At 41.6% G+C, this 288,358-nt stretch overlaps 2 protein-coding genes and 1 pseudogene across 2 annotated transcripts in view; 2 read left to right on the forward strand and 1 right to left on the reverse strand.

Annotated features, from left to right (window-relative positions):
• Positions 1-45,895: 45,895 nt before the first annotated feature.
• oprl1 (opiate receptor-like 1) lies at positions 45,896-213,715 on the forward strand. Its single transcript, XM_033629727.2, has 6 exons — positions 45,896-46,257; positions 54,505-54,747; positions 161,522-161,609; positions 163,930-164,112; positions 166,733-166,823; positions 211,363-213,715. The coding sequence occupies exons 2-6, from the start codon at positions 54,539-54,541 to the stop codon at positions 211,905-211,907; spliced, it is 1,116 nt and encodes a 371-aa protein (XP_033485618.1). The 5' UTR covers positions 45,896-46,257; positions 54,505-54,538; the 3' UTR covers positions 211,908-213,715.
• On the reverse strand, positions 131,251-133,247 carry LOC144464219 (E3 SUMO-protein ligase ZBED1-like; annotated as a pseudogene).
• A 74,163-nt stretch (positions 213,716-287,878) lies between the features above and the next one.
• The window catches only part of LOC117257678 (Ig-like V-type domain-containing protein FAM187A), a 6,919-nt gene continuing 6,439 nt past the window's right edge, over positions 287,879-288,358 (forward strand). The window contains exon 1 of the mRNA XM_033627943.2: positions 287,879-288,078. Coding sequence (XP_033483834.1) covers positions 287,881-288,078 — 198 coding nt within the window. The 5' untranslated portion in view covers positions 287,879-287,880. The remainder of the gene's footprint in view (positions 288,079-288,358) is intronic.

A 288,358-nucleotide genomic window follows, 5' to 3' on the forward strand; every position in this document is an offset into this window, starting at 1 on the left:
TGTGTACAGCGTGGAGTTCCTCTTTAAATTTTAACGATAATAAAGTGTTGTGATATCAGCAGGTTTGTTTGCGTTAGTATCCAGAGGAGTGTTTGTTCGCTTCTCTTCCCTCTACCTCTTCAATAGCCTCCAGCAGAGCCACAACATCAAACATAATCACACTGTGTGGTTATGATGTAAGAAATTCTGACAAAAATGGAGCTGGCAGAGGCAGTTATTTTTATTGCAGGCAGTTTTCCTGAATCTGACGTTTGTCTTGAGCTTTGTAGTTGTGCATCAGACAGATGGCAACATGCAGTGAGCGTACTCACATGGTATCCTGGTGTGGTAGCAATTTTCATTATCACAGCTTTGAAAGTTGTTTTGAACTCATATCAGAAGCAAATTTAGTTTCTGATTCCACAAAATTATACGAGTGGCACCTTCTGAACATCCTGGATGTCATCTCATCTTTGATTACTGCCTTATATTTGGTCTTCATGTTGCTTTCAACACTGGTGCAAGCTGTCGCAGCAACATCAAAATGTTTGCTCTGACTTAATCTCAAAAGTTTGCTTTTAGTGTTGTGCCAGTAAATGAAAACATGCCTTGCTCTAACAGTACCTCACTTTTATCATCACACCAGGGCACATTAAGGGACATTTCCAGATACAAATTTGATGCTGAGCACATTTCATCAGTTCTTCAAAAACAGATTTGGAGGTTGTCAGACTGCTGTTGTGATTAAATACAGTGTGATGTGAACAGCTGGGAAACTCACTCTTGCACTGAAAAGTCTAAAGGGAAAACAGGAAAAAAGCATTGTATTGTTTTTTTTTATTTTTATAAAATTTAATTTTAACAGTTTTCCTGCCAGAGTATTATTTCTAAGCTACTGCCAGCATTTTTGTATATATACAATATATATAATATTCTCTTTAAGGTATAGTGGGACACGTTGCCACGTTCAGTGCTCTGTTGTCTCCGTCTCCTCTGTGCTCATCTTGTCCGTGTGTCACTGTCACCGTCATGGAGATCCTGCTTCGTCCCACCGAACTCGTTTGCTTCTTCGTACAGATCTGAGTCTGAGACCATCAACATCTCCACGGCTTGCCCAGACATAAACTTTTCCATCAGCACCGGCATTTTTGTGCAGTTTAGAAGCTGCAACATCTTCTTCGGGTTTCCAAAGGATCTTCTTCGTTTGTATTTGGACACGGCGGTGCTGTTCTATTTCACAAAATGTGTAACAGTGCCCCCTATCATATAACAGTGAAAACAGGGATTGTCGAAATATCTTGTCAATGGCGGGGAAAGAGTTAAGAGTTTGTGAAATTACGCTGGAATCACAGCTGTAATTGTACCATTAGCCAGAGACAAAAGGAGGAGAATCTTTAATTCTTTGATTTTACTTTTGATTTGATGAATAAAAACAAAAAACAACCATTATATAGGTATTAAACACAGAAACATGAGTGTGGATGGGGGTGTTTCTAAATCTAAACTTAACTCTTAACATGACTTTGTCTCTTGGTTTGACACCACTGCTGAAAGGAAATATGTTTAATTGAAAAAAGAAGCATATAACTGTATTCAAACATCCACAAGCTATTTGTTGACACAACCTCTTTGTTACAAAACGTGTGTTAACCAGCGGAGCTATCAGCACAGCCTGAGCTACATCAGCTCCCACACAGAGAATAATTAGATCTGGGGCAGGACTGACAAAGTATCTTATCTTACCACTTGGAGTTCTCCTTAATGACACTAAAAGTTCTCAGCTAAACGTGTCCTCATAAGACCTCTGCTGAAAACTTCTCTGAGCAACTTTACTGAGGAGTGGTTGACATCATGTTTCATTGATGAACTCATTATGGATGGAGAGATAGATAGACTTCTTTAATAAAAAGCCTCAAGCCTCAGTCAGTCAGTACTAGTCAGTAATCAGTATAAATCCACTCACGTGCAAACTGCAAACATGGCTGAAGGAGGCGAAGCTGAACTTTTCCCACAGGCGAAAAGGATGAAGTCACTGGTGTGGGACCATTTTGGCTGGCAGAAGAACCCACTTTGTCCCGACTTTAGAGAGCATCAGAAAAATGAGTGGCTGCGAAAAAGACCGGAGGCAAAGCCAGAGCCAAGGTAAAGACCCACTCCTCCCATGCTGGGCTCCAGTTCCCAGTTGGCCGTGTTCACAGGCTCCTGCGCAAAGGAAACTATGCGGAGCTTGTCGGTGCTGGTGCCCCCATCTACGTGGCGGCTGTGCTGGAGTATCTGACCACTGAGATCCTGGATTTGACTGGAAACGCTGCCCACGACAACAAGAAGACCCGTATCATCCCCCGTCACCTGCAGCTGACTGTCCGCAACAACGAGGAGCTCAACTGGTGGTCAACCAGCTCAACTGGTGTGATGATGTGTTGCACTGACAGGAGATGCCTGGTACGTGCTGTTGATCATGAATAGTCAAATGAATTTGCCAACTGTTTTAAAGTCTAGAAAGTCGCGAAAATACCGAAAATACACCTGTTTTATTATAAAGACTATTATTATTATTATTATTATTATTGTTACCGTGGTAATACCGGTTACCATGGTATTTTTGCCCACGGTTATCATACTGTCAAAATGTCATACCGGCACATGCCTTGTTTTGGCCGAAAGTACCCGGTTTTGGTGGCACAATCACGGCTGGAAATGCTGCTGCTGATTCGCTAAAAAAAACAGCTTGTTTTGATGTCTATGAAATGGCCCGTGGCTTGTGTTCCAAAATACATGTAGTCTGCCACACAATACTGGTTGATCAAGCAAGTTCATTTCGCATTTTTTCAATATCTCATGATGGCAGAGCTACAGTATCATTCACTTTGTAGACATGCACCAAGTAGGAACTGCGTAGTATGAACTAATGTGTTTTCACAAACCAACGTTAAACGGTTGCCTAGACAACAGACATTTCCTGCAAGGCAGCAGATGTGGCCACAGTCAAAAAGCGTACGGTCGACAGCAGGAGCTGTCACTTTCAGGAGCAGTGGAAAGTTGAATACTGTTTTACTCAAAGATAAAACAGTTGGTTGATGTGTGTGTTATTTTCCCTTTTTTTAATTACTCCAATGATGTGAGAAGCATTTTCCCATCATCTAATCTGGCCCCCATTCAAAAAAGTTTGGACACCCCTGGTCCAGAACAGTGGTCCGTAGTGGTCTGAAGCATGGCAAGTGTCTTGAGCTGATGTCACGCCATCCACCACCCCCTCCACCTCCAGATGACAAAGTCAGCTCATATACTATGTCACTTAAGAAACGTTGATATGATACGAAACAAATGTAACATATTCATGATTTGCAGAAACATACAATGCAAACATTTTCCTCTGGAGACTGGGCTGGTATCTGTGTATCTTTGTCCCCGGGGTCCTGTAATCCCAAATTCAGTATTCTGTTAACACACATTAACCGTCCTGTTGTATTCAAGATTTGGAATTTGATCCGCTCCCTATCAAGTTAAAATATTTCACACATAAACTAACCTGACCCCACACCTCCTTCCTATTCTTAACTTGTTTGTAAATGACAATGTCCAACTACTGTTGATTTTCTAACCTTGAATTGTTTAATAACACATTTTCTGTGTTTTGTATCTTTTGTTTTTCCTTCTCTCTTTTAATTGAGCATTTAATTAGTTGACTAGTTCTTATTATTTTAAATTTAGGGCTGAAATATGTTGGAGCTCATCAAAAAGAGTAACTATTGGGGCATCGTGATAGCTCCCCAGGTAAAGCAAATACCATTGGGGCTAAGGCCAGAGCAAGTAATGATTCTCAGAGTCAAGATTATAGTCCCCTAACTGAACTGTAGGCCATGGCATATTACTGTAAGCAAATGCAGAGCTGGGCAACATTGTTTTCATGTTCCCATTATGTCCCATTTAAATCTGCGGAATATAGGAATGACCCAAGTTAATCAGTGCATGTCAAAGTGGCAGAGAGTTGTACAAACCACCCTCTCCAAAAAATATGCTTGTTTTTCTTGTAACTTGCCCCTTGGACTTCGCTCAGACTTAGAAGATGAAAGTTTGCCTCACTCCATTAGACCTCTTCATTTTGGCAGTGTAAAAATATCACAGGAAAGTGTGTACCAAGTAGAAATCAGGACAGATTTTTGCCATCTGTGCTGGCTGAGTATCTTTAATTGAATTGAATGGGCAACCTTGTGTCGACACCTCATGTATTGTTTAAAACATATGGTGAAACACAACATGATCCAAACTATAAAATAAACATTGCTTCTTACGGCCCCAAAATGTCTCAGGCTAGCCCTGAAAACAAACATAAAATTGTTGTGATGTGTCAGCTGGGAAATACTCACCTCCCCACTGGAAACAGTTTATTCAGCTCTACGAAGACACTGAAATTGCACCTTTAGGATCAGCTGTTTGCAACAACTGGTGACGAAGCACTGATGGCGTACAACATGGCTGCCAGAGGCTGTATTATGTCAACTGGAGGCAGAGGAAACGGTTTAGAGTTGAGAATAAAATTGAGAAGCTTCCCTGCTGAGGCTTTAAGTGGCTTTTTGTAATTACGCATCTGTAGTTCCCTCAAGCTTCAAAATATATTAAACTTCAACAGGGTCTTGTCCTCCGAGACCTGGCGCTCATTCGGTTTCAGGAAATGGGTGTATGAAATAGCCTGGAGCAACACAGGGCCATGAGTACCTTTTGACTAACTTTGAAAGTGAGCCGAACAATATCAGCACCTTTCATTCCTTAACTTATCCAATCGTGTTCCTCGGTTTAGCCCCAAAAATCTTCAGATACCTAAAATTCTTTTCAATCTGCTGATTCAGCTAATCAGAGTAGATTCAAAGGTTGTGGTGGTCATAAAATTCTCATCATGGAAACTTCCCTTCCGGACATTTTGTTTGATTTGTCAAACTGTACAGTGCACTGCCCTCAGAGGTCGACAATGCAATAACGCAGGGAAAAGGAAGCCCCATTGAGACTTTGCAATCTTCACACTGTCCTCAAAGTGTTTGAAATGAAGGAGAAATCTAATAGAGAAAGAGAGAAGGATGCAGACACATGGGTGTACTAGAGGGATTATTGCAATATTTTTCAAAGGCGGGTTCCAGAACTCAAGGCCCCTTATTGGAAGATTAAAAAAGGTTATTCAATTGATGAAGTGTAGCTCCCTCACCACCCACTGGGCCAAAATATGCTCAGGCTGGCAGAGGGTCAATACCCGCTTGAATTTCTGTCCTATTTCTCCCCCATCCACTCAGATTCTGCTGCTGTCACTCTCAATAAATAGCGGTGAAATAAAGAACAATAAAGGAGATTTAGTGATGCTGTTTGACCTTTCTAAAGACTGTCTGTTTGGCAGAGTGTTTATAGCCCTTTCTGGGTCTTTTTTACATCAAACAAACAAGATTAAAGTGGGGTGGTTGCAGTCAGGAGGTTGGAGTGACAAGCTCTTTGCCTGGGAGGCTGTCAGTTCAGATGACTGGCTGCAGCAGACGGACACTCTCATGAATGCTGATTCAGGGCTACGAAAAAGTTACACACCACAAGGTTCTGCACAATTCAGTTTGAGGAACTTTTTTTTATTTCAGTGACTTTGTCTCTAAGTCTGTGTGCTGCTGTCCTTTTACTTTGAATTCTTTACTTATCTCTGTGACAAAGTCTGACTAGTTTTAATTATTTTCACCTGTCAGCTGTATACATTGGATGCTGACCGACTTGATTTGCTTTTCTTCCCTTAAAGCCCCAGTGTGTAGGATTCAGAGAGCAATATTGACAGAACTGAAATACAATATATAAACTCTATTTTATTTAGTCTTTAATCACCTAAAAATAAGATGAATTGCGATTTTGTTACCTTAGAACGAGCTGTTTATATCTACATTAGGAGCGGGTCTTCATTTATGGAGATTGCCATGTTCACTGCCAAGTTTCTACAGTAGCCCAGAACAGACAAACCAAACACTGGCTGTAGATAAGAACATTTGTGTTTGTGTGTTTTGCATTAGCCAGCATACTTAGAAGTCCATCTGCAATGAGCAGCATCAAAACACTGTTTTGTAATTTAAAACTGATTTATTCAGTGTCTTTACCGGTTTAAATCACCTGGTCGGTTTGTTTTGGAGAGGAAAAGACCTCTGAGGGTAATTTGGCTCCTGTTAAAAAAGTCACCCGCTAGATCCAACTTCATCGCCCTGGCAGGGATGCATGGTGTCACAACCCGACTCAAAGGCTTCAAAAAAAAGGGAGACAACACAAGCTGCCTGTTACAAAAAGTAATTTATCGACCAAGGAACATAAGCCAACGTGTAGAAATCAGTAAATCAGTAATGTAATGCATGTATGCATGTGTACGTGGGTAACAAAACACAAAAAGAAAGGAACCCATCATATCATTGGGGTACAACACGTGCACACTGAAATCTGGTCTCCACTTGTCCAAAGGCTCAGTAGCTGCTGCACTATCATACAACATAGGAATGACTGATTTTGTTCACTGAGGCGTTCGTAGTGGGCCCTGGGTCAGAAAATATTTTATACAAAAAATAAAGATATGGGTGTAATTCTGCAGTTATTGAGAAGGTCCTTGGTAAAAGACCATTAACAAAGGCTTTCTCTATGAACCCTCCTATTGTATATTTGTCGCCATCCATTTGAGTGTACCCAAAAGTCACCTGATCGGACATCGCCCCCCCTTTTCTTTTAGCTGTAACCATCAAACATCACAGCTCCAGTTACAATGCACATGTGTTATACCCCGTAGCCTCCATCTCCCAGCCTTCTTCGAATAGCCTTGGTCGTAACCAGAGAGAGCCAGACTGCAAAATGAGGGAGATACTGGTAGAGCAGAGCACACTGGGGAGCAGGTGTAGCCCATACAGCTAACGACCCTCCATTCAGCACCCGCAAAACAACCAGGCAGAAGAGACAGGGATGCCCACTGCCCTTGTGGAGAGATTTGAATCTGAAAATGAGTTAAAAAAATTAAAATGTTAGCACCTGCTAAAGGCGACTAGTCTGAACCCTTCTTTATGTGAGTATTTCAACCTCAGTTTCAACCAAATGCACAAATGGACTTTGGGTACTTGTGTATGCAGGAATAGGAGCTTCATCAAGGTTGATAGCAAGCATGGTTAAAGTTTGAGTTGTTTGTATAACAAACAGTGTCTGGTTTAGACTTATGTCGATTATGTTAGATTAGATGCCAAGACACTCATAGGACACTACAAGTCTTACAAGTTTTCACATTCATCATATCCTCTGTTTACGAGATTAAGGTATTTTATCAGGAATGTGTGCTGCAACGTGTGAACAATCTCCCTCTCCACCTCTTCCTCTCTACCGCTCTCTTCCTTATCATGACATTGAATATAAACTATGCATATGAAAAACTGACATAGCTACCGTTAGCTAGCTAACTACACTTTCACCTAAAATATGTGCAACTTACTTGAATGTGCTTGAAGAGGTTAGAAGAGGAGCTCTTAAAACCAGACATCTCAGTGTTAATCAGGAGGCACAGCAGCATCATGTAACTGTTTTCTTCTTTTTTAGATTTTAGTATAAAATTGTTTCCAGAAGTGGTCAGGTGATTGTTGCCGAAGGCTGCCTCTTGTTCTATGTTTTGCTCATCGTGGTCATGAGACAGGTGGTGCTGCTTTTTCTTCCAGGTAGCTTCAGTTAGTGTATCTCTTGCATGCTCTCTTTCTTTACACTTAAACCCTACATTTAGAGTGAACTAACTGTAACAAAGGTATAATTAGCAAATGTAGTGAAGTAAAGAACAGATTATTTGCTGAAAAATATACAGAGTAGAAGTATAGTTTAAAAAAGGAACATGTAGGAGTGCTTGTTTCGTTTTCAGTCACAAACACTTCCACGTGCAAACAAGAAAAGCCTGAGGCAGAGTGAGCAAACCTTCCTGCCCTTCCATGCGCCTACAGGGACAGCCTAAGGCAGGGAGAGCACACCTCCCTGCCCTTCCATGTGCAAATGAGGAAAGCCTTAAGGCAGAGAGAACACACCTCTCTGCCCTTCCATGTGCCTACATGTAAAGCCTAAGGCAGGGAGAGCAGCAGCAAAGACCCCCCGGGAACAGAACAGAGCAGCATCAATGACAGAAATGACATTGATAAGTCAGACACAGCATGAAAAGGAGGAGCTGGGGTGGAGGCAGGTTGCAAAGCAGCTTGCAGAGGAAGCAGCAACAGTAGTCGAGATTCACCAATTGGTTGCATAGAAGGGAATCGTGATCTTTCAGCTGACTCCCTTCCATCAATCAGCTGCTCCAGCAGTTGATTGTGGTGCTTGACATCAGCTGATGTAGCTGAGATGTGAGCTGAGCTTGACATCATGTCCTGCCTGAACTAACGCTATGCTCAATTTTTACTCTTTTGCGTTACTTGTAGTACGTTACTACCAGCTCCTGAGCACCACTGTCTTTCTGACGATTCAATTTAAATGTTTCAAGTTAGAGATCAATCAAAGCAAACATTTAACCAGGTTAGACTAGAACATGAACATTTTGTATGCATGTGAGGCAGGACGATGATAAAGAGGAGCGCTTTGCTCATAAAGATTCCTTTGAACTTTGTGGCTATCTACACAAATTTACTGCGAGCTTTTCTGCCAACAATGTCTCTAGTGACCTTGAGTTGAGTAAAAGTGCTGTTTGTTGCACCATATCACCCTGTAAGTCAAATATCTACCTCTAGTTTTTATGTGTAGAGAACATTAAAAGGTCAGCCACCTCAGAGTGGATTATAATTAGGTCTCCTGTACAAACAGAGATACTGTAGTGAGACCTCACTAACACTACATAACAGTTGTAAGAGTGTACGAGAAAAGAGCAAAACACAGATTAATCAGACAGACTCCCGAATTTACAAGTAAAATGTAATTAGTAACCTTGCTGTTCTTGTGAAAAGACTTTATGAAGGCAGCATGTGACTGTTCATGGAGGTGCTGAGAGCGCATGAAGCGTGGAAAAATTAAAGAGGAGAGCAATTTACACAGTTAAGTCACCCACCATTTAATCCTTTGCTAATTGAAACCAATGTGTGTAGAGTTGAAGAACATTTCAGAGAGCTTTAATATGACAGTATAGTGCCACATAGTAAGTTACATTAACTATGCTTTTAATTTCCTAATTGATATAAACAGCACTCCACTATATGGAGAGGCTGAATTATGCTTTGGGAAGCTGATTGGTTTTAAACATCCTCTCTTGACTTCAGTTACACGGCAGGTGATTGACTCATTAATCTGTTTCTCTGCTGGTATTACAGTTGAGATTGAGTGTACTGTATCCGGCCACTGCGACACACTAATTGCTCTCAACAAGTGGCTCCAAGTAAATGAAGGCTTCCCAATGTCCACAGTGTTCTCTCAATGAGTCATTTAAATGCTGTTAATGACCTTTAAGTGTCACAAGCTGTGCTGTGTGTATAGATGTCCTCACTTAACCCCAGAGTGATCCAATATAATTTCAACAGACTGAGATAGCCTTTACAGGAGTCGCATTGTTAGAGGGTGTAAATGTAAATTCAGAGGATCGTATTTAAAGAGTTGAAGTCCTGTAGTTGGAGGTCAGGATATAAATATTTATTGGCAGCCTAAAAATGTTGCTTCATAAATTTGGTATTCAGTGACAAAGTCAACACGGTTGCCATTTACAGACTAAGAATCTGGGTCCCATCACAGACTGTGTAAAAATAATGAACGAGACCACTGTGACATCATTTATTGGTTTGTGGACTCACCCTTTAAAGCCTCAAGTTTGGCGTTTGCGGCAGATAAGCATGCCTTCCTTTTTTTCTTAAACTGGTGTGTCATGTTGGTGTCACAGACAGGCCAGAAAAACAGGTTAGTAAACAGGAGAAAGCAGCATGGAGGCCATTGAAGACGTTACAGTGGTTACTTTACAAGCTTAGAACTCCTACGTATTCAGTCTCTTTTTCAAACGTGATGCAGACTAACTTGTGCGAAGATGGGCAGTATATTGTAGTGGCACATAATTGCATCTCACCGATAAAGGTGCTAAAATTAGCACATTGTATTTCCATCACTGACGATGGGAACCGGAGCCAAGAAATATCCATGAATCATTTTACCTGGGTGTGAATGCTGATTGAAACCTTTCCTATTACATACAAAAGCCAGATGTTAGTTAGCTGCCTATAGACAGATTAAAACAGATTTACCAGAGAGCATAGGTTTTTCTTTAGACGGAGTCCAATAGATCCAGTATCATATCAGAAATAAAGAAAATCTTGTATCTAGTCGTATCTAGTATCTCCTTTTTATTTTCACAATCTCTGACAATTTCTTGATAAGACATGATGATACAAATGCATATTTAACACTGGCTGTAATCTGTCAGGTCTACCAAGTCGGCCAAGTGCCCTGGCACACCTGACTGTACCGATGTGACACGTCTACCAAGAAACAGCTCTAAAGATTTTTTCCCTGGTGGGCTTTTGTCTTGTCATAGCAGGGATAGCTCGACTGTAGCTCGACAACAAACAGACATGCACCAATACTGGAACCCAGGCACTGGCAAGCCTTAATGGAATGCAGCCTTTATCAGTGTCATTAATTACACCTGACTGTTGAGTATAAATGTCTGCCATTGTTTTGAGAAAATGACCTGAACCCCTTTCGTTAACCAGGTGAGATATCAGTGCTTTCTGAGCTACATCAGCTCTCACACAGAGAATAATGTGGTGTGAAGATTAGCTGTATCAGAATGTTTATTGTATTACTATAATTAACACAACGTTTGAATCCTACACGACATTATCACATTATAGTCGCTGTTCTGTCTGCATACAAATATGTTCACTTGATTATGTTTTGCCACGTGCACTGATGGGTGAGCGGCTTTTTTATGACCCAGTATCAGTGCTGGGCCTGTTGCTCAAACAGTAACATTATTACTTCACTTATTACTCCCTGCCAACAGTAATTTGTGACACTACTCATTATATTACTTGTATGTTATACTTTCCCCTCACAATTCAGGCTTTGCATGTCTGTCTCTAAAAAAACGCAACTAAGGCTAGAAAACCTTTGAATGAGTCTCCTGTTGCCTGTGACCGGGGTTGTGTTTTTTGCAGTGGAGTCTCAGTAGCACAACCTGAAACAACAATGTTCTCGTCATCCCTTATCTCAGCTAAATCAAAGTAATGCAAATGGTTAAGTGTTGAATGTAAGCGTTTGTCTTCCAAACTAGCTTGTTGCTTGGTGACGTGCATGTGCAACAATTACGAGAATGAAACTAGGGATGTCCCCTCCAAGACTCGCCACCTTAACATGGTGGAGGGGCTTGCATGTCCCTGTGATCCTGGGAGTTGTGTTGTCCGGAGCTAATAGCCCCTGGTAGGGTCTTCCAAGGTAAAGTGGTCCCAGGGGACTTGGAGAGGGCTTACCACCGCATCCCAGGGGGAGTCTTGTGGGGCAGTACTGGGGGAATACAGGGTCGCTGCTACGAGCCATCTGGTCCTTGTATTACCAAAGTGAGAGCTGTGTCCTCACACATAGTCAAACACGTTCTCAGTGGGTGTTGGCATCAGGATGAGAGTCGGCAACTCCAAGTCTGAGGCCATGGTTCTATGCCCAAAAATGGTGGATAGGCCCCTTTGGGTTGAGAGTGTGTTACTGCCTCAAGCGAGGTGGTTCAAGTATCTCAGGATCTTGTTCACGAGTGAGGGTAGAATGGAGTGTGATTTCACATGCTATAGAAGAAAGGTGTTCTGCAGGATGCCAAGCATTCCTGTCGTTCTCCTACTGTGTGTATCATATCTTCTCCCATTAGTCTTTTATCCCTATTATGAGCTCACACATTGGCCTCAAGATTCCATTCACTGAGAGACACCTCATTTATTCTGAGTGCTTTTATTTGTTTTCTCTCTTCACGTCTGCCCTTGTACTCCTTCTCATTCAGCGAGCTCACTCACAGTTCAATTTGAAATGGTTACTTTAGAGGTAAAACTTACAACATTGACTATTACTCTCTACTTTGTGCATCCTAATCTTCATTGTCTCACTTCCGCTCTCATAATGTTGCCTCCATCCTGGTAATTCAGCAGTCACAGTCGCTGTTCTCTGGTTGAGTTGTTGTGAAATTGGAATGCAACAGTGATAACGAAAAAGGAGATACAGTTTAAATGGAGCATGTACTTTCTTTTTCCTCTTTTATCCTCTCCTCATCTGTATCCTCTGCAACATAACACTGCCCCCAGCCCTCACAGATGAACAGTCGGTGGTGTCTATTTTCAGGAGCGTTATGGACTTGGGGGATATGTCGGTGTTGTGTTTTAATAACCCTGCTTGTCAGAATCAATCCAAATCTCATCAGACTGAATGAAAAGTGGCGGGGAGACGGAGGCAACCAAAGAGCTTGTTTACAGCTGTCTAGGAGCTGTCCAAAACAATCCGCTAAACTGTCCCGGGTCAGCTTTCACCTCATTACGTCTTCCTCTCCCTCTCAGATGTTTCTCTCTCTGTCTCTCTGTATGAATGCTCATGATGCTCATTGTCATTTTTGCCAAGTTGTTTTCTGGCCTGGTTTCACCTTTTCTTCTTGGATGTGCTGGAGGCATCAGCAAATTGAGCAGATTAGAATGTTTTTGTTGTTGTGTTTAAAAGAAGGCAAAAAAAAACAAAAAAAAAACAAAACACAGCAACAAAAAACATCCAAGAAATGGAACAAATGATTTGGACTGCCTTATACTGCAAAGAGACCCAATTCAATAGCTACTCAAAACACACTGTATCCATCATTTCAATTCATAGTACTCCTTAGCTTGGCTGGCTTCTAGCATCTGACCTCATAGAGTTGTTTGGTTTGTGGACTCCCATTTTGAAGCCTTGACGATGGCATTTTGGCTGTCACCACCTTGGAGCCCGAAATGAACTTGCTTGGAATAGAGGCAGTGTGATGTTGTTATTGTGGAGGAACACTTAACTTAATATGAGCAAGGAGTGAGAAAGAGGCAGCACGTTTCATTGATAAGCAGAGCAGATTTATTTTCAGAGCAGCGTAGTTAAAAGTTGAGTGTGTGCTTTTAGCTCTGCAACAGCAAAACAAAACTCATTAGAAATAAACTAAAGCATCAACAAATGTGCAATGATAAGTTAAATTGAAGTGTTAAAGAAAATGAACTTTCATGACGCACACATCGTGGCTGCTGCACCAAAGAATAAACAAATGGAGGAAGGCAGCATACAGTCTCTTACACCTGAGGGAAGCGGTTCCAGTCCAAGTAGGAGTGTTTGATTTATCCTGCCTGCCCAGGTGGGTCGGTGATTTGGTGATCTCTATCTGGGGATTTTTAACAGCTGCTCCCAAGGTGGTTTTGATTCAAAGTCCAAGTGTCCTCTTCTATTTGAGGTTTTCCTCTCGTCGCCCTATGAACAGCATACTTGGGGTGACTGAGGTCTGTTTTTTAGCCAGACATTGTCAGCATTTCTGATGGCAATTGTGCCACCTAAAGCAGGTGTTTTTTAGTGAGACATCAGCACCATTTGTAACGACAATTGTGCCATGAAAAGCTGTTGTTTGTTGCTATCCAGCCATGATCGTACCACTGAAAGCAGGTGTTTTTTAGACATTTCTGCCATTTTTAATGGCTGTTGTTCAACGACAAGCAGGTGCTTTTTAGCAAAATATCTGCTGAATTGCTAACGGTAATTGTGCCAATAAAAGCTAGTGCTTTTTTAGCAAGGCATTAGTAGCATATTCAGCTGTGATTGTGCCGCCAAAGGTGGATGTTTTTTCTGGCAAGACATCTGCAGCATTTCTAACTGCAGTTATGCCACCAAAAGTGGGTATTTGTAGTGAGACATTGCTAAAACATGATCTTTTCCTCACCATAACCAAGTAGTCTTTGTGCCACGTATTAACCGCAGCATTGTTAAAATGTTACGAAACATTAAGTTTCAACATATCCTCTACATTTTTTAAGGAAAAAAAAAAGAAGATGGCAAATACAAGAGGCCTTTCCCTTTAGTGCAGCGTTTAATTGCCACAGTGAACGTTAGCACCACATTTCAAAGAGCTATTCATTAAGAGGGGGTGAAATTTTTAAGCGTTGTGTAATGTAAATGTGTTGCCTTTTATTTTATTTTATTTTGTGTTGGCTTTGCTGACAGACAGACAGATAGCCACATTAACTTTCAGAAACATAGTGTCCACTGCCCAACCTCCAGTCCCCACTGGGTCCTTGGTTGCTATGCACTGTGCACAACTGAGGTCGGGTGGGAGCTAACATTGACTAGCTACATTTGACAATACAAGAGGAGTTTTATAGCTCAAAACTGAGCCACTTACTCACTTAGTCACGACCTGGGTGCAGACTGGACTATGTTTCCACAACAATGCTGTTGGGACAAGACGGCGTTACTGGTGGTAATCGCCACTGAGAAGCCAGTAGCTAGCTCCTATCAGACCCGGGTGGTGCACAGTGCAGTAAACTAAAGAGTGGCAACATTAAGATCTATACCGGCCAGAATATTCTTATTGGTTAACTGATTAATGGTTAATCACAGACACCCCTCGTCATTTAGTAGCCGGTGATCCTTGTGTACACTAGGGATGGGTCACGATTTTTGAATTTTCTAATAGTCGTTTTATTTTGAAAAATCGATTTTTTAATGCGACTATTACTATTCACCGTCTTATCTCCCCCCTTTATTTGACATGCAATTCAGCTCCTAACCGCACGAGGGCAGTATAGGATTGCTACAGCGGTGTGAGATGGGCTACCAGCTAGTTTGATGCTCTTTTACAAACAGGAAAAACATGCAGAGACTACTACCGTCATCAAAAAGTTCCGTGTGGAACAACTTCGACAAAATAAACGAAAATGAGGTGCAGTGCAAACTCTGTGAGGCAAAGCTTGCGTATCACAAGTTTACAACAAGTATGCACAGTCATTTGAGAGCGAAGCACGCAGGAGGCGGCGAGGGACCGTACCGGCTGGGCTCCACCACGACACGTCTACGGCGCGACTTCCATAGCAGCTCGCCTCCCTGTTAATCAATTACAGCGGCTCCACCGGTAACGGGAGAGGCGCGTCAACCCCCGTCTGTCGCGCGACAACTCTCTATTTTATGCGGCTCTTCTATTTTTGTCGCGCTACGCTCCCCTACGCGACCCTCCAGCAGATAAAAACTACATGAAATAGAGTGCTAAATAGGCACAATGTGTTTTTAAATGAATAAACCATTATCAGAGGTGATATGTGAAGATTTTTTTTTCATGCATTTACCCATGTTTATCCGTGACATTGTGTAAATGTAAAGATTATTCGAAAAATCGTCGAATAGTTAACATGATTTTCGAATAGTGTTTTTGCTTGTGCTGCCCATCCCTAGTGTACACATTACAACTCTAGCTGAGATTATCTCCGGGGACAGACTCTGTAAGTGCTTATTTCAACACATCAGTTACTGACATAGTGAAAGCAGGAAGGAGGAAAAGATTATGTATGCATTTACACCTTTTCAACATCCAGGTTGAATACTTCTCAGGGGATTGGATAGCTATCCACACTGCCCAAGACGTGTGAAGAGACAAAGTGAAAAAGGGGTCTTACTGTGATAACAGCTGCCATTATCAGTAACAACCACTTTTTCATCTTCTTTCTCTTTCCTTGCTATTTTTCTCTCTGCAGCAGAATCCCATCTGGGTTTAGCAGCATGAAACCGTTCCTGCATATATATTTTTCTGCCCTTTACATTGCATTTCATTTCTTTAATGTGCTGACTCTTGGGAGCAACAGTACACACCAGCATTTCTCCCTCTTCAAAATAATCCCATTTGAGTTGCAATAAAAAATAAAATGCTCTCCTATTGTCCTCTCTTTCTATCGTCCTCTTTCAGTGAAACACTCCTACTCTCTGATTCCCTCTTCATCATCCATTCTGCCTGAATTGTGGCAGCAATAAAACGGTCTCCTAGTTTACTCTCTCTCTCTGTCTCTGACAAATGCTCTCTCGACCCATCTTTCACTGCAGCACTGTGTTTTCTTCCTGAACTGCAGAAGCAACACAAAGTCTTATATCTTGTGTCCTTGACTACAGTAAAAAGTCCTTTATCTTTAATATCTATTTTCCTGTCAACAACACTTCTGAAAGTAGCTCTTCTTTTTCGGTTAACAGAATTCACTGTACTACATAAGCACAAAATAAGAAAACAGCTCTCTTGTTCTTTGTTGAAGTCATAAGAGCTATTACATGAGTCTTTTTTTTTCCTGCATGTTGTCTGAAATCTGATTGTAGTAGCCAGAACATACTTCTGGGGGGGGGGGGGGATTCCTGGCCTTCACTTGCAAAATGCCACTTAAATCACTGCAGTTACCACAAAAAGAAGGAGATGTAGAGTATCTGCAAAGAGACACAAAAAAATTTAAAAAATGGGCAAAACAACACAAGGAGACACAAAATGACTACAAAGCGATAAAAAAGACACAAAAGAATTACCTCAGAGACCCAAACCATTACAAAAAGACACAAAACAGCCACGAGGAGACACGAAATGAACAAAAATGACACAAACCACAAAGAGATGCGTAACGACTACAAAGGGACGCAAAACCACCACAAAGTCTGGCGGGGCCCTTTGCATTTCTGTGCCCAGGGGCTCATTGTCCCATGTTCCCCCTGTGTAGCATATTGTGCTACACATATGGCACATGACATACGTGTGGTAGAGCATTATAGTTTGACGTGTAGAGCAACAGACCAAGCGTCAGTATTGGGGGTGAGAATGTACTGTTCATTATTAAATTTTGGAAAACAATGCTACATTTGGACAAGCTTTTCCAATGGTACAGGCTTTGTTGTGACAGGCAGTCCAGAAATTTGCTAAAGTCTTACAAGACTTTCAAAAAAATAACCAAACTTTAAAGTTTAATCACTTCACCAAGGTATCCACACAGCCAGATGATGCCGTATGTGTTTGTGTGCTCTAATATGGTAATTAGTTTGAATATCGAGGCATCACAGACAAATTTAGCACCAACGCAGTAGAAACAAGCTGCGTCTCCAAGCTGCAGGCCTTCTGACAATTACTGTCTTCACTCCTCTCTGATCTCCCTGCCTTCTCTCTGTTCCTTTCTCCACCTCCCTCTTCTTTTGCTCCCATTTTATCTATTTCAGTGCCTTTTCCTGGGGCATGTTTGCAACCCACAGACATTATAATCTTTTGTCTCTTTCTCTATTTGTCTGTCTTAATGCCTGACTTTATGACAGTCACCGTAAGCAAACAAGACTATTGTTTGAAAAGACCACAGATCTGTCTATCAGCCTCTCTGCATTTCACACCATGAGCCACTGGGTGGGAAATGTGTTGGACTGCTTTATCATATATATGTGTAAATGAAACCAACAGAGATTCCCTCTATGACAGATGGAGGAAGGAGTGAAAGACTGAGGGTGAAAAATCCACCCTGACATGTTGAATCTCTTCAGAGGAAGACCAGAGGAAGCTACGTGGTGACAGATATAAGATGGTGATGTGTGATGCGCAGCAGTTAAATATCAATGTAATTAAATCAGATACACATCTTTATGTGATGTGATGGGGTCCTCACATCATTTACTGTCATTCATTTAAAAACCGTCTGGATACACCCTTGTAAGATGTCTCTGATCCAATGTATTTAGAGCTGATTTTATATCATTACATTTGCTGAAGGCGGTGGTGCTTACCAGATTAATGGTTTTAAGAATTTCAATTTACTTTGCCTCCATCATCGGAGCTGCTCTCCTAGCTCAGCGTCAGCAAGATTTCAGAGCATTCTGTGACTGATTATTTTTCCCCACTGCACTTTTATTTCCATTAGCTCTAAATTATCCTCTCGTTTTAACTTACAACAAATATGTCCCAGCTGTGGCAGTGGGGCAGTTATTGTTTTCACCTTTTGAATGTCTGTGTGCCATCATATCAAAATGTGGTCCTGGTGACTCCAGTTATTGCAGGAACTACCACAGAAGCTGTTTTGAGAACTTCCAGGTGTTTTTATGACTGTTTGTGGATAGATTTTGTCACCTCGATAGCGTCACAACAGTGCAAGATGCAGTCAAGAAACGTTAGTGGTGTAGTTGAGATCAAAATGAAGGGTGAGTTTGAAAATGGGTGTAGTCCATGCAAGGGCACCAGAAGTAGTAGGGTAGGAAGTGGGGAAGAGGCCATTGGTCCCAGGCCCCTGGGAAGTGTGCTAGGCTGTGAGGCCAATTTGTGTTGTGGCCAAATAGTGGAATTACAACTCCTGAGCCTGGTCACGTGAAATCACTGGGCCCAAAAATACTTTTTCCCATAGACTTACATTGGGAAAGAGAAGTCTGTAATCAGTGCATACATTTTTTATGAGCGCCACAACCACCGCCAAAGGATTAAATCTTTAAATCTCCATTCACGTTAGCGGAGTGGTCCAGTGGTTAGCATTGTCGCCTCACAGCAAGAGGGTGTCTGGTTTGAACCTAGGGTGGAAGTTTCTATGTGGAGTTTGCATGTTCTTCCACAGTCCAAAGACATGCAGGTTAACTGGTGACCTCAAATCGCTTGTAGGTGTGAAGGGTTGTCTGTCTCTATGTGTCAGCCCGGTGCACGCCCCCCACCCCCTTTACCTCCAACAAGATAATGGAAAATGAATGAATGGATAAACTTTCTTGTCCATGTTAAGCAGTGGAATGCTTTTGTGTGTGAAATATGTTTCTGCAGAACTAAATGAGAGTTTAACATAACCCAAAGGAGACAAGCTGAGGTCTACAAAAGGGATGGCTTATGTAATAGATATTTCATTATATAATGGAATTTTGAGACCAGAATTTTGTCTTTGTTTGATGTTTGTTTGTTTCTGCAAGTTTCATTCAGCATGAATCTCACTGATGCAAACTGCTGCCACAACAGTCCTTAAGTCAATTTTTATTAAAACCACTAAAAAAAACTTAAATCTATGTAATGCTCTGCCTTTTTCTGTCTGAATCTTGACAGAAAAAGAAACAGTAAAGCTTCTTGTCTATCTCTATCTACCATGCAGGTTTAAAACTCATATTTTTCCACTAACCAGTTATCAGACTACTCAGCACTTCTTCGCATCTCTCTCCTTGGCTAATGTTTTCTCTTTCATCGATAATTTACACATTGAAGCAAACATAAATCACTGCAGTTCAATTAAAAATGGAGTCCAGGCTACAGTGGGCTCTTACCAGCAGTGAACCGGCAACTGAGGGGACTATAAATTGTTACCCTGCTATCGAAGTCAATTTACTTTAAGCTGATTAGTGGATACCAGTAAAAGCAATCCACTGCATCATGCTGCCTGCAGCCTGCATGGTACCATTGTTTTGTATGTGTGCTGCCAATTTAAGCATTGACATCCTGACCTGGTGACAAACAGATAAACATATCGCGCTCATGGTATAACAGTTATGAAATCTGGCATTGGCGAAGTGAATTCTCTTGACATTTTGCATCTTGTCAACCTGTGGCAGAAAATGTATTCTCTCCTGCCTCCGTCCCCTCCGCCTGGTTTCCATCCCAACACTTGTCACTCATGTTGATGAGCTGTCAGCCAGCCTCACACTGAGGTAACTGTAAAGCCTCTACGGACGTTCAGGGATGAGCCGATCTCCAGTGAAAAAAGATGGTTTTAAGATATTTATCATGGTTTTGAATGTTTTACTGTTCTGTCTTTCCTTTGCAATTTCTGTACTTGTTGACTTTAAACTTTAAATGCTAACACCCACTCGATAGCTGCTGCCTAAACATCCTTCTACAAAATGAAAAGATAATTTCAGAAATCCTCCACACTTTAACATGTGTCTCTAATGCAAATGCAAATATACCTAACCACTGTGACCACTGACGTGTTGTAAAGTGACTAGTAAAAGCACAATCTGTCTTAAAAGCATGCTAATTGCCTCTAGGAGTTGTAGTGTTTATTACTCATCACAGTATGATGTTGGACATAATAAACAACATATTGGTTATTTCAGTTTTTAAGAGCCTTGTGTGAAACGTAATATTTGTGCTGTGGGGGTGGGGCTAGAGGAAAGTTTGAAATGAGCTCTCTCTGAGGGATATTACTGTGTGCAAGTTTGAGATTTTGAGTGTGGCATTGGAGGACAGCAACCTAATCACTAGAAGCAGTATGTTGAAACTTAATGTTTCTGTAGTGCCCATTCATAGGGTGACCAGGTCCCAGTAAACCAAATGTGGGACAGGGAGTAGGTTTGGGAGGGACAATGTGGGACACCCGCCCCCAGCGCAAAGTTTAGTTGTCAGAGACTAAGAACATTCATCATAAACTATACAGAGTCTACTGTATATTAACACTGGACTGTTTAGATTATTGAAGTATTTAGCAACACAGAGACTTGTGGTCAGTGGGGTGTGAGGATTCTTAAAATAACAGCTGTACAGATGTGAAGCCCTGACTGTTAATGAAAGCTGTTGTTGTGATATGATGCTGATTTACAGGAGAATTCATGTAAAATGGAGAATAAACCATGAACATAAACTACAGATCATTGTATTCATTGACATCATTCCAGACTGGATGTGAGTGTGTCTGTGACTTCCTGTACGGACTGAAGGCTGCTGGAAACTGTCGGGAAACTGTACGACTTCACCACAGCTTTTTGTCACCACCCCCGCTGCGGCCGCCGGCTCTCATCTACTTTGCAGGCAAGGCTGGCTCATCTCCAACGAGCCGTCACCTGTTGCTATATGGAGCGGAAGGGGCAGGCCCTAGCGCTTAAATGCACAGAGCCGACGTGGGCCGGCCGGGCTTCCTCTCATTGGCCGGGGGGGAATGCAAGCGCGGATGACAACCAATCATGCGGGACATGGTCTCAATTTACGTGATGCGTGAAAAGACACAGAAATGCTGTGCAGTCCCACGCAAAGCGGGACGTCTGGTTACCCAACCCATTCACGTTACAAAGCCGTCCACCAGAAATGCGATTGTCTTTACCAGATGACATCACGTTGCTGCAAAAGTTGAGCCTCGTTTAACTTTTTGCCACTGTTTTGCCAGAGCTCTTTGCGTTGGCAACGCCAATGTGCAGATGGACTGACTTTCTTCAAATGATTTAGGAGCCTGCTGTTGTTGCTCAGAGCTCAGTTGAATCTAAGATTATTTTTATTGTCTTTTTTGCCTTTATTGACAGGACAGAAGGTGAAATGGGGAGACAGAGAGAGAGTGGGGACTGACATGCAGCAAAGGGCCACGAGCCAGATTCAAACCTGTGGCCGCTGCAGCGAGGCAATGCCTCTGTACATGGGGCGTCCACTACTCTACCGACGCCCCCTCAGTTGAATCTACACGTGACCTTAGCATAACCAGAATTATATCTGTTCGTTCTGTCATGAATGTGCTCAGTGAATTTCATATCAATTTGCCCATTAGATATTTATCATGTATACATAGATATGTTTGCCTGATTGTGGAACTAGTAGAAAGGTCAGGAGTTCACCTCAAATATCAGGAATAATCTTCTGAAGACTATAAATGTCTGCAGCAAATCCAAACTCTTTTGAGCTACATTGTTGTGGACGTAAGTGGTGGAAACTCTTTACCTGACTGTAACCGTACAGGAAGCTGATTTGTTCATCCAAGGATAGTGAAGGCATGACACATCCTACTCTTCCTATCATTTGGCTATTACTCGTTGCCCTTGTTGGTTAGATTGGTTAGGTTCAGCCAAGAGGAGTAAGAATTGTTAGGGTAGGTATGTCAGGGTAAGCCAATCAGAGGCAAAGTGAGGCAGAGCAGGGCACGTCATGCCTTTGCTATCCTAGGAAATGCAAATGTGCATACAGGAAAGGTCAGATTGAAAGCTAAATGATCCTCTGGGCATCATGAATATTTGAAGCAAGTTTCATTGCACTCTCGCCAGTAGTTGTGTTTAACGAACATTTCCATCCTGCTGCGCCACAGCTAGAAAGTAAAAACATAGTCCGACACTTTGCAGTGGGTTATATTCCAAATAGATGATGAAACAAGTGACATTTTGTTGCAGTCATCCTCAGTAGTGAGGATCCATGACCTCTATCAGTGACCAGTAGGAGTCAGAAAAGCCTTTCCCTGGTCTTGCTGCCGTGTAAGTAGACCTTATTGAGTCCAGAGACTGACACACTGACTGATGAGGCCTCCCTCCTCCGAGTGGCCCTGTGGCTGAAGCTGCTAACACTTTCTCAGCCAGAGTAATGGGGTGGAAACAGATCAGACAGGCTGTGTTGTTCTGCCAACCGTGATCCATTTAACGCATGACATTTAGCCTTATGATGTGATTTCTTTTCTTAAAATATCCTCTTAGTGGTTGAAACCATTCTTGTTTAGAGGATCTTCTTTTAGAAAAAATAGAAAGGAATACTATGGTTGGGTTCTCACAGCAAATGCATATCAGAGAATACATTCGCTTCATGTTTTACATCTTGGCACTCTTCTTATATTTCATAAATTCAAGATCCTTTTGATGATTTCTTCATGGACTGTGAGGCTGCAATAAGGCACTCTGCCAGATGTTCTCTACAGCTATTTGTACCCAACAAAGTCTGTAGTCCGGCCTCAAGAGGTTTATGGCTGAACTGATGAGGTATGTCATGAAGATCACCAATTTATCCCAGTACATTTCACATCTTAAGTCTCCTCAGTGTTGATGTACTTGAGCACCACTTAAATTTACAGTCAACATTTAAAGTCAACATTTAAACCAACCATCATCAGACCGAATGATGGGAATTCAGACATTAGTCTTCTTCACTCAGTATCAAACAGTTTCAGAAAGTGAAATGGATCCTATGCTTTGAACATTGAACTTTCTCAAACCCAGACATCAACTTTGTTCTCGCTTGAAGAAGTTTTTTGTTCCGGCTGCTGCTCAAGTTTTGTTGTATGAAGTTTGTTTCCTGGCAGACTAATAAAATCCAAAGCACTTACATCATTTAGAAGTGCATTGACACTTTTGTGATCGCAAATAGTCAATGGAAGTGGAGTCTTGAGAATCTGGGGGTGTTGAAATCTGAACAAGCAGCATGGACAAAATCTCAAGCCTCATATTTGGCCTGCTGAGATTAGTGTATAAGTAGAAGGCTAATTACATCAAACGTATATAGCTAATAATGCTGAATGTAAACAGGAGGAGGGATGTTGACGCAGCAGCAGCTGAAATATAAATGGTTTCTACAGCAACCACCAACATAGAGCACGACTTTCATGTCTCGTTGTGGCACTGTGACACAATTACAAAGCAAATCGCCAATACTATAATTTCTTTGTTGATCAATTGTTCTCTAATTTGGATTGGCCCAAAAAAAAGAGCAATATTAGTAGGAGATAAAGGGTATGAACATCTCCTAAAGCTTTTACATTTACCAAATCTCTCTGCTAATCTGTCTTTCCTCTACATGTCATGTAACCCTACTCTAAACTGCAGCTAATCAGTGCCTGGATACTGAAAATGAGTTAACATGTCCTTGACTTTTTGAGCTCTTGAGGCACGTAAGCCAGGTGCAGACTGGCCATCCGGAAATTCAGGTTTCCTTGTCGATTCCTTGTCGGCCTTTTTTCCCCAACCATACCTTTTATTTTTTTTTTTATTTTTTTTTTTTTTTAATACTTATATAACACCTTATTTTGAAACACCAAGTCCGTTGCCATCTTTCCCTGGGAGCTCGATCTTGGCCGTAAATGTAATAATGTCAGTATATGGGTGCACTACAGTTGTAGCATCAGCGGATTTGATCACAGAGATGCGAGTGACGGCTGGCTTGATCACAGTAATTTTTAAAAATGTGCCCTGCAGGTGACTCATGTACTCCCTGTGGGCGATCAGGTGCTCGTGGGCACTTTTTTTGACCACCCCTGCAGGCATATTATATGATAGTCATAAAAAAAGATGTGTTAAATACTTACTCAATGTTAGTGTGATTTGCGTGAATATTAAAACACTGTTGACTGTTTTGTAGTATTTTAATTAATTCTGAAAAGCAGGCCAGTAAGTCATGGATTTTAAAAAATCATAAGCATGATCAGCAAATCTACTTACAATGAGTATGTAGCAGTATTGATAAGGCATAATAGTCCCTTTTTCTGTGCTGTGTATATTGTCTTTTGATCATTACCAGTGCCAAAGGAGGAATAAATTGAAATCTTGTGTTCTTCACATGTTGGCATGTGTACAAAAGTAATCCCTGTCAATCATTATCTGTTCTCCGAGTGTTAAGGTTATCATGTGTGATATTTGGAGCAGAGGAGAAATTCTCCACACCCAGAATTGGTTCTCATAAAAGTAAAAACAATACTGAAAAAAAAAAAAAATCAAAGCTCACATCGCCTCTGCTCGTCTCTTGTACCTGTTGCTAGAGTGTTAGAGCCTGTTGAGTCCAGCGGAGTGACAGCTGAAGTGATGAGTTGTTTCCCCTCCGAGCAGCCCTGTGGCTGACCCAGACAAACAGCTCTTCAACCAGCATAATGAGGCAGAAGCAGGAGAGACAGACAGCCTTTAATGTTCGACCTGCTCGGGCCAGCTTTGTTATACTGCTGTGTTGTTCATGTTGGGAAGGCAACGACTCAGATTTATCTGGCCACAAACAGCAGGTTGCTGATGTGTCGTGACATGGGATAAAAGTACAGCCCAAAAATAGATGCCATGGCGTGCTCACTGTATCATAGAGGAGTAGCTGAGATGTAACAGAGGTCTCATATCCTATCTTACTCTGTCCCACAGATTACTGTAGAGCAGGGTGCGGTACGGTTGTGCCTGGCGGAGACGAGATAATCAGAGTAAAGTAGAATGCAGTCTGGTGCAGTGACTCGATTAAGTCACTGTTGAGAGTCCTTGTCTCTCTTAACTCCTGCTGTCGCGTGGAGGTTGCAGACAGAAATGGCCCACCTTTGTGACACGTGCTGTCTCCAGCTGCTTGGTCCCACCTGTGATTAGCATCACCTGAAAGGTGTAATGCAGCAGGGAGGTTCATGACACCCCAAACCCTGTGCAACCAGTCATTACTGCTGCAGCAAGAGGTAAGAACACTATACTAATCTCACATATTGCCTAGTGATACCTACATATAATTTAAGTCTCAGCCGACGGTGACATTTTGGATAGAGTTTTTAGTTTAGAGTTCAGTTGCAGATACTTTCAGTACTGTTTTATCTCACAATTCATGAAGTAGCCTCTTTAATTCATGGTTCTGATGATGTCACTCGTTAGTAAAAAGACTGCACTTTCTCCGCAGGCTTAGACTGTTCGGAGTCAGACCCAAAATTATGTTGACTTTTTATAATGCTGTTTTTGACAGTCTCATCAGATACGGTCTTGTTGCCTGGTTCGGCGCTCTTTCCATTCAGAACAAATCGAAGCTAGAGAAACTGATCGAATCTGCAATGAAGGTGATTGGACAAAAAAACTACTCAACCCTTCAGACTGTATTCGAGAGAATCACTGTAAATCAGGCTCAAAAAATCCTTAAAGACTCTTCTCACATCCTTCACTCTGAATATGAGTTGTTACCTTCGGGGAGACGTTACAGAGCAAGCAAACATAAAACTAATCGCTATAAGCTCTCCTTCCTCCCAACGTCCATCACCCTTCTAAACAAAACAGTCGCCTAAATTTTATTCTGGTCTTATATGTGCCGTGGTTTGATCTGGTTAATGTCTAATTTTTAGCTTGACTTTATTCAGTTTTTTTTATCTTGTTGTTCTGTTTCTTATTCATTGATTTTATATTATTGTAAACTTGTTTAATCAGACTGTTTATTTGCTGGTGGGATCTTCGATAGCACTTTAGCACTTTTCTTGTTGACTACTTATGGTGCTAATGATTCTTGATGTAATAGCATCATTTTGGTGCAATTCCCCGGGAAATGTGCAATACTGTGTAACACTGTGGCATTGCGACTGCTGACCTTCCTTTTTTTGTTATTGTCTGACATTTTTGTGAGTCTGTTTAATTGTTATGTTGTTTGCAGCTTATGTAGCACGATTGTCTACAACAAATTTCCCGCAAGGGACGATAAAGTTTATCCTGATCCTGATCCTGAACACCCCCGCCTCCTTCACATGAACGCACTTATGACTGGATAGGAAAACCCAGAGTTGACTGAACTAGTTGATAACCAGCTCTGTAGTACTGGTTACTGAGACGGCCAATGTGACGGGTTAGACAAGCCAGATAATGAGAAGATATCCTGGGTAGGTTATGCTGGCTTCATAGAACAGGCCTCTGATCACTTTCTGTTTTACTCACAGATTAGCAGCTACAAAAGTTCTTAAGGTTACTTCGATTAGGTTACTTTAAGGTTACTTCAATTGTTCAGCTACCCAGTAGCTGAAATGGCTGATGGTTTGGTGATAGCTACCGATAGCCACTGGGGGAAAACATAAGCTCTATCCTTTTCTGTTTTTGTTGGACAGTGGTTGATGCACTTCCTTTGTTTTCTATGCAACAGGTCTATTTTTGTTGCATTTAGTTAAGCATAATCTGCATAGACACCTGTTTAAAGCACACAAATTTTATGTGTTTATGTGTTTTTAACTTAACTCTTTTTACATTGATTGACCCCAGTCTGTCTGGGGAACTGCCCATTGGTTTGACAGCCCATTGGTTCGACATCCCATTGTTCCGACCATATTAAACTCATTGTTCCGAAGTCCGTTCCGAAATCATCATGATGCCCTGTGGTTAAGGTCTGGTTAGGTTTAGGCACAAAAACCACTTGGTTAGGGTCAGGAAAAGATCATGGTGTGGGTTAAAATGAAAAAGAAAGTGACAAACACATAAGCCGTGAGCCTGCTCCACCTCAAGCTGGTCGCAGCGCACCATACGCCCACCGCAAGCCGTTCAGCACCGCGGACAGTCGGACTAATGGGATGTCGAACCAATGGGCTGTCGAACCAATGACATGGACCCGTCTGTCTGTGAGCTGACCTGTTTGACTACAGGCAGATGAATAAAATCAAGGAATCAGTCCATACAAACACTGTAATTTTTTTCCCCATGGAGCTGACATGAAAACTATTTTAGTTCAGTTAATTTCTGCTGTCAGGCTGGTGAAGCCAGCAGCTCCCCAGAAACTGCTGGCTTCACCAGGCTGAGATGTTCCGGAAGATACTGGTGTGTGTGAGTCTGATGTAACAGAGAAAATTAAAGGCTGCAGCATTCCTGGTTTTACGCTATGGATTAAAACCTGCCTTCTCATTAACATCCAAGTGTTTTACAGACCCAGAGGCTGTATGAAAGAGAGCCTGAGCATTTCACTGCAGATCTAATATCAAGCATGCAAAAATTCAAAGCAGCAGGTCCGGGTCCTTTAAGGCTCTGTCTCTCTTTCTTTCACTTTGTTATTCACCTCAATTTAAATTCCACATCTCCACTCCGTCCCTGCGGGCGTCACTTCATGCTGCCTTAACTCAAGAGTATTAAGAAGCAGGAATTCTTTCTTCTCCACTGCAATTAGTTTACTTAATTTGCCCATGAAATGATTCAGCGTCTGCCGCCTACTGAGGCACTTTGTGTTTAGCACTGAAGAGTGACCTATAATTGCACTAGGAGGGTGAATCAGAGCCTAATTGCTCTTTGTATAGAGTATGTATGTATTTCTTAAACATTAAGATGTATATTAGTCATGTGTACTCTACTGAGAAGCAAAGCAGGGCTATTATTGATGACACCTCATCATTTCCAGGCACCCAACTGTGCTCTCGAGGTCAGAACTTAAAACTAGTTTTCAGGAAATCACAACTGTTTCTGCTGTTGTACGTCAGAATGACGGGATACTACAGTTTTATTATCCAGCACTTTGTGAGCTGCTCATGTATTATAGAATAATGATTCCTAACTGTATGGTTACAGTCTGTGAATACAGACAGTCTGCAGGAATTGTCGGTTACTGTCTGTAAACAGTATTGTAGGTAAAAGTGAAAGAGACAGCCAACTCCAGATTCACTCTCATTTTGCAACGAGCTTTGTCCACTTGCCGTTTCATCTTGCTCATTGTCTTTTTTCGACACTGCATCCTCAAACTTTGCAGTTGCCTCTTGGATGCCTGATGCTTACAGTCTGCTACCTGGTTGTTACCTGTCTTGACCTCACCTGCACACTGTGCCCATGAACCTCCCGAACACATCAAAGCAAGAAAATAAGAAAATTTAGGGCAGAGTCTTTGCACATAAATCATAGACAGTGTTAATTTCGTTGACGAAGACTGTGGTGAAAATTTTTCGTCAATGACTTTTTTTCTATGATGAAAATGAGAGGATGACTAGCTAAAAATAGATTTTGATAGCAAAAATGAAGACAAAATCATTTTCGCTGATGAAAATGTTAGTGGTGGACTATTGCACACTGAAAGCTGAGAATAGCTGTGTTTGTAGCAGGGTTCCTACGCAAGTATGGAATGTATGGAAATAAATTTGATCAATTTCCAGGTATTAAAAAGTATGGAAAATGAAAAATAAAGTATGGAAAAATATTTATGTTTCCAGACTATTACCACTGTTCTAAAATACTGTTTTCTAAAATAGAAAATTAGGTATTTCCAAAAATAATTTAATCAGTCTGGATCGTGTTTTATGCCGGGCCAAGCACAGTTTGTGTGAGAGCAAACGTCAGAAAACATACCGCCCCTTTTACCTGATTGACAAGTGGTATGTCCAGTCCGCTGCCCCATGACCCTCCTCCAGCCCCCCAGGTATCAAGTTTCACTCCAACACTGCACCTTCGACAAGAAGACGAGTTTCACGTGGTTCACAATGGGTAGATGCAAGTTTTTGGATGGATGGCTTGACAGTATCATACATAAATACTGGTTGGCCAAGGATTCACAATTCACACACAGAGCTAGATACAAGCTTTGTGTGAAATCGTTTGACATCGCCAACGTGGGGGAGAAGGCGATTCTGAGCCACATGAAGGAATAAACACAGACGTCTCGTTACTGCATCGCTTGCACCCAGAGTCCCAACCTTTTTGCCTCAGCCCAGACATTGAACTTACCTGAGTTTTTATTTGCATGCCATTATGGTACTTGGCTACAATCGCCTATTAAGAATAATTAAATATGATGTGAAATATGATACACTGATATATTTACTCAGATATCGCATATTCTCTGAAAAACACTGAGAAGTCTGGAAATTAGGGTATGGAAAAGTATGGAATTTTGAAATTCCAAATGTGTAGGAACCCTGTTGTCGTTATCTTCACATGCTGCATGAGCGACAGGCCGGTAAACTCCAGTAAATAGTTGCTACCAGGATGTTTTGCTAGCCAGCAAAGACATTTGCAGCAGAGCAGCATCAGCCATTGGTGCGAGCTGTAATTCAGCAGTAAATAAAAAGCTGTGTGTCTGACTGTGGATGGTGGAGCTGCTTATTAAATTTGTGGAGTTTCTTAGTTCCCGCTCGGCTTGTAGACTTTACATTGTGATGATTTTTAAAATGCTTTTCACAGCTTTAGGAAAATTTTACAAATACAAAATCTCCATGGATCAAAAACTCAGAATACAAAAATTCAGAATTGACACTGCTTTGCAGTTTGAGGATCCCTGTCTCTTTTATAATCGTGTCCTTTGGGGAAAATGCTCTTTTGGCCGTAGGGGATTTTTTCGCTGAGACACTGTGAGTGGCCGCTGGGAAAAATTGGCTGAAAGGTGGAGGTGCTTTCCTGGGGGCATGAGGAAACTCCACGGCCACACACTTCTAGTGTGCCCTAAGTGAGGATTAAGAGGGAGTCCTTTTGTATGAGCCTTTACATTTTTTGTTAGGAAAATCCTGCAAAGTATGACTTTGAGAAAAAAAAAAAGAGGAAGCTGTAGGAAGACTGTACTTACGCTAATTTAACTTGAATACATATACAAATCAGAATAAAATATGACAGGCCAGTCTTGCTTATTTGTATTTAAGTACATAATGGACATACTGTAGAGGTATAAGTTCATAGTTTCAGGACAGGTAGACCATAAACATAATTTATTACTGGGTCCCAGGTTTTGTAAAAACTCTTAACTGAGTAGCTGCGTCTGATTTTTTCCAGCTTGATATTCTTGATATTCAATCACTTTCCGTAAGTGAGCAGGGATATTGGAATAATTTGGAACTGAGAATGTACCAGAAATTCCAGTTGTAGGAGAAGGCACAACATTACAGCCATAACCCTTGAACATAGTGTCCAAAAGGTATAATCAGAATGGGGCAAGTTTTACGCAAGACCGCAAGATATGGTATATAGTCGCCAGCATCTGTTTGCCCCTGTTACATATATATCTCACGTTTGGGAATATTCTTGCTAGTTTTGTTTTAGAGAAGTGTAGCAAATATAGCACTTTAAACTGTAATAAGGCACGTCTTGAGCATAGAGCAGACGAATGAGCCTTACAAAGAGCCATGTCTCATTCCACATGTGACAGTTGGACCCCTAGATCTTTTTCCCATTGCTGTCGAATATGAGATATTGAGAGATTATATCTATTCATGATCTGGGTATAAATGATTGAGAGTCTACCCGTATTAAGCATATTGACCTTTAACAAAGAACCCAGGCAAGGTAATGGAGGAGTAGTTGGAAAAATAGTGAAAACTTTTTGCGCACAAAGTCCCTGATTTGTAGATAATGGGAAAAAAAAAAGAAAATTAGTCTGAATTTTCATGGATAATTTTTCAAAGCTGGCAAAAGTGTTCCCCAATGCTACATATACCCTCATCATACCAAATTTAGAAGCCTTTATCAAATAGAGATGGTTGGAAAAGATGATTGTTTAGATGATTGTGAGTGAATAGAAATGTCCTGAATACCCAGGCACTTTTTGAACTGTTTCACATTGTGTTATGATTGGGTTACAGTTATGTTTCCATTAATATTATTAACTAACGATGGGAAAGACGCGTGAAGCAAAGCAGGAAGTGAGTGTGGCCTGTAGTAATTTCAATTTGTAGCCATGTGGAGGCTTTACCATAGCCACAGGGAGATAACATAACATAATGCCTGGTAATATGAGCTCAGGTTTGGAAAGGAGAGCCCACCTCGGTTTTTTGATCTTTCCATAATTCTTCCCTCATATGAGCTGATTTATTATTTCAAATAAAAGAAGAGATCATCTGGTTGAATGTGTAAAAAAATTACTCAAAAATGAGTTGTTACACCTTAAAGCCAGCAGTTATGTGCCTGACCCTCCACCTGGAGATTAAAAAAACAGCCCGTAGCAGTTAGCAGCTAACTCAAAGAAGAAGAGCAGCAAACATAAATGTCCGCAAATTGGGAAGACAATGGGGTCCGGGAGCTCGTTACTCTCTGAGTAGAGGAAACATCAGCCGCCATATAACAGGGATGGTAAATGATTGTCACTGCCATGTTATTGAATAGAAAGTGTTGCTGCTTCTGACCTGGTGAAGGGCACTTTAAACAGAGCCAGTGCACAGTTAGATAGACCACTGCATTTTATCTATCAGTTTAAAACATCTTAACACCATACTGTGTTGTGAAAACTTTCATTTTGGCATTACAATTTTAAATTTGGGCATAAAAGAAAAAACAAGTGAGTGCACATAACGCTACTGACTGTTGTCTTATGAACTTATATCAGTCTATATGGAATATGCTGCCCTTACTGAGAGTCTATGTGTTTATTTCCTGACAGATTCTGTAATTATCCGACATGACTGACAAACACATAAACATAAGCAGCAGGTTCCAGCTCTTTCTTACTGCATCTCTGCCTTTGTAATCTGATTCTCATGTCTTGCTGTTGAACCATCTGTCTGCACGGTGGTCGACTTAAAACACAATCTCATCCCCCTTCTCTACACTGATGTCCCTATACTACACCTGTTTTTCTTCCTCTCCCTCCTCCACCTCTGTCTCTGTAGTCCAGTTAACACTAAATAATTCACCAAAGACACCAACAACACATATAAACACATCAACAACCCTGTCTGCCCCACTGTCCTCTGCCTCACACCAAGGCTGAACATTAGTGCCCCCTATGGCCAGTACAGGAAAACACCAGCAGGCTCTGTGCACATCCTCTGCCTCCTCTTCCTCCCTGCCTCCTCTAGACAAAATGACTGTGCCACAATGTTGTTGCATGAATCCCACATCAGCCTTTTCAGGCTTTTAAAGTGTGCCCTGAATCCCCTCCTGTCATTGTAAAAGTGATGTCACTTGAGTCCTGTCAAGCACTTGGTATGCTGCTTTTTGAAAAGTGCTCTACGAATAAAGATTATCTTTATATTCTTACAGCTCAAGAGATTTTAAGGAGTTAACATGAGTGCACTGAATCTATTTTGTCATTTACATGAAAAAGTGAATGTCATCAATGTTAAGCGTGTCTCTCGCTTAGAAAGCTGGCCAGAAAGCACACCCTTGAAATGAAAATGTAGAAGAAACTGTGCTGTAATTCAAAGCCAGACAACTGAATCCAGCAAAAACCAACAGATATGCACCAACCAGCCAGTGCGTTAAAACTACTGACAGGTGCAGTGAACAACACTGATCATCTTGTTACAGTGCAGTGTTGTGCTGGGAAACTTCAGGTCCTGGCACTCATGTGGATACCACTTGACATGCACCACCCACTCAAACTTTGTTGTAGACTAAGGCCCTGATTACACAGGAAGTGTTTTGGCATCTGGAGGCACCTTTTTGTATTTGTTTTTAATGAGAATTAAGCTTTTTGCTTGTGTTTTTTGCGTTGCTATGCGCTCTAGGCGCCTGGCATTTTTGCCGGAGCGCTCTCAACTCCTGGAGTTGAAAAAACTTCAACGCACTGCGGAACGCACTCTTTTTTCTCATCTTTTTTCCCATTGTCCAATCGGATGATTTGAGAGGCGGGCCTTCTGTGGTGGTCACGGCACAATTTTACAGTTGGTAAAGAATGGAGGAGAAATTGGTGGTAGCGGTTGCTGGATACCCAGAGCCCAACAATAGACAGCAGGTTGTCAAACTGCCCCTGAGTCATCCTAAAATATGCCTGGCAACATCCATCATGGAGGAGAAGCTCCTGGACCAACTGGTGGTACTCCCCATGATCCAGCCTCTTCTTTAGGGTCTCATGTACCCACACAGATCTCTGTTTATCTGCTGACAGCCTCTCAGCCTCAACCAGAGCTACAGCAAGTACCCTCTGCCTCAACATTTTAGGAACTAGATACTAATTACTGTCACATAACTAAAATAAATAAATGCTAGATTGATTACATGGGAAGGTTAGAATAAGGAGGTGAGTCTGTGGTTGCCTGGCAACAATAAAAATGTGCTGCAAGCATTTTTTTCCACTAGTGGCACTCAATTTTATTCGGGGCCTAAGTACATCCCCTTATGTTAAAAACAAACAAAATGAAGCTTACACGGTAGTGCCATTAACAGCAGTTAATTGAGTGGCCACTTGAGGCTGGATCCAGAGGCCATTCAATCCCCATCGACCTCATGTTAAAATGTCCAGCGTTACAGCCTGGTACAAAAAACAGTTTTGGTCTCTGTAGCTTATTTCCCCCTTCGTGACAGATGTATTTTTTTATATAGCTCATCCTTTCACATTTTATTTAGGCTTAAGCTTACACATACTCAAGAGCAGGCCACTTTGAGTGGAGGGCTTTCTGTTGATAGTGTCCTTGGCTTTTCAGTTAGAGCCACCCCTTCACAGCACCAGTCTTTCGCCCAAATATGGTCACTTCTGGCTCCAAAAAAACAGTTGAAATACTGAACTTGAGGCTTCAAAACCAATCGATGACATCACAGTAGCTATGTCAGTTATTCTTACAGTTTATGGTCCATGCCCTGACAGGTCAGTGCAATGTCTGATCCAAGGAAGCCTGACTCTGGGGGTACCTCTGGTGTCTCATGGATGCTCGATGGGATTGGGATCTGAGAACTTTGGAGGCCAAGTTGATGCCCTTGAACTCTTTGTTACATTCCTTGGGCTGTTTCTGAGCAGTTTTTTGCAGTGTAGCATGGTGCATTGTTTGCAAAGTACCGTTGCCATGAGGAGGTGTACTTGGTCTGCAATGGTGCTTGTGTGGGTGCTGCGTGTCAGGTGGCAACCACATGAATGCCAGGACCCAAGGTTTCCCAGCAGAACACTGCAATGTGATGAGATAATCAATGTTATTCACTTCATTTGTCAGTGGTTTAAATGTTTGGATTGATTGCTGTTTGCTGAGCAAGACTGGAGCTGAACATAATAATGCCTATTCATGGTGTCAGTCACTGAAACTAAAAAGGAAAGTGTTTTATTCTGGATTTATAAAATGATATGTGATACACGAGACTCCTCAAGGGCACAAAAACAAATATCAGTGGCATAGACGGGGATATTGGAGCCATTCCTTACAGTTTTTTTTTCAAACATTTGTGTAACCTGGGAGGCTGCATGAATCTTTAATGCAATCTAAATTAATCAAAATAAACCAAGCAAGATAATATGACCATTATATTGAACCCCCTGCTACCTGTGCTCCAGTTCTAAACAGGACTCTCAGGTAAAATGTGATTTATTTTGTTCAGAGGACAAAGCAAAAGTCCTCAGGGGTACACAGTAATCTGAGGGCAAACACAGGAGCACCGAGGTGAGAGTGTTTAGATATCATTCAGGTACTCGCAACAGAAGTAAAGACCCTGACAAACAACCTGCATTCTTCATTTGTCTTGATAAGCTTCTCCAAAAACAATTAAAATAAAAAGACTTTAAAAACACACTGATCAATAAAACAAGCCAAATATTAGAATCTGAATGAAGGTGAAATAACTATGAACAGATAAATGGGAAAAGCTTCAAATAGTAAAGAGAGGAAATTGAAATCATCAATAACTAAAAGTATTATTATATAAGGTCCACATAGTGTCTTTTTTCCTCAGTGCTGGCGTCCTCTTTCAATTGTTTTCAGTGAGGAGAGATCTTCTGTGGCCACATGTAGCCGCCCAGAGAGAAAGCTCTGCGACCACTCCGAGTGCTTCTAGTTGAAAATCTCTGAACTTTTCAGAAAGGCGCCAGTGATGTTACTGAGACTTCTGTAGCTTGGCTCCTGTCAAACCGTCACAACAAAGACAGACAAGCTTGTTTTTTGGGAGCAGATCGGCCGGCGGACACTGGATGTTGCTGGTGGGTGTTGTGCTTTTATCACTGTTTGCTTTGTGAGCCTGTTGTTGAATCTGTAGTCAACCCTCTGTTAATATAACGTTACATTAGCTATCGAGCTAATGTTAGTGTCAGGATATTATTGTCATAGAAACACGTCACTGGAATGAAGCGCTCCCCAACGTCCTGCCACCAATTTTCTGTCAAAAAAACGCTTAGGTTACATTTTTGTCAAGTGACTTCTCGAAAGAAAGTCTACTTTTTATCCGTCTCATGTTGGTGGGGAGCATTTTTCAGGCAGAAGTAGCTCAAAATATGATTAATATCTCTTCAAATATGGCAGTGCTGAGTCAAAATTGACCACGTAATTAAACAACTGAGTAGTTGTTGCTGGTCCATGCCATCTGACGTGTCACATAGAAGCATCTTCTGAACTCATGCTCCTATCAGCAGGATGACATCACCTGTCCTTGCCTTCCAAAGCCCATTATACAATTTCCTGGAGGGATTCTCTACCAAAACATGACATAAATGTCTGTTGAAAAAAAAAAAGCTAAAGCATAGGATCACTGCATGTGCACACTGTGAATGACTTTTGTGATTGCTGACTGTATTCCGCTATTAATTTGAATCTTTCCTTTGTCTATGATTTTTAATTATATATACTTTTCATAGGCTGCACTCACACTAATTAAAGGTTACATTCAGGGCTGAGGGATTTATTGTTTTTATTAAAATCACAATTTAAAAGTAATTACAAAGCCACAATTTTAATGATAGCTCTAGCTATTGTAATCACAGCTTCCGTAATTAACAATGTCCTAACAAGCGGCAGCAAGTCAAAGTTTAAGCCAGTGATTGTTGCTGTCACTGGCTACTGGCTAAGTTGTACACAGCTGGTTTGTGTTTGGGTTTGAATCCACCATCTGCTGTTTCACAGGCATGAAAGAGCATGAAAAGATTTGGAAGTACCAGGGGCTGAAGGAACAATTGGCACAGATGTGGAAGATGAGGTCCAAAGTTGTCACAGTGATGATAAGAGCACTCTGGGCAGAGATCCCCAAACTGGGAGAGTGGCTCCAGCAGATTCCAAGTACAACATTTGAGGTCTCTGTCTAGAAGAGTGCAGTCCTGCCCAGAACTCCCAGGCCTCTGGTAGAGGACCCAAGCTTGAAGAAGATTATATATATGTATAGGCTATATATTTATATTTATTAAGACCAAGAAAGTAGATCACATCACTCCAGTTCTGAGGTCTTTACACTGGTTTATTGTCTGTCAGAGAGAAGACTTCAAAAGTCTACTGCTGGTTTTCAATCCACCTCATTGTTCTGCAAGCACGCCTGACCACCATGGGGTCTGGAGCCATCAGCTGCTCTGCCCCTTGCCTCAAGAACACCCTCCGACCAGACATCCATAGCATCAACTCTCTACTTTCAAATCCCGCCTCAAAGCTCATCTCTTTAAAATAGCCAGTTTGACACCCGTCCGTTTTTATTTTTTTGTCCGTATTTTTTTTACATTACTTTATTCCTTAACTCATTGAGCTTTTTTAATCTGCTGTTATTTTCTCTATCTTTGCCTGCAAGGCGACATTGAGTGTCGTGAAGGGCGCCTATAAATGAAATGTATTGTTAGTGTTATAAACTAAATGGTTTTAGGCCCAAATACCTTTCTGACCTTCTGCTACAGTATGAACCATCCAGACCTCTCAGGTCTTCTGGGACAAGTTTGCTTTGTGTCCCCAGAATCAAGACTAAACATGGAGAAGCAGCGTTTAGGTATTATTCACCACATATCTTGAACAAACTCCCAGAAAGCTGCAGGTCTGCACCAACTCTCACTTCTTTTAAAATCAAGGTTGAGGACTTATCTGTTTGCAGCTGCCTTTTATTAAATCAAATATTTATTCATTTCTTTCATTTCATTCATTTTTTTTTATTGAACTTTTATTCTTGTAATTATTCTTAGTGTATTTTGACTTTTTATTTTCTATTCACTTCTTAAATGAATTGCTTTTACATTTTCTATTCATGATGTGTTTGTTTTGCTCCTGTCTAGATGCTTTTGATGTTTTATGTAGAGCACTTTGAATTGAAATGTGTTATAATAATAAGCTTGCCTTATGTTTTTTTCTGGGGGCACAGGGCAAGCCTAGGGCACTCAGTGTAAAAGGTCTGGCACTGTGTGAGCCGGCTGCTGCATGTGGCTCATGTGTTTTCTCTTCATGTCTGTAGTTAAATTAGTAGATTGTAATTGAAATTACAATTGCAACATTGGTTAGATTCAGTGTTCTGACTTTGCCACTATACTTCCACAAATGTTGACGAAACATGGTTACCCTCAACACCCAGCAGAGATTTATAAGTACATGATTCATACTCTGGACGACCATATATGAGATTCTCAGGGGAGAAGTTGGGGTAAGGTTTGAGCTTGGGTCAGCAGAGGTCCATCTCCTACAGAGGAAGTGTATTTAATGAGTCCTCTGTGGTTCCTCCAGCCTTTGGAGCTTTTAGACAGCGCCAATAAATAAACGACACCATAGCGCACAAAACCAATTCCCTCCGGCTTTCCTGTTGCTTCTTTATCATCTTTATCCGGGGATGGTTCGCTGAGTATACGTGCTCTTTTCTAGCCACTTATTTCATAATTGTACAGAAACACATTTTGGACCTGCTCTGCGTGGCTGCTGTATTTTCCTCTATTATTTCCATTTGTTTGAATCTGTGTTTGTCAAATAAGCAGAGTATTGCTCGTTTAACTCCCCGCAGCTCATGCCAGCCACTGTTCAGAAGAGGTAAGGTTCATGGTGCAGTACACTGTCATTATGTACAGTGATAAGTTGTCTAACCAAACTGTAACATGGTTTTATCGTGTTTATTGAAGGGGGCTTTCACACCTGCCCTGTTTGGTTCAGCTCACTCAAGATCAAGCGTGTTTGCCCCCTAAGTGCGGTTTGTTTGAGCAGGTGTGAACACAGCAATAGCACAAGGGTGCGCACCAAAACAACTGGACGAAGACATTTTTGAAGAGGTGGTCTCGGTCCACTGTTTAGAAAGTCTCACATTTTGCAAGTGTACTCTTCTTCAATATTTTGTTTACTTCCTGGATTTTTCCCACATGGACTTTCTGACCGATAAAGAGCAGTTTTCTTGTGCAAAGCATTTAATCTGGTCCGCTTGTAAATGCTACCGTGAGAACATGAACCAACTCTAGGCAATTATACAACTTCATAACAAAATTATTCCCTGATTCAGACCAAAGCAAGACAACTCTAGGTCTGAAAGCACCCTAACAAAACATAATTGAGACTTGTTTTATACAGCATTTGCAAATTGTTTCTTCTAAGGAAATCGAGACATGTTAGACCAAGTATTATTTTTAACAAACTATATTTATCAATTCATTTGAAGTCTAGATTGATAGCTCTACCCTTTTCTTTTCTTTTTAAAAAATGTGTTCAACCTTCTCCTTGCTGCCAGCATCCCATCCAAATATTACCTCCTATTTTCCAGTGTCTTTTTATGAGAAAATTGCAGTATAGATATAACACCTAGAGACACCAGCTGTGTTTGTGTCCACTCTGAACCACGTTGCCTGTGATTACACATTACACCACAAATGTTGACATGAAGAGCTGCACCTGCAGGGCGTTAATGCTCGTTAGACGGAGCAGCTGTCTAAGTGGCAGATTCCAAACAGTTTACTGTTGAGACAATGGTGCAATAAAAAAAAATTAAAAGCTACATTAAGTGAAGTAATGTTGAATTTTACGCCTCTTTAACCTCTGCTTCTCTGCCAGAGTGGGAAAAGTGGGTTTGATAAAGACTATTACATGCTAAAAGTTTAATTTTCATGCTTTTTTTTCAGGTCACTTAATAGTAAACACATTGTATTTTATTTATGAGTATATCAATAAGTTCAACAACACAACATGGAGGTAAAATACACTTTTAAAACCAAAATTACTCAGTGGATCAATCTTCAACATACTCTGAGTTGTACAAATCCCTCACACTGGTTGAGCCCCGTTTTTACTTTATCAGATGAAATGATCGCCCTCTTGCTGACACACTAAGTGTTACCATGGTTTCCAAATAATCTCGACATAATTGTAGCAGAGAGCGCTTCCTTGACATTGGCCATTATCTACAGATGGAATATGTAAATGTATTAATAGCTTTTGAATCCATGTTTGAATTGCATACAGATTGTTGTTCTTGGTCTGCACTTTACCTGGAAGCAGAGCAGTGTAGTTATCTAAAGAGACACCGGAGGTTCGGCACTATCAGCCCAGTAAATGACAATCATTTCTCAATTCACACGTGTGAAATAAATTGTGTGTCTCCTACCTTTCAGGGACCAATTGGTTCAGTTAATTTTGGTACACTGTCAACATCAACTCGTGTACTGTGTGACTTATAAAAATTATTTTGTGGATTTCAGAACACAACAGCAAATAAACACACCATTCCTCTACCACAAGCTCTTCAGCTCCCACTGGATGATTGGGACTGAAAGACCTGCAGGCGGACAAAGTACTGAATTTTTCAGGTGGGTGTTTTGCCTTCGCACATCATTTTGAAAATTTTAACAATGTGGCAAAATATTACAAAAGCTGAAATATGGCTGCATGCTTTGGGGAATGAGTGGAACTAAAGGAAGGTGTATGCTGATTTAATTATTTGGCTCAAAGAGGAGATGAATCATTGAACAATATGACTGTGGTTTGTTTGAATATTACCTACAGCAAGATATGACACTGCAACACATTCTCACTCCGACCTTGTCACATATCGATGTTTGGTCATGGACTTTCCACGTCCACATATGACAAAGTACCCCAGGTGCATTGGTTGTTGACGTTCTGACTCACCATGTCAACTTCTGGCTGTTACATGCATTGTCTGTTTTCAAAATACATTTCCGTTTTCAGTGGAAATGTACAGTGTGCACACAGTCTCTCTCAAAATACACGTCGATACAACGCCGCAAACTGATGCTTTTTTTCCTTCAATAAGAAACGCATGTGGTTACGTTTTGCCAACACGCGCTTGTGGTTGGGAAAAAGGAACAGGGTTTGGCTTTATAATCTTACAGGAAGCAAACACCAGCCTTCCAGGTGAAAGGCGGTGGCTGTTGGACCCATCCCACCACCCCTCCTGCCCACCCTACTTGTACTTCCATTGCCTTAACTTGTATTGGTGTCCAATAATGGCGACTGGCCGCCTATCATGCTGACATGAAAGGACACATCATTTCGTCAATGTCTGATGTCAGAGGTCTCTGACCAAGAGGAGGTTTTAGACCACTTGATGGGGTTGGACAAAGCAATCAAATTCGGTATCCGCCTAGATTTCCTAGAAAACTAGATTGTATTTCATGTTTTCACCAACAGGGCAAAGCCACCTTACAACAAGCTAGTTGGTGATGCTGCCGTGATGGTTCGTCTCTGTCGTCTGCTTGTTCGCCTGTAGGACTTGTTGTGGTAGGCTTGGTAACCTTGGTGCTGTAAAGCATGTTTTGTCTTTTGATGGCTGTTTTGTTCTCTGACAATGTTTTTCACGGTCAGTGTATGAGATGTTTTGAGTAGAGTGGTGCTGTAATGAACATGAAGTCACGTAGAGCCCAAATGTTTGGACACATGTTGCTTCACCAGTGCCGGTGCAGGCATAAGGTGTAGGTCCATCTCATTTGCTGTCTTGACAATAGAATTGGAGTTTGGGATTACTTATATAGATATGCAATACTGGGAGGGGGGCCATTACCAAAGTTGGAAGGAATAAACAGCATAAAACTTTTGATTTATGATCAAAGGCGAAGCTAACATCATCAACCAGCCATCAAGTTATAAGCCAATTCCATCGCTGACGAGGGAGCTCTTTGTTTCCAAAATTTTATTGAATCCAGATCTTGGTAGTGTCCTCACGTAAAGGGTCACAATTATGTACACCGAGTAGACGATGAGCGCACAAAGGCAAAATCTGACTAGCACCACCAGCTGTCTAACCCCAACACACACACACATGTCGAAATGGGACAAACTCAAGTTGTGCTCAACCCCGACAGTTCTTTTAATGGCGAGTCATGCAAATTTTATTTTATTTTTTTTTTGCTGATACTTCATGATGCAGAAAATGCCACATCTGACTCAGTCTCTAGGTGGGAATGATGTTGATCATGATATAAAGTGGCTTGTGGATGTGACTGCTGGATTCGGCTAACATTAGCTACGTTAGCTGCTACATAATGTTAACGCAACATTCTACGCATCTTGTGTTATTGTGGTCCGACAACTTGATGGAGAGAGAGTGGTAAAGCACATGTTGGTGTGGAGCAGTGTTTTGTGTAGTTTGTCAACCTGACATTGAATTTAACTTTAGTTAGTCCATGAGTACAAACTCCACTGTATCTACAAATATTAAGTTAGTAACTAATTAAAGTGGTCTGAAGTGCAGAGTTGTAACCAGTGCTGATAGTGAACAACCATCCTAGTGACATCCCCAGCTAGCTTGTTGTAAGATGCCTGTGCCCTGTTGATGAAACCATAAGATACAGATCTAGTTTTCTGGCAAATCTTGGTGGATATCAATTGCAGTGTCATATCTCCCCTAAGATTAATATCAAACAAACCCCGGTCATATTGTTTAATGTTTCATCTCCACTTTAAATCTGTAAAACCACTGGTATGGTCCTTTAAATCCAGATCAGAGTTCAATCAGCATCTTTTTCAACAGCTTAAATGAACTGAACCAAACAGGCAAACAGTTGGTGCAGCAGAACACAGTAAGTCCACAGCCTGTGACATAACTGCTGTTTTGTTGCACATCATTTATCTCAGCCAGAACCTGGCTGCTTTGTGAGCTAAAGGACTCAAAGGAATTAATCTGCTGCCGGAAAGTGAACCCTGCACAGAGCCCTGAGGGGTGCTGAGATTACTGCTTGACCAGGCATCACACTGACACAGTCACAGCCAGAACATCACTCATTTAAGACTTACTCACTCACACACAATAGTTCATTAGCAGCAATTTGGCTGATCGGGTCAACTCAGGTCACAAAAACAACATATGACTTAGTGAAGGAGACATCTGCTTTAAATCCCTGTGACAGTGTTTCAAAGGCCGCTGACCTCATACCAGGTTTGTTTTCCTGTTATTTTTCTTTATCATGTGAGTGAGTGGTTGTTTACAGAAGAATGAAATGTGATGTTGATTTATTTTCAGCACCTACAGCAGAGTTTTACAGAGAAATGTTTCAGCTGTCTGTTTCAGTGTTTGATTTGAGTATTTGAAAAAAATTCAATTTAAATTAATTTTGGCAGATGTGTTGTAGTAAAGCTGCTGGATTTTGTACACAGTGCTCCCCCTGTCCTCTGCGATCTGGTCTGCAGTCCATTGCAATCCATTTGCAAGGGAGTTAGTCGTTCACAGGTAGACTGACTCAGTTTGTGTCTAAACACCTGGCTGGCTGCTAGCACTAGCATCAGGCTGTGCTAGCTTGGACCTCTGGGTTCGCTTTTTCTGTGATCAATTAATCAAATTAAGACATTATTTTGTCAGTCCTGGCAATTTTTTCACCATTCAAACTTGCCTGGATGATTAATAACAATTTTTTCTGTGGTGAAATTGACTCAGAACACATTTTTTAGCTTTACCTCGACTTCAATGCTCCAGTGAGCAATATTTGGAACATCACATGGCATTATGTGATGCAGAAAGGCTGCTAATTTGTCGACACTATGAGAACTAACACAAAGGTTTTTACACATTTCCATGGACAAAATTTCTGCTGTCCTTTTCCATGACTTTTTTTCCCAAAAAAGTTTTCTTCCATTTCAAACCCACAGTGGAATGCAACAAGTTAAAGCACATTTTCTGCTGCTTGCATTATGGGAAATGTCGGACATAACTAATTGGAATATAAACAAGTGACATTTAAAGGTACATCTGCTGATTTTTCACACTGAACACTTTGATATATAGATGGAAAAATCAGAGGTTTAACCACATCCGAAATTATGAATCACTTTTGGTGTTAAATTTAGATGTTGTATCCGACCTTGTCGGAGTGACAACAGGTTTCAATCCTGTGAGTTTTGGTGGCAGTTGGAGCATCCTCTGGTGCACAGATTGCTGCTGCCTCATTATCGTTTCAGTTTCGGGGAGATAAGTCGCGAAAGGTAATCAACTCTTTGTGATTGCTCTTGTTGAAATGACATTTCCTCGTTCAGGTTTTGACAGAAAACATAATAATTGTATTGTTTCAGCCTTAAACCATCTCTTCTTTTTTCTCCCTGTGTTACTGTTGCAAACAAACCCTCTGTGCTTCTGTTTTTTAGGAGTTTAGTAATGTTTCTCACATAACCTATGACAGGTTGGCATTGTCCTTATTTGCTTTTTTATTGCAGCACTTCAACATTTCCGTGTGGAGTTTGCTGTCATGGACAAGTATTTCTGAAGCAGTGATATGTATCAAAAGCTTTTTATGAGTATTGCTTACATGATGCCATCTTAGAAAAAAGGTGAGCAGACTTTAGCAGGTGCTGGGGTGGCAGCCCACCTCCTACATGCCACACAGTGTCTGAGAAACACTGATTTGTAATGTGAAACTGCTTCATTCAGTGTTTTTACCAGTTTTAATCACCTTGTTGGTTTGTTTGGAGAGAAACAGACCTCTGGGCATAATTTGGCTCATGGTACAAACCTCCTGAACAATGAACACTGAAAAAATTCTAATCAGAGGTTTCAGCTGGTTGCAGTCTGCAGTCCTCACAGCTGCATGCCACTAAATCCCCCTAAATATTACAAACTACACCTTTAAGGTAGAGTCACATTAGATTAATGTTGTGATTATATTTATTCTGTCAAATCCAAGCATGTGCTTCCTGTTCCTGTCCAAACTCCTGCAGGCCAGAGTCATAATCAGATCGTTATTCTGTTGAAACACCATCGCATTACTCAGCTCCAAACTGCAGCACACTGTACACTGTTTACAGGATGCACACTGTGCTTTCTTTATCACCCACATCGGAACCATGACATCACTGTTTTTGGTCTGAGGGTGCACACAAAGCTAATGTGATTACAGTAACAGGTTGTATCACTCTAATCCTGTGTGTGTGCCATGTGTTCCTCTATGTTTAGCTGCAGGTTCTGTTTTATCACCACTCAGGATCAAACACGGTATTAACACACACACACACACACACACACACACACACACACACTAGGAGTGGACCATATCTCGTTCATGATAATACCGGTGGAATTTTTAATATCATATGAAAAATCCATGCCGTGATACTCACGATATTTCGACTTGTTGACATATTGACGTCATACTGTTACCCACGGCAACAACAAGCATGGCTGGAAACAAAATTATTACTGACTCCACAGGGTTCCAAAAAGAGGAGCAGCTTCAGCAGTGTGGAATAAACTGTGGCGTCCTGAATGTTTCATGAACAGCCCCGGACTTCTCAGACTCTTTTAGCGACTTACCGCTCAGAGGGAACTCATTCAGCGGCTCCTCTGGCAGCAGCACAGCGTCTCTCCCTCTCCTCTCTTGGCCTGCGCACACAGGAGTCAGTGTCATCATGTGATTTTGTCATAAACTTTTGCTAATGTAAACCTACGTGACGCTCGCGACTTGATAAAAGACTCCATATATGTGAATGTGTGATAGTTGTGGTATCATAACAGCCTGTCACAGGTTACAGCGTGATGATCAGAGGAGAAATGGCAGAGCATAAAGGTCCAGGTGGAAAAAAAGAACAACTCAATCTTTTAGGATTTTACTAAAAGAAGGAAATCACCTGTTGAATTATATATATATATAGATCCCAGGGGACATTTTTTGTATTTGGGAGCTGTTTAAATGTGTAATTAGTGTTAGATTTTATTTAGCTGAACTATTAATATTGTAACAGACTCTGAATCTCACTCTGAGTTACTGTTATTGTTCACAAACTAAAGAAATATTTTACTGAATATTTGAAGGCAAGCTGTAAAACTATATCACTTATTTTGTAGCCATTTTATGTTCTTAAATTAATAATAACCTCCTCAGACCCTGTGTCCTCATATGAGGACATCACAGTTTGGGTTTACTTGACCTTATGCTTCATCCTGCTTACCTCAGACCTGTTGCAGTCTGCAGCTGATCCCAACACAAAAGTAGACAAGGTCCAAAACCTGATCAGATTTTATGGTTGAAACTTGTTTATTTACTACTAATAATGTTTGTAGTTTGATATTCCATACAAACTTTACCAATTTTAGCAACAGTAACAAGATAAGACGCTTAGTAACACTTAATTATCATTGACAGTGTTTATTTATTTTTTTTTTATACATATCAGGTCCAACTGATCTCAGATAGCTAGGAGAAATTAAAAAATGCACACCAAACAAAAGTTCGGATCTCAGGAGGATAAAATACATATATATTTTTGTCATATCCTCAAGAATATCGTTATTGCAAAAATACCCTGAAATATCGTGATATTATTTTAGGGCCATGTCGCCCTCCTCTAAGACGTTGTAACACACACACACACACACATACACACTGTATACACAAATGGTTGCACGTGCTTTATGTATAACACTGTCAGGATACACACACACACACACACACGAGGAGCAGCTTCTCGATCCAAATACACATACATGATGGGTTGGAGGTGCGGAGGATGGAGATGGAGGAGAGGGTGGAGGGGAGTGCAGACCTCATCGATCTGTCCGAGAGAGAGAGAGAGAGAAAGAGAGAGAGAGAGAGAGAGAGAGGAAACGAAGAAGAAAGCGCAGGGGCTGGCTGCATCTTTATTCCAGCAGACCCCTCCTCTCCTCTCCTCCTCTCCTCTCCTGTCCTCTCTCCCCCACCTCCCCCCCTCTCTCTGCCTGCCAGTTTATGCTGAGTGGAGGTGAGACGGTGTTTCTCTCTCCTGGACGGACGGACACACTGACGGCAGGTTTGGGATTTTGACAGCGGCTGCTTCTTGGTGCTGACAGCGGGAGGAAACTGCGAATCTAAAGACACCAAACCAAGAGCGACAGAGAGCGCGCAGAGACAGCGAGGCAGTGCGGAGTAACGCAGAGGGGGGAAACACAACAACTTCCTCGGGGCGGTCTGCGGGGAGCTGTGGAGCTGCTGCCACCACAAAGGTACAGATATCACACAGCCTGCTGCAACAGTGCAACCACACATATATATGTATTTATATGCATGTATGTAGATGAATGCGTCGGAGTCCTGGAGCACCTCAGTGCGCACTGCGTGAGAAAACGCGCCTGTGTCCGTCTGCAGTGTGTCGCTGTGTTTATGTTGAGCTGCCTCAGCTGTAGGGTTGCCATAACACACTGTATAGATACTGATGGCGCGTGGCGCGGCGCGTGCGTGACGTACTTGTAATTTAAACTGTTGTATCTGCGCATTTATGGTGCAGAATGTTTGTTGGCTGTGCGAGCGGTGCATTTTTCTACTTGGTTCATCTTGTGGTGTGTTTAAGTGACACTGCAGGGTAGAGACGTGAAAGTTTGGTGCATTTAAGTTCACTTCAAACACCTGCTCTGATTAAGGAGCATCAGGGGCTGCTGATTGTGTGTGTGGTGCATTTGGGGGTCTTAATTTGAATCAGGTTTGGAGTGGAGGTAATGGTTATGTGTTTTCTTGCATCACTTTCTCATTGTGTGTTTAACTGTGTGTGTTAATGTGTTGTTTGTGTGTGTGACTCTGGTGTTACTACTCAGATACTTTGCAGCAGATCTGTATGGAAGTTTGTTAGTGACAAAACTGCAGACAACAAATCCAAGCCTAGTTTTAGGAGCCCTCACACAGATCAGTAAAGTCTCACTGTGTTTGACAGATTTTGAAGAATTTAACAACATCAGTGGATCCTTGAAGACAATTTATAGTCTACAGATTTCAGTGAGACATATCTATATTATCATCAAGCTTTAATTTACCTGAAAGTTTGTGACGTAAAGGGTGGAATCTGACAGAATGACGGCTCACATGTTGGTCCAACCCAATGGCGTTTTGCTGTCAGGTGAAGTTTACATGCGAGAGACATAAATGAAGAGCGAGCAACTTTGAGGGGTGTGAGGAAGGAGCTTCTCGTGCATATTGTGTGAAAAATGTGTTCCTTGTCCTCGAAACATCTGCTGTACACAATTTTGTCCCAACATTCTCAAAATTACAAACCTCAGTTAGTGCTAAGATCTGTTTTTAGGTTAGAGAGACTTCCATACATCTGCAGTGTGTTGTAGTTTTATTAGAAGAAACTTTTAATGGAAGAAAAGCAGTCCTTATTTAATAATAAAACAGAGGCAACTGACTCAAAGTCACAGTTTTAGTCACTGAGTTTTTGAACTAATATTAAATACAGACAAATAAATGTGAATATTTGAAGTTCAGTTACTTGCTTGTAAGGTTTTGACTGTGCCTCACTCATCATCATCATCATCATCATCATCATCATCCGCCAGTGGATGAAGTTTGCTCACTCTTCATGAACCTGCACATCTTCAACTTTCTATCAGTCTGAGCACCTTTACCTTTTAATTTCCCTGTTGGCTTCAAGGTTCAGCTTTTGATTTGATTTATTTATTTGAAATGTTTAAAAAACAAAATAAAATAGAATATATCGTAGAAAAAAACCTACAAAACAGAGACAAACAATAAATCATGAGCAGACGTACAATGAGAAACATAAATCAACATTTCGTGTCTGAAAAGAAGTAGGAAGAAGCAACATGCTTATCTCGCCTCAATCCCAAACTATACTAATCCATCACTAATCAAACTATTACCGAAGTTAACTCTCCACAACATGCACTCCTAAATACCTGATAACCAATTACCCCATGTATAAAACAAATAGGAACTGAGAACAGCAATAGTCATCTTAACAAATAATGGATGTCGTTCAACTCTTCTGAGTCTCCAGTGCTGTTGTCTCTCTGCAGATGAATGTAGTCATGCAGAAAGACCTCTCACTGCTTATTAAAGATGAAAGCATATTTGTGAGGAGCACTGTGGTGCCAGAGATGTGACATTTTCCAGTAATGACCAATGACTTGTAACTAATCCCACATAAAAGGATCATTTACACAATAACTAGTCAGGTACAAAGTGTGTTTGTTGACAGAGATCCTAGCAGAGCGGTTCATCATCAGCTAAGGGAGCAAAGATCTAAGTTGTGGTCATATTTGATAAACTGTTTGCAGCAGCTGCACAAACAGAATAGAAAGAAGAGCCTGTGACATTAGAGAATCCAGTGGACCCTTCATATCCTCATTAAACTTGAACAAAAGTCCATAAAAAGCACGGTGCAAAACTGTGTATCTGTCATCTAGGTGTGTCAGCAGTAGAGGTGTATGTCAGCCTGCGGTCACAGCAAAGTAACCTGCTGCTTAATTTAAGAGCAGAAAGTTTGCTCATACAGCTGAATAATCATCCTGGCATCCTCCACTGCAGTGGTGCTTTTTTCTCCAGGGGGAGCTGTACCAAAAATCAAGCAAACACGTACTACGATATCACACCAGTGTATTTAGATAAACGAAAACGCCTTTGTTTGAATTAGCTGAGCTGAATTAACATTTGTTTTAATGAAACAAAATATATAAAAGTAGATGAATAGATTTTTATGTTTTATTTTATTGAAATGAATTTTGGATTTTTGGCTAAAGGCTACACAGCAGTTACATCAAACAGTTTAATGAGGTGAGAAACAATGAATTCAATTTGGGCGCAGCACAGAATGAGACACAGTGCCTGCTAGTGCCCAAAAGCTACAATCTCCCGGGGTATAAAACTATAGTAATATATATTATTATACTCTTATAATTCAGGGTGTAGAGTTGATATTCAGTTAACAAGAGGGAGGTCCTTGAAAAAGAGAAGTACTCACACTGGTGATGAAAGTGTCTTGTAGTTTTATTGCCAACCCAACCCATCGTTTATTTACTTAACATTATAGACAAACACACACGTCCCTTTTCTACCTTTGTAGTCTGTTGGCTTACATTTTTGTCCTGTCGTAATTTCATTCTCCAATAAATTGCCAAACTTACAGGTAATGCAATGAGTACTACAGACTCTGTAATTTGCAGATGATGTCTAGTCATCTTGTTTTACTGCTACAACTCACACTGGTTTGTTTTGTAAGGAAAGCGGTAGACTGTTCTTTCAACACATTCTCACTCCGACCTCGTCACATATCGACATTTGGTCATGGACTCTCCATGTCGAGATATGATGTTGTTGTCATTCTGGGACGTCGTGTCAACTTGAGCCTCTTACATGCGTGGTCTGTTTTCAAAGTACACTTATGTTTTTACAGGAAATGTACAGTTTGCATACAGTCTCTTTCAAAATAAAGGCACTACAACAGTACAGCACCAACTCTTTTTTCCTTCAGCAAGAAAAATGTGGCTACATTTAGCCAACACACACAAATGGTTGGGTTTTGGACAAAAACACAGGTTTTGGCTTTATAACGATCGGGGAAACAAACACCTGCCTCCCAGGTGAAAGTCGTTGGTCGTTGGACCCACCCACAACTACTTGGACCCGCCCTACTCAGACTTCCGCCGCCTTAACTTTCGTCGTTGTCCTTCCACGTTTGCCCCTGATGCTGCTGGGTGCTGTTTATCAATAATGGCGACTGGCTGCGTATCATGCTGACGTGAAAGGATGGCTTTTTTTTCGTCGGTGTCTAACACCGGAAGTCACAGCTACTTGACAGAGACAGCAAAATAGCTCAACAACATTACACCTATTAGTAATGTTGATAGACTTATTTAGACTTAATAGATGATGTTACCTTCATTATAAGGCTCAAATATTTTTTGCAGCTCCACACATTTTCTTTTTTGTTGGCCGAGAATGGCTCTTTTGATAGTAAAGTTTTCCGACCCCAGGCCTAGGATGTGGGGAATGGAGGGGCAGCACCTTAGCACCCTCTATTGCCGCCTCACTGTCTGCTGTATGTCTTCTGTGAGAAAGGAAGATGTTTCTGTGTATTTTACTTGTATAAGCAACAGAGGTGATTATCCACCACAGCAAACTTGACAGTCCAGAGGCATTTTGTGCCTCACAGCTGTTTTCATTTTCTTTCACTCCTTTCTTTCTAGACCTAGAGTAAAGTCGTTCCATGTCTCAGCCAAGCACACCTTCTGGTACAGTGTGTTGTTATTTCCATCTCTAGAACAAGTACTCTTGAGTACTTTTTCCCCATTCTTGGGATTCAGTCAGCTACACAGTATGGCAAGATGCCGATCTGTGCAGCATGCAGTGTTAGCATCAGTCCACAACAGGCTGCTTATTGCGACAGTAGACACAGAAGCAGTGCAGTCCGTCCATTAGCTGCAACAGAGACAAAACAGAGACCAGCATCATGTCTTTTTATGTAACTGTGACCATTTTGTCAACCGTGAACAAGCTGAAAGGCTGAAAATAAGCAGAGACTAGATCTTCCTCCACAGTTTACCTGAACTGTATGAGCTTATTAACAGCTGTTTGTGTTACATGTTTCCTCTGAGGGGGCGGGGGAGCCTGCAGGTATCCAGCACAAAGGTTCTTCTGAAACATGCTGATCTTTTCTGTATATTTATCCCACAGTACTTAATGCTTTTTTGTCCACTTGTAACATCACTCCACCCTGACGCTCCCTCTCTGTGGATTTTCTCGGAAATTTACTGTGTATGTTCCTAATGACCTCGCTGTGGGAATTCTTTGTTACTGAGTCTCATTAGCTGCGGTTACACCGACAATATTTCTTCAACCCGATCGAAGTCAACTTGACTATTCACCAGGACCCAAACAAAGTGATCCAATAAGACGTGTTTACATGCCCCAGTTCTGCCCGCTGTGAGGCGTGTAATCTGCCAAAGATCTAAGAGAAGAAGTCTTTCTCTCCCAACCTTACTGAGAAAATTTAATTCATTCAATACATAAAATATAGAATAAGAAGTGGTTTTACAATTTATTAATAAGTTAAGTGTAACCCTAGTAGTTATCTTCAGCTACAAATTACAGACGTCCCCGAAACATATGACGTCTACATCAGTAGATGCTACAATTTACCGATGTTCCCGAAACATCTCATATGCAGGCTATTTCTATTTGTTGCATTAGACGACTATGTCCAGAAACTCCACAATTCAGCCTCTAACAACATGTAAAAGGGCTACTGATTTAAAATCAAATAATGCATTCATTAATCAGAACAGTCACATAAAAAGGTAGCACTAGCAAAGCACCAAATATTATGTGCAGAGGGAGGCGCGTAAAAACAGCTGTTGTGCCATGTGCACCACACTGAGTCATCTAATGTTGCCCCCAGGTGGGCAAACAGAAAGAATATATAAATTCCAGCCACAGAGAAATAATTAGGTCAAGTGTTTACATGGTTATTAGGTGCAAATATTTTTCTATTGAATAAATAATCAAAAGGTTTACATCACCCCCCTCAGTCTGATTCCCTCCAGTCGGGCCAGTCTCTTCCGACTGGGGTGGTTATATGAGGCATTTTTATTCTGTTTGGACTCTGATTTTTCCAACATGAGATATGGCGCAGCAGCGTGGCAGCATGGCATGTGACACACGTTAAAGTTAATACTTCTTTCACTGAAAGATCTGTACTTCCTCCACCTTTGCATAAGCTTAAAATAATGCGTGGACAGTCCCTAATTAAATTTCATCTCTAACCTGAGGAGCCGATCTCCAGAGCTATGACTCACCAGGCAATATCTTTTTGGCTATTGTCTTTGTAATGACGGGATTGTGGGTCGTTTCACTTGAAATATGTCTTGACCTCAACAACGAGTCTGTCTTCATCTTTGTCACACACAAGCTGGTATAAAGGCTACAAACAGAGAGCCAGTGGGGGAAAAATGCATTTAATTCTGCGGGTGGGGAGGCTGGAATTAGGATAGCGGCGTAAAGTGCCTCGGGGCAGCATGTCCAGGCCAACATGAGTTTTGCTGCCGATGTTGGGTTGTACATTGAAAATAATAGGGCCATATGTTTTGACGCGCGCCGTTTGTCACCATTGTGTTTTGGCCTTAACTCTGTTGTTGAAATGGCATTTGCTTTGGTGAAGAGCATAATATGACTTGTTAAGGGGTCAAAACTACGAGGTTAAGGACTTGGGACTTGTCAGTCTTAACTTAGGACTTAACGTGACTTGGTCCCATCTCTGCTGAGTGCCAAAGTTTTACAACTGAGCTGAGCTGAATTTCAAAGTTAGATAACTTTTGTTTCAGCAGCATTCAGATTAAATTATTTGAGTGTAACACAGTTCCGAACACAATCCTGCAACAAAGTCACTCTGTTATGTACTTTCAGTATAACCTGTCTGAATACCTTTACATTTACATCGCTACTTCCACTGCAGACAGAGCTGTCCTGCTGTGTCATATGACTCAGCAGAGAGACCCCAAACTGACAGAATAAAAAGAACAGGGACGGCTGACCTGAACGTCCCCAATTTGAACCCAGCCAGTGAACCTTGTCGTGAGTCGCCCACGCTGTCTATCGCCTGAGCAGCTGATAAAAACACCACACGACAACATGCATGAATCAGAGAAGACAAATTAATTTATTAAAATAACACAAATGCCATCCGAGGTTGGAAACAGTAATGAAATGCCCGAGAGAATCAGCGTTACTGCTGCTGGATTAATTCTGGCATCTTGTTGCATCCTCATTACTGTACTCGTCCACATTTTATTTTCAGGAACTTTGCTTAAAATTTGACAACATTTGGGTGGACACACAGTGACTGTAATGACTTAGAACACTCAGTTAGCACAGCATTTCAAGTGTTAAAACCAGTCACTGTAGCTTCACTTTCCTATATGCACTGCACTCTGCTGCATGCAGGATCAGTAACAATAACATCAGTCTCATTAGTGCTGCTTTATCCTCTCACACGTACTAGAATTGGTACAGTGGCCCACCCAGAGTGCCACTACAGCCTTACATGGACACACACTTCAGGCTCTAAGTTTAACTGCTTGTTCATCAACGTTCAGGCAGCCAAAACACACACAGCAACACATGCACGCACACACACACACACACACACACACTGCAGCAGAGATCGAACCCGTCAAACGAAACACAATGTGCCTTAGATATGGACACTGGATGTGAGAAGGAGAGGAGGAACAGAAAAAGATATGTCAACAGAGAGGGAGGTAGAGATGAGGAAAGGATGGAGGGATGAGAGAAGAAAGAGATATTAGAGCATATATAACCCGTGTGTATTGAGCCTGGCAGTAACCCCGGGGAAATTCAGCAGCACAGCAGAGTTACTTTGCTGTTTTGATTTGATGAATATTCATGATCAGGCAGAGAGAGAAAAGGAGGGGGGCTGGTTCGTGGCAGCATTTTGATGTGTTGCTGCTGCAGCTCACATGGCGGTGTGTAGCAGAGACAGAGAGTATAGAGTGTGCAGCTAAAGCCGGACATAACCTGTCTCTGTTTCAGTACATCAACCTTCACTGTTGTCCAAAAAAACTACTCAAAACACGTTAATAATGTTAATTATGTTCAACATGGTTGGACACCGTTCTCTCAGACATCACATCCATTTCCTGACTCTTATCCAAGTCCTGGTCCCAGTGGAAACATGCTAAGAAAGGTAGCCCAGGAGTTCTTCCAGCTCTCTCTGGGGGAACCGAAGGTGTAGCCACTAGATGGGGTTTAATCCATCCAGCATGGTTGTGCCCTGGGGTCTCCTCTCAGGTGGATGTGCGTACCTCTGCAGGAATGTATCCAAAGAGGCATCTAATAATGATGATAATCATCCTCAACTGGCTCCTTGTGGTGTTAACAAGCAGTAATTCCACTCTTCTCACCTTCTGAGGGTCTCACTGTGACCCTGAGGGCGACACCCCTGTAAAGGACACTTGTTTCAGCTGCTTGTGTGTGCGTGATCTTATTTAGCATTCAAAGCTCATAACCATAGATGAGGGTTGAGCTTCACCCCCATCCAGTCCAGTCCAGCATCTGTGTGCTGCACTAATCGACTTGTTGATCTCCGTCTTGCCCCTACTTGTGAACAAGATCCCACAGTGCTTCAGCTCCTTCATGTGGGGCAAGAACTCACTACTAATAATGACTGGAATACAAAATGGATGATGATATGCCCATTAACCAGCGTTTCCTTATTCAGAAAAACAAATGGTCAAACAGAGATTGATAGGTGGTAACCTTTTAAAACCATGCAATATAGAAAGATGATAGAAAGAAACTGAATTGTAAACAACCAAAATCGGAATCTGCAGGTCAGACTTTAGAAAAAATCTGGATCGTCAAAGAAAATTGAAACGAGTGCATCTCTAGTTTCAAATTACGACACGTTGACTCTCTTGTCTGACCTCACTTCCTTCTTCCATCAGGTGGGTGTGAACTCCCCCTCGCTCTTGGTCAGAGATGGATTTCCCGGAGGACTTCCTGCTGGACGAGCTGGGTCACCTGCAGCTCTACAACGACTCGCTCTTCCAGAACAACTTCAGCTGCTTAGACAACGTAACCGACGCCTTACTGCCAACGGGGGTCAGGGTCACCATCGTGGTCGTCTACATGATTGTCTGCGTCATCGGCCTGGTGGGAAACTTCCTGGTCATGTACGTCATCATAAGGTAAGAGAAACAGGAACTGAACTCTTGTGGAAGTGAGTTAACACGTTTCAGGAATCTTCCAGAACCAAGGCAGGCTGCCAAACTGTCACTAGCTTCTGGAAAATTCTTGAAACAAGATCATCTGCATTGGAAAGAAGTTGAAATGATCCCACGCACATGTTTTTACTTGGTGTAAGTCTTTCACGACTTAACAGCTTTTGATGTGATATCTTTGTAGTAAGCCTTGCTTTCACTCTTAGCCTGCTCTTGTTGAAAAGGACTTACGTGAGATTGTATTGTCTGAAAGAGCTGAGAACCCTCAACAGCTCAGACTTCCAGTTCAGTGACAGCACATTTTCAGCCATTCCTGTAAACCCAGTCAGGAATAATAGACCACTGTTTCTATAGCTCTGAAAAGGAGACAGGAGACAGGCAGCATGGCACACGCAGCAATGCGAGTGCTGGCAGGTAATAAAGTTTGCTCTCGTTTAAAGCCACAGATTTTCAAAACTATCGATGGAAAACTGATAGTGGAAGACAAATTTCTGAACTTTCTTGTGATCAAAATGAGGACATTGAGTCAGGATGAGATTGTTATGCTGGCCTCAAACAATTTCCCGTCTGAGTGGATAGAGGAGTCCAAACGACTTCTCTTTGAAGTGTGTCCAAGAACAACACAACGCTGTGTGACACACAAAGGTCCTCAGAAGGATATAAACAATATAAAGACATGCCTGAAAGTTCTCAACGAGAGCGGGGAAGACATCCCAAGATTTGTGTCTCATTACTTGGATGATCTCCCGCCTGTTACAAGTGGCAGCATCGACGTATCGGCTCTGCTTGGCAGGATTGAGCAGCTCAACAGAGATATCTCCAGTGCGAAGGGGGCTCTTGATGCTCAAGTGAATGTGTGCGAGGATCTGCAAGCGGTTACTGTGGACGCTGTGCAGCGCGTTACAGCGCTGGAGAAGACCCACGAACCTGCGGGCCCTGAACACACCACTGGAGCAGGTGTGGTGGAAGAGACGAGTGTGGCTGAAGCACCACAAACAACTCGAGACACAGCGGCAGTGAGTGCTCCGCCACAAAATCAATCTCAGTGGAGCACTGTTGTAAGAGGAGGCCGGCGTTTAAAGACAGCTCCTGGGTTTCCCAAGCCACAACCAAAACGCGAGAGGAAGAATATGGCAGTAGTTGGCACTGGGAATGTAAGTAATGTCCAAGTGGTTAAAACCAAGTTGGTTAGTGTGTTTGCAACATGATTCTGCCCTAACCTTGACTCTGACACTCTACATGACTATTTGATTGTGAAATTGGGCAGGTCAGTTACTTGTCGTAAAATCGACTCGACGCGTAACAGATTCAGCTCGTTTCATATCACCGCTGAATGTAATGAAGTGGCTGAGATGTATGACCCGCAACTCTGGCCAGCAGGAACGTATGTCCGACGCTACTACGAGGCCCGTCGGCCTCGTCTTACACCTGCCAAAGGAGAATCTGGAGCTGAGGGAGCAGTTACGCAGCAGCATCGGGAGAGCCGCAGCCTGGAGCCCCATACATGACAATGGTCAGTGAACGCAACACAGACAATAACACAGCTGACTTGAAAATCCGGGTTGTATCATACAACGCGCGGGGCCTTCGTGTTGGTCATAGCGCTGAGGATAAATCATCTGACTCATCGTTGACAGGCTCCTAGAGAACTGTGATGTACTGTGTGTGCAAGAGACATTTTTAGCAGTGCAGGACTTGGAAGGCCTAAATTCATTACATTGTGATTTCTATGGAGCTGGGGTATCCACCTCAGCTTAAAATGAAATCATGGAAGGATACCTGGGGGAGTGGCTATCCTCTGGAAAAAGAAACATGATTCTGTGATCAAAGTAGTCAGAGTGGATGTAGATTGGGCTATTGGAATAGAGATAAATTGCAACGACACTAAGTTTATTATCTTAAATATCTATACGCCTCATGAGTGTTATCAAAATGAGGGTGAATTCCTCAATAGATTAGCCTTTGTTAACTCCTTCATCCAAGATAATTCCTCCAGCAGCATCTTTGTTTTGGGAGACATGAATGCAGATATTTCTGATGAAAACTCTTTGTTTGCAAGACATTTAATACAATTCTGTACTGATGGAGGCTTAACCCTCTCTAGCAAAGTGCTTTTGCCTGAAAACAGCTTTAGTTACATCAGTGAAGCTTGGCATACCACCTTATGGTTGGACCATTGTGTTTGTACATCGGATGCACATGCTTCCTTGGAAGCCATGGAAATCTGTTATGGTTATGCCATAGCCGATCATATACCCTTTTCTATATCTTTGAATGTGGAAAAATTACCAATGGTGTCTACTGTGGGAAATTACCCAATATCAGGAAAACTGGAGTGGTGTAAATTAACTAAGAATGCCATGAATAAATATACCATCATGACAGACAATGTACTGGGCAATATTGAGCTACCCAAAGATGCAATAAGATGCTGTAATGTGAACTGTGAGAACCCACAACACAGGAAAGATCTTTGTGTCTTTTATGATTCTATTGTGGAGTCACTTCTTACTTCCAGAAAACCATTGTATAAAATTCAGTCTAAGGTATATAATGTCAAACCAGGCTGGAATGATTATGTGGCAGAGCTTCATGGGACAGCCAGAAAAACATTCAAAGCTTGGGTAGAATCAGGTAGAGGCAAACAGGGGGCCTCTATTTGAAGAGAAGAAACGTTCTCATGCAAATTTCAAATATGCTCTTCGATTTATTAAAAAATATGAGAAGTCTATGAGATCTGACTCACTGGCTAAGAAGTTGCAAAACAACAATGTTAATAATTTCTGGAAGGAAGTCAGATGTATGAATAATTGTAATATGACTCTGCCATCGAATATTGAAGAGATTAGTGATCCTGATAAAATATCCCAGATGTGGCGACAACATTACTTTGAATTATTTAACTGTGTTGGTAGTAATCAATTTGAAGTGGGTACTGCTGATACAGATGTGAACATAGTTATCAATTCAGAAGAGGTTCACTCTGCTATTTTAGGATTAGATGACAATAAATCGTGGAGCTGATAAGATAACTGCTGAACATTTAAAATATGCAAGCAAAAAACTTTGTATCTTACTTGCTATCTGCCTGACAGGTTTACTAAGCCATGAAATCCTGCCTGACTCTATCATGTCTGTCTTGTTAGTGCCTGTAATCAAAAACAAAGCAGGCAAAATAAACAGTATAGAGAACTACAGGCCTATTGCATTAGCCAGTATCTTATCTAAAGTTGTGGAGAAAATCCTTCTCAATAGGCTGGAAGATTACATAATCACAAGTGACAACCAGTTTGGTTTTAAACGGAAACATGGCACTGACATGTGCATTTTTGCCTTAAAAGAAATTTTAGACAAATACAACAGACAGAACTCAACTATTTTTATGTGTTTTATCGATGCCTCCAAGGCCTTCGACCGCATCAATCATGAACAATTGTTTAATAAATCGCATGTTAGACGGGTCCCCACGTGGATTTTAAGAATTCTTGTCTACTGGTATGCTCATCAGACCTTCCACATAAAATGGGGAAACTGTGTCAGAACCTTTCTGAGTCAGTAATGGGGTGAGACAGGGTGGAATTTTGTCCCCTTTTCTTTTTAATGTATATATGGATGACTTGTCGCAGCAGCTGAATGTATGTAATACAGGGTGCATGGTTGGCTCTATGTTAATCAATCACCTTATGTATGCTGATGATTTAGTAATTTTTTGCCCATATAGTGCTGGCTTACAACAGCTATTGAAAGTCTGTACACAATATGGTTTTGACTTTGACATCAAATATAATGCAACTAAGAGTAACATTATGATAGTCAGAAGCAAAGGTGAAAGGAAATTAGTTCTCCCTGATTTCTTTTTATCTGGTTCTGTTCTTGAAGAATGTAATGAGGTGAAATATCTTGGCCATCATATTGTAAACGATCTGACAGATGATAAAGATATTAACAGGCAGTGTCGCAAGCTTTACTTGCAGGCCAATCAGCTTGCACGGAAGTTTAGCATGTGCACTACTCATGTTAAGGTAGCATTATTTAGAGCATACTGTACTCCTCTGTACACTGCCCATTTGTGGCGTGTTTATAGCAAAAAAAAACATGCAGAGACTAAATGTGGCCTATAATGATGCCATGAGGATGCTTTTAAAGCTTCCCCGTTGGTGCAGTGCCAGCGAGATGTTTGTGAATGTCGGGGTGCCGAACTGCTCTGCTGTAATACGCAATCTCATGTACAAATTTATGTGCAGGCTGTCGGCCTCAGGAAATGACATCATATTGTACCTGTGTGACGGTAAGAAAAGCTCGTTTCGGTTCTCTTCAAGACTGTGGAGCCACTGGCGCTCCAGTCTGTATGTGAGGGCTGATAGCCTACCTGACGCCTGTCCCTCCGTGACTACATCTGGTTGATAATGGCTGCTATGACTGTGATTGATGTACGTTTTTATTGTATTGTTGTATTGTTGTTTTTATTGTCTGTCTTTATGTATTTTTTAGTCACTATGGACCTCTTGCTTGTGTCCTTAATAAAGTCTTTATATATAGCAGTCCACACCAAGAGGATGAAACACTTCAAACAATACGTCTATAATTGATCCAGTCTAAACAAATACAAAGGCTATTGGTTTTTACAGATGTTTTAGATGTTGTGAGGATTTTTCTCAAGCCACTGTGTCACTCTCTCACTCCGTGTCTGCGGCCCAACAATGCTGGTGCTGAATTTTTAGTCCATAAATCAGTACGTTGATCTAGAGAAACTTATTCAGGATCAGTCTTGTTCGTAACTTTACTTCTTTATCAAACAAAATCGCCAATACTTGCTGCTATTACATGTACATTTTCACTGTAAACTCAATACTTTTGGAGGATTTATCTTTGCTTTTTCTGATATCGGTGGTCAAAGGACAAAGGTCAAGGTTACTTTGACCTCACGTAATGTTTTTATCTATAACTCAAGAATTCATACGTCAAAACTTCACACAAATGCCGAATAGGGAAATATAATGTAGTAATATTTTATATCCAAAAAGACAAAGGTCAACTTCGCTTTGACATCATATTATTCTGCATTAAACACTTTTCTGGCCATTACTCTTCATCATATCTCAGGAACAGAAGGAGAGACATTTGGTCAGATACTGAAATTGTGACACTGATCTTGGGCGTCCACCTTGAAACTGTGCTGATTGTAAAGATCTTCTGTACTGCTGGGGGGACGATGGGTGGACGTGGTTGTAAACTGTAAGAGAAACTTGTGCAGAGGCAGGGCGGTAATTTTATTGAATGATTTAACCTCACCATAGTTTTATTTTCATGGAACAGTGTGTAGGATTTAGGGGGATTCACTGGCATCTAGCGGTGAGGATTGCAAATGGCAACCAGTTGAAACTTCTCCCGATTAAAATTCCTTCAGGAGATTTTTACCAGACGTGTGCTCACCTTTTTTTCCGATCGAGATATCAGGAGGTTTTTTAGCGGAGGCTGAATTATCTGCAGAGGTCTTTTCCTCTCCAAAACAAACAGAACAGATGATTTAAACATTCAACAAAGCAGTTTCTTGTTAAGGAAATGTGTGTTTTCTTGGCACTCTCATCTTCAAATAGGCTGCTAACCACAGTGGCCTATGTAAAAACGTGCCCCATCTAGAGCCAGTGTTTTCTGTCCTTTCTGGGTTACTGTAGAAACATGGCAGAGCAACATGGCAATCTCCATAGACAAGGACCTGCTCTATATGTAGATATATTCAGCTCATATTAAGGTGATGAAAACACTATGATTCTTATTTTCAGGTGATTCTAGACTAAACAAAACATTTTTATTATATTATATTCACCTTCTGGCAGCATATCCCCCTAAATCCCACACACTGGACTTGAAAATAATTGAAACCCCAAACCAGTGATTCATGTTAAACATTAGTCAGGTAATACCTGCAGCATGAGAGGTTATCAGAGCTCTTTCCATCATCCAACACTCAAGGTGATATTTCAAAGCACACAGCCACTGAGTCTACGCGTATGGGTTTGTACACATGTCCGACTGTGTAGATGTTTTTGTGGAAAAAGCTGGCAGGCAGCTGTGTGGGTCATATGTGCCACTGTCTCTTTTCTGTGTGTGTGTGTGTGTGTGTGTGTTTGTCCCTGTGGGTTTGATTGAAACAAGCGCAGGTGAACACCTGGGTGTTGTGTGAGGTAGAGTATATGTGCAGTCATGGTTGGCCCGGTGGGCAGCTGCTGTCTGCTCATGTATATCATGTTGAAGCAGGAGACTGTGTGTGTGTGTTTCTGAGTGTGTGTGTGTGTGTGAGTGATTTTGTTGTTGTTTGGATACTTTTTCTCTACATTTAATGCTGAACTTCAAGCAGTTTCTGGACTTTTTCTACCCACCGTGGGCTCATTTTGGCTGCAATATAAAGACCTGCACCTTTATGGACACAGCACAATCATGGCTAGAAGTAGGAAGAGCTCAAACATATCGTTTTTGCAGTATAACACAGTAATAATGCCGTGAATCAGAACTTCCCACCGTGATGTCATCTATTCCAGGAGGGTGGTAAAGACGTAGTAGATTAGGGATCCCCCTACATGGAGTCTAGATGCTGGTGGTGGTGATGAGATGAGATGGAGAGGGAGCTGAGGATCTGGATGTGATGAGGAGTGGGCTCTGGATAAGGTGACTGGAAGTGGATGGGGTGGAGGAGGGTGTGTTGATTCGGCCTAAAATGACAGCTGACAGGAGCAGAGAGCACATGCTTGGCTTTGAGCGGATGTGGAAGGAGTTGGTGTTGCACGACTACGACCACTTCTGCGGCTGAGACCACATCAATTTGTCCGCTCAGGCCCTGACACTGAAGTGTTTGCTGAGACAGAATTCATCTGTGGTGAGGAGGATGGTGGTGAAGCAGAGCAGGGCTGTCCACCTGAAGTGAAAGGGTCCTGTGTTGTCACATGTAAAAGAAATAATATAACAATGTAATATTTATGATATAGAAAGAAGTCTGCTTCTTCAGGTGACGCTATTTGGGGCAGCCACAGAAACAAAATGATGATATGATAATATAAACTCACTTGTCGTTGCATTGATCTTTGTCCTCTTCAAAATCCTCCTCTGACCAGCTTGAGAAACTGTCAGGAGCTGAGTGTGTCATTGTCACTACTGAATGTATCCTCCAACAAGACACTGACACCTTGCTGCGCTGTATATCATTTCTGAGTCACGCTGCATTTACTTTTTTGCTCAAGTATGTTTAGTCTTTGTCCCGATTCCTTTTGTCGTCTCCTCCCGGCTCTGTGTAAACACAGCCTGGAGTTCAGTTTAATTTTTATCACATTACTATTTGTCTCAGCTGAGTCACTCATGGCCTCCCAGATGCCCTGAGGAGTGTAGAAATTAATGATTTTTCCAGGAAGTAGTTGGTTTATTTTTAACGAAACTTTAGGTGAGACGTGTAGGGGGAAGGCATTTTCATGAATTATCAAAATTTTAATCTTAAATTTGGTTATTTTTGCCTTGACATGACTGTTTGTCACAAACAGTTTGAAAATCAGACGATATTTTCAGTTTCACAGTTTCTGGCTGTGATAAATGGTGTATTTAAAAGAAAACATGCTTTCAGAGCTGCTGGCAGGTTTTTGGCTTTAGAGGTATTTGGATAGTTTTCCATGTATTCATCCATCTGTGTTTGTGCTAGAAAAGTACAGCAAAGGAGATAAAATGGTTCGTGCCTCCAAGTTTCTGAACTGCAAGAATAAATGACAAAAAACACACTGTAGTTTTCAATCGACTAACACCAGTCAGAGAGTACAGCTGTGTTTGAAAGAAACTGGAATTTTACTTTAATGCTGCGCTCGGACCTTTAGTACAAAGAAAATGATTGTATGTTGTATGTTTTGAGTGTGTGTGTGTGTGTGCCTGTGTGTGTATGTTAGATTGCTCTCTCCATGTTACCTCCATTGATGCAGACACTTACTATCTTTGTGTCAGTCGACAGAACTACATATAGATGTCAGAGTGAGAACAGGTCTCACACACACACACACACTGGAAATCATTCCATCTGTCCCCATGTCTTTGGAATCTGCACTCACACATACTCACACGCAACATGCACACACTTCTGAAAACACACAAACATACACAGTTGCTTAACGACATCAGATCTCAGTCGTTGCCCTCAGCAAAGATGGCTGCCCTTGACAACTTGCCCTCATCGCGGGTGTCAGAAGGTAGCAGCCTCCATAATTTAACTGTCGGGTTGGATGAAAAGGTCTGATTACACAAAATGGCCGACCACAAACCTTGCCATCATCAAATGAGGCAGAGCAAAGTGCAGGTCTCTGGCCTCATTAGCCTCTGATCCCCTGCAAAGATTCAGTGGTGAATTTCTGTTATTGCGTTGGATGCTTTGACTCACACAGCTCCAGAGGGCAGCACAACATCTGTGCATTACAGAGAGACGATACATTCTGTGACAGGTTGAGAAGGGGGTCTGAAAGGATGTTTATCCCACAATAACATTTGCAAAGATGGAGGAAACTTCTCCATATTTACCAAGATTAATTTGTTATGATCTGGGTTATATACAGGTGGCTGTGACTTCGAAGGTTGGTCCTTGTGCAAGACACTGAACCCTAAGTTTCTACCACTGGGCAGCTAGCACCTTGCATGGTCAGTCGCTATGGAGGAAAGTAGTGACATCTCCATCTTCACTAACGTTTTAAGGCACGCAGGCGGTTCTCATGTACTTTTCATACTTAAAACTTAAAGTAAAAAGTAAAATGAATCCACCACAATTTGAAAATCCCACATAATCATGAGCCTGTAATTTATGTATGACCCATGTGTGTGAGAAGGCTGCGATCACAAGACCAATACACTAATGTGAGTAAAGAGGGAAGTAGTATAAAGACCAGAAGTCTACTTAAAGAAGCAGGTTGTGATGAGAGGTGGATCAAACACGGATCTCTCCCCAGGAGATCGGTGTCAACCATTTTAAACTAATGTGAACCTCGAGTTATTTAAAGTATGTCGTCACAAAGTTTCTTTTTCTAAACCTAACCAAAGTAACTTTGCGTTATGTACGTAGCTTTATGTTAAGTATTTAACGTTATTCTTGGGGTGCTAATTTGTTTAATAATATCATAGGAACTGTTGTACATGCATTTTTGTAAGACTCATACAGTCTGTTGTGTGAAGATCTGTTGAGGAATGATCTGACGAATTTACAAAATAAATTACTTGATGTTAGGGCAGAGCCTGTGCATCACAGAGAGGGAATACTTTTTGTACTTGAACCCTGCTATTACTTGTGTAACTTCTCTTTACATACTAAGGCTATTAACTGTGACCTGAAGTGTATACAATTATAAAACATTTAATAGTTGGATAAAGACTTGACATTTAACTGCCTTAGCACGAAACCTGTTTGTTTTTGTAAACATCACATGCGCCAGTGTGAATACAACACATTTTCATCCCAAGTCGTCACATATCGCCGCTTTGTCAGTGGCCTTTCACACCTACATATTACGCACTAGGTGTCCTCCTGTTTCTGCTGTTGACATTCCGACATGTCGCTACCAACGCAGGGATGTCTCATTTATTTCATTTCATTTATTGTTTATTTGGAGAGGACAGTGCATATTAATGAACAATCGGTACAAATACATGACATCATGTAAATATGCTGGATTTAGCTAGAAGCTAATTTCCATCCGTAGTCCTCAAAGTAGTTCCTCAAGAAAAGCACACAGTTAGGTTTTCAACAAGAGAAGATTTAGAAAAAAAAAATCATGGTTTGGATCTATAGATATACGCGAAGCAAACAGCGGGTTCCCAGGTGAAAGTCCAGGGTTTGTTGGACCCATCCACTGCCCCTTCATCCTTTGGGGACTTTCTTGCTCCTATCCTATATTAGGTCGTTACCAGCAGTGTTTCAACCTGACGTTGTCCGATGGCGTATCATACCACTGATGCTGCCCATCCCCGCATCATATGACAGGTGCTGTCCAGCTGACTGGCGGCATACCATAACACTGAGAGATGTTTGGCCTGGTTGCATACCAAACTGACCCTACCCGGCGGTGGATCATACTGCCACTAAAGGTGGCTTTGGGCGCCAGTGTCAGATGCCGACATTACTGACAAAGCGGTGGTATTCAATAACTCCAGAATGAGAGCAGGCTAGAAGACAGTATGCAGTAATCAGTAGCCGGATTGCAAGTATTCATCGTGTGTACGGGGATGTGAATGAGCAGATTTCTTTGTATTCCATGTAAACATCATACCCTGAATATGATCAAAACTAGGATGATTCTCACAGCCGGGATACTCATTTACATACAAACACACTCACTGTGACTCTGCCAGACTCGGTGTAAAGGTGATGGATTGTGGGTAATTGGGATGGGATGGACTCTATCCAGGAGAGATGCACCAAGTTCAGGAGCTCCACTCTCATAACAATGGGCCGCCCGATCAACTCACGTATTCATGTAGACTGCACAGAGAGGAGGAAAATGAGAAAAATGTAAATGAAGTCTGTTTTCTCTGTGCACCAGATGTGAAATTTGGATGTAGTTTTTTAGAAATAATCACAGCTAAGAAATGTCTGAGTCATTCTTTGGAAGCAGATGGGAAGAGATGACATTTAACCTACACAAAACACAAGCCCACACACGGACACACTCACGTTTTACTACTACTGTGTTCACGTAACGAGGCAAAATTCTAAAACTTCTAAAAACTTACTGTGTTCTGTTCAGAAACCATTTACAAAATAGCTGTAGCATCTTATTAGTGTTCACTGTCACTGTTTTTGTCAGATATTAAAGCTGTAAAATCATTTGGCCGGCAGGGTAAAGCTAATGTGCCACCAAGTCTCTTCCCTCTTAAGCATGAATTTCTTCTTAAAGAAACAACAATAACCTAATCATCCACTTTATAGGGGTAGTTTACCTAGATGTGCCCAGATACATCAGCTCAGGTTATATCTGTGAAAAGGAAACTGTTTTGTTTTCACACATCAAAGCCTGTTTACAGGCATTGTTTGGTTTTGCTCATAGCTCTTTAGTTTAATGCGACGTGTGATTGGCCCTCTATTGCATCAGCTACAACCTGTCCCATACAGTCTGTGTTGTGATGAAGTCGAGCGTGGTGTATTGTGACACTACAGTAAATTGCCACCATACGCTGCACACCAGTGATGTTTGGGGTCATTTTAGGTAACTGAATCCATCCACATTGTAGGTATTGGATGAAGTGGAAAAAGGAAGGTATCAAATGCAGCACTCTGTTGGTATTGGTATCACTTTGGGGGTACTGGTATTGATTATGGTATCATCATTTTTCTTTATTGTGGGTTCACTAGCAAGGACCACCACAACAATATGTCGTTTAAATGTTTAATTGTAATTCAAGAGGTGTTAGTTGTTGAGGACTGGTGAATGGATGTAAGTAGGGGCGAAGGTGGAAGAGGGAAGTCTTCTGATGGTTGATCTTGGAGGAATGGGCAGAGTAAAGCCTGATTTATGGTCCTGTGTTAAATCGACGTCGCTACGTCGTAGGGTACATGACTACGCAGAAGGCTCGCCGTAGCCCCCGGCGTAGCCTGATGTGCACCTCCTCAAAAATGTAACTACACGTCGAGGCGATGCAGACCCAGCGTGGACCGAGAGGGCTGTGATTGGTTTGGTTGGTAGCAACGCATTTCCGGTTCCGTATTACCAGATTGCGCCATCCCCGCCATCTTTAAACATCTTCTGTTGCGATGTAGATGTTGCAGTATCAAGGCCCATTTATGCTCAATGTTCAATATGGATACGGATACAGACGGAGCCGTCTGTCCGTGCTCTGCGTTCATTTCTCTGTGACCGGAAAAGCTGGAAGCTAAACAAAGAATCAACTAGAGACGACGATAACCATTCAGGAAAGGAACGCAGCCTCCTACTGCTCTGGCGGTGAATTGCACCGCGACGAAATGGAGTGACGGAGAAGTTCGAAGGGTTCACGACGGCGTCACGGCAACGACGTAGGTACGTCGTAGGTACGCCACAGGACCATAAATCAGGCATAAGAGTCAGTGTGGGGGTTCTGTCTCAGGCGTTTTCCACCCGAGCTGATTGCAGGACCCCCAGATGGTACCTAGAAAGAGACATGGGAGAGGTATGTACCAGATTGAATAAGAAAAGATGAGCGGAGAAGGAAAGAGAGGATGAAGGAATGGTGGTAGGTAAGAGGGAGGGATGATGAAGGTTGAGGTTGAGGCACGGCACTGCTCCCGAAGTTAACAAATTAACTTCATTTGTAGACAAGTAACAGGAATGAGGCTGTGGCCCAGAGGTAATGCCGGTTGTCCACCAATCGGAAGATCGGCGGTTCGATCCGTGGCTCCTCCAGTCCGCATGTCGAAGTATCCTTGGGCAAGATACTGAACCCCAAATTGCTCTGGGTAACTGTGTTATTGGTGTGTGAGTGTGTGTGAATGGTTACTGAGTAGCATATGGCACCATCTGTGGTAGCTTCGGCCACTACTGTGTGACACGTAGTGCAAAAAGCGCTTTGAGTGGTAAGAAGACTAGACAGGCGCTATACAAGTACAGTCCATGGCCCATTTAAAAAGGTGATATCTCTGCTGCAGCGATTTTTAAACTGTGAGAGCTGATATAGCTCAGAAATCTCTGTTAACTCAGTAAGAGACAGATTAGTGTATCTGGCAGATGTAATACCACATGCTTTTCTACTTTTTCTGAGTGAGTACTGGAAAGTTTCATTCTTAGTTTTTATCTCCCAAACTTTGCTTTGTCCTTTACACTGTGCTGCCTCTGCAGTTCTTCACAGTCACTGCGAAGACAATTTAGTCATTCTCTTAGCCAGATGGAAAGATGTGACATTCAACCCACAAAAAACAGACACACGCTGTAATTATTAATTACTGTAAAGTGCCTCCCTTGTGGTATGGCTATATTAGATTGAGGAGAGAACAAAAGAGAAATGCGGGCTCGTGCTGTTCACGTGCCAGGTGTGTTGGAAGGAGGCAGGGACAGTGGGAGGCAGGCATTGTGGGAGCGCGGCAGAAAGAGACAAAGAAAGATTGACAAAGACACAGAGGAACTCTGAAGGATATTTCCAGTGGGTGGTTTCAGCAACAACAAAGATAGATGAATACAACATATACAAGGTAGTGGTAGCAACAGATACAGACAGAACAGTGTGTTTAGAACAAAGAGCTGCTCTCTGACCCATCATTTATCATTTTCAGTCTGCACATTTCCACCTAGTCACCAGGAGAAAATGTTGGCAGTGTTCTATTCTGTGAATCACAAAAACATTTCTAAAGTGACATAGTCTGTGAGCTGACCTTGTCATCAGGACATGGAAGAGAGGTGGATGGCGTGTCACCTAGGTGAGACGCCTGCCAAACTGCAGACCACTGCAGACTAGGCATGTGCCGGTATGAGATTTTGACGGTAACCGGTATTACCGCGGTAATAATAATAATGATAATAATCATATTAAAACAGGCGTCGTCCTATTTTCGCGCTCTACACTTAAGGTAGGCTAATATTCGTTTGACCGTTCATGAGCGACAGCACGTACCAGGCATCTCCTGTCAATGCAACGCATCATCACACCCGTTGTTTAAATGTGTAGGCTAATATAGACCTATTAAAAGTTTGATAGAGCCGTTTCTTAACTTCACGATGGTGACTCCGCCCAGCAGCTTGTTGAGCTCCTCGTCGTTGCAGACAGCCAGCTCTCCAGTGACGGGGGATGATACAGGTCTTCTTGTTGTCGCGGGCAGCGTTTCCAGCCAACTACAGGATTTCACCAGTCAGATACTCCAGCACAGCCGCCAGGTAGACGGGGGCACCGGCACTGACACGCTTCCTTTGCGCAGCAGCCTGTGAACACGGCCGAATGGTAACTGGAGCCCAGCATGGGAGGAGCGGGTCTCGGGGTTCTTCTGATAGTCTTTGCCCTTTTCGCCGTGGGAAAAGTTCAGCTTCGCCTCCTCCAGCCATGTTGCAGTTTGCACGTGAGTGGATTTACACTGATTACTGACGTACTTATCTGACTGACTGCATGTTTTCAGAGTGTTTACCAGTTAAAATGTACGACTGGCACAGAGTTATTTCTGAGTTTTGAGTTCCTGAAGTTCCCATTTATGAAAAACGTAGCGTAGGTTACACCGTCGGCCTTTACCGTCAGAACGGAAAATGGGCGGTTAGTGACACCATGACATTCTTTTACCGTGGTAAACCGTGACGCCAGTAACCGGCACATGCCTACTGCAGACTACTGTTTAAGACCAACAATCAACAAAAACGGTCGTGATTTAGCGAGTCATTGCTGTGTTTCCATCAACTTTTTAGGCACCAAACGGGGGTGTCTTGTAGTGAGTTGTCGCTGTTTTGCCAGTAGCGATAGTGCCTCGAAAAGCAGGTGTTTCTTACCGAAACATTGCTGTATTTCCTGCCAGGATGGTGGCATGAAAGGCAGTTGTTCTTTACAGAGACATTGCTGCTTGCTCAGCGGGCATTGTGCCCCCAAAACTGTATTTTAAGCCAAAAGTTGATCTCTTCCTTACCATAACCAATTGGTTGTAAACTTACTGACATGTTAATAACAGCGTTGTTGGAACATAAAGTTCCAAGCTGAACTTTTGAATGTGTTCTGTGGATTTTCTCCCTCATCTCTTTCACTGCAGCTGTGTGAAGGAATGACTTCAGGGCTCGTATGGACTGGAGGAATGATAGCAGCAGCCCATAACTCTTTAGGTACATCTATCTCGTGGGTATTTTGTTATGATAGAAAAAATTTGAACCTATCCATTAAACATTAATAGCTGTTTTGTCAGGGGATTCCAGCTTATCTATGCAGCATTGTCAGCAGCTAGTTTGCATTTTCTCTTCATTTTTCTCTTCACTCTCTAACAGTGTAAATGATACAAGTACTTTGAGCTGCCTTCCCTCAGCATCAGGGGATCCTGTTTACTGTAAAATGAGCTGAATGTCGTTCTCTTGCAGCAGCAGTTTTTTTATGCTTGGTATCAGAATCTGCACATGAAACAGGTCCTTTATCAAAAAAAAAAAAAAAAAAAAAAAATTAAAGCATTTTTGCAACAAAAATATTAAAGGTAAACAGTTATATGGTTTCAATTAATATGACAAGTTTTCATATGCTTACATTAAAGCTTTCTGATATGCAGATATAGTGAACATCATTCGGGCTGTTCTCATGCACTGTTTGTTCATATATCTACAAAAAGTAATGCACCAGAATTCGTACATAACCCACATAATCATTTGCCAGTGATTCTTATTATGATTAAAATAATCGTGAAGGCCGTAATCACGTCACTAATATGGTAAAGGGAGTAAGGAAGGATGTAAAAAGGGTGAAAGTCTGCATAAAGGGGTTGGTTGGGGTGGTGGATGGGTCAAACAAACACAGAACTTTCCCCTAGGAGACCAGTGTTCGTGTAAAACCAAGTAAACTGAGTTAATTTAAAGTATGTTGTCACCATTTTCTTATCCTAAAACTAACCTATGTAAGCTAACATTAAGTATATAACTTAATTTTAATTACATAATTTGAAGACACCCAACCAGGTTTGTTTTCCTACACCCAACCTATGTAACTTTACGTTCCTAAACCTAACTCATGTAACTGTACGCAAAATATGTAACAGGACAATGTCCAACAATGTTTTTTTGTTCAGACCTAACCTATGTATCTTTACTAGCTTAAACCTAACTTACATAACTTTACAAAGCTAATCCTACCCGGGGCATGGATAGCGTAGTGGATAGTGCCGATGTCCCATGTATAGAGGTGATGCCTCGCTGCAGCAGTCGTGAGTTTGACTCCAGCTTGCGACCCTTTGCTGCATGCCCCCCCCCCCCCCCCCCCCCCCCCGCCCCCCCACATACACACACACACACACACTCCCTCCCTCTCCCCATTTCACACTGTCCTGTCCATTAAAGGCAAAAAAAAGCCCCGAACAATAGTCTTTAAAAAAAACCCAAAGCTAATCCTACCCTATGGAATTTCACTTTCCCAAACCTAATGTACACAAGCTTACTTTCCTAAACTTAACCTACGTAACTTTATGTTGATTACAACGCCCAACAATGTTTCTGTTCCTACACCTAACTTGAATAACTTTACTTTCCCAAACTTAACCTACGTAACTTTACTTGCGTAAACCTAACCTATGTAAATGTACGTCAAGCATAAAATAGGATGATGCCCAACTATGTTTCTTTTCCTAAACCTAACCTACGTAACTTTATTTTCCTAAACCTACCCTGCAGAACTTTACTGGATTAAACCTAACCTAGATGACTTTAAGTTAAGTACATAACTTTACGTTACGTGTGTAATGTGGCAATGCCATTCATGGGGTGCCAATTCTTAACCGCATCTTTGTAAGATATACAAACAGTTGTATGAGGAAACATTTCATCATTACACCCAGATACTGTGTATATACCAAGTTTTTCTCCAACACAGAACTCTTTAAAGTTAAGTTGACATTTTGAGGGAAGGAGAAAAAAGAAAAAGTACAATTTTGTTCTCGATGGAGCAGCCAGAAATCAATGTTTAAATGGCAGAGTTAACGACGGATAGAAAGTAAAAGCAGCAGACAGCAGCTGTCCAATACACCTCTTACTTGTAAACAAAAGCAAGTGATAAGAGCTACGAAGGGAAAGCCATCAAGCAGCATTAATTGAGGTTGTGTGTCTGCTGGGAAACTACTCTCTCAGCGTCTTTTTGTTTTCCCAGGCATGCTTTTAACACTTTTCCTGACAGCGCTGCGAGCTTAGCGTGTTTTCGGCTCTCGGTGCTGTCAGAGAACAGTAGAGAAAAAGAGTTTTAACTTTCGGCAGCAGAGCACCACTGTGCAGACGTGTTTTTGGCTCATAGCAACAACAAGAGCCAAGAGCAGGGATTTCTACGAGCATCTGTTTAGTGCTACAGGCCCCCAGAAAAGAGAGAAGGTGGACCACAGGGAGAAAGAAACATCATGCTGAATTCAGCACACAACAGCCAGGAGACAGTGAGAAGAGAGGATGGCAGGCTGAAGCTGTGTTCACACGGAGCAAAGCGGGTTTTTTTTTTTTTTTTTTTTTTTTTTTTGTGAGGGAAAAAGTGCGTCCTGGAGGGATTTTTGTCAGGGAAAAAGGGTTCTGTTTCCATAACAACAGACCGATCCACGCTGTACATTTTAGGAGATCATGAAGCCTTTGCATCAGAACTGAGATCTCAGAATGCCATCATTTATTCAAGCAAGAAACATCAGGCAAAGAAAAAAAAAGAAAAATACACACAATGTGAAATCTAAGGTGTCGTACAACTGTACCGACAGGACTCAACAAACAGGCTCAGGTGAATCTCTTTCTGCACAGACAATGTTAAGAGAATGACACGATTGGATGAAGGTGAACAGGCTGTTCTTAGGCACTGTTCATACATATACGTTCAAAAAGTAATGCACCAGAACAAACAAGGAAGCAGTATGAAGGGCAAAAGTCTGCTTAAAGATGCAGGTTGGGATGGTAGAACAGGACTTTGCCCCAGGAGACTGGTGTTTGTGTCCCACGTGAAACCAAGTGAACTTTGAGTTATTGTAAAGTACATCTTCACCATCTTTCCTTACGTAACTCCATGTTAAGTACGTAACTTAACTTTAATTACATGATGTGACGATGCCATTTTTAGGGTGTAATTCATTAGATATCATACAAACCTTTGAGTGTGGATTCTGCAAAGATATTCAAACCATTATATAAGGATACATTGAGATGAATCGCGTCCTGTTGAATCATCAGTACAAACCATGAGCAACTGTATTAGCAAATATATCAACGGTTCTTTGATAAAAAGAGTAAGTCTGTGCAGACATAACCTAAAGTAACATAATGAAAATCATTTGACGATTTCACACCTAATGATCTTAGTCCTGTGGCAGGATCAGTGGTGATGCAGGAGGTAGTGAAATTATTTCACTTTCCATCTGTGTTCTGGTAAAAGCAGAATCATCAAATATCAGCATTCAGGGTTGCTCTCTGTTGAGGATTATTGAGGACAACTTTCATAGAAACCTTGGGAAGTTAGCATGCAATAAAGTAATAGTTTGCAAAAACTGAATGATGCCTGAAAATGTTATAAAAGATTATCTTAACTTGATCAAAAATGCAATGAAACCCATTTATTCATTCATTTTTCATAACCGCTTATCCTGGTACAAGGTTACAGGGATGCTGGAGCCTATCCCAGATGTCTTTGGGCAATAGGCAGGGTTCACCCTGGACAGGTTGCCAGACTATCACAGAGCTGACACAGAGACAGACAACCATTCACACTCACACTCACACCTACAGGCAATTTAGAGTCACCAATTAAGCCAACGTGCATGTCATTTTGGGAGGAAGCTGGAGTACCTGGAAAAAACCCTTGCTGACAAGGAGAGAACATGCAAACTCCATACAGAAGGGCTGGTGGAAGAAAACCCGGAACCCTCTAGCTGTGAGGCAACAGTGCTAACCAGTGCACCACCGTGCAATAAAACCCAACAAAGTATTTTGAGCAATAATGTCATGATGGATCCTCCATCACAATCCATGAGGGTGCAGCTGACTAAAAGTCCAAACGTTTTAACTCTTAAATGTACTTTGGTATTAAGGTCATGGCAGTAATGCTCCTAATACCTTAGATGCCAGCCACCCATAAAACCCAAGGAGAAGAAAAAGAAGTTATTAAGGTCAACTTCTTTCTTAATTGTAAACTTGATTTGCAATCCTTAGTGAGTGCATACATTTCAGTCGATCAGATGAGGCAATGCAGACACACTTCATTCAATAAGAATCACTGTTGACTCAGATGAAAAAGACCATTTCATGGAGACTGAATCGTCTGTTTCGCCTCCATTGCTCGCTTGTGTAATTTTAGTTGGGTAGGTTAGGTGTAGGAAATGAAACCTGGTTGGGTGTCTTCCCATTATATAATTAAAGTTAAATTATGTAGCAGTTGATGTCATCTTCTGATGGTGTCTAATCTAAGAACCAAACTGGCCTAATGGACGATCCACACATGGACCTATCAGCGTGGGCATGGGTGGGTTTATTCACCATTAATACAGATTTTAGTTTAATTCATCTTCGTCTGATAACGACACACAGCTTATCATCCATTATGAATTTCAGATTTTACACAGAGCCCAGAGTTTACATTTCCAAACATGAAATCAGTGTCAAATGTCAGTCCTTTCATTGGGCTGACATGACATGAACAGTATTATAGTATTATAAAAGATCTTGTTTATACATTTTACATTATCTGTCAAGTTATAACATCATCTGTCTTGAAGAAAAAATGACCTACCTGATGGTATACCATTATCGGCCAAAAAGTTATACAGTATCAGTCAGGATTAATGGTCACATTATTAAATAATTGGGAGTTTTTTACATTTTGTATATACCTATCATGGTCATAACATTGTTAAAAACTTGTGGTGTCTGTGATGGTCAACTTTTTAAGCATGTCCGTATTGATTTTTTTAGTGTTTGAATATAATTATTTAAATATTATTTGCCCATAAAGCTCTGGAGGAGTGTTTTGACACACATCTTGTGCTTTTACAATTAAAAAGTGACATGTAAAGTGTCTAACTATGACAGCTCTGTTGTGTGAGCAGCACAGCTTTGGTTTAGTGGGCGTTGTGATGGAAATTTTGAGAGCTGGTTAACTCGTTATAACTGAACGACTTACAGAAGTCCTGGATGTCTTACGCAGAAGCTGTTAATGAGGTTTGATCGAGGAGGATGGAGATAAAAATGTAATCACTGCGTATGCAATTCCATTTCTGAAGGTTCTTCCTGGCTCTTTAACTCTTTGCTCGACACGAGGTTCACTTCACTTCATGTCAAAATAAGGTCATTCTTCATGCAGCTCAAAATGTGAAGTTTCTGTGGTGTGTTGGATCCTAAACAAGAAACTATGCTTACCTACGTTAGCCTCTGTCATATTGTGTGTCACTTAGGTCCCATGCAGTGCACTCAAAAGGAGCCAGTCTGTTGAAACTAAAACAGCGTTTAGCAAATCTCCTGCAGCCTTGGTCTCCTTGGAGATGAAACCAGCCGGCCTCTCTTATCAGGAAAGCTGCCCAGACCAGTAATCCCTCGGAGACAGAGAACTGAAGTGTTGCTCAGAGAGGGACAGGCCTTGAGCTCCTGCTTCAAGGTTTGTAAATGACCCAAATGTGATCACTAGGGTTGCAGTGGTATACTGGTTTCAGGGTATACTGTGATAATAACAATGATGGTTATTGTACCATGCACATTTGCTTATCGACGTTACTGAAAAAAAATATATATCTGGACAGAAAATCTCAATTTATTTTTTTTTTTATTATTTTGTACGGCAAAATTTTATCAATACTCGGACACCAAGTATTGATTTTTTTTATTATAGAACATATTAAAATTGGAAAAAAGAGATTTTATGTTTGAAACTTTATCTTACTAAGATTTTCCCTTTGGGGACAAAATTTACAGTTGAAAAAGGTAATATATTGCAAAATATGTTACGGTATTACATGGCAAATTGCAAAACGTTTAATATATTTCACAGCTTTTTAAAGTCTGTCATTATTGTTTCATATAAATTAAGACAAAATACATTAAGTGTAAAGAAAGACAATTATGTCAACAGCATGTGACACAGCTCAGCTGTGCAACACAGCATAAAAATTTCATGTTACTTCTTGACTGATCCAACATTGGGTTATGAGTGTGTTGAAGGAAAAGCTGAGTGGAGGAGGGGGAGCAGGAGGAGGAGGAGGAGGAAGAATGGAGCTGGCAGTGGAAAGAATCCACAAGGAGAGAAGGGCAACAGAAACAAAAGAGGGATGTTAAGTAAACCTCTTACTGTCCCTGGAGAGCAGTGTAGAGCACACCTCAGCAATTAAGGGCTGTTGCTGATTGGCTAAGTTGTCAAAACAAATCTAAGTGTTGCTGTTGTTGTTTTTTTTCATTGAGTTGCCTAATAGGAAAAAAATGTGCAACAAAGTGAAATTTGCTACACAGGAAGTAGACATACTGCAGACTGCATTTAGGGCCTGTCTACATGTATACAAGTGTATTTGAAAACGTTTGTGTTGTAGTCTTTTGTCCTCATGCAAACTGTGTTTTAGGTCACTGAAAACAAACCTTTTGTAAATCTCTGTCCAGGGTGAAGAATCCTTGTTTTCAGTGTTGACATGTAGACGGGGAAGCTGAATACTTGGGTTAAGACGTCAGAGTGTGCGCCAGTCATGTCTGCGGTGTCACAAATGAGGCGACATTTCTTGCAGTGGCGGACGTGATCAAAACAGTGCTGGCTCTAACATTGCTAACAGGACTTTTTACATGTTGACATGTTATTGAAGAGTCACTCTTTTATAGGGATGCACGATAATATTGGCACGTCATCGTTATCAGCCAATATTGGCTTTATAATGAACTCTTTGAGTCAGCCAACATGCTTTTTCTTCCGCACAATGAATTAATATTGAAACTGTTGGTGGGCCGTTGGGATAAGAGTATACATGTATATGATGTTGTCCACTACAGAAGAGACTTGATGATCACTAAAATTAGGTTGGGGAAAAAGTGGATGTATTGTTATCGGTATCAGTTATCTGTCAATGAGTTGTTATATATCAGCTTATCGGATATCGCCAAAAAATCCAATATCATGCACCCCTACTCTTTTACTGTTTTGAGGAGCAGAGGCGTGTGAATTCGCCACGGAGGTCTCTGCTCCAGGTAGACTTCCTCAAATCGCTTTTTTCCAGGTCTCTGACTGACCGTTGTCTTCTTGTTTTTTACATAGCGTTAGGATTACAGTTACTTCACATACTTTACGTTCTAAAACCAGCTGCCGGAGATCTGACCAGCTGAGTTGCAGGTGACGCCATCAGCTGGCAACTTTACTCTGCAACGTTCTAAAACGGTTTCATCTCTTAACTTGATGACACATCCATCTTCTTTTGGTCTCCACCTGATGTTGCCTCTTTTCTTCATACAACTTCAGTTTTTCTCATTTTCTCCCTTGTTTGCTCATTATCAGAAAATGTTCCCATAGATATTCATTTATGTTGATACATTCTTTATATGTGTGTGAGTAAGGCGTCTGGTGTGTGTGTTCTTGTCTATGTATTTGCTGTTCTATGGTGTGAAAACGAAGATGAGAAGCATTTCTAAACTCGGCCATTAAACATTTTATCTCATTCTGAGATCTCACACACATGACGAGACTTTCAATTACAAAGCAGCAGGTCAGTTTGTGGCAGTTTTGACCATCTGCTTTGGAGCAAATCTGGCATTTGAAGTGAGTTTTTGGTACCAGAGAGTCTAATTAGTGTGTGTGTGTGTGTGTGTGTGTGTGTATGCATTTGCTCTGAGCGGCCCAGTTATCTGAATCCCTGATGGCAAACAGGCTGCTGGTCTGAGGCCTGGTGGACACTTCGTCTGGTTTGGGAAGAAGGCAGAGTAGCCGTCATGAGCTGCTGCTCGTTGAACGATGAATGGTTCAGTCGGACAGTTTAAACAGTATTTTGAATTTTACAACTCTGTTTTCATTCATATTTTTGTGTTGATTGATTTTGAATTAAGAGCTTGACCATTTTTTACACTTTTTATTTATTACTGCCGTTGTGAAGCCTGAAGTTTGGCATTTTAGACGTGTCCATCTGTTGTTGTTTTTTCGGAGCCAGAAGTGACCATATTTGGGGGAGAGGCTGGCGTTGTGGATGAGCGAGGGGTGGATCTGGCTTAGAAGCCGAGGACACTGTCAGCAGGCCCATCACTCAATCTGCCCCACCCATCAGGCCCACATCAATAATGTTACTTGGTCTGCATACTTTCATCTGTGCAATATTATTAATCGTCTTCGCCCGTCACTCACACCTCAGAGCGCTGCTATCCTCAATCGTTGTAACCAAAGAATGATTCTGTCCTCTTTGGTCTCCCTCTCAAGTGTCTTCATAAACTCCAGTCTGTCCAGAATTCAGCCGTCCATATCATCACTGGACCCCCTCCATAGATCATATCACTCCTGCTTTCCATCAGCTTCACTGGCTTCCTGTTAAATATTAAGATTCTGCTTCTCACCCTTAAAGAGACAGTGCACCCAAAAATAAAAATTCAGCCATTATCTACTCACCCATATGCCGAGGGAGGCTCAGGTGAAGTTTTAGAGTCCTCACATCACTTCCGGAGATCCAAGGGGAGAGGGGGTAGCAACACAACTCCACTTAATGGAGGCTTATGGTGCCCCAGATTCAAACGTCCAAAAACACATAATTGAAAGCACAAAATATCTCCATACTGCTTGTCCGTAGTGATCCAAGTGTCCTGAAGCCCCGACATAAAAAGTTGTTTGGAAAAACGTCATTTGAACTCTGTTTTTAGCCTCATTGTAGCCTGCAGCTTTAATTGCTTTTCTATGCACCGGGCTCACGTGTGCATGCTTGCGTGAGACGGTGAGACATGGGCACGGCGTGAACGCGGACGTTTGAATTTTCATTTTTGGGTGCACTATCCCTTTAAGGCCCTTCATAATCAAGCCCCTTCCAATTTGTCTGAACTCCTTCATATCTTCACACCCTCCTGTACTCTTAGATTCTCTTCTGTAATCCACCTCAAATCACCATCTGACAGCTGGTCTACCATGGGTTCTGGAGTCTTCAGCTGTTCTGCCTGCCGCCTCTGGAACTTCCTCCCTCAGGACATTCGCAATATTGACTCCCTTTCCTTTTCAAATCCCGTCTGAAAAAACACCTTTTCAAACTGGAATCGTCAGTCTGAATTAGTGGAGACACACTGATGATGACCTTCACCGATGATGACATTATGGTAATGATGTTATACCTAATATTTATACTCCTATATGTGGGACTCAAGCCTACGATGCCGTGGCTAACATGATAACAACCTCTCAGTCCACTCTGTTGTTTTCCTGGTGACGTTAGCCACTCGTAGCGAGTCAAACGTGTTTCTGTGAATAGGCAGACACATCAAACATTCATATTCTGGCTCAGAGACATGAAGCTGACTGAATAGGTAATTACGCACAGATGGTGTGAGTGTGAGCGTGTGTGTCTGGAGTCACAGAAAACAAAAACACACGCGCGCACACTGTTGATTTGGACCTCTCATTAGTCAGCTCTTCAGAGGCTTTCAAACCAATTACATTTATTGTGCTTGTCTGTGTGTGTGTGTTTGTGTGTTTGTGTGTGTGTGTGTGTCATTCAGCATCAGTTCAATGGTCAAAATCACCTTTTTTTTGTGTGTGTTTTCATTTACAGCCCTGTCCTCGGGGAAAATGTCATTCAGACCAAAACGAGAGTTGTGTGTGTGGATGTTTGTGTGTGTGGAGGTGTATGTAGAGCTTGGGGGTGTTATTCTGAGTTTTTTGCTGAAAAAAGACTGAAACAGATGGGAACAGGGAGAGGTCAATAAACAGAGAGAAGGAGAGACAAATAAAGGGCAAAGAGAAAGAGATGTGAAATACAAGAGAATGAAAGTGAGAGGGGGCATCCAATGTCACATTATCTGTTATCCTCTCATATTTATCTCCTCTTTAGTTTCCTTTACTAATCACACAGTCTGTGTGTGTGTGTGTGTGTGTGTGTGTGCATTCACTGAGAGCCATTATGATCCTCCTGATGAAATCCTGTTTATTCATTAGTTTGTTCTCTCATCCATCACGCAGGTTTATCTTCAACATCACTGCTTTATTCTGACAAAATCTGGAGAACGAGGCTTCTGAACACAAATGTCTCTCTGATACACATTCTGTTGAAAGATAAATTTATAAAGGTCGATTGTTCATACATTGATTTACATTCAACACTGGAGGGTATGCGCTTACTAAAGAGATGCAGTCATGTCATCTGTATGTGGATCCTTGACAGAGGGGGAACCAGCAGACAGAGAGAGATGGCTGTCGTGTCATATGTGCTAGTCCTTGACCCTGTGACCTGAATACCCTGCAGATGGATTGATGGTGTGTGTGTGTGTGTGTGTGTGTGTGTGTGTCTAGTGGTTCCTTCAACAGAAATAGAGTAAGAGTAGAGGAGACATTGAATTATTTGCTGTGATTGTTTGACTTATTTAAATGAAAATGGTGACTGTTATTTGTTATGGCAACAAGTGTAGACTGTAAAAATAACTCCTGTTTAGCATTTTGGCTGTCAGCATCTTGGTATTTATGCCTCTGTGCCAGTGATAGTCATGGCTGGAGGCATTATGTTTTTGGGTTGTCTGTCTGAATATCTAGAGGGAATTTCTTCAAAAATGGCACAAACATCCCCTTGGACTGAGAAAGCTGGAGATTCGAATCATCAGTCGTGGCGGTCCTTGCACATTTGGTGCCCTAGGAAAGCCTCCCCCTACCCAGTGTTGTTTGCTGCAGCTCAATAGTCAAAGTACTGCACAGCTATTACCACAATGCAAATAAGATTACAAGATTACATTGAACACATCATGAGAACGTTATAATACCTTTGCCCAGTGCTAGTTTTTACTGAATAGAGCTTAAACGCTTCACAATGTAAATCAAACTTCAGTGCTTAAATGAAAGGATAAGTAGCTCTTCTCCTGCCGATGTCAACAGGATTTTTTTTTCTTGTTCTCTCTCTCCACTTCCTCTCCTCTCAGCAGTGTAGTGGTAGTTGAGTGGGCACCACAGGGCTTTTGTTGTTTTGACACGATAACGATACAGCATATTTCAGGTCTCACATGACGTTAAATAACTCGCACATCTTCCCTAGCCCTCAGTCGACTAGATTGCTCCAAGTCGAGCAGTATATTTTTTTGCGAGTCAGTGTGCTGTGCAGTGTACTTCTGGTGATCAGATTTTGCTACAGAGTGAGCACTCCTGACTTTAATGCTACTCTCTGGTACAGACAGCTGAGGACGTGATGCAGCTGCACAGAGGAGGAGAAACTTTCCAACGTGGCGACACGATAACATTATCTGTTTTCTCCTGCTTCAAAGTGGTGAATTTACAGCTCACAGCATATTTACTACAACACAGTCTCTGGCTTTTGTTTGATATGTAGTGTCGGCAGAAAATCCGATCCCTTGTTAGCGCCGTTAGCTTGTTTACTGTATTACATGAATGCCCTGTCACACTTAATGTCCCGCTGAGCCCTGTTCACTTTAAAACTTCATCTGGAGAAAAAACAAATCGATGAATATTCGTATTAAATGGCCATATGTGTTTCAACTGATATAATTTTAAGTCGGGAACAGCCCTGATTTTGACGGTATAAAATTTCCTGGATGATTGGCGCAGCTTTCCCATCATCAGGCCCACAGAGCAGGTGCACTAGAGACTTCTTCTGACCGACTTCTGCTTCTGGTTTAGCCCTGAGCTAACTAGAATGCAGATAAAATGATTTAATCATGCATCCTTTCTAGACTTCCCAAATGTTATCAAAACAAATGGATCAGATCCTGATAGTGAAACAGGTCATTTCATGGGGGTTGTGACGCTCAAAAAAATGCATCCACTGATTTACACTTTCACAATATAAGTCTATGGGAAAAAGTATTTTCGGGCCGAATAGCATCGTGTGATGCAGTTGCGAGTTGTATTTCCACTGTGTGGCCACTATGAATACTTGCTTCAGAGCAAAAACAGCAATATGAGCCAATTAAATCCAGCAATCCTCAATTCCCCTCAAGCAGCAAGGCCATGGAGATAGTCACAAAAGTTGCCTCCCCCTGCTCCATACTGCTCATTAGGTAGCTACTGCAAAACATGACCTCAGTGAATTCATGCAAGTCCTTTATACGGAAATTAGCCTGCTACAGTTTACAGTTATTTACTGTGGCAGCTGTACGCAATAAAATGGCCGCCACTCTGACCATCCTGCTATGTTGATTTGCATGGGAATGTCCTTTGTAATCTTATATTATGTCTGTGGCTCCTTCTCTATGTTCTGGAATTAAACTGAAAGTGATTTATTGGCATGAAAATATTCACCACATCACCAATAGTCAGTATAATGATCTCAACTGACCCAAACTGAAAAGGTAAAATGATGGTTACCTCTGTCTGCTGTGTTTCTGTCTGTACCTGTTGTTATGTGCCTGTCAGCCTTGGCTGTGTGTGTGTGTGTGTGTGTGTTTGTGTGCGCCACAGGCTAATGACTGTGCCTTCCTCCTTCCTAATGACCACGGTGAATTATGAGGCCATTTACTCTGCACTGCAAATGAATCCCTCGTACCGAGAACAGAGGGTGTCTGCGTGTGTGTGTATGTGTGTGTGTGTGTGTGTGTGTGTGTGTGTGTGTGTAACAGACACCAAATATAACTGGCTGTCACATGACTTCTCCTTCTCTGTGACACAGACTCACACTCTCATTTGCATATTTTCAGGACATGCACACTCTTTATGTCCTCACTATAGCTCCTCTTTCTCTCTTGCCTGCCTGCCTCCTTCCATTCTCCCGTTGTCTCTCTTTATTCATGTCTGATTTCAGTTCATTTTATTGTTCAGTCAACAGACTCATCAAAATGTCAGCACACAAAATATGGATATATTAAACTGAGCATCTTTGACACTTATGACATTGCATCGGGGAAACTGTTAAACACATTCCACAGCTCATGTTATAAGTAGATCAGCTGTAGGGACGATATCAGATATTCATGACAGGACTATTGTGGCCAATAATATCACAATAATATTGTTATTGTGATCCTTATTATTAATAAGGTCATTATTCAGTGGTATGATAGAGCTGGGTGATATGGACAAAAATTCATATCTCGGTATTTACAGGCAGAATGTCGATACACGATATATGTATCAGTATTTTCTGTGAAATGGGCTATGTGTTCAGTGTCGTAAAAATCTTTGTGGGTGGGGTTAAAAAGTCGTTTTCCATGGCCTTTCAAATGAAACTAGAGCTGGAGAATGATTTAAATCTTCTTATTTATTTAGGCTGTTAATCTTATTTATGCACATACCATCAGCAGAGAGGCCGAGGGAGGGAAGGAGTGAAACTTTGTCCGCGTTATATACGTCTAGCAAACAAACACTCACCTGACACAATCAAGCAGCTCTGTCTCCCACACATGCAGCGCAGCGCTGTATTGCATGTGTGCTGCTGTGGTCATTTCATTCTCACAGACTGATTTAGCGTAGCACGTGCAACATATAGACTGATGTCACTAGGGTTGGGTCGGTATGAGAAAAAAAAACGGTCCGGTTTTTGTAAAAAAAAAAAACGCATCAAGTCGGTAATACTGGATTTTCGCCACTTGGGGGCGCAATTGACTCATTTAAAATAAAAAAAAAATTACCTTAGGACAACAGAGTGACAGTACTAAGTTGTTTCTTTTATTCCTTACAAATAAATTTTGCAGCTTACTCAATCAGTGCAAACAAGGGTTGCCTCCTTCGTCTGGCTCAAAGCCAAAGTGTTGCAATAGTGGCGCATTCCTTGATTTCGTCGAGACTAAATTGTCCGCCATTATCGACTCCCCATCACTATTAAACAAACTCCAGGCTACAGTAGAGACGCCTGCGCACTCGCACCTCCTAGCTCAGTCCCCACCCCACCCCCACCCCTCTCTCTCTCCTGCTTGCTGTGCGCTTGGTGAAGAGGCAGACACAGGTGCTCACAGACTCAGGTGTACTATAAGCGGAGTGGACTACGTGTAAAAATGTCCATGAAAAATCCCTGCGATGTGAAAAATACATGCCGAACAGTCTTTTGTGTGACACTGGTGCGCGGAGCAGAGTCGGCGCGGTCGTGCTTTGCGCGCACAGGGCTTGCGGATGTCCACTTTTACCGGGCAGACCTCCGCGGCGTCCGCTCCGCGTACTTTCTGCCCGAGTATGCGGTCCGGTCGGTCTCAAAAAATAAAACCCGGTCCAACACGGAGTACCGGACCGAATTGGTATTACCGAAAACCGACCCAACCCTAGATGTCACACTGTAGACTAATGAACAGACAGATTAAACAGAGGAGCAGCTCTGCATCTCTCTGAGTGTTGATGGAGAAACTGTGAGTGAGTGTGTAGGGCAGAGCTGTGCAGAGAGTGTAAGAGAGAAGAAATGCACACTGGTGCGTGTTATGTAACGCAACTTGACCCTACATTAATATAAACGATGTTGTCTAAATCTATATCTTGCTTGAAAATATATGAATATATCATACATAGTTTTTATATCGCCCAGCCCTGTGTTATGATCATTACAAAGCAAAAGTAGCATGTGTATACCTTCAGTAGCTACCTAGCTAGCTAGCTAACCCTACACTTTTCAGGGTTTGATTTTGGTTTTGGAACAGCGAAGAAACATATCTGTCCTTCCAACCTCTCCAGGTAACGAGTATCATTATTACATGTGCCTTTGGTACAATGTTAAGCTTGAAATCCACAAAACCAGCCTGAAAATAAAGGAAATCTGAATATGAGACTCCATGGGGCACAGCCACGTTGTTGTCGGACCCTTGTCAGAGCTGGCAGATGCTACACTATGATTGGCAGTCTGCATTCAAGGGGTGGGACTTAGCATCCACTGATTTACACTTTCACAATATAAGTCTATTGGAAAAAGCCTTTTTGGGCCTAATATCATCACACAGCGGATTTGGGAGCTGTAATTCCACTGTATGGCCACTATGAGAACTTGCTTTGGAGTCTTTCTGGAAGCCTGGTTGATGCCTGGCAGACAGCCTGTCACTCAAAGTAGCCATTACTGTAATTATGTGTAATTTTAAGCCTTAATAAGAAATTTAACGGCTGAGCTATATAAAAATTCATCCCCTCGTACAGTTGTCATGAGCTGTAGACTTTTTTGGAGACCAAACCATTTTTGTTTCAGACTGCAATCATGTTTATTTTTGCCGTAAAGTTGGGCACAGCTGTGTGGTTGACGGACCCCTGTCAGAGCTGGCCGATGCTACGCTATGATTGGCCAGTCTGCATTCAAGGGGTGGGACTTAGCAAAGGTTGAATTAGCTCCTTTTTTTAACATGGTAGTTCACTAAATTAAAGTTATGTGACATCTTAAAAGTAATTGAAGAGCTGATTTGTCGTGTTTCATAGCTTAAATTGTTTGTATTTAATAAATCGAGCTGTGGTATATTTAATTATTAATGTTTTATACTGAGAAAATCATTCACCCAGAAGGTATCAGAGGTGCAGGGGTTTATTTACAGTATACAATGTGTTTGTGATGTGTCCAATGAAAGACGAGGCTCATTGTGTTCTTATTTGTTACATCCCTCTCAGTCTAGTTTCAGAGAGCACTCCAGCTCACAAGCTCAGCTCTGAAAACTGTGACACCTGACAGGTGAACATGTACTCAGCACTCACTGACTGTGGCACAGAACTCTTTTTCAGCCACAGAGTGATATTAAAGCCTTGTGGCTTAAAAAAAATCCTTGAAATGGTCCAAGGACTCCTGAAAAGAACATCGTCCTTTCAAAGCACCCAATGTTCAGGACAGCTCTCACATCTGCAAGGTTGTGTCGTGACAAACTGTGTCCTGCAGTCCAAGGTCACGGCCGCCATGTGGAGAAATCTCCCCTCAGAACAGGTGTGACACCCTCGCCCTGCTGCCAAGAGACTCCATGAGCTGATTATAGTTTGTTCGGGAGGGACAGACGACATCTCTTTGAGAGGGACAGTCTCTGTCTGTTTCTTGTTGTCTCTTCCCTGTTTCACAGGTGCTTTGGATACTGCTGCAGTATGACTAAGCACCCTGGAGAGTTGTGTTACTGCACTCACATACACATTTATGTAGATGGAACTGCACACATTTATATGGATGATGTTTTTTTTATCATTCATTGTTTTTTTTCTGGATGATCTGGCTTGGTTGGTCAGGTTTTACTGAATTTCCTGTTTATTTAAATTCTTCATTTTGTCTGTTTTATGTTAAATTTTATCTTATTTTATTTTATATTTCACTTGGCTGCTGCTCTGATTTCTCTTTGAGAACAATGAAGGTGATTGGTCGTAGCAAATCTGCCTGCCAACACTGCCTTGAGCTGTCTGGAACAGTTTAAGGCAGTGTGTTCTGAACACCATTTAATAATATCTGAAGCTATCAGTTTCATCAGCTTTGATTTACAGCTCAGCTCACACACTCGCACTCACAATATTAATCAATAGGTTATACACGCTGGCATCTGTGCTGGCACTTGATATTTTGCAAATATTGAGTTGCTTTTGGAACCAGCCTCAAGTGGCCATTAGAGGAACTGCAGTTTTTGGCACTTCTGTGTTGGCTTAATTTTTTCAGCCTTGGAGGATGCTTTGTGGTTCATGCTCTCAGTTTTGTCTTCTGAGTAGCATGAAATCTGCGCCCTCCAGGGACAGTCCAGAGATATTTCTTTTCTATAGGGGGGTGATGAGATTACATTAGGCCACAGGAAACATGAGTATACTCAAAGATTGCTTTAAACTCAGCACTTATTCTCATCAGTCATTCATGTTTCAGTTGCTACTCCTGATGAATTCATATTTACAGTAAAGCATTTGCTCATTTTGCCCAAAACAAGATCATTTTAAATCAGAGTCGAGAGTCTGACGTCAGGTTCAGTGTCCTGTGGCTCAGTTCTGTCAAACTGTATCTGTGCTCTGCTGAAAGCTCCTCTCTCTTAATGGTTGTCCCGTTTATCCTTAACTGCCACTTGATGATTAAAGATTCCAAAATGAGATTCACTTTGACACCAATTACAGAAAAAAGTGCCTCCTAATGAGCAATGAAGATGACAGGCAATCTGTCAGCGTCCTCGTCGGCCTCATGTGAAGACCAGCAGATTCCATGACACTTGTGTCATTGAGAAAGTACCAGCCACTAAGACTGTTTGAAGTGATACTCCAGCACAGCCCAAGGCTACAAAGACAGAGCTGAAGCTTGACCTCTTCCCTGTTTCACTTTGTCACTTTGTCACTCAGACACATGGGTATGTGACACCACAACTTCACTTACTGAGATGAGATGCTGCCATGTGGCGTCAGCAATGAAGCAAACTCCTTAAACTTCTGTTTTAAATAGTGCAGCTCTGCCTCTGAGTCCTGTTACGATCTGAAGTGACCAAAACCCACAAGATCATTAGAGAGGGGCTTGGTAGAGTTCAATACATCTAATCTGATGCATTTTCTTTGCTTTCATTTTTATATAAGAGACAGATGTTAGGATTATCTTATGCTCTCTGTAGTTGATTTCTGAATATTTAATGCTAAACACTTAAATTATGTAGTGGAAGCTGTCCTGAGCTGAGTAAAATATTGTTTGTTAATCAAGTAGAAAGATGAGTGTCTGAGTTATCTTCTTTCTTTTCTGATCTGTGTGTTGGGCGATCCACCGCTTTGATCTTGACTGGAAATATCTCAGTATGGTCGATTATATAGAAAAATTGGACTTGACTGTCTTTCCAAACTTCACAAACCTGTCCTTTGCTTGTTTCAGCCTGATGAATGCCACCTGTTCATCAGGAGGTGTGTGTGTTTGTGAGATTGGATCAACAGGATAAAACGGCCATGTAAAGCTACCTGTTCTGTACCATGTGTGGGCAAGTTTCACTCACAAAATTTTGAATTTCGAGCCCTGCTGTCAGAAATCAGCAAACAAAAAGACAACAAATTCAGCAGAGTCTGTAGTTTTAGTAGCTGACTTGAAACTGTTAGAAATATGAATACAGCTGTTACGTTAAGTCATCAGAGCGGCTGTACTGTGACAGAAATTAAGAGTGAACGTTCCGACATGTAGTTGATAAAAAAACACTTCTTTCTGACTAATATGAGAGGTGGTCAAGAGAACTTATGCAGGATGACAACATAACGGAAAGGAGAAATGAACGTCTGTGTTTACCTTTAGCTGGATTCGCACATGTTCCTCTGACTGTTGCAATTTTAGTATATGTGCTACTGAAGTAACACTGCTCCCTCTCTCCTCGTCCGCTCTCCAGTTTCAATGAACTCTGCATCCGGGTACGTCCGTGTACTCCGTGTTCAAATAAATACAGTCCATCCAGATCCAGTTGGTCGAGGACCCCCTCAAAAAAGAGATGATACATCTCAAGGGGTTTTCCTAAGAAATAAATTTCAATATATAAAATCGGGTAAAAATTCGGACGTGTTTTTTGTGGCAAGTCAAAGCACTCACTCAGAGAGTGAAAGCCTGGCTCTGAAATCTCACGTCTTGCAAGATTTGAGTTGTTGCATGAAGTTACCGCTGGAGTGACTTTACAAACGCGAGGAGTTACTCTGTTTGGAGTAGTCATGGCTGAATTTTTACCCGATTTTGACCAACTGGATCTGGATGAGCCATTTGAATTTGATGACCGCCTGTATTTATTTGAACATGGAGTACACAGACGTACACGGACGCAGAGCTCATTGAAATTGAAGAGCAGACAAGGAGAGAGAGGGAGCAGCAACAGGCAGAGGAACATGTCTGAATCCAGCTAAAGGTAAACACAGACGTTCATTTCTCCTTTCCGTTATGACGTTGGATAATTACACTAACAATCATAGAGCGCGCGCTCACGGGCTGCAGGCAGGTCAGCCTTAGCTTCATACTGGAGAAATGTCAAATAATGAACATCCTACCACACATTTAGACAAAAGTAGATCGGAAAATTGGGCCCAGGTTAAAAAAAATGGCCTTTAACAGTGAACACTGAAGAAATTATTAGTGAGAACTTTCAGCCTGTTGCAATCTGCAGTCCTCACCGGTAGACGCTACAAAATCACCAGAATCCTCCACACTGGACCTTTAAGTGCCATTTTAAGAGTTGAAAGCATATTTTAAAAATTATGGGGATAATATTGTGAACATGAGATGAAGTATTTGTATTGTCCCATGCCTAGTTAACATTCTGTGTTAATCTGCATACCGTCTATTCTGTTTGTGCCTGTGTGCACCAAACCGTGACCCCATACCGTGATGGTTCGGTACAGTTACCCAATCTGTTACAGCCCTCATACAGAGGAATATGAAACTGAGTGTGTGGGTGTTTTTTACTCTGTGATGTGTGAATGAGTCTGTGGGAGCTGCAGAGTTTTAAAGGTCATCTCACTGACTTGTTCCTGTACTGCAGTGTCATAAAAGCCGACATTAAATAAGACATCTGCTCGTCCTCAGTGTGGGAGCACTTAATGAGAATTAAAGTAGGACTCTGATACTAATGAGGAGCCAGATGTGACGAGAAGTACAGTAATGGTTTAAATTCATCTCACTCTGCCTCTTTGCTCTCAGTTTCCTTTTTCTTCTTGTGCATGATTTTAAAAGCTGTAATGGACATATGGTCTGAGAATCAGTCTGAGTGAATTCAAAGTGAAGATATTAGCTGAAACGTGTTCTCTCTTACATGTCTTCAGTAAAACGAAAAAGGAGTAATTTACCATAATTGGCTAAATCTCTTTTGCCTTTTCCGTCCTTCATTATTTGGTTTTAGTCCTGAACCTCTCTTTGCCTCTGCTCTCATGTTTATCTCTGGCTGGTTTAACAGTGTAATATAATGAGATTGGGTCCATTATCTAAATCTGTATTGAAGTGGATTTCAACTGTAGATTATACTTAAGTGGTTCCCCACAGTAAGGCAGTGTAAGAGGTCAAATTTATGATCAGGATTTTCTCCAGGGCAAATTTTTATTTGCTTCCAAAAATCCTTTTTTCATTTATTGTTAATTTGCGCTGAATCCAGCACTGATCAAGCTGCAATTTGTCATTTTTACCACATTAACATAACCGAAAAAATGTCAAACAGAAATTTCTGCAGATTTTGAATGTTAAAAGTGACAGATTTGTATAGTCGCACTGTGCATTATGGGATCTCTTTGTTGATACTTTGTGTTGTTTTCTAATTCACTTCATCAATCTGTACATTTTCCATGATGAAACAGCGACAAACTAATCATGTTGCGACTTTTATGTGCTTCGACTGTGCTAGTTGTATGAAAATGAGTGTATGTGAGAGAAAAAGTAAAAGACTAGGAGTGTATGTCCACACAAGGGAGGGAAAGGCAGGCACAGTTTGTAGCCTTGTTTCCTAAAGATTAACCTCCAGGTTGAACAACAGAGAGGAGACCACACATGAGCTGTAACTGAAAATACATTTATTTTATATAAAAACTTAGAACACCGGGGAGGGAGAGAGGGAGGGGGAGAATGAGAGAGACTGCCTGATTGCCACCAGCTGATAAAGTCTTGCAGTCAGACCAGGTGCGTTGAATCTCCCTGACGACCTGAACTCAGCCCAGCAGCCTCCTGGAGGAAGAGACCTTCTCAGAGAGAGAGGCCATTTACACGTACACGGTGATTTTGATAAACGGAGACATCTTCCTTCGTTTGTGCCCTTCGTTTACACGCAAACGGAGATTTCTCCTCTGAAAACGAATCTTTCTAAAAACTCCGGCCAGAGTGGAGATTTTGGAAAACTCCGGTTGCGCGTTTGCATGTAAACTGAGATAAACGCAGATAAACGGAGTTATAGGCAGCCCACGTCACAGTATGCGCCGGAACTTGCGCCTGTGTAAAAAGTGCGACCTATGTTGCTATGGTGACAATGGATACATGGAAGGCTTGAGCTTCTCGTTACACTGCCACCTACAGGTTTGGCATGCTCTTGTGTATATATACACGGGTAAGTGTAAACGAAGATCTTTTTGAAAACGGAGACGGTGAAATGTCCGTTTATGAAAATAGCCAGCAACGTGTAAACGGCATCAGAGTTTGTCACAGTGTACTGCTTTTGGGGTAAAAGTCTTGGTGGAAACATGTAATGAGCAGTGTTGTTTCAAGTACTAGTCCATACTGGCTTTTTAATACCGCTGCCACTGACAAAATCCGTGGCAGGAGGATGATGTCTCAACATGATATCTCAAGAACGCCTCAGAGAATTTCTTCAAATTTGGCACAGATGTGCTCTTGGACTCAACGATGAACTGATTCATTTTTGGTTGGTTGTCAAGGTCACTGTGACCTTGTCTGTCTCATTCTTGTGAACACGATATCTCAAGAACACCATTTCCTCAAAAAAAAAAAAAAAAAAAAAAACATTTCTCATACCCTGAGCAAAAAAAAGCAAAAAGAAAAAGGTCAACTTCAGCGGCACTTTCCAAACTTTGTTTGTTTGTTTTTCCCGTATATATTCTGACTGATGGATTTGTTCATATATCATTCGATAGTCTGATTTATAGAACAAATTAACCCTAGAAACATGGCAAAAGTGGATTTTTTTATGACTGTTAACAGTATGTCTGATATATGTAGTGACAAAAAGAGATATCCAACATTTCCTCTGTTAAACCCTTTGACTACAATATGGCAGCAAAATGAAACAAGAATTTTGAACCTGACTCTATCCAAGGTTCGGATATTTCTTCTGTAAATGTACGCAAATAAGCACATATTTTAATATAAAAAATAAAAGTTGTGATATTAAAAATGATTATTGAAATGTAAGTAATCAGCTGGGAATGTTTTGTGACGATAACTGTTAGTTAAAAATTCTTCCCCATGAGCCTGGAGTGTCTCTCCTTGAAAACATAATTGTCTCACTCTTAAGGAATTTTCTCGACTTGACCTTCAGTAGGTACCTCCAGGACGTCAGCATAGGAAACAAAATGGCAGATGATGGGATGTGGATTTTTTTGTTGGAGTTCCAGTCATTTATATCAGAAATGACGGTTAGAGTGTTCGAGGTTTAGGAGAGAAAAAGAAAAATACCACTAGAAAAATTCCCCTGATGAATTCAGCTCTGCAGAATTGTCCCATTAAATCAGCTGTGTGCAGTTTAAATAATATAAAATGGAAGAATGTTTGTACTGGTCTGGTTGAATCTAAAAGCAAAGACTGGCTGGGCTGAATTATTCTGCCTTTGTAAAGCTATATTCAGGGTAAACGCTTCAATAGTCACAAGACTTAATAATGTGAATTTCAATGTTAAAGTGTTTATTTTAAGCAAATATTCCAACTCTAGCACAAACCTTTTGCAGTTTTAAACATTTAGACACACATTAAACCTTTTATTCAGTTTAAATAATTTTCTCTGCACAGTTTAAAGACAGAGTGGGGATGCAGACAAAATATTAAACAGTATTTGAAGACAATACCTGAAACTAGTGCTCATTTTGGGGGCGTGGTGGTGCAGTGGATGCCATTGTCACCTCACGGCAGGAGGGTTACAAGTTCCATGTTCTCCCCATGTCAGTGTGGGTTTTCTCCAGGTGCTCCAGCTTCCTCCCACAGTCCAAAGACATGCAGGTAAATTGGTGATTCTAAATTGTCTGTAGGTGTGAATGTGACTGTGAATGGTTGTCTGTCTCTATGTGTCAGCCCTGTGACCTGTCCAGGGTGAACCCCAACTCTCGCCCAATGTCAGCTGGGATAGACTCCAGCCTCCCCACAACCCCCAACAGGATAATACTTATTTATCAGGATAAAAGTTGAGGTTATCCCAAATATTGTAAATATACAATGAATATGTATGTCCTATTGCTTTAAATCAGCCAACACTTCATGTCTCGTGTACGTGCTCTGCATCCATCTGTATCCTTTTCGTGTTTTCTCGCTCTCTGTCAAAGAAATGTGCAGCTGATTGCTTGTTAAGACCCACTCAGAGCAGCTGTGACATATTGGAGTGGAGAGAAGATAAAGAAAAGAGGGAACGAGAGATCACATGATGGAGAGTAAAATGAGGAGAGGCAGGAGGAGCCTTTCTTCCTTTTTTGTTCTTCGAGCCCTCATTACCCATTTTTATGCTTTGATCCTCATTGTCATCTTCATTTTCCATCTCTGCACTTCTCTGCTGGCTCTCTTCTTTTTTTCCACTGCTGGTGTAAGCTACTGAGGACTGTGAGCTGCAGACATCTGTAGGACAAAACAAGGACTTTCACCAGAAAATGTGTTCAGATTTGCCCATCATTACACAGTTTATGCAGTTATGCTTGGTACATATTCTGTGTCCGGTGTCCAGTAAACTCACTATCGACGTGTACAGGGGATACACCCTATTATTTTCACCGATGGTGCTACATTTTGACCAACAAATCCATATTGAAATCATAGATGTGTTGCGTGACTTTAGCAGTATTTCTCATATCACAGAAACCAGTCAGAGTGAAACTTAGATTCTGGATGTTATTATCATGCTGTTGGTTACGTGTTGGTGTTTATGTTCCGGTGCTCTGCACAAATCTGACTCCTACCCATCGTCAGCATCATCCCGACTCATCCCAACTCTCCGCAAGCAATGCCGGTGCCCCATCTGCCTGCATGAGCAGCACTTGACGACGACCTCACTGAACTGAACTGCTGTGGTACCCTGACTGCTGTTGGGTACCAGGATGAAATCATCAAAGCAGAACTTACGCTAGTGTAGCAGGCCCTGGGTTCCTCCTGGTGCTGGACGATGCCCGGCCTCATGTGGCCACAGTGTGTAGGCAGTTCCTGTTTGATGAAGGCATTGATGCGGTTGACTGGCCCTCTCGTTCCCCTGACGCACCTATGGGACGTTATGTATCGTGCATCTGACGCTGCCAAGTACTGCTACAGTCTGTCCAGGAGCTCACTGATGCCCTGATCCAGGTCTGGGAGGAGATCCCCCAGGACACCAACCGCCAACTCATCTGAAGCATGCCTGGACATTGTCAAGATTGCATACAGGCACACAGGGGCCACACGCAAGATTTTAAACTTGAATAATTTGCTCATAAAGTTCTGACGTGTGATTTAGGTGTTCCTTTAATTATTTGAGCAGTGTTTATACACGACACAAAAAGGTAGTTGTTATTTTGGCCGGTAAAAAATATGCTTGGCCAATGGATTTTTCACCTACCAGTCCCCCTGGACAGTGAGTAAAAATGTTAATTTTGGGCTCTGCCCCCATGTTAAAATGTCCAACTTTACAACAGAAATAAACATGTTTACAGCCTGGTATATAAAATGTTTTGGTGATTATATTTTTGGGCAAAATGCCAAACTCTAGGCTTCAAAGGAAAGTCCACAAAGATGGCTACATCCGTCATTTTTACGGTCTATGATCTCACCTGTCCACCACCCTACATGGAGGTTCTTGCTTTTTATACCATGTCAGTAGCTCTGAGGATCTAAAAATGATGGGCCTGGTGCATCTCATAAAGATGCTAAAGGGTGCCTCAGTGCGTCGGTATTAGACGCCGTGGCCACTGAGGTGTCAGTAATTGATGAGTTGGGAGGGAGAACGGGTTGATATGACAGAGCAACATGTGGTTTGGCAGAGACGTGTCATTGCCTCAGACTGGCAATAGATCAGACTTGGCTGCAAGGCTTATTTGTCACACACACACACACACACACACACACACACACACACCAACTGGTCAGTTGGGGTTAACGGCGTGTGCAATCATCCCTGCTCTGGGGCTCTGTGAGCCATTTCCCTTAATGAGGGCCGCACATGGTGAAACAGAGCCAGACCATTTACCGTCATCACGGCTAATTTCTGCTCTGCCCGGCCCGGACATGGCACCGCTTCTACCCCTGATCACGCCTTTTACCAGCAGGCCTCTGGACTTTCTCTTGATTTTTTAACAATGACCAGACAGGCTGATTTGTAACCAGGGAGCGCTTCATTTGCATTACAGTAAGGGGCTGCATGGGGGTTTGATGGTGAATGAATGGAAGCAATTGAATGTAGAAGTATGATGGTGATTTATGCAGTTTTCATGAGCAGGGCTCAATCTGCAGATGAGGTTGAGATGTGATAAAGTCAGAGGAACCAGAACACCAGTAGGTTAGTATACTTTGAGTTAAGATTGTTTTCTCCAAGGTGGACAATAAACTGTCAAGCTCAATAGTAAAGATTTGGTTTACATAATTTGCAAACAAATACTAATGTCATAATGTCTCAGGCGCACTTTATAACTAGCAGTGTATTTATTGATTTATTCACATCACAGCTAACAGGCTGCTGTGACTTAAGCTTTGTGTACACTTTCCAGGTCGGGATGAGAGTCAACACCTCCAAGTCTGAGGTCATGGTTCTCTGCCGGAAAACGGTGGACTGCCTACTCAAGGTTGAAGAGAGTTACTGCCCCAAGTGAGGAAGTTCCAGTATCACCGGGTCTGGTTTACGAGTTAGGTTTGGCGTGGCATCTGTAGTGATGCAGGTGCTGTGCCAGACTCTCGTGGTGAAGAGAGGTTTACTGGTCCACCCAACACTCACCTTTGGTCATGAGCTTTTGGTAATAACCAAAAGAACGAGGTTGCGTATACAAGTGGCCGAAGTGAGTTTCCTCAGAGGGGTGTCTGGGCTCAGCCTTAGAGATAGGGGGAGGAGCTCGGACGTCTGGAGGGAGCTCGGAGTAGAGCCGCTGCTCCTTCACGTTGAAAGGGGTCAGTTGAGGTGGTTCGGGCATCTGATCAGGATCCTCCCGAGTGCCTCCTGTTAGAGGTGTTCTGGGCACGTCCCACATGTAGGAGGCCCCGGGGCAGACCCAGAACATGCTACAGCGATTACATATCTCATCTGGCCTGGGAATGCCTTGAGGTCCGCCAGGAGGAGCTGGAAAGTGTTGCTGGGGAGAGAGACTTCTGGGGTGCTTTGCTTGGCCTGCTGCCCCCAGGACCCCGGCATCAGAAATGCGGTTGAAGATGGATGGATGGATAAGCCATTATCTGTATCTCTTCAGACCACCTCTTCAAGATGGTCTCGGTCCGGTTAGTTTGATGCGCACCCTAGTGTGATTGCTGTGTTCACACCTGCCCAAATGAACCACACTTAGGGGGCAAACGAACTTGAGTTCAGCTGAACCGAACCAAACAGGGCAGGTGTGAAAGCACCCTTAATTTTGGTTTGGTTCGACCACAATATTTGCCCAACCTCAAGTAGATTTAGTTTCCTCGACTTAACTTACATGTATCTGTTTTGTAATGGTAATATGCATTTTGGAAGACACCGATAAACAGTATTTGTAGAAACAATATATCTTTGCTGATGATCTTTCTCCCTTTTAAAAATATTGTGTTAACTTGCAGTATACACAGAGGACGTTGCTATGTGACACTATGTGACGCTTATGGTGAGGCCACCTAACACTGTCAGCGAGTTCAATCTAACAAATATTGGAATTCATTAAAATCCCATCAGTGGTGTTTGTGTTGCTGCATGTCATTAACAGGCAGGCAAACAAACAGATAGATCAAACTGCAGTCCACCTGAAGGACACAAAGAGGACTGAAGAGAGAAGCATGAGGTTAAAAAGATGAAAGCATCAAGGGAAGAGAACGACAACAAGGTTAATAAAGGAAATAGGTCCTAGAGCCAAGAGCTGAAATGAGACGAGGGAGGAGAGAGAGAAAGATGAGTGGATTTACAGCCATCGGCTTAATTGGGTACTTGTTGGTGTAAGCGGGCGAGCTTAGGACGGAAACAGGTCTGCACAGTGGCCTGACACGCAACAGCATGTTCTGTGCTGGTACACAAAGACGTCTCCAGTTGAGGCAAATGACAGAATTAGACACAAGATAATTAAAAAGAGAGAGAGGGTGTGAATGTGAATTTAGCAAGGTTTATGAGACAGGATGTGCTTTGACAAGAGAGGAATGTGTGGAAAAAGAAAAGATCTAATGAGAGAAGGGAGGAGAAAAGAGACAAAGATACAGATGATGTAAATAGTAAATAATGGTGGAAGTGGATTTATATCCCTTGGGAGGAGCTAGTAGGGACCAGCTCAGTCACCAGAAGAAAATGTTTCTGCAAACCATGAATACGTTACATTTGCATGTATCATGTCACCATTTTGTATATTACCTGACACTGTCATTGGGAAGTAGAGGGGATGGTGGAAGGTGTGTTACCTACACTTGCTAAGCTGCAGAACACTGTTTGAGACCAACAGACAACAAAAGCGGTTATGATTCAGCAAGTCATTGCTGTGTTTCCAGGGGCCTTTTGGGCACCACATGTGAGTGTTTTGTAGCAGCCTGTCGCTGTATATCCAGCGGGGGTAGTGTCACAAAAAAACGTTTTTTGTAACTGAGACATTGCTGCATTTTCAGCTGGGACTGTACCATGTAAAGCGTGTATTTTAGGCCAAAGCATGATCTTTTCCTGACAGTGTTGGGCTCTTTGACTCTCTAAAAATTTTATATATTACTCATTACCATTACTCTTTTCTTAAAGTAATAATATTACTTTACTTATTATTCCTTGCCAACAATAATTTGTTACACTACTCATCATATTACTTTTCCAATTCACCCCATAACTGGTAACTGCATATCTCCCCAAAATTCAGATGTGTGTCTCCGTGTGAATGTCAGGGTCATCGCCGTTACACGTAGCTAAGGCTAGATAGCTTATTTTCATCTGAGGGCTTTCTATTGTCTGTGACCAGTATTTTCCAAGGCTCTGCCAGATAGACAGAGTCACTTGTGGAGCAACATTTCATCCCCCACATATCCACCCACAAGCTTTGTTACTTCTTTGTTTCCTGCAGCTATTAAAATCCAGTTTTAGTTGTTTAGCTAGTGGAGAGCTGCAGCCGACCTCCACGGCTTAGGAGGGTTCATCTTTGGTGGGGTGTATTTCCTGGAGGTTCATGTCGTTGTGTTGTCAGTCATAGTAGCCGAGGTGTTTCAGAACAGAGGTTTGAGGACTTGTTTTTTGCAGTGGAAAGAGTTTTAGTCCGACTACCTGCAGCAACAGTGTTCTTGTCATCTTTTCTCCCGACAAAGTCAAAGTAATGGGAATATTTTCAGCCATTAAGGTAAACGTTTCCATCTTCCAAACTAGCTTGAAGCTTTGTGACGTGCCAGCGCAGTGCGATGATTATGAAAATGAGTCCGCTGATGTGATGTTGTATTTCAAGTCAATAGTGATGTCTTAGACCATTTCATGGGCTCGATCCAACCTGATGCACTATCAGTGTCACTCAGGTCCGCCGAAGCTCAGAGGAGATGGTGCCTTTGCAGTTGTAGCCCCCAACTCTGGAATGAGTTGCCTCTGCATCAGGCTGGCCTTTACACTGCCTGTTTTTATCCCACCTCGGCTTTATATTCAGCATGAGAGTTGACCTCTTGCTTTAATTATTTTATTGCCCTTTTGTCTTTTAAACTGCTCTGTTGTGTCCTGGTTTGTTAGTTTGGTTGTACAAGCACTTTGGTCAACTATTGATTTTAAATGTGCTCTGTAAATAAGATTCAGACTCTGAAACACAGCCCACATTACCTTTCCTGCTGAACTCTCCTTCTTATATAATTTACAACATGAACATATGTTCATGTTGCACCTTACAAACAGCAAAACAAACATTCACTGGGAAAAAATGCACCGCTCACATCAGTCTGCAGGCTACATCGCTAATGAGCCGTTCATTTATTAGCTTTATTTATTAAAAAGATTCATCTGAAGGACAGGGTGTGTATCAGCAGTAGGGAGCGTCACTTTGTGTGCTGCACATGTATTTTTTCTTTAATAAAAAACATTAGATTTCAGAGGACCATGTTGACCTTGAGGATAATGGTGGAGAGGGCGGTCTAATTAACCATCATTGTGCAGAAATTTCAATGACAACAATCAATGAGTGTGTGCACCAAATATTTAGTGAGCTGCATTTAATTTAATTCAACATTATTTAATATTGTCTTGCAAAGAAAAAAAGGCAGCAATGATTATAAATGAGCCCAATATCAGACTGTTATTAACACTTCATCCTCAGCTCTCCACTCTGCTCCGTCACTGGCTGTGGGGCATGGATTTGTTTATAAGCTGTATTTAATTTTTCCCATTTTATGTCATTCTGCATTTTTGAAATTTATTATAAAGACTCCTATTTCAATAACAATAAAAATACTCCCACATTTCAGACTATATTATCATGTCATGAGGAACACACAGCCTGGGTTGAGTTAAACTTTTTAAATTAGTGTTTTCATTGAGCATCATTTCTTCCCCAAACGTCTTTTCACTCCCAGAAGGCACCTTCAAGGCATTCCCAGGCACTGATTGGATAACAAGCTGCTGTCTTAGTAAATCAGGTGGAAACACACACCCATATTCTTGCACTTCTATCTTCGTGAGGACCCTCCTTGACATAATACATTCCCTAGCCCTGAACCCCTACCCTGACCTTAACCATCCCAACTAAATGCCTAAACCTTACCCTTTCCTACACCTAACTGTACCTAGGGATGGGCATGAGTACACATGTGCTCATTTGGATGACAGTATTTGTTCAACGTACAGAGTAATCGCCGCCTAACTTCCCACATTCTCTTGTGTTTATCATGAGACTACTGCTGTGGGAATGTGAGCTCCACACCGGGGACAGTTGGTAAGAATACTACCCGTACAAACATGTACGCACAGTGACAGGGCTAACTGTTAGCTTCACACAGCTAATGTAACCTAATACTTATAATGGGACAGAGTCAGGCAATGTCGCTGTCTGTGTGAGTTTGTTGGGACTGTTAAATGGCTTGATGTCAGATGTTAGTCACTGCTGCTGTGTTAGTTTGGGCTTAACCGCGTAGATGTTGAACTGATTGGGAGGACAACAGCTCGCAACACATTTTCACTCCGACCTCGTCGCATATTGACATTTTGGTCATAGACTTTCCACATCCAAATATGACGTGCAAGGTACCCTGGGTATGTTGGTTGTTGACGTTCTGGGACACCGTGTCAAGTTCTGCCTGTCGCATGCATTGTCTTCTTTCAAGATACACATTTACTGACAGTCTCTTTCAAAATAAAAAGCACTACATCGGTACAACACCACAAATTGACTTTTTTTTCCTTCAACAACAAACACACATTGTTAGATTTCAGAAAAAGAACAGGGTTTGGCTTTAAAATCTTTCAGGATGCACAGCGCTCTCTCGATTGACAGTTGGTGTTTGTTGGATCCATCCACTACCCCTTCCGGCGCCTTACCTTGCGTCCTCATCCTGCTGCGTTTCTCCCTGACACCGCCGGTGTCGTTAAACTATAACGGCAACCACCTGCCTATCATGCCCATGTTAAAGGACGCCTTTTTGCGTTGGTTTCTGATGCTGCAAGTCACTGCCCAAGTGCCAGACTTCGACGACTTTGGAGTAAAACCGGGCACCAGCTCAAGGACAGTCCCTCAGCACTTTCCAACCTGTGCAACTGCAGCAACATAGAATTTGCTGATTTTTATTATATTAACTTTGAATATATGGTTTAATAGGGTAATTGAAGCCTGTCTGTTAATAAATAAATTCCAAATTGCATTTGTTTTTCGTTGTTGGCCAATGTACATTCCTATTCTTACATTAGATCTTTTTAGAAAGTACTCGAGTACTCTTTACTAATCTATTGCAAGTACTGGAACATGAACATTACTTAAAAGCCCATCCTTTATTGTAAGCTCAACCTTTGAGTCTTAACCCTCAAGCAGACCTTTGAAGAAGTGGGGACTGCCAAAAAATGTCCTCACTCTTTGTTAAAAATGTGTTACTGTCCTCATGTCGCAAATACAAGTACACACACACACATGCACACACACACACAGATTGGCCCCTCATGTTAAGAAAAACTAACTCAGAAGCTTGAACTGACTGAATCACCTCTGTGTTACATGCACAACAGCAGAGAGCAGCAAAACAAAAACTTCATATGTAAATGAATTCAATTAGATGAGCAGAAAACGCCCCAGACTGGAAGAAGAAAGAGCAGGAGGAGGGAGATGGATGTAATTGTTGATGCATGAGGAGGGTGGGTGGGTGGAGACAAGTGGGAGAAAGAGCTTGAGGAAGAAGAACTGAAGAGCTGAGGAAGGAGAGATCAGGGAGGAGGGAACAAAAAGACAAGATGAAGAGAGTACAAGGGGGCTGATGAGTGGAGGTCAAGCTTGTTAATTGGGTCCTTGTTGGGGAGTGTGGGTGGATGGGTGTGGTGGTGGGCAGTGAAAGAAGAAGGGAAGAAGGGGAATAGAGGAGGATGGACAGCTTGATAATGCAAGACCTTTTTTCGATGCCATTTAGAGGACTGTAATTTGCTCTGGAATTGAAAGAAGAAAAACATCATGTTCTGTTCACATAGCTGGGCCGCTTCCTCTAAATATTATCAAAAGAAAACACAAAGTTTCTCAAAATTGAAGACTCACATTTTTCAGTGGAGAAGCTATCTCAACAGTCTTAGCATCAGGAGCTTCTTGGCTTGCTGCAGACATTTGGATGTTTGCTTGTTTGCTCTCTGTTAGTAAATGGATTGAAAGTAAAGGAGCAATTAAGGTGGGAGAAATGGCAAAGATAGAGTAGGAACAAAAGAGGAAGTTGAAGGGGAGAAAAGCATGGTGGCAAATAGGGATTGAGACATAAGGATGGAGGATAGAGGACTGGACAAAGGGAATGAGAAGATGATAAAAAAAAGAGGTGGACAAAATGGCATTAGGGGGAAAATAAGTGTTGAGAAACAGGAAAAGGTAGGAGGGTGAAAGGGGGGATGGGAGCATTGGGAGAAGAGACAAATGAGAAGGGAGGAGAGAGTGTTAGCAGCAAATAAAAAACCCAGAGGTGAAGCAGGAAAATAAAACATCAAAGGTTAATTTAATGTTTGCCAGTTCTGCAGTCTGAGGATAGTCGGAGAGATGAAGAAAGGAAAAACATAAGTGAAGAAAAGGTTAAAAGGAGGAGAAGAACTGAATGAAGAGGTGGAGGTGGAGAGACAGAGCTAGAGGCACGGGAAGATTACATTTGAGGAGACAGGAGGCAGAGGAGGGGAAACATCAAGGGAGAGAGGGAGGAGGGGAGGACAAAACAAGGAAGATAAAGATGTGAGAGGATGGAGAGGTGATAAATGGAGAAGAGTGGGGCTTCTCAACCTGTGTGGATCCCCTCAGGATGGTGAAGAGATGATTCACAGTCCTGCAGGGAAACTCTGCAACAGGATTTTTTTTTTTTTTTTTTTTTTTGAAGAGGTGGTCGAGAAATTGAGAGGCTGTACAATTTTTTTTTAGGTCTGATCACACGGAAAGCGTTTAGCAGCTGGAGGCGGCTTTTTGTAATTGTTTTTAATGAGAACGGAGCTTTGTGCTGGCGTGTTTTGCATTGCAACACGCCTCACATCTCTGCACTCTCAGCACCTAACGTTTTTTCCTGAGCGCTCTGAACTCTTCAGAGCAAAAAATCAACTGCACGTCATCTCTTTTTTTGTCACCTTTTTTCCCATTGTCCAGTCAGATGATGTGAGAGGCGGGCCTTCTGTGGTCGTCACAACAACAAGTTTACAGTTGGTAAACAATGGAGGAGAAACTGGTGGTAGTGGTTGCTGGATACCCAGAGCTATTGACCCGATGATAAGACAGCAGGTTGTCACACTGCCCCTGAGTCATCCTAAAATATGCCTGGAAATGTCCATCATGGAGGAGAAGCTCCTGGACCAACTGGTGGTACTCCCCATGATCCAGCCTCTTTTTAAGGGTCTCATGTACCACACAGAACTGCAAGCAGTTATGAATGGGGGCCAAGCCTCCCCGCGCAACTCTGCCCCCGTGCCCCACGGAGCCCACGGAAGTCTTTTATTGTAATATTGTAATAAATCACGCCCACATTGACCAGTCATGACCACCTTCAATATATGGCTTCAGGAATGGCCCTACATCATACTGACCGAATTTCGTAGAAATGGGTGTAGCCGTTTAAGAGATATAAACTTCCCATATTTGTAGCGCCTCCTAGTGGCCAACATTCGCCAAATTCGGCTCATACCTTCACAGTGTCATGCCAACTAAGGATCTGAGAGTTGGTGTTGATAGCATTTAGTTTTACTGAGATATGCAACAGTTTACATTTTTATAGCTAGCTACACAAATTTGTTCATTAATAATTTGCGGAATTTTTGACGGAACAAAATTCTTTTGATAACTTTAGATCAGGTCCAGGTGAAGAGTGTACATGCCAAGTTTCACGCAGATCGGACAAAATCCCAAGGAGGAGTTCAAAAAAGTAGGTTTTCCAGTTGGGCGTGGCCTATGGCAAAGTGATTCAGCTCTATCTGGGGATATAACGTTTTTGAATGTACGACATACGGTGTGGGAGTTATAGGCCAAAACGCGTTGGCCTTGGTTATAGCGCCTCCTGCAGGCGGACATATGTAGTTTTTTGCGTCTGAGGTATGTGCAGGGGTCTGGACCAACCCTCCAAATTGCACCACCCTCCCTTGCACGGTTTAGCCTGCAGCACCACTTTTACCCACGGAAGAATAAAAATAGAGAAAAACTATAAAAATCTTTACAAAAACAATAGGGTTCCTAGCACCGCTGGTCCTAGGAAACGGGTGTACTTGCATACGCGTTCCCCTCGGCCCCTCGGGCTTGGCCCCCTAATTACACAACTACTCTATAACACACCATAAACCACTGACACAGAGATACGGTAGTAAAAAGAAGAAAAAAGGGAAAAAAAAACACAGGGGAGTGACAGTCGCACTTTTGCTTTCGATTTAAAGATAAATCTTCTTCCTGATAATATAATAGTTTATAAAATGCTAGGCCAACAATCTCTTAAACTACTCTTACCTTTCTTGCATTTCACATAGCACTTAGAAAAAATTTGAACATCCACAACTCCCGCCTCCCTCCAAAGTCCCATCCCCCTCCTCCTGCAACTCCACCTCCCTCCAAAGGCCTACTCCCCCCTCCTCCATTACGTTCTCATTACGTCTATGATAGACGTAGGTGTTGGCAAGGTAACGTTAGATACACGGAAGAGGAGAGCGAGTGTAACGTTACAACCAAGACAGTCAAACGGTTACGTCAGTCGGAGGCCGCCATGTGGCGGTCCGAATGCAATGATTGGTCGGAGTTTTCTTAGAACCATATGAGAATGGTATAATTATGAGTTTGTATCTCTGGTGGAATTCACTTACATTTGAGTGTGTCATCAGCCTATTAATAGCATTTTAACCGAAACAAAGAAGAGCGTAAAATTTCCAGAAAGGGAAGTGTCGCTTTAATTCACCGAGCATCATTGTTTGAGGACACAGTGTTAAAAAAATCAAACTTGATGCAAGCCGTCTTTTGATAGTCGTCCAAAAAGTTGCCATATGAGGACAGAGCCAAAATAAATGCAACATATCTTCAATTTCAGATTTACAGAAATCACAGTTTCCATTTTATTCCATACCCCAACCAAAAAGCATTTTCCTTGTGGGCAGTATTTTGTATAGAAATTTTAACTGAAAAAATTGTGACTTGGACTCTATAACAGCTTTATGAATTAGATCATACACCTTTCTCCAAACTGTCAGCCAAAGCTACAGCAGGTGCTCTCTAATATACTAATATACGAAGCAATAGAAAACGGCACAGGAAGGTTAGTGTAAGGAGGTGATAGGGTGGTTGGGTGGCAACAATAAAAAGGCACAGTAAGCACTTTTTTTTTTTTTTTACTAGTGGCATTCAATTAAAAAGAAAGGTAATGTGGTGCGCCTCAGGTTTTCTGTGTGATCGGGGCGTGATACAGTACATGCCGAACTGAGACTGTCAGCAGTGTTGGATATTTCTTTAAATGCATGAATGGAAATAAATCTCTTAGCAAAGGCAAACCTTATAGCTGCATAATAAACCTTTATCTCTGGTAACATGATGGCGGTAAAACGCATAACTCTTCCATTATCATTTATGTGTTGTGTTTTTACATGTATGCCTCCGCGCCAGCAATAGCTGTGGCCAGATGCATTTTGTTTGCTTGTTTTCAATCGTTCAGTCACATCCTTGTGAACGCGATATCTCAAGAATGCCTTGAGGGAATCGTGATTAAAAAAAAAAAATTAAAACACTCCCCATTTAAGCAAAAGGTCACCAGTTTAAGTCCCAGTATGGACCAAATATACCATATATATAACATATTTATCGTCTTCTTTTTCTTCTTAAATTTAAGTCATCCACTCTGTTAATGCTGAAAATAACACCTGTAGTAGTGTAAGCTTGAATTGTTGCATAATTTCCCATCAGAATGACTCGGTACTAAAACCTAGGCAGTTTGGAGAATGAGCTTCTCTCAGATGATCCTGATTAGCATCAGATAAACAGGTCATTGGGCTCCCCCTCTCCTGTTCCAGTATGTAATTAGACAGGCTTTGAATTTATCCATGGAGACATGGAGCACCATCAAATCCTATCCAAACTAATTTCACACATGATTACACCCATGCCCTCAGAACAATGGTGTGATGATAGGTATGATGACGGCGTGGAGGGAATGTGGATTCAGACAGGAGATAGGCGTACAGTTTGGACTGAATGCAAGACTGACTCTGCACAGAGACAGTAAGCTCAGCTTGTTGCACAAAAACTCACAAAAAGACACCAGGAGTATTAACTGCTTTTTGTGTTTCTTTTGTGTATTAAAATCCATTTGTTTACATCCAGCTGATTCAAGCACACATACAACAAATCAGGAGATGGATAAATGTTTTATTGTGACAAAACCCTTTAAGAAAGTTGCAGAGAAAAGTTGCAGCGGTGTGAACTGGCCGGTCTGAGCTTGACTCAAGCTGATGGTGTCACTTGCAACTCAGCTCGTCGTCCTCACGGTGTGCCGGTGTTGGACGGTGGCTGCTTGCTGTATGTGCTTAAGGAATATTAGCATGCAAGTAAACAATGTCACTATCATACTTCTTACAATTAAAATCAGCCCCCATGCTGACAACAGTGCTCCAGATGTTTGCACCTGTGTCTTCCAGATTGTCACTCACTGATGCAAAACCTTATGCCGCAATCAGTCAGGGATAAAAAATCACTTTCAGCTCCCAATAGTATAAATTTCCACCACTTCTTTCATATTTTGCAGTCTTACACATTTAACATTATTTTAACCCAAATGTCATTTTGCCAGCCTCAAACTTTAGCGAGGTCCTTTAGTAAATGATCTCAGATGCTTCCTGACTTTCTCGACTCATCTGATTTGGTAAATCAACCCCCACAGAGTGAAATTAGGGGCATCAAGCCAAGCATGACGAGTTCACATCCACTTAGCTCACCCTCACCTGGTGCCATCATGAATACATGTATAAATAAATAAAATGGTTCCCATCAAACTCTGGTCAAAGTTTCTGAGGAAAACTTTAAAACCTTTGCTGGCTTTTCCCCAAACTTTTACATTACCAACCTTACTTCACCCTCACACACACACACACACACACACACACACACACAGAGGCAGAAATCCACTGCCTGCAGTAAGTGCTTTTGAGCATCAGCTGTGTTGTGCACTGACGTCACTTCAAGATGTATTTTAAATGAAGAAAAGTTGTTCCCAGTTTAAGACAATTAGCTCACGTTCACTGAAACATTTTTGTAATTAAACAAGTTACGAAAATAAGTCTAGACTAATTTACAATAGTGTATTGGGGCTTTTGTAGGTAAGAAAAAAAATACGGAGCTAAAAGAGGAGGTAATATTCCAAAAGGAAGATTGTAAATTTACAAGAAAACAACTTGGATGTCATCCCTGTAGGCAAACTGGTGCTGGAAGAAGTCCATGAGAAGGCTGGTTTGGAGTTGCTTTAGTACCAGTCTGTCAAAACACTTCATGACTATAGATTGTCAGTGGTGGGTTTCTTGGGAACAGGGATGATAATCATTGATCTTAGGCAGGGTGGGATGGTGGCTTGTGCTAGGGATAAATTGAAGATGTGGTGAAGCTGGTCAGCACAAGCTTTGAGTACTTTCCCTGGTACTCCATCGAGGCCTGCAGCTTTCCTTGGGTTCACTGACCTAAGTACACATCTCACGTCATACGGGAGCTGGGGGGTAAAGCTGTTGGTCTGTCCATGTTAAAGGGATAGTGCACCCAAAAATGAAAATTCAGCCATTATCTACTCACCCATATGCCGAGGGAGGCTCAGGTGAAGTTTTAGAGTCCTCACATCACTTGCAGAGATCCAAGGGGAGAGGAGGTAGCAACACAACTCCACCTAATGCAGGCTGACGGCGCCCCACATTCAAACGTCCAAAAACTTATAATTGAAACCACAAAATATCTCCATACTGCTCGTCAGTAGTGATCCAAGTGTCCTGAAGCCCCGACATAAAAGGTTGTTTGGAAAGACGTCATTTGAACTCTGTTTATAGCCTCATTGTAGCCCGCAGCTCTGACTGCCATCTCCAGTGAAAGCACATGAACACACATGAACGCGGTGCCCATGTCTCACGGTCTCGCGCAGTGTACAGAGAGTTAGAGCTACAGGCTACAATGAGGCTAAAAACAGAGTTCAAATGACGTTTTTCCAAACAATTTTTTATGTCGGGGCTTCAGGACACTCTAAAACTTCACCTGAGCCTCCCTCGGCATATGGGTGAATAGATAATGGCTGAATTTTCAATTCTGGGTGCACTATCTCTTCAACGTCATCTTGCAACTTTGCTACGATGCCAAGGATGAAAGTCTAGCTGATGGCCAGGTTACAGACGTTGGCACACCTTTTATTGTGGAACTTATTTTAAGTCCCAGCATGACGTCTTGATTGGATGTTCCAACAACAGTGATTCAACATCTCAGTGTTTGTGTGGATTCTCTGTTAACCATTGGCGTCTGTGGTGTGATGAGGATCATCCAACCTTTTAAAGTTACAAAGTGAAGCAATGTGGTTCCTTCACAAGAAAAGTCAACTATTTTTCCAAGTTTTTCTTGTAAATTGTTGACTGTTTTCTCGTAATTTTGCAACTTTAATCTTGGACAGTCTTTTCTTGGGATATTTTCCTCCCCTTCCTCTGTACGTTTTTATTTTAACCTGTAATGGCCCTATTACACCATCACACTTATTGACTAAAATTCTTAGATTAACAGTGTAACTGCTTTGGACTTTGGTATTTCTGTTCACATTTCAACAGCAGAAAAGAAACCAGCAGGCTTTCTCAGCTCAACAGTATCTGTAGAGAGCAGCTAGAGCTTAGAGAGAGAGGTGGAGAGAAAAATGTGGTTCAGAGTAAAGAGGTGAGGTGAGAGGGTGTCTTAATGGCTCCAGATACTATCCTCTAACACAAAGGTCACAGGTTTGTTCACCTGTAGCAGCCGCCAGGTCTTCATCAACAACCTTGATGAGTCCCCCTACCTGCCTGTGGCTGACAAAGGCCTCAGCTGTAATGTCCTCAGGAGTTGAAAGGTTTTGCAATAATGCACAATATTTGCCAGGAGACAGCAGTCAGCAATCATGAGGCCGGCCTTCTAATGCTTTTGGCAGAGCTTTGAGCAAGGCTGGCCTGCTGGCAGCAGCGATGAAGAGGCTGTCAAATGGGGAGATGCCAGCTGACCAAGCACACTCACACCCCGCGCCAGGATTTATAGAAAAATCATTCATTATTTACAGACTGCCGAGGGCCGCCACTGTACGCATACTGCACCGCTGTGTGGCAGGGAGGTGTTGCCTGACTCTTGAGTGTCTATATGTGTGTGTGTATGTGCACATTCACACATATGCAGCTGCTGACAGTGGCAGAAACTGTGAAGAATGGCAGGCGAGGCTCTAATGAACCTCTCATCCCAGAGTACAGTGTCCTCAGATCTCAGTTTGTGACTCTTTTCAAGATAATGAGGCCAACGTTGCACTCTCTCTGTGCATGATGGGGTGTGAAAGAAGAGAGGAACATAAAGAGAGAGTCTTGTATCCATGTAAAGGTCGTCACAGGCCTTCTTTGTTTCTAGTAAATGAGGGTCTAATTTGTGATCAGGTCTTCTTGTGTCAGTGTGTCTCATAGTGGAGTAGATCCAAGTGAACTAGCTATCAGCTCCGTTGCATCATGAACATCAAGAGAAAAATGTGTTTTTCGAAGCGGGGTGGTGAGTGTGACTGTGAAATGCAGGGATGACATGTATTGGTGCTGTTTTGGACAGCAGCTGCTTGTTAATTGGTCAGACTGCTGCCAGAATCTGTGTTCTCTCTCTATTAGGGTCTGTTTGGATGAAATTATCCCCGGGTCTATTTCAGACTGATTTTTAACTGTCCGTCACGCCATCTCAGATTTTTTAACTGTGAATGTTAATTTGGGGCTGGGCAGTAATTCAATATTATTACTATTCAGTGACTGTCAGTGGAATCTTTCCATGAATATTTGATCTTGTAGTGTTATTGTTTTAAAAAATGTGTTGTTTGAATTAATAATAATAATAATCATAATAATAACAATAATCATAATAAATTGTATTTGAAGGTGCCTTTCTTGGCACTCAAGGACACCGTACAGATACACAAAATGACATTAAAAAGACATTAAAAGGAAACACACACACAAAAAAACACAATAGAAAGTGACAGAGCAATTGGCATCAGATGGAATAGGCAGTTTTAAACAAATGTGTTTTGAGTTGTGATTTGAAATGGGGGAATGAATCGATGTTTCTGAGTTGGGGTGGTAATGAATTCCAGAGACGGGGAGCAGAGCGGCTGAATGCTCTGCTCCCCATGGTGGTGAGATGGGCAGAGGGTACAGACAGGTGTGTGGAGGAAGAGGATCTGTGGGAGCGGGAGGGAGTGAGAACATGGAGGAGGTCGGATATGTATTGGGGGGGGCGAGGTTGTGGATGGCCTTGAATGTTAAAGGGAAATTTCCGTTTATTTCAACCTGTCTCCTATCGTCCTAAATTTGTTTCAAGTGACTAGTGACATAAAAATAATAGTTAGCATGTTAGCCGTTAGCCTAGATACAGCTGGGGCGCATAGTAGCGTCAGACCTGTTAAAACGTAAGTGAACGGGCAACCTTCAAGTGCAAAGTTAGTCCACTAAACAAGCTTTTTTTCACAAAGACCGCCTCATATCGTTAGGATAAATGTCAGAGAACATATAGAAAATGACATGTAAGCGTGTTGTCTTACCTTACCGGTGTGCTGCCATGTTTGTTTACCATTTAACTCTGCTTTCCAAAGCGCGGCCAAAACATCGCGAGAACAAGCAGCGATCTCATACCATGCCTGAAATCTCGCAAGCTCTAGATAAAGCCCAGCTGGATGCTACTCCAGGTGGAGGTGTCTCGTCCTCGGTCACATCCAGACCTTGAAAATAAGGCTGCAACCGGTCCCATTCCTTGCAACAGAGGCATTCCTCTTCTGTGGGCACTGGGGCACAGCATTCACAGGTACACCACCAATCTCCAGAGCTACGCAGCCTTGCAGCAGCCATTCCTCCTCTCTCGTCCTCTACCTGTTGCGCCTCTCTCTCTCTCCTCCTCCGTTCTTCAATTTCACGAAGCTCTTCATCAGTGTATTCTGGCTCAAATAAATAAGGGCGGCCATCAAACTCTGCAAAATCAAATTCCTCCTCCACAAAGTCGAAGTCTGTTAAAAAGTCAGCCATTATTCTATAAATCTTTCATAAAATAAATGAATGGACTTTTCAGGCTACTGTCCGGTTCTGCCTTCCAGCTGTTGCTGCTTGTTCTCGCGATATTTTGGCTGCGGTTTGGAAAGCAGAGCTAAATGGTACTACACCACTGGCGTTAGGTTTATCTCCATCCTCTAGTTCAAAATGGCCACTTTTTACTTCAAAAATCTAAGATGGCAGTGGCCAAAATGCCAAACATGAGGCCTCAAAATGGGAGTCCACAAAGCAATGGATGACGTCACATTGGCAATGTCCATTATTTCTGTACAGTCAGTGGGTGTGAGACCTAACAGTGGATCACACATTTCTGTTATATTGAAAACATATTCACATGAATATTGTAATTTAAACTGTAGTCACACTGCGCAGCCATGTTGAGCAGCAGATGTAAAATTTAGCCCGGTTGCATGTTGTATTAATCATGGTGTAGCGACAGACATCTTCAAACGGTTACGTCTCATCTGGGGACTCAAGTCCGATCCTCATGGTAAACCCTAAATTTTAGTGTTAAAGAGATAGTGAAGTAAAACAGAGTTCGAATGATGTATTTCCAAACAACTTTTTATGTCAGGGCTTCAGGACACTTGGATCACTACGGATGAGCAGTATGGAGATATTTTATGGTTTCAATTATGTGTTTTTGGACGTTTGAATCTGGGGTGTCGTAAGCCTCCATTAGGTGGAGTTGTGTTGAAGAAATAGTCTCTATGAATTTGTCTACAGCCAACTGTTTGTGTGCAACATTAACACTTACAAAATGGAAAGCGTATGATATTTTTTCATGCCTCTAATGCATTCACTTGAGTATATAGGCTACTACTTTTTACTATTTTTCCTAGCTGGTTAAACAGATGTATAGTATCATGTTGTGAAAATCTGGTTATTGAGCTCAAGGTGATGTTCTGTGGAGCCGTAGGACTCCATTGAGTCCATATGGCAGGGGCCGAGAAGGAAGAAAGTATATAAAGGATATAAAGAAAGACGAGAAACTTCAGGGATGTGGAGGTATAAAATATTGAAATGGTCTATGGGGTTGATAGTGAATGACAAGCACAGCCTTATTACCTGACCTGCTTTGAAAATAACTTCACTTAATAAAACCGAAGCCTGTGTGACCTGTGGCAGAGCTAAGTAAATAACAGTGCATACACAGCGGTGCTCAAGCCTCCTCAACACTGCCAAGGTTTGGAGTTTCATTTACTGTTTGGAGGCCAGCATTAAGTCCTTTTAGTAAATGATTTGAAAACCTCTGCGGCTAATGTGCTGCTGAATTACTTGGCTGATTGCCGATCGACAACCTTTTAGAAAAGCAGGTTCATCCAATTTACTGTGCATGGATTCTTAAACTGAGAAAAGCATCTGTTCTCCATGGTTGGCTTTGAAATGTTAAACACTAAGTTAGTGAGGTCATTCAGGCAAAGTGATCCGATTTAAAGTAATAATATCCATTCAGTAATATGATCCAAACCAGGCGTTAGCCTAGGCATTTTGTGATTTAATTTAAAGGTTGAACATGTTTGATTTCACTGTTGCCACTATTTAAGTGCCCTTGACCAGGACGCAACTGTCTGACCACAGAAAACGACTCATTTTATTCCACGGATGGTAGGAATGGTGGTGCTTTTAACGATTTTCATTGGTGTCTTTTTTAATCAGTGTGGTCATACAGTATACCGCCTCAATCTGTGAACAATGCTCCGATCTTTTATCCGACCTGGGAGCAGTGTACCATTGGTGCAGCTTGTCTGAAGTCTTGTCTTGCTCAGTTGGTCTGTGGTTGTTGTTACATCGCCCCAGATCTTAGCTGACTCACAGAGAAAATGTTGTCATAGTTGATGGGAATGAAGGTGAAACTGACCCTGTCTTTTATGTCATGAAGATTTTGTAGTCATGAAGATACGTGCCTGATAATCAGAGAAATTCATTTCAGTTAGTTCATTTGGCTAGACATCGTATTCATGTATTCATATCAGCCGATTCCTCAGAAGAGGAAGAGGATCTAGTGAATGACGAATCCGTCCTGTCCACATCAGGCTCAGTTGACACAGAAGGTACAGTGGTGGCTGTTTGCTTAAGTAACGTAGAGTTTTTAACACTGTTCAGAGAGTTATTTCTGCACATGGACATCTCATTTACACCTGAGGCCATTTTGCTGTCGCTATGTTTTATAAAAATGTATCTAGGTAGCTATGAAGGAGGAGACATTATTAATCCTGCCTATGAAACTCTGATTGGATTCTTTAAGTCGTAGAAACAGCCATCAATGGACACAACAGCAGAGCTTTTAGGGATGTGGATGGCAGTGTTGTGCATGAACGCACTAAAAGGGCAAGTCCATTGAGATGCTGATGTTTTGAACAGTGAATTGAGCGCATCTATTTGCAACTAATAAGCATTAGCGTTGTTAACTCTCGCAACAAGACACTCAGACGCTGTGTTTTACGGCATCCAAGGTTTTATGCCACCTGGCATGCCTGTGTAGAAGTTTGTTTTCCCTGTCATTATTTGTTTCCCAAGGCTTTAGACTTAAACAGAAAGTCTGCAAGTAAATATTTCAAGTGGTCGCATTCATGGGAGTTTGTCTTGACTGTGACAAAAAGGGTGACAGCTAACTAGGGTTGGGTACAGAAAGTCGGTGCTTATATGGAACCGGTACCTATATAATAATAATAATAATAATAATAATAACCTTTATTTATATAGTACTTTTCAAAACATATGTTACAAAGTGCTTTACAGAAAAACTAAAACATAAAGTACACAATTCCAGTGCATGAAAACAATAATTGACACAACTCAGATAAAATCAAAAAAGGCTTTTCGGTAAAAATGTGTTTTTAGAAGAGATTTAAAAGAGATCACTGAATCAGCCGACCTTATTTCCTCAGGCAATTTGTTCCATAGTTTTGGTGCCCAGGCTGAAAATGCTCTGTCCCCCTTAGTTTTCAGTCTGGACTCTGGGACGCATTAAAGGCCTTTGCCTGAGGAACGTAAAGTGCGAGTAGGAGCATATGATGTTAAAAGGTCGGTGATATAACTAGGACTGAGACCGTTGAGACATTTGAAAGTGATCAATAAAATCTTAAAATCAATTCTAAAATGTACTGGCAGCCAATGTAGAGATGCTAAAATAGGTGTGATGTGATCGTGTTTTTTAGTTCTGGTTAAAAGCCTAGCTGCAGAGTTCTGCACCATTTGTAGTCTGTCCAGGGATTTCTGACTTAGACAGGTAAAAAGGCTGTTACAAAAATTGAGCCGTGAAGAAATAAAAGCATGCAAAATGGTCTCAGTGTCTTTAACAGTTAAAAAGGAACAGATCTTTGAAATATTTCTGAGCTGATAAAAACATGATTGCACTAATTTTGTGGTGTGATATTCGAAGGTAAGATTACTGTCAAACCAGATGCCGAGGTTCCTTGCAGTGGGCTTGACGTATTCCGCTAGGAACCCAATAGACGGCATCAGTTGATCCTGACTGTGCTGCGATCCAATCACCAAAACCTCAGTTTTTGCCCCATTCAACTGGAAGAAATTCTCCAACATCCAGTTTTTTATATCCACAATACAATTTTTCATAGCTACCTCTACAACCGATACCTACCGGACCGAAACAAAACGCACATTACGTGCCTCCTTTCGTTGCTTTTTTTAATGCTGTGTCTCCCTCTATTGGACGTTACACGTAACAGAATCATTAATTCGTTCCTTTGTTGAGTGTACATTATTATTTAAAGGCACGCTAAGCATCGTTGGGCATCACTTCTGTTTACGTACAACAATGTTATCAAACACAACGGAGCTAGCCCGCCCCCCTCGTCCTCTGTGACTCTGTCGTGAACGAGCGATAGCTGCTAGTTACCCTGGATTTACACACCTGTTCAAACGATAGTGCATCCAACATGAAAATTTACCCATTATCTACTCACCCTCAAGCCGACGGAGGATCAGGTGAAGTTTTAGAGTCCTCACATCACTTGCGGAGATCCAAGGGGAGAGTGGGTAGCAACACAACTCCACCTAATGCAGGCTTACGGCACCCCAGATTCAAACGTCCAAAAACACATAATTGAAACCACAAAATATCTCCATACTGCTCGTCCGTAGTGATCCAAGTGTCCTGAAGCCCCGACATAAAAAGTTGTTTAGAAAGCCTCATTTGAACTCTGTTTTTAGCCTCATTGTAGCCTGTAGCTCTGACTATCTCTCTGGGCACTGGTCTCACGCTGGCTGGTTGGTGCAGCCTGGACCCAAATGTTTTTGTTGCCATTTGCGGAGCCTGGGCTGCCTACAGAGACCAGACTTTCATAAGTTAATATTATTGTAATGTTAATTTGTTAAGTGTTTTTTTATGATATTTTAAAACTGTTAATAGAGTTCATATACCTTTTTATTTCTAGGTATTTCTAATTTTCCTCAGCAATAAATAAATAAAAACATTGTTTTTTTAATAATTTAAAACTGTTATACAAAATACTCACACACTTCTGAAAGGTGGCCCATTTGTGCCACTTTTCAACCTCCATAAAAAACTCATATTTTGAGGTATCGGTTCAGGCACCGTTTAAGCACCGGTCGGTTCGGCACCAGTATCAGAAAAAACCCAAATGATACCCAACCCTAACTTACATAAATGGGTCTAAGATGGGTTTAATGGGTTTTCACAGCACTGCATTTTTATAAACTGGTGTTTTCCCCATTGGGGTTGTGTTCTCGAGTGAGGGTAGAATGGAGCGTGAGATGGATCAGGACCCTTGTGGTGAAGAGGGAGCTGTGCCAGAAGGCAAAGCTTTCAATTTACTGGTCCATCTACATCCCAACCCTCACCTATGGTCATGAGTGGCTGGGCTCAGCTTTAGTGATAGAGTGAGGAGCTCGGACATGTGGAGGGAGCTCTGAGTAGAGCTGCTGCTCCTTCGCGTCGAAAGGGGTCAGTTGAGGTGGTTGAGGCCTCCTGGGCTGAGGTGTCCGCACATATCCAGCTGGTAGGAGGTCCCAGGAAATGCATATTGGTCTCCAACATCACAACATGTTTTACCACACTCCACCGCACAGATAATGTAATAACCATATATGCTGTACATCAGAAAGACTCGATGTGGCAGTAAATGTCTTCTAATAATCTGGACACAATCACAGCTAATGCTGACGGTGCATTCACATGGTCTCCTCAACACTCAGGCAGCCAGTGGTTTCCTGATACCTGATGATTAAAACTAACCTACAAAAAGGTGGTTTCACATATGGAGACGTCAAACTCTGTCGACCCCGGCTGCAGAGGACACATTTATTGATGGCCTTTTTCTAACTTCAGCTTGTAAGCATCTAAATGCATCCTTAATCAAAATCTCGTCATTAGGAGCAGTAATAAATTAGCAGTGGCCTCATTAGAAAACAATGAGATATGGTCTGTGCTCAGAATAAATCAAAGCTGCTGACCTCCTGCTGATATCATCACCGTAAATTACTTCTTAGATTTTCCAATTTTCTGCAACCATTTGTTCCTTTACACTTGAAGTTATATTTAACACAGTGTGAAGTAGAGACCAGTGAACTGAAGTGGGGGATTTGATTTATATTGCTACCAGTGGACTTTTCTAGATGGACTATTAAACCACTAATCATATTTTCTGCTTCATAGCCTGTTCCACCGCCTGTTTCAAATGTTTTCAGATTAACTATTGGCCATGCAGACTTAGTTGTGCTCACATTCTGTCTCTATGAAAAGCTGTGATTCGTGAGCTAACCTGCTCATTGTTTGCAGACATTCCACCTTGAAATAGTTTCTGTTTTTTTGTAAAAGTTCAAAAACCAAGTTTGAAGGCGTAACAATGAGGATGTTTTGACAGTAGAGGCTTTCATTGTGTAGCCGTCATCTGAAAGCAGGCACTGCCTTTGACAAAGGCATATCTGACGCCTCCAGTGCATTCATTTGTCTTTACTTCCCATGCAGACCAAGAATTAATGGAACAGCGTTGTTTCTCCAAAGACATCCTCGTCTGTATTGATACTGCTTCTGTCTGTGGGAGCCAATTTTTTAACATCTTAGGTTTGATTATATCCACTGACTTACACTGCATTATCCACTGCATTTTTCTGCCATTCATAATTTCCAAAATAGCTCTGTGCCGTCCTCTTGTCCTACAGTTTGACCGCATAGACGATGATTTTCTCGCAGACAAAGATAGGAACAGACGAGGCAGAGTGTTTGTGTCACTGTTTGGGGACAGAAGGAGGACAGAAAAAGAAAGGGTTTAGCCAAAGAGACAAACGCCTCAGACGAGACAGTGAGATTGAGAGGGAAAGACGAGGCAAAGTCACAGCTGTGATCATTTTGGAGGTTTAACAAGCGTGAGACTGAATCTAATTGTCACCTTCATGTTTGTAGTTTGGAGAGTAACAGATGGTCCATTGATTTAATACTGATGAAAATATTTCCTTCAAGGGCTCATTGGAAACTAGGGCTGAATAATCATTTTTATATCAAAATTCAAATTAAAAAGCAACTTAAATTTTTCACAATGTCTAAATGTAAAGGTTCCCAACCTTTTGCATATGTGATCCATTAAAATGGAGTAATGCCTGCTTGTGACCTATTAATATGATACTGGTGTGAACATGAGTTGGCTTTGACTTTGGCTTCTTCAGTTGTATTATTTGAAGAGTTTTTTGTTTTTTTGTTTTTTTTATGGCCTGAAGAGGTAAAAGTAATGCAAGTTTATTAGTCAAGCGCATTTCATACATGACCTGTATGTTGTCATGATAAACATTATTCCAGGTTTAGTCTGCAAACATAAATGTCAAGTATACCAGTTATGTAATATCTTACTAAATTTGAATTCAGTTGGTGTATTTTTGTATTTATTTTGTTTTTGGGTTGTCCATCGGTTCCATTCTTGTAAACACGATATCTCAAGATCGCCTTGAGAAAGCCAGCAGGATATCCCAGATGACACCGGGTGAGAGGCAGGGTTCACCCTGGACAGGTCACCAGACTATCACAGGGCTGACACATAGAGACAGACAACCATTCACACTCACATTCACACCTATGGACAATTTAGAGTCACCAATTAACCTGCATGTCTTTGGACTGTGTGAGGAAGCTGGAGCACCTGGAGAAAACCCACGCTGATACGGGGAGAACAAGCAAACTTCACACAGAAGGGCTCCTCCACTCTGGGGTTTGACCCAGAAACCCTCTTGCTGTGTGGCGACAATACTAACCACTGTAATTTGGCGGATACGTGGAAACTTTATGTTTCAGTAATGCTTTGGTTAATGTGTGTTTGGGTTTTGGCACCAAAAAACTAGAGATCATGTTGGGGCTTAAAAACCCGGTTTTGCTGGAACAATCAAGGCTGGAGGAGCCGACGATGTCTCTGTATGAAACAACTGCTTTTCATGGCACTGTCCCAGCAGGAAACGCCGGCAAGTCTTGGTAAAAAGCAACCACTTTTTGTGACACTATCCTGGCTGGTAACGCATCGACAGGTCGCTAAAAAACAAACAAACAAAAAAACACATTTGGTGGCTAAAGAGCTGCTGGAAAACGCAGTGGTGGCTCGCCAATAAACAAGTGCTGTTGTTGTTTCCTGGTTTGAGACAGCGGTCCACAGCTCGGCAGGCATTCAGCCTAAGTGTCACTTTATCCACCATCACCTGCACCTCCCAAATAATACAGCTCATACACTATGTCACTTTAGAAACGCTGATATGATATGTATGACATGCATAGGGATGTAACGATATGGAAAATTTGAAATCTCGATTATAGTGACCAAACTATCACGGTAAACGATAATATCGTGATATTTTTTTGAGTGCTGTAAAGTGTCCAAAAAAAAGATACACTGAAATAACTCATACTAAAATGTTAACAGCCAGAATCTTATATTAAAATAAACAAAATTGTCACACCGCAGTGAGGTTTGTCTTGTCTTGGGATTTTGGTCTTGTCATTTCCTGTTTTATTTTGAAGGCCTTACTCTCCTCTCGTTTCAGAGCACTTGCCCTTCCTCATGTGTCATCTGTGTGTTTACCCTGATTACCAATTGTCTCCACCTGTTCCCCATTACCTCCGTGTGTTTAAATAGTCTGTGTCTCCCTTGTCTTGTGCCAGAGTGTCTTCGTCTGATCACCCGAGCTCATCTCCGAGCCTTGTTCCACAGCCACAGTGTTGCCTCACGTAAGCCGTTGTTCCTCTAAACGAGTGATTCTTGTTTGTAACTTTTATAGCTTAGCTTCTTGCCTTAGCTCAGGATTATTTTTCATAGTTGTTTGTTTTCCTCCTTTGGAGCGACTTTGATTTTGTTGTTCATAGCTTAACTTAGGTCTTCCTTTTTAGGAGAAAGTTTATTTTGAGTTTAATCTGATTTTCCTCCTTTGGAGCGATATTGATTTTGTTGTTAATGTCCATAGTTTACCTTAAATCCTCTGTTTTTTAGGAGTGAGCTTATATTGAGTCTCGTCTGGTTTTCCTCCTGTCGGAGTGTTATTTTGTTAAAATCTTCACATAGCCTTTTGTTTGCCTCCTCTGGGAGTGACTTTTAATTTGTTATTTTTCTTAGCTGCTGGTATTTCCTCCATTTGGAGCGTTTTTTTTTTTTTGTTTGTTTGGTTTTTTTTTTGTTACCTTCCTTTTTAAAAAAACCTCTAGGTAAATTTCATAGTCACTGTTCATTTTGTCACTCGGTTTAGAGAACGTTGGTTTTGAAAATAAAGTCAATTTAAACCAAGTCATCTCTGCGTCTGAGTCCTGCCTGGAGTCCTGGCCTGACAAAAATATGTAAACACATTACAGGAACAAAACTTATTTGTCTGGTGCATTTTAACAGTCAGCAAAATATGTAAACAATTTATATATTAATTTATTTATTAGCACAAGAGGAAAAATATATATAAAATCAAAACAATGCAAGAGTAGAACAAAAAACATGCAATATATAGAACAGATATCACGAATGTGCAGCAGAAACCAAAAAACCCTAAGGGCAATGGTCATCATTACACTGAATAGTTCACATATTAGAAGTGTGCATGTGAGTCAGAGGATTACCTTTATAAGAAAAGGAGTGCATGCTCTCGTGTGTGTGTGTGTGTTAGGTCAAGACTGTGAGCAGTGAATTTAATTAACCTTGTAAAACCGAGAGCCCCCATTAAGGCTCTCTTAGCGTTACGTTATGTTACGCCGGTTTATATTCTGTTGGCTCCGCTCAGTGTCTACAGCTCCGTTTCGTTTTTTCACTTAGCAACATAGCTGCTAATACGGCTATTAGCTACTCAGCTAGTACTAGCTCCTAAGTGTCTTAAACAAAAACGGAAAACCTAGTCGCCGTTTAGGAGGACAGATATGGCTCAAATGTCCCGTATACGTCGAGAGTTATACATTATGACAATCTTAGTAAAAACACAATAACTAACGTTTGCATGGCATAACTTGCATTGGCTGTAAAGCTGTGGATGATGGTCACAGAGATGAGCCAGCAGATTTGTAGTGTTGCAGCAACTTTCTTTCTGCATGTTCTGCACACAGGATAGTTGTCCTCCACCAGCTGTCCCTCGGCATTCTTCAGAAACCCAAAGTACGCCCAGTGTCCTGAGTGTCCCAAATGTCCTGAGTGCCGCTATCACCACCTTCCGCCATGTTTTCATTCTTTGTGTTTACACATGCTACACATTCACGCAGCGCCTGCATCGCGAGACTTGAATGAGGCTGTTATTACATATCCTGATAATCCACCGTGATAATGCAATTAATTTAAACATAAACGGTTTAAAAATTAACCGAGATTTACCGTATTATTGGTAATCGTTACATCCCTAGACATGCACAGATGTAAGGTATTGTAACTTTTCTCCTGGCGACAGGGCTGATTGGTGACACTAATCTTGGTTTCATATCTTATAACTGTGCTGATTGTATAGATCTTCTGTGCTGTCAGATTGAAGATGTGTGTGAAGCATCCATGTATTAGTATTTGTAGCTTCTTTGCAGCATCATCCATTATTTGTCCACCTGTTGTCTACTGTCAAGGCTGCATAGCATTCCTATGCCTGTTACGGTTTGCTATATTTAAGTGTGTGTATGAACTATTTGTGAAAGTGCACTTTGCCGGCACTGACAGTTCAACATCCAGTGACCTGTTCTCAGTCATAAAGAGCGATTAACTTTTGAATGAAAAGGAAGTGTTTACTAAATGTTTCAGTCTGTGTTAAAGTATCTGGGTTATTGACATGGAGTAGAAATAACATCTTCAGAGACACAGTGAGTCTCCTCTCTCCCTCTGCTCCCATTTTCTTTCACTGCCGCAGCTAACAGCGTCAGGGGAAATTACTTTCAGCCTCTGTTTTTTGAGAATGTACTCGAAGAAAACGATGTCTCTCTCGCTGACACTTTATTATTTTTACCAGTAGGGATTGTGATATTGATGTGTGTGTGTGATAAAGACAGAAACAGAGGAAGTCAGTTTTATACAATCCGAAATTGCACCATGGACAATTACAAGGAGATTGAGTTTGGATTTTTTTTGTGTGTACACATAATGTTTTTTGTCGGATACAATCAAATCGGTCACTTGTGTCGGGCTGAAGGAGCACAAACAAAACTAAAGCAGCCAATGAATCCATGTTGGAGGAGAAACGGTGCTGGTTGTTCGGATTCATCTCCATTACCGATCAATACACAAATACAGAACAAAAAATGGAGCACAGGTCTAAAGACATGGAAAAAAGGTATGCAGAACAAACCTGTACATTCTGTTTTGTATTGGATGTGACATTTTCCGCATTAATGTGTCAGGGACAAACACTTGTAGATGGCTTTTAGCTCTGAGGTGGAGGCCACTCAGTCAGTGGGTCAATCAGTCTGTCAGTGAAATGCAGAAAGAGTGGCCTGAGGTCCAGAGACATGATGAGGTTACACTGACCTTCCTGTGTGGTTGAAGCTCTTTTAGTAGTACTGAGAGTTCAGCTCTGTGCCCACATGATTCATAGAAGAACCAAGACTGTCCTCGTTTACCTGTGAAGCAAAGATGGAAGTAGGAAGTAGGATGTTAGGGAGGACGTTGGGGTAACTGGGTGGATGGGTCAACAAAACGCGTGACTTTTTCGCAGAACATCTGTTTTCCAACCAACACAATCTCATCCTTAGTCTAAAAAATAACATTCATACCTTAATCTAACCAATTCTTAACCACTGATCTAGAAAAACAAAACTGTCATATGAATCACTGCGGGTTAAAGAGAGTGTTGCTGCCATTTTTAAGCTTTTTGAAGACAGTGACAAACTATGTTGTTCTGTCGAGAAGGGCATCAGATCAGAAAACACTCTCATGCATCACTTTGGAAGGAAGTGATGAATTATATATTATGTCACTGAGTTTAGAGGACTGAATAGCAAATAAATACCATTATGCTGACCTTCTGGAAACTGAGATTGGAGGCCTAACTTTCAGGTGTTTGTTTTCTTCCTGTGTGTCCTTGTGTATCAGTCTGTGCCCCGTCTCTAAATTTGGGCTTTTTTGTGGGTCACTGAATGCAGCACAGACAGAACTCTTCCTGTTTTGTCAGCAGCAGTTTGAGGAGTTTTGAGTCACGGGGTGGATGATTTATCAGTCAAAGCTGATCTGATCAGGTCAGATTGATGGAGGACATGAGCGAAAGCTTTGTGAGTTAAAGCAAACTTTCAGACGCAGCATAATAAACGGTCAAGTTTCATCTGCTGCTCTGTCTGTTCTCAGAGTACGAGTGTAGAGCAATGAATAACCAAACGATATATATTGTAAAGCAGTACCCCCTCTCCTACCTTACAACTGTGTTCCTTGTCACTAGATATTGCATGTTGATTTGTTAGTTGGCATGACAAGATTACATATGAAGACAGCACAGGAGTCACTTAGTAAAGATTGAACGGCTCATTGCATGGACAGAGCTGTTCTGTGCCCAAGCTCAAGACCACAACCCAGCGTAGTTGCCTTCGCTGATGTAAATGGCTGTATGTTCAGTACTCACCTGCCGAAGATTCCTTGTCCATGTCATAGTAGCCTAGCTTACTTCAGAAACAGAAAGCACGACAATATATTCCAACAACTCTCCTAATAAACAGTTCTGCTCCAAAAATAGAAAATCAAACCATGGTGGTGATATTTTAATCGTGGCAGGCTGCCTCACATAAATGAATGTGTGGGAAACCGTGATTTTGTCCTTCTGTCAACAGATTGAATGTGGTCGACGGCAAACTGGGTTAAAGTTGAAATAATTTGAACCTGGAGCACAACAGTTAAATGTTGAAGATCTTTGTTATGCTAAAAATAAGCTAGCTTTAGTTGCTAGCTTGCTTGCTAAATGTCCACTATGACTTTAGGTACGCTGCTGTTTGGTGTCATCCTAGCACTGTTTTCCATGTCATAATTAATTGCTATATGTAGTATATTCTGCTGTTGTGTATAATTACATGAAAAATTCTGAGTGATGTCACAGTCGAGTCGAATTAGCTTTTCCAGGGCCCTATAACTTCAAATTTGTTATTGAATAAATAAATATACAGTACTGTAAAACCCAGTTTACATGGTTTGAAATAATAAAAAGGCAAACTAGTTTGAGGATGAGAAATGAATCACTGTGACAATGAAAACTAACAACATGACTGGTTTGGCAAATAAGCAGCGCACAACAACTGGAGCTGCCTTCAAGGAAGTTCCTGTAACAGCTCAAACAGTCAGTTTAGATAAAAGAGAAGAACGTGAGGAACAGTGCAGAGAGACAAGAAGTGATTACAATTGTGTGTATGTGTGCGTATGAGGAAGATAAATTCAGAATTTAGCTATAGTGGTACCTTCAGATGCTGCCATGTTTGCCATGTTCGTGAGGAGCATCCTCCACATCACACTCTTGTGATCTTTTAAACCTTGTAAGTGGGAACTGTTTGACAGCTGCAAATTCACAGGTAGTGATCAAAGCTGACATTTTTGAAAATGGCAGGCCTTTTGTAAATATGTCACTTTTGTCATGCGTTCTTTTCTTCTTCCTCTGCATGGTGCTGACGCACAAACAAAAATAACTGAATCACTGTTTTTGAAAAGAGAACAAGGCAGAGACCTTGGTGGTCACCCAGCATTGGCATTCTGTCAGATTTAACAGTTTGAGTGTGTTTATGCAAGTTGGTCTTTGGAATCAGCCCCTCTTAGGCTCTGTGCGTCAGTAACAGTTGAGCAAGCTTTGACCCCAGCAGAACCTCAGATAACTTTCCCCTCTCCTGTTACACTTAGATGATACTTGACTCCTCTCCTCACCATTGCTGCATAAACAGAACTCTTGTTGCTATGTGTGATGAAGAATGGATGAGGTGAGACTCATTGTTGAGGTCGAGAAATACTCAGAGCTAAACTCCCCACAGTCCTGACATTATAAAGACAATGGCCAAAAAGAAATTGCCTGGTGAGTCATAGCTCTGGAGATCTGCACTTCAAGTGAGAAATTAACTTTAATTAGTGGGTGTCCACACATGATTTTAAGCTAATGCAGATGTAGAAGAGGCACAGATCTATTAGATTTCAGTTTTGCCTTAAAATACCTGCTTTTGGTGGCTAAAAAGCCGCTGGACGAAAGACAGTTTCTTGGTTAAAAAACCCCAAACCAATCACATTTCATTGCACTATCCCTGGTGAAAAACACAGCAGCAGGTTGCTAAAAAAAAAACAAAAGTACTATTCGGACAGGATCAGTTTCACATAGGGATGTGGACTAATGTCAGTTTACCACAGGATGTCTGTAATATAAATATCCGATTCGCACAGGACAAGGAATCTCCATAATTCTACCAGAGATGGGAGCGATAACTTGGTTTGCGCCCTGGCGTCACCTCCCTGTCGGCATGTGCGTGCTACGTTGCTTCCTGTATGTGTAACGTTTATATGAAATATTGCCCATGATCAGGATTGTGTGTACACAACAATTAGCATCATGGATTTACATTAGGCCTACCTAACACAACCAGAAGTCTCGTGGCTCTGAAAAGTGTTTTCTTCTCGACTTTTTTGATTGGTAGGGCTATGCCATCATTAGATGAATGTCCACTGTCACAACTGCCGACAACACCGAATGCTTCTTCAAGTGCCTCCATCATCGAAAAAACCCGGAAACCTAGTTGTAAACAGGATGTGACGAAATATTTACATACATTTTTACAGAGAATTGCGTTCGCACGGGATTAATATTACCCGAGGTATTTTCTCCAGACTGTTTTACAGAAGCTAAAAGTTGCCGTAATTTTTACTGACATTATCCGTAATGATTACAGACATGCCGCGTTCAGACGGGACTAAAATCCCTGGTAATAATTACTTTACCCCACGTCTCCATGTTAAACTAATCCCTTCTGAATAGGGCTAAAGTTTGGTGGGCAAAAAGTCACTTAAACACAGCGATGACTCACCAAAAAGCACCCAGTTTTGTGTTCTTCACCAGGTGCCACACCATCCACTGTCCCCTCCATCCCCCTGTGACCAAGTCAGCTCATTTACTACGTCACTGTAGAAACGTCGATATGATACGTATGAAACCAGCAAACGTGACGTATGTGTGATTTGCAAAAATGTACAATGCCAACATTTTCTTTTGCTTGAGGAGAAAGACAAGCTCAGTGCCATCGTCTGTAGTCAGTAGAACATGCACAGAGTATTTTACTGGTCCCAGAGGGGGAAAGGGACACATACAGTACAGGCCAAAAGTTTGGACACACCTTCTCATTCAATGCGTTTTCTTTATTTTCATGACTATTTACATTGTAGATTCTCACTGAAGGCATCAAAACTATGAATGAACACATGTGGAGTTATGTACTTAACAAAAAAAGGTGAAATAACTGAAAACATGTTTTATATTCTAGTTTCTTCAAAATAGCCACCCTTTGCTCTGATTACTGCTTTGCACACTCTTGGCATTCTCTCCATGAGCTTCAAGAGGTAGTCACCTGAAATGGTTTCCACTTCACAGATGTGCCTTATCAGGGTTAATTAGTGGAATTTCTTGCTTTATCAATGGGGTTGGGACCATCAGTTGTGTTGTGCAGAAGTCAGGTTAATACACAGCCGACAGCCCTATTGGACAACTGTTAAAATTCATATTATGGCAAGAACCAATCAGCTAACTAAAGAAAAACGAGTGGCCATCATTACTTTAAGAAATGAAGGTCAGTCAGTCCGGAAAATTGCAAAAACTTTAAATGTGTCCCCAAGTGGAGTCGCAAAAACCATCAAGCGCTACAACCAAACTGGCACACATGAGGACCGACCCAGGAAAGGAAGACCAAGAGTCACCTCTGCTTCTGAGGATAAGTTCATCCGAGTCACCAGCCTCAGAAATCGCAAGTTAATAGCAGCTCAGATCACAGACCAGATGAATGCCACACAGAGTTCTAGCAGCAGACCCATCTCTAGAACAGCTGTTAAGAGGAGACTGTGCCAATCAGGCCTTCATGGTCAAATAACTGCTAGGAAACCACTGCTAAGGAGAGGCAACAAGCAGAAGAGATTTGTTTGGGCCAAGAAACACAAGGAATGGACATTAGACCAGTGGAAATCTGTGCTTTGGTCTGATGAGTCCAAATTTGAGATCTTTGGTTCCAACCGCCGTGTCTTTGTGAGACGCAGAAAAGGTGAAGGGATGGATTCCACATGCCTGGTTCCCACTGTGAAGCATGGAGGAGGAGGTGTGATGGTGTGGGGGTGTTTTGCTGGTGACACTGTTGGGGATTTATTCAAAATTGAAGGCACACTGAACCAGCATGGCTACCACAGCATCCTGCAGCGACATGCCATCCCATCCGGTTTGCGTTTAGTTGGACGATCATTTATTTTTCAACAGGACAATGACCCCAAACACACCTCCAGGCTGTGTAAGGGCTATTTGACCAAGAAGGAGAGTGATGGAGTGCTGCGGCAGATGACCTGGCCTCCACAGTCACCGGACCTGAACCCAATCGAGATGGTTTGGGGTGAGCTGGACCGCAGAGTGAAGGCAAAGGGGCCAACGAGTGCTAAACACCTCTGGGAACTCCTTCAAGACTGTTGGAAAACCATTTCAGGTGACTACCTCTTGAAGCTCATGGAGAGAATGCCAAGAGTGTGCAAAGCAGTAATCAGAGCAAAGGGTGGCTATTTTGAAGAAACTAGAATATAAAACATGTTTTCAGTTATTTCACCTTTTTTTGTTAAGTACATAACTCCACGTGTTCATTCATAGTTTTGATGCCTTCAGTGAGAATCTACAATGTAAATAGTCATGAAAATAAAGAAAACGCATTGAATGAGAAGGTGTGTCCAAACTTTTGGCCTGTACTGTAGACCTGGCAGTGCAGGAGAAATGTTGACTGGTGGTCTCGTCTTCTTCAGTCTCTACTTTTTCCTTTTTTAGGGACCAGAAGCCTCAATTTGGAACGTTTTGCCTTGTTCATAAAAGTTAATATTGTGAACATATCCGTCTGTACCGAAGTCCTTGCTGTTGGCTTCTTGAAGCTATGTTGTGTGACACCCAGGAACTATCTTACAAACACTTATGTCCTTGTCTGACCTAGCAACAGCAACTAAGGGTAGCGGGACTTAGGATTGGTCACTTGACCTTGACCTATGATTTGTTAAACTAATCCATCAGTGCCACGAAATCTGGTGCTTTATCTAACTCTCTAAATGGCTCATTGGACCCTCTTCCTCTTCAGTGGTTTAATGGCACTGGTAGTGAAGGGACACTCACATTTTCTTTTGCAGATGTTAGAGCAATTCTGTCAAACAATTAACTGATCAATCTTACAGTTTTTCTCAATTGTTCACACACAAATACTTGAGACACAATGACCAAAACATGTAACTCATGCACCAACCCCCTGAACCAATTCTGCTAAACCACAAGCACAATTCCTGCTTTACACTCAAATTGCAGTTCTAAAACACATTTTTTCAAAACACTACACACAATTCTTTGCATTTGACACAATTTTCATGAAGAAAATCTCTTGTTTTCACAAGGAACACACTGTCATTCAAAATTCTAAAGTTAATTGCCCTACTATGCACACTGACTCATCACATGGGCAAACACCTGTCACACAGTTTTACAAATAGCAATCAGAGCTTTAGCATAAAAGGGCAACAGGTGAGCTTTTCTGTTTTGGAGCAATGGATGCCAACATTGGAAACAGAGGCAGAGCCAGAGCCAGAGCCAGAGGAGTGAAGTGCAACACACACCGCCGCTGTACGCCGTGCGTCAAAACGCCAGCCTCCATTATATTCTATGAACCAACCCACACTGGCACCGGCCGACGCGCCGTGCCGTTCTGCTTCAGCCCACTGCTCTATTTCCAGCGTGGCCGGCGCTCATGGCGGCGCTGCGAGAAAAGCCTTTTATGTACGTCTCGTCTCGTAGGATCAACTCCGGTTGTTTCAAATTTTTAATAAGACGACTTTGATAAGAAACTCACCCGTGAAATTCAAGTTGTTGTTGCCTCAAAGTTTTTCCTCTTCTTCTTCTGTTACTAGCAGTTGGCAACTAGTGTAGGTACAGCCACCTAGCGGGCTGGGGTGGGAAATACATGTCGACGGTGCCGCTGCGCGCCGCTGCCAGTGTGTGTTGGGGGGTGGCCCTTGACGGCCACAGCGCTGCGCTGGCGGTGGTGTGTGTTGCACTTGAGAGTAAGAGGAGGAGGACGGGGAGGACGAGGACGAGGAAGGCCAAGGACCGTAATCTCTGATGAGATCTGAGACACTTTTTCTGCCTGGAGATGGAAAGTGTATGACCGAAATCCACAAACGCGTATACCCCTTCTCCAAGCTATGGAAGACGCATGTGGAGATATAGCAGTTGATGCTTTTCATGGCTGGATTCGCCATGCTAGGCGATATTTCCCTCGCTGCTATGATGCAGCATAGTGTTTTCTTTTTTTTACTGTAACTGTATAAAGTAAATTTTTCTGTTGTTTTGTATGTAGACCGGCCAGCCGATATATCGGGCCGATATTTGAGTTTTTTACTTGTATCGACATCGGCCGATACGCGCGTGGGTTCGCGGATTTATTTTTCCCTGGCATGATTTACAGACAGGCATCCACGGGCAGCTCTGTGTTGCCGGAAGACCCTGCAGCGCACATGCAGCAAATCCTACTGTGTACAGTAGTTGTTGTTTTATTTATGCTTCAGCTTAAATATTTGTTTATTTTATAAAGACATTACTGGAAGATTTAAGAGCACTGAACTCTTTTTTTTATTTGAATGTATAATAATAATAATAATATTCTACCTGTTCTACCTCAACTTTCCATCTTGTTTTAGTATTTTTTACTGTTCAATAAATGTTTCTTATTTTAAACTTGAGACCTGTAATATTTGTTATCATTGTGTCATTTTTTTGATGTAAACTGAGGGAGCAAAAGCAGTATCGGCCCCAAATATCGGCTCAAGAAAATCGGCAGTCCATAATCGGTCATCAGCTAAGGGTGATGGAAAAAAATTGGTATCGGCATCGGCCTTAAAAAAATCCATATCGGTCTACCCCTAATGTAGACCACTGTATGTGCAACTTTGTGTTGGTTGGGATGTACACTGTGTACATTGTTTTTGTGGGAAAAATAAAATCTATTTGTTACCGTCTATTTGTGTGTTCTGAGTATAAAAACAATATTCTAAAATGTTTTACAACACACTTACTTATGTACTGTCTGTAGTAAGTGTAACACTGAACAAAAAAAAGGCCTAAGTCATTATGATGAATGGAGAAGAAGTGTTTTCCATTCATCATAGTGTTTTACATTGAGCACATCAGTGTTCAACTGGTTCTTATAAATGTCTATTCATATGATGGTTTGTGTGTGTCATTTGAAAACAAAATACCATTTTGAGAAGAAATAACATTGTTTTGAATGTAAAGTTTCATTTTGCAGGAGAATTGAGGGGTTTTGCCCATTGTGTGTGTGTTTTTTGATTTGTGTGTAGAGTTCTGAGAGTATGAGGCATGCTTTCAGAAAATGTGTGTAAACAATCGAAAAAAAAACTGTAAAACCAGGATAAGATATGCTGACAGTTTGGGGTTAGGCGTTAAGTATAGATAATTCAAAATACAACATGGATGCACACACAAACTCTGATTAAGGCAACATTTCCCATGAGGCTTTGCAGTCGCCTCGTAGTGCCTGCAGTATTTCAGGACCTGTCGATGACTGTGATACTAAACTGAAAAAAGAAAAAAAAAAAAAAAATCCTGTTGGATTTAGAGGCGTCAGAATAATTAATTCTCACTGCGATTATCCCTGAAGGTGAGTTCATGATGTGAGTGTGTGTCTGTGTGTGTGCATGTGCGCATAAGGGGGTTGTGTTGTTTGTTGTGTCCACTCGTGCTCATCAGAGCTACTCGAGTTCTCTGAATTGGATCCTGATTGTCTTAATAAAGTGGGCTTTTGATACTGAGTCTGAATAAAAAGCATGTGTTTGAAGTGTGTGTGTGTGTGTGTGTGTGTGTGTGTGTGTGTGTGTGACCTGTGGGACTGCTGTGAGTGGGATGGATGACAGAACAGTGGGAACTCCAAACTCACTGAACAACTTCACCTTATTAGCCATTAAAAGGACGTCTCAGTGGTTTATGATCAGTTAGACCGTTCAGAAATGAGGCTCTTTGGGATTAGAAGAGGAAGTTAAATGGACGTCTGCATTTTCAAGGGTAATTGGGGAAATGAAGTGTTATCATCATGGGGTTTGATTAAATTTTACTATGCTGATTGTTGTTGCTGAAATTTTAGCCAAGCAGGGCGGACCTATGAAATTAGATAATTACAGATGAATTTCAGTTCTCCTGTGTTTTGGTGTTTTTTTTCACAGATGGCTGGGATTTGCATTCACAGGTGTCTTGATACATTATTTGATAGCACCTAAGTAATGATACAACTAAAATTTATTTTGATATTTGAATCGTCCCCCTGTAAATCAGTTTGTTGTATAAAAAGTCACAAATGGACTCAGCTGTCATATTTACTAAAACTGATATCACCAAAGGCAACCATGATCTAAACCACGGAAGTATTTTCAGATACACCTACACAGGTCTCAGGCTAGGGCTGGGCGGTATGACCCAAAATTCATATCACAGTATAAACTGAATCCCTTCATGGTAACGGTATATATCGCGGTATAAATGTCGCGGTGTAAAACTTATAATGGAAGTGTTTCTGAATGGGTTTTGTAGTCCCTTAGCAATTAAATTGATTTAAAAAACAACAACAACAAAAAAAGCAAAGATATAATGTAAGTTTTTGAGCATTTATTGTGCAGAAGAACAACAGAAGTAAGGATAGTGCCTCAGAAGTACAAAAATTCTTACAAAAATAAAGTGGATATTGTAAACAGTACTTCAAGTAAGAGAGGTTTTCTATAAGGCAAATGGCAAAAACAGTGAAAAGGTTCTGTAATCCAAAATAGTGCAAAAGTTACCAAACATTAAATTTTCCACATCTTAAACAACACAAAAATAAATAGATATTCTAATAACACTACTTCAAGTACACAGAACAGGCTTTTGTTCTCTTGTGCAAAAAGTGTCACTGAACACTTGGTTTCATATTTCAAATTAAAACCAAGCTGCAAACACAAACACTGAACTTCGGCTGCCAACAATAAGGTTTTTTTCTCTAATCCAAAGTAGTGCAAAAGTTACCAAACGAATTTTCCACATCTTAAAGAACACAAAAATACAATTCTAAATAACACTACTTCAGGTACACAGAACAGACTTTTGTTTTGTTTTGTCTGTTGCGCAAAAGTGTCACTGACTGATTGAACAATATATTTTTAAGAGAGAAACACTTACAGTACACTTGGCATCTTTTCAGTAAAAAACAACAATAACAACACTGAACTTTAGTGTTAACTCCAGTTCACTTGCTTCCCAAGTTCCCATCCTCTTTTATAGGTTGTTAGCCAGAAACACAAGCTTGTCCACAGTCTCTGGCTTTAATGCAGACCGGTGACATGTGACAACGTTGCCACCGCCATCTCTGAAGGGGCACTGGTGGCAGGAATGCAAAGATATTTCTTTGCAAGGTTTGCCACCCTTGGGAAATTAGCCTGGTGCAGCCTCCACCACTCTAGTGGGTTAGCTTCTCCGTCAGAGCAGGTGGGCCAGGCTGAGTGGATGCTTTTTTGAAAAAACTGCCCAGACTTCGTTTCACCTTCTTAGCCTCTCTCTCCACAGCTCCACTAGCAGCTGCAGTGCTTGCTTGTGGGGCTGACTCTGTGTTAGGTACAGCTTCAGCCTGCTTCTCAAGCAGTGCGTGAATTTCCACTGCTGCTCTGGTCTTGATGTAGTCCTTTCTGTCATCAGCTATGTATGAGTCTTTAAAGCGTGGATCAGCAAAGGACACCATGTCCAGCAGGTCATTGGTAGCAGGGTCAGAGTACTTATCATTAAGATACTGGAGGATGGCCGTCTTCATGTGTTTTGTCAGGTCTGTGTCATCATCAGAGTGAGGAAGAACTGTATTTTTCAGTAGATGGAGCACAGGTATTTGAGGTATGACACACTGACGTACTCCTCCCCAGACAGTGCACCAGTGAACTCCATTAGAGGGCTGAGGATCTTGTTCACAGATTCCCAAACATCAATGTCCTGCCAAGTAGGTACCAGATGTCTGTTTTTTTTATCTGCTTTCATGACCTGTGATATGGCCTTCTCCTGTTCAAGAACCTGCTCTATCATTTGTTGTCGTGACCCCCACCTTGTTGGTGTTTCGGTGATGAGCCTGTGAGGAGGCAGGTGTAGGTCAGCCTGGGCAGCAGCCAATTCTCTCTTCCTTTTCCATGTATATGAAAAAGCACTCACAATCTTTTTTCAATCTTTTTACACACGCCAACTGCTCGCTCCACACGAGGATCTTTCACACTTTTCTCTGTTAACAAAGATAAAAGTTATTAGTTTAGTTTCACCTACAGAGCATCAGTCATCTCTTCAACAAAACATAAAAATACTATACAGTTATCTAATAACAGATTAAATTAATGAATCTGAATAATTTTACACCATGGAGGTGTGAAACTTAAAATTATCTTTATCAGTGTCCACATTGTGAATCACCCTAGGAGGCTGACACACACACACACACACACACATACACATACACTACTGAAAATTGGAAATGCAAATTACAGTGTATTATTACAGTTACACTTTAACCTACCAATGGTGACATGCAGCCTGTGGCCGAAGCACTGCAGTCTTCTCCAGTCATTTAGCGTCACTGCCTTCACCACATTTGTGCCGTTGTCTGTGGTAATACAGACTTGGGATTCTTCCCTGAGGCCCCATGACTCCAGCGCATCCTTTAATCCTTCTGCTATTGCCTCACCCGTATGGTCATCAGGGAAATACGAAGTCTGCAAGCACCTGCTGGTCAGTTTCCACTCACCAGTTATGTAATGAATCGTGAGGCTGATATAAGGCTCCATGGTGCGACTCGACCACAAGTCCGTAGTAGTCGCGTAGTATGTTAATTCACAGAGGTATTTCTCAACTTTTTCTCAGAGCTGGCCATACAGTTTGGGCATTTCTGTCTCAGTAAAATACTTGCAGCTTGGAGGCTCATATCTTGGATCAAGGGTTTTAATCATATGTTTAAACCCGCTGCGCTCCACCGTTTGGAAAGGGACCATGTCTTTGCACAAGTGTGTTGTGATGGCTCTTGTTATGTCATTCCACCGCATGCTCTTTCTGTCATAAGGAGTACTCTTGGAAAAGGCTTGCGCAATGGAGGTCTGTTGTTGGGTAGCGGGGGAAACTTTTTTCTTTCCTCCCGTGTTCGTAGACTGAGCCGTTGTTTGAGCCGAGCGCAGCCTCTGGCTCTCTGCATACTTGAGCACATGTTTTGATTTCAAATGGTAAAATAAATTGCTCGTGTTACCATTGTTGGCAGTCACAGTTACTCCACACATCTTGCAGATGACATTTTTCTGCTCAACATCCGACTTTTTAAACCCGAACCACGTCCAAATCACGGATGTAGCACCGTTTTTTCTGACCAGCTCCTCCTCCTCCGCCGTTACTGTGCTTGCGGCCGTTTTCACACATAGGCAGGTGCGATAACGTCATCAGCAGTATGACGGTAGAGCACAAATCTCTACCGTGGCCAAATTTATATCGTTTCTACCGTCATACCGTGTATAACGCGCAGCCCTATCTCAGGCCTGTTAATTCAAATGTTACAGTCACAGTCATTGTGTGCACATGGATATGAAACACCCATTTGATGCTCATCCTGGTGTTATGTTCCCCAAACAGGCTCGGGGGATGAGGGGAGTAACAGTTGAATTAAACCAGGGAAAAAATCTAAAGAAGTGAGTAAAAACCAAATAAAGACATTTCTTAACAATAAAAGAAAGAAGAATGAATGCTGCTGTCTTGCATTTCTTTCCTCTTGCGTGAGGTCTGCTCTGCAGCAGCAAACTGATATGATGCTGATTTACATGAGAATTCATTTAAAATGGAGGTTGATCCATGAACATAAATTACAAATCGCCTGTAAAGGATTTTAAAAGCCTACTCTGTCAGAATTAAAACAACTGTAGACTGCGAACAAACTGATGTATGTGTCTGATAATATTTAATAAATGGGCATCAGATCTGGCAGGATGTGAGTGTTTCTGTGACTTCCTGCACGGACTGAAAGCTGCTGGAAACTGTCCGACTTCACCTCAGCTTTTTGTCACCACTTCCTGCTGCAGCCGCCTGATCTCATCCCCTTTCCAGGCGAGGCGCAGTTTATCTCAAACGAGCCTACTATCTCCACCTGTCTCCAGTCCTCTTACATAGCATGCTTCTAATGAGCGAATCAAGCACAGGTGCAGATAACCATTCTCTGCATTGTTAGGAGGGGGGACACCTGGAGAGGCACACCAGAGAAAACAGACAAAGACACAGCACACCACCTTACGGCACGTAGCACTGCTTATCATCATGTGCAGGATGTGGTGTTTACATGAGCACAGAGAAATCAAGTTATTCATAATCCCTGTGTACATGAAAAATACTGGTAACCCGGTTACTGATTTCTGCATTCTATTTGTGCAGGCGCCTGTGATGTTAACAATCCCTCACAACCACACACACACATGCACTTCGTAACCACGTTATTCCTCAGAGAAGCCACTCTACTTTTACAACATTGTCCTCCACTTTGACTGGTGTCAGCCAGCCACCGTCACTACCACCACACAGGACAGTGCAGTAGTGAAAGAATATACACAGCCTCTTTTATTACCGAGGACGAAACTCTGTTGCTTCATTCCTCCAGTCAACACATTCTCACTCCAACCTCGTCACATATCAACGTTTGGTGGCAGACTTTTCACGTCCAGATACGACGTGCAAGGCACCCTGGGTGGTTGTTGATGTTCTGGAGCGCTGTGTCAAGTTCTGCCTGTTACATTGTCTTCTTTTAAAATGCACTTACGTTTTCACAGGAAATTTAACGTTGACATACTGTCTCTTTCAAAATAAATGCACTGAATCGGTACAACACCGCAAATTGACGTTTTTTTTTTTCCGTCAACAACAAACGCACAAGGTTGGGTTTAGGCAAAGAAAACACGTAGTTGGGGTGTCGGTGGCTTAGCGGATAGAGCAGGCACCCCATGTACAAGGCTGTTGCCGCAGCGGCCCGGGTTTGACTCCAGCCTCTGGCCCTTTGCTGCATGTCATTCCCTCTCTCTCTCCCCCCTTCACACTTATCTGTCCTATCAATTAAAGGCAAAAACGGCCAAAAAATATCTTTAAAAAAAAAAAAAAAAAGAAAACATGTAGTTAGGTTTAGGAAAAAATAACAAAGTTTGGCTTCATAATCTTACGGGATGCGAACACCACTCTCCTGAAAGTTGGTGATTGTTGGACCCATCCACCACCCCTCCTCCCCGACCCACTTGGACTTTCGCTGCCTTGACTTTGGTTCTAGTCCAGCTGTGTTTCTCCCTGATGCCGCTGGACCTGCCGTGTATCATGCTGACGTTACAAGATGGCTTTTACGTGGTGTCTGATGCCGCAAGTCACTGCCCAAACGCTGGGTTTCGACAACTTCAGAGAGAGACCGTGTTGCTCCAGAAGTGAGACCGTGCCGCTGCTGCCGTTGTTTGTATATCTCTTACGTCACTTGGCTGAAGCCACGCCTGCACAGGTATAAGGCGGTTCTCCATAAAGGTTCATTTATGCTCAACATTAAATACGGATCCGGATACAGACGGAGCCTTCTGTCCGTGCTCCACGTTCATTTCGTCCGTATTTCTGCACGTTTCCATAAAGCTTACGGATACGGGCCAAACGGAGCAGTACCACCGGGAACCGTGGGGGCAGTGTTGCTGTCACTACCCGATACGTAGCTCTAGTGAGACACGAAGAAGAAATAACAATTCAATTTCTCTCATCGGCAGTACTAGAGAAAAGAATTCTCCGTCCTCCAGTCGCAATGTATTTAATGGCCACACCGACCACCGCCTCCTACAACGCTGCCCCTGTTTTTGTCTTCTATGCAAGAGGTACATTATCAATATCTCCTCCACAGTTGCCATGTTTGTTTTTGAGTTTGTTGTTGTCATAAACTTTTGACGCTGGGCTGCCTCCTGGTGGATATATTGGTTAACATCCATGCCAACGTAAAGGCCGCATGGAAGTATGTGGGCAGTGACGGTAACATCGTTTGAAACATACATTTTCGTATGTAAAGAGAGCATAAATGAGCCCTAACCGGGATAAGGTGTAAACATGCGACAGTATCCTGGTTTCTTTTGGAGTACTCCAGTTAACAAATCAAACACTCAGAAATAGGATCTGAAACAAGATAAGGTTTTTACATGCTCAAACATGTAATACTTCAAAACCCTATCATAAGCTGGTTATATATGTTTGTCGTTTATGTTTTTGGTCCCAAGGTAACGATAAAATTGATGATAAACAACTGTCTCAATTGTTTAAGATTTGAGATACTTAAGACATGTAGGGTCTTGATTGTTCTCTTTTAATGGGGACCTAATAAAGGATTAAAGTCTTTCATAGATTGGAAAATGATTAAATGTGACTCAACACACGTGGACTGTCATTAAAGTCAGAATGTATGTTGGACTGGTTTTTCAGGATAGTTTCTTTGATATATGAAATTTGGTCTCTGAAGTATTTGGCAAAATCCTTTCAGTGTTGGAAAATAACTTTGTATAAAAAGCTTGAGGATTAATCATTGTGTTGAGATGAGGAATTTTGGATCGTTTTAAAGGCTGTTAATAACATTTGAGAGGTCGGATTTTCTGGCTGGTTTCATGGTTCTCTTCCAATTCAGGGGCACAGATTTGTAGCTGCGTCAGTCAGTCTGGAGTTGAGTTCTTCTCCCTCTCCACTCAGCTTTACAGCAGTCCTTTTTTAATTGACTTACAGTGCCAACATTTCTCAACGGAGCTTTAATTCAGCCGGAGAGTATTTCGGTTCTCAGTGGTGCAGCAGTGTTTGCACTTTTCAACAGATTATAGTTAAAAGCAGCCACAAGATCGCTTAATGCAAGGTATTGAAAGCTTTGTGCATCACTGTGCAACCATGTTTCAGTAATGAGAAGAGCATCCTATTTATGATCATCTATGAGCTGGCTGACCATGAATGTCTCATCGGTCAGAGAACATGTGTTAAGGGGGGCCATTCATAAGCCTGTGAAATGGGCAGACTGGGGGGAAACACTAATGGGTTTAACTGAAATGAGATTATGGAAATTGGTGCAGTGTGCAGCCCTCATTTTCAGTGGTAAAAAGTTGGAGATAATGACTGGTTTAGTTGGAGGTAATTATACACATCTGAAAGCATAAATGTATGGACCGTGGAGGCATCTGCAGTAGAGCTGTCGCACAGACGGCTAGATGTATGAGTTCCAGTTGGTCCCTTGGGATATCATTAGTCCCAGCATGAGTGACTTGTCCCACTATAGGGTGCCTTTGAAGTATTGATGGTATCTGTTCGATCCTCGACCTTTGCTCCTTGAAAACAGTGCGATTTCTTCCAGTTTTGAGTTAACTTTCCCGATGATCAAGTCACCAGTCAACAAGATACTGTAGATAGTTCCTGGGAGGAGGATGCTCCAGCTCTTAAACTGGTTCCTTGCAGACGGGTTGAGTGGTCCCATGATCCATAGTTAGGACAATTGCGGCTCTGCTGGAGTCCTAGTGAACTGCTGGGCCAGCATGGCTCGCTGAGCTGTGGTCGCCACAGCAGCAGGGAAACTCGTAACTGCCTCCTGCAGAGCCTTGGCTGTTTTTACCTGGAGCAGCTGGCTGGTGGCAAGTAGGACTCCTGCTGTGAAAGGAGTCGGCAGCAGCCGTGGGGGCATCACCTCATCCAGGTATCACCAGCAACCACTGGCACCAATATTTAGAGGAAGTCTTGCTGGAAACAACCGTTGTGAAGATAAATGATCACTTACATAAAGCTAAAATCCCAAACCTTTTAGATTCAACTTTAACATGTTTAATCAAATCTTACCTGCCACTTAAAGTGGTTGAAATACATGAATAACATTTTTAAGTCTTTGCTTTATGTAACTTTGTATCAGAGTTCAGTGAGGATATGAAAAGACCTGCACTGTGTGACAATATGCAGAGCTGCGGTAAACATGAAAGAGTAACCGTTTTCAAGCTCTTTGACACACCACATCTTCTGAGTCCTTGTTTAGACTCCCAAAGTGCTTTATAGGTACCACATGACCCACCTGGATCAGCACTTGTAAGTAATATGTCAGGAGTGAAGAGCTTGGAAAGCCTGATACCTCATCTCTTTGACACCCTCCTGTTCAATATCAACCTCCTTCCCTCGCTCTTTTGTGCTCTTGTCTGAAGATGGAAAAAAAAACATTTTCTCGGGTCTTTCTTCGCCTTTGATTTCAGCTCTTTGTTGCTACTCCTGGCATGTATAAACTGCAGAGTCACTGGGATATTTTTTGGCATTTATTTTCCAGGTTTTTGTAGTTTGTCTCTATATTTGCAATTCAATACTTGTGATACTGATATGAAGGGGATCTAAGACAAGATGCTGTTGTGCATCTTTTGATTGTTGCTTATGATAACTTGTGTAGAGTCATGTATGTGCCGTAGGTGGAAATTCTGGCCTAAGAGTGGTGCAGACTTTGGACATGCCTGGTGTATATGCACAAAAGTTCTCACACACATTAAGACGTTTGTGATTGGCCCAAGTGTTAGTTTGACTTTGACAGGATGATGGTAGTGGACAAAATGTCTTTACCATCAGAAATGATCTTCCAGGGATCTAAAGTATCCAAACTGATTTCTTGTTTTGGGCAGAACAAATAACCTCACCTGCCACCACCACCTTACAGGGACATTCCAGCAATGTCAAACACCAAGATCAGCTCAGGTCATGAACAGTAACCTACTGTATAGCCTTAAAACAGTTGCATAATGTCTTCTGTGGCTCTGAGAGACTTGTCAATCTTGAGAAAATCATCTCTACTCTGTGTCCTCAGATATTTAGCAAAGAAAACTGGGTGACAATCTTGGTGGCATGTCTAATAAAAAAGTTGCTATCATGCAAGATATTTTGGCTTCTTTTCTTTTGTATATGATCAGTCATTTTTATATAATTTTCTTGAAAGTCATCCAACTTTATGTAAGTGCAGTACTAAATCACTGCACATTAATGGTTTCAGACTTGAGCCCCAGAGAGTTCTTTTTAGTTAGTTTTTGGGTTTCCGTTCAAATGAAGCACAAACTCAATTTTCAGAAAATCTACAAAAGGAAATGCAAATTTATGTGCTTCTCCATTTATCACTGTTACACAAGTATTCAACGAGTTCTCATCATAAGTCGGCACATCTCACCGCTTTGTGGTTGGGATTTTGCGTCTACATACAGTACAGGCCAAAAGTTTGGACACACCTTCTCATTCAATGCGTTTTCTTTATTTTCATGACTATTTTCATTGTAGATTCTCACTGAAGGCATCAAAACTATGAATGAACACATGTGGAGTTATGTACTTAAAAAAAGGTGAAATAACTGAAAATATGTTTTATATTCTAGTTTCTTCAAAATAGCCACCCTTTGCTCTGATTACTGCTTTGCACACTCTTGGCATTCTCTCCATGAGCTTCAAGAGGTAGTCACCTGAAATGGTTTCCACTTCACAGGTGTGCCTTATCAGGGTTAATTAGTGGAATTTCTTGCTTTATCAATGGGGTTGGGACCATCAGTTGTGTTGTGCAGAAGTCAGGTTAATACACAGCCGACAGCCCTATTGGACAACTGTTAAAATTCATATTATGGCAAGAACCAATCAGCTAACTAAAGAAAAACGAGTGGCCATCATTACTTTAAGAAATGAAGGTCAGTCAGTCCGGAAAATTGCAAAAACTTTAAATGTGTCCCCAAGTGGAGTCGCAAAAACCATCAAGTGCTACAACGAAACTGGCACACATGAGGACCGACCCAGGAAAGGAAGACCAAGAGTCACCTCTGCTTCTGAGGATAAGTTCATCCGAGTCACCAGCCTCAGAAATCGCAAGTTAACAGCAGCTCAGATCAGAGACCAGATGAATGCCACACAGAGTTCTAGCAGCAGACCCATCTCTAGAACAACTGTTAAGAGGAGACTGCGCCAATCAGGCCTTCATGGTCAAATAGCTGCTAGGAAACCACTGCTAAGGAGAGGCAACAAGCAGAAGAGATCTGTTTGGGCCAAGAAACACAAGGAATGGACATTAGACCAGTGGAAATCTGTGCTTTGGTCTGATGAGTCCAAATTTGAGATCTTTGGTTCCAACCGCCGTGTCTTTGTGAGACGCAGAAAAGGTGAACTGATGGATTCCACATGCCTGGTTCCCACTGTGAAGCATGGAGGAGGAGGTGTGATGGTGTGGGGGTGTTTTTCTGGTGACACTGTTGGGGATTTATTCAAAATTGAAGGCACACTGAACCAGCATGGCTACCACAGCATCCTGCAGCGACATGCCATCCCATCCGGTTTGCGTTTAGTTGGACGATCATTTATTTTTCAACAGGACAATGACCCCAAACACACCTCCAGGCTGTGTAAGGGCTATTTGACCAAGAAGGAGAGTGATGGAGTGCTGCGGCAGATGACCTGGCCTCCACAGTCACCCGACCTGAACCCAATCGAGATGGTTTGGGGTGAGCTGGACCGCAGAGTGAAGGCAAAGGGGCCAACGAGTGCTAAACACCTCTGGGAACTCCTTCAAGACTGTTGGAAAACCATTTCAGGTGACTACCTCATCGAGGTACCTAAGCTCATGGAGAGAATGCCAAGAGTGTGCAAAGCAGTAATCAGAGCAAAGGGTGGCTATTTTGAAGAAACTAGAATATAAAACATGTTTTCAGTTATTTCACCTTTTTTTGTTAAGTACATAACTCCACATGTGTTCATTCATAGTTTTGATGCCTTCAGTGAGAATCTACAATGTAAATAGTCATGAAAATAAAGAAAACGCATTGAATGAGAAGGTGTGTCCAAACTTTTGGCCTGTACTGTATATTAGCAGCAGATATTCTCCTGCGTCTGCTGTTGACGTTCCTGGGCGCTGTGACCAATGGCGAGACATCAAAAAAAGCACAAAGCTAGGTTTGGGCAACAAAGCACATGGTTGGGTTTAGAAAAAAACATCAGGGTTTGGCTTTACATTCATACGGGAAGCAATTACCTGGCTCCTGGGTGAAAGTCCAGGGTTTGTTGGACCCTACACTATCAACCTGGTCTCCCTCCAAAGTCACTGAAATCTGGTGCTTGGGCAATGACTTGCAGCATCAGACACTGAAGATAAAGCCGTCCTTTAATGTCAGCATGATACACAGCTGGTTGTTGTTATAGTTTAGTTGTTCTCTGCAGTGTTTGAAAGAAGACAATGCACGTAACAGGCAGAACATGACGTCCCAGAACATCAACATCAAATGCACCCAGGGTATCTTTCACGTCGTATACGGATGTGGAAAGTCCATGACCAAACTTCGATATGCGACGAGGTCAGAGTGAGAATGTGTTGATGCTCTCCCTCTCGCCTGCCCTGTAGGGACTTTTCAGACGTCAATACTGGCAGGATTTCAAACTGATGCCATCCTGTAGCATATCATACTGCTAGGTCAGGTGCCGTCTGGACATGTTATGAACTGATGCTGTCTGTCTGTGCATCATACTCCCATGACTGGTGCCGTCCAGCATCGTTACAAACTGACGCTGCCCGGCGACTAATCATACCACCGTGGAAGGCAACTATTGCCGTCGTATAATGTAATTAAAAGAGCGCCAGACAAACCATAGATTTAGGAAAGTAATGGATGTATTACGAGGAAGTGCAAACGGGACATTGAAAATAGTGGTCTTAGATGAGTTCTGATAACAGCTCTGAGTTGTATCAGCATGTTAACAGCCATTCAGAGATGATGAAAAGAGCTTGCTCTGGCCTATGACAGTGCTTTATGACTGCATGTCAGCATGTATTCGCTGAATTTGTTCGCATTGCACTTTTCAGTATTCAACTTTTATCAATACACCAAATTTTCACCTTGACCAAGTGTAAAAAAAAAAAAAAAAAAAAAAAACCTTTCGAATGTTTGGCGCTTCTATTCAGGTATCTTTATGCCCAAATTGAAAATGTGCATAAAAAAGAGGTGTATGGAAACACACCCCGTGGTTATCACCAGGAAGAGCCAACCTAAAGTAGCTATAGCTTGCTAGGAACATTATGCACACAACTGTGTCTGTGGAGTGTTTCTATATTCAGGCCAGACTCAGGGTTAGGTTTAGTTTGTTATATTTTACACAGTGTGTGCAATACTTCTTTTGGCTGCCAAAAAGCAAAAGCAGCTCTGTAGGCATTCTTGATTGAATTCCTAAAGTGTTTATGTCAAAACTGTAATCGTTGTAATCCTCATAATGCATGCCAACACTCTGAATCTACTGTTCAACATCAGCATACATGTTCTCATAATCCCTCTTGCAGCGCACTCGAATCCCCTTTGGGCTAGGCAGAGATAATCGTACATTCGCTGGATTGCTTTCAGAGACTCTTAAAAACCTTGAAGAATAGGGCTGATGATGTCACCAGAGGAGAGCTGTGATAATAGCACTGTGGCAGCACCTCTGCAGCAGCTGGTGGCCGTGAATTGGATTGTGATTGCCATTGAGAAGGCCATTCCTTCAAGAGCTCTTCCCTCCAAAGACACACAGGGCTTACACTGTGGAGGGATACAGATAAATAGGTTCTTATCTATGCCATTGGAGCATGGAGGGAGGGAGTGGATGAGACACAAAGAGACAAAAGATTTATTGTTAAAGTGACTTTTATCCTGCAGATTTGGCAGAATTGAAGGGTTCTGCTCTCTAATGATGCTTTTCAGAGACAGTGGTACCCAGTACTTCGAGTAGTTCAACACTGGGCTTTATTTCAATGCACATCAACATTAATTCATCAGTGTTTTAAGTGCTGGCACTCCACTTTACACCTTTTCTTTTCTAGTGGAGTACAGATCATCCACAATTCTTCTCCAGCGTTCTCAGTTTGAGGCTGCTTTCTCTATTTCCATCTCGGTGTACTTTATTTCCTTTGCCTCTATATCTATCGATCGCCTGCAACTCCTTTGTTTTCTCTTCCCCTGGGGGTGTCATATGAGAGCCTATCTGGTTACATTGGTTTTAGGCTTTCAAAGGGTGTGTCTGATTTCATTCCACTTCCTTATCTGTATGTCTATTCTCTCTTGGTTTCTTTCCCCTCATCTTTTTATTTCAGTGCCATCATATTCAAACAAGAAATTAGCAAAAGCAGTGACAAAGTTGTAAGTGACATCATCATAATGTGTCTTTAATTCATGGTGTACCCATACCTGCTCCAGAAATTGGCCAAGTCCATTATTAATAACCTCTTGAAGTTTTCTGAGTCAGAAAATAATAGAAACATGTTGGATGCATGTTGTTGATGCATATTACTTTGGTCTTGTTCGTTCTGATGGCAAGGCCTGTCTCAGCAGATGCTGTCGCTACCAGCTTTCCCTTTTGTTAGCTATTAAATGCTGTACTCACAAGAGAAACAACAGTATTAGTTGTTTATTCAAAAGCCTAAAGGAAAGTGTTGGCATTTTTCAAATTGGGTCTTATCCTCATAATCGTGGCCTTTGCATTCCCTACCGCCATTGTAGAGATGCAGGAAAGTGATCCTCTCACAAAAAGCAGATATCGTAGCAAGCAATGATCTTGCCAATCTTCTTGGTGTGGTAGTTTCAACTTAATAGCTAACTAATCTAGCTATTAGTATTCATGTGCAGTAATAAAAAAACACATATTACCATACTTATTGTTTCAGGATTATCATGACTCTGTTTTAACAGAGGGAGACACAGATATTACAGATTGTTCTGAAAGGCTTTGATTGCTGTGTAGGAGTATAGATCTGTTCCTTACGACTGTTCCTTATTTCCCGTTTCTTGCTGTCAGTAAATGTTGGCTTCTTTTAACATGACTGTAATCGCTCTCTAGCTTTAATCAAGTAGGCTGGAGATATACTTGCTTTAAATTACGCAATCATGTGCACTTGATGGCTGCCTTGTTTGGAGTGTTGGTTGGGCATGTTCTTGGATGTTAACACTATGCATTAGCAAGATTCAATATGCACTTGAACTGTAGGGGCAGTTTGGGAAGCATACTTGACATTGTCCCTTTGTGCCAGAGTTCAGGGCCCTATTAGCTACAATGGTGCCACTGTTGCTTTTTCTACAGTGATCTCAGAATTAATGGCGCATTCCAGGCAACCTGTAACTCAACTTACAACCTTCTACCCGTGAAAGTGCACTGGAACGGCAGTCAAACCCGTAACTTACCACCCATGAACTCGTACCAGATTGATGTACTCCCAGTTACGCTTTCTAAAAGGTTATTAGTTGGCAAGATTTCATTGTTCCCTTAGTCGCAAAAACAAAATAAATCAAAACCTATATGACTGGACCATGTGGGAATTTAATTTGAAAGGACAGACACAGGAAGTGTCCACGCTCAGCAGTCAGACAGGAGTCAGGTTAATTTCCAGGGCTGGTACCTGCGGTTATTCCACAGGCTAGTTAATAACATGTCGGGCAGGAAATCCAAAGTGTGGGATCATTTTGAGAAGGTGAAGGACGAACCCAAGGTGATATGTAAACTCATCTTCATTGGTCGACTACAAACATGACATATCATCTGAAACATGGAAGTAGCTACATGCCCATTAGCCCACAGCGTCATTAACAGGCGGCTCGCTCAGTGTGTGACATGCACTTGTAGATAAAATATAGGCCTATATTAATGAAGGTTCATTAGTACGGTTTTGTATTTCTCTGTAATGTAGCACAGTGTTAACAATGTTACTGATACTATTCTTTCTCACACCTTCAACTCAAACCACCAAAATATATCATTTAATAATTAAGTTAATACCGTAAACATGCAAGCGACTAGTCGACTGATGGCCCTAAATGATGACTATTGGTTGACTAGGAAAATTCTTAGTTGGGGGCAGCTCTAGTCTCCAGTTTTGTTGTTGTTTACATCATGCAAATCTGAGAGCTGTCTGGTGTGATCCCTCACGGAATCCTCCAATAACTCGCATAGTACTTGTGTAAGTAGTTACAGTCGTGATAGTATATCTTTGGCCTTACTCGCCAGTTTTGGAGTTTTTGACTGTGAGAAAAGGTCATTTATGAGCAAATTGAGTGTCTTCAGTTGCATGAACCTTGTAGATGTCCAAACTTCAAACTATTCTGAACATTTTTCACTTCTCCATGTTGGTTGTTCATTCATTATGTTGCAAACAGCAGTTGACAGATCAAGGACCACTAACTCATTTTGCAAATATGTCCAACCAAACTAAACTGAGTTAAGAGTTCAAATAAAACATTCACAGCTGGTTGCTCTACGTGTTGCCGTCATACCAGAGGCTTCTCCATTTATGAAGCTGAAAGCAGTGTGGGCAAACACTCCTTTCACTCTGATCACATTGAACTCCTGCTTGTATCGCTCTGTTTGTAGGGTTAGGTCTGCGTCACATGGTCTGCTTTAATGCTGCAGGTTACAGGTGTATTTTTAAAAGAGGTTTTCATTATTCACAGTAGGAGTTATGCTGAGAAGAAGCATTCATCTGCAGTGAAGGACATATTCCGTTATTTTTCTCTGTGTGTTTTGATTTAGAGTGACTCACAGTGAATCTTTGTCTTTAGATCAACAGGCTCATGGGCAGCAAATGGTCACAGAGATACTGGCCTTTGAAAGTAGACGGCTGAAGTCATTTTTGTGAGAAGCCTGATGAAAGATTTTGTCTTCGTCAAAGTCACGCAGCCCAGTGGATGAAATAATATTTTCATCCCTGTGAGGCCAAAGGTGTCATTCAGAAAACATGTAAAAATCACTATTGGTGATGAGCAGTGGGTTTAAGTGGGGTTTTCCCTGTCCAATGAGCCTTGATGGAATACAAGAGCACTAACTCTCGCCCACATTCATTTTGAAGAAATTTCAAATTAGCAGACTTCATTTCCTCTAGTTTAGCTTTTTGTCCCGGGAGGCTTTCAGGTTCAAGATAATATCCTTGTGCAAACAGGATCCTGTCTCTGTGATGCAAATAGAGCCAAGCTCTTGTTCAGCTGCTGATGATATAAATGAATGAACAGCCCTTGAATTTAGCAGAATTTTTCAGTATTCACGACGTGACTGTTATTGCACATTTTTGTCAAATATGACCTGTCAGCTGCTCTCGTGTACTGAATATAAAATCCATCCAGTATAACCCTTGTCTGACAAGCTCAAATGATATGACATCTCTAAAAGTTATTAGTGTTGCTTGCAGTATAGTTTTCTCACCATTCTGTTCTTGTTCTTGAGATTTTCCAGACAAAACTGTTGTTAGGTTTTTATCCATTCTGCCTGTTTCGAGTCTGACCTTTAATATTTCTCTCTTGTACTTTTATGAAACACACTGATTTAATTCAGAAAGTTAGATGATTTGTACCACTTGAATGTCTGTGTGGTAATCAGAAGGCTTGTACCAGTTAGCTAAGCTTAGCAAAAAGAGTGGAAACAGCTGACCTGACAATATACCTTATAATTAGCTAATTAACCTGTTGTATCTTAGTGGTTTAATTTACACATAAACATATGTAGGAAGTTACTACCACAAGCCACAGGTTGCCAAGAAATATTTTAGGAGTTTAGCGCCCCATGAAAATACATTTTCTTGTTTTTACTTTTCTCCGTACAGATGAGCCATTTGAGATGCATTTTAATTAGCAAGATTTGCAGTTTTTCTCAATTGCTAAGATGTGCTTAATGAAACTGAAATCCACTTGAACTTCATCATCACCTCCTTTGCACAACAGAAGTCTTCTCTTACAAATGTGTTTACACATTTTCATTGGTTTCACACATTTTTCACACCCTGTTTCAGTTACAGTTAACACAGATCTCATAGAAATACCCATCACACTATTGGATTAACTGTGTTGTACCAAAGGGAAACATCATTTTACAGCTGATAGAAATTACTTGCATAATTATGACTCATTCCCTGATGCACCTGTGTGAAACTCTTTTGCACTTTTCAATGAGCCCACTGATAATACCCACCGATAAAAGATGCCACCTCTGTGTTGCTAGTATTCAGCATTTCCAAATGTCCTGGAATCAAGGATGTAATCACGACTAGGTCAAAACCTAATATATGGCTGCTGTGGTCTGACATAATAGAATGACAAGGAAAACTATGATCCAGTACAATTAAAAAAAAACTGTTTCCAAGTATTTGTGGTATTTGTAGTTTGGATGCCTTTCTTTATAGGTTCTTTGGTGAAGAAAGACTGTAGTACAAAAGCTGTACCACACTGAATGTCCCAATTTGTCTCGTCTAGGTGCTTACTGTAGGTCTTATATGTCAACGCCAATTGATGGGCACAGAAAGACCCGTACACTAGAATAAAATGATGACATTTCAACAGAACATCTCAAAAAATGTAAAATACAGAGTCTAGCGGGGTTTGTTTTCCTTAGTAAAATTGTCTTCAGAGAAGAGAATAAAGTGCATGCTGTGATCTGCTTGCCTTGTTTGGAACATACTGTTACTATTTAAGTTTAATCAATGGCAAAGGCACTTAGTACAAATTAATGTTGAAACAGATTATATCAATAACTGTATTTTGTATTTTGTTGTCCATTGTGCAATGATTGATTGGAAGAATACATTATTTTGACAGTTGTGTTATTTCATGGAAATATTTGCTTTAGTTACATGTATTTAATGTTTTGTGAGTGTTAGAGCATTTTGCAAATGTGACGTCTTGTGAGTGTCATCTAGTGTCTCTAGTTTAGGTCTGTGTGCGAACTATTTTGAAATTATAACTTCTGAATGGACAAATGTGTTCAAGACAAGAAAAATTGTGAAAGGTATTGAAATACTTTCTTTTCCTACTTTGGAGAGAGCAAAGCTAGTTGTTTCCATTAATGCTAAATTAAACTAAACTAATCACCTTCTGGCTTAAGTGCCGTACTTAACACACAGACATTAAAGCAGTGTTGATCGTCACATCTCACCCTCAGCAAGAACGCAAATATCATATTTCCAGAAAATGAAACTATTCATTGAAGTCCACTTTCAGATCCTCAAGAAAAACAGTGTAATAAGGGATGTCAGAGAATGTGACAAAGATAAACTCTAAGTGGTAATCTATAATGTAGGCTTGTTCTTGGAGTGAAAGTACTGCCAGTGTCTTTCTTTTATTATTCCTTTTGTTGTTGCCTTGTGGGTATGAAACAGGTCAGGATATCTACTTCATTTTCAAGTCAAACAGAAAATGTAAAATGCATCTTGGTCAGTGCAATAGAAAACAGTTGGTTCAGTTGGTGTTTAAAATGGCAATCAAACAATATATCATAAACTGGATTTTGGTTGTTGTGAAAAAAGTATACAGTTATTAAGCTGTATATTATTTCCTTCAAATTGTCATTGATGATTTCTTCAATTTGTTCTTCATGGCAGTTTGTTAGTTTGACACTGTGATCCATGTGTTGTGTCCCATTTAATGATTAATATTAAGCTCAATATGGTCAGGTACACACACAAGTACCTATTCCGTCATGAGCTCAGTTGTAGATCTTTTTCAAGAATATGTACCTGAACGCACACACACACTTGTGCCAGCGTGTGACAGCTCATTCAAGCTGACGCTGTGCAGACCGGCAGTTTGTTAATAATTCAAAGTGATTATAAATATTTGAAACAGAACAGCACGGAGGATGAAAGAGTCATCTGATAGACTCCTTTCATCCTCCTTCCTCCTCCTTCCATTAATGGTGAGAAGAAGCGTAGTGGGAAACAGAGAGAAAAAAATCTGTCAGAGATACACACGAGAGGAGATGAAGAAGGGAAAGAGGAGAGTGTGATAGAGGAGAGTGAAGACATAAAATGAACCTGTGATGGTACTGGTTCCATTAAGTCAAAAGGACAGTGTCATCTGCAAAGAATGAATCACACCAGTTCTACGTAGCCTTTATAAATAGATTATTATGGTTCACCCATTCAGAGAAACAGGGAAATGAGGTCAATTGGTGGATAAAACACCTTGAGGAGGATGAAAGATGAGGTGGTTGAGAAATGGAGAGGCTTGATGACTTTCCTTCAGACTGATACAGCACAGTCCAGACTGAGACAGTTAACAGTGCTGGACATTTCTGCAAATGCACAAATGGAAAGAAATCTCTTAGCAAAGGCAGAAGTTGTATCTGCATAAAAAGTCTGAATTTGTCTTAGAGGAACAATGTGTGAGATTTAGAGAGATTTAGTGGCATCTAGCAATGAGGATTTGAGATTCATTCAGTGTTCATTGTGGTGATTAAAGCCATCAAAAACCCTGAATAAAGCAGTTGTAGATTACAAATCAGTGTTTCTCCTATGGTGTTTTGCACATTGCACTTTCTTTCTCTGTTTATTTAAAGTGTGCTCACCTTAATTATGATCCAGACATTCAGATACTTTTTAACATGCGCCGAATTATCAGCAGAGGTCTTAAACTACTAAAAACAAGCAATAAATCAGTTTTAAATTACAAATCAGTGTTTGGCATGTTGGAGGCATGCCGTAAGCTAGCACCTTCTGTGTTGAATTTGTAAGTTCTCCCTGTGTCAGCATGGGTTTCCTCTGGGTACTCCAGCTTCCTACCACAGTCCAAAGACATGCAGGTTAATTGGTGCGACCCCTAACAGCATAAGGGGTCATGGAAAATGAATGAATGCTGGAACATTACATTTACATGGAATAGAAATGCAGTTTATTTTTCTGAAAGTTAACAAAAAATAAGGTTTTTGTATCAGTACTAAAACTTTGATGCTGTACTGACATTAGCATTAAAAATTTAACAATACCAAACCTTTTAGACGTGTGCATAATATTTGAGGTCTACAAAAGTATGCAAGTCTGATTAATCAGGACTAAGAGGTATACCAAAGTCACACTTAACCACTGACAGTTGGGGATAACTGATGTGCTGCAATGTGCCAGAAAAGGTAAAAAAGACTGCAAGCTAGTAAACATTGATTTAAACAATGTTGGATTTAAAATACTTAAAAACAGGCTTTTTGAATGTTTAATGAGGAATGAAATGCACTCAACAGGTTTGTTAGACCTCAGTGAGACACACCATGGTAACACTGAGCGGAAACATGACATTTGTTTGTTTACAAGGAAACTCACAGGGCCCTTTAAAATCCAGTGTTGCTGCTGCTTCACAGATAATCACAAGTCACTGACTGATCTCGAATTCAACTCAGGTCTACTTGTGTGCAACTGAAGTGCAAGTAATGACAGAATTGTAACTGATTATTTTCAACCATAATTTGTTTTTGTCGCTCAGCTTGTGTTCCTTCTTCCTGTAGATGCGCCACATTAATCTCCCCCTGAGATAAAAAGTGGAATCACTGTCAGATGAATTGCAAAATCTTGACCTAATAGCTCTCAATTACACACCACGCACCACCAAATTCAGCACAACTCATCATGTGCAATAAATGTGTTTCCTGAAGGGTTCGGAGGTCTAATCTATTGATTGCATTTAATAATTGCAAAGTCATAGTTGCATGCAAATAAAGGTGAAAGGTGAGAAAGAGTTAATGAAGATGAACAGCAAGAGAGAAAGATGCAATCAAAGAGAGAAAATAAAGAACTGAGGCTGCAAGGGCTGCAAAAATACAGAGAAAGAATTTAATTATTTGGTATCACTCATTTGACATGACATGAAATATTAATACTGTGATCTGAGCAGAGAGCTGGCTGCTCAGTGCTACTGTTTGAGAAACAGAGAGATAGAACAAAAGAAAAAGAAACAAAGAAAAGGCATACAGTAGAGGTGAGAACGACATATAGAGGATTTGTCAGGTTTTTATATTCATATTTTTGTTGCTGTTTGAAAGTAGAGAGACAGAGGTGATTTTTGCTGTACAGAGGAGCTGCACAATAACATACTTTACATCAGTCATGTTGGAAACTGAATTAGTGAATCAAGTGTTTCCCTCCCTGGTTCAGTTTGTTTGGCTGAGTGATGTTATCTGTCTCAGGTGGCACCACAGAGAAACACAATTTGCCTTGAAATAGGATTCCTGGTCTCCTTTGTTACAGGCTAAAACAAAATAAAATTTCATTAAAATGCAGGAAATGAACCAGAACAACATTAATGTGAGTGTGAGGAGCCATAGCAGCTTTAGCTTTGAAAGATGGCAACATGAAATCCGCACTAATGCCCGAAAGCAGCTTTGTCTTCATGCTCTTGACAAGAATAAACACCTGAAAGGGATAATTTTAGGAAAGAGAAGCATAATTGATGTTAGGCATACATTGCGCTTTGTTGGTAAAGCATAGTAACTTTCAATAAAAGTTAAATTGGAATCAAAGATAACTCCTAGATTTTTAGCCTTGGACTTCTCAGCAGGTGCTAAGTTAAGAAATTTGTCACTGGAGACTGAAGTGTTAAGTGGTCCAATGATTTTCAGATTTTTCTTCATTGAGTTAGGGGAAATTATTAGATGTCCAGCATTTGATATGTCTTGTACATTTTTTAAAGAAGTCAGTCTGTTGCAGATCCCGCCCCTACAGATGCATAGAGTTGCATGTCATCCGTATAAAAATGGAAAGAGTTTTTATGATTGAATGTTAATCTGCCCAGAGGAAGCTTGTAAATAAAGAATAGAAAAGGACCTAGGAAAGAGCCTTGTGGTACTCCGTAGTGCATAATGGCAGTAGATGATGAGAAGTTACCAAGAGTGACTGAAACTGTCTGTCTGAGATTGAGAGATAGAAAATGAAACATTTAAGAGCAGTGTCTGTAAGTCCTATGATGTCTTTAAGACTGCAGCTTAAGGTTCTGTTATCAACTGTATCAAAAGCAGAACTTAGGTCAAGTAGGAACAGGGCAGACCTTTTACCAGCATCAGCAGCAAGGAGAGGATTATTGGTAACCCTAGGAGGTGCTGACTCAGGGTCATGTTTTTCCTCAAAAGCCAGATTGGAACTTTTCAAAAATATCGTGTTGACTCATGTGGGCATTTAATAGTTTGCAGACAGTCTTTTCTCAGCTCTTTCATAGAAGTGGGAGTTTGGAGATTGGTCTTTAATTGTTTAGTGAATTGGGATCTACATTGTTTAAAAAATAATGGTACAAGGCCAGTTGCTAGTGAGCTATTGAAAATGGACAGAACAGGTAAGACCTCTTTGAAGAGTCTGGCGGGAATTGCATCTAGGCGACAGAAGGAGCAGTTAAGCTGTGAGACAGTCTCCAGCAGCGTCTGGACAGAAATGGTTTCGAAAGAGGGACATGACACAGTAGGTGGGTGTGTAATAATAAAGCTATGAATCTGTGGCATAATCTGACCTCTTTTTTTTTTTTTTTTTTTTTTTTTTTTTTCAAATTTAGTTGTAAAGATTGTACAGATGTTTTCACATGCTTCAGCTGAGTGATTAGGAAATGAGTTATTTTTTAGTCTGTTAACAAAATAGTTTTAAACACTATTCTGGGATCATGGTGGCATTCAGCAATAATATTGGAGTAAAAGGTTTGTCTTGCAGATTTGATGACGAGTTGAGTTGATCTGAACATTAGATATTTTTATTGAGTGAGATGAACCTCAAGTCTGCTGTGTAAGCATGATATCTGTTGCTGAATCTTTAGCATAGGTTTTTTTTTGAGGATTTTACGGTATGAACTTGGTGTCTGATGGTTGTGGTGGGAGCTGCAGTCTGTATGCGGGTATTAGCTTGCTGATTGGATTTTGTTCAGAGGATACTAGTGGTCTCAGTGTTTACATGATGACATTGAAGGAGACAGAAAGAGAGAGCTGAGGAATTAGCAGGACAAAACAGAATGAGAGAGGCATAAAGCAGTAAACCCTCTTCAATGGATGGATAAATATTTCATGCTTATTTTGGAGACTGTGGGATTCCTTAAGTGCAGACAGACAGCGAGTGCTAACAGGACTGGGTGTAGGAGATCAGTGTGTTTCAGCTGCATTTCAAGAATCTAAGTGATATGCACCAAAGGGGAGACATCAGGGCTCACTGCTCAGCTCACACAGTTGGAGCTGTTTGAATCCAGAGAAAAGCTTTGATCCCTTGTGAGATTCCTGGTGGGGATGAACTGGATTGTGCTGAAGTGATTCGTCACTTGATGAATTGATCAACAAAAGTTTTGTCCAACAACTGAGTTTTGCATTAAGTGTGGAAAATTTGTGACATATTTAATTTGCAACACAAAAAATGAATTATTCACTTGTTGGTTTATGATAGGGATGTCAACAGTTAACCATTCATCAGTTAACCACCAAGAATATTTTTGACCTGTTACACATGTCGGTCTATAGGTAAATTTGCTTCTCTTCAGTTTACTGCGCTGTGCACCACCAGGGTCTGGTAGGAGCTAGCTAGCAGTGCCGCTCAATCAGCAATTACCTGCAAGAAATGCCATACTGACCCAAAAGCATTGCTGTGGAAACATTGTGCCCACCCTTAGAGGTAATGGTTAAAGGGTGTTGGCCAATCAGTGCAAAATTAAGCAAAACTGACATCCCTAGTTTGTACATATCTTCATCGTCTTGGGCTTTCACTATGTTGTGACATCTTATAAAGGGACAAAGTAATCAACCAATTTGAAAACTGATGCATTGATAAAGAAAAAAAATCATAATCAAATTACGGTGGACAATGCCATAAAACCCCATGCTGAAACGCCCAACTTTACAGTAGAAATAAACATGTTTTCAGCCTGGCACAAAAAATGGTTGGTCTCTGTAGCTAATTTCCACCTTTATGACAACTGTAAGAGGGCTGAATTTTTATATAACGTGTCTAACTTCTATTGGGTCCGAAGTTACACGTCATTAAGGGCAGGGCCACTTTGATTGACAGGCTGTCTGTGGGTCAGATTCACCCATCGCTCTGCCACGGCTCCAGCCTGTAATCTAGATGTGGTCCCTTCTGGCTCCAAAAACCCATGATGGTGAAGGCCAGTTCCCTCCACAGTCTACGGAAAATATTTAGGCATATATTTTAATATATAACCTCTTCTGTTTCCTGGCAGAAAGATATTGACAGTGCATATTGATTTGTTTCTTTCTTCTTCTTTCTTATTTCCTTTCTTTGTAAGGTGACTTGTCTTCAAAGACACCCTCATTGTCTTGCACATGTACAAGTCATTTATTTTCCTTTATATTTCAACACTTCTTTTTATTACTTCCTGTGCTTTTTCTGTGCTCATGTAAAGATAAGACATTCCTATACCATCAAAGGAACAGCAGTGATGCAGCTCCTCACATCCTGTTTCCACTGTAGAGCTGCCCGAAAGGTGCCCTCTTTGAAACTGAATTAAAAAGACATTTAAAATATACTTCTTCTACGTCACCAGGACAGCATGAGAATATCTCTCTGCTCGAATTAATCTACATACTGCATGTTACCCACTGTAGCCTGCCTTTGCTCAGGACTTGCCTCTATTCTCTAGTCTCATCCTCTTTCTTCTTCTCTTTCTCCTCTCTGCTGCTGCCAGGAGCCTTGAACTCATAATTGTAATACAATTATACTTTCACTGAATGACAAAGAGGGAGAGAGATAGGACAGGAGAAAGAGAAAATGAGATAGTGTGGGGAATGGGGCTGACTATCAGGAGAAAGTTAATGTCAATAGAGATAGAGAGCAAGAGAGATATGGTTTCTGAGCCAGAGAGACAGAAGGCCAGAAGACAAGAGACAGTAGAGAGGAGACAAGATGTTCTGGAGCAGGGAAAAAGACAGATATAGAGGCTTTGGCTGGGTAGACTTGGTCCCTGATGTAAAGAGGAGAGGAAAGCTGAACAGCCATGAAATATTCTCTCTGAAGACTTTCCTGCCAGCAAGTCTTCAGTATGCAGAGAGACGGAGGGGGGATGTCAGAGAGAAGGAGCTGGAGGAGGAGGAGGAAGAGGAGGAGGAGGACAACAAGGCAGAGAGTAAAGAGGGTTAGAAGAGATGAGGCAGAGATGGGTTAAAGGAGAGAATAAAGGAGACTTAGATGGAGAGAGGGAGGCAGGTGGAAAGGGAGGAAAAAGGGAGGGAGGAATGGAATACAAGATGAACAGAGATATTTAAAGAAGCTTAAATGTATTCAAAGTGAGGGAGGAAGAATTTAAGGTACTAGAAAGGTAGATGGAGAGTACAGAAGAGGAAAGCAGCTAAAGAAAAAGTAAGGAATGATTATAGACCCTTTTACTGTTAGTAAACAGTATTACATTTTTTGGTGGAGGCAAAACAATTCTCCAAAGACATTAGGTAGGCCTAGCTGGCCTCTTCACCCTTCCATGTGCCTACGTGGAAAGCCTAAGGTGGAAAGAATACACCTCTCTGCCCTTCCATGCGCCTAGATGGAAGCCTAAAGCAGGGAGAGCAGCAGCAAAGACCCCACAGGAGCAGAACAGATCAGCATCAATGACAAACAGAAATGACATCGATAAGTCAGACACAGCATGAAAAGGAGGAGCTGGGCTGGAGGCAGGTTGCAAAGCAGCTTGCAGAGGAAGCAGCAACAGTAGTTAGGCCAGAGCAGTTTAAATAGGGCGTCCTGAATGAGATTTACCTATTGGTTGCATAGAAAGGAATCATGTGATCAATCAACTAACTCCATCAGTTGATTGTCCTGCCTGAACTAACGCTAAGCTCAATTTTTATTTCTCTCATTCACTTGCTTTCTCACAGCACCGCAGCACTGTATCTCTCACTCGGTAGCCTGATTCATGATCTCAGCTTGCTGACACGATCTCTTTGCTTTTCTCTGTCTTTTTTAAAGGGATAGAAATGTTCTCCAGTCATACTAAAATGGTCCCTAATCGATACTGGAGTACTTCTATGTTTTATGAATGAAGTGGTACCTGAATCGAAGCAGCAGTGTTGTGTGTGTTTGACAAATTATCAAGTCATCCCTGCACACCTCACTTCTAGAGTTCCTTTATTTTAAGAAAGTACTACCCTCTGATCAGGGACTTTGGGGGTGTCCCTGGAACTTAATTCAGACCCTGGTCTAGTTGTCAGTCAAACACTGACACTCCTCTCCAGACGCTGAGACAGAAAGAAACATTGTTGATAAATCTGCAAAGACCTTAATCTTCCAACACATTCTCATTCCAACCTCGTCACATGTTAATATTTGGTCATGGACTTTCCACATTGATTGTTGACGTTCTGGGATGCTGTGTCAAGTTCTGCCTGTTATATGCATTGTCTTCTTTCTCAATATACTTCTGTTTTCACAGGACACACAGACTCTTTCAAAATAAACACCAACCTTGGTACAACACCGAAAATTGATGTTTTTTTTTTCTTCAACAACTAACAGACGTGGTCAGGTTTAGCAAAAAAAGAACAAGGTTTGGTTTTATGATCTTACGGTACATAAACACTGCTCTCCCAGGTGAATATCTCCATTTGTTGGACCCATCCACCACTCCTTCCACCCAGCCTACTAGGACTTTTGTCGCCTTAACTTTTGTTCTTGTCCCGCCGCGTTTCCCCAGGATGCCACCAGCCGCCTTTAAACTATAACAGTGACCGGCTGCATTAAAAGATGGCTTTTTTTTTCGGAGACTGACAACAGACGTCACTGACCAAGTGTTGGATTTCGACAACTTTGGAGTGAGACCGGGTTGTATCCTCCTATTGATTATAAATATACATATATATTTACAGATTTTTAAAAATCATATTGACATTATTGACATGACAAATCAGATTTCAGTCAGACAAACCAAATGGGTATCCTCCAAAGTCTTTTTATTTCAGATACTCATCTCTATGTTTCTGCAGACAGTGTCTCCTCCTGATCTGTGGTAGAGAGATACTGTTGGTCCTACCACACAAAAAAAAAGAAAAAAAAAATATAAAGCTGCATGCAGCTTCCAGGATGAAGCAGTCAGAGTTAGCCACTTTAATTGACTTGAGTGCTGAAACCTCACATTAGCTTTTAGCTGAACTTCAGAATTAAAAAACGATAACTGTCTCAAGATAAAGATAGGGTACAATTATCTTCCCTAATGTGTCCTGTCAAAACTCTGCTGTGCACTCAAACAATCAAATATCTAAAACATTAACTGTCTGTTGCACTGGTGAGCTATTTTTGTTCATTTGAATCAAGGAAGTGAATATGCAAATGAGGACACTTTGAAGTTTCATTGGAACTTCATTGTTGTTTCTTAAATTAAAGAGCTTCTCTTTCAAGCCTCGGCAAGGGAAGGTTCCTTGAAAGCATTATCTGGGGCAATTTTCCAAACAGTCGCTGCTCACACTGGTGTAACATAAGTTGGGAAAAAAAAGGGGAAAAAAAAAACGCTGTCAAGGAGACGATTCACTTGAATAAAAATCAAAAATAAAGAATAAAAAAGCTACCTAATTAAGGCTTTTTTCTCTGCAAGTTGATTTTCAGTGAAATAACCCAAAAGCAGTAAGTGCCTATAACAACTTCCACGTACAGACCATGGCATTACTTAGTAGATCACAGTAAAATTAAGGCCACCTTCAATTAAGGTTGAAGGAGGTGTCGTGGGACCAACTAGACCAAACACTGGTGAAAGGAGGTTCTCACCCGATGACCCCAAAGACATGTTAGTTATCACTGCTCACTGGTCTGTATAGTTAAGCCTTGCCATAATAGCTTATCATAGGGATTAGGAGGTTATTCACTGAGTGCTGATCCTTTCTTAGAGCACAAACTTCTTGTGTTTATTTGAATCCCACTGCATTTTTACTTGCAAATAAATAAGGATTAATGTTTATCTGAATTTATAATATGAAAAAATATGTTGTTGTAAACAGTTTGGTGACTCAGAATTGCATCTCTGCTTTATGCAGATGATGTAGTTTTGTTAGCTTGCATGCACTGGGGCGGTTTGCAGCCAAGTGTGAAGCGGTCATGATGAGAATCAGCACCTCCAAGTCTGAGGCCATGGTTGCCTGCTGGAAAACGATGGATTGCCCCCTTTGGGTTGGGAGTGAGTTACTGCCCCAAGTGAGGGAGTTCAAGTATCTCAGGGTCTTGTTTACTAGTGAGGGTAGAATGGAGCGTGAGATGGATCAGTGGTTTGGCGCAGCCTCTGCAGTGATGAGGGTGTTGTGCCGGACCATCGTGGTGAAAAGAGAGGTAAGCCTGAAGACAAAGCTTTGGATTTACTGGTCCATCTGCATCCCAACCCTCATCTATGGTCATGAGCTCTGGGTAGCGACTGAAAGAATGAGGACATGGGTACAAACAGCCAAAATGAGTTTCCTCCATGGGGTTGCTGGGCTCAGCCTTAGAGACAGGGTAAGGAGCTTGGACATCTGGAGGGAGCTCGGAAGTAGAGCCATTGCTCCTTTACGTCGCAAGGGGTCAGTTGAGGTGGTTTGGGCATCTGATCAGAATGCCTCCTGGGTGCCTCGCGTTACAGGTGCTCAGGGCATGTCCAACTGGTAGGAGGCCCCGGGGCAGGGCACACTGGAGGGATTATATATCTTCTCCTGCCTCAGAATGCGACCTGGCTTTGGATAAGCAGTTGAAAATGGATGGATGGGTGGATGGATGTATCTGAATTAGTATTGTGAAAAAATATGTTTTTAGTTTGACAATGGAACATGACATCCTTTAGCAACTCATTTGTTTGTCTCCCCTCTAGTACTGCACATTTCACAACTTCAATTTGCAGCTGTTCTTGAGTATTCTTTGTCTCTTTATTTAGATCATTAAATCTTAGGTTTAACATCAGGCATAAAGTATAAAAGTATTGAAAACATCTTAAATTTAGCATCCTGCAGATGCTCTGCAGACAAAGGCAGGAAGGATGAGAGAAATCCAAAAGAGCTGAGGGCGTTGAGACAGATCACAAGTGAAGAGGAGGAAAGATACAGAGAACTAAAAGTTAGAGGAAGGTAATGAGAGGGATGAAAGGATAAAAGACTGAAAGACACAGATGTTGAGATGCAAGGGAATAGATGAGTGAAAGACCTACAAAAAAAAGAGAGGGGCGAGGAGTACGTCATCTAAAATTGGAAATGGGTGGAAAAAAGAGGACGTGAGGAGGAAAAAAGAGGCAGAGGAGGAGACGGAGAGAAAGGATGAAAGAAAGAAGGGGATGTTTTAAGGAAAAAAGAGAAAGTGCAAAAGAGCCTGAGGCCAAACTGAATGAAGAGGGGAGGGAGAGGGGAAGAGGGTGGGAGGCGGAAACATTTGACTGCAATGCGTTTTTGTTAAGTTTTATCCAGGGCAGATGAAACAGAAAGAAGCAAAAATCTGCAGTTATAGCAGCAGACACACCCGACACACACTCATAAAATTAATGACTCACTCAATTTCTTTTATTTTATAGTGGATGGTGTTGTTGGATTTTTGTTTTGATTTTTATCATTATACATTCACATACAATTTTCTGCAGATATTCCTTGGCTGTAGAGGCTGAATCCTGATATTATACTGTTATGACCTCAATACAGTCTTGTTTTTACCAAGAGGTTGATCATATATTTCAAGCGGAGTCTGAAGGCAGAAAGTAAACACTTTTATTTATCTGTGTTGGGTGTGTGTGACCCCAAAACATCAAAGTTGAAGGTATCAACCATAAAAAAGGGAATCAGAGTGAGACAAGCCAGGAAGATGAAATAAAAATAAGAAGAACCCTGAGGGCAAAGCAGACACTGGCCCATCCAGTCTACCAACAGATAACTGAGAACTAAAGCTGACAGGAGCAGAACCACAGAAACAAGACAACCAAACAAAGTTGCAGCACAAACCACAGGGTCACATTGGGCTGCTGCTGAGGCCATACCTGACTGAGACCACCTCACCTCAGGGGAGAGCATGGATCAAAGCAAAAGCCGCAAAGGCCAGTAGAGGGGGAGCATAACTTTCCTGCAGTGTCAGAATTAGTCCAGAATATCAACCAAGCATAGGTGATATACTCTTTTTGGCTGTTTAAGTTGCTAGCACTATCCCTACTCCTCAGAGGATAAGCGCTTTTGCCTCGGTGTAGACCTCTGAAGCTCCCACTCAACGGAGCTGACGGACTCATCTGACATAATGACATCAAGCAGTGGTTTCTTGGTTGAAAAAGCAATCCATCCAATGAGTGCCACGCAGGGACTAATAATTAGACATCAGGCCCACATGCGAAAGTATGGCTGTTGTCAAGCTGCTGTTTAGCTGTCCCAACATTGTAGTTTGTTTTTGCTTTAATTTTATTCAGGTCCTAAAACCCCAGCACAACCAATACATTAGCATGGCTACGCATCAGTAATATGACTGTATGAAATAATATACTTAACCACAGCAATGTGCCTCATCAGTTTGTGGACTCCCATTTGAAGCCTGCAGTTTGGCAACCATTTTTTTTTTGTTGCCAGAAGTGCCCATATTTGGACAGGAGGGTGGAGATAACCCTAAAGGTGGCTGCTAGCTTAGTTAGGATGCTGCTTTTACAGCTATGCTTAACTGTGATAATACCAATGTTAATTTTTGTTAGCACTAAAACAGGCTTTAAAACATAACCACAACTGAACATCTGGCTCCTTAGAGGATCTTTCAGTACAACCAAACCCTGAACAAGACTTTTTATATGGACGGCACCGATCTGCTATTTAAAGTGGCCACACCTTAATGACAACATCAGCAAATGGGTCAGTTAAAGAAAAATTCACCCCAGTACAGTCGTCATGAACGGGGAAATAAGCTATAGAGACCGAAACCTTTTTTCATAGTTGAGAATTTTAGTATGGGGGTCGATGGAGACTGACATGTTCAAGTGGTTATTCAAGGAGCGCAGGTTTTGGCACTTGCGCCTTGGGTTCATTGCTTAGCCTTGGAAGCTGCTGCTTCATTCAGGCGGATACATTGGTCTCTAGTGTGGTTACGGAAAATCAAATCCCTCTCCTGCATGGGCATTGATTAGAGTGGAGGCAATGTCAGACTGAAGATGGAAACAGAGTGTATCAATTTCACATTTCTGTCTGATATCAGGCAATCAGTGCTTTTTAATGATGATGATTTTGATGACTTCATGACCTTTTATCTAGTGCCACCTTTAAGACAAACTTCTCAAGCAATTACAGCTAGTGAGGCTCTAAGAACAGCTCTATCATGTTTTTTCATCCTTCCAATGGTTTAGCAATCTGAGATGCAATACATTTTGCTTTAACAGGGCTTTCAAGTTTGAGTCTGGTTAAAGTTGCCTTTTTTAAAAGGTGCCCTTTGGAAGTCACTTCAGTCGGTTCGTAATATATTAAATTCATTTCATCCTATTTAAAGTTTTGTATTTTTTTCAACTCAGACATCATCTTGTAACAGAAGAATTGGCATTAATTCTAACTTCTGGAGACAGCTGCAGTCTTGGCCCACGTCATGTTACTTCAGACTGCTTCATGTAACTAAAGACTTCAAATAGGAATAGTATAGAACATACGCTTTAAACCTGGAAATAAAAGCCTGAAGTCACCACCTCCAACCACAGCAGCACCACAGGCTGCACTCATTATTAAGACCAGAAAATTTAGATGAGCACCACTGGTTATACTGCATATTAAGAGTGTCCTCACAAAATCTATTTCTAACCAACAACCAGCAATTTTAGCAGCAGCAGCAGCACCTCACAAAGACACTATGAATTCTAATGGTACGAAGCACTTCCAGCCCCGAGAGTGGCTCCATTTGTTATGCAGACTGGGTTCGGCTGCAGACACTTGATTAAGCTGTTAATGTGTATGTGTGTGACCTACAGTAAGATGAATTACCTGTCTTAAGTGTCTAATTTGACTGAACTTTTGTGTTTCTGTGCTTCGTCTCTTCTCAGATACACTAAGATGAAAACAGCTACCAACATCTACATCTTTAACCTGGCTCTGGCTGACTCTCTGTTCCTGGCTACTTTACCTTTCCAGGTATGACTTATTTGCAAGGGATTATAAAAGAATTTAAACCTTGACCTTTTACACTGTTTCCTGAACTAGTCTTTTTGCCCAGTCTTAAGATTACAATAACTAAAAAAATATCTCTAAAATCTTTGATTATTTTTGTGACACCTGCATTTTTTTCCATTCATATCTGGTCCAACTGCATTTTTACCCACTGAGGCTGTAAATGTGTCCATAAAACAAGTTCAGATAAATGTTGACCAACACATTCTTTGTCAAGATTCACTAAAATGCAAATGTCAGAGTCTGACCCAGCCCATTCTCATTCTTCAGTCGTCAAATACAATTTGTCACGCCCCTCTGCATATCACATGCAGACACCAAAGGCATCCTTTAGCTTCTTTATGATAATATAATGATGATAACCTTTATTTGTATAGCACTTATTTAAACATAAGCCTGGTCACCTTTGGTTACCACCCTTGACCTGTGGACAACTAGTGAGGGGTAGGCTTGAGGATCTCAGGTCATGACTTGGAGCATAGGTGGTAAGAAGCTCAGCTCTAAGTTGGGGCGAAACCATGATGAACCTTAAAAGTTAATAAAATACTCTGAAGATCAATTCTGAAGTTAAGTGGCGAGGTTTGGGGTGATATGTGACCTGCGATTTGTCCCAGGTAAAATACAAGCTGCATCTTTAGGAGACACTCATGGCTTTTAACTAAAAGCTGATGTAAAGAGGGAGAAGGTCAACATAGGGCAGGAGGGAGGGGAGGTTAATGGGTCAAACAAAACCAGACAGAATAAAAAGAAATAACCTGGAAATCCAGATGCCCCGCCCCTAGCAAATTCTAATTTGCTCTGCACGGGGATCTGGCCCCAATGAGCAATCGGACCAGTCAGATCAGTCTATCTGACAGAGGCAGGCTCTGGGTGAGCGTAACATGATGAAGACAGCGCTGTGCCGTAGGAGTCGAAAAGTAAACAGCCAAGATGGCAGCTGCTGAAGGACCGCGTCCACTCAATGTAGCTTTGGAAGAAACGCTAAGCCAACTACACTTATCTTTATCCTTAAGAGAGCAACAGAAGACTGCCCTAGAAGCTTTCGTTTACAGGAAGGACGTTTTTGCTGGTTTGCTGACGGGATACGGCAAAAGCATCATACCTCCACTGGTCGGCAAACCAACGGGGCTTAGTGCAATGAATATGTCACCTTGTATTTTGCTCTGATTGGCCATCGTGCGATCCAGTTGTTTGCGGCGGCCCATAACGTGGTCTCTGCCTAAACCTAACCACAGTCATTTCACAACATTAAACACATTAGAATATGTTTCAGCTGTGCTAAAGGGCACCCTAAGCATCACTATCAGACGCCAAAGGGTGTTACAAAGCATTGGTGTTTGATGACCTGGGAATGAGAACAGGTTGTCTAACCATAAAGGTTGTAAAACTTCTTCTCATTTCTGATGCTGTCACTGGCTCAGTTAGTTTGATAAACTCGTGGGTGACATCAAGAATTTATTGTTGTGGTACACAGATGGATAAAAGCTCAATTTATGTTTTTTCAGGGGCATTTTGCTTTCAGCATGGCTCTCTCGTTGACAGTATTAAAGAAAACAGCAATGCCCTTGTTCTGGAGGGGCAGCAGGGCTTGCAATAAATCAGAGTGCAGTACAATAAAACTCAAATGTTCTGCTGTGATTGTAGAAGATGAATTTTGAAGGTAGACAACACTGCAGGTTAAATGTTTATTTTCTGCCACTATTGATTTTCAGAAGTGACCCTGAAAACTTTTAGAACAGGTCAAAGTAAAGAGGAGGGTGCTCATCATATTAAATATCAGAAAACCTGAGTATATTAATGAAACACTTGTGTCTAACATGTGCAGGCTTTACTGTAAATGTGACAATACTCAGCTGTTATGGGCAGAGATACACAGGGACCCAAACAAAGCCAGCGCCTCTGTGCAACACTCTGGGTAATTTATTCTGTTAATGGTAACAGATGTGTGAGGTCTTAATGGATGGCTGATTAATTAAGGACAATTAATGGAAGACTGCTGGAAGATTGCGTATATGTTGCACAATTCTCTGTTATTTAAATTATTTAACATTGTTTAAAATGAAAGTTAAAAGATGTTGTAATTCAGATTTGCTCTTTGCCATCATCTGGATATTATAGACTTTATCAGTCACTGGTTGTTTGTCAGGTGTTGAGTTTCTTTGCCTCACTGCACTGATTTGTTTCCGCTGAACTGTCCAAAGTCATATTTCAGAGAAGATGGAGTCCTCTGTTTTGCCTCCAGCTCTTTTTCTATGTTCATTCTCTGGTTTCCGGATGTTTGCAGGGCACCGACGTGTTCCTGGGCTTCTGGCCGTTTGGGAATGCTCTGTGCAAAGCGGTGGTGTCTATCGACTACTACAACATGTTCACCAGCACCTTCACCCTGACAGTGATGAGCATGGACAGATATGTTGCCGTCTGCCACCCTGTCAAAGCGCTGGACATGAGGACTCCTCACAAGGCCAAGGTAAAACTGTTTCATTTCAAAGTGCGACATTCACCTTTTAGAAACCTTCACACCTACTTCATCGTCCCTGAAATGACCGCTGACATCAGATCAGATGTTAACAGTCACCTTGGCTCACTTGTCTGCCCATGAATCCTTTAAACTCACTGTGTGTGCTGTTGTCATGTGGGAAACTGACATCTTAAGAAACGTTCTTCCAGGCGCCGATGGAGGCATGACAAAAGGAAGGAACACTAAAACACATTCCACTATCAAAATTTAAACCATACAGTCTACTAACATTTTGAAAGTCTAGATGAGCCAAACAATAAAATCATTTCATCCCCATTTAAGTTAATTGAGGGCTAACCTGGATGTCAGCTGCTTGGCTGGCCAAAGTCTCAAGTGCACCAACAGTGCAGAAGCTCCAATAACTTTACACACAGACGTCAAACTATTTTTGGCTTCATGAGGCAATGAGCAGCTTCTTACAGTAAGGGGTCCTGTCTCTGACGATGTATCCTGTCCTCTTTATACATTCATCATATAAAACCTTCTGTGGCTCCAAAAGAAGCTGCGCAAAATCTTACATCTTACATTCATTGCCTCATGCATTCGGTATTAGAGTTAGCAGCAGGCGACAGAGGTCTGGTAGAATCACTTCTTTTTGTCAGTGGCCTGGGGTGCCAAAAAGGAGAAGGATTCTAGGGGCCCATGATTGAGAGGGGCCCAGAGAGGCCCCTAATAAAATTATAATACTGACTAAAAATAATATGACAGTTATTAACTAACTTATAATCATAAATATATTTTATTTATAAAATTTATTTATATTTATATAAATAATAATAAATAATAAATTTATATCTATTTATATAATAGCCACACGCAGTTTGAGTGAAGTAAATAACGTCTTTAGAAAGCTGGTGCAAACTGGGCGCTCCTCTGTGGAAGCCTCTCGCCCAGACTTTCCAGTGATCGTGGCAGCAGTAATCGTCTGTTAAATCAGTCTGTAAATAATATTTTGACATTATTATTATAATCATTATTACATTAATGGCATCCGAAGATACTGATGTGTTGAACAGGTGACAGTCTGCGGCCGTTCTCAAAATGCACTTCTGTCACGCACTTCAAAAGCAACTTTCAATAATTTATTTTACGAAACGGGGGAAACAAACGTGAACAAAAACAGTTCCATAATTCATATTAAATTCAAAAGATAATGAAAAAACAGCTACAAGTGAGAGGGAATAATGATAAAGTGGTCAAACTGGGTCAAATCCACAGCCTCAACCCATCTGACACTGTTAGACTGACTCACCAGCAGACATCACTACATGAGAGTATACAGTATTCACTACTTTGCCAAACACTTACCATGCCATGCCAGGCTAACTGCAATCAGGGGCAAATCAGGGGCAAACTGCACTCAGCTGCCAAACTTTGTGGACGTGTTTGCGCTTGTATGTCATTAGCGCAATATCCTTTGTGAATAGGACGTTAAGACGGAGGAAACTGCGGGTGCAAGTGAAATGCAATTCAAGGTGCTGTCAGCGGCCACAGTTCATTCTTTGTGAATTCGGCCCTCAGAGCGCAGTGGACCAGTGGAAAATGTCACCATCAGCATATTATTTTACATCAATAAAATCTATTTTATCATTATTTTGAGTCACATTGTTGAAAGAATTTAGTTGTCTGTGTGCAAACAGGATAATAGGTCTTCATTCACTGCACGTCGGGCTTTCTGTTTCCTTTTCGGAGATGGTGTTGTGTTCAAGGTCCCCCCCCAAAAAACGGGAGAAAAAAAAAGGCTGAATATTCGATTTTTTTTTTTTTTTTTTTTTTTCACAATCGAATCCCGTGCCATTGAGCTTCAAATTTTTTGGGTCAGCCCTATAACGTACACTCTACAGAGCCAGGTCCAGGATCCTCTTCAAGTTTGTCAGGGAGGAATGTGGAAGTGGAGGAAGAGGTTGTTCTTTTTTCACAAATGTGGGAATGATAGTCAAAAATACCATCAAAATGCTTAGTTTTATGTAAAATAGCATCAAACATTTTCGGCGGCCTCCCGGCCAGCTGTATGTAGGGCCCAGTAAAAATTCTTTTCATGGCCCAAAATCCCTGGTGGCGCCCCTGTCAGTGGCCATGGTGCACTGTGGGTAATGTAGGCTCATCTACCTGGAGTCTGACGATGTTATAGGTGAGCAATTCTAAATTGGTGGGGTACTCTTAACTTTCCTCCTGGTTGCCATTTTAATAATAGCTGTGTTAAATTGAAAGTTTATCAGTCAGAGGGCCCTGATGATGTGGCTCACTGTCATGGTTTATTAGAACATGTAGCATAACACAGATATTGTTAGTTATAACTGAGCTTTTCCTGCAATGATTAGTGATGTGATCGCTCACTGATGTGCATTTGAACAGTGATTTAATCAGTTAGCACAGTCAGAAGAAAACAAACTACACAGTGACTATAAGTGATTCACTGCACTGTTTTTCTCACATATGCCTGGAGCTATTTTAGACCTGTCGACATAAGGGTTAATAAATAACACATCTTGCTATATAACCAATCTATCTGTATAAGTAATGCAAAAAAAAGAACATGTAAATCACCGTCATGTTATCATGTCCTCAGGTGGTGAACATCTGTGTGTGGGTGTTGGCATCGGCCTTTGGCGTCCCAGCTATGGTCCTGGGAAATGTTGAGGAGGAACAGGAGCATAACAGTAAGAAACTCACACACACACGTATACAGTAAATACATACAGTTACATATACTCATACTGCAGGTATGCAGTGTACACGTGCACCTCCACCACATATGCATTTGAAACAAAGAGCCTTCAGCACGTCATCTCACATACTGTACCTTAAGTGCATTTTACTTGTGACCGTGATAGTGTGAATTTTAATGTCTAATTAATATGCAAAACAATGCACGGCTGTGTAACAGTGCAACACAGCTTTCACAAATATATCCACAGATATATTGGAGCTGTACATCAGGAGATTGCTTAGGGAGACGTGATGCGAGTGAACCCACTTTACAAATGTTGTTGCTGTCCCAGTTTTTATAGCTTCTGTTGCACAGCGTCTGACTAATAGGCCCAGCGCACGTTGTTGTACGATGCCTCTTTTCCTCTTCATTTACTATCAAACAAGTGCAGAGATTTCAGAGAGACGTGACACATGATACTCCACATGATGCCCCATGTTATGAACTTCCACACAGCAGGTGCACGGTTATTGCTACCAAAATAGAAGGAAATCTCCAGCTCTTGATGTCTTCCATGGAACCGATCAGCAGAGGTGATAATGTCAGAACAATGAGATAACAGCATGAGTCATGAGCTGTTGTGTTTTGATTATTGATAATTAATGACTCTGAGTGGGTCCAAGTGAAGACTTAATATAACCTGTTGCACAAAGTCCATGTAGCTTTCAAACAGTTCAGATGACTGAATGTTTTAATGTGAAATAACTATAAAAACAAACACGTAAAATGGCCAACATCATCATTTACGTCTTATAAATATGCAACACTGGGATTAACTGAAAGAGGAAAATACAACTGGACTCAATCAGCATATAGCATATAATTATACTCAGTTCCACATTTATTATAATTATAAATACAGCAGAGCTATAATCCATTAACACATTAAAAATAAGGAACAAAAATGAACACGTCTGTGGACACATCAAACTCACCATTCCACTGCTGTCGCTCTGAAAGTAAGCACATCTTCTTTTTCTGTAATTAATTTATTTATCTCAATTCCTATTAGTCACCACCAAGGTAGCAACTACTCCTGGGGTCCACACAAGCAAACATTACATCATAGTGTAAAACAAATATTTAATTAAAAATCCGAGGCAAAAAGAAACAAAATACAACAAGAAAACAGGAAAACTTTAAAACATGAGATTAACCACATAATAAATAAGTAGATTATAATATAAACTTGATTTACAAAGCACTTTCATGCAAGAAATGCAACAGAATGTGTTTTACAATAAGTTCAGTATAAGCACTGAGTGCTTCACATGAAAATAGAATGAACATAAGACAGAACTTATTCAAAATCATAGAGTTGTGAAATTATAAATTATAAAATCAGGTAAGATTTTAAGAGTTGCAGCAGCGTGAAGCCTAAATAGAAAGTAAAAGCGTAAGAAGAGTTTCAGAGCTGTATCAGGAAGGTCAGAGCTAGTTAAAGGCTGAAGTGAACAGATACGTTTTTAGCTTTCCTTTGAAAATATTTAGCGAGCTAGCTTCTCTGATATCTGTAGGTGGTGTGTTCCATAGCTTTGGGGTGTAACTGACAAAGGCTGCATCCCCGCTCTTCTTCTGGCTGTTTCTGGAAACCTCCAATAAACCAGCAGCAGATGTTCTTGGAGGCAAATAGTTCAGCTAAGGGAGTTAGCAATGTAGCTCAGCCCCAGCCCATTCAGGGCTTTGTATAAATAATGATAATAATAATGATAATGTTACAGCTCATGGGTAACTGAAGTACTACTAAACGGCATATACAGTGAATGATAGTAGAGTAGTTTCATGCAGTCAGGTATTATGTAACAAACCTGATTTGCAGTGGGCTGCTGTTCTGTGCCATCGGGTATCTCTTTGACCCCTTCTTAAAAACAGCTGCACTTGTTACATGTGTAATGTCTGATGGTAAACTATTCCATGATTTCACCCCCCTGAACATTACAGTATGTTGCATTGCATTGTTTTTCAAACAGGAAGTGAAAAACAACCTTTTGCCTCATGCCTACTATTAATTTTATGGACCTTGCTACTATAAAAAAGGGATGGCAAAGGATATGTGGGGTTTTAGACAATAAAATATTTCTTGTAAAACAGAGCAGAGAAATAACCATCGTGTCCTTCACGATGGCTGACCTAAGGTTGTATCATTCTGGTGATATTACAGTTCAGGGCAAGTTGTGCCCTGTGCGGTGCACACCAGCAATGCTGCCACAGATGCATGACAGTATTGCTGCAGTTCAGGAATCCCAAACCTGTCTTGTGATATTCAATTTCAATTCTATTTTATTCGTAAAGCCCAATATCACAAATCACAGTTTGCCTCAGAGGGCTTTACAGCACTGCTCGTGTCCAGTAAGTCAGGTCCATCCTTTTTTTCTCCCATACCTCCTCATATGTTGCCACATGTCTGGAAACAAAATCCAATTTTTCAATCAAGTATTTCCAAACCTCAAACCAATCCACTTTCAGGTCCAGCCTCGAGTGACATTCAGGCATGCATGCCTCTTCCAATATCAAGCATGTGGTATGCAGTTTTCCTGGCAGACTCTCCTGCGCTCATATATTACATGAAAGTTCAAAGTTTTTGAACGCTGAGCCCGAGCTGCAGCTGCAGGATCCAAGATGAGAAATTAATCAAAGGTAGTTCTGAATGTATTTTTCTCCACCATCGTATGGAGACCAAAACATTTGGATAATGATGTTTCAGACCTCAGGTGCAACTGTCTAGGTTTGTTAGTAAAACACTGCTGCTCACAGTGTACCTAACAGATCTCAGGGAAAGTTATATCATAAGATAATTAAAGAGTATGGGATCTTATACTCACAAATAATAACATTTTACAGGTATGTAATTATCCTATAAATAATTTGCTTTAACTAGCCTTCGGGTTTTAATGTTTTAATTCTGCCTGTCTTTGTTTCCACCTCTTGTAAGTAGAAGGAAGAATGTGACGGGTTTATTAGTAACTCTGTGGACCTGCAGCTCCCACAGAATACACAAATACAAAAAATGCTAAATCTAAATACTTGTCACTGCAAAGTTTAAATTGGATTTATGTCACTGATGCTTTAGTAGCTGTAAAATTGTCTTTCTCCCTCTTTCTGCCACTCCCAGGGTTTCAGTGGCATTTTAGGCACCAAACACAGATGTTTTTTGGGGACCTGTTGCTGGGTTTCCTGCTTGTTTTTAGTCTCCAAACGTGGGTGTCTATTAGCAACATCTGGCTGTTTTTCCATCAGGGACAGTGCCACAAAGCGTGAAGCTTTTTTAATGAGAAAGTTTAAATATAATCGCTACATAATAACACACAAATGTAACATATCCGTGGTTTGCAGAAATGTACAATGGCAACATTTCTCTGGTGATTGGGTTGTGTTGACAAGTCCATGACTTTGACCATGATGGTGATGATGATGATGATGTCCAGAATCATGCAGATTAGTCATGTGTTGATAGTGATATGGAGAGGTGACAAATTAAAGAAAAAAACAACATTAAGTGTCTTAGTGAAGAGTTGAGCCACCACATGCCTCAAGAACTGTTTCAGTACTCATTGGCATTGACTCTCTAAGTCTTCTCTACTGGAGGGATGAGCACCATTCTTCCAAACGATATTCCCTCACTTGATGGAGAGCGTTGTCATACACATCGGTCCAATCAGCCGAGCCTGCTCAGCATTCCTATACATGCCGAGGAGCATGATTGGATGTTAATTGCTTAATTGTATCATGCAGTGCAGCTGTGTGGAAGCATCAGGGTTTGTTTTGTTTCTCCACTCATTGATTCAGGTTTTCCTCTAATTTGTCACCGTCTGTACATTAAATTATAATGCTGCCAATATTCAGTGTTCATCCCCCAATATTAGTGTGTGAATGGGCGAATTAGAGGCACATTGTTAAGCACTAAGGTGCTATATAAATGCTGTCCATTTACCATTATATTATTTATGGCCCATGTGAGGGTAGGGGTGCACTGATATGGATTTTTTCAACCAATATGATCACCGATAACTTCACATTTTTGTATTTTAAAAAATAAGTGTATAACCTGTAAATAATGTACACCTAAGGGTAAGAAAGGCTGAGATGTAGTGAGGAAATATGGATTAATAACAAACACAAACAACAGTTCTGACTCCTCACACCTGCCAACATTAGGCTGTAAAAAAAGACGGAGACTTTCTGGGGTGGTGTCAAATGGCCGACCCTCAACGCCTCTACACCCATATAACCCTACACTACAGATGAAGCCCTGTGTTACTGTGTGATTCTCTGGTGTATCAGAAGAGTGCATCAACTACACTGCAGAGTGGAGTCTAGTACGTCTGCTGTATGACATGTTTAAATCATTACGCTGCATTTTTATAAACACACTCAGGTGTCGTCTCACCATCCCACGATAGACTAGCCATCAACTACCAAGTAGAATAGTGATGAGCTGTTGATTCACCTCGCCCATTATCACTCAACTCAGACAAACACACGGCTGTATCTCACACACACACGCAACCAGAGAGAGAGAGAGATGTGCTCCAGACTGGGTCGCCAGGTAACAACTGAAATAAATGCATCACATGGCTAGCTGTTATTAATAAGTTAAACAACAAAGTTGAGTTTTTTAAAAGCTCGGTGTTGGATGTGAGCCGCTGCTGCTAATTAGCTTGTGCTAACACTTCGGAGACGGTCCTTCAGTGCCGTGTTTAAGTTGTTTAACAGCTGCAGGAAGTTTGTTAATCTGGTGGGGTGTTTGGCAGTCTGAGGTCAGACCCTTGGCACAATCCAGGGTGCTGCAGTTGTTGTTGTTGTTGTTCCTCTCTGTGTTTTTTGGTGGATTGCAAACAAAGTTTAAAGGTACATGTGCCGCCACTCACTGTGTCAGGTGTGTAGATGCTGCTCTGATTTAAGCCAGTGAAAGCAGTTTGGCTTCATATTATCAGTGATATTTATCGGCTATGATTTTAATTATTGGAATGATGCATGATAATTCAAATGTCCCATTATCGGCCGATTTTTTTTTTTATCAACCTGATATATATCGTGCATCCCTATGTGAGGGTTATGGTGGACACTCCATAACTGTCTGCGCCAGAGGAGTTTTAATTTAAACTGTGCAGAGGTGGAAGCCTCCGGGCACGTGTTGATGTCAGCTGCTGTGTTCGTGTCTTTCTGCATGTTTTATGTCTTGCTTTGAGTTTTTTGCTTGCTGCAGCACAAATTGCCCGCTCAGGACAAATTGACCGGAACATCAAACCCTCATAATGAGGATCTAACTTTCCATGCTTGACGACTATATCTACTTTCTCATCGCTGCTTTTGCTCATCTATGTTTCATTGCCCTCTCCTTCAAAAGGAGCCGGTACCGACCGTGTACAGAAATTCAACCATATACTCAATTTAATAGAGCACCACTGCAAGTTCAATGATTAAATCTAGTGTGGCTTTAGCCCCCCTCCCCTCCCAGGCTGCACGGGCTGAACTGCATTTCCTTTAATGAGATGTCAGTCAGTCAGGTGCTCAACCTCTGCGTGCAGGTCAGCCTCGTCTGTGCGGCTCTTCTACTACAACACGGATGATCTGATTAAGAGAAGGTTCATTTACTCTCCATGGTTCATCTCACTGTTTTATTAAAAGTTTGCACGTGTGTGACTGTTTGACTCCTCTCGTAGCAAATGGTGAAGCCTGACTTCAGTTGTCATCATCATTTCCAGTTGTATTTGATCATGACGAGACTTTGTTGGTGTTTTCCATGAGCGTGTGAAGCCTGTGTGAAGTCTGCCTTCTCATCTTTCTCTCTCTGGTCTTGCTGGTTCATCTTCTTGTCACTTCAGATATGGGGTGAAGAACACAGCCTCAAAAGTACCATGAGAGCTTGGAAATGTGGGATGAGTCCCAACTGAGGCTGTATCCACACTAATACGATCTCTGTACACATGAGTGTTGTAGCACTGTGTCAATATTTCCTGCAACTAAGGAACCAACAGTGGCAGGAAGTAAGACCTAAAATTTTTACACATGGATCGATAATTAGGTGGAACTGTTACTGAAAGTAGCATGAGTACATAACACCAATAGCACGCTTGTTTATGCTCAGTGTTAGATACAGAAACAAGATGGACGGAGACTCCTGTCCATACTCTGTGTTCATTTCATCCATATTTTTGCATGTTTCCTAAAAGCTTACGGATACAGACAAAATGGAGCAATACCACCAGGGATCATAGAGGCAGTGTAGCATAGTTGAAGTGAGATACGACGATAGGAGATGATGAAGAAATTTAAATAATGGCGCTTATATAGTGAAAAGAAATCTCCATCGACAAGTCAGGATGTTTTAAATGGCTGCACAGACCATTGCTGGCTTCATTTAAATGTATAGTATCATGACCTCCTCCACAGTTGCTCGTTTGTTGTGTGAAACTTTGGACTCTGCCCTTTAGTGGCATCTACTGGCTGTATCAGTGCATGAAATCTCAAACTGTTTCTCGAAACAATGTAAGTCAGATAAAACAACTAAATACTTTAAGTAATAATAATAACAATACATGGGATTTATATAGCGCTTTTCAGGATACTCAAAGACGCTTAAAGTAAGCCAAATTTAAGTTGTTGACATTCTTTCTCCTAACGAAATGGGACATAAGGGGAAGTAGTTTTGTATAGTCACAGTAAAGTGCTGCAGGGATGATGTTTTTTGTAGGCCAACATGGAAGTTGGCCTTGTTGCCACAACAAAAACCCAGTGAGATTTTCCATTGGATTTTGAATTATTGCAGAAAATAAGTTCTGTGGCAAACAGAAGTTTATAAACATGTTTTGTTCAGCATGATAACCTTCACAAATGAATACCAGCGTAAATTAAATCAGCAGAAGTAAAAAGCTAACGTTAGTGTATAAACGAACTACACTACAGTCATTTGACGTCACTGGGTGAGGTTACATGATGGCTTCTCATTCAGAATGAAATAAATCTGAATGAAATCATTCGGAATTAAAGTCTTTCCAGGTAGTTTACATGGGAAATATTCATTACGAATGAGGGTTTACACGGGAGATCAGTTTAATCGCCTGTATTCGGGTCCATGCAAGGTTTGGGGCAGGGAAGGTTTCTGATTGGATAGGGGGCGGGGCGGATGTTACGTGTTTACGTTTACCAGAAGAAAACACTGTAGTCCTCGCTCCGGATAACAAGATGCTTGACGGCGCCGTTCTTAGTGCCTTTTTCAGGCTTGTTTTGCTTATATTCTTGAAGCAGCAGTACGACAACAACCTTGTTCTGCTAATGCTTCGTCTGCTGAGGAGGAGAAGGGAGGTAGAAAGTCGAAGAATGGAGATTGAAGACCGTGCTGTGGCAAATGGAAACCGGTGAGTGCAACGGGTCCGACTGCTCTATCTCAGCCCGTTGCTATGCGTGCTATATACGTCATCGCACCAGAAGGGCAAGGAAACGAGCATGCGCAGAAAGACTGGAATGAACTTAAAGAGGAATGAGTGTATACAAGTGCAAGAAATTCTTTTATTTGGAATGACAAACAGAATAAACCACCCCCTTTAATCGGATTTAATTTTCATTCGGAATGACCGTTAACATGACCACTTTTAATCGGAATGGCCTTTCATTCCAAATGAAAGTGGAATTAAACTGTCCACGTAAACGTACTGAATGTTGCCACCACAACGAGGCTGTGAAACCGTGTGTGTCATGATGACGATCTGTAGTCTCATTTAGCCACTTGTTAGCAACTGCATTTCTTAACAAACGTAAAAGCTTAGAACTTCACAAGATGGATTTTTACTGTTGTATTTTATATCATAGAACAAAATGTGAAAATCTCTTAAGCATGTATTAACCACAGACCTGATATCAGGCATCTAACTGAAAGCCCACAGACTTTGAGACAAGGTAACCTGGAGGGCTAACATGCTGACTCGTTTCCAGATTTAAGGACTCATCCCTGCACTCCCTCGCCATATTTTCAGCCTTCGTCTATGAATACTGAGCAATATGAGCAAACTCAATGACTTGTTATTTTATCCTTGTGCACCGTCCGACATCATAAAACATCCAGCAAGACTTCTCTCGCTAATAAATGATGATATCGATGAGAAGATTAATTAGGGGATTTGCAGTGAGACAAGAGGCCAAGTGTCCTTCGCATTTATGACAGTTATTAATTCAGGCTTCAGTGGCAAAATATGTTTTAAAATCCATCACTGATGCAACCTGTGAGATAACTGAGGACACTCTTCCTCCTCGTTAATATCATTAAACCCACTGCCCTCCAGATATTATGCAAGTATTATGGCTGTGTCTGTAAATGCCCTGTCATGTCTGAGTAAAGGCAAAATGCACATTTGTGTAACAGACACCTGTGTCTGGGCAACAAGCCATTACTCTGACAGAGAGATAAAGCCAGCAATGCTACATGTTTCATACATGTAAAAGGCTACAGCTACTTTTGACCTTAGGCAAAACTGCTGCAACTGGATTCTTACCAAATGCTGAAGTTTGTAAATGTATGTGTCTGTTGGAAAGTTTGACTCTTCATCACAGCCTCCGTCTCTTCCTGTCTGTGCTCATCTCAGTCTCCTGATAACACCTGATGGATAACTGCAGCTTCATTCTCAGTCTGAAATAGACTCATTTCATTTCTCTTCTTATAGCTGCTTATCAGTTTCTGCTGAGTGGATCCAGCTGGGTCCTTCTTCACCGCACATACTAAGTTGTGTGTGTCTGTGTGTTTCAACGCAGTGCATTTGCCTTATAGGGTTGTGTGAGACTGATGATGAGCATTTGCGTGCGTGTGTGATCTGATGGTGCTGGCAGCCTCGGATATCATGACACACTTGCTGTTGGAGTTTACAGCTCACAGATGGCAGCTCTTCTCCTAAAAAGGCTAAAATATGAAAAGAATCCTGCTCAGTTTCTACGGTAACAGGTGCACAAAGACTTTCATATGACCCCAAAGAGATAATACGTATGAGGTTTATATAAAGCAGCACAAAAACATGTCATCTGAAGGTAAACAGGGTTGTTAATGGATACTGGTAGCTCAACGTTCTTCAGCAGCTGTTGAGATATCTGACTCATAAAATTACATTTCTGGCCTCTATTCTGTTTCAGAACAAATGAAATCCTGCCTACTGCAGCATTAACACTTGGCCTGTTTGGCTTGTTAATTATTTGTGTTTTGACAGAGTGACCTTACTGTCTGACACGTTCAGCTAAAGTTAGAAAGGAGAGGAGGAGTTTAATGTTGAGATTTATGCTACTGCTGTTGTAATTCTTAAACAATTGTAAAGCACTGTCTGTCTTTTATTAACACAAATGTTTATCGATTATAAAGCGATTCTTGATTCTAAAACAAGCCAATAAGAAAATTTACACAAGATATTGAAAAACATTTTTGTAATAAAGCTGGGAATACATATCCAGTGCATACAAACTGTAGGCCTGTTACTTACTGTGGTTGAGATGACTACACTCCACCAGTCTCCTCCAGTCCTTCCTCCTCATCCACAAATCTCAGCGGGACTCTTCTGTCCCTTGTCGACCTCCTCGACATTTCTCCTCCAGTATTTACAAAACTATAAGTGGCTATAACTATGTATGAACTATAAAAACACGAACTATTGCAAAAAAATACGAACGATGGCAAAACTGCGATCTATGGTGAAAACACGACGAAAACACGGCATAACAAAACTCAAAAGCTCTCAAAAAAACACAAATACTATTATTTACAACACTAAATATTATTTACAAAGAAAACGCCACCCAAATTCCACTAAACTCACCAAAACTCAGCTAAAACACCGCTAAATCACTCCAACTTGCACTCTCCTCGTCAGCTGTCACTCTCCTACTGCTGTGCCCACTTCCCTCCACTCCTCCACAGGTAATGACATCACTATATCACTGGAAAGCTCCACTTCTCAGCTTTCAGAATCTGTTGGAATTACGTCGATAGCGTGAATGGTCGAGGAGTTACGGTAATTTGAAAAATAAATATAAAAATGAAATTAAAATTGATTATGAGTTTTCCAAATCGATGCTTGCATCGTTCAAGACAGAATCTTGATGCATCTAAAAATCAATTTTTTTTCCCCCACCCCTAATCCCAACATAGGCTTGCAACGACACATCAATATAAAGTTATTTAAGTAGCCAAATCAATCCTCATAAGTTTCTCTCAACAACTTGGATTGCCATAAAATTTGGTATGAATGGTCATAGTCACAAGACGTTGACTCCAAATGGTTTTGGTCATCTCTTGACATTTCCTTTAGTGCCACTATCAGACTAAAATGACAATATTGCGCACAAACATCTAAGAATCTAAGCAAGTGGTTTCCGTTCTTTTTTATTCGTGACCCTCCCAAGAAAATCCCATTATCGTAAGGTTCACATTTTTGAGTTGTGGAAAGTTAAGGCAAACTTAACAGAACTTTATTAGAATAAAAAGAAAAAACCCAGATGAAGGAGAAAAGCCCGCATTTATTTCTGTGTAGCAGAATGTCATATTACCAACCCTAGAAGGCATTTTGCAAGCCCTTAGATTAATCTCTTGACCTGTTGTGGGGGTCCTGATGAACCACTGATTCTAGCCACAAAACTCAAAGCTTATTCGTGGTCATCAGGGGATAAACCATTTTGATTTTAACACCCACATAACCCTTTTATTTTGCACCAATTTAAGCACAAACTCTTAAATAGTTGTAAATCATTGTAGCCACACTAACGTGTGTTGTTTGTCCATCCAGCCAACATATCCTCCTCCTAGGTATCCGATGAAAACACACAGACAACAGTTCGTATGATATGCTATGAATTAGCGCTCCATGAATGATGTTACATCCTCAAAGGTATGTAATTAACGTGAAGTTACAGAAGTTAGGCTTAAGGAAAGTAAAGTTACTGTGATTAGGTGTAGGAAAGAGACATGGGTGATGACGAACCTTAAAATGACTTAAAGTTCACATGGTTCTGAACGCCAGTCTCCTGAAGCAATTCCTGTGTTTTGTGACCCATCTGACAGCCCAACCTGCCTCCTAACTGGACCACTCGGGACCGCTTCCATCTTTACTCTCGTCACTGCATCAGTAACATGATTGTAGTCTTCCAAAATCATTTGCCAGAAATATAAAAGCTACCAGTGCTGAAAACGCTCAGTCAGCTTTCACTAGATACATTAATGTTATAAATGATCTGCTGTAAAATCAATTTACTTAATTATCTGACTGTGCCACAGTGTTAACAGACTCTATTGACATTACTGTAGGAGCTCCATATATCTTCACAGAACCCTGATAACAGAAATCACAGATGTTAAATTGTCTGCATAAGAACTCTGAAGTAGATACTTTAAGTGTACTTTAATCGCACACACAGAAAATCTGTATTAAGCAAATGTTGTCTTTGGAGATGGAGCTATGCCACTCAGAGTTCATGTTAGACCATCTTTCCCCAAATATTAAAGCAGGAGACTCATTTCATCACCAAACTCATCTTGGAAATTCATCTAACATTTTGTCTCTCCCTCTGTTTTTACTTTCCCTCAGTACTAGTCTACCTCTTCATATGTCCTCTCGCTTTAATCCTATACCACCATTTTACAAGGATGCTGGTACAGTCTGGTGACAGACCATCAAGATTTTGATCTAAGTGGGTTGTACACCTGTTGAGCTTAACTGATGTTTTAGTGGCAAGAGCAGGGCATGTACTTTGGTTTATTAGGTCCCTCAAAATGAGCTCTTTCTTTGTTAAAATGGTGGCAAATCAAGACACCTTGTTGCTGCAGTACTGCCAACCTGTTCGTATTCCAAAGCCGTCAAAAACTGCCGCTTTGTCAGTGAATTCGGTGTCAGACACCCGATGCCAAAAGCTACCTTTGGCAGCGGCATGATACCAAGAGGAGTCGGTACGTAAACCGGCCAGACGTAACTTTTCACAGTGTTATCGGTCGTCCAGAAGGGGAGATGTCAGTTCATAATGCAACCAGACAGCACCTGTTGTGGCAGTATGATACAGCAGTGGACTGTGTCAGGTTGAAACTCTGCTGGGAACAATGTAATGTAAGGGGCTAGAAAGTCCCTAAGGGCAGGCCGGAGGGGTGGAGGATAGGTCCAGCAAACCTAGGACTTTCACCCCGGAGCCCGATGTTCACTTCCATGTGCTTTTGTTAATGTCCCAGCGTTGGAAGCAGCATCCTGGGATGTCAACAGCAGATGCAGAAGGATACCTAGCATGTAATATGTAGGTGTGAAAGGCCACTGACAAAGCGGTGATATGTTGGTACCGCTTATTTAAAGGTAGCTAATGACGTTTTTGTTAACTGGTGGTGCTATGGAGCAATGATTTGATGAGCTGGTCCTTGCTGTTTTTGCATTTTGTGCTCTCTGTGCGCATTCAGGATATTGTGTAGGTATAGATGCATGCAGATGATGCCAAACACATCCTTCTGAAGCTTTCCACTTATTGACTTTTGGTGGTGCTAAGAAACATGGCAGTGCACCAACAAAAGGGCAGGAGAACAATAAGACTGTCCCTATAAAAATCTACTGACTGGAAAACATTTTAAAGCTGTAAACAGAGTCTGTGTCAGTGTCTTCAGATGCAGCTCTGTCCTCTGTTGCTCTCTCCCCTGTGAGTCAGCATGCAGACCCGCGTTAAGCCGCTACGAGTCAGTTCACCTGAACCAGACTAGGTGTGCCAGCTGGCATGACATCAGGTCCCCTGTCAGCCGGCAGCGACACTCGCTGCTGCCCTGGCTGCACTCTCAGCTGTCATATCTCAACACTGTTTTACATTTATTAACACTCTAAAAATAGATTTGGTTAGATTTAGAGAGGGAGAGGGAGTGATACATTTTTTGAATGACACTACCGCTACAGTTTGAGTGTCATTATATCTTAATCCAGCCCCAGCAAATCATTATGCTCATAGTAAAACTGGCAGGGCAATCACTGCAGGTGAACTTCACAAGTTCACAGTACACAAAAAGAGATTTGCATTTTTTCAATGGCTGTCTGTGTGAATGACACTTCACTCTGTGTGTGAGGGGATGAGGTCATAAATTCTAATGTTAATGGAAATGGCAACATTTGTAAAGGAAGAAGGTGAAAGTGTAAATGCTACCAAAGTGGTCCGACCTTTGACCTTCACATAACTAACTGGAATGTTGCTCTGAATACGAAGAGAACTTGACCTGCTGTTACCAGAATATGTTTCAAAGCACATTAGAAAAGATGAACAAGGCCGAAGGAGAATGTTGGTGAATATTCTCAGTCAACCAGGTCATGGTAATCTTAAGTGCGATATCACTGGCAACATCTTGGCCAGAGAAGACAGATGGTTTGAAAGAGGTGTGAAAGAAGCCATCTTCGTCAAACTGGAACAACCATCAAGGAGGTGGCCTACGACACCACTAAACACCCACCAACAGTACAGTCTTGGAGTCCCTGCCCAGACAACTTAACACCCATTCACACCTGATCCCATCTGACCCTAACAACACACATGATGGTCAGTTGGGTCAACAACTCACATGTGACCTCAACATGAGAGGTGAAATGTCTTCACAGAACTCAAGCAAGTCTAGTTGCCTATGATATAGCACTAAGATAGCCAAAGGAGAATGTTGCTGCAACATCTAGGTCTTCTAAGCAGCTTTGACTGAACCACAATATCTTAAAAACCCTTGTGTTATCAGATATAAGGTGATTTATTCCATCCACATCTGTCAGATAGTTTGTACTGTGTTGCAGTATAACCCTCAACTTCTACTGCGTCACTTTCTCGGGATCCCCCAGGGTCCAATCTTGGGTCCCCTAATCTTTTTCCCTGTTAGATAAACAAAAATACCTGAAGTTTAATGATCAAAAACAGATGTTTGTTTAACTTCTCCCACCAGTACAAACCACTTAAACTGTAGTTTTTCATCCGTTTTGTTTCAGTATCCTGTCGACCAGTGGTTCCCAACTGGTCCAGCCACAGGGTCCAGATCTGTCCTTAGTCATTTGTTCAGGGTCCACATAGTTCACTGTATTCAGCATAATTTTCCAAAAATATGATAATAATTCTTCAGGGAGTGCAATTAGTTACAGTGTGGGCTCCATGCTTACTCCGACAGCTTGTGGGACCATCCCAAAGGAATAGGACTTAGCGAAAGGTCAGTTCTTAACTTTATTCACCAAAGTTTAATAATGTGTATTTCATCTCAGTAACATCACCAGGATCAGCCCTTTCCTTCACCCACAGACCTGCAGGAGGTCTTGAATACATTTATTTCCTCTCAGCTTAATTACTGTGACTAGCTCTCCTCTTGCCCTAACATGCAAAGTACATTTAAACTACAGCTTCTGCAGAACAAAGCTGCTACACTGCCAACACGCTCCAAGAGAGGACATCTTGTTATTCCAATCCTTTCTGCCCTTCACTGCCTGCCTGTCAGTTTTAGAATTGATTTTGCTGCTGGTATCAAGAGGTTTGCATGGTCAGGTTCTTGCATGTCTGTGAACTGATTTCCCCTCTGAGCCTGATCGAGGCCAGAGAACCTCTGGCTGCTGCTCTCAAATCTGTCAGTGACCTCTTTTAAGACTTTCTCCCAGTACTTATTTATATTCTCTGTTTCTGTTTGTGTACTCTCTGAATCCATTTGTAATGGGCTGTTTGGTCTCAGAGAGGGAAAAACAACAATTATGATTTTAATATTTATGTTCACTGTAAACATAAAGAAAATCACTGAGTGAAACAGCCAGTGATTTTCCACATGCCCACACATAGCACAGCGATAATGGGGACTATTTTGCTGTTAAATCCAGTAATGTGTTGTAGCTAGCAGGGGAATGGGAGGTCTAGTGGTTAGATATTGATCCAGTCTCAGCCTGCAGCTACTGCCTAATCCTATAATCATTTTTATTAGTCTACTCTACAGCTGAGCTACATCTCTGCTCTCCTGCTTCTCTGTTTACCTCCTGTTTGCTTATTCTCTAATTTGTCTCTTTCTCTCCTGTGTTTTGTTGTTTTTCCCCTTCTCCTCTCTCACATTCATTTTCAGTTCCTTTTCACTTCCCCTTTTCTTAGTGTAATCTTGTTTATTTTAGTCGCATTATGATCTCTATTGTTCTTCTCCTTCACTACTTTAATACAGTAATCATCTTCATTTCATTCCCATCCTCATTATTTCATTCACACTTCTTTATTTACTTTATTTTTATTCAGGTATTTTAAAATTTAATTAGCATTTGATGATTTAATGGCCAATTTATCATCACGCTGAAGGACAGCAGTTAAAAATGATCTTTTGTCGAGCCTTGGCAATCAGTGTCATTGTCCCTGAGAGGAAATAAATGAATTATTGAAATACCACCTGTATTTTATTTATATATTTTCCTCCTCTGTCACTTGTCCTTTCCACATTTCCCTGTGTGTATCACCTTCGTTTTTGATTAGTTTTCTTTTTGCTCCCTGTCCTTCATGTGGCTTTGTTTCACTCTCATCTTGTTTTTGTCGCTTAATTAAATTTACATTCCGTCATCATTTCTGTCATGTAATTCTTGTCACATTTGATTCACATTTGTCTCTTGTTTTTATTTCATTTTCATTTTTTTTTTTTTTTTCATCTCCGTCCCATTTCCAATTCAGTCAGCAGGAGAAAATGTTGGCATTGTGAATGGATGAATGAATGAATGAATGACTTTATTTCGAGCAAAACAAAAAATTAAAACAAACAAAACATCAACAGACATGCTCGAAAAGGAATAGGAAGTGTTCACTTGTATAATTATATATATATATATAATATATATATAATTTTCAACAACTATACCAAATTAATTTACAACCATTAATAAATATGAATAAACAACAGTCTTAGATATTAAATATACAAATCCCATATCAACCAAGCCCAGATGAATAAATAAACCGAGACTATATGACAGGACCATGTGGGAATTTAATTTGAAAGGACAGACACAGGAAGTGTCCACGCTCAGCAGTCAGACAGGAGTCAGGTTAATTTCCAGGGCTGGTACCTGCGGTGTGGGATCATTTTGAGAAGGTGAAGGACGAACCCAAGGTGATATGTAAACTCATCTTCATTGGTCGACTACAAACATGACGTATCATCTGAAACACGGAAGTAGCTACATGCCCATTAGCCCACAGCGTCATTAACAGGCGGCTCGCTCAGTGTGTGACGTGCACTTGTAGATAAAATATAGGCCTATATTAATGAAGGTTCATTAGTACGGTTTTGTATTTCTCTGTAATGTAGCACAGTGTTAACAATGTTACTGACACTATTCTTTCTCACACCTTCAACTCAAACCACCAAAATATATAATTTAATAATTAAATTATTCGCGGAAACATGCAGGCAAATAGTCGACTAATGGCCCTAAATGATGACTATTGGTCGACTAGGAAAGCTCTTACTCAGGAGCAGCCTTAGTCTGTAGATCTTTTTAAAGTTCTCTGTAGTTGTGATTCCCTTTAACTCCTCATCTAATCCATTACATAAATCCACACGACACACTGAAATACACAGACTTTTCTGTCACAAAACATTTTCTTAATATTACCCAGAAGTAGATTATTTCTTTATTTGTACATTATTTATTAGTTATACATTTCTGCAAACCACAAATACGTTACATTTTCATGTTTCGTACATATCAGTGTTTTTAAAGTGATGCAATATATGAGCTGAGCATCATTGGGAGGAGGAGGGGATGGTTGATGGTGTGGCACCTTGGCGAGATGCCTGCCAAGCTGCAGACCACAGTTCGAGATCAACAAACAACAAAACTGATTGTTTTTAGTGAATCAATGCTGAGTTTAGAGGCACAAAACTTGCATATTTTTTAGGGACCACTTAGTTTTGTGGCACAAAAAGTGGTCGTTGTACTTAACTCACATATCTGCAAGGGCACTTATACTGAGTAAGAAAAGAAATGGAAAGAAAAGATAAATTAATTAATTTAAAAAAACACAAAAACAGAGGTTTATGTGTGTCTTAGTGAGTTGTGGAGCTGCAGGTTAAACTTGACAAAACAGAAAGAAATATTGGTCCCAAGAAGCGCTGCGTTTCCAGCTGGGATTCTGCCCCTGAAACCTGGTATTTAAAGCCAAAACACGGTCTTTTCCTAACCATAGCTGAGTGTTTTTTGCCTAAACCTAACCACATATTAACCACAGCATCATTTGGACCATCTGTTACATAAAGACATACAAAAGAAACATCCAGGTTTGCAGCAACACACAATGCCAGTGTTTGTCTCTGGCCATGGGGTTGCATTCTCATCCCATGTATTCCATTCACGTCTCATTCCACTCTGCCTTGTTTCATTCTCTCAGTTATCCTCCTCCATTCGCCACACCTCCTTCCTTGCATATCCTCTCATTCTTCTCCTCTAACCTTTCACCTTCACTCTATTTCAATCTCCTCCTCTCCATGCATGTTTTACTTCCCAATCATCTCCTGTCTTCTTCTATCTCTCTCTCTCCTCTGCTTCCTGTGTATGCACAATTTGTCGGTCCTGTCCTGCAGCCATGTGTTTATCATCTGTGTTCTTATGTGGCTGCTATCTGTACAACAAACTGACATTCAGGAATAATAAAGGTTCACCCTACTTCACTTCTTTTCCTCTCCTCTCCCTGTCTCCTCTAAACAAACACAGAGCGGCTTCATAACCCAACAGCTGCAGGGAAAGTCACGGCACGCCGCGCTCAGTAATTGGGGTCAAAAGCCTTGCCCAAGGACACAGTGGCAGGAAGGAGGCTATAATCAGCAGCCACCCTGCTGTCACTAATAGATACTCTGACTAATCCATCCAAAAGACTTGTAGGGAATGTGTCAAAGTGTGTTTCCTGGCAGCACACAGATGTCTGTCAGTGCTGCAGTGTTAAGCGCACATGAGTTGGGGTGTTTGAGGGGCTGCATTAAGCTTTGGTGTTGCTGCTGCTCCGACACACACTGGGTTTGGTTTGGTTTACATCTGAAAGTACTAATCCCTCTTTATATCCTGCCTGGAGTAAGATTGTCAGAATGACGTCTGTAATCTTTTCATACGTTTTCCTACATGGGCCTTCAGTGGCTGTGTGGATTATGACTTGTAAATCAGAAGGAAAGCCAATACAGTGTTTAAGCAAGTGGTTTTTGTGCCTAAACCCAACAAATCCTTAACTATAAATGTGTTAAGGTGTTTTTGGCAGGCAAGGAAAATTGATGACTATTTATTGGGGCATTTTGCCGGAGGACTTGTTGCTTTGAGCCAGCCCAGGGGCCAGAAGAAGATGTTGGCAATGACTGTTTCTGCAAACCAAGAATATGTTACATGTGCATGTTTCATAATGTATCATATCAGAGTGTCTAATGTGACGTAGTATATGAGCTGACTTTGTCATCAGGAGGTGGAGAGGATGGTGGATGGCCTGTCACATAGACACAGTGTTGGGTTTGTTTGACAAATTTTTTTTTTTTATTCATTAATCGTCACTCTTTTTAAAAGTAAAAATCTTATTTACTTATTACTCCCTGCCAACAGTAATTTGTTACACTACTAGTTATATTACTTATTGCATATCTCCCCAAAATTCAGATGTGTACCTGTCTTCAGTTGCCTGTGGCTGGCATTTTCCCACGGTTCTGCCTGGAAGACGGAGAGTCACTCATGGAGAAACATATCAATCCACAAGCTTCATTACGTCTTTGTAGCTGCGGCTGTCCAAGATTAAAATCCAGTTTTGGTTGTTTAGCCAGAACTACAGCTGACCTCTGTGACCGCAGAGGGCTCACCTCCGGTGGGTTGTATTTCCTGGAGCATCATATTGTTGTGCTGTCGGTTGTAGTAGGTGTTTCAGACCGTGTTTTTTACAGTGGAAAGAGTTTTAGTCTGACGACATGCAGGGATAGTGTTTTTGTCATCTTTCCTCCCGAGAGAATCAAAGCAATGGGAATATTTTCAGTCGCTAAGATAAGCATTCCAATCTTCCTAATTGACCTATGTCTAAGCCACGCCCCCCTCCACTCACTCAGACAAATTATCAACATTCAGTGACCGGCGCTATGGCAGGTGTCACAGTACACGGCATTTCACATGAGGCAATTTATGATTTTTGGGGACATAATGATCAGATGTCATTGAGAAGTAACTAGGGCTGCCACTAACGATTATTTTCATTGTCGACTAATCTGTCGATTATTTCTTCGATTAGTCGACTAATCATTTCATCGAAAAATGTGTTAAAATGTTGAAAAATGTCGGTCTGTCTCGCCCAAACCCCAAAATTACGTCATCTAATGTCTTGTTTCATACTCAGGCCAAAGGGTTTTAGTTCACTGTCACGGGAGAGTGTGTAAAGCTGCCAAAATCTGAACCTAAGAAGCTTCAATAAGAGTATTTTGGGGTACTTTTATAGTACTTTTCTATGAAAAATGACTCAAACCGATTAGTCGACTACTAAAATAGTCACCGATTATTTTAATAGTCGATTAGTCATTGATTAGTCGACTAATCATGGCAGCCCTAGAAGTAACCAAAAGGGCCTAAATTACGCATTGGAGGGATATATTCATCATTTTATTGTTGAGAAGGTTGATGAAAAGCTTAAATTACAAGCCAAAATTTACAGGTCACAGTGTACGCTTGTGAACCGCATCTGGTTGCCGTCGCCATCAAAGACAACAAGTTAAAGTGCCACTGAAGTTAAGGTTTTTGGCTCAGAATATGAGAAAAGGATAACGGCCTTTTTACCATCTTTACCAAGAGTGTCTCTCCGTTAGTTTGGTGCTACAGTATTTACACTGAATCATTCAGCATAACGTTTGCCAACCTTTGTTATCTCTGCCATTACAGATAAGTTAATGAAGCTAAGCTCCAGAAGTTAACGTTAGCTTAACTAGAGCCCTTTGGACAACAGCTAACAATGATGTACGATCACCAAAGTACAAAACTAGAACAAAATAGGCTAATGAACTCCCAGCAAACAAGGTGACATGATGAACAACGCAGCTAGGAGCTAACGTTAGGCTAACTTTAGCTAACGTTAGCTAGAGATGTTAAAGATAACTTTATATTTCTTTCCAGCCTCTCAGGATACCTTGTGTCGGAGTTGCATGTACCCCATGCACACCGTTTGACCAATGTTGCGGAAAAATAAAGTTTCAACATATCTGCCATATAATAATATAGAAATGTAACGTATACCTGGTTTGCAGAAACATGTAATGGCAACATTTTTTTTTCTGGCATTTGGGTTGTTTGAGCACACTATTATCTGTTTGGACTGAAATTTAGCTTTGGATGTGTCATGATCCTGAGTTTTTGTTCATATTCTGTTATTTTGTGGACTTTGGAGTTTTCTGTTTGTGTTCTTTGTTTCATGTTATTCATTCATGTTTAATCTGTTTCCTGTTTTATTCTGTAGATTCTCTCCTCATGTGTTGTCTGGTTTTACTTCCTGTCTTTGTGTGTTTTACCGCCTGTTTTCTTTCACACCTGTTGTGTATTAGTCTTGTGTGCTCCACCCATTAGCTAATCTCCATTTCTCTCCTTTGCCCATGTCTTCCTAATCCAGCTGTGTCTCGTCCTTGTGATTAGTTTTCTGTGTTTATATACCTGTGTGTTTCCCTTTGTCCTTCGTCAGTTCGTCTGTCGTTCATCCTGGGTGCATTCTGTGCTCATCCCTGTTCATGGTGTTTTTTTCCCAGTTGGTTTTCAGTTTGATTTTTTTGTTCAGCTTTCGTTTGGACTTTTCGTTGCCTCCCTGTACTGGATGTTTTTGATCAGCTACACTGAAGCTCGCTTTTAGTTAGTCTGCATTTGAGTCCTCCTCTGAACTGATACGTGACAGGATGTTATAAGGAAAGCTGAAAGATGGTGCGTTACAGGTGCATGCATAGATACAATACATTTGGAATATATAAAAGTCTACAGGTTTACACATGGTTGATACATCTAGAGCAGGTTCACCTGTGTTAAACCTTGACCTTACTTAAAAGGAAGGATGGATAAAAATCAAATCAAAATAATACTTAACAGTGATGAACATGAACTACCGAAATGGCAAAAAAGCTGATTAGGTTTCACTGGTGTTTGAGAAGTCATCACCTGTGCAGACTCACTGTTGGATGGCTTTATTGTCCACTTCCTCTGCCCTAATTGATTTGGTGCAGCTCACTGTATTGGAAATGCACAAACAAAGGCGGGGTGGACCAGGCGCGGGTGCAGGGGCTGGTATTAGATTGAGCCGAGACTTATTGGAGGGGAGGAAATGAGCAGAGGGAAAAAACAAGATGGACCCTGACAAACAATCTCAACCAAACAGGAAGAAGGATCTCCGCTTGGTTATGCAAACACTGTTTATTTATTTATGTAAAGTCGTGGATTATGATGATATTTTGTTCATATGATGAGGTGGGAAAACAAACCCACTCTCGCCTTGATTCAACATTACACGTCAGTGTTCGTGCTGCTTTGTCTTGGCTGTTATTTTCACATCCCCAAAGCTGCCGTATGTAAACAATCATGAATGTTATCACAAAAGCAAATAGATATGCTAATAAAACGCCATTATTGTAACAGTACATAATTAATGCTGCCATGCCTCATTACCTGTGATGGTGTGGTATATCTTTTATGAGCTAGTTATTGTAAAAGCAGTGATACATACAGTATAATGAGGTGATGTGTCACACTTTGATGATACTGATGATACATTTTAATGTGACTGTTGGCAGATTAGTTTCACACTTAAATGTTTTTTGCTTTGTTTTCTCAGTGAAAGATGATTCTCAGAAAGTATGATGTTATATTTAACCAACATTATGAGGTACCTACACTTGCACACATCAGTACCAACAGTTTGTGCTGCAGGACTCTTGGGGTAGCTATCGGAATAACTGCAGGTTTCAAAATGCCAAGGTCAGCCTGTTTCACTATTGGCTTACAGTGGATGGTCTCAATAGAGCACGTACAGTACTTCCACCCATGCCATGTAATAAATCACTCCTGTTTCTATATTTAGCTATTATTTTATTTTCTCTCCTGGCACAGTGTTATTATTCTGTGGTGGCAATAATCCTATGTCCTCATATCAGGACGGCCGCTGCCCTTTATACTACACTGCCTCCTGCGTCACATGCTTCTTTAGGATTTACCTTCTCTGCTTTTCATCTTCAGTAAAACAATCTGCTGTTTCTTTGCTGTTATGTGTCGGTGTGTCGGCAGAATTTTAAGGGTTGATATAGTCAGTCATTTCAGTCAGGAGAGACTCATTCTGAGAGAAAATAATATTTATTTACATGTGCACATACGTATAAAGTAAGTATTAGACCCCATTGGGATGTCATATATTCCAGGAGGGTGGTAAAGACATCATAGATTAGCTATGGAGTCTGGACGCTGGTGGTGGTGATGAGATGAGATGGAGAGGGAGCTGAAGATCTGGATGTGAAGAGGAGTGGGCTTTTGATGAGCTGGTCCTGGGCTCTGGTTAAGGTGACTGGAGGTGAATGGGGTGGTGGAGGACGTGATGATTCGGCCTAAAATGACAGCTGACAGGAGCAGAGAGGGGAACAAGTTTAAAGTTTGGCAGCAGCAACATTAATGGCTGAAGGAGATCGTGGCAAAGTTTGATTAGTGAACCAGGAGAGGGAACACCCATAATCAGCTGATTGGAGGAAGCGGTCTTCCTGATTGAGCACTGAGCTTAATTACTTATAATATACAGTTACATAATATTGTCTCTCTCTCTACTTGTATTGTCCATATTACCATATTCCACGTTCCGAATCGTGTTTTGACTTGTGTTGCATCAATTAAATCCAACTTAGTTTCGACTTAAAGGTCCAGTGTGTAAGATTTAGGGGGGATTTAGTGGCATCTAGAGTTGCAGATTACAACCAGCTGAAACTTCTCTTGGTTAGAGTTCTTTATTGTTCATTATTCAGGAGGTTCTTACCAGGAGTCGAATTATCCTAATAGATCTCATACCCTCCAAAACAAATGGACCAGGTGAATTAAACCAGTAAAAACACTGAATAAAGCAGTTTCACGTTACAAGTCAGCGTTTCGCCGATGCTGTTTGGCATGTCGAAGTCAGGCCCAGCACCTGCTAATGTGTGCTCGCCTTTTTACTCTGATAACTAAAGATCCAGACGTTCAGGAGGTTTTCACCATGAGCCAAATTATCCACAGAGGTCAGTTCCTCTCCAAAACAAACAGACCAGGTGATTTAACCCTTTAAAAACACTGATTAAAGCAGTAAATTACAGTTGCCAATGCGAATAAGCGAATATCCGAGCCAGTGTTTGAATTGTTCTTTCTGGGCAACATGGCGATCTCAGTATGTATGTTTGTGGATAAATAGCTCATTCTAAGGTAACAAAACCACAGTGATTCTCATTTTCAGGTGATTATACACTAAAAGAAACATACCTGTAATATGTTTCTGCCAATACATCCCCCTAAATCTGACACACTGTTCTTTAAACCAATAAATTACAACTCCACGTGGCAGGGAAATGTTGAATTAGGGTTTAATTAAAGTTATAGATTGTAGTGTCAGAGTAGCTTTACATGATTTCAGAGCAGTCCAACTTTATCTATCACCTTTTTTTTAAAAACAAATGACATTATGCACTTGTATGATTTTGTTGATCTAGGACTTGAGTCATTTTCAGCCTGTCTAGATTCTAGACCAGCTCATCAGTGTTAGTGTCACATGGAGAGCAGCACTGGAGCATGCAGGTCACATTAGCTGATTGGCCTCAGCTGTGTCATCCATGCTTCACACTCACAGGGTCATTTGTGAACTGGTTGATTACCAGTCACATTCAGACAAGTGTGCACAGTGGTAATTATATCCCAGCTCTAATACTCTGCAGATTCTACCTAAAGTCCTCCAAAACCAAAATAGCAGGTGCTCTTGGAGATGCCCACACAGTCCGTGTGCCCAGCACCTACTGCTCTGTATTAGCTGTTTCCATTAAGAGATGAGTTCTCCCAGCAGGATCTGTGTTGCTGTTTGAATTCTTTGAGAGCTCCCACAAACCATCAGCTTTAAATGGTCAGTTCTTTCATGTAAGTGTCTCTGATTGAATTGACTGCGCATATAATGATGTATGAGACAGTAGTTGATGAAGTGTTAGCACTCTCAGGGTCTGACAAAGCTGACAGATGAATCCTGCATCAACTTTACGTCTCGTCAGTGAAGCTGACCCTCCACTCGGCAGGATTTTTAAGACTGAATAGTCTCATAGTTCTGCGGCAGAGTCACGAGATGTTTGAGAGAAATGTCTAAATAAAAACACAAGTGATGACGTGTGATGACAGAAACTTGTAACAAAAGAGCAAGAGAAATACCATTTATAGCGTGTGTGTGAGTGTGTAGCAGAGTTTTGTGCCCCCTCTGCTGCTGACACGACCAGATAAAACTTTTCTGACAAGTGCTGTATCACCCAAGGATACACACACACACACACACACACACATAGAGACAACAGACATGCCCCTAGACACACACATGTATAGAGGATACACACACGGAAGAAACCTACACACGCATGCCAGCTTGTGGAAATGTCTGGGATCAAACTGACAAACACCCACACACATATACACACACACACACACACACACACACACACACACACACACACACACACACTGTGCGCCATGTGTTCTGCCTGAAGCTTCAGTGTGAGATGAGCTGTGAACATACAAATGCCATACACAGGACAAAACTCTCTCATGTACTGTCACCTCACTCGCACACAGAGGTTACATAAGTCCATAGTTGCCACAGTCCATCTGTCAGCATGAAGCTGCAGCAGAGTCTGAACCTGAGTTAAAGCATCAACTAATCACTTTCAACCTTTTGACACCCACACGCTCTCTGAAAGGAGGATAAGTGTGACCGCTGATGGGACTTTTATATTTTACTCAATTAGTGCAAAACAGCCCGAGGCATCAACCCTCAAAGAATTATATCATTATGACCTGTGGGACATGATCTAAACCCTCAGCAGGTTGAGAAGGTCAGATCACATCACATCAGCTTTTCATTCTGAAACAGGCTCGCTCATGCTGGTTAGAGTTAAAGTCACCCTCTGGGCTCTGCTTTTACAAACTGCTGATCAAGTTTGTCGTTGGTTGTCAATCCCAGAGCTGTCAAACTTGGTAGTAGACTAGAGAGCACTCAGAGCACTCAAACAGCAGGAGCAAGGCTGCACAGTCCACCATTTTTAACATTTTAATCATAGAGATATATGTTTTCATCTTGATCAGTATCAAAGTATTAAAAATGGTGTCCAGCAAAGCCAGACTACTTTTCACGAGCTCAAAGAGAACTGTGAAATGAACAGAGTGCTAGTGGTAGTCATAGTGAGCTGGTGTTTTGGGGCGAATTCAAGTCCAGGTAACATGAAAATGTTAATGTGTCTATGAAACCCAGAGGTGGAATTATAGGGTTATTGGTTATTATAGACAGAGCGATTATTCATGTTAGTCTGACTGAAATCATACTAAATCGAATTTCTCAAAGTCAAACTAGACGAACACGCCCAGATAACGGTAATGTGATTGGTAGTCGAATTCCTCCTGCATGTATACAGTCAGTCAGACAGTCAGACCATGGTTTCCACCGGGGCTTTGACCCAGAAGTCGAACAATACTAAATGCTAAACAAAAAACTAGGGTGATTTCTCGTTTTATTTTATGGAAGTGATCAGTGTAAGTGCACTTGTCCTTTAAACTGAATAAAAAAATAAAAGCTAACAAAATAAAAGACGCCTGGTTCATTTGTTACAGGCGTATCAGTTTGTAGAACAAATTTGTAGATCAGTTTTAAACAGTTAGCCTTCAGTTAACCTTCTCGTGGCTGCCTGCGCTTTCCATGTCCTCACGGCTGCAACTTGCGCTCTCTTCATCGAGGCTACTTCATCGCCACTGCCGTACACAATTTAAAAACTACAACATCCATAATTCATGTAAGAACTGCTGCAGCCAATGTGCAGCCAGCAGGAGCTGCATGACAACTCAACCACCATGATCAGTTTTTAATGTTTTATCAGGATATAGCTACTCCAGACTCTGCTCTAGTGTCATTTTCGGGACAGTTAGGGCAGGATTCGGGATTCGGGACAACTGCTTGGATTTCGGGACTGTCCCGAACTTTTCGGGATGTCCGGTCACCCTATGCATAACAGACAAAGAGGCCAGTAACAACATGGTGAAATCTATATCCAGAGCTGTGCAATTTTGGACGGACAAAATGTGCAGAGCTGTAAAGTTGTCCACCGTGGTACCAGTTTGCCGCTAGCTAACCGTTGCTAACTTGTTTGTCGATTGTTTGGTCCGAAAAAATACTAACTCACAAGTTTGCTACCGCTCAGACTCACTACCACCTACTACTGCGCATTGGACAGAGTTAGGGTCAAGGACACAGAGTCCCTCTCGTGACGTAGTATCAGGCAATGTTGGAAAAAAAAAAGCGTTTTTAGAAGAGGAGCTAAAAAGAGCCACTTTTTCCTCTGAATTTGTGCCCTTATGTCGTGTAAACCATAATAAATTCTGAATTAACTTCTCATATGGTCATTTTCAGACAAGGTTATGTATATATTTTTTATGTGTGTATATATATATATATATTAAATTTAACCTGCAAGTTGCACTTTAAAGCCAATATTTGCAGATACCGAGCCGTTACTATCATGCATCCCCTGCTTTCTCCTTGACCTTTCTACTTTCCCAATATAATAGCCTGCGCAGCTCATTCGACTGTTAAATCCAACATATTGCTGGTAAACTATTTGGTTCATAACTAGTGACTAGCTCACACTGGGGCCTTTCACAACTATCTTATGACACAGATTAAACCTTTGTTTAACAATAAATATGTGGTTGTACTATTGGGACAGAATGCAGGGCAGCACCATAAAGATACATCTGGAGCTGCGAGGTTTCCATGCACACAGAGCAGGTAAACAAGGGCAAACACAGTTAAGGTAGAAGCCCAGCTCAGCTACTGTCGGAGTCATTCATCAGCCAGGAGCATAAAGAAGCTAACACAGCCGGAAGCCTCAGAGGTGCACTTTATATGTGGATTATTTCACCTGTAAACAGCCGGCTTCATCCTGACCCTCATAAACAAACCTAAAGCAAATACTTTCTCTTACTATTTCTGTCTGGCTTGTTATTTTTATTTGTGACTGAAAACTTTCTTATTAGTGTCATTTTGTCTGCTGTCTGAATAACAGCCACGACTGCTCCAAGGCTAAATATGACAATATAATGTGTCCTTGTCTCTGAAAAGCAGAGGCAAGAGGAGACAACAAAAATAGCAAGGAAGGGAACAGACAGCCCAAAAGTGTGTCTAAGTAAAGAGCCAGACTGCTGTATAGCCCGCAAGAAAGGTAATTAAGTGGTGAAGTAGCTGACGGTGGGTGTGTTGGGCAGCATCTGCTTATTAACATTACAAAACTGGATATTCATCACATGTTCCCAGAGCCTAAATTAATGTCTTAAACTTTTCTGCTAGCACAGCTATAAGGACGGCTGTATCACCACTTTAGTCCAGACTGAAATATCTCAACAACTATCAGATGGATTGCTGTGACGCTTTGTACAAAAATCAATAATCCCCAGAGGATGAATACTTATGGCTGTCCCATGATTTTAATGAAGGGCCACAATTAGGTTAACATTTTTATCAAGAAGTACAGTTGAGTTGAGAAGCTGTATCTTTTTGGTATTTTGAGATACTTTTGTAAAGAATTAGGTTGTAGTAGATTTTTTTTTACCTAATATAAACAAAAAAATAATAAAACAAAAATTTAAATACCTATTTTTGCTCCCATTTTTCACAGATTTCATTTAAAGATCCAAGACATTTTTTTCGAGCAATCAATAGAAATATTTATGTCAAATTCTGGCTGCAAATTTGTTACAATCCACGTATCCGTCCACCTGACAGGTGTGGCTTGGGGTGGTCACAATAAAAGGCCACTCTAAAATGTTTTATTACACAACACAATGCCACAGGTGTCCCAAGTATTGAGGGAGTGTGCCATTAGCTTGCTGACCAACACTGTTATTACTGTAACGTGTTACTAGTAAGCATTACAAAAATAATATTACTTTTGCCAGTAACGAGTACTATAACTAACTACAACTAAAATTTCAGTAATAATGTTATGGTTACCCCATAACAAAATAACTTGTGACATTGTTACTTTTTTTTATCACTACTGACCTGAAATACAACATCACATCAGCAGACTCATTTTCGTAATCACAAAGCAGCAAGCTTGTTTAGAAGATGGAAACACTGAAGATGGAAACGCTTACCTTAGCAGCTGGAAATATTACCATTACTTTGATTCTCTTGGGAGGAAAGATGACACAAACACTGTTGCTGCAGGTAGTCAGACTAAAACTCTTTCCACTGCCACACGTCCTCAAACCTCCGGTCTGAAACACCTCCGCTTCTACGACTGACAACACAACAGCGTGAAGCTTCGGGAAATACACCCCACCAAAACGAGCCCTCCTCGGCCCCAGACGATGGCTGTAGCTCTGCACTGGCTAAACAACCAAAACTGGATTTTAATCATTGATAGCTGCAGCTACAAAAAAGTAATAAAGCTTGTGGTTGGATATGTTGTGGATGAAATTTTCCTCCATGAGTGACTCTCCGTCTTTCAGACAGAGTCTTGGTAAAATACCAGCCAAAAAAGACACAGAGGCACACATCTGAATTTTGGGGAGATACGCAGTTACCAAATTTATGCGTTGTAACAGAAAGGTAATATAATGAGTAGTGTAACAAACTACTGTTGGCAGGGAGTAGCAGGTAATGTCATTACTTTCGAAAAGAGTAACGAGTAGTGGCTTATATAATTTTAGAGTAACAAGCCCAACACTGGTGGTGACTGCAGGAATGTCAACCAGAGCTGCTGCCCGTGAACTGGAAGTTCATTTCACCACCATAACACATCTCCAATGTAGTTTGTGTTAATTTGCCAGTACATCCAACCAGCCTCACAACCACACGCTATATGTAACCACACCAGCTCACAAGCTCCACATCAAGTGTCCAAGAATTTCAGCACAAATGATCAGAAACCATCTCAGGGAAGCTCATCCACATACTCACCGTCCTCACCAGGGTCTTGACCTGACAGCAGTTTATCATCGTAACCGACTATTGCGGTTGTGAGGCTGGTTGGTTGTGCTGGCAAAATCAGGGACACAACATTTGAGACATCTTATGGTGGTGAAATGAACAGTTAGTTCATGGGCAACAGGGCTGGTGGACAGTCCTGCAGCGCCCCACCAAATTTGCAACAAAAATCTGAGAGAAATATGTCTATTGAGTGCATAAAAAAATCTAAGATCTTTAACTTAAACCTGTGAAAAATGGGAGCAAAAACAAAAGTGCTGCTTTGAAAACTTTCTAAGTGTTATTTTTATTATTAAATATGTATTTAACTGATGGGTCCTCCTAAAGTTCAGTGCCGACTATGGATTTGCTCTGACGTGTATATAGAGGATTTGAATAGTTAATCTAATGCTGACTTGTAAGTTCGGTAAGTGTTATCATTAACAAAGTAAAGCAATGACATATGACAATTTAATTTTACATATCATTGCTTTATCAGTAACCCGTGCAAGTAAAGATATCAGTAGTTGTATCGACACTGATGAACCATGGTGAAGATGATTACACGACTTCAGCAGTGGGACTGTATTATCATATCATACTGAATTTTCATTATCATTCCTCATACTGAACATATGTTCGCTGGTGGAGAACTAAGCATTAAATCCCTAAAATTGTCTGGTGGTAAAATATCAGACATGGCATCAGGATGTAAGGACTCAGCAGCAACAGACTGCCAAGGCAGCTGTTTAACTGAGGTAACAAGCTTTCATGTGTTCAAGTGGGAGGGCAGCAGGATCCAATCACTGCAAGACCCCAACTACTATCCTCAAGATAGAAAATGAAAGATGTAGGGGGGAGCAGAGGAGGCAAAAGGGAGAAATGATTAGTGAGGAAGTGAGGAAAGGTGAAAGGTAGAGGAAGAAAAAAGAGGAGATTGCTGTTTCTCTCTGATTGAAAATGAGAGAGGGGAAGGGCAGAGGAGATTAGCACTAACAGAGAGGGGAAAACAAGATATAAAAAAGCCTGAGAGCAGAGAATTGTAGAAAGGAAAAGATCTTTCTGGCAGAGAATAAAGGTAAAGAAAGAAAGAGAAAATTATAACGAGGAGGAGTAGAGAAAGCAAGATGGGATTAAAAAGGTGAAAAGAAAAGAAAAGGTTCAGGAGACAGAAAGATAAAGGAGAGTACAGTGAGGAAACAAAATAGACAAAAAGCTGATGAATTGAGAGGTTTAAGGAAAATGAACTAAAGGAGAAAATAACAGGTCTGAAGCAGACGCAAGGAAAGTAAGTGAGAGTCAAATCAAGGAATTGAAAAGAAATAGATGGGAAGAGCAGCAAAAGTGAGAGAAAATAGCAGGCGATTCAGGCAGGAGGAAAAAAAATTTAGAGGTAAGCAAAATGCAATAGAGGGGAAAGAAGTGATAAACGAGAGGAACGAAAACAGAGGTGGAGAATCACCAAGTGTGAAATGGAAACCAGGATGGGACACAGATCCCCGGTTATAGGAAGACAGTAAAAAAAGAAAGGTATGGAGAGAATGGATGACGGAGATATTTTAGGGAGACAAATGTGAGAAAGAAACAATTTTTCAATATGGACACTTTCATGTCAAAAAGAATAATCAAGGTTGAAAGTTAAAAATAAAAAAAGACAAGACAAACAAGCATCTCTCAGGAGACTGCTTCCTGTATTAAGATCAGTCAGGAACACCTTTGTCAAAGAAAACTTTATTTCCATTGGCTCTGTTCTGGGGCCTCTGCCTTTCCTCGGGCCTATGCAGAAAGCCTCTTCAGCCTGCGTGGAAAGCCATAAGGCAGAGAGAGCACACCTCTCTGCCCTTCCACGTGCAAATAAGGAAAGCCTGAGGCAGAGTGAGCAAACTCCCCCTGCCCTTTCATGCACCTACATGGAAAGAGAGCAGCAGCAAAGACCCCACAGGAACAGAACAGAGCAGCACCAACAACAAACAGAAATGACATTGATAAGTCAGACACAGCATGAAAAGGAGGAGCTGAGGTGGAGGCAGGTTGCAAAGCAGCTTGCAGAGGAAGTAGCAACAGTAGGCAGGCCAGAGCAGTTTAAATAGGGCGCCCTGAATGAAATTCACCAATTGGTTGCATAGAAAGGAGTCAGGGTTTAGATATCCTCCTGAGACCCTGTGTCTTCCTATGAGGACATTATATTTTGGGTTTCCTGCACTTTATACTTCATTCTGCCTAACTTAGATCTGCTGTCCTTGTTTTTGGACACTTCTATGCTCAGTCTACAGTAGGGATTGACCGATATGGGTTTTTTAGGGCCGATACCGATACTGATTATTAGTAGTCAAGGAAACCGATAACCGATATTTAGAACCGATATTCATTTGCAGTAAAAATTAAAATTTTGGTGTCAAAATTTAGAACACACCTGGGATTAGACTGAATACAACAGTATACTGTTTGTTTGTTTTTGTACTTTACTAAAGGATAATTTTTAAGGTACTTGTACTTTTCCATTTGATGCTACTTCACTTCAACTCCATTATATTTAATAGAGAATTGTTTTACTTACTTTCTACTCTTATGATATATGAATAACAGTTAATTAATGATGTCTGATGTTCTCTCTCAGGTACATCTGATCCAGCCTGATTAAGTGCAAACCAATAAAGAGGGTGGCAGGAACAGGAACCTTGGCTCACTTCATTTATTGATAGCTTTAGTAGTTTAGTAAAAGTAATTTGTAATTACATGTATTTAATATACCAGTCACATTTCATTTTTTCAGCAAAATGAGTACTTTTACTTTAATGCCAAGTAAAAATTGAATTTCCCCTCAGGGGGATTAATAAAGTATATAAATAAAATAAAATAAAATAAATAATAAAATAAATAAATTTAATTGATATTCTTCTATACTTTTTAAATGCATGTCTAAATGAACTAATGAAACCTACAAAACAACTTCACATCAGTTGCTGAAGCTAGCATGCATGTACACACACACACACACACTCACACACACAGTTGCGCTGAGAAGAAACTTGTCACACAGACAACAGTTTCTTCTCAGCGCAACACACACACACACACACACACACACACACACACACACACACACACAAGCAAGCGCCATACTGACCATACGCAGCTGAAATGCACTGAAGTAAACTTCTGCATGTCCGTTAGCTTTAGCAGCCGATGTGAAGTAGTTTTAGACGACATTATTGTTTCTAATGGCTGCCCGTTGCAACTCGCGAGCAACCGCGTGAGGGGGGGAACAGACACTGAGATACAGTATGAAGATGGCGTGTTTATCAAGCATCAACAGTGGTGTCTTTAAAACTTCAGCATAGAGGATTTCTTATTGCAACTTCGACATTTTCTGTTGCTTTACCTACAAACATCACACTGCTGCTTCACGGGCAAGTCCTCTCTCCGCTCCTCTCTCTCTCTGTGCCGCTGCAGCGCTGCATCTACCCTCAGTGTTGATTGGCTGTCACTCACTTGTGCCGTGTAGCCAATCAATGGGGGCTGTAGGCGGGACATTTGTTACACAGCACAGAGTGGAGATTTCAGGCAGACAGGCCAAGAGAGACAGCTGCATGAGAGCCAAAGGAGCGCGTTTTAATTAAAATAAACGTATTTTAATTAAAATAAACGTATTTTATCGGCTATCAGTGGAAAGAACGGCCGATGCCGATTATCATAAAAATGCTGAATATCGGCCGATATTATCGGCGGTGCCGATTATTGGTCGATCCCTAGTCTACAGCTGATCCTGAGTGGACAAGGTACAAAACCTGATCCAATTATATACACAGATTTGACCAATTTAAGCAACAGTAACAAGCTAAAATGCTGTTAATTAGGGAGTACTCATTTGAGGACACTAGGACGAAATTATCATCTTGTTTGAGGACACTAGGACTTTATTATTGTATTATCCCAGCATTTCACACAGGCCAATTAGGTGTGATGGACTAGTCCTACAAACCAAAAGCACATTCATAGAGTGCAGAGCAGGGAAATTGTAATACAGAGTTACAAAAGGAAGAAATCAGAAGGTCCTCCAGTAAGACTACTACTCCCTGCTGACAGAGCAGGCCTGCAATTAGCCCTTGAAGTCATTATGCGGGTTACATTTTTATGAACAATTTGTTAATGAGATCCATGTTTCAAGTATTATTCTTCTCCAAATGCAACTTCTCTGCCCCACCTTAATGTGTGGATGTCTTTAGTTAACATGGGCGCACTGGCATTTGGTTAAAACAGCAACCAAACAGTAGTTTGGGAGATGTTGCTAACAAACCAAAGGCACTGCACACCAGTATCCTTCAAATTATTCTGCAGGGCATTGTATGTGTTTTCCTATGAAACGTAGTGCAACGATATTGGTAAATTTCCCACGTAATCATGAGTCTGTAATTAGTGTATAACCTACTTATTTGGGATGGCTGCGATCACGTGACCAATGCGCTTACGTGAGTAAAGAAGGGCGCAGTCTCCATAAGAAGGCAGGTTGTGGTGGTGGATGGGTCACAAAACACAGGACTTTCTTCCAGGAGAATTACTTTATGAAACATTGTCACTATGTTTCTTTTCCTAAACCTAACCACAGTAACTTTACATTGAGTATGTGACGTCATTCTTCTTTATAGGTTATCAGAGGAACTGTTGTGAGTGCATTTTCTTAGGGTATCACACAAACTGTTGGTGAATCCACTAGAGGGCTGGATAGGAATGTAGCCTGCCAGACTTTCCAGACAGAAGTTTGCAGCCTGTCATAGACTTATTATTAGGGTTTTCTTTTTGGTTAACCAAAGATTGTTTTACTCCCTAACCTTACCCGAATGTTTTAGTTGCCTAAACTTAACCATACCTGAACAATTTACAACTACTGCAGTGGTTCCCTTGGCTTAACCATACTGTGCTTGCACAGATGTTATTAATCACACTACGCAGTCTGTAATTATTTTCTTTTGTCATTACTATGTCTCTGTGAAACCTTGAGTCATTAATATGAATGCTTCGTCATTGGTAGCACCTTTTCAGAACTGAGTGCTTTGTAAACAGCGGTGACCTGTGGTCTGTTTACTGACACTGAATGTCAGTCAACACAGCTGATGACCACTGCTGCCTACTGCTCCAAAAAAGGGTTTGGTTCCTGGGAGCAGTATTTCTGGCCTGATCAAGCAGTTTTTACACTTCGTTAGCTGTGCTTATGGGTGGGAAGCAAAAGAGGGATCATGTCCTTATTTTGGCTGCACTAGTGACTCTAGGGATAGGGATTGTCCATTGGCACTTATGGCCACACAGAATCAAACCATCCTGAGATGATTTGTGTATCCAGTACCAATTTAAACACGGTATATTGTGCCAAGATGCACCTGAGATGGACCATCTCTAAAGTCGGGTCAAAGAATACCTCTAAAGATCACCTCCAAAAAAACTGCAATACAACAGTTAGGCTTTGTCATCACTAAGGGAAGATTCAATGCCAACATTCAGTGATGATTCAGTGACATTTAAAAAGCCTCTGCTGCTAGATGATGCTAGGTGCCCTGAAAATCAAGACACGTGCATAAAAGACACCTTCATGTGGGTAGCCCTGTTGAATAGAGATGCACATCATGCTCGGCTGAGTCAGACCAAGTCAAGCCAAGCATGCACAGGTGTATGGGAAAAGGCTACTGGTTGGCTAAAAGATGCAACAGGAGACGTCAATGTCACAGAGGTAGAAATTGTCTGTAGCCCTCTACAAGAAGTATAGAGTTTGGACTTTGTAATTGTGGAGAGAACTGAAGAACATGGTGGAGAGTACCATGAGGAACTATGAATTAAACATGCTTGATTATTGCAACAGAACTGCATTACGCGATTTGCTTCTTCCGACATGATGATGTGAACTTGTTTGACATTAACCCTTGAATAATGAAGGTTAATGTGGGCTAATTACGAGCACTATTTCATCGCACACTTTAAAAAATGCGGCAACACAGGTTTGTGTAGAAACGGAGGGAAGTAAAAGCCATGCATTGACATTTCAAAAGGTGAGATATTTCAAAACAGCCGTTGAGTGACTGCTGCTAACAGCTATCGAGTGATTGCTGCTTGACCTTTTCGCATTCAGCGTCCAGGACTGCAGAAGAGCTTTAATGGAGCAGCAATAAATCCCGTCTCTGAGATTTCCTTCTATCAGACATCAGCTTCTCAGACAGATGAGAGCTGAGGTATTCAATGTGTCTTGTCAAAGTGCTGAAAAGTGCCTTGTATTCAGTGTGTATCTATCCACGGAGTTTAGTGAAATGACATGTTTGTATGTATTTTTACATGTGTGAATGACTGAACATTAATGCAGCAGCAGTCAGGGTAAACCATAAAAAAGTATTGGTATCAGTTCAGTGTTTGGGGATTTCTTTTATCAGATAAACCCCAGTAGATAGCTTGTTGTCCTGAGAAAGGTAAGCCCAGATTGTCGGAGATAAAGATCTGAGCCCCAAACCTCCACAGAGATCAAATGCTCCTTGTAAAGTGTTTTATGATGACGATGTAGCTGTCTCAAAGCTGTAGGTTATTTAGGTCTGCATGTTGAGGTGTATATCAATGTACTGAGGAACTGTCAGCCAGTCTCTGGGCAGAATGAGAATGAAATTATAGATAATAAATCAAAGTGTCCACCAGGTTTCCTGTCAGAAATGAAAGCAGTCTGAAGAATGGAGGGAAAGATATGGAGAGGAAGCAGTTTCGTCAAGATGAAGACAGGTGAGAGGGGGAAGATGAGATGAAGGCAGAGATGAGATGATCGACACGTCATGTTAGCGGGCCCATGTTCATTACACACCAGAAAACAAAACTGTTGGATGGATGAAAAATGGAGCAGCAATTTTGCTTTTCTCAGATTGTACTTATAACATGTCGGCATGCTGTGATGTACACAGTCTTCCATGGATGCAGCCCCTGAATCAGGACATAGCAACCGTTCATGTGCAGCCCAGACACTAGGAGGAAATGTCAGCGTTGTATGTTTCTGCAAATCAAAGAAACGTTACATTTGTATGTTGCGTATGTGTCATATTGATGTTTCTAACCCTGACGCTGACCCTGTCATTGGGAGGTGAAAGTCAAGTGGATGGCGTGACACCTAGGCAAGACGCCAGCCAAGCTGCAGACCACTGTTCAGAACCAACAAACAACAAAACCAGTTGTTTTTAGCGGGTCATCGCAGCGTTTCTAGTGGCTGTGCATCCACCAAATGTGCATGCTTTTTGGCAGCCTGTTGCCAATTTTTTTCAGCCAGGATAGTGCCACAAGAAGGGGTTGTTTTTTTACCTAGACATTGCTGCATATCATTTTTTTTCCACAATCTGTTTATTGAATTTTTTCAAATACAACAAATAAAAAAACACAGTAATATTTGGTCAGTCCAATAGTGACACGACATAAAAGTAAGTAGGAAGTAAAACAAGAAAAATACAAAACCAATACAGGACTAAGACAAGATAAATACTACTAAATCAGTACCCAGAGCAAGACAAAGAACGAGATCGAAAAATCCTAACCTGTAGATATGCGTGTATAATGATATAAATAACATAAAATACTAAAACATAATATCATGGTTGTTGGTTGGACAACTACCCGTCACATCACAATTTAAAGTCTCTAAAATACATGATCAGTCATTCAGGAATATCTGGAAAGTCCAGCTCTCATTATACACTCGAAAAAAGGATCCGACATCTTGCAAAGTTTCCTCAGGGAGCCCTTCATTATGCAAAATGGCTACATTTTCAGTCAGGACTGTACCACCCAAAGTGGTATTTTAAGCCAAAACACAATCTTTTCCTCACCATAACTGAGTGTTTTTTGTGCCTAAACCTCATCACATGTTACCATAGGATTGTTCAAAGGTAATGAAACATAAAGTTTCCTTTTTAAAACATATTTCAATTGTTTGTTTTTTTTTAACAACATATAAAGTGCTATACAGCATTACAGAAGGAAAATAAAAATAAGCACGTATATGCACAAGTACACACATATACAGCTTCTTACATACACATAGAACCTTTTAAAGAAACAGGCAGTTCCAGAAGATAAAGGGTCCATCCCATTGTGATTGGCTACAAGATGTAAAGTCGCTGTGACTTACCTTACAAGGAGTTATCAATAAAGTAGGGGTTTAGAGTCTAGCTTTTATATATTAAAAAATGGACTCCAAATTCTCATAAATTTATCAGAGGAGCCGTTTAGGGCCGTAATAGACTTGCTGCAAACAACGCAAACGCAACCGCATCATGGCTGCCACGCGTGATCTGCGTTCGTTTGACGCGTCAAATGCACATCTCAACGCAAGGTACCGCAACACATGCGCGAGGTGCAATATTCGTATAACCACTAGAGGTGCTGGTGCAAATGCACACAGTGACCGACCTGGATGATCAGACCAGACCCTTCTTCTTCTTTTCATGAGATTCTTCACGATTTCCGGGTAGTATTTCTGTTGTCTGCCCCAAGTGGTGACCACCAATATTGTGCATTTTGGCTGCATAGTGTTGCGTGCACAACGCGTACACAACGTGCCATGTCTGTGCACAGACACGGCATGGTGTACGTTCGATCAAGCAGCAAGTATATTACGGCCCTTAATGTGAATCTTAGTTCGTCAAGTTTGAGATGTTGCCTCACTTTCACATGAGGGCTCTCCAGTGGAGAGGAGTTAACCTCCGTGCTAATAGAGTGAAAAATTTTGTTACTTTGAGTTTAGATCCTGAGAGATTTTTATTTTTCCCTCCTGCTATGCCAAAGACGGCTGTCAAAGGATGTGGGTGAATTTTCAATGTAAAAATATCTGATAGTGTTTTGAAGATCGGCTCCAATAAGTGGGCAAATTAGGACACAGCCAGAATGAGTGTTGCAGGAGAAGGTCTGCACCTGTCACAAGCCGAATCAACATCTGGGAACATTTTAGAGTTTGACTTTTGAGAAATGAAGTAAACATAAAGTTTCAACATCTCCACGACACAATAACACAGATGTAATGTTTCCATGGTTTGCAGAAATGTACAATGCCAACATTTATTCTGGCGTGCCACTTGCCCTCTGACCCTCCATGAGGACACATAATTTCCCCACAGGGATCAATCGCATTATTATATTTGTTGCCGTTGTTTTCCTTCAGATTTAAGGCCTTCATTCCTTCCAGAGAGCCGTTTACAGCCGTTTTTATAAAACACATAAACTTCACAGCCCCATCAAGCGGGTTATTACTATTCCTGTCCTTTCACACAGACTTTTACTGTGTTTTTGATCAATGGCTGGAGTGTGGCAGTAATGGAGCCCGGGCTGCGGCTTCCATTTTTACCGGGCGCACCAACACACTATAAATCACGCACCCCCACGGCTCTGCGAGATGCAGCGGATAAAAGCATCCACCAAATGGAATAATAGATCAACTTTGTCCTTTCAACGGTTCCTATTTCTATTTGTTTGATCTGGCTTTATCTCCACTATTTATGCATTCTGTACTGCAGTGCGTGTGTGTGTGTGTGTGTGTGTGTGTGTGTCCATACCGCCTTATCTTCACGGTGCAAACACAGTTTAAGGACTCGAATCAAAAACAACACACTATATTCATGTTTCTTTTATATCCAGAGCCACTACATCATAAGTATGAGAAGCTTCTTGTGACTTTGGTCGGAGCAAAGTCACAAATACCACTTGATTTATTGGTTAATATTTCAAAAATATGGAAAAAAGAAAATAATGTTTCATAAGCTTTTACATTTAAGTGAGGTTGTGCTTCTGAGGGATTCTGTAATTTCACTATAATAATATAATTATGATCATTGTGATAATTATTCTAATCAGAGGCACACAGAGACTGGTTGAAGTGTTTTTAACATTATGTTACCCTTGAAAGCCTCTTTGGTATAACTTAAATATGAAGTCAGACAGATTTTTTAGCCTTGCAAACAACCTCAGGATTTAAAAAAAACATCTAATCTTTAATCTCTGCCTCCACAGAGTTATGATTAAAACATGAAATTCATCTAATGGCAGAAATCCCAGAACCAGATCACATCTAAAATGTAATCGTTGGTTGTTTGGACCATTTGTTGTTTCTTTGACAAATGGATTGTCAAAAATAAGGAATAAGTATGTATGGGAGATTTTTCCTCTTTGTGCTCCGCCAGGCTCAGAGTGTGCTGTCGCTTCACAAGGCTGACTCAGCAACAAAGTTTTCAACTGCTGCTGTAGGCAGTTCAATACTTTCAGGAAGTGTGAAAATAGCTGTGTTTAATTTGATGATCGTGCTTTTTAAAAGTTTTACAGAATTTTCTTAAACCATACCACAATATGATCCTTAAATACTGAATGGAAAAACATTTTTGCATTTCACACTGTAAGATATGTTATTAGTGATGTCTCATAAAATGATGTCTCGGGATGAGTCTAACATGTATTTCAAAGTAATAAATCAGGGCTCAGCAGTAACTTCTAAAAACAGTAGCAGGCTGGAGACCAGGTGTTGGCTTTTGGTTACCCGAACTGAAAATGTGGTTTGCCATTTTAAATCATCTTTTATTTGAGGAATTAAGATACCATGCAGGTATACACCAGGTTAATCATGAAAAAGTGAGTAAAAGAAGGTTTAAAAGCTTCATTATAATAACCAAACAAAATGCTTTGTAGTTTGTGTCTTTGTTTGTGTCCTTTAGTGTATGCGAGTAAACTCATCAGTGCATATGCAGAGTTGTCCGGTTCCAGTTCTGACCGTAACAGCTGTATTTAAATATCACTAATGCAACAAATATGAAAAATGTATTTATTTCAGGATGCACGTTATGCTGTTTGCTGTCCCTATGTTTTATATGTTAGAAAGTGATTGCCACTGATGGCAACCAAAGGCCAAGAATTTGTCGCCAGTTTCTAAAAATGGTTGTCAGTGTGTCCCATACTGTCAAGCCTTGTAAATTCTTAAGCCCAGTTCAGACCAATGATTCGTGACGAGACAAAACCGCTTTGCAGAGAAAAGTTGCAGCGGTGTGAACTGGCCAGTCTGAGCTCGACTCAAGCTGGCTGAAGGTGTCACCTGCAACTCAGCCTGTAGTGAAGTCTGCTGGTCAAGTCAAGATGACCACAGAAGGCGTGTTGGCAGGTGCTCCATCCTCACCGAGCCCTCTGTTTCTGTCCTTACAGCGTGCCGGTGTCGGACCGTAGGTCACTGCTGCTGCTCGCTGTGTGTGCTGTGTGTCTCATCTTGTTGCATTGGTGTGAACTGGCGGGTTTTTAGAACGTAGCAGAACGACGCGTTGCAAGTAGTTAGCTGTTTCAACTCGTCTCATCACAAATCTTTGGTCTGAACTCAACTTGTAGGTGTCACCGTATTGCAAGTGAGAACGGAGTTTCTGGTTTTGTTATTCATAACGTTGCTAACAGCATGGCTCATGACACTGAATTTGTGGTATTCATGTCTCCCCCTGGATTAATTCTAATAACTTTAATTATTCCAGGCACAGGCCCAGGGGCCCAAAGAAGAAGGGAGGGCCCCTGGCCTTCACCTGCAAAATGTTGCTCAAATTAAGACAAACGGATCAGGAAGAGATCCAAAATGACCATAAACAGATGCAAAGAAAAGCATGGAGACACAAAATACCTACCCCACTAAATTACTTCAAAGATACACAGAATCATCAAAAAAGACATAAAGTTATCTCAGACACAAAATTACCGGACAAGACACTAAAATACCTCAAAGAGACACAATTTACCTTCATAAAAGGGGCAAAACACCAATAAAGAGACACAAAATGACCAGCGACGACACAAAATTATGTGGAAAAAAAACACAAAATGACCATTAAAGACACTAAATTACCTCGAAGAGACATAAAATACTTTCATACAAGGGGCAAAACAACAATAAAGAGATAGCCTGGAAATCCAGACCCAAATCTAGAAAGATTTAGGGTCTGGCCATGAGCAATGTAAATGGCCCAACTCGAGGGGCGGCACCAAGCATGCATTTGAAAATATCACTGCACGCAATTGGATAACACTACGACCAATCAGAACAATACACGGGGTGACGTATCCAGAGCGCTACCAGCGGAGCTAACTGGTAGATTAGACTCTTGCCGTATCCAGTCGACAAAACAGCAAAAATGTCCTTCTTGCAAAGTAAAGACTTGAGCGCCGTCTTCTGTTCCTCTTTTAGAGAAAAAGCCAAGTCTAACTCGTTCACTGTAGCGGCCAAAGCTGTTTCAAACAACTGGTGTTCATCCGTAGCCATCTTGCAATGTTTACTGACTGATTCCAGACTTCATCGTCACAGCGCCGTCGTCATCTGTTTAGCTCGCCTCTGGCCCGCCTATATCAGATACAGTGATGTGATTGGTGCAGCTCGGCTCCAACAGCATGGGTAACGAGCATCATTACTGATTGCCAGAGGGACTCGCTGAGCAAATTCAAATTGTGCTCTCGCAAGAACTCTGGATTTCCAGGGTAATAAAAAGACACAAAATGTCCAAGAAAGACATAAAATGATGTGAAAAAGACTCAAAATGTCCATAAAAGACACTAAATTACTTCAAAGAGACACAAAATACCTTCATAAAAGGGGCAAAACAACCTCAAACACCTCCTCCTGCAGTCAGAGTGAGGATATGTATATTTCTTAAGTTTCATTATGAGCCAATCAGTAAACGCTGCAGCCTGCAGAACTCTTTATACTGACTGGAGGTGAAAAAGTTCACTGTTTGTGTTTTGAAGCCATCAGTCACCACTGTTGAGGAATCAACTTTGTATTTTCCCTTCAGTCTGTGATTCATTGCTTCCTGCATGATAAGAGGCTTTTCATTCAGTGGCCAAACCCAACAGCTGTGATTCATTTGGGCAAACGAGATGAATTGATTTAGTCTTATCAGCAGGACTGGGATGCATTTCTCTGTCGTGATTTAGGCTGAGAGTACAGGTGTGTTTGGAACAAGTGGTGAAAAATGTATTTTCTTGTCATCCATTAAACTGTTAGTGACTCGGCATGTTTTTCCTCGTAGTTTCTCCTCTTTTCACTCTTGTTTTCAGGTTGTAAAGTGAAGTTTAGATTATTATATGAATGTACCTCCCCCTCACACCTGTCGCTCTAACTGTGGACTGTTTCTCCTAATATGGCCAATTCTTTTACATTTTCAATGCACCTGCTTCTTCCAAAACTCTGTTATCCATCTTTCTGTTATCCCACTGGCCTCTTCTGATCCATCTGTCGATCCAGACACATTTATCTTCCTGTCTTCTTCCTCCCACTCTGTGCTCATCCTCTCTCAGCTGCACACTGTATTTAAATTAAACAGGTTAAACCCTGTGAAAACTGACTCACCTATCAGAGTTCATTTATCCTCCTGCACTCTCCCTCCTTTGTATGTCGATTTCACATCCCACTAAACATGCAAATATGTTTTTTCATCTCTCAATTACGTGTGCCTGTCTTCTATTATTAGTGTCACTGCCTAATCTACATAAGTAATTTGCATTTTTAATGAACAATATTATACAGATTTCACCCACATATTTTATCCCGGTTTAATCGCATAATGTAAATGTAAATAACGGTTTATTTTTGGAAATGTGCGCCAGTCACATTAGTGAACTAATGTCAATTTCCTCTGTGTATCCACATGTGTTTAGCCTAGCTTGGTACAAAGACTGGAGGCAGGGACCTGCTTTATTAAGAGTGAAAACAGGACTTTCCAGCATCTCAAAGCCGTCCTGATAGACAGTCCCGTGCGCCATTGACTCATTGAGCTTTAGCATGGCATTTCAAAGTGCTGTCCATCTAGAGGTGGTGACATTTTAATGTTTTGTGATGTAGATATCTTGCCCTTTATTTTATTTTCTGTAGCTTTGCTGACAGACAGCCGGCTAGTCACATTAGCATGCAGAAAAATAGCTCCCACTGCCCGCCTTCTGGTCTCCACTGGTTAGCTTAGCCCTGGTCGCTCTGCAGCAGCGTTGCCAGGTGTACGATAATTATCATATTTGTACAATAATTTGGCCCTCTGTACGATGTACGATCAGTAATCCCAAAAAAGGCCAAATGTACGATAATTTGACCATTTCATGAATGTGTGGTTGTAATCAGTATGCCGGAGTTTTTTTGTGAGCCCTGAAGGCATCTGTTCCCATGTGACATGTTTCCAGCCAATCGCACTTTGCTTAGCGTGAGATACGGGTGACGTTTGTCTCTGAACAATGAGCACGGCTGGCTGAATGATCAGCTATACCCGCCCCACGAGGCGCTAGGACCCGTCAGGAAGTCGAGCGAGAATGAGATTCAAAACAGAAGAAGAAGAAGAGGAAAAACAGAAGCAAAGAAAATGGAATAAAAGTAAACCAAAAAACTAAACACTAGAGTGACTATATTTGCCTATAGCACATCAGTAGGATCGTTAATTTGGTTATGACAGATGTACGATAATTTTCCTCAAAATACGATAATTTTGAGTCTCTGGTACGATAATCCTACTTTTCCCACCTGGCAACGCTGCTCTGCAGGGTCTGGTGGTTATTAACCAGCAACGCCAGTCATTCCCTGATTACTGCTGGTAACGCCGTTCCACTGCTGAAACATGTTGGCCACCCTCGGGTCTCCCCCAGGCCACCTTAATGAATATGCAGCTTTATTTTGAGCTGCAAAACCAAACCTATGTTAGCACCATTAGCTGTGCTGACACTGCTGATGGTGCTAACAGAACTAACAGTTAACAGTGATCATACCGGCATGTCATTGATATTGGCCAATATCGGCTTTAAGATAAATCAGTGTAATTCATGTCTTCATCTGCTGGTGGACCGTCTGCATGCATAATATGATGTTAATTCCACTATAGGAGAGACTTGATGATCACTGAAGTGAAGTGTGAAAAAAGTGGATATATAGATATCGGTTATTGGCCAAATGAGTTGTTAGGTATCAGCATATCGGACGTCTGCAAAAAAATCCAATATCGTGCATCCCCAGTAAAGGGAGTTTGTGGCTAGAATCCGCATTTTCTAGACAAGCAGTTTCTACCTTCCTCCAGTCTTCACGTGAACTTAGGCTAAAGACATTCAGGACCTACTTCGTTGCTGCAAGGGCATAACCTACCTGTTCATTTCAATTTGATTTTATTCACAAAGCCCAATATCACAAATCACAATTTGCCTCAGAGGGCTTTACAGCAAACGACATCCCTCTGTTCTTAGATCCAAAAAGTCTTGTCTTCCATTTTTTTCTCACTTCATACTTAACTTTTTCTTCTTGTCTCTCCTCTTCTCTTTCTCCTCTGCAATGCATCTAGGCGTTGAATGCATTGTGGTTTTACCTGAACCAAGGAGTCACTGGGATCCTGTCTTCGGCACCTGCGTCTTCCTCTTCTCCTTTCTCATCCCCGTCGCTATCATCAGCATCTGCTACAGCCTGATGGTCAAGCGCCTGCGCAGCGTTCGCATCCTGTCCGGCTCCAAGGAAAAGGACCGCAACCTGCGGCGCATCACCAGGATGGTCCTGGTGGTGGTGGCAGCATTCGTCGTCTGTTGGACCCCCATCCAGATCATGGTCCTGGCTCAGTCGCTGGGCTTCATCCTGAGCAGCTTGTCCACGCTGGTCCTGATGCACTTCTGCATCGCGCTGGGCTACGTCAACAGCAGCTTGAATCCCGTGCTCTACGCCTTCCTGGATGAGAACTTCAAGCGCTGCTTCCGTGAGTTCTGCAACCCGTCGCCGTTCCGCCTTGACACCCAGCAGTCGGGCAGGATGAGGAGCATCGCTAGGGAGGTGGCTGCTGCTTACAGCTGCAAGGCTGATGGCGGGGGGCCCGGAGGAGGGACGCCTAATCCAGCATGACTAGGCGTGGAGCTCCCCTTGGTGGGGGTGGACCCCCAGCAGAGGGGAGAGAACCAGGGGACAGGGAACTCCAACACAGAATTGACTCAAATAACAGCTCTCTAGCGGCACGAGCCCCCCCGCCCCCCAACTAGAAGACTGGCATGGGGTGGGGGGGAGGGTGATGAGGAGGATGGGGTTGAAAGGAAAAGAATTTAGGAATATGGATGGGGATGACAAATGTAGGGTATATGGGCAGAGGTCAGTGGGATTCATTGTAAGCTTGGGTGGTAATGATGGTGAACATCTGGGTAGGAGATGGTTCCAGTATTGGAGTGGCTCAAACCATTGTGGATCCTGGTGTTGGAATGACTCTGGCCATAACTCCATTGAGGCGGTGAGCTATTTTGGAATGTATCCGACTTGTATTGGAAGCACGTAAACACAAAAGAGGTGACAGCATTATTTGACATTTATTGCAGCTCCAAAAACAACAGCCTCACCAACAGGAACTGCATCTGCCAACTGAGGCCGGAACCCAGACGCTGCATCTCTGGAAAGATGCCTCTGTACTTGGGTATGAGAAGGCAGGGGTTGGGGCTAGACAGTTGGAGAGAGCATATAAACAGCATGGGATTAATAGAAGGAGTGCAGATACCAAAATAAAAAAAGAACACCAGGCTTTGGTGCCTGTAGAAAGATTATAAACATTAGAAACATGGACCATGGCTATCTGGCAGTCCACGGACTGAAGACTTGCCAAGGATGAGTAAAGCTTTCTGGAAGTGTGAAACAGAGAATAAACACTTTCACCACAGTTTATTGTAACTTTATCAGTTGATGTTTCAGACTAAATAACTATATGTCATAAGTGGTGGACAAAACGCCCTGTGTGTCCAGTGATCCAACTATGGGGTCTTTGTTGTGATGGTTTCTGTAAGAATCAGTTTATATGATGGTAAAATGCTGCTGAGCCCTTATAAGGACGCAAATGGGCGCACAAAGTATAATGTGATATATCAGCCTGTGGACAGAAAGTTGGATGTAGTATCTGCGAACAATAGCTGGCATGAGGAGAAGAACAACGTGCAACACGCAACTCTTGAACAATATTTCTTAAACTGTGTCTACGGGCCCAGAGCGGGTCACATGAATGTTATTTCTTGTAGGAGCAACATTTCTCAATGTGTTCTGAAGCAAAATAAGCCTGAGAAACCCGTCCTCAAACACGTTTCTTAGAGTTTTTGTGATTTTTGAAACTTTCTATGATCACCTATGGGGTGTTGGAAAATTAGAGTTTAGGGTGGGGGGTGGGGGGAGGAGCTTGTGAGATTGTAACCTGTAAGAACAGCAAAAACTCAACAAGATAATCAGTGTTTGGGACAAGCCTAGCCTGGGTGTTAACCCCTTTTCTTCTTAATGTGTTTTAGGACACAAAATGAATGACAGTGCCTGAAACGTCAATTAGTGTCCAGAGACGATAAAATTAGCAGCTCGGACTTGAAAGATTTGTAAAGGCTGTTTCAGATTGTTGGTTTGTATGATGCAATGAAAGACATCTGGAATGCAGAAATGTGTAGGATAGTTGAGCGGTTACTAGTGATGACTTTAAAATCAATCCTTGTATTCTGAAACATGCATAACAGGTGGTATTTACAAAACATCTGTGATGGTACCGTTGGACCAGACGTCTCTTGTGGACGTTAAGAATTATAGAATATATTGTAAGGAAATACACATTAACCCGATGTCAAACACTACATCACAGTTAGACCTTTAGGCCAACTTTTCCACAGTTAGTTGAAGAAAGAAAAAAGACAAAAAAAAAATGTTTGCAATCTTTATTGATGATGAGTCAGGCTGCCTCATTCAGATCTGATCCTGCTTACTGATTCTAGTTTTTATTATTAAGCCCATTTCAGATCAAAGATTTGTGACAAGACTGTTTTAGAACGTTGCAGCGGTGTGAACTGGCTGGTCTGAGCTCGACTCAACTCAGCTGATGGTGTCACCTGCATCTCTGCTGGTCAAATTGCTGGCGACTGGTTTTAGAACATAAAACTCGTCACCTGTTTCAACAGCCAATCAGCTTGTAGTAAAGTCTGCTGATCAAGTCAAAATGACCACAGACGGCGTGTTCGCGTGCTGCAGCAGGTGTTTCCGTCCTCACGGTGTGCTGGTGTGAGACGATGGGTCATTGCTGCTCGCTGATTACTCACTTACTGAATAATTGGCGCTGCTTACTTATATCATTGGGGCGTAGTGATTATAAGTACAGTCCATATGATGCTCGTTAGTTTTGCACCATTTCATCACCACTATGAATGCATCTGTAGCCTTTATCTCACTATCACTATCCTCATTCATGTTTTAAGAAGCTACAAATTATATTCAGCCAAGCTGCAAATCAGAACAGAAGCACAGAGAGTTGTTGCACAGAGGTGATACACAGTTGCATTGGTGTGAACTGGGAGGATTTTAGAATGTTGCATAACGGCACATTGCAAGTAGCTGCCTGTTTCAACTCGTCTCATCATCTTTGGTCTGAAATGGGTTTTATTGTTTGAGTAAAAACAAAAAAAGAAGTGTTTAAGGAGCAGATGTTTGCTTCCATAAAAATACTAATTCTTTTCTGGCTGAAATATAACCAGAAGACAGATATTATCACATGAGCTCAATGTCCAAATCTGATTCGGCTGAAATAATTTAGCCCTGGACAGGTCGAATATAATATAATTAACTTGGAGGACAGTACCATCCGAGACATCCTGTTTAAATACTTTCAGCATGCCTGCAGCTTGTGTTTGAATTCCCTGTGACACCTCCCAAGATAATGAATCATTTTGGATAAAAGCAAATTGAACATGACAGAGGCAGCATAATCACAGATGTTTTGAAAATGGGATCTGGGAGTGCTGTGTTTTCCAGGCTGGTTCAGGAATCAGAGGTGATGGGTTCAGGGTCGGGGTGGGTTTGGGGTTTGGGAGTGTTGGTGTTGAACTCTGGGTTTGACATATTTTGAGGTTGGGACATTTCCACTGGGTGGGGTCGGGTAGGGGTGTAACGAGTGAGTTATTTCAACTCCCAGCACCACAGTGGCAAAGCAGGAGGTCGGGGTCACAGTGCTCTGACCCCACTCCAAGGGACAAAGGGGCTCTCTCTCTTCTTAGTGTCTTAAAGTGGAAATCAACGCTGAAACAGAAACCATGTCAGGTATTGTCATGTTCCTGGACAGTTTGGGAAATTATACTGACACCATTATAACCGATACAGTCCTCCAACTTCTGGACATCCCCCGGGACACTTATTTGGCACTCTGACAAGAATGACAGACATGTATATATGTTCGTAATTGAAAATGTGTCTTTTTTAAATTTGAACTTTAAATTTTCTCTATCATAGCTCAATCTAAACATTTAAAAATTAGTTTTTGTCATCCGTCCTGGAATAAAATCAGGTTCTCGTGAACAATCAGTGGAGCCTCTGTCCAGACACTTTTCTTTCTCCACTTTGGGTCTGCTGTATCTAAAAGAGAGAACAATTACATAACATTTCTGGAACCTTTGTGAAGCTTGAGGTTTCATTTTTGAAGGTACACACTTATTCCCACTGCTCTGATAGTTTTGTGTCAAAGGTTAAACTGTCCGGGCTTTATGATTAACGTGGATTCTGTTTTAGGGTTGGTGTCCCCTTTAATTTTACATTTGTGTCTCTTCATATAGTTTGTTACCTTTTTTGATTGGTTTAGATGTCTGTATTTTAAATCCAAAAGATAAAATGTGTCTCTCTTTTCACTTCTTTTTCATTCCTCCATGACAGCAGGTGAAGTCCATGTGCTGTCATGAAGGGTTGTGCATTGTTGCTGCTGGTGGTTTTGCTTTAAGTTCAAACCAGTTAGTTTGCTGCAGTTACTCTTTGCAGCACATGTGAATCTTTTTATTTTAGTGATTCTGTCTTTTTTTGTTTGAGAGGAACAATTCTATGAACTTACATTGCCTTAAATATCAAGTGAAGTCTGTTAACTGAAGCTCGCTCTCTGGCTGGATAAAATGTGTTCTAGTTTTTAACTGGTGCTTCGCTGTTAGTTTATACTCGTTCAGACCTGTATTCATAAAGCCTCTGAGGACAGGAGCCATCGGGCCGGAGAACAATTCAGCTTTGAGTTTTACCCGGTTGGCTGTCTCTAGTCTTAAATTAAGGCACCAAATCTAGTGTCATTACCTCTGTTGGCATTTTTGGGAAGTGGAAGTTTTTCTCTCTGCTTCTTTCTTAAACTTTCAAACAATTAAAGTGAGAGCTGTCACCTTGACTTACATTCGTGGCATGCAAAAGTAACGCTCACTTGCTAAAATGTAAATGCAGATGATGGATATGGAAACCAAAAATGTATCAGTAAAAAGGGGATTATATCATAGCCACAGAAAATGCTCCATTCTGTCCACTCATGTTCGTCAAATTCACCTTACAATTGCTGAAACTGACAAGATAGGCACTTTGAACAATCGGATAGTGATTTCAACTCAGCCTCTCTTTTTCCTCGTGGTAACAGGTCATTGAAAACCTAATAGAACCTCTTACTATTAGTAAACATGTTCTGGTGAGTGGGGCTTAGCTGGAGGCAAAACAACTCTCCACAGACATTAGCTAATGCAAGCTGGTGAGTTCTGTTGGCTTGTTTCAGACAATGGAGGAAGATGACATGAGTGGTGTGTTCAGAAATACTCATTCTGGGTGTCACAGCACACTCTGGCACTAACTGGACCGTTCGTAAATTCGGAGCGCTGTACCATACAGTTCGGTTATCCAGAGCAGCGCATTCTCAGAGTGTCAAAGCGCACTGTGGACACTCTGTCTGTGGAGACGGAGCAGCAGAGCGCCGAGCGGAGTGAATGTGTGATTAACTTAACCGTTGGTTCATTCATGTAGAAATATAACGCTGCGTTTCTTCCACCAACAGGGCTCTCATTTTAGTGTAGAGCGTCAGACTGAATTTACCAACGCACCATGTCAGGTCACTCACTCTCCGGGACCGCCAGTGTTACTTGAATAAGTAAACACTGACCAACAGGACCAGACTGGCCAACCCGTATGCTCTCACTCAATGGATGGATGATGTCACAGGAAGCCAATCTTACAAAGGAGGACCACACTTGTTTGTTTTACTATGGAAGCTAATGTTAGCTAATGTGCTAAAAAGTTAGTGTTCCAGAGAAATCCAATATTCCTCTTAATCCCTCCCCAGTTTCTGATGAGGTGGACATGATAACCCTTAATACACATAACGTTATTCATCCCTACAACAGGAAATACTTTTTCCCTAACCTGATATGAAGTGTGCGCTGCACATGTGAGCATTTTTGATGATGGCCTCCGTCCAGTCCTTTGGTCTTATCACATTTAACCATAGTTGTTTTTGTTGACGGGCAGTGGCGGCTGGTTTTGAGCCATGACTCCTTCTATTCTGGCTCCCAATAACACAACAAGACAAACACATTTTAACACTCCTATGGAGCCTACAGCCCTGTGGGGGAGAGTCAGGTTTTGCCACCAGCTAACAAACTGTTGTCATCGTGACATCGGACCGAAAAGAGTCTATAACACTCTGCAGTGTCCTCCATGTGGAACATTTGGGAGCCCTTTGCCTCCAGAGGACATTATGATATAAAGTGGGATTTCTGTTGCATCTTCAGTAACGTGAGCGGAACTTTTACACCATGTGAATTTAACACCGAGAACAACAGTAAACACTGTGTTTATAGAAAGCTGTAACTAATACAGGTCGGGTGGCTTAATATCAGATACCACAGCTATTGTGTTCTACCATTAATAACTCACCACTGGATCTCACAGTATTGATCTCAGTTCATCATCACTTTCAAAGTGTTCAGTAGTATCCTAACTTTCCTTTCAGCTCACTGTTGAAGTTTTACAACTCAAAGTGAAGTGAATTAAGTTGTGAATCATGGGCCGTGGGTCGGTGGTGAGTGGGCTACTGCGTGTACAGGATCTTTAAATTGTTAAAAGAGAAGTGACCAAGGTTTTTTAATATATAGTCTGTCTTTGTGAGGCTTCTCTCTTTACCACATCAAATGTCATACATTCTCTGAGCTCTACGTCTTTGCCATGCCCCTTTCTGCCTTTCTAACCTTGATGATCCAATCCGTTCTGAGGTAGCTTTATGAATACTGGTCGTCTTTTGTACAACCTAGCAGACTTTGTGTAGGAAAAATGGCCGGAGCATCAAGGACACTGGCTTCGACGTGATTCACCTTTATGGAGACGTGCTATAACGCAGCTGTGAGGCTCTTTGTGCTTAAACGTCACTGTTAAACTGAAGACGCGACAATATTTTGTATTACTGTTTGGTGTTTTTTTTGTAGCACAAATCTACATAAAGAGGACTCCAAGAGGGCGAAATCCTTCTGTGAGACACTGCAGAGTGAGCATTATTATACTGTCTGTTAGCTCTGTATGAACATTCTGTTTGAATATTACACTTATGTAAAAGTATAAAACATGATTCTGATCATCATTTAACGTCTGACCTCTTTCTCTCGTTATTCTTGGTGTATAAATAAGATCTACTTCTCGCCAGCCGTAATGGTACGTATTGTTACCTCCGTGCATCCGAACGCAGGGAGATTCCTTTCATTCGTTTACATTTTACAGACCACATGAATGTCAAACAAAAAACTTGTTGAAAATCCAAATCTAGGAAGAAAAAAAACATTCAGTGTTGATGTTATTGTTATTACTATTATTGCTATCAAAAGAGAAAAACAGTGTCGCATTAGTGTTTTTTTGCTGTGCGGGAGACTGTCTGGTATGTATCTATGTATTACTTGTGGACTGCATTCTGCTCACTGCCTGAGTTATGATATGAAACAGCTCTTAGGGCTCGAAAATTAAAGAAAATGTTTCTGTTGTTGCCCCACTTTTAAACCTCTCCTCGCCGTTTTTTCAACCACAAATCCGCTCACACAATTTGGCTGCGATCACAAAAAGTAGTTTCCACACTTCTTATCTGACATAAGGGTCGGCACTAGTTCAGAGCATCAGCTCAATACTTAAAAATGATGTAGTTATAACAGTTGAAATGAAAACTGATGCTAGGTACAATTTACTATGACTAAAGGGATTTGAATATGGGTTGTGATTGGTCGGGGTCAGGTGACAGAGCTGTTTGTATCCCATGACTCTGGCTGTAGCTACATAAACTTGTTCCTGTTCTGCAGATGGCGGACTGGACTACCATGCTAGCTGGCTTGTTGTCAATGCATAGAGACTTTTTTGCTGAAGCTTGAATTTTAAATTGTATATTTTTCTCTGCATATGAAATGAATAATAAATGATGGCCATGTACGACTCCTTTTATTGTCTATTGTTTGTTGGATGGATTCTAAAAGGATTAAATGGGATTAATTAAATCATTTGGTACACATCCCGATGCAGTCAGTTAGTTCATTCATTAATTTTCCATAACTGCTTATCCTGTCGAGGTCGCTGCGGGGCTGGGGCCGATCCCAGCTGAGGCAGGGTTCACCCAGGACAGGTCACCAGACTATCACAGGGCTGACACATAGAGACAGACAACCATTCACACTCACATTCACACCTACGGACAATTTAGAGGCACCAATTAACCTGCTTGTCTTTGGACTGTGGGAGGAAGCCGGAGCAAGAAACAGACTCTCCTAAAACAATAAATACAATCATTTAGGGTTGAACGAATCAAACTGTTGTTTAGTGGTGGAGGAAAACACAGATACAACATAGTATCGCAATATTTTTGTGTAGCAGTATCACATCTTCACAGTATCGATTTTTTTCATTATGTAACTTAACATTGCAAATACAAATTAAACTTTTGGTAGCATACTACAATTATATAACCACTTGCTTTTTCAGTCCACTAGATACGTTCTGCTGCTGCAAAAAATGGCTGAAGTGAGATGAACACTGAAAATCTCATAAAACAAATGCTGACAAAGCTTTCCTTTGGGGACATAATTGGCAGTTGAAAAAGGTAATAAATTGCAGTATATCACTACATATTTTATCATAATATCCAACACTTTTAAATACGCAATAATATTGTATCTTGATAATATTGTACCATCTCTGGTGGTGCTACAGTATTTACACTGAATCATTCAGCATAACGTTTGCCAACCTTTGTTATCTCTGCCATTACAGATAAGTTAATGAAGCTAAGCTCCAGAAGTTAACGTTAGCTTAACTAGAGCCCTTTGGACAACAGCTAAAGCCTGATTTATGGTCCTGCATTAAATCAACGACGTACCTACGTTGTAGGGTACGTGGCTACGCAGGAGGCTTGCTGTAGCCCCCGGCGTAACCTGACGTGTACCTCCCAAAAAATGTAACTGTACACGTCGAGGAGACGCAGACCCAGTGCAGACCGAGAGGGCTGTGATTGGTTTGCTTGGTAGCAATGCATTTCTGGTTCCGTATTTCCAGATTGCGCCATCCCCGCCATCTTTAAACATCTTCTGTTGCAATGTAGATGTTGCAGTATTAATATACTTTCTTCAACATCCAACAACTCCAACTCCAGCAAGATTCTCTCTCTCACAGTCGCCATTGTTCACTGTGACTGGAAAAGCCGGAAGCTAAACAAAGAATCAACTAGAGATGATGATAACCATTCAGGAAAGGAACGCAGCCCCCTACCGCTCTGGCAGTGAATTGCACCGCGACGAAATGGAGTGACGGAGAAGTTTGAAGGGTTCACAACGGCGTCACGGCAACGACGTAGGTACATCATAGGTACGCCGCAGGACCATAAATCAGGCTTAATGATGTACGATCACCAAAGTACAAAACTGGAACAAAATAGGCTAATGAACTCCCAGCAAATAAGGTGACATGATGAACAACGCAGCTAGGAGCTAACGTTAGGCTAACTTTAGCTAACGTTAGCTAGAGATGTTAAAGATAACTTTATATTTCTTTCCAGCAAAGTGACAATATGTTGCCTCAAACACAATGTTGACTTACCTTAGAACAGATGTAGACATCATTGTTAATCTTATTCACGTTGAGTTGATGTTGTGGTCTAACGTTACCACACAACTTTATCCAAAGGAGACACTTTTCTCAGTTGAGATGTGGTTTAAAGTGTAAAAAATACACCTGGTCGCCCAGCCTCTCAGGATACCTTGTGTCAGAGTTGCATGTACCCCATGCACACCGTTTGACCATTTTTAAACTTCAAATCTCAGAAAAAGCTCATAAAACCGAACAAACGTGACTTTCTGTAATGCATTTCAATGGACGTCCAGACAGAGAATGTCCGAGGGTATGGGAATGGCTATATGCACTGTGATTGGCTCGTCGCATTTGAGGGCGGGACGTAGCCATAGGTCAATAGAGCGTGCCAGTAAACCCGGAACTCCGTTAGTGCTTTTAGTACTTGCGGTTCTCTCTCTCTTAACAAAAGCTTAAGCGAGTTTCAGGTTTTGTTCTACGACATAAAACACGTCAGTAAATACCCCACATGTGAATTTTGAAGCTTTTACGTGTCGTAAAAAACAAGTTGCTCAATACGACTACAAACCCTGTCGGGGACATTAAACGTCATCACCCCCGAACAGGTGAGAGTGCTGGCAGTCCGCCATTACAGCTTCTTATTTAGCTTAAACACTTCGATTTCCCCATTATACAATGTTTTTAAAATAAAGCGGCCAAAATCAGTTGAAAGCTTAGTGGCGGTGACGTCAAGAGTCACGCAACCGTGGAGTAGTCATGTAGTCCATTAAAGCCTAACGTTAGCTTTTTACTTCTGGCGATCGCATTTAAGCTTCAAATGCGGTATGAAAGGTGTTCATATGTGAAGATTATCTCGCTGAACAAAACCTGTAAGTATCATAAACTTGTGTTAGCCACAGAGCTTATTTTCTGACATAATCCAAAACGCAATGCAAAAATCACATTCACTTTCTCTTCCGGGAACCAGCGCGATGCTAAACTTCCGGGTTTTGACGTCAGCCCTGGCACACTCTATTGGTTCATTTTTAGCCCATAGAAAACATCAATATCAGTTTAGTGTACGCATTATTTAGAATATTTTAACAGCTTTACCTTGAAGGACCTAAGTGGAACAGTGATGTTACAGGAAGCAGAATTAAAGAAGGTGGAGGATTTACTTAAGGTCAACAGTCCAGAGAAACAGAGAGTGTGGAAAAGAGGTGAAGAAACATGTGCAAGCAGTTTGGTACCGGTGGAGAGAAGTGTCAGGTGTGATGTGTGATAGAAGAGTACCAGCAAGATTAAAAGGAAAGGTGTACAAGACGGTGGTGAGACCAGCGATGTTGTTTGGTTTAGAGGCAGCGGCACTGAGGAAAAGACAGGAGGCAGAGGTGGAGGTAAGCAGAGATGAAAATGTTGAGTGACGAGGATGGAGAGGATCAGGAACGAGTACATCAGAGGGACAGCTCACGTTAGATGTTTTGGAGATAAAGTCAGAGAGGCCAGACTGAGATGGTTTAGACATGTTCAGAGGAGGGATAGTGAGGTTGGAACTGCCAGGCAAGAGGCCTAGAGGAAGACCAAAGAAGAGATTTATGGAAGTGTAGTCAAAGAGGACATGAAGTCAGTCGGTGTGAGAGAGGATGTAAAGGATAGGGTTAGATGGAGGCAGATGATTCACTGTGGCGACCCCTGAAGGGAACAGCCGAAAGAAGAAGAAGACCTTACTGTCAGACAGCTCTTTTTGACTGGGAACTGAAGCTGTTATCTCAAAACCACCAGACTCCATTGATAAAAAGCGATTTTACTTCACAGAACACGGGAGGTGCTGGTCTACCACTGCCTTGATTGGTTAGTGTGTAAGGTAAAGCGGAGAAAATATTCCAATAATAGCATACAGTTAATAATTCACTGACAAAATGACCATTTGTATGTTAATGACTCATGAGTGTTACATTGAATTCATGAAGCGAACTTTGTTTTTCTCACCTGCCTCCACAGTGAACGGAGAATCCACAAAAAGGTGAACATTTTTTGTCCTAAAAACCTTCGCTGGATCCTTGGCAAAAATGTTATTATTTCATTTATCTTCTTAGAAATATCACAATTTTCCCACCCTGCAGGTTCAGCATTTATTTTTGTATTTAGCAACAAAGCCCACAAATTCTCTCGTCTTTAATAAGAAACTTTCTCCGTCACATTGTTTGGTTATTCCATCGATTATGTATTTTCACTTTGAGCATAACTTGTAGCAAAGTTTGGCTGAGTGGTTGTTTTGCGTTCTCCAGCTTGTCCTTGGTATTAGCCGTTGAGACAATGGGAGCTGTCAGACGCACATCAGAGTGGACTGACAAATACAACAAACAGCCAGCTGGAGGAGGAGGAGGAGGAGGAGAAGGAGGAGGATGACCTACTACAGCAGCCAGTGTGGGAGATCCAAATCAATCAAACCTGTTTGGAGTTACAGACAGTTACAGACAACCATCACAGAGACACATCAAACATCAATCTCAGTCAGCTTTTAAAAGAATCATTAACATGTGTGTCCTTTAAAAATGAGCGAGCTTTGCTACAGGACTGTCAGCTTGTTTTAATATCAGTAGTAACAGCAGACACTGTCTCACACACAGCACACACACAGCCACAGAACTCAACATTACAACTATTTAATTTCCATCAATTTGAAATGAATATGCACTCAGTTCCGAGAATAAAATATTGGTACGGTTTGTTTCTGCAAACCACAGATACGTTACATTTGTACATTATTATGTAGGAGATGAAACTTTATGTGCTGTGGTTAATGTGTGGTTAGTTGTAGGCACAAACACCACGTCTTGGTAAAAAACAGCTGGTTTCCGTGGCACTATCCTCAGTGAAAACATGTCAACAGGTTGCCAAAAAACACCAGTGTGTCATGATCCTGGGTTTTTGTCTATATTCTGTTATCTTGTTTCATGTTATTCATACATGTTTAATCTGTATCTTGTTTTATTTTGTAGATTCTCTCCTCATGTGTCATGTCTGGTTTTACTTCCTGTCTTTGTGTGTTTTCCCGCCTGTTTTCTGTCACACCTGTCTCGTTAGTCCCTCCCTGTTCCCAGAGTCTTCCCTTCACACCTGTTCCGTGTTAGTCTTGTCTGCTCCACCCTAGTGCCAATCCCCATTTCCCTCCTTTTGCCTGTGCCCACCTACTCCAGCTGTGTCTCGTTCTAGTGATTAGTTTCCTGTGTATATATAACTGTGTGTTTCCCTTTGTTGCTTGTCAGTTTGTCTGTGTTCATTCCCATGTTCATGGTGTCATGCACTGCTCTGTTTCATACCTGGGGCCTGTTGTTCGAAACCTAGATAAGGGATTAAGCCGGGATATGTTGGTTATCCTGGTTTAACTTATCGTTGATTCGGTTGTTCGAAAGCAGAAGCACATATGTTGCCATGGAGATTTATTCTGTGCACTTAGCCTGGTCCCAACCAGGCTAACAACCAGGCTTAGTTTAGCCTGGTGCCTTATCTGTCCAGTCAGCTGTCACTGCGATCGGAAATCAATGTGTTTTACCATCATTTCATGTTCTTATGTATGTCAATCAATCAATTTTATTTATAAAGCCCAATATCACAAATCACAATTTGCCTCACAGGGCTTTACAGCATATGACACATATGTACGTATTTGCCTCATTTTTGAACAAAATACATTAAGCCTACAATAATAAAATAAAAAATTAACATTTAAAACATTCTTTTTGTCATAGCCCAAGCATACTTTGACATGCACATATCTTTACCAATAAAAGGATTAATTGTTGGAATAAACATACAAGTAGGTGTATTTGGCATTAACACAATTAGTGGTTAATAGGTATCATAACTGTGTGACCTTCCCAAATTATATTCCCAGTTAACTGGACCAATAACTCCAGTGTACTTTACATCAGTGAATGAAAACATGAAACCACAATATTCTTTGACCTCATTTTATTTAAATGAAAAATACTAAAATCAGTCACTGTCTGCTTTGAGCTGTGGAGAGAAAGAGAGAAATAATATTGATTAATACATTACATCACAGTCATGCTTACAATGTGCATTAAAGTCACTTACTTCTTTCTGTAGTTTCTTAATTTCTAAGTCCAGTTTCCTTAAGGTTTTTCCTTTTTAATTTGTCTGTCAAGCTCCATGTCCTGGAGCTTCCTCTTCTCACACTGGAGCTTGACATCTGCCAGTGCTATTTGCTTCCTCAGATGAGCAGCATATAGCTGTCTGACAGTTTGAGAATTCTGTAAAACACATATCTATTAGCACAGCAATTGTGGACACCATTACCTTCAGGCAACACTCACTACATTTCCAGGCAGGCTGTCAGGCAGTTCATCTGTGTGGATGGATACAAATATATTCTCTATGAGCACCACATCACTGACTTCTTATACATTAAGGACTAAATTGTCTCCACAAGACTGGCAGGTTACCTCAAACCTTCTGGAGTCCAGAGAAAGTGTCTCCTCCTCATCTGCTGCAGATGTGCCTTCACCCTGCCACATTAAATAGAATTTGTATTGACCTAATGTAAACTTGCAAGACATGTCAAGCAAATGCTTCTAATGAATAACACTCACCGGATCATCTTCCGGTGGCTCCAGAAGGGTCAGTGTGTCACCTGACACTGCAAGACAATCCAAAGTCAGACAGTCCACATAACACCAATGGTTGATTAATGAATGTATAAAATGGTTGATTCCATGTACAGTATACTGGAATAATGTACCTTGTATGAAGAGGGCACTTTCTGAGGGTGGGACAGAGTCTGTAGCTGCCCCCCCCCCCGTATCCCCTCCATCATCGGCCTGCTCGGTTCTGATCCAGGGCGAGCTCTTCCGCTGGTGTGAAATCAGCAGTTGCTTAACTTCCACTGCTCACCTTTAAGGTGGAATGTACAACTGTTAATTTGTGTAAGGAACTTTAATTGTAATTATGACAGATTCATTTGAGCAGCAAGTGTATATTTTTAAAATTACTTACGCATTCAGTCGGTCCGCAATTGTTTGCCACGCGCTCCCTCTCTGCTTTATTATCGCTGCAGTGTTTCCTTTCTTCGTGATTATATGTTTTACCTCTTCATAAGTGTCCATGATGAGACGCTGCTCACTGGGTGAGAAGTATGCGGCACGCGTCCTCTCCATTGCTGCATCGGTGAATCTGTGATCGATCTCGGGGTCTTTTTAAGAAAGCCAAAGACGCGCACTTATCCGAATGAGTTACAGCTGGCTTGACAAGGCTGCGCCTCCTCAGCCTGGCTTGGCGTTCAAACAACCAATTAAGCCAGGATGGACTTAGGGGAATTTGTCCAGCCTCGCTTTGCCACTTATCCTGGAATGGTTAATTCTACTTTCGAACAACAGGCCCCTGGTCTCATGTGTTCTGTTTTGGATTTTCATCCCCATATTCATCATGTTATCCCAATTGGTTTTCAGTTTAGCTTTTGGACTTTCAGTTACCTGCCTGTTTTGGATGTTGTTGTTTTTTAATCAGCATTACACTTCGCCTTTTGTTTAAACCTTCGACCTGCCTGCTGCTCTGCATTTGAGTGCTTCCTGAACTGACATGACACATTTGGAGCCCGTTTACACGTTGCCGGCTATTTTCATAAACGGACATTTCACCGTCTCCGTTTTCAAAAAGATCTTCGTTTACACTTACCCGTGTATATATACACAAGAGCATGCCAAACCTGTAGGTGGCAGTGTAACGAGAAGCTCAAGCCTTCTATGTATCCATTGTCACCATAGCAACATAGGTTGCACTTTTGACACAGGCGCAAGTTCCGGCGCATACTGTGACGTCGACTACCTGTAACTCCGTTTATCTCCGTTTATCTCAGTTCACATGCAAACGCGCAACCGGAGTTTTCCAAAATCTCCACTCTGGCCGGAGTTTTCAGAAAGACTCGTTTTCAGAGGAGAAATCTCTGTTTGCGTGTAAATGAAGGGCACAAAGGAAGGAAGATGTCTCCGTTTATCAAAATCACTGTGTACTTGTAAACGGCCTCTAGGTGCCGTATTAGTCCCTGGCACTGCAGCAATGTCTCGGTTGCTTGTTGGTCTCTAACAGTGGTCTGCAGCTTGTCCGGTATCTCTCCTAGGTGACACCTCCTCCTCCACCTCCTGATGACAAAGACAGCACATATACTGCATAACTTTAGAGACATTAGTTGGGTTTCCATCCACTATTTTCATTCGCATTTTCAACGATTGAGGAAAAAAAACTTGAATGGAGACGCCAGAAATTCAAGAAAAGGCCAAAATATCACAAAAAAGTTTTCATGCTTGGAGGGGGTGGAAAAGTCAGCGTATCGATATTAGGAAAATGCAACTTTTGACAGTGGAAAGAGATTTAGCAAATAAACTTGACATTCGGAAGTGTTTCAGCCAGAGTTTGGGAGTGAAGTGCTCCTGGACAGCTACTTCCCAAAAGTCCTTAATGCGCCTACATTCCCATACACACAAACAACGATGCAGTGGTCCCCTTCTCCCAATTTCTAACAGTAGTACTCAGTGAGTGTAGTCTTTCTAGTTTCTTTTTCAGGACACTTATGTACGCTGACAACGCTGATATGAGTGTGATGAGAGCTCTCGCAATAGCCAAGAAGTTCCCAAGGAATCTCTCCATTTCGTTGTAGTCATGGATGTGCTGGTAGTTGTTTACATCAGTTGTGGACATGAGACGCTCTCAATGACGTCATCTCACGGCGCCCTCTTCTTCTACGGGTGTTCTTTTGCATTTTTATTTTTCATGAGAAGTGCCACCTTCTGCTCGATCTGTTGACTCCCAATACTCGCAAAACAATAATGAATGGAAACTTGCATAAATTCGCATTTTCACAAAATTCGCTTAAAATTTGCAATACATTTGGATGGAAACCCAGTTAGTGATATGATATGCATGAAACATGTAAGGGATAATGTATAATGAGCCGGTGAATACTGGGAAAATAACTCCCAACAGGGGAATAGAACCTTGAAGGGAGTTATTTTCCCAGTATTCACCGGCTCATTATACATTATCCCGCTTATTACACGGCTAATTATCAGTTAAATAAATAATGTTGTCTGCCTCTGCGAAGTGCATTAAAACCGACCAGATTCGACAACTTTTGGTGAAAGTTTTGTACTCACCCAGGCTTAGTGGACTGAACCGAGGCATAAAACTCACGTAAAATGTCATTAAGCATGACGGCCGAGTGTGTATTCAAATCCGTCTTCTTTTGTTTTTGGCAGAGAAAGTCCGTAGGTATTCTTTTTCTTCAGCGGCATCCGTTAAAATCAGCCACTTCTGTTTGTTTTTTCCCTCGGAAGTTGTTTGACAGCTGCAGTGTTGCAGGGCAGCATCCCTAGCAACGCTGGGCTACATAGCAACTATGTGTAATGACCGTTGCTACTAGCAGCGGTCATTACACAGTAATATCAGACCGCAGAATGCCGCTACTGACCAATCAGAATACAGCATTTAATAGAGCCGTGTAATAAACAAATATAACATATCTGTGGTTCACAGAAATGTACAATGCCAGCATTTTCTTCTGGTGACTGGGCTGGAACATGTGTCTGTATAATCTAAGTTTTGCGTATGTGACTATTCACATTTTCTAACAACACATATTTTGGAGACTAAACAAAACTGCAACAGTGGTTCAGTGACCATGTGCATCTAACATCTGTATTGTAAAGCAATAGAAAGACAGATTTATCAGCTTGAAAAGTCCTTGATCCCTGAAGGCATCAAAACACCACCGTAAAGACTTTATTCACATAGAGAGAGAAGTATCTCTACAGCGTGTCATTTTTATCCTGACTCTAAACTCAATACTCACCAACCACTTCATTAGGTACACCTGCTCAAGTGCTCGTTAATGGAAATAGCTCATCAGTCAATCACACGGCAGCAACTCAGTGTATTTAGGCATGTAGACATGGTGAAGACGGTGGTGTAATGGTGTGGGGGAGATTTTCTTAGTACCAGCTGAGCATGGTTAGCTATGGTTAGAGTATTGTTGCTGACTGTGTCCATCCCTTTATGACCACAGTGTACCCATCTTCTGATGGCTACTTCCAGCAGGATAACGCACCATGTCACAAAGCTCTCATCATCTCAAACATGACAATGAGTTCACTGTACTCCAATGGCCTCCACAGTCACCAGATCTCAGTCCAATAGAGCACCTTTGGGATGTGCTGGAACGGGAGATTCTCATCATGGAAACTGTGTGATGTCATCATGTCTGAAGGCAAAAGGGGGTCCAACCTGGTACTAGCAAGGTGTACCTAATAAAGTGGCTGAGTGTATATCTTAGAGTGTGGATAGGTACTTATTCAAAGATAATCTAAGGTTTTTACATTTCAGAAGGGCAAAACCTACTGATGGAAAATGTGCAGAACGCTGATCAGGATTTAACATCGAGCTAAATATAGTTGCGGATTCGTATCATTGAACATCTTGCAGAGCAATACTGCAGGCAGTCATGTTGGAGTCTTTTATGAAATCAGTGGTGTTAACTGTGCACAGGAGAGTTTTAGCCTTCGAGGTATTGCCTGCAGGGCAACATAAGTACCCCAATAAAATGGCATGAAGCCTGCAGAGAAGCGCTGCCTGGTCAGGGAGTAAATGTCCCCTCACTTTCTGTTGTTTCATGATCTGGGAGCTTTATAGCCGAGGTGACGAGATGGATGTGTCTAACTTTAACACTAGTACATGACTAGTGTTATTACATTTTGTCATAAAACAGAACAAAGACGGTGATGACAGGACCGAGATGGGGAAACATCTCCAGAAGGAGAATGTGTGAAAAATAATCAGCTGAGAGTTTCTCAAACAACCATTTGACCTTTTGAAATAGTTTTTCACATTTCCTGTTCGTGTGTCTCGAAGTAGTTGTGAGAGGAAACTTCTGAAGGTCATCTGTTCTCAGCCTTCAGATGTGTGATTGCAGCACAGTGAGTTCTGTGGGCGGCTGCTTCCTGAGTGTTTCCTGTAGATCATTTCGTACATGAAATGGCCGTCTAAAAATGGCATTGTCGATCGGTTGCTTTGCCAACCTGTAAAACACTTCAGTCCTCGAGAGGACACCTCGAAAACTACTGAGCAGATCAAATTAAAAATTATATTCGTGGTTTCATTTACAATACCCTGAGGATTAATGGTCAGATTTCCATGACATTTACTCATAACTCCCATGCTCCTTTGAGGATAAACCACCTTTTATTTTAGTACTTGATAATCTTTCCCTGGCACCACCACAAAGACATAATCAAATCATCTTTACTAACTACTAGGCGTACTTACTTGAAATTGAATAAGAGCATTCATGCCTCCCAGAGGATGAACCCTTTTTATGTAATCGTCACATTTCTAGCCCCACCACTTGTAAAGCTCTGAAATGCTTGCTATGGTTTGTGTTCTGTTCGGTGTTTTTTTTATTTTATTTTATTGAACTCATCCTTCACCATTAAAAAAACACTGCAAAGTTTTGCAGCAAACTGATTTTAACAGGAACACGGGAAATAAAACAAATCAACAAAGAGGAAGCAAGAAATCTGCCCTACATGATGCTGCCACTAAAATAAAAGAGAGATCTAGGTTTGATCTCTTAGAAAATAAACCCACAATGAAAGGGAATAATAACAAAACAAACGTGAAAGAATGTACTGTTGGCACGGTGGCACAGTATTTAGCATTGTAATTTACTCTAAAGAAAACATACTTACTATATTATATTTCATTTCTGCCAATATATCCCTCTAAATCCTGCACTGCTCATTTGATACTGACATTTTTTTAACATTTTTGAAAACTAGTCCATACCCATTGGTAGGTTTGTCACCTTCTACCTATGCCAATCCTCAATGCCTATGTGCAGTTTCACATAGATTGACCACATCAGTGAGTAGAAAAACGTGGGACAGACAGAATGACTGACTGACAGAATGACACACTGACAGTTTTGTGATTATGTACAGCATACCATACCGTGACTTAGTCATACCAAACATTAGAAAACAACACCAACATTGGTCCACAGGGGGAGCCACAGCGATCGGTCGCATTTTAGCCATTTTTAAGCATTTTTCTGTTGTTATAGCGCCACCCAGTTGCCAATTAGAGTTATGTGATGAGCCACGCCCTCCGCAATATTCATTGCCTTATAGAAGCTCAGTTTTAGTAAGTTTTCCAACTTTTGCCAAGAGGGAACTTTAGATATTGGTCCCTAGATTATGTTCACCCAGTTTCATGCAGATCGCTCAAACTTCCTAGGAAGAGATCCATTTGAAGTGTTTTTCAAAAAATTCAAAATGGCAGAAAATCTATATAAGCAGAAGTTATGGGTTCCTCATGAGGAGAAGCATCTCTGTGCAAAGTTTCATGTCTCTACGACATATGGGGCATGAGATATGCCCATTCAAAGTTTGCAATTTCAATCGGTTGCTATAGCGCCCCCCTTTGGCCAATTGATGTAATATTGCTTCATTGGCATCCTCCCATGACCCTCTACCACTGTGCCAAATTTCACATGGATTGACCAAGTCAGTGAGGAGAAAAACGTGGAACAGACACACAGACAGAGTTTTCGTCATTACAGTATATAGTAGTGAACTAATGAAGTGCAATTTAAACTGAAATCTGGTCTGAGATATGATGGCGGCTGCTCAGGAGGTAGAGCAGGTTGATCACCAATCCAGAGATCGGCAGTCCAATCCCCGGCTCCTCCAGTCTGCATGTCAAAGTATCCTTGGGCAAGATACTGAACCCCAATTTGCTCCTGATGGCTGTTCCAGCAGTGTGAGAGAGCTGTGTGAATGGTTAGACTTGGTCACCAGTGTGTGAATGTGTGTGTGTGTGAATAGGTGAATGTGGTAGATGCATGTAGTTTAAAAGCAGATAGAGTGGTGGGATCACCAGCAAGGCGCAATACAAGTGCAGTCCATCTACCATGGCTCTGTTTCTTGCTCACCCTAGAACAATTACCTAATCACTATCAGGTGTCTAACGAGGCTGTGGGCTATTTAACAGATTAGTGTGCCTGTGTGTTGATCTTGAGGACCAAAATGTAATCTGAATAAAAGAGAGATGCATGTGGAGCCAAAGTGTGCGATCATCTCTCCCCAGTTGTATTTATTTGAATGTATCTGGATGATCTACAAACACAAAGTACCCCTCCGAAGTGTCCTGTGAGGACAAGAGCTTCCTCACTTTACAAAGAAAAGATCTTGCATGCATTCATCTTCCTCCCTCACCTTTATCTTCCTCACCATCTATCTCCTATTCCATCTCCTCCCCTTTCATTATATAACATCTCTACTCTGTCCTTTTTAACCTCTCTCCACCCCCACCACACACAAACACAAACTACTCCCAGATTTACCCTCACAACTCTCACAAACTTCTCTTGTCCACTCTCTTCTTCCTCTTCCATGTTTTTCTGTCGCTTGATTGTACTTACCTGCTTCTTCTCCCGCCTGTAAGAGGTTTTGTTTCCAAATTTACTCTTTTTAGCAAATGAAAAACCCTCTCTGTGCACTCCTGGCTCTCTCTGTCCATCTTCTACCTCCCACTCTCCTTTTCATCTACCTGTACCTGTGCATTTAGCAGATGCTTTTATCCAAAGTGCCCGCTGTGAGCTCATACCTTATGAATGTTGCTCATTTGAAAGTAGAACATATTGTACTTTACTTTTTTAGTTTGCCATTTCATGTCAGCTTTTCACCCAAACATCCTGAGATGCTGCTCGTTCATATTGGGCACAGCTGAGGACATTTTGTTTTTCTCAATACACTTGTCACTATTTAAACACCCAAAATGTTACCACCAGGGCCCAGTATTTCAAAGTGATCTGATAGGATTATCCTGGCCGGATTGGATTAAATCCTGATCTGATCTGAAAACTGTGTATTTCAACACAGATCAAGAGGATCCTGATTCTGAGGATTCAGATCTGGTAATCCAATCCTCCCTTTAATCCAGATAAAGGCTGCATTTGGGTATTTCAAAACTTAAGGCAGAGATCTGGATCAATTTGATACCAAATTTCAGAATTATTTGGATCCCACCTCAGAGGTGGATTTGACAAAGCTTCAGCTCCACTTCTCCTAGATATTGTTACTCAAGATGTTCATTACACTTCATCTAAATTAGTGTTTTAGTTGAAAGTAATTTCAAGCATAGAAAAATATTGTTTGCCCATACTTCCTGAAACTGCTGTAAATAAGAGTAACAAATACAGACCTATTTCTCAATGTCTAGTTTCACCTAACATTGTAACTTGTTTGTACCAAAACATCCAACATATGTTTGTGGTCAGACAAAGGCAAGGAAATGTAATGCAAAGCAAATTTATTTGTATAGCACATTATTTTCTTTACATAGAGTGCAAGAAACAACACAGGGATTAACATAATAAGCACATGGACAACAACTCAGTCCTCTGACACTTCTGAATGAACCGCATAATTCACACTAGTACTGTGTATTTTTCCTATAATGCAGCAGTCTGCTCTGCACACATTTAAACATTTTTTTTTTTTGTTAAAAAGTCCGCTGTGTTGGCAATAACATAACGTTAAACTCTGAACAGGTTGGTGTTTAAAGAGTTCATGTACGACGTACTTCAGATTAATTCCCTTTTAAATTAAGCCATAGACCGCGAAATACACCAACAAAGCCAGCTACCTCGCTAGCCTGCTAGCTACTTAACATGCAAGTCAATGGAGCTGGTTAGCTACCGTTAGCATGACCTCGGCTCAATTAGAGATCGGTACGCCCACGTTTTAAGTAGGTAGCAATTCAGATAGCTGGCTCACATCAGATGGTGAGTGGCCAGGAGTCCACCATAGAGAAAGAGCGCAATGCATCATAATCTGAAAGCCACACCCCCAAAGGGGAAACGTTTCAGATCCGGGGGCGGAGTCGTGAGATTTGGAAATCCGTATCCAGTCAGATTGCGATCAAAGTGATCCACCCTGCCAATGTTTTGAAATACCCAATAAAGTCAGCAGGATCACCTTGATCCCTGACTGAGAAAAGGAGGATTTCATTATCCGGATTATTCTGATCCAGATTACAAGTTTTGAAATACTGGGCCCAGGAGACTGGAAGTCAGCTGTATGAGTGCAGACCATTTCATCTTTGTAGCCTTTGAAACATGTTTGACTTAGTTGAGGAAAAAAGAACAGGGTTTGGCTTCACAATCTTAAAGGGGAACTAATGTTTTTTTCAACCTGGGCACTATTTTCTGATCTACTTTTGTCTAAATGAGTGATAGGATGTTCAATATTTGGCATTTCTCCAGTATGAAGCTAGGGCTGACCTGCCTGCAGCCCGTGAGCGCGCACTATATTAAATAATAGGGCACTCAGACAATGTCAAACAACGTCTAAATACGTCCAAAAGTGCTTTTTTTTTTTTTCACACAGATAGGCTCGGATTGTTAGTATAATTATCCAACGACATAACAGAAAGGAGAAATGAACGTCTGTTTACCTTTAGCTGGATTCAGACATGTTCCTCTGCCTGTTGCTGCTCCCTCTCTCTCCTCGTCCGCTCTTCAATTTCAATGAGCTCTGCGCCTGTGTACGTCTGTGTACTCCGTGTTCAAATAAATACGGGCGGTCATCAAATTCAAGAGAAACAAACACTGGCCTCCAAGGTAAAAAGGCAGTGGTTGTTGGACCCATCGACGTCCCCTCCCACCTGCCATACTTGGACTTCCACTGTGTGAACCTTTGTTGCTGTCATGCTGCATTGTCACCTGACGCCGCCAGGTGCCATTAAACAATAACGGTGACCGGCAATGTTTCATGCTGACACTAACGGATGGCATTTTTTGATGTTGTCTGACACCAGAAGTCGCTGACGAAGTGCTGAATTTCAACAACTTTAGAGTGAGACTGGGTTGGCTGATCAAATATGAACCAAGATTCTGTTGCTGTGTGACCTATTTCTCCCCTAAAATGCTTCAAGAAACATGTGTTAACTTACTGTTTAATATGAGATTGTTTGTTACCAGCTGGCTGCCATATTGTTTTCCAACAGGCAACTCTATAACCCACCAACAGGAACATTTAATGGTCCACTGCAGGGCAGTGCATTCTGTGTTCTCTACCTCTTTAGCAGTGGAAAAATGCCATAGCTCTTTTCTCTCTCTTTTTCCTCGGGTCATGTAGAACCAGTTTCAAAAGTATTTGCATCTGTTGCCTTTGTGCACTTTCACTGGTCACAGAGCTTTATGTTATACTATCATCCCATTGATGTCAGATGTTTTCAGATATTCCCTTGGCTCTGTTTTGGTCTCCACCACCTTGAGGACATTTGACAAACTTTGTCTGTCTGCTGTTTGGTGCTGGGCAGGTAGCACAGTGGATATTTTTCGAGCCTATTTGCTGAAAACAGCCTGCTGCTGCTGCAGTGATGAGATCACTGAGACTGAAACTGAACCATGCACTAAATGTGCTGTAAAACTAAAACAATGATCAAAGAGGATAAAAAGTGCAATTTGATTCTATATAAATGTAAAAGAAATGGATAAGTAGTGTTCAAAATCCAAACTAATTGATGATATTAAATAGAGTGAAGGACACTCACAGCAAATTCACTAATATGCACACACACACACACACACACACACACACACACACACACACACACACACACACACACACAGTATGTAGCCCCATTGTGAATCCTCTCACACACACATTCTACCCTGAGGGTCGATGTGACTATAACATTAATAAATGGCTCTCATCCATCTGCTGACACGATGGAAGGAAAAAAATTCCAAAGTAACATCTTGACCTTTGACCTCCACAGTGGGTCGTGAACGCCGTCTTAATTTCTTTGCGAAACCCTGACTGATGAATGTGAGGGAATGTTGCCAAATTGATCTGCGGTGATTTGTTTCCAAGCTCTATGGGTCACCAACATGCAGTCTCTGCTGCACCGACAGTGCTCTGAACGACCTTTGACCTTTATTAGATTGAAAATGAATCAATAAACAACAAAACAAAAGAAAACAAACAAACAAAAAAAACTATATTAAATATGGAGACTAAATCTTAGTATGTGTGTTCATGCAGAACTGGCCCTAAAAGAATTTAACTGGAAACCAAATCTGACCATTAACATTCGTCTCTCATCTGATGACGTCTTTGTTTGTGTCTGCTTCTTTTTCTTTTCACATCATAGCACTTTGATTCATCATGAATTCCTCACACCATCTGACATGAATCAAAACTCAGATCTTGCAGTCGGTCTTTATTAGATCTGTTTTGGACTGTGACATGCAGTGAACTGGACTGTTGTTATCCAGCAGTCTGTAGAGTGTAAAGAGATTCCATAGAGTATAGAGGATAAAAGGTTACATAGGATGAATGTGTGTGAAAAGGAAATTGTTTGTAGTGATATATAGTGTGCAGCTGTATTTGTAGAGGACCAGTATGTCCTTGGTCTTCAACACGGGGTCTGTGACTCCCAGGGGGTCAGAGTTACTGCAGGGAGGCCGCCAAATTACTGCTTGATGATTAAAAAAAAAAATTAAAGGTTGTCTGAAAATACACATTAACGTGAATCCAACATTTAGCAAAGATACACTGATCTATTCATAAAACCCATTTACAGTATACAACATTAATGCCAGGCTAATGCTGTGTCTCAAATCACGTACTTCTGTACACACACTTACTATTTAGAGTGCAGAAGTGCGTTCACACTGAGAAGTATGGAAAAATGCAGTGCACTATGAGTACCCGAGTGGTGCACTCAAAACAGTCAAGAAGTTGAGTGTGGAACTATGGACACTTCCCGGCCTCAATGGTCGCCATCTTGGCTACGTAGCAGAAGGGGAGGGACCACTTTTCAAGCTGGAAATAGCGGCCGAGGACTGTGTGACCATGAATGTCGCTGCACTGTACAAATATACAGTGTTTTTTGCACTAAGTACCACTATACTGTTGTCGGGTATAAGCCAGCAGTATGTTTATTGGGTTAATTTAGCAGTCTGTAATGATTTGGTATAATAATGCGAATGCTAATGATAGTTTGCTAACTAGCTAATTTGCAGTCGTCATTTCTGGTGAGTGCACAACGGCCGTGTTTGGTTTGAGACAACACTACCCTGTCGAAATTTGCGCCCTACGCCAATGAGTACATAGTGCACATAGTATACTACATGGAAGTGTACTAATGGAAGTATGTGATTTGAGACACATAACTTTCACCCATGAATCCTTGTGTAGTCATGTGAGCTAGCTAACACTAAATGACTGTGCAGCACTTTTCCCCCACATTTACCAATTAGCTGTATTATTACTCCAAGTGTGTGCACATTTTTGTCAGCCACAACTGATCGTTAACTAACGTTAAAATAACTTTTCAAGCAAGAGACTCTGACATAACGTCCACCTCAGAAACCACCTGCAAAAGTGCAGAGGGGGAGGCTAAAGCACCTAGCCATGCTACAACTGATGCTGACTTAGCAGCTCCACGCAAGCATGAACATGAAAGACCCGAAAAATATTGAGAAGTGTCTCAACTCTACTATAGAGTAAGGAGCTCCTACTCAGTCTCTCAGTGAAGGGGTCCTTAGCATGACAAAAATATTGAAGACCCTGCTCTACATTACTTTTACTTGTACTGAGCTGAGGATGAAGTCAAGCTACTTTTGTGTGTTGTTTTCAGGGCTTTTCTGTTAGTAATTGTGGTAGATGGTCTGGCTACATGTCCATGTTATTGCATGTGAGTCTTTGCACCGACTAGCTTATTGCTGCTGCTTTGCATTGCATGCATACGGCAGTTACTGCTTTAAATGAGACAGTGCCGTTGCAGAAGTGTAGCGCCCAACCTCCCTCGAGTTCCCCCCGATGAATGCCGTTAGCTCTGTCAGCACTGATGCCTTTGTTAGCACCATTAGCTGCTAGCTGTTGGCTCAGCCACCTCCATGTTGAGATCCATGTGCAGACAACCTCTCAATCATAAAAATGTTCTGAATAACGTATAAAGTGCCACAGGAATGAACCCTAAAACCCAGAAATGAGTTTGTATTTTCCCAGCTCCAGTTCCCTTGTCTCAAAGTCAGTGGGTTTTTTGAATGGGATTTTGGTTTGATGCCTGAAGGTCTGTGGTTAGCACAAGCTTAAAGGGAAATTTTGGTTTATTTCAACCTGTCTCCTATCGTCCTAAATTTGTTTCAAGTGACTAGTGACATAAAGTGAGATAATCTCGCGAGAACAAGCAGCAACAGCTGGAAGGCAGAACCGGACAGTAGCCTGAAAAGTTCATTCATTTATTTTATGAAAGATTTATAGAATAATGGCTGACTTTTTGCCAGACTTCGACTTTGCTGAGGGGGATGGCATGTAGCAAGGGACCGCAGGCTGGACTTGAACCAGGGCTGGTGCGGCAACAGCCTTGTACATGGGGCACCTGCTCTACCACTAGGGATGTCCCGATCACATTTTTTTGCCCCCGAGTCCAAGTCCGAGTCATTTGATTTTGAGTATCTGCTGATACTGAGTCCCGATCCGATACTTTGGCAATGCAGTAAAATTTTTTACTGTAGATTAACTGTATCATCCCACTATTTTTCTGTTCTTTGTGCTCTACTAGGGATGTAACAATATCACAATCTCACAATATTACAACCTCGCTCCCCCTCCCTCCCTCACCCAGCTCACCTCACTCCTTCTCCCTCTCTAACTTTAAATAAATACCTGGTTCTGTATCTGCCGTCACACAACAGTGTGAGAAGTTTAACGATGTCCGCGACATCTGCGCAGTCTGTCCGTGTGTCTGTCTCACGTGCGTTACGTCTGACTCGCTCTCAGTAGAAGCTGCAGTGACTGTTGTTGCTGCTGGGGTCTGTAGCGCTCAAACATCAACAACAACAGCTGCTTGGAAGTCAGCAGTGAAACAATTCAGCCACACACACGTACTAAACAGTCAGCTGACACGGTGACACGGACGATCGTCTCTCACACTCTCGCAAGCGCCGTCATTTCATATCGTTACATGTCCGCGACGACGCAGCCACACACACACACGGACGTGCACGAAAAACAAGCGCGTTGCACCGAAGGCGCGCCGCTGGCGTCGCTTTGGGTTATGAGCGCACATGACGCATGTCTACAGTAAAAGTAATGGGTTTGAGAGTGCAAAAGAGCTACATCTAAACGCCCCCCCATGCGGCCCGTCTTGCTTTAGACAAATAGGGAAAACCCTGACATGTATCTGATATGTCATAGGCCTATATCCGATCCCTGATCGGGATGTAACTTCCGATTCCGATCGAGTCTGAAACCACGTGATCGGCCCCGATTTCCGATCACGTGATCGGATCAGGACATGCCTATCTACCACTAAGCCACCGACGCCCCTAATGTTAGCTTTTAGCTTCTGATGATTGCATTTAGGCCTCAGAAATCATGAAAGTTGTTCTTTGTTAGTTACAGAGCTTATTTTCTGCAATAATCTAAAACCAAATGGAACAATCCCACTGACTTGTTGACGAGGGAACCCTTGTGACGCTGTGGGCCTACAGAGAAATGTCATCCCCAGAGTGCTCTATGAAGCTCCTTTAAGGAAGTGTAAAGTCACATAAATTGTATTTGCATAGCCCAATATTACAAATCATACATTTGTCTCAAGAAGTGCTCGCATCTGCTCTGGAAACCTCTGTGAGATCAGGACCATGGATATCTCTTGTGTCACATGGGCTGAAAAGTGAATTTTGAGGATCGGATATCTCAGGCCAGTATCCTGTCACAACTTTGACTTTAACCTCAGAAATTTCCTTCTTTTGAGATATTGCAAATTAATCTTATTGCAAAAACTTGAACATAATATTGCATCCATCTATGATTGACACAAGTGTCCTACAGCGGGGGAAGCAGTTGTATTATCAGAGAGTGTGCAGGGCTGTTCACAGGCAGTGGCAGCAGCTCTTTGTTCTCCACTGATCTATATTATATCAGGGTCCTCTTATGATACCCTCATTCAGTCTCCGCAGCAGGAGGCTGCCTCTGTGGGCAGATGTCTTCACAGCCACAGTGTGACTTCACTGTGTGACAGCACCACATAATATCAAGGGAAAGTTTGTCATTATGTTTTTATGACAGGACAGCGATGAGCCTTTTACCTACACTACATGTTTGCACTGCAGTGACTGTTGCTTCACCTCAGCAGGAGAGGTTGTTACATTTGCTTTCACTGTTATTGTGCACATTTGCTTTCACCAGGCAAACAAAGAGAGACTGTTCATGTATTTCCACCTACGACGTCACATGACCCCGGCTCTGTTTGAAATGATAATGGTAAAGCCAAGTTGACGCCATGAGGCAATTACAGAAATACAATTACACTGGCATCATTTCCAGGCAGCGGGGGAGGGTGGTGTCACTCATTCATCTGACCCTTCATACGCATACATCATCATCACTCTCGTCATCACACAGACAGACAATATATTGTACTATTTATATTTAAAACAGAATTAATGAACGGATATTTGCAGATATATGTCAGTGTCCATGCGATGACACACATCACCAAGTCCTCATATGCATTTGTAATTAATTAGTAACCATGCAATTAGCAGATCTAGAAATAGAAGCAGCTATGACTAATGAACAGTGATTAGTTTCAGAGGGGAGAAGAGATGAAATTAATGATGACAGACAGAGGCAGACAGATGGAGAGGAAACCACACAGTTTGACATAACTATTCAGTCAGTGTTTTGCCCGCTTCACCACAGCAAGCACAATTATTTGTCTGCGTTGTTGTAATATAAATATTCTTTTGTTAAATATCATTTGACAAGGAAAACTTGATTTCTTTACACAGTAGCCTCGAGCAGCAATTAGCAAAAAAAAAGAACATTAATTCTGTCTATTAGTAAGTATAGTTACAACCTCAGATTCAGAATTCTTTGTCATTTATATGCTCCACATAAAAACAAAATAGTGTTTCACACATGCCACATTCCTGGTCCATATTGACATGATGACATCACACAGTTGCTGCAGATTTGTCGGCTGCACATCCATGATGAGAATCTCCCGTTCCAGCACATCCCAAAGATGCTCTATTGGACTGAGATCCATCAGAAGATGGGTACACTGTGGTCATAAAGGGGTGGACACGGTCAGCAACAATACTCAGGTAGGCTGTGGTGTTTAAACCATGCTCAGTTGGTACTAAGAAAATCTCCCCACACCATTACACCACCAGCAGCAGCCTGAAGCGTTGATACAAGGCAGGATGGATCCATGCTTCCATCTGAATGTGGTTTTTCCAATCTTCTATTGTCCAGTTTTGGTGAATTGTAGCCTCAGTTTCCTGTTGTTAGCTGACAGGAGTGGCACCTGGTGTGGTCTTCTGCTGCTGTAGCCCATCTGCTTCAAGGTTGGACAAGGTGTTGTTGCTTCAGAGATGCTCTTCTGCACACCTTGGTTGGAACCAGTGGTTATTTGACTTCCTGTTGCTTTTCTATCATCTTGAACCAGTCTGGCCATTCTCCTCTGACCTCTGGCATCAACAAGGCATTTTGGCTCACTGGATATTTTCTCTTGTTGGGACCATCATCTGTAAACCCTAGAGATGGTTGTTCTGAAAATCCCAGTAAATAACAACAACCATGCCACGTTCAAAGTCACTTAAATCACCTTTCTTCATCATTCTGATGCTCAGTTTGAACTTCAGCAGCTCGTCTTCACCATGTCTACATGACTAAATGCACTGAGTTGCTGCCATGTGATTGGCTGATTAGCTATTTGCGTGAAAGAGCAGTTGAACAGGTGTACCTGATAAAGTGGCCAGTGGGTGTAAATAAAAGCAACAAATTGAATATATAAGAGCATTAATAAATAGGCTAAAACTGTGAGTCTGAAAGAGAATAATTAATATGAATTAATATGACTAAAGTAGAATCTGTTCACCTGCTCTAATCAAACAGTTTAAGGTTCGAGTGGTCCTTGTTTGATACTCCGTGTGTTTTCCTGGACTGCATTAGTGTGAGCGGGCAGGAGAAGGGATGAATGGAGTCCTATCTGATGCTGTCTGCTCTGTGAATGCAGTGCTGGGTGTAAAGGTCCTGCAGAGACGACAGCAAGGCGCCAGTGATTTTCTCAGCAGTTCTCACTATCCTGTTCACTTTGTGTCTGTCGTCTCCTGTGCTGTTCCCAAACCAGGCGGAGATGCAGTAAGTGAGAATGCTCTTAATGGTACCGCTGTAAAAGATGGTCATGGCTGGAGTGGAGAGGTTCGCCTTCTTTAGTCTGCAGAGGCAGTGAAGGCGCTTCTGGGCCTTCTTAATGACAGCTGTGGTGTTGTCACTGAAGGTCAGGTTGTTCGTCACATGGACCCCTGAGGAACTTGGTGCTGTGAACCTTCACCTCAGAGCTGCAGCTGGTCAGTGGGAGACGGTGCCTATGATTGGCCCTTGTAAAGTCAGTAACCATCTCCTTGGTCTTGTTGGTGTTGACTCCAATATGCTCATCTTCATTGGAGATGAGGCCTTCGACTTTATGACTTGGTTGGTGCTGAAACTAGCGGAGCAGTCATGTGCCAGCAGCGTAAAGGGCTCAGTACGCACCTTTATGGTAATCCTGTGCTCACTGAGATGGTTTTGGATGTAAAGCTGCCAACTTGGACTGTCTGCTGTCTCTCTGTCAGGAAGTCCCATATCCAGCAGCAGGTGCCAGAATCCATGCCCAGCAGCAACAGCTTTCCAATAAGCTGAAATTGTGTTAAATGCTGAGCTGAAGTCAGTTTGCAGGATCCTGGCATCAGTATTCTTGGAGTCAGCAGAGGCCACTGCAAACACTGATTGTGCCGCCATCTTGGCCTGTAGGAAGATCCAATGAGTTTAATCGTTGTCAGACAACAGCTAATTGGTGATGCAATTACATTTTGGCCAATGTGCTCTGCCACTCCACACAGACTGTTAACCTGCAGCTCAAACCTGATTGGTCAATTCTACCCAGACTACAAACAGAAACCGGAAGGCTTATGATACCAGAATCTTGTCCTGTTGCCTACATGTTCTCTCAGTCTGCTGCTTTCCCAACTGTGCACCACTGGTACAATAATTGGTTCCTTGATTTGTGGTACTCCCAATCACTTCAATCACACTCGCTATCTGAACATTATATTTATAAAGTCGAAAGGAACAAAGAGGGAAGATGAAAATGATTCAAGTGCTGTTCAAAGGCGAGATAGAGCAACTGTATTAGTTTTAACTAGAAAGCGAGGGGTTGGTTTTCCTGCAAGCTTCACCAAAGAGTCAGAGCCTTTCCTGATGAATGTATAACTTCCTATAAATGGTTTGACTCCTTTAAGCGTCTTTGTAATTCTCTGTCTACCGGGGGTGTGCTGGTTCACAAAATTCATGGCTTGGTTTGATACAATGGTGACATGGTTTGGTGTGTTTCCTATACATCAAAAAAGTAGAAGTGCCAAATTTCAAAACTTTAAATGTATAGAAACTGACATAATTTGAGTTTTTTTGTTGTTTTATTTTTGTACAAAGCGGGAATTATGGTCTGGCTGATATGGGCTCATTTAAAGGGCCAGTGTGTAAAATGGGTTGAAAACCGTTGAAAACAGTGACATCAGTGGTCAAATTCTAGATTGCAGGGCTCACTCGCTCACCCCTCCCGTCGGGTAAATGACGGTGGCCTCGTAGGGACAAAAAGCCTTGCGCAGACACGAGTTTTTCAGGAGTAGGTCTATCTAGCGACGAGGTGAATGTTTATTTAGAAATCTAAACCATGTTACGATATTGTAATGAATCCCTCACGAGCAGGAGACCAGAGGAGCGTTCGGGAAAAAGGCCTGTTTATTTGAGCACTCCAGAAACTCCGGTAACACTCCAGGGGGTAAAAGACTCCATCCCAAACTCTGACTCTTCTAGCGTAACACACACACTTCATACACACATACCTGTTTACAATACCTAGCGGGTACCCCCTCCCCTCTCTGCTCCGCCAATCTCCAGCCCGCACACTTACTGACAGCGTAGCCTGTAAACAGAGCTCAGCTGTTTATTTAGCCTAGCAATATCTCCGGACTATAGTAGCTGCAATGGACGACTTTGAACACGATTTTGAAGAGTTTCTTGTAGCGGACACAGACCCAGAGCCATACCTGTTTGAGCCGGAGTACACAGATGAGAGCCGGAGTACACTGAGTGGGCGAGAAGAGAAGCTGAATCCTCCGCTCCCATTTTGCTGCATAGAATGGGATTCGGTGCTACCATCGTTGGGGAGATATATCATCAGGAGGGAAAGCACCGCAGAGAGTGCATCACCAGGAGTGAAGTTGCGTCTTCTTTTCCTCGCAGATGATGGTTCGGGTTCATTCTCTCCTGTTGCGTGGTAAGTGTGGTCCATTCGCAAACTTTATAACTAAAAAAACGTTTCACTACTCTCTATCGACGAACTACTAACACTCTGCTGTTTCCTTCTCCTCCTTCCTTCCTTCCGCTGTGTTCGTTGGTTTATTTATACGCGCGAAATGCGTTTTCTAGCTGGCTGGATTGTCCGCTCGGTCTGCCGTACATACATGGCCGCGCAAGATGGCGACCTCTCTAAAGCAAGGCCCTTGCTATGTATATATATATATATATATATATATATATATATATATATATATATATATATATATATATATATATATATCAGACTTAAAGGGCCAGTGTGTAATATTTGGCATGGTTTATTGTCAAATCTGAATCTGAATCTGAATATTCTACCCATTAATATGTTTATATAAGTGTATAATCGCTATAAAATAAAATTTGTTTGGTTTTCGTAGCCTTATAATTATGCTTTTGTATATGCTTGTCTTGGCTGCTTTGTATATATATATATATATATATATATATATATATATATATATATATATATATATATATATATATATATATATATATATACAAAAGCATAATTATAAGGCTACGAAAACCAAACAAATTTTATTTTATAGCGATTATACACTTATATAAACATATTAATGGGTAGAATATTCAGATTCAGATTCAGATTTGACAATAAACCATGCCAAATATTACACACTGGCCCTTTAAGTCTGAGTGAAGCAAAACACACGTGAAAACACTGGAAACTATGTAGTACTAAACTGTAGGGTTAGACTGTTAAACTTTCTTTTTATCATTTTTGTGTGCACTACTCTCTTGATTGCCCTATTAATTCCCAGCAAACCAAAGCGACTCCAAACACCAGACCTGTAGGTTATCAGAGGATCTTCTATTTCTGGTCTGGTAATGGTCTGGCTACTAACCATCTTGCAATGAGTTAGCTTAAACCTCTTGCACCCCACCACCCTTCTGCCTAAAATGACCAAATTAAAATGACTGTAGCTTCTGAACTGCTCTGACCACATGCATGCATGAGGTCTTGCCAGAAAGTGTCAGAAACACTCTAGGTGATACAGAGACAGAGTAATGAGGCCTTTGAAGTTAGTAAAAAAAATAAGATTTTGGTCCGCATAAAATGTTTTTCAGGATGAATAACTGTCTGTGGCTTCATCTGAGCAGGTAAATGACACTGTGTATCAGTGAACATTTGTTTCAAATTTGAAGAAGACTGCTCAAAGTATGACTATTCTACAGTGTTTTTTCCATGAAAAGATCCAGACGGAGCTCAAAATGACAAGTCGGTCACTCGGCTTCAAACCAGTACTACAGTAGCAGCCATCAAACAACACTCAGCCAGCTTCAAACATTGTACCTTATTGAAATCAGGTGTGATTATGATAGCTGATGTTGTTTATGACACAGAAACACCATAAAATATCACCAGAATAAAGACACATGAAATGTGAAAGCTATGATCCCACTTTCTAGACGGTGTATCTCAGCCAAAAATAGTGGTAGAATTTTTTTTTTATAAAACAGCTAAGTCCCCGCTAACAGATGCTCATAAGATCGCGTGTAATCCTTTAACTTTTCTCGTCGAAAAACAGCATGACATGACTCATCGCGATTTTGGACTTTGTGTGTTTAGGCTGCTCTGATGCGAAATACATAATAAATAAAAGAAAAACGATGTTATTTTTGAAAAGTCGAGAGCTTCCTGAATCCGATACCATTTAACAGAGGAGGGAGGGAGCGAGGAGGGAGGGAGCGAGGAGGGAGGGAGCGAGGACATCGGTGTCCTCATGGAGTTAGCTTAGCATAGCGTGCCTCCCAGTATGTCTCACTGGAGTATAATGTTTTGGTTTGGGGTTGGAAGAGGCAGACAGACTGTTTCTCATTCCCTTGTCTTGGCTGCCTTGTTGAACTCGGTGACACTGAAAACATTATATAAAACACAGTTTAAGCTGTATATTTCATTTTCCAAATGTAATGGCATAGTTTAACATATCGTTCAGTTTTTAATGCATACCAAGCAGAAAGCCTCATACCGAATGGTTCAATAGGAATATGTGTATTGTTACATCCCTACTGTCCACCTAAGCTGCACAGAGATTGCTAACTGTCCTTGCATGCTGGTTCTAGCCACAAAACCCACACATCACTTCCAGTGTCTCATCCCAGTGAAGCTGTCCTTGACCTTAGTCTCTTAGCATCCTCTTAGTTCAGGTTAAGACTTTCTATGTCACGCTTTCGTCCAAGTGAGAGGCAGATACACCAGACAGACAAAGAGAGATCTGGAGGTGGACTGCACAGGTCTGTCTAACAGCTTCAGAGACCTCAGTCTGCCCTGAAGCAGCGACACTCAGCCAACAATGGCCTCGTAATTGTTCTCTCAGTGAGAGCTGCAGAGGAGAAAGTGCCTGCTGACCTTTCTCAAAATGACATTTATGTTACCGGGTGATTTTATATATATATGGTGTGTGTGTGTAGACATTTATTACTGATGTTGTGAGGACATAAATCTGTTTACACAGTCACATTGTGGGGACCCAGCTTTCTTATGGGGACAAAATGCAAGACTCCGGGAGGACTTTAGGGTTAGAGGTCAGGGTTAGGGTAGGTCCCCAGGAACTGAGTGTAAGTCAGTGTACTGTCCTCTGAAGTGATGAAAACACTGCTCTGTGTGTGTGTGTGTGTGTGTGCTAAAGAAGTAAAAGGGGGATTTTACTGTCAACAATGGACTCAATTACCTAAATCAGTCACAGCGATGAGTTAGCTAAAATGGGCTAATGGGAAACAAAGAAATAAACTGACAAATAAAAATTCGAATAGAGGCGGTGTCAGAAATCTTGCAAAACTAATACAACTACCTTAGTTTGAAGTAAATGGAATTACTTTTAACCCAACAGGGTAAAAGCCAAAACATAACGGTGGCGAATGGCACGTGTCAAAAAATATGCTCCTATTATTATCAGTGTACAACCCCACACTGGTGGCTCGATGCGCATCGGCACTTCTGGACACGCTGCCCCATGCCATCATCCTATTTCCAGCCTCATCATCCATGGAATTAAATGCATTCTCCCCCCATCAGCTCCTGTTGTAGCTCTTTTTCTCTGCTCCTGTGGCAGCTCGACTCCTCTCCTCAACATAAATACATAAAGAGAACTTTGTTGCTGTTGCTGTTGCTTTGAAGACTGGATGAGGAGAGACTTGTTGTTGAGGTCGAGAAATATCTTGAGCTAAACAACTCACAATCCTGTCATTATAAAGACAATGGCCAAAAAAGATATTACCTGCTGAGTCATAGCTCTGGAGATCAACTCCTCAGGTGAGAAATCAACTTTAATTAGTGGGTGTCCACACATGATTTTAAGCTGATGCAGAGGTGGAAGAGATACAGATCTTTCAGTAACAATAACAAGCTGCAGCGTGAAGCGTCTGGTGTGTGCTGGGGGCGGCACTTGAACTGATATGATGCTCGGCAGTGGTGCCAGTGTGTTTTCCCCATATGGTTTTCAATTCATTGAGATGTATGAAAGACGGATTTTATTGAAATGAGCTGAAAAGGTTAGGCTCAGAAATGTGAGATCGACAGGCAGCTGTGTGGTGGAGAAAAGTAAGCAGCTGTCTTTATCAATATTCATACAACTATTTCTGTCACCTTTTGTGTGTGCTAATAAGCACAACACTTCAGATGCCTTCCAAGAGAGACTGTCTGTCGGAAAATATGTGCTATTATTGGCCTATTCAAACGATTATCACGTCTTGCCCCTCACTGACTGCTGGATTTTCATCCCACCTTTAAAGCTGGAAGGAAGAACAAAACTTTGCATTGGAATAAGCCACTTGAGGTGGTTTGTACATCTGGTTAGGACACCTCTGTGGTGAGGTAGTCCAATACTTTTAACTGGGAGGAGACTCTGGGGCAGAGCTAGGACATCTAAGAGGGATAATATATCATATTCCCCATCTGACCTGGGAATCATTCATGGTTAGTGTTTCCTGTTTTATTACCCTAGTCTCCACTTGTTTCAGATCACTTCACTTCCTGCTCTTGTGTTTTCCCACCAGCTCTGATTGTCTGCCCTGCCCTGATTAGTTTCACCTGTCCTCAGTAGTCCTGCAGTCAACTCACCTGTTCTCACTCTGCCAATCAGTGAGTCCCTACTTATACATGCCCAGTTCCTTTGTTGTTTGTCAGCCTGTCTTCATTTTTGGTTTGGACTCCTGTCTGCCTGCTTTCACCTGCCTGATTTTGGAACTGTGGGCATTTTTTTTAAATGCATCTTTAAATTTCCTGCTGCTGCTCATCTGTCTGCATTTGGGTCCAATCCTGCTACCTACTGTACTCTCCAAAAAGTGCCACCCACAACAATTTTAATCTGCACTGTACACACACACACCCCTTGCTCCTACCACTTAGCCCTTAACCCTCTGTTTTCAGGGTAGGGTGTCCTGATTCTTGAGGGTTAGGGCCGAGTTTTTTTCCCTCATGGCTGCAATCTGTATGACGTAAAGATTTAAATTTATTGATGAGTAGACAAGATGGAACATATCTGATGTCTGTCTACTTATGCAGCATTACAAAGGACACTACAAATAATGATAAAGCAAAACAAGCCTGCTTTCAAATGTTTAAAGATCATTTTATGCTGGTTTGGATATAGGTTGCCGGTAAACCCATCATTAGAATGTCAGCGTCTATTTCATTTAAATAGACGTACACGTTGAGGAATCATTTGTGGTTTTTCAGAAGCACATTCCAAACCGAGTGTTACGAGAAATCCGCTACAAGATGGCTGAACAAGCAACAAAAGAAACCAACAAATGCATATTCTTTGTTAATAAAGATTAAAAAATGACAATAAAAATGATTTCATCTTAGTTTATGTTGTTTTATGGTCCTTTTACTCATAACAAGTGTAACAAATAAAGTCAGTAGTAGCCTAGCCTGCTGGCGAACCAGCTAATTCAGGGTTACATTCTTAAACTGCTGATTTGCCAAGGCCAGTCCTGCTTTCTGACATATTTCAATGCCCCCATCCCCCGACAGCATGTGATGCCCACAAATTAACTTAAGTCCAGCAATGATGTTGCGATACTTGTTGCCACTCCTCTAGCAGCAGTTCAGACTGCAAAGGCAGGATCAACGCTCTGCTATCCAGCCCGTCCTCACTCCCATGGGGTCAAATACCGCCATTTTGTCAGTGAATCTTGGCGTCAGTCACCAACACGCAGAGGCACGCCTCGTGACGGCACAATATGCACCAGGCAGCAGGCAACAACCTAACTCATCAAATACTAGTGATGGTGAAATCGAAGCTTCATGAAGCGGTGAACCACTTTGACACAACTGCTTCAAGAATGACACACTGCTTCAAAGCATTTCATACAGTCAGAAGAGTGACATCTGCTGGCTGTACCCCAGAACTGCATCTAAGAGGAAGAGCTGGAAAAGCCTGCAACGAGGCCTCGTTCTTGGTAGTCACGTGATTGTGGGAGTGCCAAAGCAGGGATCGAAACACTGTCTCGGAAAACTTGCACTTCAAAAGATCGACACTGTGTCGAGCAAACTGGCTCGAGCGTAACATCACTATCAAATACAGCTGCTTTGTCTGTGGACTTTTGGTATCAGACAGCAACGCACAGAGACAGTGGCAGTATCCAGTGATACGCACCAGGCGGGAGCAGTTTGTGATGCTGCTGGCAACTTCCGCAGTATAAAGAGTGAGAAAGTTTGTATAAGGTGTGTGGGAGTGGAGGAGGATAGATCAAACAGACTCTTGACTTTCACCTGAGAGCCTGCTGTTCATTTCCTGTATGAAACCAAAAGTCACTTGAGCTGTCTCAATCACAACATAGTGTGCTAGCATGTGTAGTATGCAATGCTATGTGGCGTAACGTGATATTACATTACTGAAAAGTTTAATTATTTTAAAACACACCATGACATTTGTCACGTAAAGCTGAAGTGCACATAAAAATAAGTCTTTTACCTACATTGTAAGAGTATTTTGAAAAAGACTGTGTGTATTTCACAACTAGAAACTGAACATTTCCTGTGAAAGGGATGTGTGAAAAGACACAATGCATGCAACAATAGTAAACAGACATGCTGCCCCTCAACTTCCTAAAGAGCCCAGGAGGGTACCTTGCGTGTCATACTTTGATGTTTAGGTCCACTAACCATGCGACAGTATTTGACGAGTTGGGTTGAGAACATATTTAGTAATCGATAAAGTGTGAAACAAAAGTTGTGAATGAATTGAGAGCATCCATACTTTTCAATCTTCATCAGAAAGATGGCAAATGTCATTGTGATAATATTGCCATAGTTGTGTCTGCTTCAGTAAGTGCCATTGACGACTACTGATGACCAAATCAGGGTATTGACAGCTTATCCCATGTCAAAGGGGAAGATTTCAACGAATATCTCATGCAACTCTGTTCAGAGGGACAAAGGAGCACACAAAATGAGGGATAGGGGTTAAATTAAGAAATAGGATTGGGCCTGAACATTCCTTCAGTTGACCCACAGAGCATTTCTTAATTTGGAGGTTTAATGTGCTGCTTTTTGGCAAACCCCAGTGAGAGTCCTTGAGAAATCAGCCTCCTCTTTAGCTACATTTGGACATGTCTCTGCTCTCTCTGCTGTTACATTTGGTCACTTTGTTCACTGACCTTTGCTGCAGTCTTGTGAATGCTGCTTATTTTTGGTTTGAGCAACATCCAGTTGGACAAATTCACATGGACTCGCCTCAGGTGAGATGCAGGTAAAATTTGTGAACATCTTCAGTTCTACTGTTGAGATTAAATAAAAGAAATGGCTTGGTACATTTCAAACACTAAAGGCTCTTTCTCTTGCCTCTCTGGCTAAGTGCACAGATCTGATTTTTTCTAACACCACTTTTATTAGCATTCTGGCTGCTGGGATTATGTCCCTCTTCTGATAAAATATTGCATCAGTGCACACAGCAGCTCCAGCAGCATCAGTTAGCAAACATTTGCAGAAACATTAATAACAGCTTTTCAGAGGCATATAATAATTTGGCTTGTAGAGACACTTCATTAAACATAACCACCAACAAAACTGTTTTTCCATTAAAGTTCAATTTATTATCTGTTACTGTATTTTAAGGAAAAAGGGATGGCTCTTTTTTCATTTTCATATTTCATCAGGTTTGTAAAAAGGCATGAACTTGTTTCAGTTATGACCCATATTCACTGACGGTGGAGTAAAGCATCATTTGAAGAGTTGATCACACGTGTTTGGGTTTTCATATTGTTCTCTGTCTCTCCGCTCTTTTCTCAGCCCTTGTTGTGTCTGTGTCTCTGGTGTCCACTGCAAGTCCACTAAATATATACAGTCTTTGGGCGAGACACGTGAGAGACGTGTAAAGAAGAGCAATGTAGCCAATCAGAGGCAGAGTAGGGTGGGTCTTGCCGAGGAAAGCCAATAGCGAAGCAGCTAGCAGAATACACTGAAGGATAAGTATGTGATGCCATACAGAAGTCCACATGCCTCGGTGTGGTACTGGCGTCAGTCACATTATTTATCCTCAATTTTATTATCCTTAAGCCTAGTTCACTTTACACGATTTTCACCCTGATTTTGCATCGCAGGGACTATCGTAATCTTTTGAGTGTTCATACCTGGCGAGCTGGCATAGCTGCGTTACGACCTGTGTGTGCACACCACAAGATTTCTCCACCGAGCCCTCGCCGACAGAGCCCCAGATAATGTGGTGACGTCACCAAACTTGGAAACGACAGATGGTAAAGGCATGGATATTCTTCCCAGTGTTGAATCAGATCTGCCTCCAGGGCCTGGGTCCAAACACAGCGCGCTCCCCGTGATTCTGTGGACGCCGCCACCATTGTTGTTGTTGCTTGCCAGCTTGTCAGTGTTGCCAGATCTGGGGAGAGAAACAAGCAACCAGGGCGTGAGAGAGAGAGAGAGAGAGAAAGGCGACGTTTAGAGAGCAAGCTCAAATAAGCAACTCCACTTTAGAAACAAGCCAAAAAAAAACACAACCCACGACTACCAATATTTGTAAGTGACTTTACAAAAAAACAAGCCCAAAGTCGCAGCTAATAAGCAGACCTGGTGACCCTGCGGCTTGTCCTCCTCACGTTTCTTGCGTCCTCCTGCGTGCTGACGTGGGACATATCCCGCCTCTCACTGGCTGATGCTCTTTGTCAGTCGCATCAGACTTCTCCAGTTTTCTAGCATGCCAGATATCCAGTCCCAGTCGCAGACGAGGGGGCGACTTGCTTGTAGGCTTGTTCACACGTGAGGACTTGTCATGGCAGATTATCTGCCGACTCACCTTCGATCCAAGTTGGCTCTCAAGATCCTCTGCGACGTCAAAATCGTGGTGAAAATCGTGTAATGTGAGCTAGCCTTTGCTTTTATCCAGACCTCCACAGAAAAACAGTCTGCTGCACTTCAGAGCTTTTCCTCAGAAAAAAAAAAGCTTGTGACTTTTGTGGACACCACCGTGCTACTTAATTAATTAACTTCGCTGTAAAAGCTATTTTTACTCAAAAAGTTGTGACATTTAGTTAAGTTAACATTGATACTTGTAGGGATGCTACTGCCCAACACTGTTGCTACTTGTGCAGTGCTCCCCATGGCGAGTAAAGGTAGCTTAATGTGACTGCCCCTTTAATACAGACTTTGTTAGGGGAGAACACAAATATATATAATATTATATATTAATAAAAAATACCAAGGACTAATTAAAAAGTATGCAACACATAAAAGAAATAAATCAAAGACAGTTGTATGATTTGTCTCAGTTCTCAGTGTTGTAAGAAGCATTTTCCCTTCCAGCTCTGATGTGCTTGTTCAATCAATATCTAATCAATATCTTATCAGGTTGAGTCAGCTGTGCAGGTGGTGAGATTAAACAGATACATGTGATGACAGCAAGATGTCTTACAGGACAGCCACTTTGCTAACACAGTACACACAGACATGTAAAAACACAAATAATATAGATTTTATTTTTCTATTTTGCACGTGTGGGCCAGAACTTTTTCATGAGCCCAAAGTTAATGACGGCTTTTGTGCGCATTGGAGGAGTAGACATCACCACATTACAGCTTTCTATTAAGTCGTACCATTCAGGACTCCATCAAATCTAACGGCCACAGGATCTTGTAATGACCTCATATCGAAGCATCATCCTCAGCAAAGCTTCACAGTCAGCACATGATGTTCCCCAAAATGCATCCGTCCTCCATTAAGAGTGCAGCAGCCGCAGTGGAAATGAACAGGACTTTTATCATTAAACCATAAAGCTCTCTGTACTCTGCAGCTAGAACACAGATAAACAGACACTTCCTGCCTTTATTTTGACGAGAGCTGCTCTGGCTCCCTGCTGCTCACTCAGTCAGGAGCTTCCCAGTATAACAGCGGTGTTCTACTGTTTGTCGCTGGTGCATGTGTCCATTAGTGTTCTTTGAATTGTTGAATGAATGATTTCCAGAGCATGCTCTTCTGTGATGGCAGAATGATGGCATGAGTTCAGAAGGAGAAAGTATAGTGATTGTGCCACAGTATGATGAGAGGAATGGCCTCCTTACATCCTCTAAAGGCTGTGATGTTCATTACATCCTCAGTCGCAGAGCAGCGTCAGTGCTCCAACAGACATTCTCCTTCAGTTTGGTGTTTTGATGTTGGTGGTGTCAGGGGCCGTTCACATGCCGTGTTTTTTGCGCCCTCAAATATATTGTTTTCAATGACGTGTGACAGTAGCGCAGAATGCAGTCCTGCATGTCATGTGACGAGAAACAACCAATCACAGACGGCAGATGTCTCTCCCTTCTTCTGTAAATATCAGTCTGTGGTAAACATGGAGAAGTTGATCATGTTAATGCAGGGCTGCCAGAGCTTTACATCTGTCCCACGGACGATAGACCTACACGCAAACAACGCCTGGAAGAAGATCAGCTCTGCACTCAGGATTTCAGGTAAATAGGCTGTGATATAGTGCTTGTTAAGGTTGCTTAGTAACTTCAGACGCAACCTGCTGCCATACTCTTGAAAGCTGGCTAAAGACACAAGACAAGAGTAACACCCAGCGCCCAGCTTTGTGTTTTCCAGGCAGTTAAAGATGCAGCATGTGTAAGGAGACGTGCACATGTTGCATTTTTTGCTCCCTCCATTTCATTGTTTTCAATGTAGACGTGCAACAGGCGTGATCACTTCACCTATTTCTCAGGGCCCAAAGGCTGTGCCATGAGAAACTGAGTTCAACTTCTGGAATGCAGCAGCGTGCACCACATGTCATATGACGAGGGCCACTAACCAATTACAGCTGACAGATATCTTTCCCTTCTTCCATAAATATCAGTCTGTGTAAATATAGAAAAGTCGATCATTTCAGTGCAGGGCTGCCAGAGCTTCCCCATGGACAATATTATATTATATTATATACTAGTCCATACCCATTGAGTGCACAGTTGCCCACGTACAGTTTCACACAGTGTGTGTTTGGGATACAGGTCATAGGAAATTGCACATTAAATAGTCAACTGAACCCATTAAGAAAAGCAATGTATTCAGTTTTTGTGAATTTGATAGTACGATTGCTTTATTGAAAGTACAGTACCATTGCCAATAGTGGGATAGTTAGTGGGCTAAAACTGTACATTAGTAGTTGAGGTAGCACGTTGAAAGGCAGATAGTTAAAGTGTTTTGTATTGACTTAAAAGTGGGGCGCACTGGTAGTTCTCATGGGAAAGGTGCGGCTAGCTGTTGTTGCAGCGGTGGGGGTTGGAATCCGGCCTTCGTTCTTTGCTGCATGTCTTCCTTGCTCTCTCTCTCCCATCCTTCCTGTCATGCTTTACTGTCCTGTCAAATATAGGCATGATGGGGTCAATAATGGAGGGGTCCCCTCAGATTATGTGTGGTCATATGCCTACAAAGTTGCGTGGTGATGGGTGAAACCCTTGAGATGTTATACACCTTTATGTGATGAGCCACGCCCTCCGCAATATTCATTGCCTTATAGAAGCTCAGTTTTAGTAAGTTTTCCAACTTTTGCCAAGAGGGAACTTTAGATATTGGTCCCTAGATTATGTTCACCCAGTTTCATGCAGATCGCTCAAACTTCCTAGGAAGAGATCCATTTGAAGTGTTTTTCAAAAAATTCAAAATGGCGGAAAATCTTTATAAGCGGAAGTTATGGGTTCTTGAGGCAAATTTGTTCCTCATGAGGAGAGGCATCTCTGTGCACTGGTGGTCTCCACTAGGGGCAGACCACAGCACTCAGACACAGAGGTCGCGAACAGCGAAGAAGGCGGTGACACTGTATTTCTAGATGTAGTCGGCTATACACAAACATGGATACTCTCAATGAAGAGGAGATTATAATTTTATGTCTTTTAAGATCTCGGCAAAGGAAAAGGCATCGTCTCTGCCGCCATTGGAGATGGTATGTGCGACCCGACCTCACGTTCACAGTCTCTAGAGGTTTACTTTGCGCCTCAAGTGTTCAAAAAAAAACAACCACAAGAACTACCCAACTGAGAGCCAAATGGCCACAAAAAAGAAAACACCAAGAAGAGATGCAAAACAACCAAAGAAACCCACAAAATTACTGCAAGGAGATACAACATTCACAAGGAGACACAGAACTATTCTAAAGAGTCAAATGGCTGCTAAAAGTGACAAAACAACCACAAAGAAAATGTCAAAAGAGCTCCAGCAACACTTGTGGTATGAAAAACAACTTTACTGACTGACGCGTTTCGGCTTGTTGCCTTCATCAGGGTCAACCACAAAGAGATATAAAATTACCTCAGAGACACAAGACAACCACAAGGACACACACAATATCCACAAAGGGACAAACTGCAGAGAGACAAAATGACAAAAAAAACTACCAAATTTTCATGTTTCATGTCTCTACGACATACGGGGCATGAGATATGCCCATTCAAAGTTTGCAATTTCAAACGGTTGCTATAGCGCCCCCCTTTGGCCAATTGATGTAATATTGCTTCATTGGCATCCTCCCATGACCCTCTACCACTGTGCCAAATTTCACATGGATTGACCAAGTCAGTGAGGAGAAAAACATGGAACAGACACACCCACACAGACACACACACACAGACACACAGACACACAGAGTTTTCGTCATCATATAGTAAGATAAGATATGGACAATAAGGAATTCTAACCAGTAGATGTTATAGTTTACACACTGTTCCTTTAATTTATCAAATCAATTTGTTTGAGTGTAATGGCTGTGATGGACAGCTTATCATCATTTAACCCACACAGAATACTGTATTTTAGTGCACTTGGTTGTATCCTGATGCAGTATTTTCTAACATGTCATATCTCACTGGTGACCTGCCTGTTCATTACTTGGCTCTAAAATCATGTGTTCAGATGGGTTGAGAACTGGTGGCAGTAGTAGCATATGATTCATAGCATCATCACACTTATCAAACCATTCAGTGTCCTCTTTCCTGTATGTGAGATGAACATTTGTTAACTTTATCTATTCGTTTAGCCATTTTTCTCCTTTTATTCATCACCATTCTGCACATGACCTGAACATTACAGCCCAAATTAAGCTGGAAATACCAAGGTGAACACTTTCTTATGGTGTGGATGCAAATGTAAAGCTTGTCTTGGTAGTGGCACAATAGGAAAGGTCATGGGGCAATTGGAGCAAAAGCTGATTGTCTGAGGTGCATGAATGTAATGATCATATCAAGCAAACGCTATGTCAATCTGTCTGTCAGATTGTTGACACAGTCACAAGGATGTTTTGTCCTGTAACAGAGGAACGCTTATCTGAAATTAAAAAGATTCACCTTCTGGCAATCATGAATTGTTTACCGCATGACAATGTGCTCATTTATTTCATATTTGTCTTGTGTGAGGAGAGATGTTGGCCTGATGGTGGCTGAAAAACACACATAATGATGCATCACTGGGTTCCAGTAACATCTACAAAAGATTTCACAGCGGTCCATCTCAAGTGTCAAGATCAGCCTCTGAGTCAGATTCTTGCACAGATGGATGAACTGAACTACAAACCGGACTGTCCTCAGGCAGCGCCGGCAGGGAAAATGAAATCCCCTGAGGAGCAGGCTTCACAGGACCAGCTGGGAAATGGTAAGTGTGGAGAATGAATGAGTAACACCTCCTCCTCCTTCAACAGCTCCTCTTCACCGGCCTTTGATCGAAGCGGCTCAGCTGCCAACTGCTCGAGTGGAGCAGCTCAGCGGCCAACAGTGGAGGGCTGTGTTTGGACCTGGGCAGTGTGCATGAAGTCTAACAAGTGTGAATGTGACAGAGGGTGCTGCCTGATGGAGTCAGTGTCTTTGGCTGGTGTTCCATTGACTGAGGGAGGTTGGAAATACAAACCTAAGTTAACGTGAGGCCACAAGGAAGAAGAACGTCTAAAATAATAAAGGTGATTTCTTTAGTTCTGCTGAAACAATTAATAATGTATACTCCATGGGCTGTTGTCTGCCGCGGCGAAGAATTAATTCTTTCTCCTGAAAGTGGTGGATACGCGCCAGGATGGTGCGCGGTTTAGCACCGGCGGGCAGCTTCGGCTGAAGGGAGCAGTGCACCCAGTCAACTTTAACTGGATACGGGAAGTGTTCAACACCAAGCAACGTTCATTAATGCAGTGCAGGACTGATTCAGACATCTCTTTACACAATGCCTTGCACATATCATAAGTCTTGTCTGGAGGTGCGTCCGGCTGGATGGGAGAGTCGTCGGCAGACCCGCTGTTAGCATTAGCATTAGCTCTGGTTCCGGTAGCTTGTCCATCCGTGGTTTTGGATCTGCTGGGAATGTTTGGTTTCGGCATGTTGAGTTCTCAGCTCGTTATAGTTCTTAGGGAAGCATATATATTTACTCTCACAGTTTGTGAGGAGAAAAGATGCGGTATTAAAATGATTTTGCAAATCGCAGAGAGGAGCACGGGCTAAATAGTAATACCTGTATTACTAAGATTCATTTAAAAGAGTATCTCTGGAATATGGCTTTTTAGGGCTATGAATTGCATCCTTTTTTTTTTTCTTTGATATGCTGTAGCAACCCGGGCACACACAGATTACATTCAGAGCAGATTTATCAATATAGTGACAATAATGATGATGATTAATAATGTGATTATTTTAGGGAAGCATGTGATGTGCGCGTGGGCTTCACGTGTCATGAGTTAACTTCACATTTAAAACAAGGCTCTTGCTCTTACAACTTCTCAGGAAAATCTACCTCTACCTCCAGTTTGATGCATTTAATCCAGTTCAAGTCACAGTTTAGTGGGTACAAAGGGAGGGCATGGAAGTGGGCACCAGTGTCTGAAATGAACTCCAACAAACCATTGTTGTACTTCAGATTGGTTATGACTTCAACAAGTACTGTGGTGTATTTATATAATTATATTGGCTGGAGACAAATAAGAAGCAGATGTATATTTATCACCGTAGTCGGCGATTGAGAGATTAATTTTGGGATGTCTTTCTCTGTCTCTCTGTTTCTCTCTCCGTGTTACAGGTTCGTAACACATCTGCTGTTTAGTTTATTTGCGCATCAACAGGGAACCTTCAGCTCAACAGCTAAGTACTACAACAAGTAGTTGTCGTACCACTTCTAGTACCACTGTCAGTACTGCGAGTCGTTTCTCACTCTGTTCTATTAATGTGTGCTTATTCCTCCTTCTCCTTTTCCTCCAACCATGGTAGCAGTGAAGTGGAGGTGGGAAATGCAACTGTTTTTCTTTTCTTTTCTTTTTTTTTGAAGGGTGAAGAGCTGTTCTTGCCTATTTACTCAGTATGTGTTTGTGTGAATACTTTTATTTTGAATCTGAAATTAATAAAATATCATCTTTCTTAAATGTAACCAGAGTTTTGGTTGTTTTTAATGTATCCTAAGATATGTTAGCAAATAATGTAACATAAATTCCTTTCTTTTTTAAGAAGAAAAGATACCGTGTCTTGTTTTATGTGATAAGTTAATGTGTTTCTATACAACAACTGTGTCTACATTTAAATGATTCCTCACCAATAGACAGATATAACATATATAACAAAATAACATAGAAGTCATGACACAGATATGTGATTTTTTTTTTAAAATTTTTTTAAATTTTGTGCCGAATTAGGTTCAATTCAATTAATTTGCCGAATTAGGTTAAATTTAATTGTATTCATAAAACTAATTATACAAATTATAATTTGCCTCAGTGGGCTTTACAACATACAACATCTCTCTGTCCTTTGACCCTCACATCGGATGAGGAAAACTCCCAAAAAAATCCCCTTTAACGGGGAGAGAAATGGAAGAAACCTCAGAAAGAGCAACTGAGGAGGGATCCCTCTTCCAGGACGGACAGACGTGCAATAGATGTCATATGTAGATGTCCAAGGACAAAATACCTACAGGGAGAGAGAGAGAGAGAGAGAGAGAGATAAATACACGGCAATTACAATACAGTAACAAGTATAACAATAATAATAGATATATGAACACTGATGATGATAATAATAATAATGATAGTAGTAGTATATGATATTGTATACACTCATCGGCCAAAACATTAAAACCACTGACCGGTAAAGTGTATTACTTTTATGTGGTTTTAATGTTTTGGCAGATCAGTGTATTTTACATGTACATATTAACATATAATAGTATCTGTATGTGACATTAATAATAATCATACGTATATTATAATAGCATCAGTATGACTAATAATATTAGCAGTAGTAACTACACAACTCCTGACAGCTGACACCAGTTTCACACAGATGTGTCAATAGTGTGTATGCATGTGAAAACACACCTTCACAGGGTATTTCTAAGACTCAGAATCCACACTGATGCGGCCGGTGAAGGTCTCCTTGGCCCAGGCCCAGAGTCGCTTGAAGGGGTTCTTCTTCTTCCTCTTCTTCCTCTTCTGGGGCACTATGATGATGGAAATCAAAGGGACATTAATGACTCAGCTCTCCTTGGTAGAATCAACAACAATGTGAAAGACCCGAACACGTCAGACACAAGTGGAGGTTAGCGTTTCCTACCAGGCGTGATGATGGTGGATTCTGTGTCCTCCTGTTGCACGTCAGAGCCCTCAGCTGAATGGGCAGGGAGCTCCACTGAACTATTTTCAGATAGTTCCTCCAGCAAATCCAATGGGCTACACAAATACACAAACACAGAGTTAATATTTTATCACTAATCTGCTCTATAGCCTAACTCCATATCTGATGAATGACATGTCCAGAGAAAATTCTCTTACCGAGATGTTTCACTCTGCCTGTTGTCCTCCGCCAACGCCAGGTGGCATTCAGGTGGTGCAGGCTGCACCAAGATCACACCTGGAGGTATTTGTGCTGCAGCAGGTTTATGACACTCACTGTCAGAACCCGACCTGTGGATTTAAGGCACATGCAGGTCAACAAACAGCTGACTGAGAACGTATCCATCATTTAATGTTTAAAAAAAAGACATGTCTGAAATGAGGAGAAGAGTCTTACCAGCTTTTATACTCCAACGATGTGCTGACGGAGGGCGTTTGAGGAGGTGGAGCTGAGGCTTCACGTACACTGCTGAATGAAGACAGGCTGCAGTTATTAAAAGGCACAATTCAGTTAAAAACTGACCTCACAAGAGATAATAAATGCAATTAATAGTGCTAATCTGTGTTGGATTTTGATAATGATCATAACTAGTTTAAAGAGCTACAGTGTGTGTGTGTGTGTGTGTGTGTGTGTGTGTGTGTGTGTGCGCACTCTTAACACAGATTCCACTGAGGCTACTGCAGATATTAAGCTAGTTGGCAAGACATTTAAACTTTACTGGCTCCTGTTATAGCAGATAAACACTGTCTGATCCATTCTTTACACTTTTGCTTCTGTGTTTTGGAAAGGCAAAAAATACATAAATGCTTTTTTGTTTTAGCTGCATCACCTTCCAAACCCATTGTTTGTATACTACTCTGACCCTTTTCATGCTTCTTCTGCCATGTACAAAGCCCTTTCGGGATATCCATAGCATGTCTGTGGTTAGAGATCTTAAATAGAACTCATATTAATTTCTTATAACCTTGGTTTCGGGTTCTGCAATTGTTAATGGGCTACACACACAGTTAAAGGCGCTGTATGTAAGAATGTGGCCAAAACAGTTACTGCACTCAAATTCAAAATACTGCCGCGAGTCGTGTCCGCCCCCCCTCCCCTACAGATTCGAGGTTGCTGGACAGCGGCACGCTGGAGACTGATTTGTTTGCCCACGGGCGGCTGCCGTGGCAGGGCCGCGTCGCCCCGCCCTTGATCTTCGGTTTTCCAGCAGACCGTTCGAGCAAGTCTGGCTTTTCTGCTGCTAACGCTGCTGCCGGGATACAGCTGAGGAGACTGCTAATGCTATGTACCGGGACACTGCTAATGCTGCTTGCCGTGCTGCTGTAGCTCAGTCGTAACTGTAACTGATGCTGAGACTCTACTGACTGCGTGACTGGTAGACGGCGGTGGGTGGCGCAACAGGCCAAAACACAAATTTAAAACATAAAAATGATTTGCCGACTGTAAAAGTTTTTTTTAAATGTGAATATTCTGGCTGTACTATTGTTGTCGGTGAGATCAGTATGTTATATGAACATTATTCCTTAGTCTCTGTGACACATTAGGAGGATTTTACGACTATTTGCTTTAGATTTCTTACATATAGCTCCTTTAATATACTCTTCCCTAATCTGCTCTATAGCCTAACTCCATATCTGATGAATGACATGTTCAGAGAAAATTCTCTTACCAAGCTCCTTCACTCTGCCTGCTGTCCTCCGCCAACGCCAGGCAGCACTCAGGTGGTGCAGGCTGCACCAAGATCACACCTGGAGGTATTTCTACTGAATCAGATTCATGACACTCACTGTCAGAACCCGACCTGTGGAATTAAGGCACATGCAGGTCAACAAACAGCTGACTGAGAACGTATCCATCATTAAATTTTTAAAAAATAGACATGTCTGAAATGAGGAGAAGAGTCTTACCAGCTTTTATACTCCAACGATGTGCTGACGGAGGATGTTTGAGGAGGTGGAGCTGAGGCTTCACGTACACTGCTGAATGAAGACAGGCTGCAGTTATTAAAAGGCACAATTCAGTTAAAAACAAGACCTCACAAGAGATAATAAATGCAATTAATAGTGCTAATCTGTGTTGGATTTTGATAATGATCATAACTAGTTTAAAGAGCTACAGTGTGTGTGTGTGTGTGTGTGTGTGTGTGTGTGTGTGTGCACTCTTAACACAGATTCCACTGAGGCTACTGCAGATATTAAGCTAGTTGGCAAGACATTTAAACTTTACTGGCTCCTGTTATAGCAGATAAACACTGTCTGATCCATTCTTTACACTTTTGCTTCTGTGTTTTGGAAAGGCAAAAAATACATAAATGCTTTTTTGTTTTAGCTGCATCACCTTCCAAACCCATTGTTTGTATACTACTCTGACCCTTTTCATACTTCTTCTGCCATGTACAAAGCCCTTTCGGGATATCCATAGCATGTCTGTGGTTAGAGATCTTAAATAGAACTCATATTAATTCCTTATAACCTTGGTTTCCGATATCTGTTAATGGGCTACACACACAGTTAATATACTCTTCCCTAATCTGCTCTAATGATGGCCTAACTCCATATCTGATAAATGACATGTTCAGAGAAAATTCTCTTACCGAGATGTTTCACTCTGCCTGTTGTCCTCCGCCAACGCCAGCCGGCATTCAGGTGGTGCAGGCTGCACCAAGATCACACCTGGAGGTATTTGTGCTGCAGCAGGTTTATGACACTCACTGTCAGAACCCGACCTGTGGAATTAAGGCACATGCAGGTCAACAAACAGCTGACTGAGAACGTATCCATCATTAAATTTTTAAAAAATAGACATGTCTGAAATGAGGAGAAGAGTCTTACCAGCTTTTATACTCCAACGATGTGCTGACGGAGGGCGTTTGAGGAGGTGGAGCTGAGGCTTCACATATGCTGCTGAATGAAGACAGGCAGCAGTTATTAAAAGGCACAATTCAGTTAAAATAAAGAACTCACTAGAGATAATAAATGCAATAATATCACTGATCCATGTTGAATTTTGATAATGATCATAACTAGTTTAAAAAGCTCCAACATGTGTGTGGTTTCTGGAGATAGTAAGCTACTTAGCTAGGCATGTTAACTCCACTGGCTCCTGTTAGAGCAGGTAAACACTGTTTCAGCAGCATCACCTTCTAAACTCATTGCTTGTATACTGAATATAGCTCTTACTCTGGCCCTTCTTTGTCTACAAAGTCCTTTCAGGATATCCATAGCTTCTCTGTGGTTAGATATCTTAAATCCAACTTATATAAATTTATTATAACCTCAGCTTCAGATATCTACAATTGATTATACTATGTGTAATATAAAAAAAATATCTGGGTTCATTTGTAGCAGTCACAATATAATTAAGAAGTATCTCAAATTTGAATTGTAATCTAACTCCCATTAAAGCCCACTTGCAAATGCAGACACTTACTCAGATCTGTGGTGAAGGTTGCCTGTCCTAATGAATGGATGTGCAAGGACTTGACTGGGGGTAATCCTCTCGTTGGAATCCATCCGAAGCATTGCCTTCAACAGATCTATGCATTCTTCCTTCTCAGCTGCCTCCACCACTTTCAGTTGCTCCATTGGGCACTAATGTGGGGAACAAAGGGCAAATCCAGTAAAGTAAACTTTATGATTCATGAAAAGAGAATCAATTAAAGTCCATCTACAGCAGCTACAGCACAATCTACATAACTTCCTACCGTTTCCAGACAGTCCGGGTAGTTGATTCTGGGAACCCTGCCGTTGTCAGAGACTTGCAGAGGACCCCAAAACTCCTCATATGTCTAAAAAAAAAGGAAAAGAATATGTCAGGAACCTCTTCATCACATTATCCGATTAAGTTGTGGAAAATGTTAGAAAGTATTATCTTAACTAGATAAGAGAGTGTTGTGGATGAAAAGACTCTTAGTCTTGCCGTACCATCAGTCTCCATTTGCTGGAATGTTCTTTCACAAAGTATTTGTTTGAGTACATCCCAGCAGTAAGAAGACGGTCCGAGGGAACACCCAGGAAGTCCACTATGTGTTGCAGCTGGAAACAAAACACAACATCACATCAAGATATGCAACAGGATGCTTCTTATCTCTTCATGGCTGTCCAACAGTCAAAGTAGTATTTGTAATAAACTCTATATGTTGTTTAACAAAGCCTTATATATTTTGGTACTGAACTGCGTCCGTAGCACTTAGAATCAAAAACTGTCACAAACTAAAAACTTGTATTGAATGTGTTTTAGACTATCTCATTTAGGAAAAGTTTGTGTTTATATTTCCTTAGAGTTTGGCCAGGTGTTCCCAGGCCAGATGAGATACGTATATCCCTCAAGCGTGTCCTGGGTCTGCCCAGGGGCCTCCTACCAGTGGGACGTGCATCTGTTCAGTATGCCGAACCACTTCAACTGACTCCTTTCAACGTGAAGGAGCAGCGGCTCTACTCCGAGCTCCGAGTTCCTCACCCTATCCCTAAGGCTGAGCCCAGCCACCCCACAGAGGAAACTCATTTCGGCCCCTTGTATCCACGATCTCATTCTATCGGTCACTACCCAGCGCTCATGACCATAGGTGAGGACTGGGACATAGATGGACCAGTAAATCGAAAGCTTCGCCTTCCAGCTCAGCTCCCTCTTCACCACGACGGATCAGCGCAGCGCCTGCAGCGCCGCAGAAGCCACACTAAACCGCTAATCCATCTCACGCTCCATTCTACCCTCACTCGTGAACAAGACCCGAGATACTTGAACTCCCTCGCTTGAGGCAGTAACTCTAGCCCCATGGCTAGATTTGGAGGTGCTGACCCTCATCCCAACCGTTTCACACTCGGCTGCAAACTGCCCCAGTGCATGCTGGAGGTCACGTGTGATGAAGCCAACAGAACCACATCATCTGCGAAAAGCAGAGATGCAATTCTGAGGTCCCCAAACTGGGCGTCTTCCTCCCCCCTGAATCACAAACGGGATCGGTGACAAGGGACAACCCTTACGGAGGCCAGCACCCACCAAGGACGCGTTTGACTTTACGCCTAGTATGCGGACACAGCTCTCACTTTGGTAGTGATATGCTCCTGATATGCACCACTGAGTGACTTTCATGGGAATAAACAGGGCCCCACCTACAGCTGTGTCCTGTTGTCTTTGTACATCCATGCCTGAGATAATCCCTACACCTTCAGGCTATTCCACTAATCTACAGTCGGTGGCTGAAACGTGTCCAGAGAGGTAACACATATCCAGCAAAAGGCCGAGAATATGTCTACTAGCTAACAATCATGGATGTAAACAATGCAGGATTCTAACTATTAAAAAAATCAGCCGTGTAAATGTTTTCTGAGGCAGTAAATTAACTGAAACAAATATGAATTAAAACTGTGTTTAGCTCCAAGAAAACTTCACAGGGCACCTTTACGATCCAGAGCCAATCATTGTTTAGATCACAAAGTGATGAGTGCAGCGATACTAGATCTTTTAGAAGGACAGAAAAAAGACAGCAGTTAGTGACTTACTACATCATAGTCAGTTATTCCAGGGAAGATCATACGACCAAGCACAAGTCTTGCCATCACCACTCCCAGAGACCACATGTCGATGGACTCTGAAAATGGCAGTCCCAAAAATATTTCCGGAGCCCTGAATATGAAACAAATATGGACACAGAATTAGACACACTGTCATATTTGTGCAGATGGCAGAAATTGCCTACAAATTAGTAGAATTGTGATTCGTGTAGCTCACCTGTACGTCTTCACTTGGCGACGTAATCCCTGCTTCGCCAAACTGGATGGAAGAGCCAACCCAAAGTCAATAAGCTTCACCCTGAGGGGCTGCGCTTTACGATCCACCAGCATGATGTTATTAAACGTTATATCTGCGTGGATCACTTTTATGCTCTCCAGGGCGTTTAATGCTGAGGCCAGCTGTGAGTGCAAAGATCAACGATGACAGTCAGACAATGGAGCAAAACTGACAGCTCTTTGACTTTAGCCTTGTGTCTGATAACACTGTAACCTTACCTGTTGGACCATGCTCCTGACTTCATGTGCATTCAGTCCGGTGCTGGCGGTGGCGTTGACATAGTCGCATAGAGTCACGTCCAGTGACTCATAGGCCAGAGCGGTGCGGTTGTCCAGTAATGTGACAGGTTCAATGAACCTGACAATGTTACACGTGTCCAGGTTATTCCGCTTAAAGAAAGTCATGAGAGCCAACTGGAGACAACAAAATACATGACAAGTTTGATACTCAGTTTTTGACATGTTTACATGCACTAAAGGCAGGAAACCATTTTTGATATTTAGATAAAAGCCATATAACCATGCTAATGATTAAAGGGACCTACTTCATTGTCCATGCTGCCCCTTTGTGGGATCTTCAATGCTACAATCTCTTTGGTGTCCTTTTTCTTGCATTTGACCACCACACCAAAGCTTCCTGCTCCCAAACGTTCCAGCTCTTTATAGCCTCTGGGGATCAAGGGGTTCGATGAAGACTGTCCCATCATGAACCAGTTATCTTAAGGAGAGAAAGAAGAACAGATTGTTTGCTCATGTTAAACAGCTCAGTGTTAAATCTACTAACTTTTATGAAAATAACTTGGTGTCATATTTGCTGAAACTATCACTATATTCTGAAAGAAGTACAGATAATCCGTGGGGAAAAAACCCACGTACCTCCTCTACCTACTGCCTCTAGTGGCGTTTGCTAGAATCTGACCGTGGTGCCCAGTAACAGCCAATCAGTGCCAAGGAGTCTCTAACGCAGCTGTCAATCACGTTAGTCGTCTGTGAATTGCGGTCCAACTGTCAATCTAAGCAGTGCTGATAAAATGCCGGAATATGCCTCAAGATTCTGTCGCTGTACTGTTTATTTCTCACCGCAAATGTTTTCAAAAACATATTTTAGGGTGCTTTCAGACATAGACTTCGCCTGCTTTGGTCTGAATCAGGGACTAATTTTGTTACAAAGCTGCATAACTGCCTAGAGTTGGTTTGTGCACTCACGGCAGCATTTACAAGAGGACCAGATCAAATGCCTGCACCTGAAAGCTGCTCTTGATTGGTCAGAATTTCCATGTGGGAAAAATCCAGGAAGTAAAGCAAACGTTGAAGAAGAGTACACTTGCAAGATAAATGTGACACTTTCTAATGTCACAATGGAGGGACAACTACGCAGGTTGATTTTAGCGCTGCTCATCGTGGACTATATTGCTGTCATTGTTCATTTTAGTCAAACCATACAGTTTGAAAACGAGGCGCGGCTCCAACTAGAAAACAATGTTTTGATGCATTGGATGTGCTGAATGTGCATATTAAGGCAGTACAGGAGGAGGTGCACATTAATAATCCTCCAGGACTGTAACATGCTCATGTTTAACCCAAACAATGTGTCATGTGACTGCAGTTGCTTCACATCCAGGTCAGAACACCTTCTCACCACAAACCAACCGCACCAGAGTCTGGGTCTGGTTGTTTTGGTGTGCACCTGAGTGTGCTTGCTGTGTTCACACCTGCCCAAATGAACCGAACTTAGGGGGCAAACGAACTCAAGCTTGATTGAACCGAACCGAACCAAACAAGGCAGGTGTGAAAACACCCATAGTGTACTGTTGAGCTGTTAAAGGGGAAAGTTTGCTCTGACTGGTCGGCACTGCTTGGTAATTATTTTAACTGTATCCAACATGGTGGCCAGGTCACGAACTCTCTCATTTTACAGCCTAACACTGAACTTAAATATGTTTCTGAAAACATTTGAGGAGAGCATTAGGCAATGCAGTAACAGAATCTTGATTCAGATTTGATAAGAGCTGCCTTGCCTGACAGTTTGACCCCAGGTTGTGGAGCGATTGACATGATTGACAGCTGTGTTATGGACTCCTCGGCTCTGATTGGTTGTTTTCCGCTCACATGCGGTAAAACCATTAGAAGTGCTACAAGGCAATAAAGTGGGCAGAGGAGTATGATTTTTTTTCACAGATAATCTGTCTCATCTATTGCTGTGTGAATACACAAGAAACCATCGTCTTGGGGCGTCGGTGGATTAGTGGTAGAGCAGGCGCCCCATGTACAAGGCTGTTGCCACAGCGGCCCAGGTTTGACTCCAGCCTGTGGCCCTTTGCTGCATGTCACTCCCCCTCTTTCTCCCCCTATCACACTTGTCTGTCCTATCCATTAAAGGCTAAAAATGCCCCAAAAAATATCTTTAAAAAAAATAAAAAAAGAAACCATGGTCTCGTGAATTTTCAGTATGAATAACATCTCAAAAAAGTAACAGCTCATGCTTCTTGTTCATGTAAGCATGACTTATATTGTACATCGCATCTCTCACTCACCAAGTTCTCACTTGTCTACACAGTGTTGGGAGTAACTAGCTATATGTGATTAGTTATGGACATTTTTCTGCTTTATTGACCAGTTTAAAACATTTGCTAGAAAAGTAATCAACTGTACTAAATTACTTTACACTGATGAAGTAATTAAAACAGTCACAATACTCATTACATTTTAACAGGTTAACCAGTGACCTGTAGTCAACAACAGAGACTTACCTGTGTCACCTAAGATTGGTCGAGTTAGTCTGTGGACTTGCTTCGATCCTGTTGAGGTGCAAATCGTCTTCCCTGTCTACTTGTGCACAGTGGACTGACAAGTTGGGTCAGATCTGACTCCTACTTACTGTGTCTGTGAGTTTAGAATTTAGAACTTAGAATTTAGTCTTTGTGACACCATGTTCTGGAATTCCGATGCTCACATGCATTCCGATTCACATGGTTCCAAATATGCTAATGAGTTACTATGAGTTACTGAAGGTTTGCAGCTGACAGTGAAACCAAAAGCTAATCTTCACCACTGCGAGGACTTTTGCGCTTAGCACGTTCAGTTACCAAAGCAAAGGGGTTCGATCACCGAATGAACTAACACAATAACACATTAAAGCTACAGCTGGTCACTTTTAGAAAAATACCATGTAGTCATTTTGAGTCTCCAGTGATTTTGTGTCTTTTTGTTGTTGCTTTGTGCCTCTGTGGTCATTTTGTGTCATTTTTTGTCCATTTATAGTCATTTTGTGTGTGTTTGTAGTCAGTATGGTCTCTTTGTGATCATTTTGTGTTTCTTTGTTGTACATTTGAGTCTCCTTGTAGTTGCTTTGTGCCTCTGTGGTCATTTTTTGCCTCTTTGTAGTCATTTTGAGTTTCTTTATAGTCATTTTGTGTGTTTGTAGTCATTATTTGTGTGTTTTAGTCATTAGGTGTTTTCATTTTGTGTTTCTTTGTAGTACATTTGAGTCTCCTTGTAGTCATTTTATGTCATTTTGTAGTGATTTTGAATTTCTTTGAGGTCATTTTGTGTCTCTTTGTAGTCATTGTGTGTGTTTGTATAAATCTGTCTCGTTATAGTCACTTTGTGCCTCTTTGTCCTTTATTTTCTGTCTCCTTGTAGTAACTTTGTGTGTTTTTGTGGTCATTTTGAATCTATTTGTAGTTGCTTTTTGTCTCTGTAGTCGTTATGGTCTCTTTGTGATCTTTTTGTGTCTCTGTAGTCATTTTGTGTTTCTTTGTAGGACATTTGAGTCTCTCTGTTGTCATTTTATGTCTCTCTCTAGTCATTTTGTGCCTCTTTGTAGTCACTGTGTGTGTTTGTATCTGTGTGTCTTTAGTCATTTTGTGCCTCTTTGTAGTCACTGTGTGTGTTTGTATCTGTGTGTCTTTAGTCATTTGTGTCTCTTTGTTGTCATTTTGTGTCTCTTTGTATTCATTTGCTTCTCCTCATAGTCATTTTGAGTCTCTAGTCCATTTTTCCCAGCATTCCTGCTGTAGTCCTTACATCAGTCAGTTTTTCCATGGAGTATATTTCTCTTAGCCACTGTCCTGCCTTTTTACATGCACGTATCAGGATTTTGCAGCGATAGATGTCCATTTAAATTTTGTCAATGTGTAAAAATCCCAGGTTAACAATCCATCTTGTTGCATAAAATCTCCTCAAGAACCTGAACAACCCTGTCCCAGAATGTTTGTATTTTTATACATGTGATTGGCACTCATGTGCTCACACTGTCTCCAGCCTTGCTGCTGTTTACCCATTTTTTTTTTTATGTGGGGTGTTATAAAAAAGCAGATTATATTTTTAATCTCATTCTCAATGCAAAATGCATTTTGTTTGTCCTATAGTGTGATATTCAGACTAAAGGAAGGTCTTAGATGTAGTGCTTTTCAGGGGCTGAGTCCCAGTCAGCACAAACCCTCGGAGTCTCCTGTGGTTGGCTAGTCTTGCCACCAGACTATCAGAGATCTCCGCCTTCTGATAGTCTGGGGACACTCCTTTCTAAAGAGTGTTTAACACACCGGCGAAAACGGCCGGCAACAAAGCAACGCCTCTTGTATTTTTGAAAAGGACACGCCTTCTCGGAAATGTGCGCTCCCCCTTTTCTCGTCCTCAAGGAAACAAACACACAGAGAGCTTGTAAATGGATGCTGAGAGATTTAACTCCGTTTTATCAAACGCGTGCTCATCGGTGAAGAAAATATCTTTTCCAGCGGATATCTTAGTTACAACATGATTGAGCTAACTGGAGTAGTTTCATGTCGTGTCCGACAACGGGAGGCTTTTAACAGATGACGTCCTGATGTTAGCTTTGCTGCTGCTGTTAGCTGTCCCTGTCAGCTGATGCTTTCTAGACATCGTGATTTCCCAAAACTGAATAAATACCACACATAGCAACACAAAACTGCTTTGCTAGCTCAATCATGTTGTAACTAAGATATCCGCTGGAAAAAATATTTTTTTCACGGACCGAATGAGTTATTACAGACACCGCTAACGGCTAAGAAATTGAAATTTCACAATGAAAGAATGAATTCAATCATTGTGTTTATAGACTTTACAAACATCGGATTAGTCTAAACGGTGATACAGTATGTGTATATATATATATATATATATATATATATATAGCTCTATAGTCCGGCCGGACGGATGAGTCATGGCCTTGTAAAAGATTATGTTTGTTTCTTTTAGTTGGCGAGAATGTGTCGCCGCAAACGCGACAAACATCCACTAACTTTGACGGCGTTTTCTGCGAGCGCGGCTGAGCCATTTTGTACCGCTACACGTGTTTTTAGTGGGACTATGTTTATAAGCACAAGAGTTCACCACCACCGCCACCGAAGGACCGCCCTGCGGATTTACTATTGGTTCTGCAACGTAGGGAGTTTTTTAAACTCTGAAATTGTATCCGCCCATCTAAACACAAAATCAGGGAGAAAGTCATCAGTCTTTAGTTAAGCAAAGCGTCTAAAGACTGACTTGTGAGTCTAGTGGTCGGCTTGCTCGCTCTACATCATAACAAACGTTTTACATTGAAACATTGCTGCTTTGATTCCCACAAAGACCTGTAGCTAAAGGACCTCCTAAAGCCTTATAGATCCTAGAGTGTCTTGCATGGAAAACTCCTGTTCCCACATGCTGCCGACATGGAAATCCTGCTGGAACATTTACAGGTTAAGGTGCATGTGGGGTTTAGGGGCTGTTACTGAATTTTTTTTTTTTTTTTTTACAATTTTATTCTGCAGTTTTTCAAGAAAAGTGGACATAACAACAAGAATAACAATAACACTCCGGCTCAGACATGTAAAATGAAATTAAAGGGGAACATCTGTGACATTAGTTAAAAGATTAGAGTACACAAAGACATAAATGAATAAATAAATAGATAGACAATAAAGCTAACAGTTATCTGTCCTGATCTCATCCGAGTGGGCAAGGAAGGGGCCCCAAATAGTCAAAAACTTTCCAACTGAATTAGTCCTTGTGACCCTGAGTCTTTCCATTCGTATGACTGATCTCATATCAGCAAGCCACCTCTGAAAGGAGGGGGGAGATGTCGACTTCCACTCCATCAAAACAGTTGTTTTTTAGCATGTCGTTGCTGTGCTTCCTATTGGGATAGAGCCCTGAAAAGGATTTTGTTTGTTTGTTTGCTTTTTACCAAGACATTGCTACATTCTGGCCGGGATTGTGCCACCAATATGAGATGTATATTATCAAGTCATTGAGGGCATCTCCAGCTGTAATTACAGTATGCCACCAAAACCGTGCTTTTTAAGCCCAAACATGATCTCTTCTTAATCAGAACCAGGCCAACTATTAGGAAACATGTGCAAGGGGACAACATTTTTTAAAGTAGGCACCTCATCCACACTATTGCTGTTGCTATGAAAAATGTTATACTTCTGGTAAATATAATCCAATGATTCATATTTCCGCATGTATTCTGTGTCTACTCTGTGTTAAGACTTTATTTTCTTATTTTGAAAAGCAGAGCTGGTCACACGTTTGTCCTGGGTTAAAAAAAACAAACCCTCCAGTGAATGATTAGAGAAAGTCAATCAAATATTGACTGAGGAAATTACTGCAAGGTATTAATAATAAGATTAAATCATGATTGAACAAGTAGGCCTAATATTTTTTCTTAATCTATTCATTCAGTCTTGAGGCTACTCTTGCTGTATATTGGTTAAATGGTGTGCAGAACTGAAGAAGTGCAAAGAACATATGACTGTAAACTGTCAGTTTTCCAGTCATACCAAATTAATGCAATCACAAGACTGTTCAGGGACGTCAGTATGCAGAAATGTTTAAATACACCATATTGAAAAAAGGCAGTGTTCTTTTTCCCCTCACCAAAATTTAGGGTAACTTTGGAGCATTATTTACCCCCCTTTCCACCAAGATAGCTTAATGTGGTTGGAACCAATGGATGCCTTACGTCCTCTAGATTGAAACCAGTGTCTTCACAGTGTAGCTTTAAAACTGAGCAGCACAGCAGGTTTTATTTGCTAAAAATGAGTCTACCTCACCTCTCACCATCAGCTCTGCCTGTCATACCTAATGCTTCTTCTGCTTTTGTCAAACCTTTGTTCATTGCCTCTCTGCTCCTTTCATTTTCTTGTTCTCTCTGTACTCTGACTTTTCTATAAGGAGCTCCTGATTTCTGGTGAGGCACTCCGACATTGCTAGTCAGATTGCAGCCATAGACCAACCATAGACCTTTTCATGTCCCTCCTTGGTCAGGGTCAACTGTACCCTTTGACCACCCTTGACAGCAGGCCTGACCATAACCACCCAGATAGCACACATACATTGGGCCGACGTCGGCCTGAGGACAACACGTCGGCCCTGAATTTATAACATCTGACAAGCGTCGGTCGCATGGGCGGATATCTTTAAATTTAATACTCTTTTGTCCCAGCTCATCAAACGTCTCTGTTACGTCGGCTTTGGGTCGGCCCAGTGCCGTAGAATGTCTGCCCACATACGGAAGTCGCCAGAGGCTGAATTTCAAATCTGCGGTCTTTGTTTGGAAATGAGCTCGCAGGACACAGCATCTCATCGCAGTTGGTTTCAGGTAAGCTAACTGGAATAAATTGGCAGAAAATAGCTATTTTGTTCCTCTGTGACCGTTAAAATAGGTTCCTGGTGAGTGGCGAGGCACGACTGGGTGTATAGTACATGTCCCCACCAGCTAACGTTATCTTTCGTTAGCTATTAGCTAGTTTAGCAGTTTAGCTCATGTTAGCTAACAGGCTACAACGATGGTGTTTTCATTTTATTTTGCCTAGTTGACATTATCTGTTCATCTGGTTATTGTGAGCACTCGTTCTGGGTTAAAGTGGAAGTGCCCGGAGCTGCCACCCGTGGTCCCGTGGCCCCCTGGCCTGACCTCCGGGGCCCTGCTCAAGTGTGGGTGAGAGGAGCGGAGAGGAGCACGGAGGTCAAATAGTGAAGTTTAAGGATACCTTCGGTATGTTGTTAATGTGATTTTATGGGCAATTTATCAGTCGAGGTCTCCTCCTCTGCAGAGCAAACTGACCCAGTGGCTACAGGTAATAGCGCAGTTTTGAAACCACTGTTTTTCCGAGATGAAGGACTGATTGTTGAGCTGCTGTTAACAGTTAACAGAGTTAACGGATCCCGTTATTTAACAGTTTCAACACTAAATTAAGCAGAGTGACGGACCCAAAGCCTTCAATCTGGCTAAAAGACAGCTGAAATGCTAAAAAAAAAAAATACAGTGGTGAAGTTGGGATTTGTTTCTTGAAGTTATGTGCTCATCGTCTTTTCTGTCTTCCATCAGATATTGTTTGTGGAAATTTGAAAATAAAGTTTGTCAAACTGACTTTTGTCTCTTCATTGTGCACACTTACACACGAAATAGGGTAACAGTCAGCTATTTTTGAATGTTAGCATTGATTTCTCACATTGAATGGTAAAATATTTGTAGTTTGAAAAGTCCGACCTAAATGACTAAAGGTCGTAGTTAATGAAGCATATGAATATTAATGAAGGAGCGCCTACTGAGCGCAGCTTCTATTACTGATCGTTTGAACGTCGCGTGGTGGTCATTTTCGATTAAAGGCCGACAGCGATGTCTTGGCAATAAACAAATGCTCTCCCTGCTACATCTTAACGATCTAAACTTGATACATCGGGCCAACGTCGGCCAGATGTATGTGTGCTATCTGGGCAGGTGTTTTTGTGCCTAAACCTAACCACATGCTGAATACACCATTGATGAAATGTAAAGTTTAAATGTAAAGCTACATAATGACACATAAATGTAAAGTATCTGTGGTTTGCAGTGTACAATGTCATTTTTTTCTGGTGATTGTGTTGTGTATAAAGAACCTTTAGGAATATGGACATAAATTTACTTCCCATGTTTTCAGTTTTTAGAAAAACTAGTGAAACAAAGTTACTCAGCAAAGGTGATAAATGCTAACTTGGAGAAGGGTGAGGGTTCAACTCGTTTTAACAAACGATACCAAAGGGACGACTTTGGAAAAACGTCTTATATTGATCAGTCCAGGTTCCTCTGGACACTCCCTGCTGGAAGGACGGTCGCATCGATCTTTAAAATTCAAGTTATCTGTTTTTGCATGCAAATCAGATGTCCTGCCCTCCCGTACTCAACACCAGAATTTAAATGCAGCAAACCAGGTTCCTCATTAATGAGGCTGAAAGTAGTACAGCTTTAAGGTTAATGCAGCATTGTCTGAGACTAGCTGATTGCATCTAATGCCTCCTGCTTGAGCTCTCCGACTTTGTCCCCAGAGTCCTTCATTGAATCTCAAAGAACAGCTGCAGGTGATAAATAAAAGGTAGAAGGAGGACAGATCGATACATAAAGTCTGGCAGTCCAATCCAAAATCTTATCAAGCCCTGCACTAAATGCACACTCACAGAGAGGAAAGTGTTTAAGCGAAGTCTCTCATGAATAAAATATGCAGACAGAACTTTGAACAGCGAAATGATCGTCCCTGGTTTACACTCAGGAGGGCTCTGAAGATTTAAATGGACAAGAACTGAAGATGACAGGTGGTTATGTTTAATGATTTTAGTGAGAAGTTTCCCTTTCTTCCCTAGAAAACACTGAAACAACCCAACTTGTAGTACTTCAACGTCTGTGAAAGAGCTGTGAAAGCTGTTTGACATGATAAAAGCTTCATCGTCCTCTTGACAAGAAACAGTCAAGAAGATGAAGTAATGTTACTTTGTTCAGAAGAGTGAAGATGATGAATTGAGCATGAAAGTTAAATCTTGAGCCTGGAAATAGGAGTTTGCCAAAACCTTTCTCAACACAAGTCCATCTCACAGGTTCTTGGGGTCCTTCTCAGCAGAGAGCATTTCTGAACTCATGTAGATGAAGAAAGGTAAATAATGCAGCAATTGTCGGCTACTGTTTGTAACTGGCATTGCCAGCAAAAGTGAAAAGCAACTCCAGCTTTGTCTACTTGGCCTTTTGCCTCTCTGTATTTACATTTTTTGCATCCTCTTGTATGCACACAAGTCCTGACTTCACCTGAGTTTTGTGGCACAATTATAGCCTAAATTGCCACTGATGACTTGCTAAAAAACATCCAGTTTTGTTGTTTGTTGGTCTGAAACTGTAGTCTGCAGCTTGGCAGCTGTCTCACATAGGTGTCACGCCATCCATCATCCCCTCCACCTCCCACTGTGGACCTCAGCTCATAAACATGTAATCACGTCACTTTAGAAAAGTTGGTATGATGCATGTGAAATATACAAATGTAATGTATCCATGGTTTGCAGACATGTAGAGTACATTTTCTTCTGCTGATTTGGCTTCCATACTGTTGTTATCGTATGAAACTGTTTTATTTTTCCTGTTTTGAAATGCTCACACAGTCGCTAGGGGATCAGAAAATGTCTTTTGCTTGTTTTGTCCTTTAAGGGGGCATCTAGACAAATTAAATATTTGGTATTTCATTTGTAGGACTAGTTGTTACACCCATCTAATAAGCGTGAACCTTGACACAAACAAACTACAAACAGAACTTAAACTGCTCGCTAGCTTGCACTAGCTTTTACCAGACCTTTCAACCTCATTTCATGGTGTACATATCCTATGTCAACCTTTGTACATATCCTACGTGATCATGAGCCAGTAATTGCATAACTCACGTATTTTGGACAGCTGGGATGACCTGACCAATGCATTGACAGGCAACGCCGTTAGGGGGGCAGGTCGGGGCAGTGGATGGGTCACAAAACACAGGACTTTCCCCCAGGAGACCTGTGTATGGAACCACGTAAACTTCAAGTGAACTTTGAGTCATATTATTGTACATGGTCACCATGTTTTTTTCTGAATTCTAACCACAGTAATTTTACTTACCTCAACCTAACCTCCATAACTTTACGTTAACTTACGCAATTTGACGTTAAGGACTTGATGTCATTTGTGGGGGGGCTGATTCTAAGATATTATACGAACTGGGAAAAATACAAAAGATTGAACTTAATGTTCCACTCATGATCATCCTCATTTTCTTGTTCAAGGTTGTGTTATCATTTTGATCAGAGGCAGTTCTGAAAACTCCCTGATGGTGCATTCAATGTAACCTGAACTTTCAAGGACATCTGAACTTTAAGGCCTTAAAAACAACCTTTTCCACAGGAGGAACAACCACATTCATCATATCCATGTTTTAGTGTTTGTTTTGCTGATTTAACAATTTATCAGTTAAATAATTTCCACCAATAATGATAACTTATGCAAACTAATGTTCCCAGAAATTAATAGAAGCTGTGTGGTAGGAACAAAATGAATCTGTAAACTGAGGGTATAACTTAATAACTGTCAGCATTAATGTCTCATTTATAAGATTTTTGGTGAGTAGGTTAAAGAATTCAAATTAGAGAGAAGGTAGAAGGCAAAAAATGATAACTTTTGTTTTGGGTTGAAATGACATTCAAAATTCAACAGGGAGCAGGAGGAGAAATCCGTGCGAGGAGGAGAAGGTTGCTGATTAGATGTAACTACATTAAACTTTAACAGTGGAGTAAATGTCAGTTATATAAACATGTCTGTAGGATGTCTCAGGAATTGGCAATTAGAGTTTGGTTGCACTGTGTGTTTAGTCTGTGCAGGGTATACACAGGGCGCAGGAGGGAGCAGAGGAGGAAGATAAATAGAGGAGAGGGAAGAGAAAAATGAGGGGTGAAGGAGTGAAACGCATTTGATGCTTCAATGAGTGCTGTGATTTCATGGATGAGATGATGAGAGGAGAAGGAAAAGTTGGGCTGAGGAGGAGAAATAGGAGGGAGGGAGGAACAGTTTGTCATCTGTTTCAGAAAGCGAAAGTGTTTTGGTGCCTGATATTTAAGGTTAATATGCAGCAGCCTCTCAGCACACGCTCAGACTTCCACACAATCATTATTATTATTTTTTTCAATAAGCAAATGTGCAAGTGTTAGGTGGGCAGACAAATTACTGTCTCTGACTGTTGGGATACATAAAATTAGACTGTTGCAAATAAAAATAACACTTTAACACCAGCCATTTTTTCATGTTTTTGTTTTTCCCCTCTCCTGTTTAAAGCAACTACCAGGGGCCGGTTGCACCAACTGGTCTTTACTATGCCTGGTCGTAACTCCTAAGACGGTCTTTGTTAAGACCAGTCTTAAGGAATGGACTTACGCCGGTTGCACCAACAGGGCTTACGCCTGGTCTTAGCTACGCTGGTTTTAGCTGTGCGCGTCCATGTGAATGCCCCTGGAATGCCCCTCACGGCCCGCCTAGAGGAGCACGGTGACGTTAAATGACGCGCCACTGAATCACCCCGTGTGCTTGACAGATGACAATTGACAGTTGAGAGCCCCTCTCATCTGTGTTGACAGTTTATTTACAGTTTAAGATTTGAAGAAAACATGAAGGATCAACGAAAAACTTTACCGACACTGAAATTAGAAAATTAATCAAGCTGTACAGCGAGCACAGACGTATCACGAATAAGAAAAAACAGTCGGTATGGGCAGAGATAACGGGGCACATCAATACGTGTTCAGACTCTGGCTGCCTTCATACAGAGGCTGACATGAGGAAGAAGTGGAAAGATCTTCTCAGCAAGGCAAAAAATACATCTCATCCAAAAAAATCATCCAACTGGCGGGGGTCCTCCCCGAAAACCTCAATTTACAGTGACATCATTGTTGACGTATTTGGGGAGGATTCCTGTGCCTGGTGAGAAGGCCAGTGGTAGTGCTGTGTTGCAGCCGAATTGAAACCACTCAATCAGCTCCTTGTCATTATATAGGCTATGTCCAATTGCTTCTGTCCCTAATTACCCTCTCCTGTCTAAATGCCCGCTCGTATACAGACAGTGGATGAGACGTGCCATAACCAAGTTTGATAATGACCTTACGCCTGCTCTTGACTAGGCGTAAGATTTACGCCTGGTCTTAGTGAGAAGAAGGCTTAAGCCCTGTTGGTGCAACCGGCGTAACTATTAGGTCGGACTTAGAACGCCAAGTTATGACCGACTTAGCTTAAGACCAGGCTTAAGACCAGTTGGTGCAACCGGCCCCAGGAGTTTTGAGTTCAATTTGATATCAATGCCTCTACATGAGAGACTGTCAGCATTAAGACCGGCTATATTTCTATGAAGTTATTATTAATTCCTGTTTCTGGATCCAAATCCGCACCGAATCAGATGAAGTGATTTACAACACACAGACACGAAAAGCTTACTTTTACAGCAAATGTTGGCAAAGAGAAAAAGAAAGGCTTAAGGAACAGAAAGAGAGAATGAGTAAAGACACAAGTCAACCGTGGTCGGTCATTCAACAGATGGAGCCCGGTCTCACTCTGAAGTGGCTGAAATCCGATGCTTGGGCAGTGCAGCGTCAGAAATGTCGGCATGAAACGCAGCCGGTTGTCGTTACAGTTTAATGGCGACCTGTGGCATCGGGGGAAACGCAGTGGGACAAGGATGAAAGTTAAGGTGGAGGAGTCCAACTGGAGCGGGAGGGTGTGGTGGTAGATGGGTCCAACAAACACCTACTTTCACCCGAGAGAGTGGTGTTCGTGTCCTGTTGGATTTTAAAGCCAAACCCTGTTCTGTTTTCCTAAACTTAACCACGTTTTTTTGTTGATGAAGGAAGAAAACGTCGAATTGCAGTGTTGTTTCAATGTAGTGCATTTATTTTGAAAGAGACAGTATGTAAACATTACATTTTTCTGTGTATTTGAAAGAGGACAATGTATGTAACAGGCAGAACTTGACACGGCGTCGCAGAACGTCAACAACCAACGCACCAAGGGTACCTTGGACGTCATATGTGGACGTGGAAAGTCCATGACCAGATGTCAATATGTGACGAGATCTGAGTGAGAAAGTGTTGACAAATGAAGAGACTCATGTGATTTGAAATACCACCGCTTTGTCAGTGATTTCGGCATCAGACACAGACGCCAAAAAACGCTTGGACCCCGCCGGACTGAGCCTTTAGTGGTGTTATAATAGTCCACCAGTTGGCCAGATGGCACCTTTCGTAGCAGTATGATACAGGGACAGGAGGTGACAGTTCACGACACGACCATATGGCACCCGTTGCAATGGTTGCATTGCTAAAACAAACTTTGTTTTACCATCATCACATTACACCAATGAATAGATACATTACTACAATGATATGCAACAGCTGCAGACAGTTGTGTTTAAAAAAGAAAACTAGTATTGAGAATAAGTTTTGCAGATATCAAACAGATTAAGTCTTTAGTGCAGGAGGCAGTGGTGCTCTACCCTGGAAATCCAAAGTTCTCACGAGAGCACAATTTGAATTTGCTCAGCGAGTCACTCTGGCAATCAGTAATGATGCTCATTACCCATGCCGTTGGAGCCGAGCTGCACCAATCACATCGGTGTATCTGATATAGGCGGGCCAGAGGCGAGCTAAACAGATGACGACAGCGCTGCGACGACGAAGTCCGGAATCAGTCAGTAAACATTGCAAGATGGCTACGGATGAACACCAGTTGTTTGAAACAGCTTTGGCCGCTACAGTGAATGAGTTAGACTTGGCTTTTTCTCTAAAAGAGGAACAGAAGACGGCACTCGAATCTTTCCTTTGCAAGAAGGACGTTTTTGCTGTTTTGCCAACTGGATACGGCAAGAGTCTAATCCACCAGTTAGCTCTGCTGGTAGCGCTCTGGATACGTCACCCCGTGTATTGTCCTGATTGGTCGTAGTGTTATCCGATTGCGTGCAGTGATATTTACAAACGCATGCTTGGTGCCGCCCCTCGAGTTGGGCCATTTTCATTACTCATGGCCAGACCCTAAATCTTTCTAGATTTGGGTCTGGATTTCCAGGCTAGTGGTGCTCATGAAAACACTACCACTTTTGTCCACAGGGGCCGCTAAAATCAACGTGAAACAAAAGCCCCCCCCCCACTCCCCTTCACAACATTGTTTGAATGTTTTATCACACTTGTCCATTGTTTACATGACTACTCTGGGTTGAAAAATCAATCAAAAACCATTCTTTGACTCTAAGAAGATGACCGTTGTTTTAAACTGTGATCATGGTGAAAATGGGCCTGATGGTGGTGGCAGAAGAAAGCTTTGGAGATCACCAAAAGCATCGGGATGCATCCTCTGGGCACCATGAATATCTACAAAGGATTGTATACATGTAAATGCCACCATTGATTGTTGAAATGTCTCACACTGGACCAAAGTGTTGGCCAGACAGATTTAATAGAGAGCATATTTGATTACAAGAATTGCACAAGTTAAATTGCTAGTTACTGCATAAAATAATGATTGCCCCTAACTAGAGGAAGAGGAGGAAGGAGTGGGCTGAATAAGACGTTTGGGTGGTGCAGAGCACTTAATGGACCTTTGTGAGAGGAGGAGGGGTAATAGTAACAGGGGGGAAATGTCAAAGGACTGAGTCTTATTCAACATCCAGCCTCAGAATGGATGCTATTAGATGGAGTCGATAAATGGAGGAGGAGGAGGAGGAGACCGAGGCAAGGACAGATGATGAAAACAATGAAGAAAAGGTTGTTTGGAAAAATCCCAGGAGCTGAATGGAGGGAGTGGATGTGCTGTTTAGACCAGAGGATTGAATTAATGGATATTTGGGAGCAAAGGCAGAGGGGCTGAGTTGTGGGATCAGGGTGTAGCTACTGGGATTCAGTGGATGAGAGGAATAAAAGGATGAGATGGAGACTGATGAGGCATAGATGGAGTCGTGTTTGGTGCCTCCAACAGAATGGTAAATGATGATTAAGATTAAGATTAAGGCTACAGCTTATGGACAGGAAGGGCAAAGAGAAATGACAAAAGAATGGGGAGGAGCAGAAGTTTGGAAAAAGGGGTGTCTGTAGAAAAGAGATCAACAGTAATACATTTCCGTACCTCCTCTTTATCCTCAACTGTGAACGAGGAGTGTTTGTGTATGTGTGTGTGAGCGCTTGTCCTATCTTTGTGAGGCCCATTTTTTTGTTTTAGACAATGAAAGTGAGGACATTTCATCCTGTCCTCAGTTGGGTGGACTATGTTATGGCACTGCTGTAACTTGTGGGTTTCCCAGTGATCCTGTCTGTCCTCCTCCCCCTGTTTAGTTCTGTGTGTGTGCTGGCGTGGTCACCCTCCCTGGTTTCCCTGTTTTCATCCATCAGCTCATCAACTTGCAATATTCCTACTCCGGCTCCTCAACCACACACTGCCAGATTGTTGTTCAACCAAGTGGTAGATAACCCCACAGCCAACTAAGATATCTTTGTAACTTTTTCGACACTAATTTGTCATGCTTTTGGGAGACGCAGTAAAATGATGTAATCCTGTCGATCAGGGCCATCAGAGCGGAAAATGCTTTTGTGAGTCCTTTGTAAATGCAGATAAAATTGACATATATTTTGTTATTTAATTGAAAGAACTTGTTTTGTAAGCACAGTGAATGGATGACTGGGTGTGTGTGTGTGTGTGTGTGTGTTCTTGTATTAGTAACTATGTGGGGACAACAGTCACACAGTGACATTGCAGGGACCTCCTGTGTTGTTTGTTTTCTTTTTTTATCTTTATGATGAAAACTGTCAAAACTGATGAAAACAGGCCCATGCTGCACACATATTTATTGTCTATCCATGAAAAATTTCAAAAATTACAGGTGTGAATTCGGATCTTCTGTGCACGATGTCCCTATACTGCAAAATGAATGCATAGTGATTTACTGTTAGGGTGAAGGGTCAGCAAATCAAGAAATCAATGTCACTACAAGTCACTACAATGTCCTGTGATGACACAAACTAGTGTGCGTTCACAGGAAATAAGTGGTAAAAGTAGTTGACAGCAGGTAAGTGATGGCAACATGTTCCCACCTTGTAATGCATTTGTGTAATCACTCACTCAGCAACAGGAAGGAGGTTTTTATATGCTAAAATAAAAAAGAAATATATAATGATCAAGCTATTTTAGAATGAGTCAGGCAGCATGCTGGTGAAACATAGGGTAGGGGTTAGCGCTGTTTTGTTTTCTTTCTCAGAAAAACAGCTGATGTAACATTTTGAATAACTGTGTTTACATTCTGACATTTAGACAAATTCAGAGCGGATCTTAAAGATAAAAGCAGCTTTTGAAAATATGAGATTACATAAATATGTGACATTTGTGAATGTGTTTTTAAATCAGTGTTGTGATTTATTCCCAGCATCAAACATTTTATGAGTTTTGATGTTGTTACACAAACACACCCTTACAATCTGTGAATATGTTTGAATTGGCACATTTGCTTAAATTTGTAGATTTCTGTATCTTTATATACACTGCTGAAAAACAACAAATAAGGGAACATTTAAATCACACATCAGATCTTGATAAACAAATTCTTCAAGTTGAAAATCTTTCCCAAAGCACATTGTTTAATTTGTTGAGAACAAAAAGACTTAACAGCAGTTTGTGGAAACCAAAATCATCAACCCACTGAGGGCTGGGTTCAAAATGGCATAGAAAATCAAAGTAAAAAATTGAAATCACAGGTTGATCCAAGCTGCGTGTCTTTTATTATGGCAACTCATAACGTACTTGTCTGACGCCTGACAACACCTGGACATGCTCCTGATGAGTCGGATGGTGTCTTGGGGGATCTCCTCCCAGACCTGGATCAAGGCATCAGCGAGCCCCTGGACAGTCTGTGGTGGTACTTAGCGATGTCAGATGCACCAATACGTAACGTCCCATAGGTGCTTAATTGGATTTAGCTCAGGGGAACGAGAGAGCCAGTCAATGGCATCAATGCCTTCATCATCCAGGAACTGCCTACACACTCTGGCCACATGAGGCCGGGCATTGTCCTGCACCAGAAGAAACCCAGGGCCCTCTGCACCAGGAGGAACCCAGGGCCCTTTGCACCAGGAGGAACCCAGGGCCTGCTGCACAAGGAGGAACCCAGGGCCCGCTGCACCAGGAGGAACCCAGGGCCTGCTGCACCAGGAGGAACCCAGGGCCCGGGTCTGACAGTCACTCTGAGGATTTCATCCTGGTACCTAACAGCAGTCAGGGTATTGTTGGCTATGACATGGAGGTCTGTGTGACCTCCAAGGATCTGCCTCCCCAGACCATCACTGACCCACTGCCAAACCAGTCATACTGGATGATGTTACAGGCAGCATAATGCTCACCATGGTGTCTCCACACTCTTTCACGCCTGTCACATGTGCTCAGTGAGAACCTGCTCTCATCTGTGAAGAGAACGGGGCACCAATGGCAGACCTGCCAATTCTGGTGTTCTCACGCTGCACAGTGCTGGGCTGTGAGCACAGGTCCCACTACAGGACGTCAGGCCCTCATGCCACCCTCATGGAGTCTGTTTCTGACAGTGTGGTCTAGGGATGCACTGAATATTCGGTAACCGAATATATACGGCCGAATATTGCAAAAAAACACACATTCGGTATTTGGTGGAATAAGTGAAAAGCAAGGCCGAATAATAGCGGCGTTTTGATAATGCAATCAAACAGCGTGCCGTGACGGGCGGAATAAAATGTCGGTAGTGTGGCGATCCATCTGTCACGGCACTCGCATTTGCGACTAAAAATAGTTTTTAGCAAGCAAAATAGGCTTAAATCATTCAGCACGCTGTGCGAGCAGCCTACAGATTTCAACCAGCAGCAGAAACGAAAGGCGAATCCCACCGATTGTGGGTTGAACGGGGGTCACAGACACAGACAGTAATGTTAATGTATTCCTGTCAATTACGGCGGCCATCGGCTTACCGGGCGACAGAGAAGTCGTTTCCAATAATATCCTCTTCTTGGTGTCATGACTGTCCAGAAGTACCTGAACAGCCGAGCCAGCTGAACACAGGTATGTGATGTGTCAGAGGAGAAACGAGCCTTTCACATTTCTCTCTTTCCGGCAGTAACGGCCCACAAACCTCACCGCACTTTCGTTCATTACTTATCAAGGGACTGTCAGGGGAGGAGGGTGGCTGGTTGATTTTTATTTCATTTATTTATTTTATTTTGATCCCCCCTATGTTAATCACTTATTGATGCTGTTTTTGAAGTATGAATAAGTCAATAAGTAATTTATTCCATTGAAATATCATTGATGTATTATAGAAAAGTGATTTATCGTTTCATAAATGACAAAAGGCACATCTGCCTCATTTTCGCTGTGGTATCGTGATACTACTCAGAACCATGATATTTTCATTGGTATCGCACAGTGGGTCCCAATTTTGGTACCGTGACAACACTAATCTGGAAGGGGTTCAGCTGCAAAAACTAATGAAAAACTAAACAATGATATTCGGTATTCGGTACTTGGTATTCGGCCAAGCGTTTAATATCATTCGGCTTTGGCTTCGGCCACAAATTTTCATTTCGGTGCATCCCTAGTGTGGTCAGAAACATGCACACCAGTAGTCATTTTGTAGGGCTCTGGCAGTGCTCCTCCTGTTCCTCCAGGTCTCTCCTCCATGCTCTTGATACAGTGTTGGGTGACACAGCAAACCTTCTTACGAGTGCCATGCAGGTACCGCCTCATGCTACCAGTAGTGACAAGGACAATAGCAGGAGACCAAACTAGAGAAGACTCAGTCAGGAAGGATAAGGAGAGAGCAACTGTCTGTGGACACCACATGTAAAACCATTCCCTTTTTGGGAGTTGTCTTGCTTTTGCCTCTCCATTGCACCTGTTGTCACTTTGATTTGCACCAAAGCAGCTGAAACTGATTCACAATAACTTGTGCTTCCTAAATGGACACATTGATATCCCTGAAGTTTAACTGACTTGCTGTTTTACTGTGATGATTAAGTGTTCCCTTAATTATTTTTGTGTGTGGAGTAGCTACAAAATTACCTGCCATGCATGATGTGGTTTTTACTCTTTTGTATTAAAATCCAACAATCTAACAGGTCCCCTTTGACCCAGAACTTGCAATGTCAAATGAAAATCAGGCCTGCTGGTGTGACTCAGTCTCATTTTTAAGACTGTTGCTTTATTTGTTGTTTTATGTGCTGGTGTTTGTTGCCAGCTAAATTATAATATTAGTATTCACCAAATGAAACTTGTGTGTTTCCGAAATAGACTGAGTCCAACACAGTTTCCATGATGCCCCTGGCCATGTGATTTTGTTGTTTTGGAAATAAACAAAATTCCATTTAGTTAATGGAAAACAGGAGGGTGTCATCTGAAGTGTTTACCCCTCTGAGCACACTCTTAGTCATCCTGCTGCCCTGACACATTCTGTATTGTTTGGAAAATTCCACCCTGAAACTACTGTACCGTGCGTTTACACACACCCACACACACAGCCAAATCATCTTTTAGTGCATGCCTTCAGCCGAGGCTGCCAGCTTACATCATCCGAGTTTTGTTTGTGTCTCTAGGCAGTGAAGTTGGTCAGGAGTGTGTTGTGTTCAGTCATTGTGCCTGAGGCCTGATGATACACAGACCTGCAGCTCAGCAGGGACCCAATTCATCGCACTCATTTATTTCTGCTTTATAATATTACAGCAACAACCTCCTGCTGCGCAACTCCTGCAGCAGTGCAGGATGAATTAAGTGACTGAAGCAAAGCTCACCCACATCGACAAACTCTGAAGTCTGGATTGTGAGCTGTGTGTAGCTCTGCAGTGGCGCAATAGATTTTTCCTGAGGCGAAGTATGTCTTCTTTCATGGCACTGCGGCAAACTGAGATACCTCTACAGGATGCTGTGGCGATATTTCAGTCTGGAGCAAACTGGTGGACTGACCGGCCAAGATTTCTAATATGGCTGCGATAACTAGCATGATGTAACAGTGACCAATCATGACTGTTCAGTAATTCACAGACTGGGACTGTGAGTAGCTTTGCAGTGTTAGGGGGTGATCACACAGAAATGAGACGCTAGAGATGCGGACGCTTCAAAGACGCTTGAAACGCTGGAAGCGCTTATTCAATGCGCGCTAGCTACTGGCGTCTGATGCTCAAAAAGTTGAAAATATTTTAACTTTTCAGCATCTATGCACGTCTAAAAAGACGCTTGAACGCTGGTCAAATGCGCCGTATTATAGGAAAACAATCGTTTTACTGGCGTTGCGTTTCTGGCGTTTCATCTCGGTGTGATCGCTCCATTACTGTGGTTAACTTACACCTCTGTGACACACTTTTATAATGCAATGTCTTCAAGGCTAAGCCCAGCAGAGGTTTGTCTGTATTACATAAAAGAAACGGCTTACAATGAAGTAGAAATGCTGGACATGTTTTAGAAGAATTAAAGGTGTTTAACTTTATTGAGACGAAGACGGAAAGATAAACTGTAGCCAGAATGTCCTCAAAACAAAGGAGACATTGATTGTTGCTTTTAATGCAGCCAACAAAAGACATAAAAGCAATAGAAATCTTTTGGGAACTGCTGAAATGAAGAGTTTGTGCTCTGTCAGAAAGTGTAAGAAGCCTGGTCTTGAACTTCACAATGTTTGCGCTGACAACAGAAGACGGGTCCTTAGTGAGCTCATCGGATTCCATCAGAGTTGTTTTGCTTTGAAAGTAACATTCTTCAGATGTTAGAACAAACACACCGGAGGTTTCTCAGTGTTTGTGCAGAAATATCTTATTGAAGTCGTGACTTTTCTAAATTGTGAGAACCTTCTTCGTCCTCAGTGAAGCCCAATGCCTCCTCCGTCCTCCTGTCCCCTCCTCCTCCTCCTCCTGCTCCTCCTGTTTTTTGAGGCGTGGAGCTACGAGGCTCCTGAGGGTAAGCAGGATGTGTTTGCGAGGAGAGCCTGCCCCGCCTTCCTGACTTTCACCAACGCTGCCTACTTGGCTGGAGTCACTGTGGAGCTGCCCTGCCACTGCAAACCAGAACAGGTAACAGGACCAACCTTGTAAAATGTTTTGGAACTACAAATATACATCACTCTTTAATTTACTTATTTAACTTTAATAAAGTCTGATAGATATTTGTTGTATGTTATCCTGCTCACAAGTTTGGAATTCTGTCTTTCTGAACTAAATGGTCACGTTGTAATTAATCAGGTCTTGAGGTGTTTTCAGACAGTGTGCAGTTGCCTGGACAGCCATTACCTTGCAATAACAACATTATGTATTGTAGCTCCTGGTGACCTCTAATCTAGCACTTTCAGAAAGA

This window comes from Epinephelus lanceolatus, chromosome 8 (genome assembly GCF_041903045.1).
Source record: "Epinephelus lanceolatus isolate andai-2023 chromosome 8, ASM4190304v1, whole genome shotgun sequence".
Taxonomy (NCBI): Eukaryota; Metazoa; Chordata; class Actinopteri; order Perciformes; family Serranidae; genus Epinephelus; species Epinephelus lanceolatus.

Bases quoted from the DNA above. Each gene is read 5' to 3' on its own strand.
- oprl1 (XM_033629727.2), top strand. From the start codon at position 54,539: ATGGATTTCCCGGAGGACTTCCTGCTGGACGAGCTGGGTCACCTGCAG. The intron at 161,610-163,929 runs GTATGACTTATT...GGATGTTTGCAG, and splicing joins TGGCTACTTTACCTTTCCAG to GGCACCGACGTGTTCCTGGG. The intron at 166,824-211,362 runs GTAAGAAACTCA...CAATGCATCTAG, and splicing joins GGAGGAACAGGAGCATAACA to GCGTTGAATGCATTGTGGTT.